This window comes from Anastrepha ludens, chromosome 6, assembly GCF_028408465.1.
Source record: "Anastrepha ludens isolate Willacy chromosome 6, idAnaLude1.1, whole genome shotgun sequence".
Classification (NCBI taxonomy): Eukaryota; Metazoa; Arthropoda; class Insecta; order Diptera; family Tephritidae; genus Anastrepha; species Anastrepha ludens.
Genome location: NC_071502.1, coordinates 58,801,895 through 59,090,252, shown reverse-complemented (window position 1 = coordinate 59,090,252; position 288,358 = coordinate 58,801,895). Strand labels below are relative to the sequence as shown.

General features: G+C 35.7%; 7 protein-coding genes across 22 annotated transcripts; 4 read left to right on the top strand and 3 right to left on the bottom strand.

Annotated features, from left to right (window-relative positions):
* The first annotated feature begins 25,779 nt into the window (after positions 1 to 25,779).
* LOC128866661 (golgin subfamily A member 6-like protein 25) lies at positions 25,780 to 30,596 on the top strand. Its single transcript, XM_054107563.1, has 2 exons — positions 25,780 to 25,880; positions 28,650 to 30,596. The coding sequence occupies exons 1-2, from the start codon at positions 25,860 to 25,862 to the stop codon at positions 29,706 to 29,708; spliced, it is 1,080 nt and encodes a 359-aa protein (XP_053963538.1). The 5' UTR covers positions 25,780 to 25,859; the 3' UTR covers positions 29,709 to 30,596.
* A 69,374-nt stretch (positions 30,597 to 99,970) lies between these two features.
* Positions 99,971 to 118,183, top strand: LOC128866620 (uncharacterized). Its single transcript, XM_054107492.1, has 2 exons — positions 99,971 to 100,160; positions 116,194 to 118,183. Exons 1-2 carry the CDS (start codon positions 100,137 to 100,139, stop codon positions 117,514 to 117,516), a joined length of 1,347 nt encoding a protein of 448 aa, XP_053963467.1. The 5' UTR covers positions 99,971 to 100,136; the 3' UTR covers positions 117,517 to 118,183.
* Positions 118,184 to 120,704: 2,521 nt separating this feature from the next.
* LOC128867083 (uncharacterized) lies at positions 120,705 to 124,432 on the bottom strand. The gene is made up of 3 exons (XM_054108179.1): positions 124,421 to 124,432; positions 121,330 to 121,424; positions 120,705 to 121,218 (listed from the first exon to the last, which is right to left on the bottom strand). Exons 1-3 carry the CDS (start codon positions 124,430 to 124,432, stop codon positions 120,816 to 120,818), a joined length of 510 nt encoding a protein of 169 aa, XP_053964154.1. The 3' UTR covers positions 120,705 to 120,815.
* A 7,884-nt stretch (positions 124,433 to 132,316) lies between these two features.
* Positions 132,317 to 190,028, bottom strand: LOC128867916 (ras-specific guanine nucleotide-releasing factor RalGPS1). 4 transcript variants are annotated; one of them, XM_054109535.1, is made up of 8 exons: positions 189,193 to 190,028; positions 154,638 to 154,866; positions 144,142 to 144,436; positions 143,595 to 144,061; positions 143,186 to 143,510; positions 140,358 to 140,809; positions 140,078 to 140,287; positions 132,317 to 135,265 (listed from the first exon to the last, which is right to left on the bottom strand). In XM_054109535.1, the coding sequence occupies exons 3-8, from the start codon at positions 144,199 to 144,201 to the stop codon at positions 134,611 to 134,613; spliced, it is 2,169 nt and encodes a 722-aa protein (XP_053965510.1). In that variant the 5' UTR covers positions 144,202 to 144,436; positions 154,638 to 154,866; positions 189,193 to 190,028; the 3' UTR covers positions 132,317 to 134,610. The 4 variants fall into 4 exon arrangements, with proteins under 4 accessions (XP_053965510.1, XP_053965511.1, XP_053965509.1 ...); XM_054109536.1 differs by having other exon boundaries at positions 154,648 to 154,866; XM_054109534.1 differs by lacking the exon at positions 154,638 to 154,866.
* On the top strand, positions 147,379 to 233,775 carry LOC128867918 (leptin receptor gene-related protein). Its single transcript, XM_054109542.1, has 3 exons — positions 147,379 to 147,384; positions 232,830 to 233,085; positions 233,148 to 233,775. The coding sequence occupies exons 2-3, from the start codon at positions 232,864 to 232,866 to the stop codon at positions 233,262 to 233,264; spliced, it is 339 nt and encodes a 112-aa protein (XP_053965517.1). The 5' UTR covers positions 147,379 to 147,384; positions 232,830 to 232,863; the 3' UTR covers positions 233,265 to 233,775.
* Positions 205,333 to 232,198, bottom strand: LOC128867917 (uncharacterized). Of its 3 annotated transcripts, none has more exons than XM_054109540.1 (4): positions 232,114 to 232,198; positions 206,418 to 207,486; positions 206,061 to 206,328; positions 205,333 to 205,922 (listed from the first exon to the last, which is right to left on the bottom strand). In XM_054109540.1, the coding sequence occupies exons 1-4, from the start codon at positions 232,118 to 232,120 to the stop codon at positions 205,647 to 205,649; spliced, it is 1,620 nt and encodes a 539-aa protein (XP_053965515.1). In that variant the 5' UTR covers positions 232,121 to 232,198; the 3' UTR covers positions 205,333 to 205,646. The 3 variants fall into 3 exon arrangements, with proteins under 3 accessions (XP_053965515.1, XP_053965514.1, XP_053965513.1); XM_054109539.1 differs by lacking the exon at positions 232,114 to 232,198 and adding an exon at positions 231,640 to 231,831; XM_054109538.1 differs by lacking the exon at positions 232,114 to 232,198 and adding an exon at positions 222,730 to 223,651.
* Positions 233,776 to 241,423: 7,648 nt separating the features above from the next.
* On the top strand, positions 241,424 to 288,073 carry LOC128868498 (protein quiver). Of its 11 annotated transcripts, none has more exons than XM_054110655.1 (7): positions 241,424 to 241,678; positions 255,767 to 256,224; positions 260,921 to 261,053; positions 267,746 to 267,793; positions 269,730 to 269,786; positions 280,133 to 280,279; positions 280,556 to 288,073. In XM_054110655.1, the coding sequence occupies exons 3-7, from the start codon at positions 260,984 to 260,986 to the stop codon at positions 281,056 to 281,058; spliced, it is 825 nt and encodes a 274-aa protein (XP_053966630.1). In that variant the 5' UTR covers positions 241,424 to 241,678; positions 255,767 to 256,224; positions 260,921 to 260,983; the 3' UTR covers positions 281,059 to 288,073. The 11 variants fall into 11 exon arrangements, with proteins under 11 accessions (XP_053966630.1, XP_053966626.1, XP_053966627.1 ...); XM_054110651.1 differs by having other exon boundaries at positions 241,424 to 241,862; XM_054110652.1 differs by having other exon boundaries at positions 241,424 to 242,061; positions 255,991 to 256,224.
* Positions 288,074 to 288,358: the final 285 nt, after the last annotated feature.

Sequence of the window (288,358 nt, the reverse complement as noted above, 5' to 3'; positions counted from 1 at the left end):
CGATATCATTTCCATAGCTCCCAAGATACGTGACAGCTTTAGACTACCTAAAGAAGGCTGAAAAGCACTTGGTATCTAAATATCTAACTATCCTAAAGAATTATTAAACTAAGCCCAGCGGCCTTATCTTTCATGCACAGCCTGCATTCAGCCTCAGTAGACTCGAGCTTGATAGTTGGGAGACTATTTACAATGACAACAAATGTGCCTTTAAAATCTTTCATAAGATCGTCACCCAAGGGCACTGTTGCTTAAATGCCCCACTCGATACCTACTTGGTCCATTTATATCTATTCGTGATCCAATTTAAATATTTAGGGGCAAGAGTTTTGACACAATTGCTCCAACATTTTCGGTTTGGTATTTTTTCTAGGAATTTTCTGCCAAAGAAGATTTGTTTAGTTGATACATTTATTTAAAGAACGACCGAACTTCGGCTAGGCTCGGTCACAAAAGTTCAGTTCGGCTTCGGCAAAAAAAGAGCTGAGCTTAGGCAGAATATTTCTTAAACAAATTTTTGTGTTTTTTCAAAAATTGTATCAACTTCTATTTCCTGTAACATTTTTGAAATATTGGTATGAAAACCCAATTATTATTTTTCATTGCTTTGAAATATTATCTGCTCCTCCATCGAGTGTATCTAGCGAGTAATTATTCAGTGCTGCAAGTCAGCTAAGATAAAAATGCCGACAAGCCATTGTGTTTGTATTATATTATTTGTAGGCATTAATCTTTTGTCAAAAATTCTGAATTTGCATTGATTGCATTGCATTGACCTTTTAAAATATGCAGATCAGTTTTGGATGAAAACCGAAGCCCGATTAGGTTCGGTTCAACTTTAGAAATCGATGTTCGGTCGCTCTATATATTTATTAGGAGGGTAATTTGAAAAGTTAGTGCAAAGTCAGAGAGATGTCACTATTGGCGCATACTGAGGTTATGTTAGCAAGTTTCAGCCAGATCAGTAAATTTCTTTGTGTTTAACATTCGTTTGAATAGAGGAAGTCGAGTGAGTTCCTTTTTCCATCATGACAACGCACTTACTCAGGCCACAGCAGTTATAGCCGCAAAATTACTGGAAATAGGGTTCCAGCTCGTTTCACAACCTTACAAATCCTATTATTCGGAAGGGATCAACAAACTAGAAGAGCGTTGGGCGAAGAGTATAAGGAGACGAAAAATAAAAAAGGTTTACCCCAAACAATAACGTATAGTAATTTTTATTTTTGCACGTACTTTTTAAACGACTTTCGTAGAGCACCATTATAAAAAAGTAGTTCCAAATGATAGGATAACCTTCTCTCTAACGCTAAAATGATAAGCTCTTCTTGCAGAGATTAATGGGGGGTGTGTCATTCAATCAATTTCTTAATCAGTCATATCGCAAATTTTGTATTAGAAGCCATCATCCAAAATGTCCTTGCTAATATGGGTTGAATCCAAATTTATACTGTTCGGTTTCTCTCAACTTGAAGTGCCATTGTTTCTTAATTTTTTTATTTTTATTTATTTACATAATTTTACATCAGGTTAATTTTTACATTAGGTCCCTCCATTTGTGGAACCACATCAAGACGCACACCACAAATAGGAGGAGGAGCTCGGCCAAACACCCAGAAAGGGTGTACGCGCCAATTGTATATATATATATACCTATATAATTTTACATCATTCTGTAATTGTCTTTATATATCATTTACAAAAAAAAAATTTCAGCTACTTCTTTTTAAAAAAAATGAAACTTTTTTATGTCAGAATATCGATAATTATTTTACTTGTCACTTTTTATAGCTCCAGCTGCATGTTTGAAACTGTTGAGCGTCTTATTTATTGAGTGAAATGCGAGTCCATTATTTTCTGGTTAACAAGGCAAAAAAACTTGAACTAACTCAGGTGTAGATGGTTTTTTTCTTTGTATGGGGCTAGTTTTCGGTGCATTTTTATACGCTGAGTACAATACTTGGGCCCAATTTGATTTTGATTTTGAAAAATTTACATCGGATTGGTAATATTTGCAATTTCATTGTAATCAAAAGAGTTAATTATATTTTATTCAGATTGTTTTTTTTTTAATTTTCGTGCTGTAAAAATGATCGCAGCAAAGCAACAGCGCAGTGTCGTTGTTTTCTGGAATTGCTTTGCTTTCGCTGTGACAGCTTCAATTATTGCAGCCAAAGTATAGCCGAAGCAAGTGAAATAAAGGCCGTATGGAGCGATAGTCTGTTTGCCACAGATTCATTTACTACGAATGTACAAATAACCATCAGAGTAAACAATTTCGGTTGCTACCAACTGTTGTTCAACATCTTGAAGTATTGCTCCAGCATTTTAACGTCAGCTAGCCGCGAGCGCAAAGTCAACATTTATGAGTATTTTTACACGTACGGGGAAATCCGCACATACCTAAGTACTCGTACAAATATACAATCATTTATATGGTCAAAGCTCTTCTTTCTGGCTGATTCCATTTAATTGCAAGCGTCAACAATTTCAATTTGCTCCAAACGTTTACTTATAATTTGCGGCGTACTTAAATCAATAAACGCCACATGCCACAATACAAATGTGGCAAATAACACAGTGGCGTTAAATGTGAATGCAGTCGCTTAGTAAGCGCGTTTGTTGCACATATAATTACATACATATGTGATCGAAAGTATTAATGAATTAAATGTTTCTTGAGGATAAATAAGGAAATTGTTAATTTAGAATTAAAATAGTGGCCAAAGCAAGAGATAGCGAATCAAATGCCACCGAGTGTTTGTGGTAAGCGCCGAATGCCATAAGTGCACACATAAATATGAATTTCTCAAAGTGTGTGTGTGCGTGTGCATATATATAAGTGCAAGTATTTTGGCGCCATCACTAAGTGTCACGAAAACTAGGTAAACAAAAACCAAAAAAAATCTCAACTACAACAAACATCAAATAATAACATAAAAATGCAAACGGCAAAAGTAATTCCAATAAATTTGCACTACAAATGAAAATTGCGTCACATGCACATATCAGCTAGTTAGCGTCAGTCGTGCAGGCAATGCGTTAAACGCGTCGTCGGTCAGTTCGTTAGGCTGTTAGCCAAATTGGCGGTAGCTGCCGCCAATGCGTCACAGTTGCATGAATCTTTACGCTCTTTGAGGTGCGAATTTGTGAATGTAATAGACAAAAGTTGAGGTGGCTTTACAAGTTTTTGTTTTATATATTAGCTGGCGATATTTCAGTGACATCGAACTAGTCTTGAATTGAACCGATTTTCAACTGTTGGAAAGGGAACGCAATTTTTATAAAATATAATGTATTGAGAGTATTTTTACACTACATGAATGTGTATTTGTGGAACAACATCCAAGACGCACACCATGAATAAGAGGAAGAACTTGGTCACACACCTATCAGAAGTGTACACGCCAATTATTTTATTGTTTTATTTATTATTTTTATTATTTGATGTATGAATATATATAAATATATATATATATATATATATAATTGGCGCGTACACCCTTTTTGGGTGTTTGGCCGAGCTCCTCCTCCTATTTGTGGTGTGCGTCTTGATGTTGTTCCACAAGTGGAGGGACCTACAGTTTTAAGCCGACTCCGAACGGCAGATATTTTCATGAGGATCTTTTTCGTAACAGAAATACATTCGGATTTTTGCCATTTCCTGCCGAGGGGCGACCGCTATTAGAAAAATGTTTTTCTTAATTTTGGTGTTTCACCGAGATTCGAACCTACGTTCTCTCTGGGAACTCCGAATGGTAGTCACGCACCAAACCATTCGGCTACGGCGGCCGCTATTCAATCTATGAATACATGAAATATTATTATAGATTCATAAAAAAATTTAAAAAAGCCGTTATTGCTTTTTGGAAAATCTACAATATATCATTAGAGGTTTCAATGCGATTAAAGAATATTAAATCTCTTGTAATAGGTGCATTTATGCGTACACAGGTTTTACGGAGCCAATAAGGAAAGATAAAAAGTGCCGTAATCTCTTAATTTGCACAAGTACTTCAAGGATAAAGGCGTAGTCTACAACCCCTTAGATAATATCAAAAAACGAATTATAATGGCAGTTTCTGCTTTCGATTCAGCACAAGAGAAATTCGCTGCTCGCTAAGCTAAAGCTGTGTATGTGAAAGCAACAACAGTTTCGCTATGTTCAATAGACTTTGTTTTTAGCCGCATAGCCCACAAGCCATGCCTAGACCAGTGCTTCTAAGTACAAGAAGGGATTTTGTTGTACAATACTATATAATATTTTGCATAATTTAAGTAGGAAGCTTTGAAAAGCAAAGAAATTGCATAACAGTTTGAGCAAAGTGTGGTGACGCTTATTTTTTGACCGTCCTGATGTCTTTGAAAAACAAGGCTTGCCTAAATGATTTTCAAAATGAAAAGAATGTAGTGCTGCCAAATAATTTTCAACGTTGGATTCAAGACATTTTTTTTTATCACATTCACCTAGCGACTCGTGACTGGTGATTCAGAAAGCAGCTAATATTTCTCTCCTTATGTTAACATAGTAAAGTTAATGTACTATAAGTGTATTTGCTTTAAAAAATTACTCCAAAGAATTTAATCTCTTGGACAAATTTGATATAGGGGTTAAAAAATTGGTCCCATAGGTGGTCCTGTTGTTGAGTTATTAAAAAATTCTCTATTGATCGATCAAAATGATTACTTGGTGAACGACGAATTTTAATTAAAAATTTGTTCATTATTTTGAATATATTTCATTTGTTAAACATATCTTCAACTCCTAAATATATTTCCTTTTTAAGAAATAGTTTAGATGGCGATATATAAATGAATAAATAAATAAAATAATTCATACAAAGAATTTTCAATTGGAGAAATATACTTTAAGGCATTTTTCTGGTCTAGAATTTCGAAAAAATCGATTTTGTTTTCATGTTATGATAGGTTACTCGTCTACTTCCAAAAATATACTTGCAAATTTGTATATTGAAATTCGTTGTAGTTTAGACGTTACAGTCCTTTAAGGGGGGCGGGGGTAGGGTTTTTAGGGTAAAAAATCGATTTTGGTTTATTTGAGAAAATGAATGTACATAATCTCAAGAATGTTGTGTCCAAATTTTAAGTCAATGGGTGCAAAACTCACAAAGTTAGAGCATTATAACCGTTGACCGCTCCGATTCGGCTACCTGCTATGGTCGAACTTAAAATCGATTTTCTGGAAAACGACGTTTTTCAAGTCGGTGGACACTTTTTCTCTGAATCTACTCGGCCGATCTTCCTGAAATTTTGTACACACTTTCTCTACATAATTACCGAGGTAACCCTGGGAGGTTTTTGTTTTTTTTTTCAATTTTTATTTATTTTACAATAAAAAATATTATGCGATTTATCGTCTAAAAATCGAACTTCTACTTCAAATGTAAAAAAAAAATTGAAAAAAATTTTTTTTTTAATAAAAACTCGACAGGGTTACCTCGGACAATTGATTACCTAATGAAAACTCTTTGGTTTTTTGAGAAATGCTGAGAAAAACTGTCCACGGCAAATTGCCTTTTTTTCGAGACGTCTGCGTAGATCTGCTGTCAACGGCTCAATTTTGTATATTTTCTTGTGAAAATTTTTGAAAATATTTTTGAAATATGAGTTTACAGTATACTAATTGGATAAATAAATTTACATGAATCATCTTTCCAAAAAAAATACTTAAATAAGTGCATATTTTTAGTGGAATTAACCCTACCCCCCCTTAATATGAGACCGGTTTGGAGTACGACGCCCAGGTATAAGCGCGCAGGGTCGGTAACAATGGGACTTCTAACAGTCGAGTTCCTGGAAGATTGTTATGGTCATTTAGTTCATCTGTATTGTGTTTCATCTATTGTAACTTGTCTTGGGATATTCAGGGCCATATTCTGCCGTGCGCATATTCAATGAGGGTTTCAAGTCAGTATAGGCCTATAGGCCCGCAAGCAGAAGAATTGGCCAACAAATGCGTTGCCACGCGCGTAGCCCAAGCTGACGTTAGAGCCTCAGAATACTCAAAAGAGGCAAGGAGGCGAAAAAAGAAATCAAGGATGCTGAAAATGAGGCATTCATGATAGCTGAAGGAATATTATATCAAGTTGGAATCGCACATTGAGTGTAAGTAGTGATTATTTACTATAATTTTGCACTTGAAATTTTAACCGTGTTTTTTCTCGAAACTATTTTTTCCCAGTTGGCGTTGGTAATTTCTCAAAAGTACTAAACCGCTTGATTTGAATTTTTAATATGTTATTGAGTGGATTTGTGGCTCTCGCGGGTAGCAGAATTATAATTTTATAATTAGTTTTTCTATTTTTTTAAGAGCGAGAACGTGAAAAAAATCCTTTTTTTTTTTTGTTTTTTCAGATAAAATACTTATAGAAACATTTTGTTTTTGTAAATCTGCTACCCACCATAGCGACATATATATCTCCTGATGAATAATAGACCGAATTGTGTTTTCAGACGTACCTGAGCAGCCCAATCAGTTACGCCAGTGACATGTGTTACGTCGGGGGAAGCAATTGTTTTTATTATTGTCATTGAAAAAAATATTTTGTTTTGTTTTGTGTAAATAAAGAATTGATTTAATGAATAACAACGATTTTTAATTGATACCGATTGTTTTTCTTCAATTTTCAACGCATTAAAATTTCACGTTTCTAGACCGGAAAGGTGCCTTAATATGCACAACGCTACAAATAGTTCTCCTCCCATACAGTTTACTTATCTTACTTTGCGGTCAGGATATGTAAAATGAAAACGCCTCTCGCAGCTCTATTCCTGTTAAGGTTGTGGAAGCACGTCTATTTCACTCCCTCAATTTCTGGTAAGAATAAAAACTATAAGTTTTTTTACTCGTATAAGTACAACCTCTTAGTTAGCAAGGATGATAGATTACAAGGTTTGACCATTCGAAGCAAAATTCTGAGAGTAACTCTGGGATCCACGTCATCGGGGACCTGGCAGTAGAATTCTGCGCGCTAATTTCACAGGTATTCAAACACTCGTCCAATCCAGTGGTTGTTCAGACGGCAACGATGTAACATATAAACTGCGTTGATTTTTTTATATGCCAGCACAACCTCAGTTGTTTTGTAAACAAACCGCTAGCACATCCCATTGTAGGTTGTTTTTGTTATTGTTATTGTTTTTGTAGCTGCATAAACATTTCCCATGCATGTAAGGGGAAAGATGTTAGAGTGACAGCCATTGGCTGGATATAAATCCGGGCCACTCCATTGACGTATGGTAGAACCGACTGTCGTGTGAACGATCATCTTCTATATCAGCAAATCTGCTGATTCTTTCAAAATCGCTCAGAGGCAGTAAGCGGTCTGAAATTGGCCACAACTCTGCATTCTGTACATCGTGTTTGATACCATAAAACATCCTCACCTTCTCAATTTGCCTTCTCGTAAAACGACAGGAAAAGTGTGAAAAGTTGTATTTCATGGTAAGACTTCAGTTTTAGTCTGGGAGCTAATTTAACTTTTGTCCTTATATTCCATTCTTCAAAAAATATAACGGCACTTTCTTTATACACGAAGTATTTATAGGTACATCCACTACAACTTCACTATGGGGTTAGGGGTAGTTATCGGCCCGAAAAAATTTGATTTTCAATAATTTTTTTTGCTATTCAATTGCTTCATTTTACAAAAATAAAAACATAGCATTAGTACATCATGTTTTGACTTGACTTTAGCAAAATTTTCAGAAAAAGATATTAATAATTGTAAAAGTTATCGCTGTTTGTGTGGAGCCCGTTTCTCCAGAAGTCCCTTGCGGTGATCATCACAGGTTCTTGGAGATTCATTTAAAATCAATTCGACAAGAGAAATTAGTTTTATTACTACATATATATGTATGTTCTTGTGCCTGATCGAAGCTTTTTTTTGTCAAAATTAACATATGGCGGCTTCAGGAAATATTTTTCAGATTTTAAGGAAAAAATCCGACAATTAATTGTTTAAAAAACTCGAAATTTTGAAAAAAAAAATCCTTCTATCAGGCACGATTTTTTCAAACGTTCTACCAAACGTTTTTTAAGTTCAAAAAACATAGCTCAAAAAACATAGTTTTGAGAAAAACGCATTTAAAAGTTTGCTATCGTTTGTTGAATAGCTCGAAAAGTATTTGTCGGAATTACTTCAAATTTTCACACAATATTTTCAAGATATTATTCTTTAAGAAAATGCAAAAAAATCCAATTTTTTGAAAACTCTGGCTACCCATAACCTCTTATATCGAGGATTCATTGCTCAGAATTTTTGGAAAAACTTTGATTCAAAATTGTTTGTATTGTTTTTTCAATACAAAGTATATCAAAATTACTTCGCTATTTTGTGATAAAGTGAAAATTATGTCGAGATTTCCATAGAAAACAAAGCATACAGAGCTCTGAAGTGTATCAAAACAGACTTTATAAAGGTTCTCGGTCCAGTAGTGGTCTTAAATCACCACAAGTTCACCAGTTCGTAACCAGTAGTTTTCTCTGCTGGAATAACAACACATACACCTTTGCATGCATGCATGTATGTGTGCAAGTTTGCATACACTCCATTGAACGTCCTTCAAGTACACCGCTGAACGCACCTCTGAGCAGTGCAAAATTCGTTACAAAAGCACGTTGACGACAACATAATTTGAGCATAATAAAGAAGCCAATGTTGTTAGCAAAACAAAATAAAAGAAAAACCAGAAGAAATAAAAAATTCAAGTTATACAAAATATTTCTGAAATGCAAACAAATAAAAGTAAGTGTCCGCAAAAGTTGAAAACAAAACCAAAATAAAAAACGGTCACTGAAATCAAAAGCATTCCTGCAGTAATTATGGCATAACTGCAAACGTAAGCAAAACGAAACAGCTGCAGCCATCGTTGAAAAAAGGAAACAACTTAAAACCAAAATTGCAGTTGCATCCGCAAAATAAATAATAAACTAACAGTCAAAATAAAAGAACAACAAAAACGCAGTTGTTATTTTTCGAGTGATCTCTCGAAAATTGACTAAACGGACAGCCGAAGTGCCGTCGTCAATCGAGCAAATCTTATATTTATTTTTTTGTATATTTAGTTATTAAATATTATGGTAGTTCGAGGTCGCGTTGCGGATGATAAGGTGGTTCTTCGAAATGAAAACACACAACTGAAAATGCTGGCCGAAGAAGCTGAGCGTACTTGTGATTTGTTTACTGTCCTGTGTCCAATGTTGCCGTTTATATTTAGTATAAGCTTCCCATAAAAACCAGAGAGTGTGGGATAACATCAGGAACAAAAAGAGGAAGAAAAACTCGAGTAGGAGAAAGAAAAGAAGAAAAAGTATAAAGAAAGCGAAAGAGATGTTCGAGCAGTGATGATTACAATTTTGAATAGCAAACTACTGCGTGCTGATAAAAAAAATACTAAAGTGACTAATGATATCTCTCCAATTGTAATTTTTAAGAGGCAACCAAGTTGCCCAAGAAATATCACCAATTACAGCTAGGTTAGCCTAAGAGCGTCCACTGCCACTTTCGTTCGACACATCGCTGAAAGGCTTTGTAATATCGCGTTTAGTTTAGCGTTTGTTGAGCTGACGTACGGCACATTCGGCCAAGCGTATACTGCAGGTAGCTAAAGAGGTACACACATTGCCTCCGAGATCTCTCCAAGGACACCCTAACCAGTCAGCTAATCAGGCTTGCAAGTTCCTGCAATCCATATAAATTTGAGAAGGTATTTACATAATATGCATTTAGATCCAATCGAAAGCTAAGTGAGATATTTCGAGTGCACTATCAGTGTGTGTAGTACCTTAGCTCTTGACTATATATGTATATGTTTATAATTGGTGCTTTCACCCTTTTGCGGTGTTTGACGGAGCTGATCCTCCTATTTGTGGTGTGCGTCTTGATGGAGGGATCTACAGTTTTTAGCCAACTTCGAACGGCAGACATTTTTTATGAAGAGCTTTTTCATCGCAGAAATACACTCGGAAGTTTGCCATTGCCTGCCGAGGGGCGATCGCTATTAGAAAAAACTTTTTCTTCATTTTGGGTTTTCACGGGGATTCGAACCTACGTCTCCCGAATGGTAGTCAAGCACCAAGCCATTCACCTACGGCTGTCGCTGACCGACTAGCTTCCGGAATAAATGTTGACCTCCTTAAAGGGTATAAATTGCAGTCCACTTATGCCTAGATTTCAGTTTATTTGGAAATATTTTCAACAACCCTTTATTTAAATTCTTCCATTTTCTCTATACTAGGCCATCTGGCTCCAAATGTTACAACCCAGTACCAAAGGGATGGTACCCAAGGGATATTTATCGAGGATCTAATTAAGTGATTACGTTACTAAATAAAAAACTTTGGATGATTGTAGTAAGTGGAGCAAAATTAATCATTAGTTTTCGAATAACTTTCTTTTAATAAGGAAAATAAAGATTTTAAGAGATGGAAATCTTTATTTTGAGCTTTATGAACTCCTTTGCTTGTCTGTTTGAATACTGCAGCTGTCTGATTTAAGTGTCAAATATGATTGACGTACGACTCCAATTACAAAAATTATGAATGTTCGGATATTGCAATTAATACGATTTTAATTGTCACTAGATAGTTTATGGATGTTACGTGAAAGTTATGGGCTCTTGTAGATGGTACTTCTGTGAAACAACGTGTCGTGAATGGTTACAACACCACAAAAATGATGACTTCGTCGTAAAAAGAGGCGAGGATACAGGAAGACAATTTAATGCGAAATATTTTTTAGTAATCCCATTCACAGATTTTTTTTTAATTCATTCTTTTTAAATCTCTTTAACCACATACTCTTTGCATAACTATTAAACCCGAAATTCTAGTTTGTTAGCTTTAACTCTATCTACAAAAGAAGTGGCTAGCCAGGCGCCCATTAAATGATATTAGTGTCGCATTCAATGTCAGCCTTCCCAGGTTCAGAGATATTGAGGACAATTTTAAAGCCGATGAGCTAGTCAGGGAAGGTACTACTATTCAACTGCTCAGTGATAGAAGCACCATTGGGATATCTATGGCCACGAGCAAATTAATAATTAAGAATAACATTATCCAAGAGGCCAAACAGCTAGGCTACTACGGCCGCAAAGAAACAAGACCAAGGCAAAGGAATTGCTTAGTCTCTGAAGAGATGATATCTCGAAGGTCGTGGCTTGTTTAACCGGACATTGGCAATTTGGCAGACATTCCTTGAGACTAGTCGTTTTCTCTTATGAATATTATAGAAGTTGTAAAGTTGAAAAAGAGGAAGAAATGGTTGAGCCCTTCCTTTAGAATTGTCCAGCTTTAGCTAAAATCAGAGCAGGTTGTCTAGGGAAATATTTTTTCAATTCTCTTATGAAAATGTCTGGCGTGGGGATGAGGCCAATCCTGTGATTCATAAGAGCGAAAAAATGGTTCCACGAAGAAAAATAAATTAGGTTCCCGTAACTCATAGTGATATCACAACAGATCTCTAGGGTCCAAGTTATTTGGACGTACAGACCCACTATCACCATAACATAAACTAACCTAGCTTTAACTCGAAAAAAAGACTATGGATGTGAACAGTTCGTCTGATAACTGGTTTCTATGAAAAAAAATAACATAGTTAGCTAATGTTTTTATATTAAAGATTTATGTGACGATTTTGGTTCCAAATAATTCTTTCATTAAAAATATTTTTGATACATGAATGTCTTGAAATTGTTTAATTGAAGCTACTTTATTTCTCTGCTCGTGCTCTGCGCGCACTCGTTTTAATATGTGTGTACGTTCATATGAAACCTATTCTGCAGCCTCAGAGTTCCATTACATAAAAGAAATGAGAAGCTGCAAAATTGTGGAATAAAACCCCAGAATGATAGATTACAGGGTTTGGCCATCCGCAGCAAAATTGTGGGAGTAACTTTGACAGTCACGTCATCGGGAATAAATATATATAAAAATATTCCAATTTTTGAATACAATATAAAAAGTGGGTAACGAAAACGAATTTATAAAACAGCAAACAAATGAATTAAAACAACTTTTAATTTTTTATAGCTTATAAAAATTTTTTTTGTTAATTTCAGTTATTCTTGGCGCCATATTTCTCCCATAAAATGAGAGATTTTGGCACTAGTTATCTATGATCTGACTCAGGCGACAACGAAGTAACATGACCAATGGCTGCGGTGATTTTTGCTTGTATCACTAACACACTCTTAGTTTTGTCGTAAACAAACCGTCGCGTACATTCCTTTCTACATCAGCAAATCTGTCGACGCCTTCAAATTTGCTGAGAGCCGCTTAACGGTCTGATGTTGCCCACACCTCCTGGTTTATTTTCCCCATGAACGAAACCAATCTGAAACGCAGGAATGATAGAGTACAAGACTGTGCCCATTACAGAGGTGCAACATCACAGTGGGACCGATCCAAGAGAGAAATATGAAAATGTAAGGGTGAAAGAAGAAGAAGAAGAAATTACACAAACAGCACACGAATAAATTGCTCAGTGTAGTCTTACAGTCACAGCGATTCTGTCTAATTTACTTAGAGAGGAATAGCGGCACGAGATGAGCGCCCCTTCTGTATTCTTTACATGGTATCTGAAATGTTTCAGCGGTGAAATCCAGCTCTGGAAAGTAACATTTCAATTTTTTTACATTTCCTGGTTATACGACAAAAATTCTAAAATGAATGCATGGATTTCATATATTTACTTTACGCACCTTCAACCGATTGCAGAAATTTATACTTAATGGCAATTCACAAGCAGACACAAAGTTTTCTTTATTTTTATTAATTGTTTGTAATTTTTTTTTACATACAGATGTAGCTGAACACTGGTTTATAAAGAGGTATGTGTTTGGATACTGTCTTTTCACCTTACAACCCATACAAAGAAGATGATTGCATTAAGATGCAACCACTTTACAGGCGTTACATTGGAAATGTTGCATGTCCGCATTTCCTTGTTCGCATAACCAATAAACCGCGATCATAGCCAATGGCCGCGTCACAACTGCCAATGCGACACATCATTTATTGTTGTTGGCTACCTACCCCCGCTGACTCATTTTTTCTTTTTTTACGCTCTTCTTCTTTTTCCCACAGTTGTCGCGGTTCGTGCCTGCAGTCTGCTGTTGGCGATGATTGTTGCGCAACATTTTTCTCATAAATGACCGAAAATTTATATTGAGACAGCAAAATGAAATTGGTATGCTGGATCGATTTGTTTTGATTGCAGCGCCCACGTGACTTTTGGCAGACATTAAGGTCAAGAGACAATGTTTTTAACAATTTTCAGGGACTCTTTGTTTGTTTGTTGGAAAATCAAAATTATATACATACATGTTGCATGTGCATTCAGGGAAATAATTTTCGTAACGGAGTGGTGTATATTTTAAGTGAATACGTTTTATGAAGCAATGATGTAAGGAACATTATTAATAATTATTGTTTTTTTAATTTCTTTTTGATAAAACGTCAGCCAAAATGTGAATAAAATATTAATATACAAGTTGCTATATTTACTGTATGTTATTTGAATTATCGATTTTTGGACATCGGCAGCTAAAATTACATTCGGCACATAGCATGCGCTACCACAACATTTTAGCCTCTGCTAATGTCACATAAATGTTGATAACAGACTTTTCATCAGTAAACCTCTTTTCAAATATCTGTTGAAATGTAACTTTACATACAAGTACGTGGATTATCTTGTTGAAACGTTTCAAATTGTTTTTGTTCTTCGTTCCACAATTATGGACTAACCATCAAGCTCTTCTCATCAGAGCAAGACTCAATTGAAAATTCCTCCTAGCCACAAGACTCAATAAATTAATATAAAGTAGTTAATCCGAAGCGCAGCTAACAGTTCCGCTATCCTCGCTTCCGACACTCTCTGTAAACTAATCAATTTGGTTAACAGAATATGGTAGCCGTTCTGTTAACTTAATCGATTAGCCAGCCGTGGAAGGCAATTGAATAAAAGTGTATTTCAGTTTAAGGGGGGAGCCTGGTTGATAAGGTCAAAAAAATCAATTTTTTTTTTTTCGTTTTAAGCGATTCCTAATATATTTCAGAATATTCACACAAAGTTACAGAGCCTAATTCTCAATATTTCCGTAGATACAAAGCCAAAGGTAGGCGAGCGTTAGGTAGTTACGCTGTGACCGGACAGCTATAGTTCAAAGAAGATATTCTTTTCTCGACTTTTCATTTTTATGATTTCTTTGAATTGGCGTATATGAATGAAAAAAAAAACTAATGAACCTTTTGAAATGAATCATAGCTTGTTCCCTTCAGTATTAAATTCTCTTCTATTTGAACTAACAAAATAGATTAAAAAAAAATTTTCAAGATTTTTATACCAAATTTAAGGGAATTTTTTTTTTTATAGAAAGGCATTTTTTTCTTTAAAACCTCCATAAAGTTGAAATTTTGGAATTTCTCTCAGTTTTCTTAGTTCATTTAGAATTAAAAATGATGATAATTAGAAATCCATTTGAATTTTTTGCTTTAGATAATAATTACGAACTGTATCTTGTACGCCAGTTGGAAACTCCAGCGTTGCAGCGCTTTACTAATTGCTATGTTAAACATTTTTTTCAACTTTTTTTAACCAGTACGAAAATTGTTTATACTTTTTAAATGTTCATTAAAAGATAGAAAAAACTTTGCAGTGCTAAATTAAATTTTTTCCTTAAAAAAAAAAAATCGCAAAGAGATGCAATTTTTAGACCTCATAAACCAGGCTCCCCCCTTAATGGTAAAGTCTACTTTTTTCAAAATAAAACATGTCATTGAAAAATACTTACGCGCCTTATATTTATAGCTGAATAGCCGGTCTGTCTTTATTATTCGTTAATTTTTTATAAATATAAGTTCGTGTAACTCTACAGGAATTTAGGGGTAAAAACAGTGCCATATTTTACTTAGCATTTTTGCATGGCGGAATAAATTTTAACACATGTGGACAAATGTACTTAATTTATTTTATTGTATTTTAAAAAACTTGTAGAGAAATCAAAATTACTAATAACGAATAACGTATCAAAAAATTTGCAGTAACAGTTCAGTCATCAACAAGACTCGGAGAGGGACTTTTATGGAAAAAATATTTTGTTGTTATGTTGTAGCAGCATAAACATTCCTCATACATGCATGGGTAATGCTGCTGGAGTGACAGTCCTTGACCGGATATAAGCCCATGTCGTTTTGGTAACGTGGAACCGACTGTCGTGGGAGCGTATTTCTTTTTGCCTTTGACATAACAGGTAATCTGCTAGGATTTTTTTCAAGCTTCGAACTAATAGAGAACTTTTTATCAAATAGATGCACTGAAATCACAAATATCAATAAAGCTTGGTCAGGCATACCACAAGGAACATACGTAGGCCCACTTCTCTCATTATTATTTATTAATGATCTGCCCAAACAATTCAGATTGCCTTATGTATGCAGATGATATGAAGTTATTTTTTTTAAATTCATATTACCACAGATTCCATTGATCCCGAATGTGATCTGAACAATTACATTGATGATGTTCTTCAAATAGTTTGCACTTGAATGTTAATAAATGCTGTGTCGTGACACTTTCTAAAAAATCGAAAACTGTAATTATTGATTATGTATTAAATGGTCATAGGCCTTCACTATGTTTGGTTATCTAGGGCAAGATTATGCAGTTTCTGCTCTGATGAAGAGGAGTATATGGAACACTTAATCACCAACTGTGAGGCATTAGGCCACAGGGGACACAGAATACTGGGCTCGTACCTACTAAAGGGGGAAGACCTACAATTGCTCCCTCCTAAGGAGCTGGTTCGATTCCTCAGTATACTAAATAATTATAATTAAGTAATTAAGGGTGCACAATAGATCAATCTGGTCACAGTGCGAAAAGACCTTAGCCTTACCCGTACAACCATTACCATTACCTTTACCATGTTCGGTTTCATACGTAGGAATATGCTGACTTTATTGATCCGTTAACGCTCAAAGCGCTGAATCTATGCTTAGTGCGTAGACTACTGTGGGATAATCTGAAATCTGTATTTTCAAATATATAAGTACATTATTAAAATTCAGATACTTCATCACGGTCGTATGACCTCTCAAGCTATGTATTCTTCTTCTTCTTCTTAATTGGCGCGATAACCGCTTACGCGATTTTGGCCGAGTTCAACAAAGTGCGCCAGTCGTTTCTTTCTCGTGCTAACCGGCGCCAATTGGACACACCAAGTGAAGCCAAGTCCTTCTCCACCTGATCTTTCCAACGCAGAGGAGGCCTTCCTCTTCCTCTACTACCACCAGCTGGTACCGCATCGAATACTTTCAAAGCCGGAGCGTTTGTATCCATTCGGACGACATGACCCAGCCAACGAAGCCGCTGGATCTTTATTCGCTGCGCTATGTCTATGTCGTCGTAAAGCTCATACAGCTCATCGTTCCATCGTCTGCGATATTCGCCGTTGCCAACGTGCAAAGGTCCAAAAATCTTACGCAGAATCTTTCTCTCGAACACTCCAAGCGTCGCTTCATCGGACGTTGTCATCGTCCAAGCTTCTGCGCCATACGTTAGGACGGGCATGATGAGAGCTATGTATTGGTATGCGTAAATTGCTTTGCTTGCATAGTCTGCTGCACTGTTCGCAATCTACTGCAAATTAAGAATAAATCGGGTTTCCTGATTTGGAAATGTACACACGACGAATTATGGATTTAATGAGCCACTCACGAGATGCATTCGGAAATGCAATAATTATGCTAAAGATCTAAACTTTAGCTTAGAACTAAGTAATTTTAATTTAAATTTGTTAAAATTGTTTAACTAATATTTAGTCTGTAAGAGAAATCGGTAGACAGTAAATAAATAAAGAATAAAATAAAAATAAATTGTTAGCATATAATTGGTTCCAATTGCTTATTTTGTCTAATGTAATTTTTTACCCGAGTTATTTTTGAATAAATGTTGCGCTTGCAGCTTTTTGTCTTGCGCGTTTACGCGGACAGTTTAGTACTTTTAGAGTGCCTTCTTCTATAGTCAATACTAGAGAAAATGTATGAATGATTTCGATGCCCAAAAAACTTGACAAAATAATAATAGTAGAATTTAGAGCTTACTACTAATTATTTACACAGCAATCAATGTGCTAAGAACATACGAGAGGGGTTCAATAAGTGCCCATGTTAGAAATGAATACTCCATTTTTCTATTTTTTCAACATTGTTTTTTTTTTGTTTTTTTCAACATAGTCCCCTTTTAGAAAGATACACTTCTCCCAATGCTCCGGCCATTTTTTAACCCCTCAAAATGGAATTTGGCGAACTCTCCAAAAAACGCCTTTGTCTCGGCGATCCCTTCCTCGTTTGAATTAATTCGCGAGTCATTTTTTCATGTTAGGGAACAAGAAAATGTCTGATGGAGCCAGATGGGGTGAATAGGCGGGGTGTGGCAGCAATTCATAACGCAACTCCGAAGATGAAACTCGTCTTACTCGAATAGCTGTCAAATCCAAACAAACCTATCAATCAGTCTGAAATTTGTTTTGTCGTCGTTTGATAGATGACAGCACACGATGCTAACACCAACTTCCCTCAGGAACGTCCTCTATCTTCAAACACGGGTACTTATTGAACTGGCCTCATATAATTTATGATACCTATATTGGGAAATTTTGGAAATCATCATACCTCATTGAAAATATGATAGAAGTCTTCCATAGGGAACTGCGATACGTTCTGCTTACTTCATCTATCCAACGAGTGTACTTTCACGTTGATAACATTTTTTAGTGGTACATAACGTTAAAAGTGCTCTGCAAATACTCTTGAAAGTAGTACCAAAGGGTTTGGCAAGAGGCAGGTTGCATATGCAAGCCTCTTGCCTATATATGTATGTATTTATAATAAACAAGCCTTTATGTTCACTTTTCGCATTTGAAAATTGTTTGGAAATGCTACCCAAATCCGTAGCTCTTCAACTCATCCTTCGCACGTTACTTATCTCCACACGTATTATTCACAGTGGTTGCTGGTGCTGTTGTTTTTGCTCGCTACCGCATTACGCCTGAACCTATTACGTGTTCACCTAAATTTCAATTAACAAAGCAAAAAAAAAACATTTAAAATTGCGAATACTAAAAGTAAATAAATTTAAAAATTCACCTGCAAAATGTTAAAATGAAAAACAGAAAACATCAACAAAAACCATTCAAATAGAAATGAGGCACAAAAATTAAAAAACGTATGGGCGAAACAGTAGGAGGTGAAGAGAAAAAGTAAAAAACTACAACAAAACTGAAACGTATCGCAATAAAGATTTTACAGATTACTAACCTCTATTTTTATTTACTCGGTCAACCTACATTTAGCAGCTGCTTTTGGTATCTATGTATGCGCCATGTCTGCTGCTGCGATCGTCTCACCCCGCAGAGGTCGTTTGCAAATGAGAGAAATTTCACTCTCAGTCAGAGTTGGAAAAATGGAAACTGGAAATACATATATGAAATATCAGTTGGTAAAAGGAAGAAATAGGCAATAAGAATCTATGAAGACAATTAAAAATCGCTTGTGAAGAAAAAGGTACAAATTTAATGGTTAAGATAAGAAAGAAGAAGAAACTTAATACTAAAATACATGTAAAAAAATATCATCATGGAAATGAAAAAAAGCACTTGCATTAAAAAACCTCCAACCAACAACAATTTTCTTGCTTTAGCGCACACGGAGCTCCGGTGCGTTTGACTACTTGCAGTGCAATTGAGATTTTTTTCGCAAACGGCTTAATAAGCACCACATTCACATTTATTTTCATTGTACTATACTCACTTTTACGAAATTTATCACCTTACATTAATTTTTATTAAGAGTTTTGATTACCAACTTCGTAATTTAATTGGCCCCTACTGACGATTCATTTTTATTCGAAAATTTTTACTAAGTTTATAAAAACATACTTTGTGTTTTGGAATTTCGAAGCTGACTCGACTTTAATGCGATTATAAAAGTAGTTGATTGCGTGGTATGCATTGATCTTGGGGTTTTTCAATCGCAAGTTCGTTGCTTAAGTCTTTTGTTTACGCTACCAAACTCAGTGCCCCTCAGCAGAGTTCAATGGGCACAAAATGACAAGGCATTTTTTCCTTATAAATGGTAAAGTAGGGCAATGACATTGCATTATAGTAAGAAATAAATTCGAGAAATATTCATTTAAGATTTAAACTGTATATGCTTATGTACTTGTATCATATTTGGAATTATTAAAGTTATGCGAAAGTAAGTAAGATATCCGTAATATTTGTAGGGATGACTGACCTCATAAGTTAGTTGGTGTTTGAGCATTCAAAAAATTATGCAAATGAAATAAAATATTAATATGCATGAAATGCCAGATTAGCAAAACATCGGCTCTTTGAACAAATCTTTAGCTGAAACGATATTCTCTGGATAGAGCTGGCAGCTTAGGCTTACTCTACTGACTTTATTGGAATTATTTATACACAAGGCTCAGGAAAAAATAAATAGCATCGCAAGGTATTTATTATTTACATTTATTTACGTGAAATATAGTTATAAATGATTATATTAGACAATTAGGGCAACTAGCATATAGCCCATTGCCCTTATTAGTCAATCATAGTCAGATTATTCCAGATAAATCCTCTGTAGTTATTTCCTTCACCTTGCTTAACGCCATCTAAATAAAACTAGAAACTTCTCAGGGCATAGTGCTACACTAAATGACCTAGATTAAACGATGGCTCATATTGATATCTATAGGTCGCTGATGTATTGTATAATAAGGTATACGGTATGCTGATGATGTAAGAAAGAAAGGGCAGTTGAGCGTAAATATATTTATATAAAGCCTTTTTTTTTTGGTTTTTTTGGCGGTGAGGTTGGCTTAAAAATGCCTTCGCACCATATAGTAACCGTCAGTACTACGTATGTGGTGATTCTACTAAAAATATCCCTCCTCTTCTCTTGGATTTTCCCCTCCATCCCGGGACTGCTTCCACATTGCTTCGAGGTAGAGGGCCAAGACGGCGTTCTAAGAAGGGCACTTATTTACTCACCCTGCGTCCAGGGTCGCCTGTTTTGAGAAACCTGTGCTCAATGCTCTTTAGTATAACTTTCCATTTCGCGCTTCTTTTTTCGGATAATATCCTCCACAAAATTTGTGACGGCATTCCAGTTTCCTTCGTGTAGCATCATTTTCTCGATAATTTGTTCAGGTGTAAATACACCAATAGCTCGTTGCAGACCTGATCTCTCTATGTTCCACCTCTCGCAATTAAAGAAAGTGTTCTCCGCATCATCATACTTAGTATCTCCATATATGTATGTAGTTTGGTTGGCTCACCTTTCCCATTCGCCACAAATACTTGCGAAAGGACCCATGTCCGGACAAAAACTGTGTGTGGTAATAGTTAACCTCACCGTGCTTTCTTTCTACCCGCTTTTTTAGATCGGGTAGTAGTCTCGCTGTTCATCTACCATACCGTTCAGAGTTCCATCTTGCCTGCCAAAGTGTGAGCGTTTGAACACTAATATGGGAGAAGCGTGGGACTGGGATTCCGATGTTTTTTGCCTCCCATCTCCGTTTGCGCTCTTGTGCTAGAATATCTATAGGGGTGGTTCCGCTGATAACTAACACCGCTGCTTCAGATACTGTTCTGTATGACGAAGTCACTCTGAGAGCGCAGGTGCGTTGCACAGATTGCAGAGTTTTCCGCCGGCATTGCACCCTTAGCAAATCTGCCCATATTTCGCATACGCATAAGAGAATCGAGTTCGTCGTATCCATTAAAAGTTTTCGCTTGTTCTGTGTTAGCCATGAGCTTACTTAACATGCCGCTTACTTTGGCAGATCTTGTGGCAGCATTGTTTATGTGCGCCCAGTAAGTTAGCCTTGTGTATAATTGCGCTCCTAGGTACTTGACCACTCTTTTTGTCTATAAAGTGGCATCAAGTACTTGTATGTCTACTTCTAATGGGATACGTCTGTTCGTTAGAAGGATTAGCTTTGTTTTCTCTGTGGCAAGCTTTAATCCATGATCTTCTAGTCATATCTGAGCTCGGATCATCACCTGATTTAACTTCCTTTTGGCTTCGTCAGTGTTTCGGGTGATTATTACAGCTGCAATGTCATCTGCGTATCCCACTAAATGCACATCCTTAGGCATCTCTATTCGAAGGATTTCATCGTAGCTTATATTCCAAAGTTCAGGTCCGCACCTGCTGTTATTTGTTTAGTCTTACACCCTTCTCGCGTTTCGTATAAGAGCATGCGATTGCGTAGATAGCTACGAATAATCTTGAATAGATTATTCGGGATCTTGAATTTTATCTTTAAGGCTTCAATTAGAGACCGCCACTGTTCTCTACGGCTTCACTTAGCCTATGCTTTATCAGTAACGGTCTATAAGCGGACGCTAATGTTGGGTCCCCCTTTCCCTTACTGGTTAGTACTAGTTTTTGTTTTTTCCATATTTCTGGAAAAATTCTTTCTTCTAGGCATGCGTTGTACATGTTTAGCAGCAAAAGACGGCGTTCGATTGCCAATAGTTTCAATATTTCTGCAACTATATCATCAGGTCCTGGAACTTTATTGCATTTCATTGATTTGCAGCATCCATAAGTTCTTCTTCTGTGAATGAGACAGGTTCCGTTGCTTCATACTCGAGTTCTTCCCTCTCAGCACAGTGTGTTGGGAAGAGTGTGTCAAATATTTTGCTTACCACTTCGGTTTCCATATCAGCAGCAGGGCATTTGGCTCCTAGCTTTTTCATAACGATTTTGTAGCCCAACCCCCATGGGTTGTTGTTTAGATCGTTTCGTAGCTCTTCCCATTTGTCTTTTTTGCTTTGGCTTATAGCTTTCCTCAATTCTTTTCTGCTCTTTTTGTATTCTTCGGATTCCGTTATGGCCGAGACCAATCTTCTGGCTCTAGTATACTTTCTACGCTTATGGTTGCACATATCTCTAAGTTCTGCGATCTCATGTGCCCACCAGTATACAGCATTTCTTTTTTTGTTCTTATCTATTTTAGGCATAGATGCGTTGCAACCTATCGTAATGCATTGCATTGCGGTCTTGACTAGTGTTTTTGGTGTACTATTCGTACAGATCGTCGTTTTATTTTCGTCAATAGTTGCAAGGAGCGTCGCTGGGTTTAGCTTGTTTATGTTCCATTTGCGTGTACTTTTATTTCGATTTTCACGCACTCTTTGGTTTTCCATTTCAATGCAAAACGTGATGTATTGATGGTCACTCCCATTGTAATCTTCCAGGACTCTCCAGTCTTTAGTAAAGGAGACTATGCTTTCCGATGCTAGGGTTATGTCGGGTGTTGTGCCTTTACAACCTGGCTTTCGGTACGTAGTCGTTCCTGTGTTGAGTACCACTAAACCTAGTCTGGCTGCCATGCCCAGCACTCGTCTACCTCTTGAGTTCGTTGTCGCCGAGCCCGATTCGGTTGCTTTTGAGTTGAAGTCTCCCGCTATTATTAATCGTCCCTCTAAACTAAGGTCTTTGCCTTCAATACTTTCCAGTTACCGGGTGAGTTCATCTATATTGTCTTTCGGTGTAAGATAACAGCTTATCATTGTGAACTGGCTGTTTTGAATGTAGACGAAACCATCGCCTGATCTTTTCGCGCTTATTACGAAATTTGTGCCCCTAGGCAGCCAGATGGTGGCAGTTCCCGACTCGGCCTCGATCCATGCTTTCTCGGATTGAGCATATTCTTCGCTTATCAATACTGCTTGAACTCCTCTTTCTAAGACCATCTGCTCCATTAGCAGGTCTGCATTTTGACTCCTGTGCATGTTTGCTTGAAATATAATCATATCTTATCTTCTTTTGTCATCGGACACTTGCCCGAGCCTGGTATATGCTTTGTCTCGCTGCAATTGACATCAGTACATAGGCAGCATTTGGACTCTTCGGTGCACTCTTTCATTTTGTGCCCAGCTTCTCCACATCGGATGCATATACCTTTTCCGTTTCTGTCTGGTCCTTTGCAGTTTGATTGAAGGTGTCCGACACCGAAGCACCGGTAGCACCGCTTCAGAGATGTGCTAGCTCTCATCCTTGCACTAACCCATCCGACTTCCTTCTTCTCCGTGACGGCATGTAAAGCATTAGTCACTTTTGTTTTTATACCATAAGGCGAGGCTATCCTCAATATGCGCAACCACAGGGGATGCTATTTTCTAATAAACTTCCAAAAGTTGGACATTTCCATCGCTTATAACTTAAAAATACATACATAAATCGTGTTGAAATTCACCCCACATTCTCTGTCATTTTGCAGTGCTCCTAAGATTGGACAAAAATTTCTTTGCTAATTTTTTGAGAATTTACCAGAGATGTTTACCATAGATTAACTTTAATAAATCAAAAAAAAATTGGTCTGAAATTGGATGTGATTAATAGGGTTAGACGATACTGCATTGATCAGCCGGCCTAATTGCCTCGCTTCGTACTAATCTACCTTAACCCTTCATATGTATATGTATGTTTATAGAAAACATCAGTGCGGGGATACCATTCGAGTTCAAAATTCAATGTGTTGCAAAATGTTTTCACTAACAGCGGCCGCCTCTCGGCAGACATTGGCAAACTTCTGAATGTATTTCTGCCATGAAAAGAAATCCTCAAAAAGAACTATCTGCCATTCGGAGGCGGCGGTTCACTGTTGTTGTGGAGCAACATGTAGATCCGCACAACACATATTAGAGGAAAAGTCCGGCCAAACTATCAACAAAGAACGATGTAAGCGGCTATATATGTATATCTAAGACATATACTATAATATGAAAAAAATTGAAATATTTGGAACTATCTTTTTCAGCGCGACAATAAAATAAATAAAACTCTCGCACATGTTCTTTATTTCACATGTCATAAACTACGTATATAAAATATTATTAGTAATATTTTTTTTATTTATACCAAAATGGTGGTGGTACGCTTTTCTGTACAACAATACCTCTTTCATTTTAGGTTGAATTATTTTTTTAAATTATGTTTCTAAATAGTATCAAAAGTATAGTGCGCCTTTTCTTTAAATAAAAATTAAAAAAACATGTCTAAAAATTAGAAAAGATCTATGCGCTATATCTATAAAATAAATAAAAAAATATAAAAAGACTCGTACTTGCATGCAACTGTGAATATAGTACAGTTAAAATTTCAAGCAAATCGGTTAAAATTTGTTCGGGTTACTTTGTTTCGAGAAAGACGCGCACAAAGTTTTTGGTTTCCGAGGAACTGCATTATACAGAAATTAAAATTCCAAGCAAAAGTATTTAGACCTTTCTCAATTTTTCTGGTATTATCGCAACTTTTCGACAAGAAATAATAAATTTTTGAAATTTCTGCAGGAGCCTAACTCATTAATGAGGTTAATGACACACTTGTTTATATTATTAAGTATTAACCTAATACACTATAAATTTAAGACAAATTTTTAAATTGGAAAATTGTCAAGCAAAACTCGTATTTATTGATTCAATTCGAATTACTTCAATAACACACGGAAGTATTTGGCTAAATTCGCTTATGCGAATAATTCTACAGACGACGAAATTAGTTTAATAAAAGATTAAAAAATAAACGTTATATTAAAAACAGGGAAAATAATGAATTGTCAAGAATTTTTAAATTACTCATAGATTTTTTATATTTTCACAAACTTGTCACTGAATATAATATTTCAACAGCTCGTTCTTATTCGCTTATCAACAGCCATGATCTTAACAAGTGCACATCGCCTGACGTTTACTTCAGCCAAACATTGCACTAACGATGACCTTCCTACTACTTGCTCCACGGCTAACCTCACCACTCTCGTTCATTCCACATAACTTAACGCCTCATCACTTATCTCCTCTTAATCATCATATCAAATTGTGCTTGGCACTTCAAGTAAGGCATTTGCACTCGTCGAAGGTGCGCAGCTAACTGTGCAGAGTATGGTGCTTGAGTTGGTGTTAATGCCACCACATCAACGGCAATGGCAACAGCAATAGCGTGCGTGCAAGAAATTCCATCATCAACGCACAAACATACCAGCCGCTGCTTGAAGTAACAACACAAATTCAAATTTAACGAATTTACCGCCAGACGACTTGCATTCGTTAGTTGACTCTCACTTTTCGACTGCCGTCGATTGTGGATTTCATTCTCACTCTCAACTGATCCGAAGTGCAGCAGCGCTTTGCGCATAAGTGTGTTGAGTCAGCGATTCACTTTATTGTGGTTTGCATTTGCTGCTCTTAAGCGCTACCGAGTGTGTTGAATTCTCATTGAGTTCCACCAGCGTCGAAGCTAGCTGTTTTTGACTAAAAGAAATATTTTTGGGTATTTAATTATTGTTGTTTTTGCAATGCGTTTGCTAGCTGCGCGCCATTGTGGTAGGTTCGGACTAAGCGCAATTTTTGGTAATTGTTCAGTGATGTCTTTCTGGCTGACATTGGATTCATTTACGAATTGACCAGTAGCAGCAGCAGCGACGACACTACGGCGCTATTTTAAGTTGAGTGAAGTGAAGCTTTTGTTACTATATATTTTTTTTTTATTTTGCGCTCATTCCACTACTGCTGCGGCTGTTGCTGCTGCTTGTGTTTGCAGTTGTTGCTCCGTTCGTTGCACAAAGTTGCCACCACAGTCTTCGTGCTGCTTTTGACGCCGCTTTTGGCGTTGATAAACAATTTTTGTTTTCCAAAATATAAATAGATGTGCAGCGGAGAAATGTGGGTAGTGTTTTTGAAAGACCTCAACGGAGGCACACATTCACTGGTGTTAAAAAGTTCTCGCCTTTAAACGCGACGCAGGGGTTCAAGCGATGAGATCCCTAAATTTATTGGTGGGTGTTTTTATGTGACAAGCAAGAATAATTGCAAAAGAAATTATTTCAAAATAATTTGTATACATTTTATGTGACTGTTTAAAGAAAATTTAACGCAAATATAGTGAAATATATTTGTTGTGCTGGTTATTTAAAAATGAAATGTTACATACACTTAAAGACAAATTCTACGATGTGAAAAAATTCAAAATAAACTCCCGGAATAAAATAAATTTGAATTAAATAAAAAATATAAGAATTTGAAACCAATTAAACCGAAGCAAAAATATGCAAATATAATAAAAAATAATTTTGAAAAATACCCAAATCTTAACAATTTTTACATAGCAAGGACTCCCTTTGTAGCCCAAGGATTAAACATGCTGTGCGAATTTTCCTAAAATATTAAAGCATTTTACCAAAAAACTTAGTTGCGGAAATAAATTACGTAACGCACTTTGAAGGATATAGCTGGGTAAAGCTTATTGTAAACTCAGCAATAAATCGACATTAAAGTCACGTAAAATAAGGATTTGTAGGACACGTAAACAAATAACAAATTTTTTAAAAATAAAGATTGGGGTACAACTTTGGAAAAAACTTGTACGAAATTAGGTTTTAGGACACATCAACAGCAATTGACTGACAGAAAATTATATAATATGAAAGCTCTTGCTATAGAATTAGTTTCTAGTAAACTCCTTTGCAAATAATTTAGACATCTTTTATATTGTTTATAGATCTTTTAAATTCACATTTTATATAAAAAATAGTCTCTGAGTTATTAGGTTAAATAATAATCCTATTTTTACAATTTAAGAAATATTAAACGCTAGAACTAAATTCAAGTAAAAATATTTCATCAACTCATAAAATAACGGTATTCACGACATCCATAAAACAAAGCTTTGCTATAAATAGCTGAGGGATTCCAAATCAAGTGATCCAAGTTTTTTGTATATTGTCAGCAATTCTTAAAAAAATTTGTTCATTTATAGGCTGGAATATATTAAGAAGTAAACTGAAAGATTTTTGTGAAAAATTTAATAATTGGAGATTTATTGAATGCTGAAAATTTAAGTGGAGCTTTTAAAAGTGAAATGCCTTTTAAACATTTTTGTAAGTTTTTTTTTTATTTTTTCATAAAACATACTTTAAAAAAAAATTTGTTTTGGAAAAAATTACATATTCATTTTTCAAGATTTTTGTGAAATAATTTTTTTTGACATTTTTGAGAAAACCCTCATAAAATTGCTTCCTGTTGTTAATTAATAGCTGAGACTAGGACCAGTAGTCCCTGTTTTGCATTGGGATCCCCATAACCTTTCGTATTTTGCTCAAATAAGTGCAACAAACCAATCAAAAATACCGGGTATCTGCTTACTAAAAAACGTAGCGAGGCTTCACTAGAGTAGCACTTCACTAAATAGCACTGAGCACATACAAAAAAAATGGATGGAATTCGGCTCTATATTGAAGAATTAGACCAGTTTTTATAATATTTAAGGACCGCAACAATTTGTACTAAAAAATTCGTTAGCACCATCTCGGCGTATATGAAATAAATAACTCATTTGTTCTAGATTTAATAATGAAAATCTTATAAATTTGAATAAATAAGAAAAATAAAATTTGGGTATTCATGGTAATCATAAAACAAGTCGTCCCCTTAGTATTAAAATAGCCTATAAATTTTTTGATGTTTTGAGAAAATGAATTTCAAACTTTTTGTCGAAAGTAGCTCTCACTCAAATCTCGTTATGTCTGTAAATATTTATTACTTTTTGACTGACGTTTTGACCCACTTTGTAGAAATAGAATTTGACAAAATTTTGACCACATATAAAATCGACGACGGAGAATCCAAAAATTCAATAAAAAAATAATAGCCTATGAGCACATAGGCTATTGTTATACTAAGGGGACGAAATGTTCGAGGGAGCTGCATTTTGTAAATAGCTATTATAACTACTTTAACGTGACAAGTTTTGAATTTAAATCGAGATGAAGAAGTAGCGTTACAAAAAATTGCCGTTTCAGGTCACTTATTTTTACGATTATTTCTAACAGCCAACGTGTAGTTTTGCTATAGATCTCAGCAGGTATAAACAACTGTCTATAAACAACCGATCCTACCAAATATAAAAATTTTAAATTTCAAGTCTACATATAATATATTGGAAATTTTTTGAACTTCAATATGTTGCGCTAATAATTTTCGTAATACTTTTTACTGTCAATAATAATACGAAGCAAAATTTACTTTCTTCTTCTTATTTCTCTTATTCTTACTTCTATTTATACTGTAGAGTAGCGTTTTTGGTTTCAATTCATATAGAACCCATTTTCTCTTTTGCGGTTGCACCTTTGGCCCTTAGAAAAGTGGATAAGGTTATAAGCTACCTTCAAGCGCTCAACAAAAGTGAAGTGAATCTTAAACCTTTAATGCCTAGAATTTAAGGCTTTCAAATTTGTTTTTGCCGGTATAAACTCACGCTCTTTGATACTTGCATCAAAATTAATATATTTTCATTGTCGCAACCAGCTTTCCGCTTGACTTTGCTTCAAACAAGATAAAAAACAAACGAATCCTTGGAAATTGAACTCACTTCCCACATAGGCTTAGGGACTTAATTAAAAAATGAAGTTATTTACATCAATGCCATCAAAACGTACTAACAACGTCCTCTGTTGCTACAATTTTTAACTAATTTATATATGTACTCAAAAATAAACATACATACACGTATATTACTACTATACTTAATTTTCCAATATCTTTTACAGCTTCTAGGCGCCAGCTGCGCGCTTATCGTAAGCCTCACATTTGCCCACCCGCCCGAGGGTGTGTGGAAGAAGAAACTCACTTGGAAGGAAGACTGGGTGCAGGTGTGGAAGACGGTGAAGAAGGAGGCTTGGGAAACGAAATGGAAGAAAATACAGGTGCCCATTTGGAAAGAGGTACAAGTGCCCATTTGGAAGGAGGTGCAAGTGCCCGATTGGAAGATTGTCAAGAAGCCGCACGTTGAGGAGCGTGAAGTGCCCGCCTGGAAGGAAGAAAAAGTGCCCGAATGGAAGAAGATAACAAAACCGGTGTGGAAAGAGATACAAGTGCCGGTATGGCGTGAAATTCAAGTGCCCGTATGGAAAGAAATCCGAGTGCCAGTATGGCGTGAAGTGAAAGTACCCGTGTGGAAGGAGATACAAGTACCGATCTGGCGCGACATACAAGTGCCAGTGTGGCGTGAAGTGCAAGTGCCCGATTGGAAGCAAATGTTCGTGCCTGAGTGGGTGAAAATGGGTATACCTGGTGAGAAGTATCTGGGCAAAGATCACGAAGGTTGGGAATACACCAGTCACGATTTATGGCGTAAGAAGCTCATCTGGAAGCCAGTATGGAAGAAAGTGTGGCGCACTGAAAAGAAACAAGAATGGAAAACCGAAAAGAAGCAGGAATGGAAAACCGAGAAGGTGCAAGAGTGGAAGATCGAAAAGAAGCAAGAATGGGAAACGAAGAAAGTGCAAGAATGGAAGACCGAGAAACAGCAAGCATGGAAACCGGATAAGAAGCTGGAATGGAAAATCGAATGGGTGCAAATTTGGAAACCAGTAAAGAAACAAATCTGGGTGAAGGAGAAGCGCGAAACCTGGGTAGAGGAGAAGGTGCAAATCTGGCGCACAGAAAAGAAGCAAGCGTGGGCAACCGAGAAGAAGCAGGCGTGGAAGGATGAATGGAAATCCATACAGGTGCCCGTATGGAAGGAGGTGAAAGTACAGGAATGGAAGCGTGTGTGGAAGCCAGTGTGGGAGAAAGTGTGGGTACCAGCCAGTCATGGATGGGATTGAGCGCGTTACTGCGATACCTAAACCCTCGAATTGTTCATAAGCAAAGGCGAAATGCATGAAAGCACACACACACACACACAAACAAAAAGGCTGCCACAAATATAGAGAAGAATGAGAAGAGGAGTTACGCGGGCTAACAAAAACTGACTGATTTAATGAAACATAAGCAAACTTTATGTACTAGCAAATGTACCAGCTTTTCCAGTTTCTTCAGCTGGAGCATATGGATATTGTGATTAGCGGATAGTAAATTTGGTACGAACGCTTCATTCTTCCCACTGGTTAATGTGCTTTCATCCATCCTCAAGCCGCAACGCGCCTTCTCTATTCTTTTGTATAAATATAAATGTATAAATGTACAGTTGTATGAAGACGCCAGCACCTTAATTTCGCGCGCGCTTTTTGCACCACTCTACTTAGTTTAAAATTGGTTTTGTTTTTAATTTTTTAAATTATTTTCCATCACTTCTCTATTAACATAATTTCTAAACGTGTACAAATTAGTCATGATGCTCTACATCAAGTTATTACTATTTTTATATACATACATACATACTCATACGCAATGATTTGTTTTGGGTTTTTTTTTTGTTTTTTGTTTGTTGTTATTCTGTTAAACATTTTTTTTATTTGAAACTCATCACATTTTCGCTCGATTTAAGTGCTATACCTTTATTAAGACCAGTTAATTTATGTTGTTGTTTTTTTACCCAAAATATTTCTTTCTTGTTTTTAATATTTACTGGTCTTGATGTGGGTAAGTATGCATTATGTTGTAAAAACGATTTTTGTTTAGGCTGTAGAAACGAATTTAGATGAAAGAAATTAAACTTTACAACAATATTGTATATAAGTTTATATAAAAAATATGTAATATGTGTACATACAATGAAAAATAAATAAAACTGAAACGTTTTAAATGTTTTTTTTTTAGAAAATAATAAATTTGTTTTAATATTAAATTTTAGTGCTATTACCATTTTCGTGCAGTGCCCCAACCCAAATCCAATCAATCTCCTCCATTATATCAACAACTCTAGCTGGCTGTAGATATTTGGGTGTTGGAGGTCTCATAATGGTATGAAAACCGCGCTTTAGTGCTACTTGAGGAGTGCCAGACCGGCACTTCAACCATTTCAGCTACCTACTTACCTAACCATTTTCGTAAAAAAGTTACTCTTTCAATAATATGTAAATTTTAGAGGGGGTTAAAGTGGCCACCTATGCCGAGAACATATCGTCGGTATGACAATCTCCATAACTTATTGCATATCTCTGCAATTCTCAGCCGGCTTATAAAATATGTTGCAAGTTCATCTCAATGTAATAGTTGGTGATCCATGGCTTTTAACTTATAGAATATCGTATAAAATATCTTATGCTAAAATATAATGCTGTACTCAGTATTTATTTTTCTTCTCAATTTAATCTTTTAAAGGACTTTAGAGTTTCAAGAGAATTCTTAAAAATTGATTTTATAACAATAAAATACTTATACTCACTTAACTTTCCTCCTATGAAATAATATATATGTAACAGGCACCTCTGTTTAAGGTCTTCTCTTTGAAATTTGAAACCCTTTAAAAAATTCAATTGATTAGAAAATGAAAGGCTTAGTATGCAACATTTCGCATAAAATCTATAGTTTTAGGCGCATATGAAATTTTCCTGAATAACAAAAGAAGCTGATTTTTGATGCTTATATAAAGGTAGTGATTAAATTTGATCTGATGAGCCTACCAAGTAGTATGTCCCTACCCATGCGCACAACCGGGGGAGTGGGGAGTTTTGGAAAAATATTCTTCCACACCAAAAATTCGAAAAATTGATAATCGGAATGTGCAAAACCGTCAACAAAAAAAAAAGTAGCGAAAATAAAATGTTGAGCTACTATAATTGAATGGACCATAAAACTGCGTACTCAGATTTTATTAGAAAATGTTATAAAACTGACAAATTACTAAACAGTTTGGGGTTTTGTTGAAAATTTGTGGGGTGTTTCTACAATTTTGTACAATGTGTGTAACTTTGAGTTATATTTTTATAAAAAATAGTGAGAAATAAATAAAAAATGAATTAATAAACAAAAGTCAAACCTTTTCGGAATGTAGCTATTCTATTGTTCAACGGTATATTTGGCTTCACCGCTTTGCTTTTCTTGACGGTACCAGAAGTGGAAAGACCTACAGTTGCATGCCGTCGCCGTAGAGTAGGTAGTTTTGTATGAGAAGCTTTTTCATTAAAGTAAAACACTCGATGGTTTGCCATTACCTGCCGAGGGGCGACCGCAATTACAAAAAAAACGTTTGTTTCATGTTCACAATCGGTATCGTACCCGGGCTCTATCGAATGGTAGCCACACAAATCCATTCGGCTGCGACGACCGCCGAGGAATAATTCCCTTGAAACAAATTAACCTTTCATGGATTGGTATTTTGCATCCATCTTTTCAGTCTTTCAGGGAATAGAGAAACCAGACTGGGCCTTATAAACTGGGTCAATGGTAAATTATTAAATACTGCCCAACTTCGCTATTTTTAATACCTTATTCTTGGTGCCATTTAGTGTATCAGTTTTGACCAAAAAATGTACTTAATTAGTAAATTTCCTGGATATAAATTAACGAATGAATACTAACCAATATTAGTATTGTATATTCTGAATATAAACTAAATCGTGCCATAAGCAGGATTTTATTTATTACTTGATCCGAGCAGCACCTAGTGTTTCTACACAATCTTAAATATATTATTATATTGATCTTGGTAGACCCCGACTTGGACTGTGGTGGGTCATTCTGATAAATTAGGTATTATTCATTAAAAAGTACGTGTAGCGTAGTACACATAACAGAATTGAAACTTTCAAGGCAGATAAAGAAGGATGGAAAGACTCGAGAGAGAATGAGAGAGAGAGAAAGAGTATATTTCTAAATAAACTCACAACATTTGCAGAGAATACAAATAGACAACCGCAAGGAAAAACTCAAGAAAAATAGCCTAAACTGTATCTAAGATATACATACATAAGATATAGCTCTCTCTCTCCGTTTTCTCCACGTTATATCTTTTTTCTCTCGCGCGAAACGAAAATGCCCGTCCATCGACGCCTAAGAAGTTTCACTTAAAAAACTTGAGACCCTTGAAGGATGCTCTCGAAAACGTATTCCAAATAGAGCAACCATCGTCTTCAGAGGACCTATATATATTAGTAAATGTATAGCACTATTCTCAATTTGTCATTTATGTATTTTATCCATGCCGGGGATTTCAAAACAAAAGTCAGTAAGTATTTATTTTAGAATTTTGAGTTTCTCACGCAGTTTTGAATGCTTCCGAAGCGTTACGCAGTTTTAAGTGCGTCGTTGTCTTCTCAGTCCTAATTCTTCACACTTTTTATTCATCCAACTCTTCCTTACTTTCCACTGGTTTGGTAGGTTGCTTTTAAAAAGAGCCCACTTGATGGCTACAAAAATTTTCGTATACTTAACTCAACTTGTACTTAAGACATTCCGATATTTTGGCGAATCCAATCTGCCCTTTGAGCTGGATTTTGTTCATTGAAACACTGGTGCCCCAGAAATCTTATGAGCATTCTTCGAAGCGCGGACTATCACACAAGTATTCCAAAGTATAATCTGCTAATTTCTCATCTCTAAGGCTTCTACAGAAATCGTTATGCTTCACTCTGAATCCAGTAGCCACGTGGGCAACACTCTAGTGTCCCGTTATTATTCCAATGAGAAGAACCTGCGTTAGTTCCGAGCTTTTCGTTTATTGTGTGTTGATCAAAGCTAACAGGATGTCTGCGAGACAGTTTTAGACTCTTTGCTCGAACACTCATCTATCTCCTCATTTACTGGAAAAGCACAATGCCCCGAGGTCTAGCACAGATTGGCACTATGCTATCAAAGAGATTGCAAAGGCCTATGATATACGCTTGCTTGTCTACATATAAGAAAAAGGATTTTCGAAGGAAAGAGGCTCATTACGTTATCAGCATAGAGTACCAAATCAGAATACCTAAAGCAAGGACGTATTGAAAAAATTGCCACTCACAGAGGACCCACAATGCTACCTTATGGTAGACTTGAGGATGCAATATAAAGAGATTTGGCCATAGGCATATATTTATATCTATTTATACGTATGTACGTGAAGAACTCTTTAACTTTTTTTCCTTAAACTTTATCTGGTTGGATTCTAATACATTTAAAATTAATCTGAATTATTCAGAAAAGCTTAGATTTTTTCTAGACAATTTATTTTGGCTCCTTAAGTTAATCAATCACACACCTATGCTGGGTGAATACTCTTATTACATTTTCAATTCCAACACTGTCTCAACGGAATACAGAGACACATAGTTAGACGCAAAAAAGCAAGGAAAAGTCTGTCACTATGATTTCAATTACAATTGAAAACACCAAAAACCGCAAATAAAAACGTATCCATTAAATTTATAGCGACTTATAAACGAAAATTCCTAACAATGGTAATAAAAAAATTATTAACTTTGAGCAAAGTATGCAATAAGTAGATGTACTTATGTAAGTGCACTTGTATGTAATTTTTTTTTTCATACCAATTGAGGCTGTAGTTTTAGTTGTCTGCCCCCAGTCGATACTTTGTACAGCGAAGAAGCCGACATGCGGAAGTTAGATAAGTCAATTGGCAAAATAAATTAAGTGATTTCGATAGTTGCTTAAAGCTCAGAGGTACGCAATTTGGTAGATATAATAACAACAACAAAAATAAAAATTATTCATGTGTGCTTAAAGCTTATGTACAAATTTGCGCTGCCTGAAAAATCCAGTCAAGGTGATGAAACTGTAGGGAAATCGAGAAATTCAGCAGTGGTAATTGAATGCACAAAAATTCCACAATAAAAAGTTGCCACTAATTAAATGAAAATGGCTAACGGTAATAGATATTTCGAAAGTGTTAATGTTAATTAAATTATACGAGTATATAGTAGTAGCGAAAAAAAAAAGAAAATTACCGGGATCAAGATGAAAGAAAGCGAGCAGTAAAATAAATCGGGTTCGTGATCCGAGTCTATTTTCCAAAGGGCCTTTTGAAGGTGAATAGAACATGATGCGCAGGTAATACAAGTATGTATTATTACATGGCTTACATCTTAAACCATTTCAAATTTTTAGTATACTTCGATTTGATTCTTATCTTATAATGATCTACTTACGCCGATCTGTTAACTTGTGTTCGGTGTACTCGAGTTATGGATCGCTTACTTTCATTGCCTCTAAGTATTTAGTACTTGCTAGTATTTGTAGTACATGCGTAAGGAAAACCTTCTTATTCATTGTAGAGTCTAAGGGTAAATCGCTACAGATATCGCAGCTGTTTCTTGTTGCATTAAATGAGTTAAAAATCATAGATACATTTCGCTTTATACGAGTGAAAACAAGCAGTGGTGCTTCGTTTGAATTTCATATTATTTAATTTTATTTAGTTTCAAATAGTTTTATTTATTTAATTTTATTTCTGATACTTTTGGTTTCATTATAATTATTTTAGTTCAGTTTATCTAATTTATTCTCCATTTTATTTTTTTATAAAAGAAATTTCAAATTTTTTTTCTTGTATTTCCTATTTTTTTAATTTACTTTACTTTATTTCGTAAGCTTTTAATTTTATTATTAATTTTATTTTACTAAATAATTTTGGAATTTATTTATTTTTATTTTGTTTTATTTTATTTTATTTTACCTAACCTTTATTTTATTAGTTTTTTTATTTCATTTCATTTTATTTATTATTTTTATAAATAAATTTTCTCAATTTCATTTTATTTTATATCTCTGGAAATACTATTTGTTTAATTTTATGTCTTATTTGTTCTGAATTTTATTAATTATTGTGTTGCTTGTTTTATCTTATTTTATTTAATTAATTATTTTCTCTTAATCCATTTTTTTAATTTTATTTTATTGTTATTATTTTAATTTAATTTTACTTTATTCTGTTTTTTTTTAACAAATTTTTGCACTTTTACTTTAATTACCTCTACCTCATTTACCTGATTTCATTTCATTATATTCCAATTGATTTACCATTTCATTTATTTAAGTTTTTTATTTATTTTATTTACATTACTTTTTTAAACAAATAAGTAATTTCGCTTTACTTCTGTTAGGCGTTTGGTCGTTTCTCCTATGGCGTGCGTCTCGATGCTGTTCCGCAAGTGGAGGGACCTACAGTTTTAAGCTGACTCCGAACGGCAGATGGTTTTTTAAGAGGAGCTCTTTCATGGCAGAAAGACATTTGGAGGTTTGCCACTGACTGTCGAGGGGCGACCGCTATTAGAAAAAAATGTTTCTTTCATTGGGTGTTTTATGCACGGAGATTCGCACCTACGCGCTCCCGAATGCTAGTCACGCACCAACCCATTCGGCTACAGCACCCACCATCCTGAATGGTGAAAACTCTTTTTTTTTTTTGGCGTATTTAATTTTATCTAATTCCTTTTATTTTGCTTTATTTATTTTATTTATAAATACTTGAAATTAATTGACCTTAAACATTTTGTTAAAAATTTGTTTACTGCAAAAAAAAAAAAAAAAAAAAAAGACACATATCTCGAAAAGTCTTCATCTATCTTCACATATTCGCGATCCTTAGCACTTAAACGATCATCACCATCATCGTCATCACTAGCATCTGCTGGTGTGCGCCAGCGAGACAGCTTTGAGGCAACTCACTTGTCGACTATCGACTAAATCGGACGATCGCACGCTTGAATGCCGACGTCGGAAGGCAGACGCTACCAAAGTACTTATTCAATGGCATATAAATCTCAAGGAAGCGGCAGCCACTTTTTTGAATCTCTGCCAACTCAATTGCAATTGAAATTTGCTGAAGAAGAAAAAACAACAAAAGCGGCAGCAAAATTATTCAAACAACGTGTGGCAGTAGACAATTTCCTGTTTGACTACTGCAGATGCGTCCATGCGAATTGTGCATTACAACATCTGCACAAGGAAAACGAAAAAAGAATTATTTGCAAAACAAACGACTTAAGACACAAACTTGATGGATAAAGGAAAACAACTGAAAACAAACAAATAAAAACCTACAAAAGTGGCAGCAAACAAACAAGTTACCAAGTACTTACCAAAAAGTAAAAATACAAATAAAGCAGCTATCAACAGCAAAAGTTCGAGTTCAAGCAAAAACTGCAAGTTGCAAAAGCCAGGCGATAGAAAAAGTTATAAAAACTCGCAAGAATTGTCTACGGATTTTCGGCGCCCAAAAGAAACAAAACCAATACAGCGTGATGGTTGGCGCTTGAGTACCTTGACTGTGCTGCCGATTACTGCTTGCCACAGTTGCCACTGCCACATTGCCACATTACTGCCGCAGCGTGGCTGCTGTAGTTTTCATTGCTGTTGTCATTAAATGGCAAAAAAACAACGCCAAGTAACGCTGTTGCCGGCTATACATTTTCTGTTGCTGCGTGCATAGATAGTCAAAGTTTTTTTTTTGTGTAGCTGCCAACTTTGCCGGCACGCTAAATAATTCAATTGGCCACCGCCTTCCCCAATTCCCGCTTTTGCTTTACTACTTTTCTGCCTTCTGCTGCCTTGGCAGCCGACATTGCTGCGGAAATCGCGTTGTGTTTGTTTCATGATTTTCATGTGAATTTTCATTTGTTGTTGGAGCTGTTTCTTGCCATTTGTTATTAGTGGGAATTGCTGCTACAACTTATCTAAGCTGTTTGCCGATCGCGTGCTTTATTGCAGCGGTAATTTTACGTTTTACGCTATTGAATTTGCTGCGGATTGTTATTTGTTAACATATTTTGTTGTTTTTATTGCCAGTTAAAGCTGTAGTAAATTTTTGCATAGTTTGTCATTGTCACTTGCAAATTGATTTGAAGAGTTTTAATTTTTACGTCACCTTTGTGCATAATGGCACTTTAAAGCCAGTGGTAGTAGGTGCCCATTATGAAAGAATTTAGTAATGTGGCCTGAAAGATCTATTGTGCCCCCTTAATGGACTCAGACTATTTCTATGGGCCCAAATTCCTGAATATATTTTCGTATTTTTCCTATTTTATTAAATTTTATTTTCTCCTCGGGTAAAATATGTTTACCCCGGTGTTTGTGCCGCTTTAGCATCAGTGCGGGGTCTCATGCCAGTCCATGCTTGGCGGTTTCATCTTGCTCCCTACAGAATCTGCAAGTTCCACTGGAGTATAATGATAAGTTAATTAGATGATAATTAAGTCTACAATCTGTGCATGTCAAAGCTACTTACCGTTGATTTTGATTGCGATATATTGTTTCATCTTCTTAGTCTTTTCACTACTTCCTGAATAAGAGGCGATAAGGTACCTTTCCTAGCCCACAAAATGGCTCTGGACCTATAAATGGGGAAGCCGCCCTTATCTGGCTTATTTATCTGTCATCTCTTTTCCAATAATTCTTATGCCTCCTGGAGTCCAAAGAATACGTTCCTGATTGTTCTGGCGTAAGATATTCAAGAAATTCCATTTACTTGAAAAGGGTTGAAAACCTTGATTGCTGCCTGGCTATCAGTAGGCACACTTCTATTGCTTAGACTTCTGCTTGAACATTCTTGTATTCTTCCCTCGAGCTTCCGAGTGTATTTTCTCCGGTCCGCGGAAACTTGCTCCTGCACCCTCCTCGCTGAGGGATCTGTCCATGTACTATGTTATCATGTTCTGATTTATCTTACTTAGTCTTCTTCATGCCCTGCGCAGTCTTGAAATGTTTGACAAAACTGGACTTCCATGGCGTCATGTTCCATGACATTGAAATATCAGAAGTTAAATAGTTCAGCAAAAATATCAAACTTCCTGCGTTTTTCAAATGTGTAAAATTTACTGATGGCCCTCGATATCTCCTTCAATTTGAGTTCGCGCAAAGTTTTAGTAACTTTCTACTTGTTCCAATTTTTCATTTGTCGTTTTTGTTTACTAAAAGAAAAAGAAGATGCAAGAAGCAAACTGATCCGTCCCAGGTACGCAACTAAATTTACTTGAAAATCAAAAATTAGACCTACAAAATATTTTCGTCATATTCAAAAACAAAAGCTATATGCTTCGGTTATGGCTATTTTTCCAGAAAAGCTACTCGAAAAAAAGCATTAGTTCTTTTAGCAACGGGTGGAAATATCATAAAAAATGTTGAGCCAGAAATTTGTAACGCCTAAAATCTTAAAAAAAGTGCAAATAATGTCATCGTCCACACATTGTTGAAAGCGTGAGTGTGTGTATGTGTACGAAAAGACCTAACCCCCCATTGGGCACCCAGGTCTGGCCAGACTTTTTCGACTTTTAGCGTGAATTTAACATATGTATTTCTATTAAAGCTAACGAATTAAGCTTCCAGGTAGCTTCCTAAAATTTAATTGTCAATCGATTTATGGATATAACCTTTTAAAAATGATCCTCGAACAGGACGAAAAAAAGCCAGATCCGGCTCTTTATGCCCGATTTTGCATTGTTGGTGGCTTTTCCCGTTTTCATATGGAATATAGTGTGCTGAAAAAAAGTAAAATATTTTAGAAGGTAAATAATGGTCGGAATAAAAAAAGGAAAAAAAGTCGTAATAAACAAAAAATAAATAATTAACAAATTTAAGGTATTTTATTCACCATCCGAGCCACACTTTTTTGTTAATTAATTTCACGAGTCCTACTTACTGCTCAGCTTTCACAGTAGAAGCAGCTGCACTGCATGAAGCAGGAATGTTTGCCTCCCAAATGAGCAAAAAACATCTAATATGCAGCGACAGCAAATTCGTTATTGAAGCCTTGCAGAACCCAAAAAACGATCTTTTACTCATTAATATGATAAGAAATATTATATATGAAAAGAAAGACGCAATAAAAATTATGTGGGTTCCTGGACACGCTGGAATCAAAGGCAACGAAGTTGCTGATGAACGTGCAAATAAAGCACACATGCAGTCATTACATTTCTTTAACCACCTCACTCCTAAAGCCCTACGGATGTATGCGTCAAATTACTTAGCCGGAAAACTCACGCATGATTGGGCCACATATTATCACTACTACAAATTAAATAATCCCCGAGGAACTAAACCTATTTTCCCATCTGACTCTCCTTGCAGAGGTATCAGAACTTTTGTGCGTCTACGAATCGGACATTCAATTCCAACTCATAGTCATTTACTAAATGGAGCCTTGAAGCCGCCATGCTCATACTGCAATATACCAGATTTATCAGTACAACATCTCCTGGACGAATGCCCTGGCCTAAGTCAGATCCGAACAACAGTTTTTGGCAGCAGCAAACCCTCTGACCATCTGAAATTAGCAAACTCAGATAATATTAACGCTTTCCTTAAATTTCAATTATTAGCTAAACTAAATATAATATATATAATTTTTGTTACTTTCATCCGGCATAACACAAAGTTTTTGTTTGTTTTTTAATAATGTAAATTATCTCTAAATTATCTAACATAGTCTTATAAGTATAAATCTCTAGCCGAAGGCCATAGTAGCCAGAGTTCTTGTTAAATTTTAGAGTATTGGTTATTTATAACTATTACTCTTACATATAAATAAATAAATAAATCAATTTCACGAGTTTTCGTGAACCATCAAAGCGTGACGTCCTTATGCTGGAATATTTACACAAAAATTTTTGCGTAGTTGACTAGGGAGAGACGGACCTGTATTATGGCCTGAAAGATCGTCTAATTTAAGTCCTGGAGCTCAACCAAGCACCCAAAAAGGGTGTAACCCCCACTAATATGTAAATATACAATATGTATCATATAAAGTTGTCGTGAAAGATGGCCAATCTTATGTATGGTTTTAGTTTTTGCTTTGCTCTTGGGTTTTTTTTGTTGCATAATAAAGAAAGGAAATTGGAAATAAATGCTTCAGAAAAGAAAACCATGCCGTATCTCCAAAGCCGCTAGTTGGTGGATTCACATTTATTAAGAATTGTTTGCCTATTTTGGTTCATACTATTAACTCCTGGCGGCCGCCGTAGCTAAATGGGTTGGTGCGTGACTACCATATGGCAATCCCCAGCGAGAACGTAAGTTCAAATCTCGCTGAAATAACAAAATTAAGAAAAACATTTTTCTAATAACGGCCGCCCCTCGGCAGGCAATGGCAAACCTCCGAGTGTATTGCTGCCATGAAAAAGCTCCTCATAAAAATATCTGCCGTTCGGAGTCGGCTTGAAACTGTAGATAAGATAACACTTGGTTTCCGCTGCATTGCTTTTGTCATAATATCGCAAATGTGTGTAAGTGATATTCCTGAACTTATTCTGTTCAATTCAAGTTTAATAGAGAGGGCCCGAAAACTAAAGCGCTGTTACCATTTAGTTCTCAAGCTGAAATTTGCTTCACCATTCCAACCTTTCCCTGCAGAGATGGGCGAAATACTCCAGCGTAACAATATATTGTACTAATTAAAAACAAACCTTCAACCAACACTTGCTGCATTTATACAATAATTTTTAAAATCGCTGTTGTTGTTGTGTTGAACCTGAACTTGTTTGGTGCTGCGCCATTACAGTTAACAGTTACTTAATTACTAACTGCGCTGTGGCTGTAGAATTTAAAAGCGAAAGGGTAAGAAGAAGAAGAAAGAAGATGTGTAAGCAACACTTAAAAAACAACAACAAAAATTAAATTTTTATTTACTTTAATGAATGCAATATTTACTTTTGGGCTCATTAAGTTGGCAGGCTGATTGGCAAGCTGACTGACTGAATGCATGTAAATGTCCACGCGTACATAAGTAATCGTGCATGAGTACGCGTATACGCATAGTTACTTAGGGCTCAGCTGTAATTGTTTCTCTTTCTTGCGGCAGCAACTTTTGATTTATTTATTTATTATTTTTTTATTTTTTACTGCAATTTTGCAATGTTTTTAATCGCTCGCATCCCATATAGTTGTTAATATTGCTGTAATTGCTCCTGCTACTGCTGCTGCTAGCGCTAGTTACATTTGCCAACGATGCGCATGCGTAATATTACGTGAAGAGATGTCTACAAGTATGTACGCATGCGCAAACCTTATTCGTCGTTATAAGTGCGCATCTGCAATTGTTGCTCACTGCCCAGTACGCGCATAATACAGCATAGCACAGCACATCACATCAGGTGTGCCTGAATTGCTGGCAGCTTACATACAATATGCAGTCGTCAAACCACTTCTCATGCAACTGCGGTTGTTGTAGCTGTCGTTATTGTTGTTGTTGCTTTTGCTTTTATCACATTCAAGCTTGTAATAAATTTTCTTTCATTGCAAATCTTATGCAATTGTTGTGCTTTGCAAAAGCACCGATGGTAGCAACGCCTGCCATGAGAAGGCGCAATGTGTACTGCTTGAAGTCGTCCTTGTTGTTGTTACATCCTTTACCGCAAAGCCTATTTACGGTTGAACGACACAGCGACATCATGCACTTGAAGTAAACGGGTTGTATGTGTGTATGTATGTAGATGGAGCAACGGTAAAATAGTATAATATAATCCTATTTTTTGGTTGCTTGGTTTTCATTTTCATCATGAACATTTATTACATTCAATTAAATTACTATCAAAAAATTGTTTTATAAATAGGTGTGCACACGAAATTTATTAAGGTCATCAAACCACTTAAAAAACTGTGTCATTTACACTTTCAGCTGATACAGGTCGGTTGCTTGATCAGTTGCTGGACTGCTGCCAATCTTATTTGAACAAATGAGGTATGCATACTTGTGCTTATACGTATGCATTTATGTATGTATGTATATGCGAAATTCCTATAAAGCCTGAATGCCAAAAAACAATTGCGATGTAGGAAGCAGCAAGTAACTTAAACACTTGCCAAGCTATTAAAGTCGATCACTTTGCAGCATTTAAAGAAATTGTTATGCCAAAGCAATTTAAAATAAAGCAATTATTCGCAATAATAAATTCCGACACGCTAAATACTTTGTTCATAGTTGGTCATATTATAAAACCACTTAAGTCGTGTTAAGGCGCTTGGAAGGATTTATAAGATGCATTAATTGCATAGATATAATGAGACTTTTGCTTTAAATGAGTAATTTATGTATTGGGGGGCGGGGGGATTTTTGGTCCCACAGTGGGGAAGTTCAGCCTGCACAACGAAACGTCCGGAAACGGGCTTCGCCGTGGCGCGAAACATGGTAGTCTACAGCAACAGATTCCAGCATGAAAGAATAGACCAAGCAGCATAGCTGTCTCCTGATCAGAAAACGCGAAACCAGTATCATTATTTTACTGTATCCAAAGTACGCACACGCCTCTGTGCAGCAAAAAACGTACATCGTACAATGCCAAAAATATTCGACATCGAAAGACTGCAATTGCAACTGACAGCCAGAGAATTCGCTTGACTCTCACTGCTGCTCTCAGAGAGTACTGCCTAACAACCCGACATGCACGAATAATGGAGCAAGATTTATCGCTCTCTACGTACCGCCGCCGAAGAATAAATCGAATTCCTGCAAGCCTGAAAAAACAATTGGGCGACGAGGAATGTCATGCTGCCGCAGAAAGTAAAGATGCGGCCTATAGAGCCACGCAGTGATCGGGCCCAATGCGAACCATGTGGGATCGCCTTGGAGAGCTAAGAAAGGAAGATGAAAAATAGGTGCAAGATCTTTAATCCACGTCGTATATATTCGTTAATGAAATCATAGATTAAAACTCAGCTGTCTAGTTTAATGGGTTTTTAAAGCTCAAATCAGCTCAGTATGGTAACTAAGATTTCTCGCTAAATACCTATATTTACCTTCAATGCCAAATAATTGCTTACAATCATGACAAAGCATAAAACTTTACCAGCCATGAGCTCATTTAGGACAAAAACTGTAAACATTTGTATTATGCATACTTGTCGCATTTTTATACAAAATAAAGTCAATCGGAATGTTTTGCAATGGCAATAATTAAACAGTCCTCACATGACCAGGAACTATGAAACTCGCAAATTATTATTTACGTAATTGATTAAAATACAATTAATATGATGTCGGCTTTCTACTTATACCGAAACCAAAATCAAGCAAATAATTTTGATACAAATAGTCCAAATGCAAATTAAGTGATCCGCGAAGTCTGAGGAAACAAAGAGGCTATTACATATTTATGTAAGTATATCGAACATTTCACCAAAAAATTCCATGAGGTTTGTCGATATTTTATACTTCGATTACACTGTGTGACAAAAAAAAAATTAAATATACTTTTATGGAGACCTAGCACAACTTGTGGCTATAGAAAAACTAAACAAAATGGTATAGGAGAAATTTCCAATACACCCCCAAAATCTCATTTTATGGCCATAAAACCGTTTTTCAGTAGGTTGATGTGAAGAATCACTCCTAACTTCACCAATTTCCATCCGATTTCGAATTTGTTTTTCTGAAATGACAACTGGCGAGACTGTAGACAGAAAAATTGTCAACACACTGTCAAAAAGGCTTGTTTTTGTTCTTTCGAACTAAAAAAACAAATTCGAAATCGGATGGAAATTGGCGAAGTTAGGAGTGATTCTTCACATCAACCTACTGAAAAACGGTTTTATGGCCATAAAATGAGATTTTGGGGGTGTATTGGAAATTTCTCCTATACCATTTTTCTTAGTTTTACTATACTTACAAGTTGTACTAGGTCTCCATAAAAGTATAAAATCACTGTCGCACAGTGTTATTAAAAATTTTTTTAGTTTTCTAATCATTCGCGCGTTTTTCTATTTGTTTACATCAAAATGTATTCAAAATTATTTTTTTATTTGTCCTTCGCTTTCTTAACTCTTATTTGTTTTAATTTGCATTTATTATTCCCGCTCTGCGTGTATTCGTATTGCGACGCATATCTTGCGGTTTTTGATATCTGCTAAGCACTATGACGTAGCGCCATGTGCGAGGGAGGGCAGGTAGCTTAGTAGGCAGTTACTTTTTCTTGTTATTGCAGATTTAGGGCAAATGGTTTGAGTTGCCTACATTGGCTTAGAGGCATCAGCTGATGCAAAATCACAGCTTCCAAAAATGGTGGTATATTTGGAGAAATGTATATATATCTAGTATTAGCCTCAACTTGTTATCTCACTGTTGCTCTTTTAATGTCTAAAGGCATTAGGGTGAGTAACTTTTTCGGGTGTTATTTTTATCAAAAACATTTTTTTTTACAATTATCAGATATTTTTTATTTATTTTTATTTTTTAAAGCTTAAGGGGTTACATGGGTTTCGACGGGTAAAAGAAGGCCTATTTCAAAATTTTTTTTTCTATGTAAAAAATTATTTATTTAATTCAAACTTTTTTCTGTCTTATAGACACATGTTTAAAGAATAATTTCTGAAATTTTCAAAACAAAAAAAATTAAAACTCCTCCATTGTGACATCATATCTGGTGACCCCTCGAAAAAAAGATGTGCCCGCGTTGTCAGCATAACTCCTGACAGACTCATCAAAAATGAAAAAACAAAGATTAGTTCTTTAGTTAAGACCATAAACTCGAGCTTGAACGAAGGAAAGAAAAAAAGTCAAAATTGGAATTTTGGCAGACATTTTTGCAAAAAAATTAAAATTTCGGTCAAATTTGCTTGAGTTGTAGTTAAAAAAAAAAATCAAAATCCTTCGTTCAAGCACGAGTAAATTGTATTTCGAACACCTGTGTAAAATTTCATCAAGATCAGTTGAGTAGTTTTCGAGAACATTTGACAACCCATCGGATCAACTTGAAAATTTAGGATAATATTCCTGAGATGTTGTAGAAATTAATAAGCAAAAAAAAAATAAATCGATTTTTTAACCAACGAAACCCATGTAACCCCTTAAATAACAATACATATATATATATATAATTGGCGCGTACACCCGTTTTGGGTGTTTGGCCGAGCTCTTCCTCCTATTTGTGATGTGCGTCTTAATACTGTTCCACAAATGGAGGGACCTACAGCTTTAAGCCGACTCCGAACGGCTTAAATAACAATATAATTGTTACATAAACAAAAAGATAACACGGCGCTAGCAACAGAGGCTTTCAACTTTTTAAACAGCTATAACTATTGTTTTTGAGTTAAAAAGTGTAATATATACAATAATATTAATAGACCCGTGGTAAATATGAAAAGGCAGTTAAATGGACAAATCCTTTTTTTGTGAATTGCTTCACGTAAAAGTCTCATAATGCCGAATTAATAGTCCTTATTAACTAATTGATTTCCTGGCAAAAATTCGTGAAACCATGTATTTGGCGATATCAACGTAATCCTTTTTTTTCATGAAATACAGCTAGGTTGGGATCACCTTTTTAGCAGCGGAGAATAAGCAATGTTAAAGCACTCTGCCAGCTCTCTGGTGGTTAATTCGCCGTTATTTATTAACTTCTCTTCCAGTTTATTGATGTTTTCATCAGCATTCGATGTTGAGGACCAGCCACTACGTTCGTCATCCCCGATGGATTCACGATCTCTTCTGGAGCCTTCATAACATACCACTCGTAAACGGCTGTTGTCTATAGAGAAAAAGTTTTCCAATATTTCTAAGGATTTCGCACCATTGAAACCATTTTAATGCAAAATTTAATATAAACTCGTTGTTGCAAATTCAAATCCATTTTTAAAACTTAAAAAAATCGAAAACACGTGCAGAAGTTGATATACTCAAGACGGAGTAACATTTACAAATGTCAAGCAATGGCTATCAAGTTTTGGTATAAATGTTAATCACAGACATGGCAGTCTAACAAAAAACAGAACTCAAATCAGTTGACTTAGGGCGAGGGCGAAGCAAAAAAGTACCCGTTTGATGACAGAGAGCATTCCTGAGGAAAGTTGGTGCTAGCATCGTTTGCTGCCATCTATCCAACGACGGCAAATTCCAGATTGATTGATGAGTTAGTTTGGATTTGGCAGCTATTCGAGTAATACGTGTTTCGTGATTTTTGCTAAGATGGTAAACGAACAGCATCGTTCGGTAATTCGCTTTTTGCTTTTGCATGGGAAAAAATGCGAGGAGATAAAAGCAAAGTTGGATGCTGTCTATGGGGACGCTTCGCCATATATGACCACAATTAGATATTGGTTCAACGATTTAAACATGAACGAACATTCGTTTTTGATGAGGAGCCACCAGGACGCCCGGCAGACGTGATTGCCGAGGAAATCATTCAAAAAGTTGACGACATGATTCTCGCTGATCGACGAACGAGAGTGCGCGAAGTAACAGAGATCATAGGTGTATCGACTGGAACGACAATTAATATTTTACATGATAAATTCGCGATGAAAAATCTGATGGGTGTCGCGATTGCTCAAAAGCAACAACAAGCGGATGCGGCTATTAACTTCCAAGCAGTATTTCAAGCAATTTAAACGAGATCCGAAGGATTTTTTGCGTCGAGTTGTCACCGCTGATAAAACCTGGATTCATAATTCACACCAGAAACTAAACAAGAATCAAAATAATGGATTTCTTCCGGTGAATCTACTCCAAAGAATGAATTGTGAATTGCTGCCGCACCCCTCGTATTATTTGTTCCCTAGCATGAAGAAATGGCTCGCGAGAAAAAAATTTAGTTCAAACGAGAAAGTCATCGCCGAGACCAACACGTATTTTTGATAGTTCGACAAATCCTATTTTTCGGGTATAAAAAAATGGCTGGAGCGTGGGAGAAGTGTATCTTTCTAAAACTATGTTCTATGGACTATGTTGAAAACAAAAAAATTGAAAAAAGTGGGGCTTCATTTCTAACACGGGTACTTATTGAACCCTCCTCGTATTTTCGTGTTTTACAATGCAATTATTATTTTGAGCTTATTATTGTCCTCATTTAAATTTTTGCTTTAAAGCACCCAATAATCTTTTGATTTTCTTCAAATACTATGTTTTGCTAAGTCTGTAGATCAAGTTTCATAAATGTCAACACAAAACGGGAAAAAGTCTATCTAAAACTATTGAAAGGCCTCGTCTTTAGGACCAACACTTTAGTGATAAATCATGAAAATGATGTAGATTATTTGTTGGCCGTCCTTAGAAGGGTAATGCAAATTCACAAAAACTAACTTTCATTCAGAGGTGATATAAAGCTGAAGATATCCTCATAAGCAAAGCTCAGACCCAGTTGTTACATTTTATTGACAGATTGTTATTATTGCTTCACCTTATCTCTACTTTCATAAACATTTGTTTTGCCATTTTGCATAATCAAAAATTTATTTGTATTTTTATTCATCAGCTAAAAAGTGAAGAAATTTAAATTTCTAATGTTGGCAAAGTACAGACCACCCTTATGTGTCGGCATACGAACAGTCGTGTGAGAAATTTACATTTGTGTGAATAGCAAAAATAATCTACGTCATTATATGCAAATTTTTCGTATTCAATTGTGCGGGTGCAGCGTTGCCGCTGTTTCGCTTTTACGAGGGTTTCCCCCTATATTTTTATAGTAAAATAAAAGTGAAAATGGCTTTATTGTTTTTAATAAACATCTCCTAATTTCCAAAGTACTTTTGCCATTCAGAAGTGGATACCTCCAAAACGAGCTGTTTGATGGTTTCAACAGTTTCTTCAGGCGTTGGAAATCATTGACCTGCCATTTTATTTTCGATGGTAGTTAATTAAAATTAATCACTAGGAGCCAAATCAGGGCTGTAAGATGGAGGACCCATTATTCCGATCTTTTCAGGGCTCAAAAACTCTTTTGAGTGAGCCGATATTTGAGGATTCGCATTGTCATGGTCAAGTATGGTTCGAATTCAGCGGTTGGTTTTTTTTATTCTTCGAAAACTTCTTGCAAACAAATGGTTGCGCATGACTCAGAATGGAACACTTTAAATTCTTCTAGTGGTGCAGTTGCAACGTAACCAGATTTTCTGAAAATGCAGGCAATCAGTTGCTTTGAGGTGCGAACAACTTTTGTTGGATTAAGCTCGTCGTAAAACGAGTTGTACGTGGTGATTACTGTCTTGTTTCCGGCTCACATGCATAAATCCAAGATTCATCACTTTTTTTTGTATGATGTCTTAGACGTGCTTTGTACCATCGTGGCTGAATTTCTTCACCATTTTTCTTTACACCAAACGACGGGAGTCCTTTTTTAGGCGTTTCCACGACAGTCGGTTCTACGTTACCGAAACGACCCAGATTTATATCTGGCCAAGGACTGTCACTCCAGCAGCATTCCCCGTATGTAAGTATTGGGAATATTTATGATGCTACAACAACAAGTCCGCTTTTAGGCAATTGTGAAATTATGCGATATCCAAATGCCCAAGGTTGCCTCCATCTCTTGATATGTCACATGATGATCCTACGTTATCAATTGACGCACAGCATCATCTTACGAGGCAGTTGTACCAGCGATTCACAGTAGCTAAATTTGATCAATGCACTCCTGTCTCGATAATCCACGTCGAAAATCGTAACAAATTATCGCACACAAATTTTCAAGAGCTAATTCCATTTTTTGGGGGAGATGAACTTTTCAACCCACTGGAAAAAGAACAAATAAAGCTCGTAAGTGAAAACGTTATATGCAAGTTTATGCTAAGAAGTACCAATACATTATACCAAATACTAATACAATAAATACAGTGAATTACAGCTCAGGTTGCAAAGGTGCAAAATATAAAAGGCAACCCACGTATTTGCTGCAACAATTGTTGCGTTTGCCTCATCGTCGCTGCCTTCGCGGCATTTTGTGCTTTTCTTTTTTTGGTTTGAGGACGAAATTTATTACAACATGTTGTAATGCCCTAAACAACACGAACAACAATGAAAACTAACCAATAAACAGCAAAACGACAATGTCATGAATGACCGCAATAACAATAGCTGGAATGTCAGCGAGCTAAGCTCATTTTTATGACTTCCTCGGATTTGAGATTTATGTGCTTTTTTTCTGCTCAGATGCCAACAATTGTTCTCCTCAGTCGCTGATGATATTGTTTTTGTTGTTGCTTTTATGCTTACAATAACATTGTGTGGTAATTATCCAGCATCAAGTAACGAGAATATAATAAGAGTGAAAGAAATGAAATTTGCAAGCATTCACAGAGCATTCAACATTAACAGCCATTGTCATTGCCACGCCACCTCAACCAACTTACACCCACCTGCAGTAAAAGAGCAAATGTGACAGTTATTGTGTGTGCAAAATTTTGTGCGAAAAATGATGAGTACTTAAAGAAATGGCAACAAAAGCTATTTCAAATTATTTGAAAATGTGCAAATGGGTGTAAGTACATTTTTTACTGTAATTTTTTGTTATTTTTTTGTTTCTAGTTTTGGCGTAAAAGAAGATTTTCCAGTTTTCATGCAACTCAGAAGCGCGTAGCGAATGACTCGTAACACGCATTGTTAGTATTTTTAAGCTAACAATAGATGCAAGTTATGTGAAAAAGGCTATTGTTAGGTTTATTACTTATTTCTATAGTATGTTTGTCTCCTGCAAGTGATGAAATATCGATAAAAATCTGATGCTGAAAATAAATGAAAGTGAAAGGACTGTCCTCCTCTTTTATAGATATCACAGATTTCTTAGCTTAGAGATAGATTAGCTTCAGCCGAGAATTAAGGATGGAACAGAAACCTCAAATCGTATAGAACGAATATCAGCAGGCATAGCAAACAGATGAGAGCCAGGATACCTGCGAAAGCAAGGCAGTTTAGGAGAAATGATTCAATCACATCCCTTATACAACTGTCACAAAAAGATTCACTGTATGTATATCTCGCGGCCAATGACCTGTAAGGGCACCCAGGTATTCGCTCAGGGGTAATATAATTTTGTTCACGGTTATGTACCAGCATAAAGTAATCGAGATAAATGCAGGCATATGTACACTAGTTTGTTCTGAATGATGAGAGAAGTCGATGTAATCATGCCTGCACGTCCGTCCGTGCGTGCGTGCGTACGATAACTCGAGTAAAGTTTTATATATTTCATTGAAACTTTGTACAAATATTGTATTACTCTCTTTATTTCTTTTTTACATGATTTAAAAAAAAATAGCCTACTATTTTATGCAAATAATCGATCTTTAAGAGCAACATAATCGTCCGAATGAGTCGACAATTCAAAGGTTGGTGAAAAAATTTCAAGAAACTGGTTCTGTCGTGGATAGTCTGACCAAAAACTGGACATTCTGCAGAAAATGTTGCTGCTGTAGCGTAAAGTGTTGCTGTACAACCTTCAACATCGATGTCTCGACGTCCTCAACAAGTAGGCATTCACCAATCGACTGTGGCAGTCATGATTTGAATAAAAATATTGAGCATCTAAATTTTTGCAGTTTTCTTTTTTAAGACGCGTCTTTTGAAAAACCCCTTATAAGAGGAGGTGTAGTTATCTAATGATTAGTTAATGATTTGTATTAAACTAGAAATATCTTTCATTACATGCTTAAAAGAAATATTTTCAGAGTCACTTCAGTTTGATTTTCTATGCTCTATTTTAAAATAATTTGCTTCTAGATTTCTTCACAAATTTGACACTTTGGAAATTTTCTTCTAAATAATAAATTTTTTTAAATTTAAATTTGAAGTTCATCAAGATAGCGAATAAACACGTTTAGCGGGCAGCTTATATTTTGTAACCAAAAAATAGGAATTTCTTGGTTTTTACAAGCAAAGCATATAATTATGCATTTTGAGAGAAAGTGATTTTAATTACCTTACAATAACACCAATTTGTTAAAAACCGTTTAAATATTTTTTAAAATATAAGGTTTTTAATTTTTGAAAGACCACAATTTTTTTTTGTAGCCTTGTTCACTCCGCTCGGGTGCATAACTCTTCGACAAGGCTCTGCCGTCGAACACGGTGTTGGGCTGTTGTTTTTGCGCCGTCCCACGTGATGTCGGCATCTGCTATTTCGCGCAACATCGACCATCGCCAAGTGATTCCTGGCCGACCGCGACCTCTACTCCCTTGCGGGTTCCAGTCAGTGACATGCTCGTGATTCTATTGACTAAAAGCACCTGTAACATAAATAAATAATAAAAATACGTTATAAGTATACTATTAAATACCAATGTTTTCTTTTTTTAGTTATTTGATTAATTTTAAATATTTTTTTACTAAAACCTCTATTTCGAACTTCCAAAGCCCTTATATTGATTTCGGAGGTAACTTCGAAACTCGAAGAAACTCCTTTTTACTTATGACTCAATCTTAAAAAAAAAAATTGCTTGGTGCAATACCTAGAAAAAAAAGTTGATTTTGCTGTATAGTGTAATCAGAGAATGTTAATGGAATGAGAAGAGCAAATGTTACTGTTAACTACAATATTTTTAGTACAATTGAGATTTGAAAGATTTGTAGTAAGGGATTTTAGAACACCGACTTTATAGACACCACACTGAGTTTTGCCCACACAAAAATCCAAATCACCACACATCTTCATCTCAGCACACCACACATTTCTCACCTCGACATTAAACCAACAAGCGAATACGTAAAATTTATTATACAAACTTTTTTTCGATTACATTCAAAAAAAAATTAATTTAAAAAAAATGAAAAAAAAAAAATTGCCGCCGGGAATTGATATCGAGTCTAACATGTGGCGAGGAAAAATACACGATGCGTTTATTTCTGCGACTGCTTATTTTTTTACTTTTGAAACAATAAGCGAATGCGTAAAATTTATTACATACATTTTTTTTCAATTACATTAAAAAAGGAATAAATAAAAAAAATAATAATTTGAAAAAAAAAATTGGCGCCGAGAATTGATGTCAAGTCATACATTTGGAAGGGATAAAGGCGCGGTGCGTTTGCTTCTGCGACTGCGTTGTGAACCAAGGTTTTGTGATGACTATGTACTATACATACATATGCGTGCGCGCGACGCAAATAAGTTTTAATAAATTCTGAAAGTAATTCATGCTCAAGCGCATATTTCTAAGAGCCGCCCATATGCCAATTTTCTCGACCATCCGAAAATAGTCAATATTGGAATATTCGCGTCGAATTGAAATTATTTGCCAATATTTTGTAAATCTTGAATTTTTGTGATGTCGAGTGGCCGCGGCTCCGTATATATGTATGCACCCTTATATGTATGTAAATATGTACAGCCGCAGCTTCTGGGAGTCAAGTGTAAGAGAGCTACAGTAAGAGACACAAAAAAAACAACAAGTAGTATATGAAAAACCTCTGGCCCGTACATTTCGATACTGGGGAAATTTTCTAAACCATTATTTTTAGTTCCCGCGTGGAATATAAATATAAAGTTATCATGTTCCTTTACGTATGTATAGGGCCCGCCATCTATCGTTCCGGATTTGAACTAGGTATTATTTGAAGAATGGTAACACTTAGCTGTCATCTGATTTGACAGAAAATTAGTTTTATTCTTCCGCTGAACAAAAATGGTTGTGTATGCGCTCAAAGAACGCTGGGAAATATTGCGACATTACTTTGAAAATCATGGTAATGTTGCAGAATGTGTACAAAAATTACGTACCGCAATGGGAAGAAGAAAATCAACCAATGAAGCGTATGTGCTTCTGATATCGTTTGGCCGCCTCGGAGCTGCGATATGACGCCGTTGGATTATTATCTTTGGGGTGCCGTCAAAGACCAGTGTTATGCCAACAAACCAGCAACAATTGATGCACTGAAGACCAACATACGCGATGTCATAGCTGAAATACAGCCGCATACAATCGAAAATGTGTTGAAAAATTGGACCGATCGTATGGGATGGTGCATGGCTAGCCGAGGCAGCCATATAAATGAAGTTGTGTTCCATCATTAACCGGAAGGATTGTACTTCAAAATAAAAGAACAGTTTGGAAAAATATTGAGTAGTTTCTTTTTTATAGCATTTTTAATTCCGTAAAGTTATATGGTGGACCCATATTAGCGGCAAAGAAATAAACTTACTCTAAGATAAGAGTGCGGCTTTTTTGTAGGCTACTGTGCAGACATTCAGCCTTCGCATGAAGCACAAAGTGCCAAACATTTAATATTGAAGAAATCACTGAAGCTTCTGCGAGTTGTGTTGATGTGCAGTATTGTTCATAACAACAGAGACCGATGTCTCAAATTTTTTGACCAAAAATTGTGAATCAGTATGTACTTTTCAAATTTCAAATCTTTAACTCTTAACACTCGACATTAATACTCGTATAAGTATTCATATTCCAAATAAGAAGTTACACTTTATACAAACGGTATAAAAAGGTATCTAATCATATTATGGGGCAGTTTTGTTAACGCTTCATAATTCATAATTTTCGGCACAATGCTGTGCCTTTGAATGCGCGCGAATTCCTTTTTAGCATTTTTAGCGAATCGTGCGCGAACAACCGCATATGTATTGTGATATACCGTGTTTTCCTGAAGGGTAAGGAGTAGGCGGCCACAGCGAATGGTTGTTGTTCTTTATATGCCCTGTGTCAAGTGTGCGCAGAAGCTTGTGTTCTGCGTTTGTTAGAATAGTGGTAGTTTGTATGTATATTTATACACAAATGTGTGTATGCGCGTTTGGCTTTCTGGATGGATATTAGAATTAGAATATTTTCTCATCAATATGTGTATGTAAGTAGTTCAGATTTGACTGAAGAGATTAAATATAGGAATGCATATTCACATGCATTGCCTTTATGGCTGTTTTACATATAAATCAATTCAAAAGAAGTATGAATAATGTTATATAGAAAATAAATTTCTAAATAACAGGTATTAGAAAAACCTGAATACACTATTTTAAATCAATTCTAATTAAACCAAATACAAAAAATTTAATAAAAATATCGACAAAGAAAAGTGTGTACAGGACCATTAACATTCACTGTTAACACTAATCATAGTTAACATGCACTGAGCCGTTGTTTTTGGCTCACGTGCAAAGCAAGTAAAATAAACGCCAAATTGTAGGCAAGCAAAACTGAGGCAAACTTTACAACTGTTTCCTTTCAAGCACTTTACTTTCTCAGCATATGCCATGGAAATTTTAACTGCAAGCAATCTTCTCTCTGAATGCATTGATACAAACAAAAAGTGTGAGCGGAAAGTGTGAATTTATTTTTATATTTGTTGAGCTGCTTTTTTAAAAGCTTTGAAAGCTCAAACCAAAACGGCACATTCACCGAAATTGGATAGCATTTTAACTCTTTGAGCGAAAAATATTTCAAGAATGGCTTACCGCGAAGTGATATACAAATGCTTATGCTTATAATACATATTTGGTCTAAAACTTGATAAAAATAAGAAATAAACTTTAAAGGAAAATTAAATATTACCTCAGTATTATGATAAGCGTAGGATAGAAGGAAGAGTGAGTGCACCATAGCAGCGCAAAACATAACAAAAATGTTATTCAAATTTAAAACCATTTCCGCTACAAGAGTTAGGGTGCTCTAAGCCAAATTATTATTTATTACTTCAAATGTTTATCTAAAAAGCAATCGAATAGCTGACGACTAAGAGAGTTCCAAAGAGGAGTAGTCTGCATTGCCAATAACTTTCAAACCTACAAAACCGCTTTTCTGTAATCAAAACTGGCATCTGTAATGGAGATGGATCATTAGAATTTATGGCTAGTATTGTCACTTGCGAAGCGTATGAAAATACACTCAAATAATATAAAATATTATAAATAAAAGCGAATGAAAGCGAATTTAGCAGTCTCGAATTGTGAGAAGCGAATCGCCAGCGAATTCGCCACAACATGGAACACTTATTCTTACCAATGCTTATTCTGTTCATATTAAAAAATAGAAAGGGCATAAGTAAACTTTAATCTTATGTATTTAATCTATGTTATAGTTCCAAACGCTATAGAAAAAGAAATTGCAAAAATAGGTGGATACACTAGAAAAATGTACGAGCTAAACAAAAACAGAAACTAAAATTTTTGGAAATAAAAGAAGACAGGAAAAAGAAAGAAAATTTAAAAAAATGATGACACAAAGAAAAGATGGAAATGAAGCAAAAGAAGCTAGACCTCAAATACAGACCTATACATAGGTTTAGTATTAAAAACCACAGCTAATGAAAATGACTTCAGAAGTACCTGAATATATAAAGTAACTTTAAGTTTAATATTTTCTGAAATGAATTAATTTATTTTCTGAATTTTATTTATTTTTTATAAACCTAGCATAATTCTAACTGTACGTAATATAAAATTTAAAAGTTTTAAATGAAATAAACAAAAACAATGAAATAGGGTAAATGTTTTTTGAATTTATTCAAGAATTCGCTGCGAGTTGTTGCTTATTTGAAAGCGGTATCTTTTCGCCTTGTCGGTGCTATTTTTCGTCTCTTTAGCATTTAATCGAAAGAGTGCACCCGCTGCTTTTCCGTGACTGCTTATTTGTTATTGCTAACTTATTCGCAGCTAACCTCCATATATATCCGGTATCCTTGGCGGCCGCCGTAGCCAAATGGGTTGGTGCGTGATTACCATTCGGAATTGACAGAGAGAACGTTGGTTCGAATCTCGGTGAAACACCAAAATTAAGAAAAACATTTTTCTAATAGCCCCTCGGCAGTCAATGGCAAACCTCTGAGTGTATTTCTGCCATGAAAAAGCGTTTCATAAAAATATCTGCCGTTCGGAAATCGGTTTGAAACTCCATTTGTGGAACAACATCAAGACGTACACCACAAATAGGAGGAGGAGCTCGGCCAAACACCCAAAAAGGGTGTACGCGCCAATTATTGGAAGGTTGAATTAGTTTTAAAGGTTTTTTTCGAAGATTTGGGGCTTTATTGTGAAAAAACGGTACAAAATATTTTATTTGAAGTATTGGCCATCGCTAGCTACAACTTTCGCCCATCTTTCGGGCAATTTCCGGATGCCGTTTCTCCAAAATTCTGGCCGCTGCTTGGCTATCCATGACTCAACCCGTATTTTGGTAGCCTCGTACGAGGAGAACCGCTGGTCCGCCAAATCGAGACTCATATGCCGGAACAAATGATAATCGGAGGGAGCTATGTCTGGACTATACGGCGGGTGGGGTAACACTTCCCAGCCAAGCGTTCCAAGGTATTTTTTGACAGGTTGAGCAACATGCGGCCGAGCGTTGTCATGTTGCAAAATAACCTTGTCGTGCCTTTTTACCGTTTCCGGCCGTTTTTCTTTCAATGCCCGGCTTAAACGCATCAATTGCAGTCGGTAACGATCCCCCGTGATTGTTTCGCCCGGTTGGAGCAGCTCAAAATATACGACGCCGACCTGATCCCACCAAATGCAGAGCATGATTTTCTTGCCGTGAATATTCTGCTTGGCCGTCGACGTTGATGCGTGGCCGGGCAAACCCCATGATTTTTTGCGTTTTGGGTTATCGTAGTGGATCCATTTTTCGTCGCCAGTCACCACCCGATGCAAAAAACCCTTCCGATTTTGTCGCTCGATCAGCAATTCGCACGTAAAAAATCGCCGTTCGACGTCGCGCAGCTTCAACTCGTACGGGACCCAATGTCCTTGCTTTTGGATCATTCCCATCGCTTTTAGACGCTTGCAAACGGTTGATTTATCAACGCCCAATGATTCAGCAAGCTCTTCTTGGGTTTGGCACGAGTCCTCGTTTACCAATTCCCCCAATTCCGCGTCCTCGAACTTTTTGGGCTGGCCAAGACGCTCCTTGTCTTCGGTGTGAAAATCACCACTTTTGAATCGTCGAAACCAGTACTCACATGTTGAAATCGACGGAGTATGGTCTGGGTAGGCCTCCTGCAGCAATTCACGGGCTTCGGCTGTATTTTTTTTCAAATTGAAGCAGAAAAGTAAAGCTTCCCGCAAATTGCGTTTCGACGTCACGAAAGTTGACATACTCGGAGCACGAAAACACTGCGTTGTTTATACTTCAGCGAAATGACAGATACTGATAAACAAAGCCTAGGGATGAGGCTTTGTCATGAATATATATTCAGTATTGCCAACGCAATAAAGTGATAAATAGCGCCATCTGTGTGTCACCTTTAAAACTAATTCAACCTCCAATATATAGGTATATATCCTGCAGCTTGACTTCCACGAAAAGGAAGAATTTTTGTAGTACCACAACTTTGTTTAATAAATTAAGTAGATTGAAAACGAAAACGTGCGGATATCCAATAGGAACCATGTAATCTCCTTACGTATTCTGGTAGAGAGGGCAAAAAAAAAAAGACTTGCGAGTATCGGCGATTTGAAAGTTACATCAGAATTTTGTTTCTGGTGGGGTCGAGGTTTTCAACCTTTCGCACATTCCCACGGTAAATCGGCTTAGGAAACTATGTGATTCTTTACTTATAGATATACGAGTATGATGTGTTCGCAGCTCTATGGAAAAAAGAACAAATACTTATAACAGAGCGATATAACGGGTTAAAATTTACCAAAAAAATATTTTCCATAAAATTCTACTGTAAGTTTCTTAATATACCAATGCTGAAAATTCTACTTTTCTGCTATTAGAAGTAACTCAGATCGGAAAAGGTGTTTTGTTTTCCATACACACCAACAAAATGTATCTAGACATTTTCCATTTTGGCTCGTATCTGGCATTTAATTTGAATATTGAGTTTACGTTGTATTTTAAGGTTTAGTGTATTTATAAACTTATTGTACAATTTAAAAATATTCACAACCTTGAGCAAACCTTTACTCCGCCTTAATATCCATAAGCGACTCAATTAAGATTATTGGCGTTTATAAAGTTTAATTGAAATTTATTACGATTACCTATTTATGAAAATTTAAAGCGAACAAACAAGCGGAAGCATGACAATCACATGTTGCAAGTGCAATCGTGCGGAAATAAACTAACACAACTGTCAACATTCAAGCGCTAGTAGCATTCGTTTGCTGCAACTGCCAATCGGTGTGGCAATTTTTACTTTTTATTTTTAATATTTTGTTTCTATTTTTTGCTTTACGGCTCGCGCCCACTGCATTTTGTTGTCACTTATTGTTAGTTAGTTTGTTTGCTTGTACTTGGCTTTGGTTTTTAAGCAAATGCATTGTTTGTGGCAAATTATCCGTTTCCCATTAAGTCTCATTAAAATTAACTATACTGCTAAATCACTTCATTATAGTCAAATTGCTGCGAAACGACACTGGGCTCGTTCGAGCATCAGCGCACAGGCATGCGATTGGCAATAGACTTTCAGTGACGTACATACATACGAGTATGTATGTGTATTTGCAATTCGAAAATTGCTGCACAGTTGAAGTTTATAAAAGTTGGTAGCAATTCGTGCAATTATCGCTGGATACTAAATTCGTGTACTTATTTTGTCTTCGATTTGCAAGTCTGCTGCCACATTATGTGGCACACTGCCAGTCAACGCGCCAGTGTTTGTTAGCAAAACGTTTGGTTAGTCGTTGATTATTCACACGCCCATGCCTCTAGCTGTTTTGGTTGTAAGTCGCACACACCCATATACAAGTACAAACACATTGATACAAACTCGGCTGCTCTCGCATTTCCACTTTACACTCTTGTTCGCGATTACACAAACTTGACCATGACTTGTAAATTTTAGCGACAATTGAAGAAGTGGGAAGTGCAAAAGACTAATTAATTCGTTAAAAGGAAAAAACAATTGAGTTGCAATGTATGTAAATAACAAAATTATTAATTCATTATTGGTAATTAAAAATATGTAATTAGCATTGAAAGTTTGCTTCCTAAGTCTTTTGTTTGTTGGCATCATAGCTTTTGTTATGTGGGGGAATGAAATTTGATTGTTTCATAAAGAGCTAAACAACGATTAATAAAAGTGTAATTCGTAGTAAACTATACACATTTCACAACTCAGACATTCTAGTAGACATTCTAGGACTTCCAAAGTCTATTGTGCATGAAATATTGAGAAGGAATCGGGGACTTTACCCCTTCAAAATTCAAGCGCTTAAACACTTGCATAAAAAATTCTGTAAGGCAATATTGAAGCGATTTCGTACGTTAAACACTAACTGTTGTTGTGATGAAGCCCATTTTCATTTAAATGGAAGTGGAAATAAGCAAAATTGACATTATTGGTCACCTAAAGGACAAAATTTACAACTAAAACATCAATAGGCACTTCACAGTCCCAAAGTGACGGTTTGGTGTACATTGCCAAGCAGTGAAATAATTGGGCCATATTTTCTAGAAACTTGTCGAGGGTATCGGCGCATGCTAGACAATTATTTTCTGCCTATAATGAGAGAAAATCCTTATTTCAGTGCATACACATGGCTTCAGCAAGATAGTGCCATACCACACACGGCCAGAGAGATCAAATCAATAACGTGTGATTTCTTTCCAACAACACTGAAAAGTCGTTTCGGTGACATATCCTGGCCGCCTAGATTGCACAATCTTACCCCTATGGACTTGTTTCTGTGCGGATATCTCAAAAGTAAAGTCTATGAAGCAAACCCAGCGACCATCTCAGAACCTCAGAAAATATTGTTCGCGAGGTTATTGGCATCGACGAAATCACTTCTCCAGCGAGTGGCACGTAGTACGGAGACCATATTTCAAGTGTGCATTCAACATAACGGTCAATATTTAGAAGAAATCATTTTTAAAAAATAAAATCCGCACTTGTTTTCTTTGTAATACATCATCGCCTGCTTCATTACACACCCTGTATTTCGACGACTGTGGTAGACTTTACAGGCAATTTAGGTTGCACCAGACAAGAATATTGTTAAGATCCGTCTGAAGATTGAGCGAATCGGATGAATTTATGATTGTTGTTAAAACCTTTAAGTCATCGGCATAAAGTAAAAACTTGGAATAACTGAAGCAACTAGATATATGGTCGCCTATCAACATCTTAAACGGATGAAAACGTCGACTAGAAAATCAAGGAAATGGAGTTGGAAAACCATCATTTAAGTTGGAGGGAGGTAGTTCGTTAACGTGTCTCACGAATCAGCTTGCAGCATTTTACACCATCAATTGGGCTTGAGACGCGTGGCTACTCGACTCGTTCCAAGAGAGTTGAATTTCTTTCAAAAACTTCATCAGAGGGAGGTAGCTGAAGACATGCTTAGCCTACATAAGAGCAAGAAAGAACTCAACAATTAATATATACGTGGACAGTCAAGCAGCAATAAAAGCAATAAGCTCATATTGAATTAAGTCAAAAAATGTTCAACTGCAACATTGCAAAGAGTAATGGGTACACGGCGTTACCAATTGTCATACCAATTATTTCAGTTAAAGATTTAATAATCTGTGCCTTAAGGCGATTTCAATAATTGAATATCACTAAATTATTATTTCTGTAATAACTCACTTTATGTAATTTCAAATGCTAAACGTTCACGCCAGTTATTGGGTGCTTGTGGCGCATAAACAACTGTCCGGCAACTTGCGTCGGACTCAGGTCGAATGGGCAATTCTCTAGCAAATCTGTGTAGGCAACTGCAATTGGTGTCCACGTCCACTTCCATAATTTTCTCTTTGTAAATTGTTATTTCATTTTTATATATTTTTTTTGTGTGCTGTTTTGTCTTTTTTTCTTCGCTGAAATTTATGGCCGCATTTAGCTTAATGAATACATTTCTTTCATTGTTTCGCCATATCAAACATTTCCATCCGACTTGTTGGTAAGTTTCTGCACAGCTACGATCGTAATTCCACGTTGACTTTGTGTAAACGAAAAACGAGAGAAAACTTATGAGGATGTAAAAGCTTATGTTGACACTTTATTTGTGGTTTTAAATTCTTCGTTTGTACGTAATAGCATTGGGAGTAGTGAGTATTTTTCTAAATTTATTATGCTTTACACAATTTTTTACCTATACATTGGGCAAAATGTCGGCGACAGAGTCAATCTTTGAAATATGTCTTCTCATACTTATTCTAGGGCAAATGGATTTCTGAAATAAAAATAAATAAATAATTGGCACGTACACTTCTGTTAGGTGTTTGGCCGAGCTCCTCCTCCTATTTGTGGTGTGCGTCTTGGATGTTGCTCCACAAATGGAGGGACCTACAGTTTCAAGCCGACTCCGATCGGCAGATATTTTTATGAGGAGCTTTTTCATGGCAGAAATACAGCATAGATATAAAGACATAAGAGATATAAAGACTAATATTTTTAAGAAAAATCTATTAACTAATCTAAACAATTTCGTTTATATTTAATTGCATTCCATAAATAAAAACTTATTAAAAATTTCTTTTTAATGTGAGTATATACTTAGTCCTGCCATAAGTTCTGTTACAATTTAAGTGAAATGGTTGAAGTGCCAGTGTGGCACTCCTCAAGTAGCACTAAATCTATAAGTCCCTTATAGATTTTAATTTTGCTTTTATTTTTAAGCCTTCAAACGATTAGGCCCTTAAGATATGGCTGCACTCACTATTTCCATGGATATTGACGTCGCTGCCCGGACCAAAGAGGGGTGAGATTCTCTTAATTTCAGTGAGGTCTTCGACAGGCCATTTTCTCCACTTCTGATCCCAAACTGTAGTCAAATGGATTCAGATCTGAACTTCCAGACGGCCCATCATCAGCGGCTTTGAACCCAGGAATATGGTTTTATAGCCACTGCTGGGTGGTTTTTGCCTTATGGGCTGGAGCGGAGATTTGCTGGAAAACGCTCTCTACCACGCCTTCTAACACATCCTCTTGGTACATTTTTACCCCGCTCTTAACCCTTTTTCATCAGATGTAACGCCTGTGCAAGGCACTCCCCACCAAACCATTAGGAAAGCTGGATGGTGGCCACGCTGAACCCTTTGAACAACAAGGAATTTAGAAATTTGGCATAGATTTTATCGTTTTGCGTATTAAAAGCTTCTTTATCAGTGAAAATTATCTCATCTGTGAAAATCATATTTTCATGGTCGTGAACCACGTGCTTCTGAAGAAGCTGCTTGCATGTGTCGAGTCGAATTTTCTTCAAGCGTGTGGTCAAAAGATGACCAGTTGAGCGACGGAAGTCTTTCATGTGGAGATCATCTCTAATTAGTCTTTAGATGGATTTAGTCGATACATTCATTTCCCTGGTTGACATGGTTTTCTGCTTTCTAAGGAGATTTCTGCGAATCTTTCTCGAACGGCTTTTATGACTATACTGATTTGAACCACGTGAGCACGACCACGTCTTCTTCTATCTGTTACTTCAGAGACGTTTGGGAAAAACGATTGATCGTGCGATAAACAAACATTCGCGAAATATTATAATTTTTCAGCATTTCGTAAATCTCACTTACACTTTACCCATCCTTATGCATTGCAATTCGATTTTCCTTAGCTCCCAACTCCATTATTAACAAGAGAAATTTCCTACGAAACTGAATATAATTTATGAGTAGACAATGCATACAAACAAAAGCAAAAATAATGGAACTTTTTTCTGCGAATTTGTTCTCAACGTATGGATTGCAAAATTTGTCACAGAATTTATGGCAGGTCTAAGTATGCAACTACAGTTTCTGGTGCAACAACACCAAATCACATCAAAAATTGGACAATTGAGCCTTTTAAAAATTGTTTGATAAGAAAACTAAAAAGAATAAACGAGTTTTTCAAAATACTAGAGTTGTGTTATCCCTAAAAATGCTCAATTGACTTTTTGTATATATATCTTTAAACACTAAAATAAATACAAGTATACGAGTGTACCTCATTTGTAAATTCAGCAACCTAAACTTATAAATTTCTGCCAATGTTTATGTTCAATGTAAGCTTTAGTTGTAATAAAAATAATCTGAATTAAAATTTGTCATACAATCTGCAATCTACACACGCTGTCGGATAGGTGTTAAATGATGCAACAACAGCGATCACTTGTACAGCATATTCATTATCCAAACATGCACAGCTTCCTGCAGAAAGCATTCACAGCAACAAAGTTAAAACGCTATTCGAAAACACCTTCACTTACTGTTGCCTGAAATCAATAATACAGCTGCTGAAATTGTCAAACGAATTATGCAATGCAATGTGCAGAAATCATAAGAGACCAAACAACAATTTCAAACAACAACAATTATCAAGCTATTTTGAATGCACATTTATGATAAAATGTAGACACATCAACAAAACCAAACACACAGTCATCTGAAATCTATTGAAACGCAGTCAAAGTCAAAGAAATGCCATTCCTTCAATGCATTGTCTCGTTTGACGGTCAATGCCACAGCAATACTTGGCTATTGGTAGCAGTCTCATTGCCATGGTTAATGCGGAAAATATCAGAAATCATCATCAGCGGCATTATTGTCAACAGCATCAACACCGGTAGCTGCCGCCATCACCGCCGCCACCGCTGCTGCAACTACACCATTGAAATGAATGTCGCTCCAAATAAACTTAAAAGCGCATACGCCGCGGCTGCCCACAATACTCAGTAGCAACAACAACTGTTTTATAATACACCTCTTGTTGAATGCATGTGAATGTAGATCGACGTCATCAACTATCATACTCGTATACCTATTCACACATAAAGATATTAATACATCAGGTGAAACAGGTGAGCGACTGGTTATATGACAGTTATCTCTCGCTCCGTTACTTGTCTGCATGCACAATCTCTAACACATGGTATGTACGCTGGTATGGGTTTGTGCCCATACTTGAAGGTATGTATGTAGATACATTTTATGCATTGCTCATATTTTTTGCGTTCACTTACTTCTTGTAACGAATGTGCGCTAAAAGTTAAATGCGAAAATCAAGGAAATTGTAATGGGAGTAGATAAAAGCAAAATAAATAAATAAATACTTATAAATATAATATGTTTACCATGCAGGCTCTCTTTGCAACAGATGGAAGTGTCGGTGGAGCAATTAAAATTGAAATATGCAAAACAGCAAGATATACATAAATGTCACAATATATAATATAATGCACATGAATATTAGTATATGTGCTTATGCGTATGGGTGTTATTATGTATTGGTAAGGAGAGTTAGGCGGATTCAAGTAACGAAAATTAATTTAATGAGGGCTTTTACGAGATGTTTTTTCATGACAGGTGGTTTGTTGTTGCCTGGCGAGGGGTGCCAGCTTTAGAAAAAACTTGTTCTATCAGTTCTTGTTTCATTTCCACAGTAAGCATTGAACACAGGGGCAAATGGATAGTAGTTGCTCACCAACAAGTAGTTACGGCAGCATTGGTCATATTAGAGTTAAGAGCAAACTTCTGCAATCTATTTCCATGTTCCAATGATATATCGAAAGACCATCAGGAAAACGTCAATGAAGACCTTAACGGGCAGCTAGCACTCGAGTACAACAAGACCTACAAGGGAGCGCAAAATTAATCATCAATTGTTATTGAATAACTTTTTTACTAAATAAAAAAAAATATTTCAAGTGATGGTAATCTTTATTTGGAGCTTTACGCGTTTCATTGCTTGTCTGCTTGTATGCTGCAGCTGTCTAGTTCACAAGTGTCAAATATGATTGTCATACGACGCCATTTGCAAAAAGTATAAATCTTCCGATTGGGTGATTAATTTTGTGCCAACTTGTGCAAGTATTATTACATGGGCTATGTACTACTTAAGAAACTTTTTCTTGTTCGAAATTTATTATTAAGATTCATACTGATCATAGAAGTGCAGATCCATAGTCATGTGTTCTAAGTGACAAAACTCACATTTTTTCTCCATCGCCAAGGCCATGTTAAAATATTTAAGGGCTTATTTTAGATACTATTCTTAGATCATAGTTTACTTTCCAGGTCCACTCCTTAGCGAAAACTTTACTTTGAAAGAAGTCTGAATTTTTACGCATTGAGAACTGAACCCAAGGTAGATATTAAACAGACACGGCAGGTAAGCAGGAAAACACTTTATACTTATTTTTATACTTACTCTAATCAGAATATACGAAAATTTGAACTACAAAAACGAAATTTCAACCACTTTATAATTAATTGTTTTATTTTTTAAACATCTTTTTAATTAAAACAGAATTAAAATACGTTCAACTGCTTCAATATGTACCACGATTTCAGGTGAATTTTAAAAAATATAGTACACATTTGTACCAGTCGTAACGAAAGGGTTAAAAAAGAAAGAATTAGTTATTTCTAGTTATTTTCTTCTCAAAACTTGCTTTGTTTTCATCACAAAAATCTGCTTACGCAGAAAAAATAAGGCACTAGTTTGAGAATCAAGGCTGGTACAATACCACACCTACCACATATTTTTAAAAACTTACCCCAACTTCACTGAAATTAAATTATTAACCTAATTGTTGAAAATTATTAACTTAAATGTTAGTTTCATAAAAGTCGAACATCCAATTTTCTCCCGCCTCCCTGCAGGTCTCAAATCCAACACAGCTAAAATATCATGTCATTCTTGACAGGAAGGACGTATAAGGTGACTAAAGGGAAGTTATTAGTTTAGATAGAGTGGCTCCGAGGATAGTCGGAGGAGATACCTGAGTTTCCGGGTGAGCTTGCGTACGTGGTTATTTATTTGCGCTTAATAGCCCGTAAAATTTATTAACTCACATAAGTATGGTAGGGCTAATATCTCTTTTATGAAGGAGACTCTTGTAATGAGTCACTTTTGTTGGGAAGATATTCTAATATATATACGATGCATTGGTGCATGTGGCATGCTTATAATAGCTCGCAGCATACATTTTAAATTCACCATTTCATAAGCCCTTCGAGAGATGCAGCGATCTACTCAACAAACGTAATGATAAGCAAAACGGCAGGTTGCTGCATACGGGAATGAAATTTAATGGAAGTCGCTTAAAAGGAAGAAATGGAGAATCCTGCAGCCGTATAAACAGAGAAGAAATGGTGTTATGAGGATGCCTATTGCCCTCAACTACGTCCCAAACATAGTAACTCAGCGGAGTAAGGTCAGGGGAGTTAGGCGGCCATAAGCCATCGCTTTGTGTGAAGGAGTGAAGTCTTGCTGAAATATGTATGGGCTGTCAACGCGTACACTAACAATTACGGACTCCACTACTATCTCTAGACCCTCGATATATGCAACAAAATTCACTCGAAATCCTAGAGCCATAATAGTGATTTGAAATATCGTGTGCATGACAACAGGAAACTTTATAGGATTCGAACATAGCCATCTGTCATTTTTGCAGTTGGTCTTTCGGTGTTGGTCTAAATTTTTTTCCTCAGAAAAAAACCATAACATCATAACAAGGTGTTTAATTTTTTACTGAAAATGTTTTGAACGAATAACTCGCTTTTCTCGTGTTCGCTCCGACATAAACGTGTTCGCTTCGCATAACGTAGGACTTAAACCGGAGATCTTCATGAACAACTCGATGGATAATCCCTCAGAAACTTTAAGCTTCCTCGCAAGGATACACATTGATTTTGAAGGGTCCTCGTCAATGATCGACCTTGTACTTGTTGAACAAATTCTCCGGATCGGGCAATGTCAGAATGTTCCTAATGCTTTTTGCGTTTTGCAACAGATTCTGCATCTCCGTCTGATGCTTCCAATTCACGACGAACCTTAGAACGAATGAATGAGCGACCTTAAAAAAATTTGTGATTTTTAAATCGGTGTGATTTGTACGTACCTATAGCGACGATAAATGCATGTCTCTTAATTTCTCGAGTTAAGTTGTAGTCTTTATTGAAATAGAGCAAAAAGAAAAAGAATGGTTTCGAGAAGAAGAAACCACATATGTGCATGTTCTCAACTACCATGTGCACCCTGTATTTATTTTCTAGTAGCAGCTTTTGTATCTGAGCAGGTATAACCGCGTTCATTAATGCATTGATCTAGTCCGCTGTGTTACCGAGCAGAGTGGGTAAGACTGGCATTACCCACGCAAAACCCTCCGGACGCTATTCGTAGTTTCTTTTGCAGTTTATAACCCCATTCCCCTTGCAATTAAGTAAAAACCTAATACAATTAAGTGGTTTCATAACATTCAATAAAAATTTATTAAATTTATTTATAACAGCTGCGGTTGATTAGGTAATAGTGCGCACCTTAATTTTGAATAATTACCGCAACTTTTTTATACAATACGTATTTAGCAGCCCAGCGCATACTCGTATATTTTCGTTATGATGGCCTGATATGCAGCTCACGTTCAAATTTGGGCATTCATAAAGAATAAAAACAAAATCGAAACGTGCAACGAAAGAGACCATCCATCCATCTGTTCCACGGCGCACTTAAGGCAGAATTTTTTTTATAATATAATTTTATTGTTTCCCATATGAAATTTTTGTCATGCACACTCATTTCTGCAGACATTTATATGCATGCCTGTATGTAATAGCATTACCTGAGCAGACTTTTATAATAGGTAATTTATATTTGTAAAGTGAAGCTTTTTTATTGCGATCTGCAGGTCATCCGGCGGATTGCGTTTAATTTCTAATGATTAAAGTAGATTCAGATTGTGATATCGATTTTTGATGTATGCTTGATATTGTACAATTCACATGAGCTGTATTTGGTGCAAAATTTTTGTTTTTGTGTTTCGTTATGAAATGTGAACATAACTGTATATTAATTTTTGGCAGAAGATTGTGTATGGTGTGTAAGTTATTAAGCGTGCGTTCATTGCTCAGCGAATGTTAGATTTTTAACCTGCCGGTTGATTACTATGACTGTATCTCTTCTCTACATCTTACAACACATAATTGGCGCTAAAAGCCTTTCTGGGTGTTTGGCCGAGCTCTTCCTCCTATTTGTGGCGTGCGCCTTGATGTTGTTCTACAAATGGAGGGTCCCTACAGTTTCAAGCCGACTCCGAACGGCATTTTGGTATTTCACTAGACTCGAACCTAAGTTCTCTCTCAATTCCGAATGGTAGTCACGCACCAACCCATTCGGCTACGGCGGCCGCCTTCTTCATCTTACAACATTATGTCCCAAAATACAAGGGGAAGTCCAGAATACACAAGACTGAGCTAAAATAGAAACGACAAGAGCTTTGTTCTGATAACTTCGAGTTTATTTATTCAAAATAGTCCCCTCTGGCCTCGATACAAGCTAAAGCTTATAAAAGCTTTTTTGAAAGTGTTTCAGGTAATTGACCGGAACGTCCTTAGGATGTCGATACAAGCCTTTTGGATGGCCTCTATGGACACAGGGCCAAATGCAATGCTTCGCGGAACTCAGGGCGAATTCGAGGAATGCGATGCAACAAACGCTTCAAAAACCAAGATAAAAAATTGCATTGACGGTTTAGGCCCGTTAGCACGAACCCATTGTAGGAATGGCAAAAACAAATGAGCATCGACTTGTTTTTTGCTCTGGCATTAATAATTTTGGTTTCCTACCCGGAATGGCATTTCCAGTAGCGTTTAAAAATACCAATATTGCCGCTTTTCTGAGCTCGGCATCAACTAGTAAGAGATGCATTGGCCTCTTAACAGTCACGAGCAGGTTTTTCGAGCACAATCTGCGATAATTTTACTCTTCAACATTGCCACCGAGATGGAAAATTGTTTTCAATAAACGCACCACTTTGGCGAAATACGAGTAGCACTCGTTTTGGAAGTAAGTTTTCAATATTTCGTCGTTCAAATTCGGTCGTTAGAGATATGAAACTGAATTCATGTCAACCTTTTGGGTGGAAAATTACTGTCAGTGTCAAAATATTATGTGAAGCTAATGGCGCAACAAAACTTTCTTCAAAAATTTTCGTTCTGTAGACGAACGAGGTTCCGACTGTAATTTCTTTTGAGGTGGCCCAAATAAGTTTTCTATTTTCCAGTTTTTTATTATTTGATTTTTTGCAGCCTCATCAACCATTTCTTTACCACTAATGCAGACTTGATCCGGTGTTTATATGAACTCTGTAATGTCCTCATTTTTATTGACACAGCATTTGATTGCTTCGAAAACTTCCTTATTGTTGGTGCATATTATTCTTCTTTTGCACATTTGGCAATCCTCTAGCACTTTTTTTGACAGCTTAGGGTGAATTCGCCCTCATTTGTGACAAGTGGTGAGCAATTTTTTATCTGTTGATGAACAGTAATTTGCAACCTTTTTCTCTGCGATGTGTTGTTATTTCATAGAGAAGTTGACTGTTGACTTTATTGCTTGTTTTACTGTTAAACGGCCAAAATCATATGTAACACACAGATTAGGTTGGGGAATAAGTTTGTAGCGGTTTTACCGAAGACTTTTACTTAAACAGAAAACAATAATTATATCAATAAGTTAAACAATTATATATTCGCCGTTGTTGTGTACAACCTCCTCCAATTTCTCGATCAATTTGTTGATGCCGTTTCGCCAAAAGTTGCCTGCTATGGTGTCAAAGAAGTTGTTGAGCCAGTTTCCAATGACCTCTTTGTTATTGAGGGTAACATACTTCATATGGTTTGACAGGGAGCGGAAAATATGGTAATCGGTCGGTGCAAGGTTCGGAGAATACTGCGGTTACTGAAGGACCAGCATGGGGCTTGGCGTTGTCGTGAAAGAGTATGGTTTTCGACCAATCCTTTTCAGTCGAATAGTGAATCGTTTTATGATCATTTTTTCCGCAAATTTATGACTGGTTTGACGATGTCAAATACCCCATTTTTGAACTTGCCAAACCATTTCCGTGCTGCAGACTCGCCTACGACATCTTCTCCCGGATATTCCAATTCTAAACTTCAAAACTAATAAAAAATTAAATAACTCAAAAATACAATTAACATAGTTTTGTGGAGCAGAAAGAGTTCTATCGAACGAATACTTACCCTTTGCCAGACAGCAAACAAATCGTTGTAAAATAAAAGAAAATATAAAAACGTTATGAACTTATTCTCCAACCCAATACATACATACGTACGTTATATCAAAAATACAATTAAAAATTGTTTAAATGTAAACTTTTTTTAAACTTAGCTTTTACCAGACTCCGTTATAGGGTGTTATTTTTAGAACTTGATTATAACAATTTTTTGCCATAACGTGTTGCATTGCCATTAATACCAGATACGAAATATTGACCAAAATTGCATACCTTTTATTACCTCTAATTTGTCCAACACTTGCATGTCAGATTATGTTAAATAACGAAATCATTATAACGCCGCTGGAAATAGAAGCAATAAAAAGGCGTCCACCGCCTGCTCATGCCCCAAAGCGTGAAAGTGTGAATTTCATTTTTCGATATGTGCACGCATGCCCGTACACACCTACACGTGTACATGCACACGTAAACACACACCTACTTTCATGTATATAAGAAGCAATAACTTCCTCATTGGCCCAATAAAGCGAGCAGTTGGCGCTACGGGTGATTTCTTCCTCCATAACGTGAAGAAACAAAAACCAACAACAAGCAACTTCGCGGTGAACAAGATTACACTACAACTTTCCAGCTGCCACATTTTTCCCCCTATTTTTGTTTGTTGCTCACTAAGTCTGCCGCCTATTTTGTCCAAATATACATAGTCACCCAACTGGTGACAGCCGGTTGCACGCAAATGCTCCATATGAATATATTTATTTGTAGCAATTCGGCTAGGAAATATAGTATGAACAAAGTAGGGAATATCAATTTACGCCTAGGCCATCTCAGCTCAAAGTAGGCTCGCACCATTGGATTGGTGTGTTTGGGTCTGAAATGTGGTACTACGCGCACAGATAGCCTGCGCGCTGTTAACTTGGCTTCAATGTAATAAAATAAAAACCAATAAACTTTGTCTCTGTCTGGTGCAATTAAAAAGCAATAAGAGGAGAGATTTTGAAAAATCGTTGGTCACCAAAATAAATTAACAACAAACAGTTGCGAGAAGAGTGCGCAAAAAACAAAAAAATAATGATAGCGGCAGCAGCAACGGTTTATGCTTTTGGCCAGAAAGCTGCGAACTGGATGCCGTCATGTGCAGAGGAAACATGTCCCGTCTTAAAAGTAATTTACTTCCGAATCCATACAGTGAGTACAACAAGCGACCTTCCAGGTGACAATGCGCAGAAGTGTTGTGCATGCTTGCATACTCACATATACTCGTACATATGTGCTTGTATGCTCAGATGCGCGTTTGCAAGTGCGAGTGCGTATATCAAGCATAGGTAGAGCATTCGATAGCGGCTAGAGCATGGAATACCGACATAAAGCATTCCGGGACTACATACAATGCTATTTTCTGAACCCTGAACTACCGCGCTTTTATTGTATATTTCATGTGAGTATATTGGACCAGTTCCTGGCAAATTGAAATTCGTATACATACATATGAGCCCGTAAATATGAAAGTGATCTAAGTCAAACATTTAAAGAAATTATTTAAACATAGCTTAAAAGTGACGCGTAATCCTCTTGATGCGTTTCTGAACTATATAATAAGGCGATAAATTACAATAAAATAATTTTGTAACAGAAACAAAAATTCAATTCCGTATCCTAAACTTCTTGTATCGTTAGGATAGATCTACTCAAAAATCCGTTGTCTAGGTCAAAATCGTAACATTAAAGTAGCATTTTTCGTTTCGGGTCATTCATTTCTAACGAATGACCTTGATTTTGGGTTGATGGAAATGAAAATAAAAAAGCAAATCACTTATACAACCCTCAGCATTATTATGAATTAATAGAAAAGTGTAGAAGATGACATACATTTTCGATAAAACGAATGTGGCAGCCGGATTTTATTTGAACAAAATCACTAGAGTCAACAACAACAAGAGTAAAAAATAACGCGGCCGAATCTGTCCCTTGGCTGCAAACACAATGGACGAGATTCTTGAAAAACTAACCTTATAAAATGTTCTATGGAACTTCTTTAGATGACTGTAAGTTACACGTTTTGCAGCTTTCACCTATACGAGGAAGACCCAACATATACGGAAATGTTATTATTATTATTATTAGAAGGCCATTATGCAATGCGACCAGAGCTGATCTATTGTGAAAGGCCTATTTTTGTAACCCCAGAGTTTTAGGCTTTTTAAAAATTTTAGCACAATTTTAGGTTTGTTGTTCCAAAGATTGCATGGAGATACTACGATACCACCAAGGTGATGAAGTATCTGTCTGCCCAACGCAGGACATTCACAAAGCACTTGTTCTGAGCTTTCTATGCCCATTTCGCAAAAGCGGCAGACATAGGTCTCAGATAGACCAATATTATTTAGATGAAACCTCAGGCTGCAGTGACCTGTAAGATATCCTGTTAAAAGACGGAGATACTCTGCTTAGTGAGAGAAGCTTGTCAGATATTCCTTTGTTGGGACTTAGGAATAGTTTGGCTTGACGCTGACCGGCATGGTTTAGCCAGTGTGCAGCAAATTTCCTTTCTTCCCATTTCCTAAGGAATTAATTAATGTGGCTTTTTGGGAGTCCACAGAAAGGCTCAGGACCAGTAAGTTGCATATTTCCTCCCTGTTTTGCAAGGTCATCAGCCATTTTATTTCCCTCATGTCCTTCATGTCTCAGAATCCAGCCTAGTGTTTACTATGTTGAGGTTTCCTAACGTGTTGAGAAGGTTTAGGCAATCATTTACTAATTTAGAGGTGATAGTTGTTGATAGAAGGGCTTTTAGAGCCACTTGGCTATCTGAAAGTATGGAGATGGCAGTACCTCTTATTGTCCTGCTAAGGCATTCTCTCACACATATTTCACTGGCATGTATTTCTGCCTGGAATATTGTTGGGTAGAGTCCCATCGGAATCGATTTTTTGAATTTAGGTCCATTGATTCCTGCCCCTGTTCTACCATTTTCCAATTTGGACCCATCAGTAAACCATAGCTGATAGCCAGGTTTGAAAGTGATAGAATTAGTTCTACAGTCTGTGCGTTCATTAATTATAACTTGGAAGTTCCTGAAGAGTATTGGTTTGGGTGATAGTATATCATCCCTATGAAGAATGGGACTATGTAGAAAGTCTTCTAAGATCTTTAAATGTCTTTTCATATCCCCACTTTTAAGTTCAGATATACCTTTTAATCTTAAGGCACTCGAGCGAGCTTCCCTTTCAATCAAGATTGGAAGTGGTGGTATGTTCAGAAGCACACCCAATGAATCCGTGGGACATGTTTTCATAGCCCCATACCAATGGGGCATATCAGGCGATGCAGTTTGTTTAATTCGTTTACTGCTTTTCTTTGCTTGACCTTGGGCCACCATGCTAAGGATGGATAAGTGAAATGTTAAGCTACTTAAATCGTACATCACCTCTAGACCAGTAACGGAAGAACAACATAGCACATAATAAAGTGTTTATCATATATCCCTCCAATTTTTCAGTAACTTTTTAAGAACCTTAAAAACTCGAAAAGGCAAACATGGATTACTTTTTTAAAATAATTAATATATGTTCATGAATTATTCCATTAAAGTTATTGTTATTTATTAAAAATTGTAGTTCTTTATTGCTTTAAGTCATTGATAGGGCATTCAGTTAATTTTGAAAATGATCTACTATAAGTCAACTCCAACTTTAAAAACAACATTTTCGTATGAAATTCACACAAAAACTCATATTCTTAGTAAATTTCGGCTAAACAAGACTAACAAAATTCTAAATAAAAAGGTCGCATAATATAAAAATAGTTTTTAATTTATTCAAATGCAATTCATTGAACATCTATAAACAAACAATATATGACTAAGACCTCCTTTATAATAAGGGGCATATATATATCTACTATACATATATATATATATGTACTTTAATTGTTTTGAAAGGAAAGTTATAAATTCTTTATTAAATTTGAAACTATTTACCCGAAACTGTCCTTGTTTAATACCGCAAAACTCAATTGATTTGTAATGTAACTATGAACGAAGTTCAACCAGATCGTGAATGATGTGAATACAAATTTGACCCAGACGAAAAAAAATGTCAATGTTTGGAAAAATACATACCATACTATGGAAAAAATGGTATTTATTCCACAATTAACAGATTGGTTCATTCATTTATAGGAGGCAGTCCTGTCTTCGAGTATTTTCCTGTAATGATGTACAAAATGCAAGTATATTAATTAGTTTGGTATCCAAAATCTGATTAGGCACAGTTCGTAAGAATAGTTCGTATAATAAATTTAGCTCTTAGCATTTGAGTTACGCGGCTATTTGTATGGGTACTTTCCCGAAGATATGTTTCCGCCTGGAATTTGTCAGTGAGTTACTAAAAAGTGTTAAAATTCAAAAGAAATGAAAAATAGACTGACTGCATTGGTTAAATCGGTCAACGCTTATTCTGGCAAAAATATTATTTTATCATTTCTTTTCACCATTATTAAAGAAATTCTTAAGAAGAGCAAGGCACTTTTCGATATAGGTATACATACATCTGCATATTCAGCTAATCTCGAAATTTTAAATATAGGCCGCAACCATCCAAACTTGCTCTTGATAATACCGATCACTTGGCGATTCGATGTTTGGAAGTTTGAAGCAATATTTGGAGTCTATTCATCGCTTTCTACCGTAGGATAACTTTTATCGCCCATTACACAAATTCAAGAAGAAGAACTTGCAACAAAAAAAAAACTGCTAAAAGGCGCATAGTCTATGTTTAAGAAGTACTGGCTACTTTTCAGAAACTAATCGCGCCATTTTTTTGTACCCTTAATACTCAACATATCTGTAGAATACTTTTTAATAATTTAGCCATCGACAATATCCGATTTTGTTAATCAACCCGCAATTTAACTTTTGTAATTTAGTCCCCAATTTTGCTGCTTTGCAGAGGGCATTACTATCTTAAATCGGGGTCTTAAAACCACTCTAATAAAGATCCAAATAGATTGACAATTACTCTTTTTTATTTCGCATTACTGATAAAAATGTGAGTGCATTTTAACTCCTTTTATAAGCAGATATGGCAAACTCTGTAGAATTTATTATATTTTTTATGCATTCATTATATTATTATATCCTAAACATAACTTTTAGCTATGAAATCTATGAAAATCTAATCGCAGAGAACTAATGAGGCAAGCAGGAATAGTTGTTTAAATCAAAATTAAACTCTCAAAGCGTTTAACGCGGGCAGCCCAAACTCAATTTGGTATTTGAAAAAGTCTTTCAATGAAAATGCCCATACAAATGTCTACATCCTAAAAGAGTGCGGGATACCGAAATTTTCAATTTAAAATCCCGAACTCATATAATTTAAAAACTGGCCTAGTACTGAATGCCTTATTTAGCGCTCCTGCGACTTGTATTCCTATGCGTTGCTGCGCCTGCGTGCATGCATTAGTTTCGCTTCCTGTTCGTGCAGCTTTTGGTGGTGGCAGGTTGTTGTGATTTTTTCAACAACGGCGCACATGCATGCATGAACACATACATATACATACATATGTATTCCTATTCCATTTTTTGTTGTTGTTTCGTCTCTCGGTTATGCGATTTTTGGTTATGCTCGCTGGATTTTGGGTTTTGTGCGTGGCGGCCAATGCACTGAATTCAAAATACAGACACATACACACACTCGCATTCAAAGGCATACAGATTTGCCATAGTACGTGGTTACAAAGGTGCACGCATAACACCTATTTTTCGACTGTCTGCTCCTGTTGTCTGCATTTGGTCCATTAATCTTGTTTTCAAAAATACTGTTATGGCTGTGGCTGCTTTTTTATTGATTTTTCCTTTGATTTGCTCATTTTTATGGAAATTAATTGTCGTAACATTTTTAGTGCGACAACTTCCTCAAAAAAGAAACTCATCGACATATGCGGAAAGGATTGCGTAGTGAGTTTTTGGCAAACATGTGTGGCATACATATTCATACACACAAGCATATACTTAGGTGTATATGAGTATGTGCTTTCAAAGCCATCTGTTGAGTGCCATGAACTTAATGCGCTCATATTTAAATGTAAACTATGCACTGGGGTGATCAAAGTTATGACATTTTTCATTAACCGGTTTTTGGATTATTGCGAAAATCGTAACTTGTAATGATATATATGGATGGTTGTGTGTGCCTATACATGTACGAAAATTGGTTTATAGTTGACTGAGTTCTAAGGAGTTTTGGCTAAGCGAATATGACTAAAATTGGTTAAAATTCGAGGGAGTTTTGATTGATTATGAGCCACTTACAACCATAACCCAGTCAGTTAAGATATAGCAGCTACATTAACTAAGTCATGCCATCTTAATATATCATAATTTCCGCCTCAAAAGTATTTTCGACTATTTGGGCTGTGACTGGTCATAACACAGGAAAAATAAGACTTACTTTGCATTAAAAGGAATGGATCTTGAAGTTAAAGGTAGTCTCTGTAGTAGAAATAAAAAACAAAAAACACATCTCTACTTTAGGTATCGGGATATTACTCTCAAAGCTGCAAAATCTCAAGTAGGAGTTCAAATGATTGACAGGATTTTTTAGGTTTTTTAACTGAATTGAGTTTTAATGTTTTTATGAACTGATGGACAGGATTTAAAGAAACCTATGCAAAAAAGTTAAACCACATAAAACCATTACTGGGCCAAACGCAATAGAAACGGCATTTAATTGGCTTTCACTAAAATTCGATTACCACCCTCTCACCATAGCAAAAGAAAAGCTTCAGGTGCCTGGTGAGATCAGCGCTGGCTTAACACTATTTCCTTGTGGATATTGAAGAAGGTTAAACTCCTAATTATCCAGTATTAGCCGCAATATGCCCAACATGCATGCACGACACTAATCACTTTTTCACTCACCTCTTAAACCTACTCATCTAATACCCTTCTACTTTTAGAACCAATTTTTCTAATCAGTCATTAAATAAGGTTGATGACGACGAGTGATGCTTTCGCCGCTCTAAGCAGGGATAAGCGGCTACAATAACAACAACAACAACAACCACCAATTTATACAAAATCTACTTATTTTTCTCAACCCCTTCCATTAGAACCAAAATTTGTAAACTAATTTTATTTATCACTATTCGGTATTGCCGGGTTCGAAACCAGACATTAAACTGCATTATGATACATAGAGAAAGTCTTTTCTAATAGTGGTCGACCCACGGGTCAGGCAATGGTATATCTTCGAATGTATTTCTGCCAGGAAAACGCTTTCTATAAAAACCCATCTACCATTCAGAGGCGGCATAAACCTGTCCCTCCATTTGTGGAACAACATTAAGACGCACTCCACAATCTGGAGGAGGAGCTCGGCCAAACACCTAAAAAGTGTATAAGCCAATGGTATATTTGTATATATATAAGTATTTATATATCATCCCCTAATGTTTCGCATAAATATAATAGCTCCAATTAGCAAGAATAAGAATAAAAAGTAGAAAATGGAGAAACAGTCAGACTATTTTTAGGCCTCCTAAGGCATGGTAAATGTTTCCTATAGATTTAAGAAGAATAAGAGGCAGAAAAAGTAGTGTTATTCAAAAGTAGTCCCTACATTTTTTTTTTTTTTTGTTGGTTTTCAAAACATTTTATTTCTTTGCGGCAATTCCCTTGCCAAATACAATTGATGTCACATGCAGTAATAGCAATCAAAATTACAACATAATGCATTAGTGACACTCATAACAGTTTGCATTGGCTTATGATGTTCGCGCGTGTTTCAAGTATTAGATAATTGTATGCCTAAATCAGCAAAGCTATACACGCCAGAGCGATAAGTATCGGTAAACTTAGGTGGTGTGAAAAACCAAGCACCAGCATTTTTTGTTTTTTTTTTTTTTAGTTTTTGTATATGCATATTTGTGCGCGAAGAGTATTTTGTGCATTAAAAATCTTGATTGCACGGCCACTTCGCATGCCACTGTGACATAAAGATACATTTTTGGCCACTGACTAGAGAAATATAAAATAACAAAATGTTTAAAAAAGGTCGGCTAAACTCTTAAACCAACAATGTCACCAAAAATAACGGCGAGCAGAGTTATCGGTGAATCCCGACTATTAAAACGCCTTCGTACGCAACAGATTCACCAACAGCTGCACCCGTTTGTGCTTGTGGCACGCAATAAAGCAGTTAACACTTTGGTTGATCGATTGATCGTTCGATCAGTGGTGAGCCGAAATGAACCATAACAAAAAGCTGAAATGAAAAATAAATAAAATAGAAATAAAAGGCAATGCGAACAATGTTCAAATGTTGGCGCAAAAGCAAGTAAACTTTAAAGGAAACGAACTTGTGAAATACGAGATAATATTACACTGATAAAAATTTCTAAGGCAATGGTAAAAAACTAAAGAGGCGATAAAAAAAGCCAAAATAACTAAAAAGTGCTGTTTCATGCACGAAGATTCAAAAATACACACTCCCGAATGGTAGTCACTCACCAACTCATACGGCGGCCGCAGTAGTTGGATTAGGTTAGGTGAGATTGGATAGATAACCTCCGGTGGAGCTATTAGATACCTGAGTGAAGTGAAGGAACCTTGCGTTTTCATTAAACACAGAAAATACCGAAGGAGAAAAAATAGAGCGACAAACATTCAAATCTCACAATTTTTTCAATCGTGTTAGAATGCTGAAATAATTCCGAGTTCGAAGTTCCAGGCTCGAAGTTTTTTAAGTCTGAAAGGGTTTCTAATGGGCAGTGGGCCGGGCTGAGACTGCTACCACAGACTGCTCCATAAAAAGGCCACAGAGTTGTTACCACGCGCTCTTCGATTACCCGGAATCTTTACTGCTAGAAGGGCTTTAAAATTCTGCAAATCAATATGCTCACCAAACACTTGCTGAGCTAAATCTAAGCAAATCTATAGAAGAATAAACTAGTTAAAGGAACACTTATCTCTCCAGACGGCTCATTAGTGGTGTAAAAGTATATTAGCAATAGCGATAAGCTTAACAAAACTTTTGAACTTATCTCAACATTTTCTTCTTATTTTTCTTGCTGGAAGGAGTTTGTGCTTCGCTGGGATCACTTGAACGCACTCAATTATGCCTGTGGCGGGTGATGACAGTTTAAGCTTCAGTTCAGACGCAGAGCTAGTGAACTTGAACAGAAGCCAGATGACTATTTTCTAAGTTTATTTGTTTATTTGTTTTTGAATGGATACATTCTTACAGACTATGTTAAGCTAATGTACAATATGTACTTGTGTAATTACTAAGAAAAAAAAAAGATTTAAGATGGTTGACTAAGATGCCATACGGCCATATAAAATCAGCACCAGAAGAATCGAAAAACAAATTGCCCTAGAAATCGGAGCACTTACCCCGTAATTGAGAAGCCAATTTGAAAGGTTTTGTGCTGTTGATGTTTCTTATCAGGAATATTAAATTGAATTTTATTTAAAAGGGAAGGACAATCAATAGTTCCAGGAAGATAAACTTGTATTTTGAATTTTTTGGATATATTCCGAAAACTTTTTGATCAAAGTGGTATCTTTTCATATTCTGACTTCTAACTAAAAATTTTAAGCCATTAAAAAGAAAATAACGATGATTTCCAATAATTTAGCCCTAGTATCGCACGCAACAATTTTATGATGATTTTTATCTGTATGTATCATTGGATTACTTTTTCGCATATTGAGAATCAACAAATATCATCTCAAGAATTATTTTTTTATTGTCGTTTGTTTACCATTAAAATCGCAACTGATTCTCTGACTAGTAAAGTAATCTTGCAACTATGGATATGCCTTTGATGTGTTAGAAAAAGTAAAACAGGTACAACTGGTTGGCAGTGTAAACGTCGTCGCCTTTACTTTTTAATCACACTTGTTGTTGGTAGCAAAGCTACGACTCATGAGTGGTGGTAGCATGATAAGGCACAAAGCGCGGCCGTCTCCCAGCCAAACTATAGCCATCAACTATACGTTAACAGCTTATGCGTTCGTACGCAACTCTAATTGACTGCAATGAGAGACTGGTAAAGTCACACAGCAATCGTCAAACAAAGGAATACAGTATTGTGCACACCTTAAGCAAATTTCGCCAACTTTAGCTAAAAATCAGCTTTTAATATAACTTATTCTTGCTCTAAATTACGTAGCAGGATTATCTTTTAACTATGTATTGAAAATTAAAAAAATATTATAAGAAATTCAATGATTAAATAAAAAGCAAGTAAAGGGTATTTCTAAAGACTCGTCTAGACGTTGTTTTAAAACAAAACATGCAAACAAATTCAAATGCTTTAAGGTTTCATTATTTTTATTCAATGTACGGCTCTTAACATGTGAAAAATTAAATCATTTAAATGTCCACCATGGACGTCTATAGTTAAAATCCGTCAAACAGTCTATTCAAGAATACCTAATTGAAGATTGTTTAGTAACACTTTGCGCTACTTTCTGCAGAATATCCAGTTTTTGGTCTGCCAATCCTTTTTCTATCCCCAACATAACCAGTTTCTTGAAATTTGTTTACCAACCTTTCAAATGTCGACTGATTTGAACGAGTATTTCCACCAAAAATTTCACGAATTTTGCGATACGTTGTTCCTAAAGACTGACCATTTTCATAATAAGTTTATATATCGATTAAAATTCTACAACTACTTGGCAAATGTCAAAGATAACAAAGATGGCCTAAAAAGGCGTTCAGAATTTTTTGAATTACACGAGATAAGGTACTAACGAAGCCCAAATGGTTCTGGTGGTGGGGGACGTGTTGTCTGAGTGACACAGCTCATACCCAATTAGCACCAAAAGATCCAATTTTTATACACGACTTGTAGAACCATTGCTTTTTATTAGTCGAACCATCTTGATTTGACTATGAATCTGCCCATGTAATATATTTTCTTTTCTGTAATTTCTTTCAAGTTAACCATCGAGAATCCCCCCAGCATTCTATGTCGTAGAGCATTCAGACTTGGGCACTCACACAGATAGTGAAATACTATTTCCTTAGATTCTTCTTGATTTCAGCTTGCACATCGCTAATTGTACAGCCACCCCATCTTCCTGGAATGCTCTCAAAAAGGCCAGTGGCCGGTTATTCTTGACGTAATTCTGAATATGTTTGCTAGTAGTTTTCTTAACAACTCGTCAGTTCTAGATTTGTTGAAATTAGGCCACGGCCTGCTTCTGGAATAGCGAGAATATCTCTTTCTCGGACGCCATGGGAACAGCCTATTTCTATCGCTTCGGATTCGTTATAGGAAGCCCCCTGTCTTGCAAGTTCATCAGTTTCCTCATTTTCTTCTATGTTCCTATCACCAGGTACCCAGATGAGAGTGATGTCTGTCGTGCGCGCTAAAGAATTAAGTTCTTCTTTGCATTGTCTGACGATTTTTAATCTGTTTATACATAGGAGACTTTAAAGCTAAGATGGCTGCTTGACTATCTGAAAAAATGCATACTTCCGACAGTTGTAGCGGATGGTTTTTAATTATCCTGCTAGTTTGCTTTATTTCTTGGAAGTTTAGAGGTCTTTCGAATGTACTCTATGTTTAATGCAGGACACCATACTAATTTTCCGTCTGTCAAAATTGGTCTTACTACGGCATTGTACGAGTGTATCCAGAGTGCGAGTTTAGGCTTTTGTACGTACAATAAGCTGCATAAGCTTTTTCTACCCGCTTTTCTACATTGTGACTCCAATTAAGCTTCAGATCTAGCACTACTCCTAGCACATCGCTCGTCTGTAAGCGGAATTTCAACCCTATTGATTGATGGTAGTCTAAGACTAGACTAAGGAACATTGCGTTTAGTTGTAAACAACATTAATTGCGTTGTCCTTGGGATAACATTTAGGACACTCCTCGCAGGTTCCCCAAATGGTTTTTCAAAATTGTCCGTGTTTAGCCATATGATATGCCACTATATCCTTGACGTATTATTCACTAGTTGATATCTTTGGCCGAGATAAAAAGGATTAATAAATATATTTTGTACCATTGTACATATGCATAAATATGTTTTCTAAAAAATCAGATTATCAAATGCCCCAATTGAATAGAGAATTTTTTACCATTTCGACTCTTTTAGAATAAGAAAATGAATTTATTTGTTAATATGTTATAGTATAAGTTTTTGCGTTTTATTTCACATCACGTTTTTTGCCGTTTGCAAGTAATGCCGATTTTTCTAGATAACATCTAGATAATATAAATAGCTGAGAAAATACACAGAAAGATAGAAATTGTAAGCTCTATTTGAACACTTATTTGACACGTTAATAAAGAAGATATGTTTATATTTGCATTAAAGGTCGTGAAAAAGATAATTCTTTTCAGTCGTCGATAGAGTTTATTTCCTTTTTTCACTAGATCGGCTTCCAAATGAAATTCTTACAATCTTTAATTTAAATAATATGATTTATGACGCTTGGAGTGTTCGAGAGAAAAATTCTGCGAAAGATTTTGGGACCGAATTTTGGGCGAATATCGCAAGCGATGGAACGATGAGCTGTATGAGCTTCACGACGACATAGACATAGCGCAGCGAATAAAGATTCAGTGGCTACGTTGGCTGGGTCATGTCGTCCCGAATCTATAAGTATTCAATGCGGTACCAGATAGTGGTAGCAGAGGAAGAAGAAGACCTCCTCTGCGTTGGAAAGATCAGGTGGAGAAGGACTTGACTTCACTTGGTGTGTCCAACTGGCGCCGGTTAGCACGAGAAAGAAACGACTGGCGCGCTTTGTTGAACTCGGCCAAAATCGCGTAAGCGGTTATCGCGCCAATTAGGAAGAATGTGATTTTTTTAATTGATATTAGTTTTAAACAAAAATGGTGGCAATTTCACTAACATCAAGAACGAGATCCTCCAAAAATATTTGACGGAAATATGCAAGTATTATTTATTCTATTGTAAAAAAACTATATTTTTATCTGAGCAAAGTTGCTTACTCTTTGTACAATATTGTATCTAAATACATACAAATACACACACATAGTGTTTGCTATCACTAAATTATGTGCGTATATGTGTACGTATGCACATTTGTATCTCTACTTGTTCATATTTTGCTCCGTCTGCATCCTACTTTTTTAGTTGAAATGTCTGGACCACTTACCTCATTGGCTATCATATTCGTACAACAACAAATTGTTTTTGCTTTTGCTTATTAGCGTTCACTTCCTTATTTTTGAAATTGCACACATACCAAATTGTTTCAATTTTTTGCAAATGATTTACTTTGTTATTGAAAACCTCATTGCGAACATTTTTGTGTTACGATTTTTTGGTAAAATTTGTATTTACTTTCTTTCATTCGATTAACATATGTACCTTTATTTGTTTATTTCTTTGTTTGTTTTTATTGTATTTGTATTGAAATGCACGACTTGCTACAGATTATGCAATAAATAAATGCTTAGGGGGTTTTGAAGTCAATAATTCAATCGTAGCCCAATAGTTTTTTCAAATATTCGAGTAGGTGAGTGCACAGTTTTGTAAGGTGAACTAATGCACGTATATACCTACATACCTTCTGCTCAAATATGAACGAGACTTTATTAATAAAACGGTCCGCGGATGACATATGGCAAAAATAAATTTTTTGTTGGATGGTAGGACTGTTATAAGCTGATGTATGATGCATGTAATTAGATTTATTACCATTCGATTTTATTTTAGAATTTGTCTCTATCATTCCGATAGCGATTACGCTAGAAGGAGCTAGAAGTTCGTTTTCCGTTGAAAGTACTATGACTGTTCGATAATTAAAACACAAGGCAGGCACTGTAAAACAATTATTTCGATTTCATACATATTTACTTATTATCACGTGCGACCAAGATTTTTCCTCGAGGAATATGTCAACCAAGACATCAAAATGCATCAATTCTATTTAAAGAACTAATAATTTCTTCAAGACTGAAGAAAGCAGGAGCAGGGGTTTTTTCTAAATCCGCCAGTTTATCTATTTCCTTAAAATTAATGAATACTGCTAGTGTTTTTCAGGGGGAAGTCTGTGGCAGCTAGACGATTAAGGTCGGTAGGTAAAATGGCAAGGGTGCCACAGGCACACTTCAAGTAGCACTTACGTGCCGTTTTGATACCATAATGTGGACCATTACCTGTGTAAAGAAAAATTATTGGGAAGAGAAAACCTTCTACAGCCATCCAGTGCTGTTGATGTAGTGGAGGAGAGAAAAGGGATCTAGGCTGTAGAATTTCTTCAAGTCATCCCCAAAGGGCACGCTAAGGTAGGGCCGAGGTTCGAAACCTCGAATGGGAACCTACAAATGATAGACAATTTTTTTTCTAATAGCAGTCGCCCAGAGGCAGGCAATAGTAAACTTCCGAGTGTATTTCTGCCCTGAAAAATCTTCTCAGGCTTCAGAGAAGAAATGGTGTTATAAGGATGTTTATTGGTTTCACACCCAACTACGTAGTAATCCAGGGGATTGAAGCATGTCCTTTGATGCTCACAACACCTGAGTCCATAACAGTAGCTGAAAATTTCGTGTGCGTGACAATAGCATCTGTCATTTCTGCGATTGGTCTTTTGGTCTTGACCAAAATTTTTTTCGTCAGAAAAAAGTCATAACATATCAGGCGCTTCAGGGGATTTAATTTTGTTTAGAAGGTGTTTTGATCAGATAACTCGCTGTTCTCGTATTTTCTCCGAAATAAACTGTCTTCTGCGTCTAACACAGGATTTATAGCGGAGATATTCATGCAGAACTCGACCGCTAAGACCCTCAGAAACATTAAGCTCCCTCTGCAGATCGGGAAGTGTCAGAACATTCCTCGTGTTTTTTTGGGTGTTGCAACATATTTTCCATCGCCGCCTGACACTTCTAATTAATGTACAGGTAGCAACGATAATTGCATGTCTCTTAATTTGTTGTGTTAAGTTGGGCGAAAATAAAAATAACGAGTCAACACATTGGATGTAAAGAATGCTTTCAATGCGATAAAATGGTCTAACATACTGCTAGTCCTAAAACTTTTGAAAGTGCCATGTTATCTCTTGTGCATCATCAGAAGCTATTTGAGCAACCGTATTCTACAGTACGATACTGATAATGGGCCAAAAAAGTACAAAGTTACTGGTGGGGTCCCTCAGGGATCGGTCCTGGGGCCAACACTCTGGAACGTTATTTACGACGGGGTCTTAAAACTGAGACTTCCCGATAAGGTGGAGATCTTAGGATATGCTGATGATATTGCGCTGGTAGCTGTAGACAAGCGGTTAGATTAGCTGGAAGCAAAATGTAACGATGCAGCAACGAGAGTACAGCGATGGCTCGGCAATGCGAGATTGGATCTGGCAGCCCAGAAAACAGAGGCCGTGCTTATAAGCGCACGGAAGCAAAAAAGAATTATGATAATCACGGTTGGCGGACACGAAATGTTCTCACAGGAGACGATTAAGTATATCGCAGTCATCACGAGGTTAAACTTCAAGCATCATTTGGCAGCAGTTAATTGTATAGCAGCGGCTGTCAATGGCGCACTAGCTAGAATTTTGCCTAACATAGGTGGCCCGCAAGGAGAGAGGAGACGACTCATATCGACTGTGATGGACTCTATCGTATTATATGCAACGCCGATATGGACTGAGGCTAAACATAGTGAGGTAGTTCGCACCCACAGACGCAGCGCACTACGTACTGCATGCGCTTATAGAACGGTATCAGACGACGCAATATGCGTTATAGCTAAAAAGATACCAGTGGATATTCATGCGATAGAGCTGTATCGCCTCTATGGAGTAAAAGGAGTGAAAGCGACGATAGCAGAAAAGGCGGTAGAAAGAACGCTATCGATGGTCGAATGGCAAAGAAGATGGGATGAGTCATCCAAAGGCCGGTGGACTTACAACCTCACACCGAACCTTGAAGTTTCTCAGATACTCAGATACTCACCGGACGCGGCTGCTTCCTTGAATATCTACACCGTTTCCAGCTGACCGACAGCCCTTTTTTGCCCGAGTTGCTCGAATACATGTGGCCTTTCACTGCAGACGTTTCAGTGAAGAACGAGCAATGCTGGCGAAGGCATTCGAACACCCGCCATCCCACGCAAGATTTGTCCAGGATATGTGATCGACCATCATTAAATAGGACGCCGCAAACACGTTCGCGGCTACAGTCGTGACGAGGCTCAACCGCATTGACTGGGAAAGGAAAGTCCAGAAACGACAGCAGTAGTTGGAAAACGACAGCAGCGGCTGTTGTTGCTGCAGCAGCAGTAGAAACAGAAAGATAGATTAAGTATTCAATACTATTAAGATATTAAATTAATTAGGTAGCAAGGCCAGGCAGATTATTTCGTATGTAATGTACTTAATCCAGCTAAGTCATAATTCGACAGTTCTTAGGAGAAAAAAAAATAGAAAACAACCTTATAAATATAAAGCCTATTCGTTAATTACAAAGTTTTTGGTACCTTTGCTAGTAGGTGGACAGTGGAGATAAACTGTTTTAGACAAACCGACGACAGACACAGACACTTGAGCCAAACGCTCACAACAGTAACGAACTGAAGACAAGACAATAGTTTGTGAGTATCGGACTATTGCATATTCTCCGATGTTTCACTCCCCCCACAAGCGCTTTCGAAGACAGTGGAAGGAGTGAATACTATCGATGGCGTAAAATCTGCATACGCCCACAGGAGCGGAGCCTGGACGCAGGAACCTGTTGTGTCAATAGAAATAAACGCGGCTCCACCTTGAAGAAATGCTAACGCGGGTGGAAATCAGCCGAGGAGGAAGAATGTTATAGTGTTACTGGGAGCATGTCCCACATACCATTGGTGTGACGGCACCTTTGATGTTGTTTCAGATATTTTGATTTACCATACACCTCCTGACTAAAAAAAAAAAAGTATTAAGAATTACCTATAGCATGCCCCGAGAATTCCTCTACCTGCCCATTTATACCGTATCTGAGAAGGACCTCACATATGAGAATATTCCGCCACCGAATGGCAAGTGATTTTATGAGAAGCTTCTTCATAACAAATTTACAGAAGAGAAGCGACCGCTACTAGATTACCTTTTTCTACCAGTTAGTTCTACATGTCTACGATGGGTCAAATGAAATGGTACAGATAAACAGATAAACAAATAAATACGGTTGACTGATTTTGTCCTATAAACATTTCACTGAAAGATTAGCCGAGAGTTCGAACTCATGTTTTATTTAATCAATTACTTACTTATTTGTTGTTATTTTTACTTTTACTTGCGTTTGTCTATTTCTGATTTTAATTAATTTGGCTAGTTTTTACAGCATTTTTGGGAATCCTCAGTCAATGATGGTGAGGTCGACACGTATTTTCAATTTTTGTTTTGAGTTTTTTTTTTTTTTGGTTAAATTAAATTTAATTATTCAATGCAGTTAACTATTAATAAGTTATTTTTTTTTTTAATAAACGCTGCATAAAATTTGTATGCCATTGATAGCATAATTAATTAGCTAAATCGACGTGTTTACTTACGCACATTCTTTTCTGCATGAACAAGGCGCCTGATCGTAGTTCGCGCGCACCATTTCGTTAAATTAAATTTGGTCAGTCACCGATACCTAATTTTGAGTTTTAAAATCGGTTAAGGGCAATGATCGATAGCTCAATGATATTTTATTGTTTGGGGCGTGCACCTACTTATCAATTCACTGCATTCAATACATAATGGCCTGTTCAAACGGTTTGCTTTGAATTTAATATTTTTTTCATTGCGGTGGTTATGAATTTTTTCCCCGGTTTTTCGCCATTCTTTATACGCTTTGTGCGTAGGCGTAAGGCTTGCCCTTAAGAAGAAGTGTTTGTGATTTAATTTAATGTGTAGCAGTGTATCGTGAAATGCTCGAAACTGAGTTTGATTTTAAATTAATTCAGCATTTCATACAGCGTATTGCCAAAGGTGTATTATTTATTTTTGTATTATTTGTAGTATTGTAGGTATTTCCTAACTTCTTCTCTGTGAGCTATAAGAGAGAAAAAATACAATAATAAATTACCTTTATATGTTGCGCCGAAAATAAAATAATTTTTTGCATGTCTAGCCTCATTATCTCGTATGTTGTACCATACACAATTTCCTACTTTTTATAGTGATGACTCAGAAGAAGTAAGTAGGCAACTAAGTAGGAAAGTCCTCTCTCGTTGAAGCCTTTATAAGCTGCTCATAATGCCCGTTCTATTGTAAGGCGGAGAAGCTTGGACGATACCTACATTCGATGAGGCGGCCTTTGGAAATGTCGAGGGAAAGATTCTGGGCAAGATTTTTGGTCCTTTGCACGTGGGCAATAAGAAATATCAAAGGCGATGGAACAATGCGCTGAAGAGCTCTACACAAACTTGGATGTAGTGCAGCGACTAAAGATCCAGCAGTTCTACTGGTTATGCCATGTTGTACAAACGCGAACAAAAGTTTAAGCTTTAAAAGCATTCGAAGCAATATCAGCTGGTGGTAGCAGAGCAAGAGGAATAGGAAGACCTTCTTTACGCCCTAAAGATAAGACCTTGGCTTCACTTGGTGTGTTCAACTGGCGTCTATCAGCACGAGAAAGAAACGCTTTCTTAAACTCGACAAAAACCGCTGAATCGATTATCACGCAAATCAAGAAGAAGTAGACTTGCAAAGAGATTTTGAGGAATGACAGATTGAATTTATTTTTTGACATAACATAATTCGCAATATGAATCCCGGTTAATGGCCAATAACAGTTTTCAAAACCATTGCACTGTGCCGAACAGACACGCCGTGCCGGTCATATAGGTATGAATCATGAAAGTATAAAGTTAAAACCCCTTGGGCCACAATTTCTTTAAATTATCATAAACTACTTTGTGATTCGATTCCCAAAATCGTTTTTGAAGTAACTGTAAGGAATGATGAGAAGGAGTGCACTTAAGATGTACGATGTCCCAAGAGCGGGACAGCACATCTATACACTTGTACTCTCACGATGGAAAGAAGTTTAGAAAAATTTGCTGAAAGCAAGCGACGAGACGATATCAAATTATAGTTCTTTTTTTCATGGGACTATTCTATACTAGGAAGGCTAGGAAGGTTTAAGAAGGCTAATATAGCCTTCTACGCATGCAAATCTATGTTCGGCAAAAAATGGGGCCTCAAGCCACGTGTCGTACTTTGGATGTACAACTTAGTGGTTCTGCCAATTTTGACATACGGCTGCCTAGTTTGGTGGTTAGCTCTTCAGAAGGGCTACAACTTCACTAAATTAGAGAGAGTGCAGAGAACTGCATGTGTAGGCATCACTGGTGCCTGTAGGACATGTCCCACCGCTGCGCTCAACGTTATTCCCCACTTAATTCCTGTGGATCTGCAGGTTAAATCCATTGCTGCTCAGAGTGCTATTAGACTGAAGGAGTTTGGCCTTTGGAGACAACTCCCTGTAGGGCATAGCAGCATCTTAAAGCAGATCTCCCTTCCTTCTCTGATATTCGCACCGACCTCTCCATCCGCAAACTGTGCTTTGAGGGTTGTGCTAGGGCTATCTTTCCGAGCAGGCAAGATTGGAAAGAGGGGAGAGTTGTTACGGATATAGATGCCTCTGTTTTCACTGACGGATCCAAAATGGACTCTGGAGTGGGAGCGGGGGTCTATTCCAAATCAGCCAGCATTTCGGTCTCCTATAAACTGCCGGAGACAAGCAGCGTCTTTCAAGCAGAGGTCTTCGCGATCCTGCAGGCATGCAAAATGCTTCGTCTGGGTTCCTGGGCACAGGAATATAGAAGGAAATGAAATTGCCGATGAGCTTGCCAGGAAGGGGGCGGCAGAACCGAATCCAGCTGCCCTCGTCTCAGACATCGGTATCCCCTTGGCCGTCGTTAAAGGGAAACTACACAACTTCTTTCTAAGAAAAGCGCAAGACAGATGGAGGTCTGTCTCATCGTGTGCCATTTCAAAAGCACTATGGCCTCAATACGATATAAACAGAACGCTTAAGGTGATGGGAACCCCCCGCCATTCAATTTCCAAACTCATTGCGGTGATCACTGGCCACTGGGTGATCGGCACTCACGCGGAGAAGCTTGGAATTCCGTACAACCCCCATTGCAGAAGCTGTGGGGATCCCACAGAGAAAGAGACTGTGGAACACTTTCTCTGCAGATGTCCGGCTTTGGCGCGCTAGGCGCTTGAGATTCCTCAGCGTCCCCTTTGGGGATGACTTGATGAAATTCTCCAGCCTAGATCCCTTTTCTCTCCTCCGCTACATCAACAGCACTGGATGGCTGTAGACGGTCTTATCTCCTCCCTTAATCCTTTCACAGGTAGTGGTCCACTTTATGGTATCAAAACGGCACGTAAGTGCTACTTGTAGTGTACCTGGGGTACTCTTGCCATCTTACCTACCTACCTACCTACATTCTATACTATAAAGGTGAATGTCTGTACGTTGTCCGCGCATCACTACGAAACGACAACACCAAATGACGTAAAAATTTTTATATATTCATATTTTCACCCAATGAAGGTTATAGGCATGTTTTTATGATGGAACCCCCTTCCCACAGCCCCCATGCCGCGCCACCACTCTCATTCGTCACTAATAATCGAATATTTGCTTAAATTGTATCTAAAAAATCTTAGTTTTTCCTATTTCCCACTATTTATAGCACACTCTAGACTTCATAATCCGCATAAGCTGTTCAACTATGACCCAAATGCAAAGTTCAAAAACGGTTTGAGATAGAAAATTAATAAAAATAATTTTACTTGATATTTTTCTGATTGGTTGTTTTGATTTTATTCAACGAGGCATAGCAACGGATGCCGGGTATTGCAATATTATGGTTATTAATAAACAATTATTTTCTATGAAATTATTGTTTGTAATTCTTTTATATACATATCCTAAATCCCTCAAAACTACTCCTACGCGAGCTGGACGCGTACACCCTTTTTGGGTGTTTGGCCGAACTCATCCACCAATTTGTGGTGTGCGTCTTGATGTTGTTCCCCAAATGGAGGGACCTACAGTTTCAAGCCGACTCCGAACGGCAGATATTTTTATGAGGCACTTTTTCATGGCAGAAATACACTCGGAGGTTTGCCATTGCCTGCCGCGGGGCGACCGCTATTAGAAAATACTTTTTCTTAATTTTGGTGTTTCACCGAGATTCGAACCTACGTTCTCTCTGTGAATTGCGAATGGTAGTCATGCAAGAACCCATTTCACTACGGCGGCTGCGACTATATGTCTTTATTTGCTCCATTGGAACTTCATTTAATTTGTTTTGTGTTTTCGTTTTGTATAAAGGGTTTCTGGTTTTTGTTTTGTTATTTTAATTTTTTTATCGCGTTTTTATTGGGTATGGGAATAAGTTTCCGCCGTCGTAAAAGAGGTGTCGCTGCAGATACTATTTTTGTGTTCGCACTAGTAATATGCTGGTGGTTTGAAGGTGTACAGTATATATGAGGTCTTGATCGTAGTAGTGGACATTCGTTTTAAGGCTAAAGATTCTTTTTTATCTGACGACAAAAATGTCTATGTTCGTCCCAAAAACACAGCATTTGCGGGAAGTCATTTTTCACTATAACCTTTTAAAGACAAGTGCGGCTGAAACGTGTCGTATGCTGATCAATATTTACAGTGATCACGCTCCATTAAATACAACTTGTAAAGAGTGGATTCGATGCTTCCGAAAAGGCAATTTCGACGTGAGTGATAAAGGTGAACCAGGTCCATCGACATGGTAAGTTGTATATCTGTTGGGTTCAGAAGAATATCATCTATTATGAACTCCTTAATCCATCTGAAACCATCACTGGCGATCTCTACCGACTGCAGCTAATGCGTTTGAGTCGAGCTCTCAAAGAAAAGCGGCCGGAATAGGACGGTAGATATGACAAACTGATTTTGTGGCATAACGACGCCAAGCCACACGTTGCTAAATTGGTCCAGGAATATTTAGAGGGACTCAATTGTCAAATCACTAGGACTGAATTGTCAAAATTTTCTTTCGCATAAAGCACATGTTCGGAAGAATTTTATAGGGAAGAGATTGCTCAACATCGTATGCGAAAAAAAACTTACTTTTGATATCTAGTTGTTATTCAAAGAATCGCGAGATGGCGCTATAAAGCAATTTATATGTAATTTTTTAGTATTTAATAGGGAAAGTAAATCCATGCGTTTTTTTATATAAAAATCAAAATAAAATTCAAAAAAGAATATTATTATATATTGTATATTTATTATATTATTTATATTATATTTATTATATATTATTAATTATACAGTTGGCACCAACTTGCGTTTCTTTAAATACAAAACAGATTGTAAAAATGAATTATTTGTACCAAAAAATGCCCAAATCCTCATTAAAAAAGTAACTTTCATAGTCATCATCATTAGCATTACAACCCAAGTTGAGTTTTAGCCTTCTCAACGACATTTTCACAAGGCCTCTCTGTCTCTTGTTTTGTGTGGTTGAAAGGGTAGAACATGCGTAAAACATAAAGTTTTTAACTTCACAGGATAAAGGTTTTTAATTCTCGACCAGCAATTAAATTGGAACATTAATGCAGCGGTCGGAGTAAGGAAAGCTACTGTAGCTCTATTTTCATGCAAAAAGGCGGTAGGACGCATGTGGCGCCTTTCTCCAAAGAACAATCATTGGCTGTGTAGGACTGTTATCAGACCTATCCTCCTTTACGGGATTATAGCCTAGTGGACGGCTCTCTACAAGACTACGATTAGAAAAAATTCAGAAGGATCAACGTATGTCACTTATTTGTATCATCGGCACCCTCTGTTGCTCTGAATAGTATTTTCTTCTTACCTCCCCTTGATTTAGCTAGTAAAAAGAATTCAAGTAACCCTGCTGCTCGGCTTGCCGAAGCTAATCAATGGCGCGATTTAGGGTTGATGAACTCTCGGCCACAACACTCGATCTGAGCCCAACCAATCGAGTTGACTAGTGTTTGAATAAAAAAATAAATAAAATTCCATCAAGACGGAAGTGAGTTGATAATATACCTAGTCGAAAAAAACTGCACACGGTTCTTTACTATTAGCTCAAACCTTGTTGATAAAGTTGGCGTTGGTGTCTACTGTATGTAAGCGTTTCGGCTCGCCTTCCTGAAATTCTAGCCATTTACTTAGGCTTCTGGCTTTAGAGACGTCCATATTTACTCTGCGGCAATTAAATCTCTTGGTGGGGTTGTCACGTAGCCAAGCTTAATGGAAAGATAGCAAACGCCCCCTTTTTGCGGGTTTGGCCGAGCTTCTGCTCCTATTTGTGGTGTGCGTCTTGATGATGTTCCACAAAAGGAGGGACCTACAGTTTCAAGCGAACTCCGAACGGCAGATATTTTTTATGAGGAGCTTTTTCATGGAAGAAATACACTCGGAGGTTTAAAGAAGGGTCATGGATAACAACATTCAAAGCACTTAAGTAAATATTAATCTCCATACTAACTTCGTAATTAAAGATAGTTTCTTTTAAAATTGAAATTAGGGTGTGATCGATCCCCTATGTATTTTTTTTTTTGGAATTATACTAACATATGAAACCCGAATCTGCTAGGAACGTTGTTGGAAAACAAACTGGCCTTCCCTAATGCATGGGGCAAATTAATCATCCAATTTTTTTTTAATAATATTTTACTGATAAAAAAAAATTATTTTGAGTGATATTAATCTTAATTTTGAACTGTGCACACTCCAATGTTTGTATTCTGCAGCTGTCTAGTTCACAGGTGTCAAATATGATTATTAATTTTGCACTGTCTTGAAAACATAATACATTTTTTTTGTTCCTTTATAGTAATCTAAAAATATAAAATTTAGGGCCAAAAATCAATTTATATATAGAATCATAGTAACCAAAATATTAATTCTAAACTATTTTACCTTAACAGAATTGTGGCTTACAGGTTTTTAAGTTGGTAGAATGTTTTTTCGAATTTTCTCTAGAGTATCCGAAAAAATAGGCGTGTTCTAATGGATAATTTATTATTTTATTATTCACTAGCTAGCTGTCGCCCGGCATTGCTCGGACGTACTAAATAAAAAAATTAAAAACTGTCAATAACATTGCCAATTAGAAGTGAAACTGTCAAAATCATCGTTAATAAAAAACTGATCATGATACAGTGCTATTTATCGGTAACTTTTCGTACATATACACTTTCTTGACATGATACCGACTTTATAATGTGAATTCAAACTAATTTGTTTCAGTGCATAGTTGATTCTATAGGTTAGGTTAGGTTATGGTGGTAGTCGGTCCATATGACCAACTCACTTAAACCTTACATGTCCGTTGTGATACCACTGTGCGACACGGGAACCTTGTTTATTTATTTTCATGAAACCATTTTGAGGCTCTTATGAAGCTCAGGATTGGTCTAATCCCCGCGCCAGATAGTTCTGTAAGCGAATTGAAGAAGTGTTTACCTAGACAACCTGCTCTGATCTTAGCTAAGGCTGGAAAATTGCAATGGAAGTGCTCAACTGTTTCTTCCTCAACTTAACAAGTTTACTCGTGGCCAAAGGCATTCCAATGGTACTGTTATCACGGAACAGTTGACCTTTTCTACAGTTTCCCTTAATATCTCTGTGTTCCGAAACCCAAATAAGGCTGACCTTGAATACGACTCTTATATCATTTAGGGCTGCCCGGCATTCCTGTGCAACCTTTGATCTTAGTATAGTCGCATTCATTGAGTTTGGCTATCCGAGAATATATTTATAGTCGTTTTTGTTACGGCATGCGTATTTAGGTATGTAGCTCTTCTTTTATGGCTAGAACCTCTGCCTGATAGACGCTGCAGCAATCTGGTAGTCGAACGGACAGTTCCAGTCCTAGTTATTTCGAAAAGAGGAGAATTATTTCAGTTTTTGCGGGATTTATAGCGAGTCCCCTACTCTTAGTCCAGCTCCTAAGCGTTGCCATGTTAGAGCGCACAGTGTCCATAAGGGTGTTAGGATATCTGCTTTTAACAGCAATTGCATATGCAGTGAGGTGGCAACCCCCTCTCTCCAGGGTCAGCAATAGGGAGTTTACCGCCAAAATCCAGAGGAGAGGGGAGAGGACATCACCCTGAGGTGTGCCTCTGCAGACCTGTCTGCTTAGAGTAGTGTTGCCTAAATTGGCCGTTACCTTCCTTCTGGCGTGTATTGCTTCTATCAGGGCAACAACGTGTGGTTCAACTCCAAAGCCTTCTAAAGCATCTACTCTAGCGCTCTTCTTTATATTGTTGAAGGCGCCTTCTATATCTACGAAGGCAAACTCTTTATCTGATAAACATTTTTCCACCAACCCGACAAGCGAGTGTAAGGCGGTTTCTGTAGATTTCCCCCTAGTGTAGGCATGCTGCGCCGAAGAGAACGTATTTATTGGTATAACGCCCCGAATATACTCGTCCACTATTCTCACTAGAATTTTGAGGAGAAAAAAAATACGACTAATTGGTCTGAATTCTTTGGGGCGAAGTCTTTGGGCTGAAGTCTTTAGTGTGTTAGGACCTGCCTGCCTTGGGTTTGAAAGAGACTTTTGTCTCTCTCCAGCCTAGCGAAATGTGACCCATGTTAAGGCAACTTCTTATTATAATTTTAATAAACGGTGACGCAACATCCCGTGATTGCTGTAATTCCGCAGGATAGATACCGTCCAGTCCAGGTGATTTATAAAGGCCAAAAGTGTTGATAGCCCATTTAATCTTTGCGTTTGCCACTAATAGACTTCCTAAGTTGCATTGACATTCATGATTAGCGGAGTCGGTTTGTTCCACCGGCTTGTTTCCTAGGAAGTGTCTAGTAGAAGACCTAATGATTTCTTACTTGACGTAGTCCATGTATTCCCTCGACCCTGTAGATAGCCTAGGTTACATGGCGTCTTTGAAATAATGTTTCTTAATTTGACCGCTTCTGAAGTTTCTTCAATTCCTTTGCAATAATTTGCCAGGATTCACGTGCACAGTTCTGACTGGTTAATAATACTTTTCAGTTCGGTTTTATAGGCTTGCCAGTCCTCTGACCTACAGAAGGTTTTAAGACCGGGGCGTTTTCCTGTAAGAACAAAGACGGTGATCTGGTGACTGACGTACAGAGCAATCTTAAATTATGGAGGGAACACTTCTCGAACCTGTTAAACAGTGACAGCTGCGCATGTCATAGAGAAAGTGAAGATCCCGATACCCCAATCGTTGACGACGGAATTATCGTTCCGTTACCCGACCATGACGAGGTGAGAATAGCAATATCACGGCTAAAGAACAACAAAGCCGCGGGCGCCGACGGACTGCCGGGTGAGCTATTCAAACATGGCGGCGAGGAGCTGGTAAGGTGCATGCATCAGCTCCTATGCAAAATATGGTCGGATGAAAGCATGCCTGCCGATTGGAATTTAAGTGTGCTCTGCCCAATCCATAAGAAGGGCGATCCTGCAATTTGTGCCAATTACCGCGGGATTAGTCTTCTAAATATCGCCTATAAGGTTCTAGCGAGCGTATTGTGTGAAAGGCTGAAGCCCACCGTCAACCAACTGATTGGACCTTATCAGTGTGGCTTCAGACCTGGAAAGTCCACCATTGACCAAATATTCTCAATACGCCAAATCCTGGAAAAGACCCATGAAAGGAGAATCGACACACACCATCTTTTCGTCGACTTCAAAGCTGCATTCGACAGTACGGAAAGGAGTTACCTGTATGCCGCTATGTCTGAATTTGGTATCCCCGCAAAACTAATACGGCTATGTAAGATGACGTTGCTCAACACCAGCAGCGCCGTCAGAATTGGGAAGGACCTCTCCGAGCCGTTTGATACCAAACGAGGTTTCAGACAGGGTGACTCGCTGTCGTGTGACTTCTTTAACCTGATATTGGAGAGCATCGTACGAGCCGCAGAACTTAATCGCTCAGGCACAATATTTTATAAGAGCGTACAATTGTTGGCGTATGCCGATGATATTGATATCATCGGCCTTAACAACCGCGCTGTTAGTTCTGCCTTCTCCAAACTGGATAAAGAGGCAAAGCGAATGGGTCTGGTGGTGAACGAGGACAAAACGAAGTACCTCCTGTCTTCAAACAAACAGTCGGCGCACTCGCGTATCGGCACTCACGTCACTGTAGACAGTTATAATTTCGAGGTTGTAAAAGACTTCGTTTATTTAGGAACCAGCATTAACACCGATAACAATGTCAGCCTTGAAATCCAACGTAGAATCTCTCTTGCCAACAAGTGCTACTTTGGACTAAGTAGGCAACTGAGCAGTAAAGTCCTCTCTCGACGAACAAAACTAACACTCTACAAGACTCTCATCATGCCCGTCCTAACGTATGGCGCAGAAGCGTGGACGATGACAACATCCGATGAAGCGACGCTTGGAGTGTTCGAGAGAAAGATTCTGCGTAAGATTTTTGGACCTTTGCACGTTGGCAACGGCGAATATCGCAGACGATGGAACGATGAGCTGTATGAGCTTTACGGAGACATAGACATAGCGCAGCGAATAAAGATCCAGCGGCTTCGTTGGCTGGGTCATGTCGTCCGAATGGATACAAACGCTCCGGCTTTGAAAGTATTCGATGCGGTACCAGCTGGTGGTAGCAGAGGAAGAGGAAGGCCTCCTCTGCGTTGGAAAGATCAGGTGGAGAAGGACTTGGCTTCACCTGGTGTGTCCAACTGGCGCAGGTTAGCACGAGAAAGAAACGACTGGCGCGCTTTGTTAAACTCGGCCAAAATCGCGTAAGCGGTTATCGCGCCAATTAAGAAGAAGAAGAAGTCCTCTGACCTTCTTGAGGCGTTGGCGAGATTAAATAACGTTCTATGGTATTTTTGTAGCGAGGACAGTTGCTTGGTCCACCAAGGTGGTTTAGACTTTCCTCTGGGCCTGACAGCCCGGCAGCTAGCTGCTAAGAGCTGTTCATTGCTTTAGTTACCTGATTAACCAGTTTATCCAGCTCTCCACATGTAGAGGGGTTTTTGGGGGCTATCCCAGTAGGTTTTTCGTATATTTCTAAACTTAGCGACTTGAGGGGATCTAATGTCGATTTCAAATTCAATGTATCGATGGTCGGATAAGGAGTTTTCATTTGAAATGCGCCATCTCTTAACTTGGTTGGAAAACATGTCGGAAGCCAGGGATATCCAGAACTTCCTTTTTATTCGTTGTGACAAAGGTCGGCTCTGAGCCTAAATTCAACACACTAATTTTGCTTTCTAGAATAAAGTTTATTCTATAAGCCTTACATAAACGGACTTTTAATTTTTGTATATACATATATATTATGTATTATTATTATAATATTATTTGGTTATCTATTATTACGTTTTAGGGAACACCATCAAAATCCTGTTTTATTCTTTTCATTCTCGATTCCATTTTATTACCAAAAAGCGTTATTGAAACCAAGTCATAATACCCTGGTGCGCTAGTACCGCACAGGGACAAATAAACCATAAATTGCGTCTATAAGTGTGGGAAAAACAAAACTAGCAAGAAAAACACCTAGACACTTAATTATGTGCCCTAAAAACTGATGCGTTTATAATTTTAACAGATTGCCATTTTTGTGCGTACCACGAATTTATTACCCGGCTATTGCAGCAATCGCTTGGGAATAGCATATTTTTTTAATAATATTTTGCATACGCAAATATGTATTTATTTAATCTCCATTGTTATCCAACTATGGGAGCGTGCATGTTGCAAGCACTTGCCATAAAGAGGTAAAAGAAAATAAAGAAAGAAAAGCAAGACTAATTAATGCATATTTTTGGAACTAACCAAGAGTAGGCGAAATTGCTAGAAAATCAGAGATTATAAAATTTGTATCAAACGAGCTACCCATTTAAGGGTTAAACAAGAGAGTGTGTTGAAGAGCGCAAGCAAATAGCCAAGTACGCATGCTCACACACGGAGCGCATTTCTTAAAAGCCGCACAATACTCGTATATGTAATATATTGTTATGAAGCCGCGCTCAAATAGAAATAGAAAGAGCTGCAACCGCCAGATGTGAGCTTTTTTCAAGCTACATATATTGGCGCGCTTTCAGCTCTCAAAGAGCTGGCAAAAATAGTCGCTCTACGCTCTTTGCGCTTCACTTTCGCTTTCGTTTGCGTGCTTTTGCTAACAATTCCGTTATTATGTCATTGCCAGTGGGCGCTTAACTCTTGACGCACAACCAAGACCACCGTTATCACAACTCAAGGTTGGAGTGATGTTGCAGCTTTTTTGTTTTGATTTTCGTTTTTGGTTTTTGTTATTACTTTTTCAATATATTTATTGCTTTTCGTCGCTCATTCTTGCCTCAATGCATGCGCGTTTGCATTTATTTAGCAAAACTACGTCGTCGGCTTAATTTTGAGTTGGTGGTCTCTTGAGCTTGTTGCTGCACTTGCCTGTCACCCTCTTTCCGGTATCTCTTATTGCTGTTTACATTTCGCTTTCCACGTACATATGTATATGTGTGTCTTCCCTCGCTCGTTATACTGCATATGATGATTTTGACATTGCCGCGCATTGTGTTCGTTGTGGCTGCGCTGCATTTGGGGCGCTTTGCTGCTACGTCGGGGGTATTTAACTGGAGTGTCAAAGAATTATAAAAACAGTTTTTTCCTCCACACGCTGGAGTTCAAGTTGGTCTGCACGGCGTGCTAGCCGTACAAGTGGATTATATATATCGTTAGTGAAGGGAAATTTTGGATTTCCTTTTTATAAACAACGTCGTGTTGCATAAAGGTCAAGCGTTCATTGTTACGCTGAAGTTGTAAATTTTGTGATTTAGGTCCCGGGAACCATGCGGATCCAGCGGAATCTAGTGGTAAATGTGCAAACAAATTGGACTTTTATTAGTAAAATTGAGTTGACTTAAAACGAGAAAATAAAATGTGCTAAAAGTGATTAAATGGTGTTAATTAAAAATAATAAAAAATTCAGAGCCATAAAAAGTGTGGGAATATACTGGTATTTCAAATAAATACATTTTGTCTTATTTTTTGCTCAAAAACCGAAATATTTCTTATGCACTGGACAATTCAAAAAAATGAAATTCAAATGCCATGCGAGAACTAAAATATTAATTTCTCTAAAAAAATCACTACTTGGAGGTAAATTCAACCACACCCAATTAGTTGCTTAACGTCACTTAAACTGGCAGCCAATTTTGCGCGCACAAGCAGTCTTCAAATATACGTACATCAGCAAACGCCTATTTATACGCTTCGTTGGTTAGGCAAATTTGCAGTAAAAATGCAGTGGCAGACATATTTAAAAACAGCCAATATTTATATTAATATACAGTGCGCCTTTTCTTTGTGATTTCTCAATTTAATTGCATTCGTTTTTCCGCACTTTGGTTGCATTTAAAATTCACTTCCACCAAAGAAATGAGAAATGCGGCATTCGGACATCGCTGCTTACATTTCCGATGCGAATGCAATAGGAAGTATCGGCCAGCACTTTTGCGCTTTTTAATTTTAAATATTTTTTTGTAACAATACTCGCTCAAATGCGCGCACAGCGGCACCATTGCTCTTGTGTCTTTACACGAAAGACTTAAGTAGCGAACTTGGGTTTACTCGGTAGCGCCATTTCTTGTTTGCCTCTAATAATAAGCGTATGAGAGTGTGTATGTTTATATGCAGCGACCATCGTTAGCACAAACTTCATTTAAATAATTCGTTTATTTTCATTTAGTTTTTGTCATTAAATATGTATGTAATACCTACAAAATATTACAAAGTTATTGAAAGCTTTTAATTGGAAGGATGTTAAATATTGTGTTAAGTCTGACAAGTTTACTTAACTTATGATTCATAATCACTTTCTTTATTGCTATATTCGTTAATATCTTTCTTACATGTTTTTGTTATCGTTAATCTTAGAGATGATAGATCCAAAATACAATCCAGTACAATTTCTGGTCATTTTACAGCAGGTAAAATAAAAACTAGAGGACATGGGAGCATTAATGCTTCATGCATGCATTATTATTTTTTTAATAATGCCAAAAAACAAGTTTACAAATATTTTTAACAAAAAAAATTTAGTTTTTTTCACAAAGAAGTATGTTTTATCCTAAAACATTAAAAAAAGGGGTTGTCTGTAAAGTCGGTTTACTGAAGATAGTTTAACGTGACAACGTATAGGAAAATACTGATGGAATGGTTGCATTTTTCAAAAGAAACTTTCAATTTTATTTGTTTGATAGATATTTTGTATCGATATAGAGAAGGAGGTAAATGGAATTGATCAAGTTACATTTACACAAACGTGAAAAATAGTGGAACATTTATCAAATTCATGAAAGATATGTTCAATTTCAATTGTCCATCAGACGTTAATAAGTCAACAACACTAAGAGGCAACATCATCGATTTGCCTTTTTCAAGACACATTATTCTCGAAACACCACCTTTCATTTCCTACTTTTCCTATCATCATCCTATTCTCAACAGAGAAATGGTTCAAATACAAATATGTGAATTTATATACACATGTGCATATACATACATATACATACATATATATGCTCACTCAAGTAGGAGAGATCCAGATGTCGAGCGTTGCCGAACGCGGGGGCCGATTGTGCCTCTTTGTCGTTCGTTCCGCGCTCTCGCTTGCAGTTCGAGCAAGGTAACGACGCATGAGCAAGATAACGCCGCATGAGCAAGTTAACGCCACATCTTTTGGCGCGTGCAGCCGGCTACATCGAATTATAAGATGTTATTACGTCAAAAACATGTTATAAAAATCTTAAAAAGCAAAATGTTCCACATTGAATAAATCTCAAAATTATTAAATTTTTTATCAAAATGTTTGCACTTTAGTTCTTATTATACTAAAGTCTACATCTTTTCAGAGAAAAATACTGTGGAAAAGCCGTAAATGCCAAATCTCTACTAGATAGCCGATAACAACCCAGTGTCTCTTTGAATTATTCAAAAATGATTCTACAATGTGCCAGTCCATGCTATTTGAGTCTGCAAGTGTTCCTCATTCCATTTATAAGCCAACTTTACACTGTTTGAATACCTAGAACTAAAGCTCGGAATGTATGAGTACAGCACTGATGAAACAAAATACCCTTAGATTTCAACCTATAGCATTACAAAAAAAGCACACACCATCCACACTTCCACAGAAATTCTAGCAACTCGAATATCAATAACGATCAATCAAGAGATTATATTTGAATTCGCAATTTACAGTCATTCATTCTCTTCTCTATAAGCACCAGTCAACTTAAACAACAATAGCTACTACATACTACCCCACACCAATACGTTATTTTCTCTCATCAACATGTAAAACAATAGTTCTCAGCAGGTATCAGAAGTTCATAAAAATCATCTGCCGTTGCGAGGCGTAATAAAATTGTAAATGACTCCCTTTGTAGGATAATTTTAAGAGGACGCTACTGGAAATTCGGTGTAACCTAACAAATGTCAAGTTTGAATCACAGGTGTTATGTTATTATGTACATATGGGGAAATTTGATTATTTCGTCATTATGTATTGTACATTTAACGACTAACGTGATTTCTTAATTTTTTCTAGCTAATATGCAGCATTAGTATGGTCTGTAGGCAAATTAATTGACAAGCAAAAAAATTTCGCATAAGTTGATTTTAAAATCGTGGCAATGACATTAACACGTTTATATCCAAATATAGTGTACCGGGACATAATATGACTAAAAAGCTATACAAATAAATAGTGGTTTTCAAATTAGCTCCAACACATGTGTATTATGGATACACATTTTTGGGATTTTACTGAAACCGGGATTTTATATTTTAGCCCCGAAGTCAGGTCACTCACCCAAAACAAATATTAATGTCCTTAATCAAATTTACTGACAAATCATACGGCTTTCAATTAATTGAAGTTTGCGAATGACTAGCTAAAATCCTATGCAATTTATGCTTCAGGTAACTCTCAAAATACAATTCTCCGTCAAATAAAGGGTGTTTTTTTAGAGGTTAGGTTTTCAAGATGAAATAAAACGTATATAATTTAATGTTATGGCCAAGAATTTAGCTTTATTATAAAGATAAGGGTTTGCCATTATGTTTTAAAAATGATTTCGGGCAAGTGGCCGCCGCGGCTGGCTCGAATAAAATCCAGCCGAGAGGCCCAATTTTCGACCACTTTTTGCAGCAATTGGGGCCGTATGTCAGCAATAACGCGCCGAATATTCTCTTCCAAGACGTCAATCGTCTCGGGCTTATCTGCGTAGACAAGCGACTTCACATAGCCCCACAAGAAATAGTCCAGCGGTGTTATATCGCACGATCTTGGAGGCCACGCCACAGGTCCACGGCGCGAGATAATGCGCTCACCAAAAGTTTCCTTCAATAAATCGATTGTTGCGTTGGCTGTATGGCATGTAGCGCCGTCTTGTTGGAACCAAAGGTCGTCCACATCAACATCGTCCAATTCAGGCACGAAAAAGTCATTAATCATGGCTCTATAGCGCTCTCCATTGACTGTAACATTATGGCCGGCTTCATTTTTAAAGAAATATGGACCAATGATTCCCTCTGCCCATAGAGCACACCAAACAGTGACTTTTTGAGGATGTAACGGCGTCTCAGCAATGGCTTGTAGATTATGTTCACTCCAAATGCGACAATTTTGCTTATTGACATACCCATTCAACCAAAAGTGAGCTTCATTGCTGAACAAAATTTTCTTGTAAAAATCGGGATCGGTGGCTATCTCGTTTTGGGGCCAAATTTGCACGATTTGCAAACATTGTTCAGGTGTAAGTCTATTCATTATGAAATGGCAAACCAAACTGAGCATAAATCAAGTGACAGCTGTCAAAAAGACCATCTACGAAAAAAGTAGTGCCAACTTGAAAACCTAACATCTAAAAAAAACACCCTTTACAATCTTAACTGTAAAAAACGGTGCAGCAAACGATTATTGCCCAACTAATATTGCGACTAAAGCTTTTAATTCATCAAAAAGGGCAATTCTTCAGAATGCAAATTTTACTAATTACTAAAAAAATTATACTTAACAGTTTCGGGATTTGAGTTGACTAGTCTCGAGGCCTTCATAATTAAAAATATTTTCGATTTTCGGGGTACCGGGGTTGCCATACCTAATTCATATACACACATAGCTGAAGATGCTTGCAAAATAACATTAAAAAATCCGCAAAAATCCGTATATGAAGAAATGAGAAAAAACCCAAATGAGGTTTGTAAAAAATAAATCGTCATATGAGCAATGCATACAATTTGTAAAACACACATTAACTTTTAAAAGGATACAACTAAAATTAAAAATATTGAATAAGCTAAATTGTACGACTTTTTAATGCTTCTTGTAACATATAAATATCTAAGATTTGTTAATAAGGAGGAGATGAGCTGTGATGTAAATGAAAGGAGAGACATGAAAAAGAGGATAAAAATTATTGGCGCAGATTTAGTATCGCATAAAACACATATCAGGTTGGACAAAATCAAAATAGAAAGAAAATTTTGCAATTTTCTTCTTGCTTTTATTTCAGAAAAGGTAAGTGACTGCTGCATAAAGCTACCACACAACTGAATCAATTTAAATTTTGTAGATAGCCAGATATTTTCCAAGCACTCAGGTTATTTTGCTCATTGCATTAAAGCCAACAGAGAAGATTTACAGGAAAGGGAGATACAGGTGGGATGAAGATTCACAACTTCTCTTCGAAACTCCCAATTTTTTTTTGAGAATCTCAGCAGTTTATCGAGAGAATGATAATGTGGGTCATCTATTATCAGTACATGCAATCCAAAAATTAACCATCTACGTCTGGGGAAAGCCGGAGAGCGATAGAGGAATTTTCTGTACTATCCATGTTCTCCAAACAAGATATATGTACAGAGGACATTTTCGATGATGTCTCTGGTGATTACACTTCGACCCCATCGATTGCGACTCGTAATCGTCCCAATAGAACACGTAGCTCACTCTGAAAAGGAATTTTTCTATAACCCCATCAGACTTGTCCCAAAAACAATTGTTTGCTGTTGTTGCCACTATGCTTGGCCCGAAAATGGGCTCCGGTACAATTGAACGTCAGAGTGGCATATGTCACTACCATCTGGTAGATAATGCTAAACCTCCGACTTAGGTATTTCCGCCTCGAAAAAGCTTCTCATAAAAACATCAGTCTCAAGAAAACTGCGTAAAATTGTCATCTCTCCAGGGGTAGGATATTAAGCCAAGTATACTTACTATATATTAATAAGTAAGTGTTGATTTTAACCCAACCCACTATTACCAGGAACCGCACCCGGGCTAACGAATCGTCAACGACTTAGTATACATCAACAGTACCAGCCCAACCTACTCACAATACTTTCGATACACGAATTTAACATTTGCAACATCCTTGGCAGTAGTCTATCGCCACTGCAGCATTAAAAGTAGATAGCAAAGTATATACAGAAGCGCAGTCGCATCCGTATTACATTTCCTTCGTTAGACCCTTCGTAGATAGCTAAATACGTGCAGAGGGACAGTCACTCTGACAATTAAGAATGCAAAATAAATGTATTTTTTTCCTTGCATTTCAGTCCCCACCTGCCTTCTACTGTCATACAACAAACGAAGTGTACAAAGGACAGAGAGGGCTATACACCCCCACAAATGTATTTATCTACCTAATTATAGTGTTGAACGAGCGATTGACCCTATTTATAAAAATACAATCGCTACCACGTGTGCTGGAGGAAAAGTCATACATCATACTAGGTTGTTCAATAAGTTTTGCGATTCGATAAGATAGAGCGTTGCTACTCGCCAATTTTTTTTTTTTTTTTGTTATGTTGGTACAGTCTTCATATCAACATATATTAAGTTTCATTTCAATCTGTCAATGCAGTTTTTGTTTACAAGCCATTTAACAATTTCCACAATGGAAAAAATCAAGTATCGTCCAGTGATTGAAGTTTTATTTTTGGAAAGTTTAAAAGCAAAGGAAAATTATGAACGAATGTTGAAAGTGTAAAGGACTTTCTGCCATCAATTAGTACAGTAGAAAGATGGGTTGCTTAACTAAAACGTGGTCGTACAAGCCTTGAAGACGATCCACGTCAAATACATCCAGCAACAACACCAGAAATAATAGAAATATACAGGATATCGTATTGAAAAGTCGTCGAGTGACTGAAAGAGATTTAGTAGAAGCCATAGGGATCTCATTGAGCAGTGTAAGCAATATTTTGACTCAATTATTAAGTGTCAGAGAGCTGTGTGCACAAAGGGTCCTTGCAAACTAATAAAACAATAAATTCTGAATATTATTATAACCTTTGGACCAGCTGAAGGTAAAAATTCGTGAAAAAAGACTCAGTTTGCAAAAGAAAAAATATTTTACACCAGAACAATGCACCGTGTCACAAGAGCATTTTGACAAAGGCTAAAATCTATTAATTAAAGTTCGAGTTGTTTCCACTGTATTCACCATATCTCGGCCCTAGCGACTTCCATCCGTTGCCAGACCTAAACAAATTCCTGTTTACAAGTTTCCAGATTCTCACATCAGGGGGGAATTCATAAATTGGAATCTCGTTGGAAAAAGTGTATTGATGTTCAGGGAGACTATACTGAATAATAAAGTGTATTTCAAACCAAGAAATAGTGTTTTTTGTTATCGAATCACAAAACTTATTCAACAACCTAGTAACATAAACTAAGTGGCTGCGTTATTCAACCGAGCATCTTGTGGAACTCAGTACATGTGAAGACCATAAGCATTACTAAAAATTCCCACAAATGTCAACTAGATGTTTCGAGATATTTTATGTTCGGAAGTCTTTTATGAAAAAAAAATGTTGAACATTGTATACCAACATTTTTTTTCAAAAATCAACGCGATTTTTAAGTGACTTCAAACTAACACATTATATAAATTTTGATTAAAAGTTGAAATTTTTGATAATAATTTTCACTAGTTTATTACAATAAATTTTTCTGAATTTCATCAAAAGTTTGGAATTTTGATTGATAAATTTTTCGTCACACAATGAACTATGTTTTTAGAGAAAATTAACGAATACAAGTTAGCATAACTTAAATATGTGAGCATAAGTCTACATACTATACATACAATTTGTATTCCGAATACTGTAACATCCAAGCAAAATAAATTGTTATGCCACAAATGAAACCTGGAGTGATAAAGGTAAAGCCAAAACCATGTGTAAATAACAAACAAGCGGAAGTTTTCCTATTCATTAAGAAACGATAGATCGAACAGCGTTTGTTGCCAGCACGAGGCTCATCTGAATGCCTGTAAATATATTTTAGTCATATTCACATATATTCGTATATGTGTATGTATGTATGTAGGTACATATAACACTTTCACTATTATCGAGTTGCCCACATGCAATTAGCACTTTTAGTGCTTCTGCCATAAAGCCACGATAAAGAAATACACACACCGCCGATTGCAAAAACACACTGCGTCATCGAATCCCGAATTCACCGCTCTGCTTACCGCTATAATGTATGTATGTATGGATGTATGAATGTAAATATGTGGTTTTGCCTATTTCGTAAGTCTTCCGCAAAGTATTCATATCTCACTGGAAACTTGCCCATCCACTTGTATCATTTTTGCATTCAACTATAAAAGTGAGATAATATATTTTTGTGTGTTCATTTTTTTTTTGTTTGTGTGACATACTAAGTGAAAAATTTGCATTTACTTTTGTTGCAAGAAATTGCAGTTGAGTTGTCGAAATGCGACAGGCACACAAGGATGTGATGTAACTGATTTAAAGTTATTGACGTCTGTATATGACTAAAATCTTTTGAGATGAAATTTCCTTAAAACAAAAAAATGTTACTTAACTCTTTTATACAGAAGTTATAGGGTGACGGAGTTGCAATGTTGGGGTTCCAACTGCTTCTGCCTATTAATGTTTTATTGCATTTTTTTCATATACTGCTGTATATTATACTTATATACTTGCCCTAATCACTATTAAGTCTCCCCCTAAGCTTTCTTCTCATATACCCCCCTCTACAAAATTATTAGCGTCCATTGGTGGTATGGTCCATACAACAACAAAAATTATGTAACCCAAAGTATCAAATTATCAAAGTACAAAATTAAAAAAAAATTCATCACCTTCTTAACTAGAATTTTTTCAACTTTTCTGGGTATGCAGTTTCATAGCCCATCAAATTTTAGTATAACAAAGTGCAAGTTCAAGTGACTACAAAATGCCGTTCATTTTTGACAATTTTTTTTGCTAAGGTGTCACGCCTTTTCTTCCTTAAAAGGCACAAAGTAACGTAAAATTAATTATCCAATTTTGTTTTTGAATAACTTTTTCACTAAATAAAAGAAGGTATTTTAGTGATTTAAATCTTTATTTTGATCTTTATGCGCTCTATTGAGTGCCTGTTTGCACAAAGATTTGCACAAAGTCCGTGCAAAGTGAGGGAGATAACACTACTGGTCCATATCGGGGTTATATTTAGTTAGTGGCATCGCTTGGAAGAACACACACCAAGTTTCATCCATAACAGTATATTTCTTTGTATTTGGCATTCGTTTGAATCGAGGAAGGAAGTGATTTTTCTTTTCCATCACGACAACGCAGCAGTTCCCGCCTCAACAGTTGTGGTCACAAAATTAATGAAAATAGAGTCTCAACTCATTTCACATCCCTCCTATTCTCCAGACTTGGTTCACTCGGATCCCTTGAACAAAAAGCTGCTTCTTAATGGCGATCACCTCTCGGCAGGCAATGACAAAACTCCGAGTACATTATTGCCAAGAAAAAAGCCTTCCGGTCAAAGGCGGCATAAAACTGGAGCTCGCTAAATTGTTTTAACAACATCAAGACGCACATCACAAATCAGGGTCACGTGCTCAGCCAAGCACATAAAAAAGGATGTAAACGCCACTTACAGCGGAACAACATCGAAATCTATATCTTTGCCTTTGATACGAAATCTGTTTGTTTGCACTTAATTGTTAATTGCCCCATAGTAAATGATTATTTTTATGGTTGCTGGCATAAAATATCCGTCGATTAATCATACTTTCAATGGTGATGAAAATAACTCATAATATGGAAACTATTTAACAATGTTTACAGCTCCATGTAATTTGAATGGGCAAAGCTATCTTTTGATGGGAAATTACTAAACACAAAACAAAATAAACTAAATTACGCATAACAAAACAAACTACAAAAAAAATATGCAAAGTTCAGCATTGTTTGTTTATGTTCACAAATTTGTCATCATGAGTCATCAAACACAAAACCTATTAAAATAAGTCAGCCAAGGGCTATATAAAAAAAATAAAAGAATAAAACAATAGGTGTAGTAATAATCCAAATAGTCAAATATTTGAATTGAATTAAGCCAATGTACATATATGATTATATATAGTTTTAAGGTAGTGAGGAAATACTGAGAAAATGAACATAGGTAACCGATTAGTTAACCCATTACTGTCTATATGGTGTACATTTATACATCAAAAATAGATTATAGAATAAAAATATGAAATTTGCGGAAAAATTAATTGTGGGGTGATATTCAATGCGAATTTGTACGAAAACTAGCACGTAATTAAAACGTATCACTTCATAACGACCGAAAGGAAATTTTATTACTACATAATTTGAACCAATTGTAAGAAGGTTCTCAATAATATATTAAAATACTTTCCATTAGAGCATAATCAACGGCATGAATAACGATTTTTTCTAACAAGAAATGTAAATGGAGAATTTTGAATTTCTTTTAAAAAGCTCAGAGAGCTGATGGAATTTTTATCTTTCAAAATACACTGATTATATTTTAAATGTAACTTTCGGCAGTGTATTTCACCTAAAGAAAAGGTATTCTTTGAGGGGACATAATAAAAGTTTGTATTTTAATTAGACATCTGAAGTAAAATTAGACATAAAATATTCTCGTTCTTCTACTAAAGAAATTAATAATTCACAGGCCATATTTTCATTATTAATTTCGAGCCCCAGACTGATGGCAAATACAATTTTTGTCCAGATAAAATTTTCGTTAGAACAAGTACGAACTCTATTGTAGCTTTTAGCGAAATGACAATATTTAAAGATTAGTAGATGTACCGAAATTTGTAGTTAAGAGCAATGCCTCTTGCGGAAAGGATAAACGCAGGTTATCAAATTGATAAAAATATGGAGAAAGCAATAATTAAGAAGAATAAATAGATTAGTACAAAAGTATAATTTTATAAAGAAAATATAATACTGTTCCATTCAAAACAACATTTAAAAAAATCTTGAAAAAATATTTAATTTTTTTAAAAACTCGTATAAGGTGGTATTGCTTCACCATCTGATTGGGGCCTTATCGTCAAAGGGAAAGTAAAAAGCTTCCGTCAGGAAAAGCTGAAATTTGGCAACATCCCAACAATTTGTTAAATTTGTAGAATCGACATCACCTAATATGAATTCGTCTCAATTACCGCAAAAACATCGTCGATCGAATCAACTATAGCAGATCAGATCAAATAATGGATTAATACTCCAGGTGAACCGCGAACAAATTTATTTTCATCAGATAATTGATTTATAGGGCACTTTAGAGCTGGGAATCGGTTCAGTTGGTAAAGCTCACTTTATTGGTTTGTGGAGAATGAGGTGCCTAGTCAGCGATATTTTTCTAATCTAAAAGACTTTTCTATATATTTGTTCCACAAAAATTCCACGTAAATATGGCGCAAGTTTACATGCAGGTAGTAATGGGTTAAATATTTAAGTAAGCAATGAATATTGGAATACATAAATAACTGGCTCACAAAAGCGTGCAGAGCAAAACACAAAAGCATTGAATTTATTAAGAAAAATGCATTTCACAAAACGCGTGAACTCAAAATTTGTGAACAATAGTTTGGATTGCGAGTTTAACTATCTGATGATGAAAATTATTAATATTATATTTTACATTGTTTGGCACATTCCAAACAGCTGCTGTGCGGCAAATGGTAATCAGCAACAGATGCTTCATTATAAATATAATTGCTTACATTAGTTCAAATGAAGTGTTGCGGTTTTAGCAACAAATTTAGTGGGTTTCCCCATTATCATTAACATTTGTGCCATCTTCAGGTGGACAAAATGTGTAGCGAATGCAACAATGTAGACATCAAATTACGACTATATCAACTCCAGGGCAGATATGATGTCACTGGTGCCGAAATGATGATTATTGCCCTTATTATTGTTGCAAAATTGTTACTTTAATTTTGATGTCTTTCATATTCAAAAGCAAAAGGCAAAGGTAGTCAAAGTTTCGATGCTTTTGGTTCGAATGAAAGACCCCATGAAATCCATGAAAAAAGTTCAAACTGTGCTGCGCAATGCAAATGTAGCAGGCGTTATGATGAATAAAACAAAGGTTGCATGAGAAAAGTAGTTTCATGGTTTTGAAAAGTTTTTCCCATTTGTTCATAAATCAACAGGGTGTCAGTTGAGCAAAAATAGGAGCAAACGAAAGAGGGAAGCAAAGTGGGATGTTTGTATGTGTGAATTCATGTACGTATGTATATAAGCATGTATATATTTGTGAAGCAAAGCTGTAAAGCAAAAAATATGGCACAATAGTCGGTGTCAGTGGCGATGATGGCGTTGGTGGCGTTGGTGGCGCTAACCTAATTTACCTGTAATTCCCCATAAAAACTAACATTTGTCTGTTAGTTGTGTGTGTGTGAATGAGTAGGTGGTACTTTTTAGTTAGTAAATCGTTTCAAACTTTGTGGCGTATAATAGTTTTAACATTTTATGAAGTATATTAAACCTCATAAATTAGTTGTATGTCGGTGTTGTTTAGTCAACAAGCGGTTATGCAAACACGTATAACTCGATTACATGACTTTATAACACGACTTTATGTGTGTGTATGTATTATAATAAATTATTATTATTTTTAAATAAGTACGTGGGAAAATTTGTTAGTGCATCTATTAGAAATCATAAGGGTGTTAATTTTATATGCCTTAGCGCTTAGTTAGTTGAATTGAGGGATTAGACCATAGTAGAAATTTCGAAAAATCAATTTCTGTTCTTTTTTTTGTTTTGTCGAAATGATGCGCTAAAATGTCAAAAATTACATACTCATTGGATAAGATGGGTAAAATGTCTAAATACTTCTAAATCTCTGATCTGGGTTCGAGGACATAGGAACATAGAGAGAAATGCAATTGCTGATGAGCTTGTCAGGAAGGGAACTGAATTAACCTCAGGGACCCCCTACCTGGTCATCGGCATCCCCCTGACAGTTGAAGATGGAGAAAAGATGGAGCCCCATTCCTTCATGTGCTATTTCGAAAACCTTTTGGCTCCAATACGATATACGAAGGACTCAGAAAGTCCTTTGGACTCTTTGCCATTCAATTTCCAAACTCGTAGCTGTGTTCACCGGTTACTTGACGATCGGCACACACGCGGAAAAGCTAGGAAGACCTGCAGAAGCTGTGGGGAAGTAGAATGTTGAGCACTTTCTCTATAAATGTCCGGAGTTGGCAGCTAGACGATTAAGGTCACTGGGTGATCCTTTCTTCGACAGCCTTAGGCAGTGCGCCAACCTAAATCTAATAAATCTCCTCCATTATATCAACAGCTCTGGCTGGCTGTAGATATCTGCCTGTTGGAGGTCTCATAATGGTATCAAAACGGCGCTTCAGTGCGACTTGAGGAGTGCCAGACTGGCAATTCAACCAAATCACCTATCTACCTACCTAAATTGTAAATTTTGGCATAGTTGCTCTCTATGCGCTGTGTATCATACAGAACTTAAAAAGCAGTGTATATGAAAAATGTGAGATGTGCTTTCTTAACCCGGCCTTTCAGAGTTTTATTAGGTGCTATTTGTGTAATAGACTTTGTGTTGTTGCGATAGATGGAGTGATCTCGAGCCCTTTTGTTACTTCCTCTAGAGTACCGCAAGTCAGTGTGTTTGGTTCGCTTCTTTTCATGCTTTTTAGAAATAATCTCAGTAGTAGTCTCACCTTTGCAAATTTCCTGACTTATGCAGTTGATTTTAAGGTATTTTCGGTAATTAAAGGTGATCTGGGTGTTAATAACCTCCAGAGAGATATTGAGATTTTTGACTTAAGGTAACTGAAGTCCCAACTTCTTTTGAATTTGAGAAAATGTTTGCACTGGACTTATTCAACGACTTATAAAAATGTTGCTCTCAAGATAATAGGTTAACCAAACCAACGCAAGACAAGTTTTGTCGAGGCCCTATGCTCCCGAGAGGAGTGAACAAGGAGAAAAAAATAGGTTCTCGTTTACTAGGCATATTAGTTATATAACGTAGAAGTTCTACTCCGCGCTAGCTTTTGAAAGCCGTTCCGCCTCTAAATTGTGTAGTCCATATACCTTTGAGCTTAACTTTACATCATTTATTTGGACACATCTTGAGTACAGTGGTTTTATATATAGATCGGTCAATCAGTTTGCCAATAATAGAAAGTGATGTGTCAAAACAAATTCTTAGATTCGTTCTTCGCTCTTTAATTTTTAGTGATCCTTCCCATATATTATATTACTCATACTCCTTAGATCTATTGAAAATCGGGAGTCTATCCTAGGACTTTTACTTATAAAATCAACAGTATGGCAATTGTCTCGTATTTGATGGAACGAATCAGATTTAATGTTTCCCTACGTCCTATTCGTAACTTACTTCCATTCTAAGGGGACAACGTGAGCACTAATTTATTCATCTAATATTCCTATCGCTCGAGCTATTCGTGAATTTAACGCTATTAGTCATACTGCCTTCCTTGACATTTCGGTTTCAAAGGCAGATTTTCTTAATTCTTTGAATTTCGTGTTTTTTTTTTTTTTTTTTTTTTTTTAAATTAATAGTTTTGTTTTAAGTTTTAGTTACTTAAAACTATTTGTGGTCTGTGAGATTGTAAATTCTTCTTCTTAATTGGCGCGTTATTGGCTTAAGCGATTGTAGCCGAGTTCAACACTGTACGCCAGTTGTTTCTTCTGATGCTAACCGGTGCTGGTTGGATACACGAAGTGAAGCCAAGTTCTTCTCCACCTGATCTTTCCAACGCACAGGAGACCTTCGTCTTCCTCTTCTGCCACCATCGTACCGTATCAAATAGTTTCAGAGCCGAAGCGTTTGTATCCATTCGGACGTCATGACTCAGTCAGCGAAGCCCCTGGATCTTTATTCGCTGCACAATGTCTGTAAATTCTTAGACTAAATAAGTAAATAAACAAACAATTCAATAAACAAACTAAATAAACAAATTTTTAAATTCATAAAAATCTCCTCAAAAAATCGATTGAAAGTTGTTTTAACAGATAAGCCGACAATCGCTTAAAATGGAAAATCTTTCCTCAGAAGATTGAAAAAAATATTAAAAAGGAAGTATAAGTAATACAATGTGGCGCAAAATTAATCCTCCAATTTGGTGTTTGAATAACTTTAACTAAATACAAAAACATTTTTAATGATGAAATTTTTTATTCTTACCTTTATGCGGTCCATTGCACGTCTGCAGCTGTTTGGTTTCCAAGTGTCAAATATGATTGACATATGACACCATTTGCAAAAATTATAAATATTCCAATAAGCTGATTAATTTTGTAAATAAAATTACACAAAAACTTATATGGATGATTAATTTTGTGCCACATGGTATTACTTATACTTCCTTTTTAAGTTTTTGTTATACCCATCTGAGGAAAGTTTTTCCATTTTTAGCGATTGTCGGCTGTGTTAAAACAACTTTCAATCGATTATCTGTAGTTTTTTTTGTGCTTATTTAAAATTTACTTGGGTACATATTTTGCGTTGGTTTGCTCATTGTTATATTATGTAAATCTACCTTTTACCATAATTGTGGTAAATTACCTTTTGAACTCCACTTCTGTGCTGATCACCGCATTTCGCTTTTCCAGTTCAGTTTTAAAAATCAAAAACAAAAAAAAACTGAGCCGGAACGTAGTGACCTTCACTTTTGTTACTCCATTTTGCTGACATATTTATTTGTTTTGTGTATGTTTGTATGTATGTATGTAGCAATGATTTTTACCATTCAATATATATTACTACTCTACTTTCATCTGAATTTATTCATATATGTAGGTATGAATGTATATGAAGGTATAAGGTACCTTGTTTTTTATATGTGGTCAACATCATGTCTTACGTTATTAACCTCTTAATTTTTCTTATTTTGTTTTTTGCATTGCGCCAACCTTTACCGCCTACAATCTCCCTTTAGTGCCATTTTTCTGTCTCGATTCCCATTTAAAGAAATTGCATCATAAATGAATTAACAAATACCTGCGTACTTACATATAAACAAACACATACACACACATGCACAGACGCATATTTGAGGACCACCGCTCGTTCATTTGGAATGTTATGCAAATTTGAAATGGTCATTGTGCCGGCAGTCAATAACCGTCAGCTAATCATGAACAGCCAAACAATGCCATCTGCATTCCAGTCTGTCTTGACCTCAATAGCTAGCAGATACAGGCAATGACCTTTTTTAGCCAGTAGCCGGTCGTTAATTTTTTTTTATATTTATGAATTTCAGATGAATATGTCGTACGAGTATAAGCTACGAATTGGTTATTTCAAATTTACTCATAAGGAAATTAACTCTGTAATCTTACAATGGTGTGCAGAGAAATATAATAATTTTTCACAATAATTTATTCATAACCTTTTTCTATTCTTCATTTATGTGCTAATCCATAGCTCACCAATTTGCAATTATCCAAAAATCAAGTTCGTTATCTAAGAATTTTTCAATTCTCACTTTTAACACCCATTATGTTCTTTTTCACTCTCCTCCACAGTTTTGTGCTCTCGGCACGCTCTCCTTGCTCACACTCGTCGCCGGTAAGGCGCTGATCGATCAACAAGCCGCCGAATCACAAGCGAATAGTGCCACCGTTGCGCAGCAACGAATTGGCTGGGATCATGATCAAGATGAGGTTCACGATCATCACTATCACGAGCATCATCACGATCCGGGCTTTTGGAAGAAGAAAGTGACCTGGAAAGAGGGATGGAAAAAGATTTGGAAGCCGGCGAAAAAACAAATTTGGAATCCGTCGTGGAAGCAAATCTGGAAGCCCGTTTGGGTACCAGTGAAGGTGCCCGCTTGGAAGGATATAAAGGTGCCGGCATGGAAACAGGCGTGGAAACCAGTATGGAAGGAGATACAGGTGCCCGCGTGGAAGGAGATACAAGTACCAGATTGGAAAAAGATTTGGAAGCCGATTTGGGTGCCGACGAAAGTGCCAGCATGGAAGGATATACAAGTGCCGGCATGGAAGCAAATTTGGGTGCCCGTTTGGAAGGAAATACAAGTGCCGGCGTGGAAAGAGATCCAAGTGCCCGACTGGAAGCAATACTGGACGCCAGAGTGGATTAAGGTGGGCATTCCTGGTGAGAAGTATTTGGGTAAGGATCCCGAAGGTTGGGAATACACAAGTCACGACTTATGGAAGAAGAAGTTAATCTGGAAATCGCATTGGAAAAAGATTTGGAAGCCAGCGAAGAAACAAATTTGGGTGCCTAGCAAGAAATTGGAGTGGAAAGAAGAGTGGAAGCAGATTTGGAAGCCGGCAAAGAAACAAATCTGGGTTGACGATAAGAAATTAGAATGGAAAGAGGCGTGGAAACAAATTTGGAAGCCAGCTAAGAAACTCGTCTGGATACCAGACAAGAAACTCGAATGGAAAGAATCTTGGGTACAAATATGGAAACCGGCGAAAAAACAAATCTGGGTAGAGGATAAAAAATTGGAATGGAAAGAAGCGTGGAAACAGATTTGGGTACCTGGCTGGAAGGAAATCTGGGTGCCAGCTTGGAAGAAGATCTGGCGGCCGGTAATAATATCAGAGTGGTTCCCCACGCCCGATCATCATCATGAACACCATCATGAACATGTCGAGCATGGTTGGGATCGCAAGGATGTCCAAGCGCAGGGCGGTAGTAATAAATTGGTGTGGAAACGCGATGACAAAGCAACGCAACTCAAGCCAGTCGCCTCAGCTGATTTTCAGGCGGCAAAAGCAACCGAAGTGAAAGCATCACCGGCGGTGGGTACACAACCTGTAGCAGCAGCGGCGACACCCGCGCAAGCCCAAGGATTCAAGTTCCCTGGCGCGTAGATGAGAGAGGATTTTTTTAAGTAAGAATTTTTCTTCGCTGTTTCATGTATGGGTTTATAGAGCCTTTCGCGCAACTCGCCAGTCCTTGGACGCCGTCTGCAGCTATAAAAGCAAAGCCATTTATTTTTGTGAACTACATATAAGCGCGCCTTCCCCGCAGACAAAGCACAAATTGCAAAGCAGCGTTTATATGCAAATATGTATGTTATGCCAGCAAGTATAGTCACGCGTGCATAGCAATGTAAAAAACATTAAAGTCCGGGTGCCGCATTCCACCACATCATAACCACACATTGCTTGTTGTATTTGTAAATATGTATTCGAGTCGTTAGTTTTTAAGTATTTTCACAAATCGTATCGAATGTGTAAATTTTATTTAAATTTATTTAGTTTTAGAGCGCTACTCCACTACCCATCTCCTGCACGCGAGTGTACGTTAACTGCATACGAGCGTAAATCCTTCCATTCACACTACACTTCAGACTTCGTCGATGTCACAACCATCTCTACCAAGCATCTAGACTTTCTGTATTACTTTTATTAAATTATATATGCCACAACAATAACAAGTAAATATAAACATTTAATTTATATTTAAGTTGTTACAGTACTCTGCGTAATTTCATTTGATTAGTTTTAAGCGAACGGCGACCCTGTCGTAAAACACTATAAGAAAGAATAAAGAATTAATGAGAATTTTTTATACAAACTCAAAATTAAAATATTTTAAACATAAATGTGTTTTTTTATTTTTTTTTTTTTTTAGAACTGAATACTTATTAGTATTCTAAGCACACCACATACTTTTTATATCTTTTTTTACAAACCGTCATGCCAACTTATAACTTTAACATATGTGTGTGTTATGTATGTGTCCTAATTATGAAGCCGATTTTTTGTGTGGAGTTTCCGTCTGATGGAACTTGCTGGAGGTGTGAATTCATTAGAATCAATGAGGCGCTTCGGGCCACTCCTACTCTAGCGATGAACGCAATGTTTGCCGCAATCATACTGAGAGGCTCGTGCTACAAGTTTTTTTTAAGCTACGGACATTCTACATAGTATCCTTAAAAACTTTGAGTTCTGCCCGTTGGTGACTGATAAAATCACACCCTCACTGGGTCGGAACAGGACATCTCTATTCATATGCCCTCACGCGAAGAATGGGTGGGGTGCAGCATTTGGAGACAATACCTGGTGAACTTGCTCAGGCATGGCTCGAACTTTTACGGAAGGGTTGGTGGAGGAATATTCTGCGAGAAACTCCCCAACCAGTTCAAATTCAAGCTACCGGAAAACTGCAATGTTTCCCAAACAAGGACAACCGCAATCAAAGAACAGTTTATTGGGTGCAAGCAAATTTACCCCAGGCTCCATGTTGGTGCGCTCGAAAGTAGTCGAGAGATGTCTGACTTTCCACCTACTTCGATATTAGGCTTATTTGAGTGCTTGGTCACTGTGGACTTGTAGGAAAAAACTGCTGGGCGTATGAGTTACCTACACAGGGAACACTATTTAATTGAGGTTCCCTTAACTACCTATGATCTGCTCCCGTTTAGGTGGAGGTTTAGCGAACTCTGAGCAAGAACACCAACTTGAAGAACTCTTTTGGGCTTCGAGCGAAACTCTTTCTGGACAATGCGCGTTAGGTATCGAAGTGGTGCAACTTCTTACTGCAGCAGCTGTATGGGGGATGATGTGGAATCACGAGACTGGAACTAGTATCTTGACTCTCACGTTTTTGCTACATATACGGATATAGCAGGTTTAAATGTTGCTCACCTGATGAGTTTCATGAGTAGTACGATGCGATTAAAACAACCTTAAGTTGTTATAGTTCGATCTCCTCCAAAACCCTCGAAGCAGTAGCACCGGAATGTTATTTTTAGTTTAAACTGACAGAAGAGGCATAATAGCAGCTTATATTTTACAAATCTAAATAAAACCACACAGAGTGACAGAATTTATGAATGGAAAATTATCCATCATTTGCCAAAATTGATAGTAGAAAATACATCAGCTGAGTTTGTTTACAAATACTTGGCCAAAAAAGTTACCATTAGTATTTTTTATATATTCAGGTCAGATCATATGTTTTCGTGACTGACTAAAATTCTCCAACATAAAATGAGCGCCCTTCTAGCATCGAACTGTCACTTTGCTCTCTCAGTTTTTGAGTGCAGGATAATTTTATGGCATTAACAAACGCCCACTTGCAAAACAATATATGCAAGCTCAACAGCAGTTAAACTGAAATAACCGAAGTAGACTATAGTTTCTCTCTCTGAGTGGAAGTCCACAATTTATCGATTCCCACAATGGCTTTTGCAAAAGTTGCTATGGCGAAAGCCGCTAGAAACTGTCATCCACTGTGTGACTACAAAGGCACAATGGAGATGAAGAAAAACGTTTTTGGGTACAAACATATACAATAGGTTCTTAAGTGCGTTGACTTCACGAACTGGGATTAGAGATAGTAAGGGTTTTGGATCCAAGTGGCATAGCAAAGAGCCCAATGGGGAACCTACCGCGCGTCAGAAGAAAGTGGTGCACGCATTGGTAAGTTTTAATATTTATTTATTTATTTTGTAATTTAATTTTTTTTATAAAAATATAGGTCAAATTACAACAAAAACAATATAAAGCAAAGTTTCGAACTTTTTCGGCAAATTTTCATCAAAATTTCAAACTTTTTACTCAAACATTTTAGAAAACTTTCGGGTATGCAGTTTAAAGATCATTGAATTCTGGTAGAATAATAACAATTTTCAATTGGTTCAGAATTGAGTTGATTTTCGACAATTTCTGATGACGGTGTTCGCTATTTTCTTCCATTTAAAAAATATTGGAGCAGGCGTTAAATGGAGAAAATGCATAAAACAGCTTCCAAAAAAATGCTCACAAATCAGTGTAATTTTTGATCTTCTTGGAACTTGCACTTTATTATACAAAAATTTAATTTCTATAAAACTGTAATATATACATATGTATAAAAAATATCTGTACGTAATATTATTATTATATTGTATACACTTTTCAAACCCAAGTGGTGAATACTTTTCCTCAAACTCATTCGTTAAATATTTTATTTCATCCACTACAAAGATTATGTAAATACTTTAAGAGAATAGCTTAAAAACTAAATTAACTCAAACCAATAAATAATAAACATTCGTAATCCACGCTAATCCATATATTTCTAACGAGCAGTACGAGTACTACATATTTTTATACTCTAATTAAGTCAACGAATCGTCTTTGGTGAAGGAGATTGCATTAATCCACTCCCTTCCCTAACACTATTCAAAATCTATTTCACGCACATATTTGCGTTTGATGCCCTTCTTCCAACCACTGTGCGCACTGCTACTGCTATAAATAGACCCACTGCTGCTACTGTCTCCACTCCAACCGCTGTAGCTTTTGGCCGAACGCAAACCACTGCTGCTGCTACTCGAGTAGTCATCACTGCTACTACTCCAACCGGCACTATTCGTACTATCCTCCTTATGCACCTCCAAGCCTGGTGGCACTTTAGGCAGTGGTACCCACTCATTCTGCACCACCGGACTCCATACTTTCTTCCAGATGGGCACATAGATCGCTTTCGGCCGCCAGTATTTCACCCAACGTGACTTCCACTGGACATTGCGTTTCCAGAAGCCATCCGCGGAGGGATCATGGCTCGCGGTGTGTTTCACACTACAATGAAAAGTGTTAAGAGATCAATTATACCTACATAAAGCGACAATGTAAATAGTTGCATACATTTAGGCTTTGCATTTATTTTATAGGCTACAATTTGCTACTCACACTGTTGTCTGTGATGAAGCGGCGTGCACTGCGCAGCGTGTGTAGAAGAGTGTTGTAAAGCAGATGGCAAAGAGGCTGAGGTATTCACTAAGAAGCTGTGAAATGTGTAGGTATTATTTATTTTTCTTTTAGTTGTTTGTTCTATATATTTATGTCTCAAATAGAAATGAATTGCTTTTAAGTTATTATTCTTATTGACACACCATTTAAAATTAAAATTTTTGGTAATATTTTTTAAAGTAAATATAGCTTTTTTGCTGTCTATTAAGGTGTATTTACATATTTAAAAAATGCCATTATTTTTTTCGTAAAATTTCACGAAGGTCGGTCAAAAGGTATGAAATCGGTTTTACTAAAATTGGAAATAAAAATTTTGTTGCAGAATAATAATCTTTAAAGTTCTCTCAATTAGATCGGGATCTTTCGATTGCCCAGCTTATATACAACCCAACTCTTCGGTTTTTTCAAAACAGAAAAAGTAAAACGAGTATGCGGTCACCTTGGCTTTTAGCTAAGTTTGACGAACAAATATCATCCTTCAATTTCTGGTAATATTGTCATTAGGGTTCTAATGAGGCCAAAACATTATATATATATATAGATAATTGGCGCGTACACCCTTTTTGGATGATTGGCCGAGCTCCTCCTCCTATTTGTGGTGTGCGTCTTGATGTTGTTCCACAAGTGGAGGGACCTGCAGTTTCAAGCCGACTCCGAACGGCAGATATTTTTATGAAACGCTTTTTCATGGCAGAAATACACTCGGAGGTTTGCCATTGCCTGCCGAGGAGCGACCGCTATTAGAAAAATGTTTTTCATAATTTTGGTGTTTCACCGAGATTCGAACCGACGTTCTCTCTCTGAATTCCGACGCATCAACCCATTCGGCCACGGCGACCGCCGAGGCCAAAACATTAGTTATACAATTTTAAACCCATTTAATAAGCAGCCAAATAATTCTTTCGAATTTCACATTAATTTCAACTTTGACATTCTAAATAATTGAAATGGCAACAAAATGCAAGTCGTCTCGAAGACATGCCATGGCTGATTCGTATTCTCTTTAACCCGACAATAGCTTACTAAGCACAATTTCACGATTAGCTTATCTGATTCATTCGCTCACTGAGAATGTTTTAGAAATAAGTTCACTAAAACTACAACGTAAATCGAAACCAAAATATTTATTATAATAATGAATATTATTTAATTTATTTTTTTTTTTGTTTATTGTTTTTTTTTTTGTTTTTTTTTTTTTAGAAGTAAGCTCGCAAAAACTATTAGGGGAAAAAATTTATTACGTGATATATTTGAACGGATCCAATACAAAATTTTGTATTTGTTTTGTTTTAGAAATAAGTTCACAAAAGCTATATCGTGGGGAAAACAAAATTATTACGCCATGTTTTTCAACGGATCCTATACAATTGTTTTATTATATGTAGGAGGTGGCGCATAATTAATCACTTTACCGGAATATTTATAATTGTTGCAAGTGGCGTCGTACGTCAATTCAATCATATTTGACATTTGTGAGCCAGACAAGCATACAAACAGAGCTATGGAGCGCGTAAAGTTCCAAATAAAAACTTTCCATATTAATATTTTTTTTTATTTAGTAATAAAAAACATTCAAAAACTAAATTGGATGATTAATTTTGTGCCATACATTTTCAAATATCAGAAACATTTTTTTTTTTGCAGCAATGGAAGTAGGCTTCGTTAATGTCAACAAGAAAGAGAATGCAATGAAAGAAATTGTTTACAAATTAAACATTTGTACAAAAATTTAATCAGCTAGTCAACTCAAAATCTTGATGATTTTCAATTTCATGCAAGGACTTCTCTGTCTGCGTATAGAGTAGAGATAAGTATTCCAATTTGTTTTTGTTTGAAATAATACTATAGGAAAAGCTGTAAGCCAGTGGTGCCAAGCCTATACTGCCAAGCTCACTAACACCATAAGTTCTTACTGAGTTGTCTTGACTTCAATGAAAAATTTACATGAAAGCACACACATGTACACAGAAATATAAAAAAGTGTTCATATGTATATGAGACTTGGCCGCCCATAAGGAATTTTGGGGCATCATTACTCTAAACTCAACTTATTCTTCTCATATTTACTTTAACAGCTAATCGAAAGCCATCCTTTGGTAAAAACTTAACCTGAAGTTAACTGATAGATGGATGATCAAGAAAACGCCTTTAATCAGCATCGCTGATTTAAGCACCCTGATTAAGCACTAAATCTGACATTGAGAAAATGTTGCCTTAGCGCTGGACGAGTGACAGTGCACACAGGAGGCAATTTAATAAAATCTCTAAAATGTCTTGCATTTTTTCAGCATGCAACTTGTACAAAAATTAGCTACACTGATTAAAAATCGGCGGCCGCCGTAGCCGAATGGGTTGGTGCGTGACTACCATTCGGAATTCACAGAGAGAATGTCGGTTCGAATCTCGGTGAAACACCAAAATTAAGAAAAACATTTTTCTAATAGCGGTCGCCCCTCGGCAGGCAATGGCAAACCTCCGAGTGTATTTCTGCCATGAAAAAGCGTTTCATAAAAATATCTACCGTTCGGAGTCGGCTTGAAACTGTAGGTCCGTCCACTTGTGGAACAACATCAAGACGCACACCACAAATAGGAGGAGGAGCTCGGCCAAACATCCAAAAAGTGTGTACGCGCCAATTATATATATATATAATTAAAAATCCTCTGATTTAACAGAGATGGTAAGTCTATTGGGGTGAATGACTCCTTTTCAGCAAAACAAAATTTTATTTATTATTTTCATTGCCATCAATTGCGAATTTTGCTTTTGGTTAGCAGCTAACCGGCAGCTCATCTTTCGATTAATTTTATCAGAAGCTATCTGATAGATATTCAGTAACTAAATATTGAGAAAACTTTTTTTTTTTGACATCTACCGATTATGTGCTCATTCACGGCTTAATCAGATACTGAGCAATCAATCCAAAGTATCTGCGCGCCCACTAATCACCACATTTGGAATTAAAATTGGTTTTTCAATTTTGTGATCATAGATTAGATTTCACTTAACACACTTTCACTTAGACACTCACTTTTATTCTCATATTTAGAATTTATTTATTTAAAATTCAATAAATGACTCTCCTTCTTAGATATATTTCAACGCGTACACTCCATATACTTCAAAGTTTCGTACGATTTAAAACGGCAGCACTTTCATTCGCCGCATTAAATACTCTGCGAAATTGTTGTGGGCTGAACAAATATCAATAAATACGTAAAATTTCAAAAATGCATTCAAAATACAACGACAATTTGTAAATTTGCATTGTTACGTAGCTTTACAGTTAATCACTTTATATGCGCCGACACATCTCTTCACTCTTGAGTAGGAGTCTACTTTGTATTTAGTCTACTTTTAACGCAGTTCATCTACACTTTTGATATCGGAAACCAATACATTAATATGTACCTCGACGAGGTATCCCACATGACAATTACAAATTCGTAACATGTGTAGAAGACCAGTTAGTAGCATGGGAAACAGCTACAATAACAAAATAAGAGATTAAAAAGTTAAATTTTTCAAAGCACGACACACTTATTTGAACTTATTTTTGGGGTGTCCATGTAGTGCACCTCTATGCTTCCCAATGACAATAAAAGAGCTTAATAAGCCTTAGCTAGACACTCTGCCTGTAAAAAAAGATATTGTAAAATTTTGACAAAATACTTGAATCTACAATCTCAGATTCCAAAGATTCATTCAATCAATTGAATGTTTACTATGACGAATTTAAGCAAAATATATAAAATAGTGATTCAAGTGGAGTGCGAAAAGTGTACGATACGTGACTGTAGTTTTGAACAATTAACAAAAACAATTTGCGATTTGTATAACCATTGACTCTTATGTAATCAAAAGTAAAAGAAATCATGCAGGTAAAATGTACTCGTAATGTATTCCGAAAATGTCAGACAACTAAAAAATAAATTTATGCACCAATTTTAACAACATTAATATTTGAGTGACCACTAACGTATACGAATAAAAATTGCCATATAGGGCTTCAAGGGCTTAGGCAGCTAATTCCACATTGATGGGAGGAGAAACAATTTTCAGAAACTTCCAATTTATTTAGAGCCTTATAAAAAATATAAATAAAAACTAAATGATAGCAAATTTTAGTGGATTTTTTGCGAACTCACCTAAAATATGATTTTCTGAATCGAGTTCAATTTCAGCATCCAACTATCTGTGGTCACTCAAAAAATAATAATAATTATTATAATACTTTTCTACAGAGCTCCATAAATAATAATAACAGTAAAATTTTAGCGGATGCCTCCTTGAAATTTCAGTTTTCCCATTTTAGCAAATTTTCGATCTCCGATATAAGGCAAATGCATCTCTTTCCTAAGTGTTTGTGCTTAAAAGCGTTATACTGTGTAATAGGAAACTTCGCTGGCAAAATCATTTTATTTCAAGGTAAAGAAAATAAATCAAAGCAAATCAAAATGTAAAGAATCAAAACAAAAAGAATAAAAACAAGAAAATTTTAAATTAGCGGGCGCAGAAATTGTGGAATTTTTGATTTAGACGACTAAAGTAATGAAGGAAGCGCGAAAGCCCATCCATACCTCTGAAAACCATTTGGAAGTGCACGATTTCGAATCCGCGGGCACGAAACACCAAATTATAGAAAAAGTTATCTTCTAATAGCGCTTGCTGCTGGGCAGGCAATTACAAACCATTCTGAGTAAAAAATTTGAAATTTTGATGAACATTTTCTGAACTTTTACAAATTTTATACAAAGTTCGAAGCCTTGCTTTATTGGGAGTAAATCACATCTTATTGGAATGGTGGGTATTTTCTTTACTTAGAGAAAAATTGACGTAGTATAATAAAAAAATGTACCCTATTTTAAGCAAACTTACTTTTTAGGTAGATTTTAACAATTTTTGATGGATTCAATTTGAACAAAACAGCGGTGTAAAATGTTGCTAGCATCATGTTGGCAATATGTTGCGAGCTTTTCTCAGTAGGAAAGCTACATGTTTGTGAAAATTCAGTGAATGGCGTGGTAATATCGTGATTTGAACTAATTAAAACTAAGTGCCATGTGTTAAATTATGAAAGCACAAATTAATATCCGTCCGGCTCTCTCGAAAAATAGACTATGCTACCTGGGTGCTCCCAGTTTTGAAAGGCTAAAATGTATCCCTGAACTCCAGTTTGAGTGACTCCTAAAATTCGTGAACAGTACGCGCATCTTGAGCGATGCACATTTTTGCTAAAAATAGAGCTCTGTAAGGCGATTCACTAACACATTTTAACGATATTCGCATTGTTTCTTTCGCTAACCACAATTTTAACGATTTTGCTATTCGGTAAGCCATTTCGTAACGAAAATCGATAAGTCAAAATTAGCTGTTTGGTTAACATGTTGATTATCGCAAACTAAACGACAACAATTTAATTGTGGTTAAACAAAACGAGAAAACAAGAATTAGTTGTTTGAATTAAAATTTTGAAATCACATTAACAAAAACTTATTAAAAAAACATAGCTTCTAGCGATTCACCTGCAACAGCATCCTCTTTGCTGCAAAACCAATTAAATATATTAGAAATTTGGCTTGATAAATGGAGGATCAAAGTTAACTCCGACAAGTCTACCCATGTCACCTTTACGTTAAGAAAAGATAACTGCCCTAGAATATTTTTAAATAATGCTGTAATACCAATGAATACCAAGGTGACATATTTAGGAATGCATTTAGATCGACGCCTTACTTGGAAATCCCATATTAAGGCCAAACAAGAGCAGCTTAAAAATAAAACCAAGCGAATGCACTGGCTGCTTGGTCGTAAATCTCAGCTTAGTTTTGAAAACAAAATAAGACTATATGAAGCTATTTTAAAGCCTGTATGGACCTACGGTATACAGCTCTGGGGAACTGCTAGCAAATCGAATATAGAAATCCTGCAACGCTACCAATCAAAAACTTTGCGTGCACTTGTTAACGCCCTTTGGTTTGTCACAAATGAAGCAATACACAAGGACTTAGATATCCCATTTGTAAAGAGTGAAATTCCAAACTTTTCTAACAGATATCTTGCACGGCTGTCAAACCATGTAAATACGAATGCTATATGCTTATTAGACTCAAGTAATGAAACAATACGACTGAAGCGTAATCATATCTTAGACTTGCCATTTCTCTAATTTTGCTGAATTAAATTATTTATTCAACACTAAATAAAAAACAAAATACATAAGTTCCTATATGAAGATAAGCAACTCATTAGTGCAATTGAAATTTAATACATTTAAGATCAAATATTAGAACAAATATCGTAATTTTATAAGTAGTTTTGCATTTGTGCAAATACTACCGCTGCTATTAGATTATAAGACCTAATTTGCTGAATATCATTATATTAAGATAGATTGCAAATAAAATACTTACACAAAAAAAAAAAAAAAAAACACGATTTTGTTATTTAAGTATCTGGCTTAGGACTTATCGCGTGGAGAAGAGATACTGAACCCTCAAACAGTGGATCGACGTTTGCTCCGGGAAGTGGACAATCCATTCTATTTGCCCACAGGGGACTTCCAAAAACTATTCCGGTGAACTCCAGACTTGACTGAGGACCTAATTTCTCAGCTTGGTCCCAGACCCATCTCAGAGGTCCCAGAATAACACCGATTTCGACTGAAAAACAGGAAAATCTTGCAGTCTTCAAGCCAATTTAATTCTAAATTATGCCTTTTCATTGTGTTTTTTTGTAACTGGATGTTATTAACGACCTGTAGGTGAGCAATGGGGAATATCCATGAGCCAGTCGTCCGTTAGCCAAAACATATAAATACATAGTGTAACAAATCAACCGTTCCATGTTTTGCGCAAAGGTGACGTTACCTATGACGCAAGTGGAGCAGCAAACGGCAAAATAAATGTTTGATGGAGTTGCTCGGCTGTGGGGCGGCTTCTTTTAGGAGCTGTCAGTGCTATCCAAAAGCAATAAATGCACACAAAGCATTGGGTAAATATTAATTTCAAATAAACGGTTATTTTATTTTACTTACTTTGTATGAATATAATTGAAAAATGTTTCAAAATTGAATTTACCAGTTTGGCTGATATGTCTTTTTGTTATTCTTCTTTGCATTATTCGCTCATTTTGATATTTAATTTGGCAAAGATGCCACTCTCTATGAGTTTGAATAAATAGAAGAAGACACAACCCACAAACCCACAATTAGTTGTTCAAAAAAATCGAAATTAAAAAAAAATGCTTCGATCAGGCAGGAGTTTTTAAGTTTTTCAAAAGCAGTATAAATTTTATTGAAATCTACCAAGCGGTTTTTAAGGCGACAGATACATGTCAAATTTCGAAAAAAAATTTTTTTATAAAATGTTAATATAATCCTTTAAGAATTTGTCAAAAAAATTTTAGAACTTAAATTTAAGTATTTCTTATATTATGGATCGTCAACCGTGACGACTCTATTCTTTGGGTTCGACCGCTGGGAGAGGTTCAGTTATTATTCAAACTTTAAACGCGTTTTTCTCAAAACTATATATTTCGAATTGGCGTACACGATAACTCAAAAAGTTATTGACCGATCTCCCTGAAATTTTGCACACATCTTTTTTTATACATATATATATATATATATATATATAAGTATAAGTATATATATATATATTACTTTCTATGTGAATTAACAATTCGAAAATTTTTCGAAAAAATAATTTTTTTGAATCAAAAATAGTAGAAAAATATGCCCCAAAATTCATTTTTTTTTTGAAGCATTTAATTCCGCGAATTATTTTTTTCATATTTATTTAATTCATATAGAAATTATGACATTAATAAACAAACAAGGATTTTGTATTCAGGTCACTGACACCGATGCTATAATGCCCGCCGATTGAGAAGCCCGCTGCGGCCTTCCTGGAAGAATTGAGTGTACATCCGCCATTTTAAATTATTAAAATAAATAAAAAAATGTATATTATTTTAATGTATAAATAAACTGTATGCCAATTTTGAAAAAAATATATTGACTTCTTCATTTTAAATAATTTCAATGAAAGTCAGGGAAACTATGGCCGTCTACAGGTATCTGTCCCTTTAAGTTAGAGTGATTACCAGTTAAAAAACATGGTTTTGAGAAAAACGCATTTAAAGTTTTTACTACTACTCCGGAGCGCCCTTTGGTAATTGTTGAATCTTTTCAAGATATTATACTTTAAGAAAAAGCAAAAAAAAAAAAACAACTTTTTGAAAATTCTGACTACCTCTAACCTCTTAATTGCGCAATTCCCTGCTAGTAATAAACAGTTGGACGAAATCCGTAAACGACGTCTACTGAGATTGCAAAAAATTATGCCAGCAATACGCATGCGGAATTCGTAATTACATTTTATAATAAATAATAACAGACCAAAGTGTCTATGGACACACGCTTTTTTTCTGCAATACAGGTATGAATGCATAATTAATAATTTATAACAAAAGTTTTATTATAATTATTTCTTTAAACCATTTTTCTTTGCCGGCGTCCATTTTATTTCGTTTTTCTTTTGATGTTTCTCTCTACATTCGTAAAAATAATCATCTAATATATAATAAAGGGTTGTATGTCCAAAAGTATGATTATTATCTAGGATTACACTGTGGAACAAATTCAGGTTAGCAAAAATTAGGTCCATTCTGAGAGTGGCGGGTGAAAATAGAGGCGAAATTAGAAGACCCGTATCGCGCCGTTTTTTTATGTTAGTTCGAATTTTTTTTTAATCGGCCTTCAAAGTTCGAAATCGAAGCAAATTGTTTATATGGTTTTTTGGCTATAACTGGTCGACTAATAGATATTTTTTCAATCTGTAAAAGCCAAATTATTGCTAGAGACCTGTGCAACGATTACAATTTTTGAAAAAATTGATTTCGAAAATTTTTGTGGTACTTATGAAACAATATACTGAAAATCGGCATTTGACTGCAAACTTCGAAGGCCGATTAAAAAAAAATTCGAACTAATATAAAAAAACGGCGCGATCCGGGTCTTCTAATTTCGCCTCTATTTTCACCCGCCACTCTCAGAATGGACCTAATTTTTGCTAACCTGAATTTGTTCCACAGTGTTATTTTATAATCTCAGATTTCGGAGAGAAATTTTGTATGAGTAATCTCGCTTTTTAATTACTTTTAGTTAACATAAGCTTGTGATTAGCAAAATCTTTGGTGCAAACGGTAAATACTGTCGACAAAAATAACAATTGTCGAATAGTTAAAATCTTTATGGACCAAAAATGTCTCTGCGTGGCTTCGGCCAACCAGTATAACCTAACCTATACGGCAATGCAATTTGTATGAATTTTGGCAGCCATTTCACGTGAAACGTGAACTTAAGAGTACGAGTACTATGCTTTAGTGAAAAAAACAGCCGGAATTTCATTGCTTGTAAATCGTTTTATTTATTTTATTTTCTCGTTTAATAGCTTTTTTAAGTTTTTTTCTTTGTGATTTTGTTCTTTTTACGCTTAACATTTGCTCGTGAGTACATGCATCATATGTGTTTACTAAGTAAGAATGTATATATCATAAAAAAAATATTTTACTTTGCAACGCATATAAATATCAAAATTGACAACATACTTATTTATTGTAGCGCGATGCTCTTACAACAAAAACGCCTATAACAAAAAGGAAACAATGCTAATGACATGCAGTTACATTCATAAATATCAGTAATTTTTCCTTTATATGTATATGAATATTTGTATATGTATTCGTAATAATCGCGCATAAGTTCGTGGTATGTACGCATGTATGAATGTATGTTTGTATGTATGTACGTAGTATAATAAATTTAATAAAACAATTCGTTAAATCTATGTATGTGTAGGTTTCAATGTTCAAGTATGCATGCACATTCGCATGTGTGCATGGATAATAGGGCGCATTAATTTTGATTTCGATTACTGATAACATTTCGTGTATAATTTATTTTTAGTGGCATAGCGAAAAACAATGGCTCCGATTATCGCTGACGTAAGCTTTCTTTATTTTCTGAATATAATTATTTTCTTTTAGTATATGTATGTATGTATATGAATATGTCTGTTGTTGGTTGGCTGTTTTTATGGAACTTTGCGATTTACATGTATACATACATAAAATATGCACTGCATTGGAACAAATTGTTTAGGCTTCTTTGCACAAATTTAAAGCTAACAGTACAGTGTTTTCACTATTACATTATTACATACATATAATTTATAATTATTCATAACTCTAACAATTATTTGTGTATAAAACTATTGTGTCTATAACAACTACATATGTACGTAGCATGTATGTATGTATGTATGTATGTACGTAGTACATGGTACAATAAACGCTTACAGAAGAGTAATAGAGTATTCGCAAAGCGCTAAGGCAAAGTATGATAAATATTAAGTCGTTGCTTTAACTATATTATATTGTAGTATTAAAAAAAAAATGGAAATTAAATTTAATGCTAATTTTAGAGCGTACAAAAAGACGCTTAGTTACAAAAATAATATAATATTTACTGGGCATTTTAACTGATCGAAGGAGAGACTATGCTGGATTTTAAGAAATTAATTTGCAAATGTCAGCAAAGTGAGTAAGTACGAGTATTAGCTAACATAAATAACAAATCAGCGCATAAATTCTTAAAAATTAAAAAAAATATAATTTTATTGAATAGCATGCCACACAAACTTTAATATCATAAAAGATGTTTTGATTTCTACAAAATTTTCAGCCAAAAACAATAATTTTCTAGAAGTGGGATATACTTAACACTTTGAGTGCTGATTGTTTCGCCAGTAATATGCGTTGGTTGGCATTAATCTAAGCCGGGTATACATATCTCTATCTGCACGCCATGAAGCCTTAGTATCGCCAACTGACACCGATTTATTGCAGTAACTAAAAAACTACGCAAGTGAGATTTCTTTCAGGAGGATATAGAAATTTTGAACGGCAACATTTTTTATCAAAACTGTTCTGCATTCAGATGCGGCCTGAAAAACACAACGATACTGTTTCGCTTCTATTTTCTGATTCCGCTAATTTTTTCAATTGAGAGTGATGATAAATTGCTTCTCTTTATTCCGATCACTCAGAAGCAAAACTTTTGAAACTAAAAAAAATGATCGATTTCGAAAAAATGTCTCAAAATTTAGGTGTAGTACAGGCACCTATGACAAAAAACGAGATGAAAATAGCACGTCGCGTTGGATTTGGTAGAGATCGCGAGTCACTTGCCTCTGTAAATCGAAGAAGAATGAGGAGGAGCAATCTCTTTTCCCCTGAGTGTATCAGCTACGTTCAATCAAGCAGCATGGCGAGGACAGAACCGTTCCCTAGTATACACTACTATAAGAAGTATCTATTTTGTTGTAAATATTAGATTGAAACAGAAATACGAGAATGATAAGGCTATCGCCAAAAATTCATTTGACTTGAGACAAAAAAAAACACACAAATTAACTGATAGAGAAAAGAAATAAGATATTAATAACGTAAGAAAGTTGTATGCACTTCAATTGACGAATTTAGTAATATTGGCGTTTAGGCGACAAAAGTCAAAAGCGAAAATAAGTTTGGCGTTCAAAGTGTTAAGTTAATAAAATCATAAAAATTCTATTAAACCGCTCATATAAAATGAAAAAGCTCAAAGCCAGTGAACAATATATTATATATATTAATTTTCGTTTTTTTTTAAATGCTTAGACTTGTATATCGTAAGTATGTAAGTATGTACATATGTTTACTGTATGCTAATAGAAAAATTTGCTATTGTGATAAAAAGTTACAAAATTTAATTTACTGTATAAACGCTACAAGACATACAAATATTTATTTACTTTCCATTGATAAATTTATATATTTTCGCATACACCGCTTCAGACCGCCTAATAAACACGACTTAAGCTTGGATAGAAAGAATGCTGTAGAATTGCTTTCAGGCTGCTATAAAATCTATTGCGGAAGTCCACCAGCTGATAAGTTTTCTCTTTTATATTGTATAATTTTTCAATTATTTATTTATTATTTTTTCTTAATACCGACCCGACACACGTTTGCGTATGCGCAGAATTCGTAAAATAATGTTTCCAAAATGTTTTCGCATTATTTGTATGCTCAAAATTTCCTTTTTCTTCGTTTAATAATTTTTTTGCTCTATTTAGAGTGCTGGCCAGCGAATTAGACCACTGCATCATCGTCACACTTTGATGTTTTCCGAACGTTTCTACGACCCAAAGTTTTATTGAATGCTTTGATGTTTTCCGAACGTTTCTACGACCCAAAGTTTTATTGAATGCTTTTAATTCGCAACGTGGATAATCCTGATGTGCTAATAAAAATGATGATCAAGCAATTATTGTTTTTCATTCTGCTGTTATTCAGCTCCAAAAATGTTCGAGAACCATTATTTCATTCAAGTGAATGATTATGTATTTGAAATCTCTCACAAGCCTTTCAGATAATAAGCAATTCAGAATATTTCAATCATTCTTCAAATCCTGCATATGCACTTATTAAATATCGTATATGTGATAGGTGTAACAGTTAAAATGCCTTACAAAAATTGCTTAGAAAAATTATTATTACGAACTATCATTTTTTACAAATTCATTGCGTTAGCATCTAAAACAAAAAAAAAAAATTATAAGAAAGTTGCTTTCGTTTCATTTTGTTAAGAATTTCCAACTATTCTGCGTTGATTTCATTTCGAGTTTCCTATGAGTCTCCCTTGATTTTACTTCCCAGTTTTCATTAAGTCTCCTTTAGCTTTCCATTGAATTCGTCGAGTCCGTCTGCCCAGACATATATCAGTCTTTAAAGAATTCGTTCGTTCATTAAACACGTACGTATGTATGTGTGTATAGTGGAGTAGATGCCCCCCATAATAGTGTCGCCGATACCTTCGTCAAATTACATTTACTTATATGTATGTCCTTGAGTAATTAATAGACAAGTTAAATGAAAGCAACAAACATTAATCGTGGCAAAAAGTAAGCTAAGTAAGCCTGAACCACAACAAGCGTAGCTTAAAGAAGAAATTTCATTTTGAACACAGATGCTTCTAAAACTATATTCATTTGAGCTCAATTAATCGAGCCACACCTACATATATCCTTCTCCTCTTTCACGGCATGCGATTTGAATTTGACACAATTTACTCCCCCATTCCCATTACACACTTATCCCATCTTCACCATCACCACATCACTCAAAAGACATCAAGTTGATGGGCAATGGTTTGGGTGCGCTACGCTGCATCGCCACTTTACAAATGGATGCTGTCCAAAGTTGTGTTGCCTGTGCGCTATCCGTGCGAAATTTGTAGATCGTGCCCAGTGAACGATGATATAACTCAAATGAGTTTTTATGTTTCGTATTATCGACGACTTGCGCAAACCAACCCTCGAGCGGACACACTTTGCATGGCTCACGCTTAAAGTCGCTACGTTCACTACCTTTAAATGATTTGGGCGGAAAATAAACCAGTGAATTGGCCCAAATCTGCAGCCAGTAGCGTTGCCATGAAGCCACCGCCGGTTTGCGACCCTCCTTCTGTACGGTCTTGCGACGCACACAACCCTGCACGCAGTGTTCGAGGTCGTGTGAGGGCGCATATATCAGCTCCAAATCACTGTTATGGCAGAGTACGCCTTCGGCACTATCATTTGAAGTGGCATCACCACTACTAAGCATATTACTGCTATGCTCCAGTACTGAATCGTCGAGCAGATGGCGCGCTTGTTGTTGACTAAGCACACTGTGGTCGTTTAGGTGATATTCGTCGCCGTAACCCAACACCATAGAAGGATTGCCATAGTTGGCGCTGTCGTTGTGAGAATGTGTTATTTTCGCGAAAATGCTGAAAGGGAGCGGAAAGAAGAGCTGATTAGTTAGTTGAAAAATATACATTTTGCATTCAAGAACTTTAGATGTGAAAATAAATATACAGACAACCCGCTTTTTTTTCAATATTTTGGCAGAAAATGTAGGTACATATACGAAACTTGGGTTTCCGCAGAGCAGAAAAACAGCATGCAGCAAAATACTTAGAAAATAAAAAGACCAAATAAAACCGTAAATTACATAGCACAATATTTCTAAGCACAGTAAACATTTCTAGGCATTTTTTTTTTTTTTTTTTTGATGGAATCAAAACTAGCACCTTATCAAAAACAAAACAAAACAAAAAAATCGAAAGCAAAGCAAGTACTAACGCCATAAAATGAAGCATGATATGAAGTTAATAGAGAACACTTTTAAGTACCACTACGTGTGAAGAGAGAATGCGAACACATTAGATTACAATGACTGCCAACCATTCAAGCCACGATTGCACCAGGAAGCAAAACTTCATAAAATTTTATTTTCTAACTACACAAGCCAACAAATCTCAAAAATTTTAATAACCACGGCATTTGATATATCAATTGATACAATTTAATACCAAACTAGAATGAGTTGGAAATTTTAAAATTTCGGTTGTTTTGAGCTTTTAAAAAATCTTAAGGCTACCAAAATTTCAATATCTTCGCCCTTAGTGAACTAAATTTCTAGTTATTTTATTTCTGTTATAGACAAGTAAATAGCATTTCTAGAAGAAAAAACTCAATCTAAATTTAAATGGGAAATTTTTACTACTTTTTATTTTAACAAAATATGAAATAACCCCCTGTTTTTTTGCACCATAGATCTATAGCCTTTTTATAATGAACGTTTCGCATCATCTTTTCGAATAGCCAAATTGCCGAATCATAACCGAATACAAAATGGCAATGTTATATGAGATATAATAGACAAACCTATATCTACTATCTTACTGTATTCTTAAGTTTTCGACATTCCCACAATTTATTGTTGTAAGAAAGAATAAAGTAGTTAGAAGTGCTTCAAACTCGCCAAACGCCGATGTGATCAATTTTTATTTTTCTGATAAGGCTATTTAATTCTCTATAGCAAAAAGAGGGCGGCGGCCGCCGTGGCCGAATGGGTTGATGCGTGACTACCATTCGGAATTCACAGAGAGAACGTTGGTTCGAATATCGGTGAAACAACAAAATTAAGAAAAACAAAACATTTTGCTAATAGCGGTCGCCCCTCGGCAGGCAATGGCAAACCTCCGAGTATATATATAACTAATGGTTAATGGTTGTAAAGGGTTAAGGAGTAGCCCTTTAGCACTGCGACCATATTGATCTATTGTGCACCCTATGCTGTGTATTGACTGTTAAGTATGCTTATGAATTGTACCAGCTCCTTCTGAAGGAGTGATTGAAGGTCTTCATCTGTAAGCATGAACTTGTTTAAAAACCTTTTCCTTCTGTGCGTCAACCCCGGACATTCGATAATGAGATGTTCCATAGACTTCTCATCTTCGCAGCAGAATCTGCAGGTGCTGGTGTTAGTTATGCCTAATTTATGTAAGTGTTTGTTGCAGGTGAAGTGACCCGTGAGGGCGCCTGTGAGAGTGCGAATGCTCTTTTTGTTTAACGTGAGGGCCATGTTGGCTCTTTTAGCGTTGAAACTTAAGAACTTTTTGGAGTGTCTAAGACCCTCTACATTGTTCCAATGCTGATTTAATAGAGTTTTGGCCCAGTATTTTATTTTTTGTTTTAGGTTGTTTTTGTTGAATCCGAACATAGGACTAGGTCCGATGAGGTTTTCATCTGCCCCTTTTTTGGCTTGAAAGTCTGCCTTTTCGTTGCCGTCATATCCCTCATAACTATATAACTAAAAATATATAACTAAAAATTCGATTCACTAAGGGCGAAGACATAGACGTTGTTGCTGTCGTTGCTGTAGCAGCATAAACATTCCCCGTGCATATACGAGGAATGCTGCTGAAGTGACAGTCCTTGACCGGATATAAATCCGAGTCGTTTCGGTTACGTAGAACCGACTGTCGTGGGAACGAAGATACAGAAGTAACTTTCTTTACCTTTTAGAAGCTCAAAAAACCGAAAAGTATAAATAAAATATCTAGAAATTCATTTTACCTTTGGACTCAATGGAAAAAAATTTTACAAAAGTTTGATGTATCAAATGCCGTGGTTACTTTTTTTGTCGGGTAGTGTTATTAAATTGTCATCTCGGCATTTTCGAAACTTACCGTTATATAGAAGGTAGACGTGCAACTTCGCCCATTTCAAATGGTCAACTTACGTCAAGTCTAAAATTTTACTTGGCTTACTTGGGAGAGATTAAACATTTTACTTGTAGGGGTGGTAGGCGTGGTTTTTGCCAGATTTTCAAATACCGTGGGTGCACAAGTTTGATAAATACATAGATTGATACATATCAAAGATGGAGGTAATGCACAAAATTTTGGGTGCTCTACGCATTTCACAAGCACTAGATAAATATGTTGGAAAAAATTATATTTTTCCCTATTTATCAGCAGTTTAGCGATAATGAAACCACCACAAAAACATTTTTTTGAGAAATTATTTAAATTTAGTGATAGTGCACAAATCTCTACTACACTCGAATAGTGCAAAATGTAAATTAAATATATTTCAAAAATTAGGGGTCATGCCGAATAAAATATAATAATTTGTTAGTCAGTGACAGATTTTTGTGTTGTGGTAGTATTTTTTTTTTTGTGTGTTTTTGTTTGTACTAAAATTTTAGTGAAAAAATGTTGCACGTGACTTAAGGAACTTTGTTTTTACTTGTCTAATGGTTAATTTTATTGGAAAATGAACATCAATAGTGTTAGTTACATTACCACGACCTATTAGTGGAAACTGCAAATTTAATACCCCCATGCACACTCACATGTAATCAAAAGTGCGCCTATTTCCCAAAATGTTTAAATAAGACTTTATCCTCGTCTGATATCAACCGGACTAAACATGAAAAAGCACTTCTTTATAAAAACTCTTGTTTAGTGAAAGATTCGTCGAAATAACAACGAAAATGCTTGGGCTCAAATAAAGTAGAAGATTGAAAATTTTGTGAATAAAGTTTAAGCTTTTCAATTATTATATTTGCGCATCAATTTTAAATAAATATATAATTTGACCCTTAGTTAAAATTACACCAGCTTGAGGCTAACTAGAAAAATGTGCTCGTCATATTTCAAATTTTTAATGCAGTTGTTAATCGGTGTATAAGTTTTATGACTAGTGGGCAATTATATGGGATATGTTCTAGGGTTTATTCAACAAGGTGGTCCTACCAAGATTGTGTCGTCTTAACTTGGTCTCTCAGGTAACCCGCTTAGAGTTCTTTTAGCCTGCCGATAAAGTTTCAGAAATCGTTCTGAGGCTATCCTGCAATGAGTATGAGTTTCTTGAATTGCGATTTCCCATTTTGACTGAGGTCTTTGAGCGGCAAATTTAGAATGCTACAGATTGCAAAAAACATATGCAAATGGGTTTTTTGGATTAGAAATTTACTTTGGCTTATGATGAAATAGAAAATGTACCGAACATATTGCTCTTTTACTTGAATAGTGTCGTAATCCAAAGGACAAAATGCTGAAAAATTGCTTAAAAGTTGTCAATTTATTATGCCTTCCTAAGTAAAACTAAATACACATTTTCATCTAATGAGATTCTAGGCCTCGTCGATTCGGCACTTCTCTGTTCGCTATCTCTGGCCTCTGCTCACTTGACGAAAAATTTGCATGTGAAAGCAACAACAAAGTTATCGAGCAGATTCGGTGCTAGCAAGTATTATTATGCCCCATGAAACTCTGTTTTTACAAATAAATGTCTACTGTTTGTAGATATCGCCCTGAATAGAAGAAGAAGAAAACTATTGAAGTAAATGAGCGACATGTAGATGCTCAGAAACTTTAATTCAGGTTTAAGTTATTGAGTTATCAAAAAAATTTTAGAAGTTGCAGATATTTGTATTCGTAATAGATTTTTAAAAATACAAGGTTTTGCAAAAAAAAAGTGTACATTAAAGTAAAGAATACAAATAATTCGCGCAATTCAATTATCTTAGAATCATAATTTTACAGGAAAAATATTATATAAAGCGCAACTAGTACTTTCAAACAACAGGCATTGTTTATAACAATATAAAAATTTTCGCAAATAAGCAAAATGGTATAGAATTTGGAATACGAACAAAGTTATGTATGAATTTTCCACTCACCGACTGCATCTACAACGCTTATTGGAAATTGTGCCAATGCCGGGTGCGATCATCAAAATGGAACATTGACATTTGTGATAGAAATTTCGTGGCAAGCTGGTGCTGCGAAATCTGCCAGCACACACGACAATATTACATGTAAAAATAATCAATTTAAGAAATAAACAAAAACAAAAACAAACAAAACAATTTGTTTTTTTCATTTTTGGCAGAGCACACATTCGTTGTAGATTTTTTGTACATTTTTTTTCGCAGACGCACGCGACCATATATTTATATGTACATCCAATTGCATGATATAGTGCGATAATAAGACAGATACGGAGAGAGAAAGAAAGAAACAAAGACAATGATGGGTGTAGTTTGCGTAGCGGGTGACAGATGTTAGTGAGTAGGCATTTAAAGAAATACAAAAAACACAAATTTTTAAATTACAAGTGTTGGAAATACAAATTACTTTACGTATTATTTTTCGTAAATGTTAGTATAGCAAGTTTAAATAGCCAATTACTGTGAAAGTAGGACGCTTCAATAACACAAACTCACAAAACAAATCAAAACTTACTTTGTGCCCAGACTGCGACATTTACGATGGCCGGGTATGAATTTATTGCCACTGTTATTAGTTATACGCATAGAACCGATCGTTTTGGCAGGTGAGAGATTCAGGCAAGCAAGCGCTGGTGTAACTGCATCAACATTGAAGGACTCCTTTGAACTGCAAGAGGAGGAACTAGGACCGGACGGTGATGCAGGCTCTAATTTTAAGGACTTTCTATAAAGAGTGAGTTGGAAAAAAGTTTTATAGAAATATTGACAAAATTTAAATTTACTGTTCCACGCACTTGTATTGATCCTCTTCGAAGATATTCTGCAACTCTTCAATATATCGTATTGAAGTCAAGTACTTTTGTGTTGCCTCAATTGGCTGTATATGCGTATAGTCCGATTGTTGATAATTGGCAATGACGCGCAATATATTATTCATTTTATTGCGCCGCTGTTCTGGCTCCAGACCACCCTTGTGCGGATGCGCCAAATCAATGTAAATAAGATCAGTTAAAAATAAACCCAAATAGGGTATGCATGGTAGGCGTAAGCTCTCCAAATAGGCACGTAAATTCTCCCAATTATTTTGATCGCTAAATATATCGCTTAGTCGTTCAAATGCTTGTCTATCCTTTTTGGAGAGGCAAGCCCAAGTCTTTTTCAAACGGAAAATGCTAGCACTTTGCATGGCGGAAATGATGGCGAACAGCGAATGCAGATTGTTCAGTTCGTGCAGCTTCTTGGACACCTAAAATGATACAAAATTGGTAGAAACAAAATATGGAAAATAAATATTTCGAAGTATTAATCTATAAATCTTATAAAATAAATTCATATTTAAAAAATAAAAACATTTTTTAGCTATTGATTGACAATTACACCAGTCAATTTTATTGTCATAACACAGCGCCAGAAAATAAAAACAAAACTTCATGTAATTTTAGGATCTGGTTGGGTACAACATTAAACCATGTTTCAAATTTTCCATATACCACCAAAATCTTTATTCATTGCTTGTACAAAAAGGCTGTAGCACATTTTAATTTCTAAATGGATCTTGATCATGACGTCCCTCATCTCACTAGTACGACCTAACAAAGGTGTAAATAAAAATCGCATATGATGAGAGAAGTATACGATATGGAACTTTTTAGAAAATCTTACTTGAAGCCAGGCCACCTAATGGGAATGTCAGAGTAGATATTTGTGAATTGATAATGATTTTTAAATTGATTTCCTTAGTAGTCGGGTCTACGATAACGGAAAACCCGCATTTATATGGATTATAGAATATCAAAGGTAAAATATAATTATCAAAGAGTTTTAAAAATTTAATAGTGCATAAAACTGAATTCATATAAGATGGTAGCCGTCGACCAAAAACAACATTTATATCTATTTTGTTTTGCATATAGACTGGTGTTTTGGAAAATGGTGGAAGAAAACTGCGTATAATAACACCGTTCGGCAGCCGGCTAGGGAATTGATGCCACCAAATTTTTCTGAAAGCCAGGGCTCTATATAGAAATGTAATTTAGGACATTTACTTATTATAAAAGGAGTTAAAAAATACAAAAAAAAAAAAATTTGCAGTTTTTCCAAGTAGGCGATTTTAATAGTTTTTTTTTTTCAATTTGAAGTTGCTGGTCGCGGAGAAGCATTAAAAAAATAAAATCTGTTTAAATGCAAATTTGTTAACTGTCAAAAGGTCTTTCTAGGCGTTTTCGGGAACGAGGAATATCATTGAATATCATTTATTTCTACCGAAAATGGCCCGTTCCCACGACAGTAGATTCTACATTACCGGAATGATCCCGATTTATATCCGGTCAAGTACTTTCACAGCAGCATTCCCCAAACTTTTATGGCAGATATGTATGCTTTTACAACAACAACAAACAGCAAAAACGGCCACTAGGGTGCACTTTGACACAAAATACCTGAAAAGTGCCAGTTTCGAACGCGTTTTCCTGCTACTACTTTTTATTTTTTTCATGAAGCTAAGCAAAAATTTTAAGGTAAACACGCATACTGTTTGTAAATTACATACATACACATAAAAAGGATATTTCAAAAGACGCGTCTAGATGTTGTTTTAAAATAATACATGCCCAAATTAAGATTCTTTCAGGTATTTTCATTTTTCTTCAAACTATGGCCCTTAACAATTATATGTGAAAAATTACATCAGTTGAATGTCCACCATGAGCACGTATACAGCTAAAATCCTCCAAACAGTCGATATATTTATGTTGAAGCTTATTCAGCACCACTTTGTGCTACAACAGCAAAATTCTCAACAGAACATCCAGTTTTTGGTGTACCAGTCCTCGACGGAACCAATTTCTAAAAAAATGTTTACCAAACTTTGAATTTTCGTCTCATTCGGACGATTATTTCCACCAAAAAATCACGAATTGTGCGATGTGTTGTTCTTAAAGATCGACCATTTTCATAAGTTTCAATAATCTTATCACGTAAAATTATACATCTGTCTACTTGACAAATGTCGAAGTGTATCGTCTAGGAATTATTCCTTACTGACATCTAGGCGTCACTTTGGAACGACCCTTTATAATTCACTTAATAGAAAATAAAAAGGCAAAACGGTATCTAGTTAATAAATTTGGTAACAGATACATACACATAAAGAGCTAATCTTGATTTCATTGGAAAACTTTTATGAATAAAGAGAAAATTAACCAAATTAACCATACAAGCAAACAAATTTCAAGTATTAGTACAAAAGCAAGAAGTAATTTTATAGATAAATAGAATATTACAATTTGACATTCTATACGCTATGGTAAATAAAAAAAACTTAAATCAGCTGCTCTAGTAACTTCTCCTTGAACGAATTCGAACGAGTGATGAACTAATTTTTAATTATTTTGTTAGATTCTATAAGTACGCCGGATGGAAAGTAATATCCTTTTTATTCTAAAATAAAATTTTATTTGATGTAAAACCTAGTTGCAAAATTTCAGTTTTTATGCGACTCAGAAATGAAATTTAATAGTCAATCTCCTACCAAGAGTCGGACTCTCTACTGTTTGACGACATTATCCTGCCTTTTGCTATGCCACTATATGCCACAATATAAAATACATCAAATATCCCTCACCTTAATGAAGTGTGTCAGTATTTCCGCACGCTGCTTTGGCTGTTCGCCACTCAATATCTCCTGTACAGTCCAAAAGCTGGTGTGATTGAAACGTTTCGTAAATGCAACAATATTCGGTGTAACAACATGTTTATCCTTCTTCGTCCAAGCGCAACTGGTTAACTCATCCGGTTGTATGGCAGCGAAGATAGGAAAATCTAACAGAGTGATTTGATTGGCCAGTTCATCAGCGGGCACACGTAGAGCATTCAAAATGACAGCATCTAAATTATTCATAGAGGAACGTGCAGGCAAACTCTGGCTCTTTCCGGGCGGTGGAGCGGTGCTAGAGAATAGAATGAAGAATTAATGTTAAAGAAAAGTTTTACGATGCTGGATTTTATATTAAACTATCAATGACACTGCTTACCCAACACAGTAATAGCAACCGGGTGAACCCGGCGATGAGGATAACGAATTCAGGCAGCCAATGGAATTTTTGCGACGACTACTTTTCACATGCATTGTCTTGCTAGCGATTGCCTGCGTCAACTGTTCTGCATCGAATTGACAACTCTGTGTCGAACGTGTGCTATCCTTGCGTGGTCGCATATAGGAGATGGTGGCAGCGCCATCATGACTGCCGTCACGCCCACACGAATACCGTTTCGAATTGCGTAAACCGGCCGTGTGTTGTTGGCCGCAATTGCTCATCGAATTAGTGTAGTTGTCACGTTGTTGCTGCTGCGAAGTAGATTGTTCTTGTTGCGTGCGATGATGGTGTTGGTTATTGGAAATGAATGTTGGTGGCGCCATATATCCGTTGCTACCGTTCGATTGAGTATCACTACGTGGTGAATCCTCGCGCAAATTCCTGTAAAGATACTCGTCACCCAACTGCAATGACAAAGTCAATAAATTATTACAAGAACAAATACAGGATAAGTACAATACATCTTAACAAAAACACTGCTTACCTCAACGTAACGTAAACTATCCGACGATAATTCTCTGGAGATTTCCGAGTAACGCATCATGGCATGTGGAAACAATGTGGAAAATGCATGTGGACTACAGCAAATACAGAGAGACGTCAGCCACAGAGGTGGTGCTAAAGTAATTGCAAAAACAATGTGCCGTTATAAATACACGCACACACCTCGAAGGATGACTTATTCGTTGCACTTTAAGGAATTGGCGATTTTCAGCGAGTAGATCCTTTGCATTTGATGCAGTCAACTAGTGAGAAAAGACTGAGCTGCAAGAAATTTGCTGAAATAATTAAGAAAAAATCAACGATTAGACAAAGTCACGCAGCAAGAATATTCGCATGTCATCATCTATAGCTTACATTACAATATCAATTTCAATTGCTTGAAAAATGAAATATTTACGAGATTCTTTTTCGAATTTGTATTTTTTTTTAGCGTCACTAAACTTTTGTATTTACTTCGTTGCTGATATTTATGCGGCTTATTTGCATTTTCTTTAATTTTTTATTTTTTAGCGCTTTACTTGAAAAGTTCATTACAGCTGAACTGGACAAGTGCGAATATTTAACGGCCAACCACCAGCCACTCAAGCAACGTCAGTCATGAAAATGCGATAAGACGCTGACGCTGACTTCAATGGCAGCACAACAACCCATACGCACCGCTCTCGACGGAAGCAGAAATAAAGAATATTTAACAATTTTACAAAGCCGAAAAAGTACAATGTTCATGATTTTATTTGCATATACATATGTATGCATGCATTTATGTATGTACCAAACATGTATAGAACAAAGCATATATCTGTATGTGCATACATATGTGTGTAAGCATACAGTGGGGGTTTGGGTGATAAGCTCAATTCATGCTTTTCCTCAAACTGATATTCCTTATCGTACGAGTATAGAGGCGTTTACATGGTACAGTTACAAAGTAAAGCTTCGTTGTGGTTTTGCGGTGGATTCATTGTATGTGATGATAAAAATATTAAGAAAACAACATAAATTGATTTTATAAATAAGCATTCAGCGGCTACATATCGGTCTATAGAAGCTGGCAATGTTAATTCCTTTGAATATTTAGCTATGAATGAGTGATTCTATAGTTTTTCAGTAGAACCAATAGCAGTCTGTCCTTACATCAACGCTTACAAACAGCTAAAGGTATTTTAGGAGCTTTCGGATTGAAAGCACTGAAGTTACGAAAGCCGATAAACACATATTAAATACAATGGAACATGGAATCTACATTCATCTGTGGGTTTCATACTTAATTTTGGAGTATTAATATATAAATATTATATAATTATCCTTTTTTCCGCGTAAGAGCTCATTATTTAATATATAGGTGATATTATATACCACATTGTGTCTACTCTTGTGATCACATATGTAATTAAGTCACATCATCTTTTTACAATATTCGCAATATTTTTCATGCTAATTTTCTCGTTATTTTTGATGGAAATAAAGTTCAATGTGTAGCAAAAGCCTGATAAATCAAAGTATATTACAAAACTCACAAATATTTAAAAAATTTCAAAAACTTATCAAAATTTTAAATTTTTTATTCATAATTTTCAGAAAACTTCTGGGCATGCAGTTTTATAGCCTATATAATTTTAGTATGACAAAGGGTAAGTTTGAAGTCGTTCAAAATTTGCTGTGATTTTTGACAATTTCTTGCAGAGAACAATTTGTTATATTTATTTCTGCAGAATCACTGTACCATAAATAGTTATATAATTCACATTTTATTTGGCAGTAAAGTTTTGTGCAGCAAGTATCTCAAACGTGACTCTTGTTTTAGAATCGCATTTGCAAGGCAATTGTGAAGCCCATAAAAAGACATAATGTGAGCAGAAGAATTGTTCGGCGGACCGTTGCACGTTTTGTCGAAACCGGAAGTGTGCAAAAAAACTGGAGGAAAGTGATCCGTCAGAACTAAGAAAACGATTAAAGCTGTGCGTGAACGGACTCGTAGAAACTGCTCCTTTTCGGTAAGAAAACTCGCTAAAAGTTTTAAAACGAGCAACCAAACAACGCATTTGATAATTAGGGAAGACCTTAAGATTTATCAGAAAAAATTATTTATGGACTTACAGAGTTGCAGACAAAATAAAATATGCACAATGCTACTAAAGAGGCACGTAAAACCAGAATTTTTTTCTGATAAAAAAGTGTTTATAATATATAATATTACAGCCAAACCATAAATCTAAAAATGATCGTTTGTTGGCAGCTACAATGTCTGGCATTCCTAAAGCCAAGAAAAGTGTTCCATAAATTGTCTTCAGTGATGGTATGGGGCGCAATTTGCAAATGTAGCAATCTTCCACTCCTTTTTATTAAAAAAAAGCGTCAAAATAAAGGCGGAATATTATCTTAAGGTTTGAATAGAGAATTTGAAACTGCACGCAATGGAGATGTTTGGAAGTAGACCATTTGCACACAAAGCCCTAATAAAGCAAAATTGGTATAAAATTTTCCAAGTTTCATATCAGCGAAACAAAGGTATCCGTATTCTCCACACTTAAAATTATTGGATTATAGCATTTAGGGATATATACTTAGAAAACTTGCTCAGAGAACTTAAACAACAAAAAATTTTAAACGAAATACCAAATGATGTCAAAATTTTCGCAAACCTTTGAGTCAATCACAAAACATGAAAGGTGAAAGAATTGAAACTTTACCTATCAAGTTCTTGAATAATATATGTATTTATAAATTATGCACTACTTTATCGAAATAGAGCTATTAATATCCTTATTATAAAAAAAGATGTGACAGGTATACAAGTATACTGTCAGAGTCAAAAGAAAATGTACACCACGTAAGGGACTAATTATTCACTTATTCACAATTTCAATTATTTTTTTTTTTTTATAACAATATAGTTCATTCTTCAGCCATATAAAGCAAAGTTCGAACTTTGTATAAAACTTAAAAACATTCGGCAAATTTTAATTAAAACTTCAAACTTTTTACTCTGATTTTTTAAGAATATTTTCGGGTATGCAGTTTTATAGATCAATTGAAACTGTACGTCTCAAGTAGATCGAAAATCATACTGAATTTTTTTTTTTGGTCGCGGTCTTGTGCATTTTCTCCATTTAACGCCTACTTCATATTATTTTACATGAAAGAAAATACCCAACACCATCAGCAGAAAAAAATGGCACTTGGAAATCTGATTTATTTTTCATGAAAAATTTGCTTTAAAAGCGCAACGAAAGCTAAGCACGCGGAATTTAGAGAGAATTGACGAAATAGAGAAGATCAACAATTTGGTCCAGCGGAAAGAGAAACTGAGTACTTGGGAGACTAGAGCAAAAGTTAGATTTAGTTAAATTTACCTGGTAGATGGAAAGGTAAACGCAGTTAAGTACACAATGATACTTGAAAACTAAATAGCTTTATTTTTCTTAAGTAGACAACCCTGATTGTAATTTGAGCTCTCTTATCGTGCTAAAACGTTGCGGCTACCAAAAAAATATTTAGTATTCTTTAAGGAGAGTCTGAAGGTTTTAGGTTCTGGGCTTTAGAAGATATTCTAGGCCGCAGTTTTCCTCTGCGCTCAATTCTTTTTTTTTTTTGCGTTTTGTAAGAGGCAACGCAAACTCGATGGACAGACGTTATTAACTGGAGAACCTAACCTATACATGTGCTTGGCGGTTGGCGAATGCTTAATAGCCTTTGGTAGTGTCCACTATTTGATCTACTATCTACACTAGCGAGCATAACAAAGTACATGGCGATTTTTTTTTTAATATTTACAATGTTTTTCAAGTAAGCATTTTTTTAAATTAAAATAAAATATTGTTCATGCTTTAAACAAAACCATATATGTATATCAAACTTTCAATCTTTATATAACATTTAGAAAACCTCAAAAAATTTTCAGCTACATTTTAAAGTTTTTAATCTGAATTTTTAGAAAATTTTCAGGCTATGCAGTAACTTGGCGCATGAAACTTTAGTAAAACAAGTGCTGAATATTCGCGTTGACTTTTAATAATTTTGGTTTTTTCATATAACAAGTGAAATTTATAAAAATCGGCATTCAATTTTTGTTTCATTTTTTCGCAAACGATCTTGCGCATTTTCTTATACAAGAAGTTCAATTTTATATGGAAGAAGTGCAATTAGACGTCAGAAAAATTTAATCATTGAAAATTAACGACTAAAACTTGCACTTATTTTACTAAAATTTTACGAGCCATGTTACTGCATACCTAAAAGTTCAGATAAAAAAATTTTAAATTTAGATGAAAATTTGTTACATTTTTCTAAGTTTTTTCTTAAGTTTTCTTTAAATCATAAACAATATTTAGGAAAAAAATGTTAACTAAAAAATCATTGTAAATATTTGGAAAAAGGCATAACTGGCTCGCCCGCGTATAGATATGTATATATAGATAACTATGCGTCACACTATTATTTTTATCTATATATGTAATAAAAATAACACCAATAGAAGCCAATAAACTCACTAAAATTAAGGGACACAAAATTTCAAAACTTTCCCACACAATACAAATAAATACGGGTAAGCAGATAGTAGCTTGTAAATATGTTGTTGCCACTCCCTCAACGAGACGTGCAATAAAAACCAACGCGCCTTCCTTACATCAGTACGAATTCACAGGCAAGTATTCATGCCTAGGAATATGGCCCGTAAACGGCAGAACTGCGCTGAGCTTTTGAGACCTACTAAATTTGTACACAATTTCCGGCACGCGAACGGCCAAAAACATTGGAAACAGTACAAACAAATTTGCGAATGAAATAAAAAAACCATCGAAAATTGTAATGCCAGCAACGCCATTAAAACGCCCAAATGGAGGCGCAACAACGGCAAATGTAAACTAATTCCACAGCAATTGGCACAAAAAAGGTAACAAAAAGCTAAAATTATTTACCTTTATGATATGGGTTTGTTTATTATAAGGAAGCAATGAAAATATATTTTTATTATATTTTTTTAGCTACAGAAGTGCGTAACAACATAGGCTACTTGACTACCAACGATATTTATTTACCAAGCAGTTGACTGGGTTGGCTGTGCTGCCTGGATGGATGAATGGTAGGTTAACTGACTGACTGACTACCTCATTGACTCGTTAGGTTGGCACATTTGGCGCACAAAAAGCGCCTAGGCAGCCAAGCGAAAAATGACAATGCAAACAAAATGAATTCCATGAATATAAATACGACGAAAGAAGTAGTGGCAACCAAGCAAATGAGGAAATGAAACCTGACTGAAATAAACCTGAGAATGATATACTTGCACTGAATGAGTGAGTTAGCAGGCAGAAGCAGTAAGAAACCAGAAAATAGAAACAAAAGGGAATAAATTGAACAACAAACAATTATAGCGTCACGACAAAGGTGGCACGAGCGAGTAAAAACTGTAGTGGTGGAGGTGATGTTGACGGCGTCATCTGTAATACCCTACCGTCATGGTCTGCTAAAGAAAGTGGTGGCAAGTCACACCGCCATCGCGGCCGACGCAGCGGAAAATGAGGCAACTAAAACGACGATCAACATTAACATTCTAGTGGGGAAAGGGTGAGTAAATCAACTACGAAAACCAACTTGAAACCATTTAACAGCGGAAAATGGTGAATCACGCGAGCGCAACAGTGTAGATAAAGCTAAAAGAGTTAGTAGTCACTAAATTTGCATACACACAAGCATATGTATAGACATAAGTCTATGAAACTCCACGTATCTCATTGGGCAATTTCGGACACTAAAAAAGGCGTAGTGCGCCACAAAGTATGCTTAGTTAATGAAATCGCAAAATTTTAAGACAGAACTAGAAGTAGAAATATGTAGAAATAATGGTGGAAACTAATAAGTAATTTTGTAATCATAGAATACAAGTCACTCATCATAAGTATACGCACGCAATGACTCAAACAAATATGCAGCATAAGCTGATGTCAGCAAAATGTAAGGGAAATAGGGTTCCCACAATAGTCGGTTCTACGCAACCGGAAGGACCCGGATTTATGTATATCCGGCCAAGGACTTCTACTTCAGCAGCATTCCCCGTATATGTATGGGGAATGTTTATGCTGCTACAACCACAAGAAATAGAGTTCGAAGACATTTAATGGGCGGGTCTTCGGGTGACTTACTTTGATTTAGCCCGTTCGGCCCGAGCGGTACACATTCATATAAACCAGCACCGTGGTCAATACTCAGAAAACTTTAAATAACCCCAGCGTGTTCTAAAATTATACCGCATGATAACCCTGAATGTGGCTGAAAGCTTATACACCTAATGAAAGCTTTTGCCTCGTTCGAAGAAAAGAAAGATAATTGCTTCAGCATTACATCTTGCCGACGGAACTTCACAGAACACCATTTTCGAAGATTGTAAGGTGCCGTTGTGTAAATATTATTCAAACAGCTTTAACTGATTTTGCTTGTGGGTTCATGCATATTGGTGAAAGCTAAAAACCCTACTGGTACAACACTTCCTCTCATTATGACCTCCTAAAGCACATTTAGGCAATTCTTTCATCGGAAATGTTATTACTCGCAAATAGTTATCCTTAAGAGGGCGAAATTCTTATTCAAATATTTAGATTTCGTATTTTTATTTTCTGAGCTCTCAGGTCGGTTTAACTATAAATCGACTTGGTGTTAATAGCTATATCTCAAGAATAGCTCAACCGAGAGACGATCTGAATCGTTGGTGAATTTTCTTGAAAATCTAGCAGAGTCTAAATACAGTCGAAGAAAAAGACCAATGATGGCACCACGGTCATTCATCTATTTCCTAATTCTATTCTTAACACTAAACCTACCATGACGGGTCAAATGACCCATTTTAAACTTTTTTCAGAAGATTTTGGAAATAAAATTATTAAGTCGCCGTTTTCTTTCACGACTTTTATTAAAAAATACATCGAATGTATTTTTCAAAATTTACTCCTCTCTTGCTAATTGTTTTACCGAGAAATATATGTGATCTGCTCTAACTACCGTAACGGGTCATTTGACCCATGCACAGATTGTGTCTCTTGATTGAGCCGTTTTTCCTATTACGTGATATATTTCGCTCCAATTTCGTTTTACTACAAGCGAGCGTTACAGTAAAAATTTCAAGTTATAGTGCTATTTTGTGAATCAAAAATTCTTATTTGATAATTTTACATATAATTCTTATCCCAAAAATGTCAAAACATTCAAGATATTTGAAATCATTGGAAGTTATAAATAACATAGATGAAGAGTGTTCGGAATTCAGTGAGGAGCAACTGTCTGAAAGTAAAGTAGATAACATATAATAGTACAATATAATAATTCATTTGACAGTACAGATGAATGTGAGTCCTCAGGTAAAGAAAGCGAAGGTAAAGAAAGCGACGACGAGAAAAATACCGTTATCGAGTTCAGAAAGTGAAAAATATGTGGAAGACCGATGTACTGAAATTGCGCCTGATGGTACAATTTGGAAAGAAGTAGAACAAAGCTCAACACCTGGACGTTCTCCAATTTATAATATTTTTAGTGAGGCTGTAAGCCTGACAGCGTATGCCAAACGAAATATAATGATATTATATTATATATAAATATAAAGAAGCCTCTCGAGTATTGGGAGCTCAATGGAATTTTACTCCTGCAAAAGTAAATGTATTTATTGGTCTTCTATGTATATGCACGTGGCTTATATCAGGCAAAAAATTTGAACATTTCATATCTATCACTAAATGGGGTCCAGCCAGCAACGAAGCCAGCGTTTACAAAATGATAAATTCGCTATAATCTCAGAAGTATGGTACAAATTCATCAAGAATAGCCAAAACTGTTAGAAGCCTGTGTAACATGTAACTATCGATGAACAGCTCTTCGAAAACAAAGTAGATTTACACAATATATGCCGAACAAACCGAATAGGTTTGGTATCAAATTTTGGCTAGCATCTGATGTCAGCACTAAATACATCATAAATGGATTTTCATATTTGGAAAAGGAAGAAAAAAGAGGTGCTTCAACTCCGCTTGCGAAACTCGTTGTTCTCAAACTAATGGAACCGTTCACAGGATGCGAAAGAAGCGTCACTACAGATAATTTCTTTACAAGCGCTTCACTCGCTACGAAACTATTAGAAAAGAGAACCACTCTTTTGGAAACGATTCGCGGAAGCATAAGAGAACTGCCCAAATTAGCCAAGTAGAAGAAAGATGCTGCGCCACGCTTCTCAACAAAACTATATAAATCGAGTCATTATTCACTTACCATTTATAAAAGTAAGACAAACAAAAAAGTGCTTTTACTAAGCGCAAAACATAAATCTGTAAGCATTGAAACATATGGCAAGCGTATACCAGAAACGATAAGATTTTACAATAATACTAAGTACGGTGTAGAGATGACGAATCAGATGGCCAGAAAATACTCAGTGAAATCAAAATCGCAAAGATGGCCTGCGCAGCTTTTCTTCAATATTCTTGACCTGGCTGGAATCAACTCAAGAGTTTTATATAGAGAAACAATCGGCAAAAACACCTCTCGATAACAATTTTTATTTTAATTAGCTGAAGAACTTGCCGAAAGAAGATTTTCAACAGGAGCAAAAACAAAGCAAAGAATAAACTATTTTTATGTTTTTTAAATTTAATATATTATATAAACTATTTTGAATCATTAATTGAAAACAATTGTTTCATTCATGTACCAAATTGGCCTAATTGATATATTTTTCGCTAGACTTAGTAATATATATAACATTTTAAAGGCGGGTCATTTGACCCACTTTGGTAGAAATAGGAATACATAAAGTATCGGTAGGTTTAGTGTTAATTATCTTCGAGCTGTTCCCATGCCAGCCATTTGTACTTGATATGTAAAATGCACTGGGAGCTTTTATCATATCTGCATCTCCTAAAAAAACACAAATCTGTCCACCATATAAATTCGATATTATAAAGAAATGGCCAAATGCCACGTACCGTCGAAAATTATTCAATCCATCAAATGCTCTCTAGTAATATTTTCTCGCGCATTTTTCTGCTTGTATACATTTACGTTTATTTATTGAGGTTTTGCATGCATTTATAGTGTTTATTGAAGAAGAAAGGAACACATAAACTATCTGGCAAGGTATAAAGACAGTGCTAATCACTACCATTTTTATATCCATAAAATACTTCATAATCCCGTTAAGAATTGCAGAAGATTTCACTGAGCAAATGGATTACGAAGTACTACCCCATGGCCAACATATTACACAATTTTCACCAGTTTTGACTACTTTATTTTCATTAATATAAATCGCAGTATTAAACTTTGTAAACTTTCATCAAAATTTCAAACTTTTTAGTCAGATTATATATGATTGGCTCTTACTCCGTTTGTTGGAGTATTAAGCCGAGCTCCTCTTCCTAATTGTGGTATGTGGCTTGATGCTTTTCCACAAATGGCATCCACCTGGAGACCGCTATTAGAAAACACGTTTCTATAATTTTTTTAATTAAATAGTAATAAAAATTGGGTACACAATTTTATTGTTCATTAAATATTAGTATAATAAATTGAAAGTTTGAAATGGCTCAAAATTATCGTTGACTAATTCTTCCCCCTTATCGATGCTTTGAATTTTCTTAAATTAAAAATTACTATTGTCATTAAAATCACGGTTTTCAATAGAAATTTGTTAAAAAAAAAAAAGTTGGCCTTAATTAAGCTTCTGCTGTCAAACAAGCAGATTTATAATAACTTCCAATCAGTCAACGATAAGACACAGGCAAATCTCGCCTAAAAGTATACACTGCACCAAGTGGAACCGAATCTCATGTCATTACTAAGAGGCAGCTAATAAAATTAATGTTTTTCAAACAAAGTATGCGCCCACATGTAAAATATTATCACAAGAAAATCACATAAAGCATCCATCGCTGTCACCGCATGTGACCAAGTCAGTGAGTGAGTGTTTGTGTTTGTGTGTGTTTATCAGCTAAATTGAATTATTGCTACTGCAAAGGCCATTACAAAAGCAAACAACTGCCATATAAAAACAAACAAAATTGCCAAGAAAAACAATACGGACAATTATGCAGCTGTGCAAAGCGAGAAAAAGTGAAGAGGCACGGCAGGGGTAAAAAGTGTACGTAAATGTGGAGGATAACGCAATTTCAAGGCGAGAAAAAAACAGAGAATATAAGTCTACGCCCTCGGAAATTCCAAATGCATACTTATGCCGCTGGCGTCAAATAATTATTACTGTTGTTCTAATTGTTGTTTTTTTTTTGTTTTTTTTTTTTGTATAGTTGTAGAGTACTCACGATTTCTCTCATGGCCAGCAGTGAACTTGTCATTTCGATTTAGTGTTTTTTTTTATCATTTACTTTGAGTCCCCTATTTCTCAAGCATTAAGCGCATCGGTGGCCAATTATCACAACCACTCCTGATTTGTTTTTTTTTTTTTCAAAACATATGTAAACACCACACATGCACACTCACCCGTTCGTACCTCAGACAACAAAGAAATGTGAAGACGAAACCAGTAAAACACGTTGGACAAGAGGCGGGCGCATTGACAGCTAGTCGAGCAGCTCAGTGTCAGCAATGGGACGGTGAAGAAAAGCGCGCCCGAGCGTAGAAAAGCGCATGCCGTCAGCAGGTCGCCAACTGCGCCCACATATCCAAGAAGTAATGCAAAACAAAAATAGAGCTGCGGAAGACAAGACAACTAGAAGAAGACAAAGAAAGGAGACTCTTAGTAAATTGACTAAATGCAGTGAAAAAGAGGAAAAAATCGAGCGCAGTGATAGCTGTCCACCGACAAAGAAATATTCGAGGGTTGCCTTTTATATTTTATGCCCAGTAATGAAAACGCAGTAAAATAAATATGCGAACGGATTAATTGCTTTTCAAAATATTATTCTGCATTCGCTTGAACCAATCTTCAAAACACTTTTACAACTCAGTAGTGGATACCTCCCACACGAGCTTTAAAAATATTTTACAGGCGTTGAAACATGTTGGCCTCGTAATTTATTTCTAATTTTCAGTAACAAAAGAAAATCATTAAGTGCCAAATTAGGACTGTAAGACGGATCATCCATTAATTCAATCTTTTGAGTGCTCAAAAACTCTCTTGTGTGAGCTTGCTTTGTCTTAGAGAAGGATGATTCGTCTTCGGCGGTTGGTTTTCCTTCTCCGAAAACTTCGGGCAAACAAATGAATTGAGTGTAATATTGTAAGTCATGGCACGAAAATGTTCACGAACTAATTCCATCTTTTGAGCGAGACGAATTTTTCAACTCAATGAAAAAATACAAAATAAAGCTCATAAGTTAAAACATTATATGTAAGTTGATGCTAGAAAATATCAAACTTTTTGATAAAAATTACAGCTTATCACACGTAGTGTTGCAAAGGTGCAAAATATAAAACACAACCCTCGTACAGCTGTCGGAAAAGGCGGGTGCGCATTAAAGGCAAAGGAGAGGATGCACTGAGTTGCTGACAGTCGTAGACGTCATATACAGTTATGCGAAAATACTAGGAGCGGTAATGCCAAATATACAAATTTTATGCGAGCACAGCTAAAATTAGAAAATTTCGGCTAATTAAAAAAAAAATCTCATTACAAAAATATTAAATATTTACAAATATAGCTTTTCGGTAGTGCGAAATAATAAAAATAAATAATTGGAGCGTACACTTCTGTTAGGTGTTTGGCCGAGCTCCTTCTGCTATTTGTGGTGCGCGTTTTGATGTTGTTCCACAAATTAAGCGGCCTACAGTTTTAAGCCGAATTTTCAAGAATTGGCAATAGGCCGCTAACCCTTCCGCGAAGTTATGCTTAACGGTTGTCCCGCGGTCTGAAGGAAACGGAGCTTGGGTGGGTTTTTAGTGGATGAATCGAAAGGCAAGTCCCACACTTTTCGGCTTTCAATGCTTTGTATCACCTCAACAAAAAAAAAAAAAGATTTAAGTCGACTCCGAACGGCAAATGGTTTTTTATGACGAGCTTTGTTTATGGCAGAAATACACTCGGAGGTTTACCATTGCCTGCCGAGGGGCGACCGGTATTAGAAAAAACGTTTGCTTTCCTTTTGCTGTTTAATGGACAGAGATTCGAACCTCGTACCTAACGTAACCTCGTACCATCTCGTTCAGCTACGGCGGTCGCCTTGCGGAATAATGTATATATATGTATATAATTGGCGCGTACACCCTTTTTGGGTGTTTGGCCGAGCTCCTTCTCCTATTTGTGGCGCGCGTTTTGATGTTGTTCCACAAATGGAGGGACCTACAGTTTTAAGCCGACTCCGAACGGCAGATATTTTTATGAGGAGCTTTTTCATGGCAGAAATACACGCGGAGATTTGCCATTGCCTGCCGAGGGGCGACCGCTATTAGAAAAATGTTTTTTTTTTTCTTAATTTTGGTGTGTCACCGAGATTCGAACCGACGTTCTCTCTGTGAATTGCGAATGGTAATCACGCACCAACCTATTCGGCTACGGCGGCCTGCGGAATAATGAGACCGATTTATTTTGGATCAAAAATTTAAACGGTATTAGTAAAAACTATGTATTTTGAACGTACAAAAGTAAAATGTTTCTTTTATTTAAATGCGGCAGCACTAATTATTTCAGTTTCTCATATAAGAATTGACGGACGCGTTGCTTTCCGCATTTTGTCAAAAATAATTATAAGGCAGAAAATTCTTACAAAAAAAGCTCGAAAAAAATCATCAAAAATGCATCCAAATCGACATTTCCTAGAAACCCGCGGAACAAATATGCAGTAAAAAAAATATGAGTCGAGTTAAAAAAGGCAAACAACAAAAACAAATTAAAAACTAAAAAAACTCGTTATATAAAATTTAGAACTTAAGTAAACATGAATGAACAGAAAACTGTCAAACTTTCTACTAAAACTTAGAAGGAAAGACATTCGGTTGATGGTCGGCATCATTACAGGACACAACCCATGGGGTCAGCATATGGCCACCATTGGAATCATCGAGGACCCGGTATGCCTGTCGTGCTTGGAGGAGGCGGATAGCACTGAGCACTTTCTCTGTGAGTGTCCTGCCTTTGCTAGAGCGCGACTACGAGTATTGGGTTCCGATGTCATGAGAATGAGTATTATTCGTTCTCTAAAACTGGAGGATATTTACAAATTTGTCAAAGAATCTGGAAAATTCTCACAGGACTAACTATCTCTATCTCTGTCTCTATTCTTTCCTATCTCTTTCTATGATACTTTTCTCCCTCCCTCCTTGACTATCTACCCCCTTTCCAGAGCTTTAAATACAATGGGCTTTTTTAGCCTGAGTGTTTTAGGAGCCACCAAATCTCCTGGTGCTCCTTGGCTCGACCTTTTCAAATTCAAACATGAAAGCTCGAAACCTTTAAAAGGTGTCAATGTTGGGTGTCTGGCGATTCAAAAATTTATTTTTTTGTCAGAAATCAAGGTGTTCGTCAGAAAACCTACTAACGCAGTAGAGCGACTCCAGGTCAAGTGGATCCAAGTGCTTTGGGCATGTGGTAAATTTTTCTGAAAATTGGTTTAAAGCCAGTATATTCGCTTTGGTTTATTTTGGTTATATTTCTGTTTAGGAATTAATTTAATAATTTGGAGATTTCTTCAATTTTGGCAACTTTGGTATATAACTTTTTAAAGTGAAATATATTTTATTCGGTTCTTCTTGGTATTTTATATATTTTTTTTTTGTGCATTTTTTTATGAACATAGTAGATTTAACCCCTGCAACTTATATGCGTTGAAAATGGCTGTACTAAGGTATTTGACCATTCCCTAGAGAGACTGAAGGTACAGTTAGGGTTCGGGGCGTATTACAGGAAAACAAAAGACTACTTATTGTAGAACTTGATGTTCTTTTGTTTTCTGTTACACCCAATTCCTCTAACCATATATCTATTTATCTATTCAGCGGTATTTCAACAAAACAAGCGTCTTTAACATATGGCGAGGTTTTTATGATGTAAAAAACAACAACCTTGTTTACCTTTGTTTACCATAAAACCATAAAAGCAAAGAATGTTTTTCATATTTCTCCACATGGAAGTTTGTAAAATTAAAAAAAAAAAAACAAAAAAAAATGTTTTATCTTACAATAAGACAAGGAAAACACAAAACAGATATTCTTGTAACTTATATGCAATAAATTAATTTTGTTTACTTGCTGCAATATTCCCCAATTTTAATTAAATTAAGTTAAATATTCGGCATTGCATCTCCCTGCCCTTATTAACGTTCCCTTAACTGTAGCCACCTCTGACTGCCACAGTGCCAGGTTAGTCATTCACACACGCTCCTAGTATCCCGTTCGACCGGGTCACTATTTTCATTGCGCTGAGAATGACAGCAGAGTTTTTTATAAGACACATTAATTTATTATTTTGTAGCTGCAAAGATTTAATTGCGTACCTAAAGCCACAGAGTTACAAAAAAACCATACAACTTTGGGGGAAGAAACTGAGTACAACAGGAAATACAAAGCAAGTGTGGAAAATAAAATCTTAAATTTGCGTTTGCGGTAAAAATTTGGATCACACTGTGTACATAAACGAGTGAATGTTGAACGTAGGAGGTCGCGTTGTCGTTGAACTTCAAAGGAATTCAATAGAGTAATTTCCACACCCACAGGATGGAGGCCATGAAAGAGCGAAAATACGTAAACAAGAGTAAATTAAGGCAAGTGTTGAAATTGTTTTGATAGATCAATTAATAATTTGAGAAAGAGCGCCGCACCAGAGGTCTATAAACTCGAAATGCAACAAAATTTATTTATAAGGAGTTCAGGTAAATTCTAAAAAGAGCTTTTCAGTTTTCATGCACGTATAGTAAGTACTTGTAATTATTAGAAATTATATTGAGTTATTTCACTGTTTGAAAAGACGAGGAAAATTTATTGCTTATAAAATTAACCATTTATTATATCCAACAGGTTGATATACCACGGAGAGTAAAGCATTTTGCCTAAATTGAAGTATTCCCTAACAGGAGATAGGCCCGAAAAGTTGACTCCCGTTACTCCCATTTGAAATGGTATTTATAAATGTTGATTAAAGAATGGCGTCCTTGATAAAAAAAAATGGGGCTGCTAAAATAATTTTAAGAAATTTATAAATCAGATGGCTTTTAAATATACTCAACAGCAGAAGCTTGCCACTTTGCATGCTTTATATTTATAGAAGAAAATGCATAATACACCTAGCCGCAAAAATAACCAAAAATTAATACAAATTTTGAAACCTTTAAACTAGTATTTTATTGTACTGAAAAAGTTGCATACGAGAAGGATCTCTAAAAATTTTAAAATCTTGATTAAAAAAACAACTTTGAATTCGTTGAATTGTCGTTTTTTTTATTTAAATGAATCATTGAATAAACTATATTTTTGTAACTAAAAATATTTAACATACAAATCATTGTGAATATTGCAAAAACATCATTGTACGTAAACATCTACTGCTGAGCATACGAGAGTTGCCTTTTATATTTTGCGCCTTTGCAACACTGCGTGTGATGAGCTGTAATTCGAAATTTTTATCGAAAAGTTTGGTATTTTCTAGCATAAACTTACATATAAAGCTCTTAAGAACTTTAGTTGTCCTTTTTTGTGAGTTAAAAAATTTATCTCGCCCAATAGATGGAGCGGGAAATAAAACAGCAATTGACAGTGTGAGTGCTCCATCACGAGTTTAGTTCGACCAAAGATGTTCGCAGAAGAAGCACTTCAAAACAAATGGTCGCCTCGTTTTCGGAAGAAGTCACTATTAGTCAATTATGAGTGGAACACAACCATTTGTTTGTCAAAAGTTTTAAACAAATTAAGGAAAACTAACCGCCGAAGACGAATCATCCTTCAATCACCCACAATGCGAGTCTCCACGTATCAGCTCATACAAGAGAGTTTTTGAACACTCAAAAGATCGAATTAATGGGTTATCCGCCTTCCAACCCTAATTTGGCATTTCATGATTTATTTTTCTTCCCGAACAACAAAAATAAAACGTTTTTCAACGACTCAAGAAGCAGTTGAACAACTCGTTATGGAAGTATCCATTTCTGAGTCGTTAAAGGGTTTGGAAAATTGGTTCAAGCGAATGCAGAAGTATATTGACTTCCAAGAAGAATGAAAAACAATAAAGCCATTTTTTTTTTTTATTTTACTGTGCTTTTATTTATTGGGCGCAAAATATTTAAAGCATACAGTGTTGAGTCAAAAAACGTTAAGTTTTTTCCAATTTCGGCTTAATTTGTTTTGAGGATGCTCAAATTATAGCTTTGAAATTTTCCTAATGCCTAGTATTTCATGGAGAGAAAAAATGTCTTGATTGAATTTTTATTTATATTATATGATATTTGTAGTAGAAAGAACTATGTTTAACCAACTTTGTTATGAAAATTAAAAAGAGGAAAAGTAGCCAGAACTGGTCAAAAAAAGCGTGATAGTTTTAATTAGTTGACAACGGGTGTGTGTTAAATTTAACTTAATTAATTTATGTCAAAAAAACGAATGTTCAAAGTTTAAAAAAAAATATTTAATTTCAGTAGATTTCCAATCCACATTATTTTCACCAGTATATTATTAACTTATGGAAGGTTCATCGAGCGAAATGGATCCTTCACTTCGGGTATCAGTGCCTAAAGCTCCTTTGCGGTTGCTTGGCCCATGATCTAGGAAAGGTATTCATCTTCCTTGATAACCAAACTTCCCTGAAAATATTCGGTCCGTGATTGTACATTAAGCCGGGTTAAATATTTTATCTACTTTATTTCGTCGACTGAAGTATTATACTGTCAGTTCTGTACAAAAGAAGTCCATGGACACATAGCTCTAAAATCGATTTCGAGCCTCCTCATTAATTAATTTTAGTTATTTCTTTTTGTACCTTAGCGCTTACAACCTTTGTTGGGTACTTAGCCGAGCTCCTCCTCCTATTTATTTACGCCTTGCCGATTTCCACAAATGGAGAGGCCTACAGTTTTATGCCGCCTCCGAACGGCAGAAGGTTTTTTTGACAGTAATACACTCGGAGGTTTACCAGTGCCTGCCAAGGGGCGACCACCATTATTTTTGGTTGCGAGAAATTCATATATGATGTTTATTTTGCGCAAACTCCTCCGCTACAGAGCGTAGAATTAAAGGCCAATTCAAAATTCGGAGTATAGAGTTTTTCTACTTGACCAAGTCAGAGAAAAAGTCTATTCACACAATGTAATGCTGAGTAAAAATGAAAGTGTATTACGAGTATACTGAACAGAATTATTTGGGGACCATGGTAGAATTTTTTTATTACCAAATACTTTTATGTTTTATATGGATTTTTTAATAATTTTAAATAAAATACCTACATTATAAAAATTGTGTATTGATGATATTGATAATAGTGTATGGTTATTCTAAAATCATGCATAACTCAACGAAAAATTTGGCCACATGCGACGACCAAAGAAGGAAATGCATGCTCATGCAAGAAGAATTTAGAAAATGTTACATACATACATATGTAAATGGCGCTAATTGGGCGAATATGAAACTGTAGCAGGTCATTTCAATGACTCTCATTGTATAATTTCTAAACTTAACTAAGTACAAATGATCATACATATGTATGTATATAATAAAAACCGTTACACGAATCAATGTGTTCTAAGAATTAGAAGATTTATTATCACCCGTTAAACTTCAAAAAATATTTTTTGTTATTTTTTATTATTTATGTATGTCTCTTCTATATTTCACAGCAAAATTAAACATCAAATTCGCTTCGTTACTTCAAAATGTCCAAGCTAATAAAATTCCATGAATTCGTACGCGCCCCAACAATAAAAGTTGATATATTAAGGGGTTATGCTGCTAAAAATAAGTATGCGCAAACATATGCATCTACATATGTGCATTTGTATGTATATATGTAAATACGCGCATCTTCATGGCATGTGACACACTCTCCAAAACCACATTTCTTCAAGACAGATGCACTCATCAGGCAAAAACGGTCAACATTTAAGAAAATCAACCAATTAAACTGAAAGTCGAAGAAAGAAGAAGAAACGACCCAACAAATTAATTTCAATTAAGATTTCTCGCGATAATACCAATCGAGCTGCCAACACATGAATTTGTGCACATATGGAAGACTTAGGTAGCCAGATCATGGATATAGAGAACTTGAAAAGCAACGAACAACCAAATGAACTACAAAGTTATGAAACCAGAACCAACAGAAACCTACATATATACAAACGTATGTATGTATACATATGTATAAATATGCAACTGGATCTAGAATATAGAATTAAGTCAAAAGCAACAGAAATGTTTTGAAATTAGAGCGCGAAATTAATATTCCATGAAATTTTCATAATCGCATTGAAGCCAGAAAGAATATAGACTTTCTTTCGAGTGATCGCCGCACATACATATGTGCAATGTGCATGTGTATGTATGCATAAACAAACATGCTATATATTTGCATAGAGGTGCCTAATGTGTTTAGTAGAAATAAATAACTAGGTAATAAATAATAAACGCTTCTCGAAGAAAACAGACAGATCGAGCGCATAATGCATATGGGTAAGAAGGAAAATATAAATAAACGCGGTATGCAAATAAAAGTCAATTATACAATAATAAATGGCAGATAAAATCTGCATATGGGCAGCAGTACACTTCAAGCAGATAGACAGACAGGCAGGGAGGTAGTCGGTCAGGCAGATGCCGATCTAGGCAATGGCCCCACACGTACGCTTAGACAGCTAATAGACCAACTTTGAATATAAATTAGCGACGAAATGGGCTAATGCAGAAGTGTGACGCCACAAACGGGTTGAAAAAGAATGCGCAAATTGTCAGAGGGGTGATCCGAGGTCATTGGCTGCTATACTGATCAGATTCTTCAAATATAATACAAGTAGAAAATTGTTTGAATAATGGGATGGATATAAATGAAACAAAAGTGGTAGATTATTCGCTTATTAAGGTCTAACTGGCCCAGGAATTGACAGCAAACGAGTATAAACGAAATGTTCGCGATGGAGAATTGAGAGCCAATACATCCGCACGCGCAGAGTAGCAGTTTGGTGTGGATCTTGGAGTGATGACATACATAATTTTTTGAAAATGCTGCTACAAACGCAATTTCAGTCTACGATTAGTAACACCGAGTCGTTGTTATCGTTTTTGTGTATGCTGAAAAAATTTGCTCTTACAAGATGGCGCACCAAGTCACAAAACCCATCAAAACCCTCCAGTTTTTTTCGCACTAAGCTCGATAATCGGGTTATTAGACTCAATTGGCCGCTTCAGAGCCGCACTTGCACCTTTTTGTGTGTTATCTTTATATATGAATGTTAGGAAAGTACTATCCAAACCGAATATTAGCCAAAAATAAAACGTGAGATACGAGCTCGAACAATTTAGTTGTCAGGGTGGACTACTGCAGAGCTAGCTGAAGACACCATTTTAATGAAGTACTTCGTTTGTTAAAGCACTTCTGACATCCCCTATTTTGTGTGATCTTGCGCGTTTTATCTCATAGATAGTGGAACATCTCTATTCTTTCATGGATATAGTCAGTCAACCAATCTCACCAGGCTCATCCTATACTTGCACATTATAAAATTTATTTTTGCTCATTTTATTTTGTTTCCATTTAGCAATTTGTTCAGTTTTTACCATAAAATGGGTAGCAGATAAGGTTTGTTGTTACTTCTTCCGCAAAATCGACACGCGATATTCACATTTTGTAAGTTTGAGACGAATTTGTTTTACATGTACATTAAGGTACACTCGCTGAAAAAGTTGCGGGTTTTTCACCAAAATTATAAAATGTATTATTTTTTAGACCTCCGCCAAAATATTTCGGAAATAAAGATTAACGTAAGCCGGATCGATTTGAAACACCTCCGAAAAACGATCTTTTTTTAATAAAATTAGTTTGAAAAGTAATTTTTCCAAAACATAACTTGAGATAACATCGTGCAACAATATTTTTCACACTTGGTAAAATCGATACGTGCGCGATAATATTACTCAATGGTAGTAAATCTGTGTTTTTTTCCCCAGAGTTTCATTTAAAACCCAGCATTACACATATTATTATTATAAAAAATAAGAGATTATAATAAAAAAAAATCATTCCAACCATATTTATGTTATTATCATTTTAAGTTCTCAAGTTCTTAAAAATACACCCGAACTATATATCATTTGTACATATAATGTCACATCTGTTTGTGCTTACACGTAATTTTCTATGAAATACTCGTGAAATTCATTCACTACCGGCAAATTTAGTGACATCAACTCAACAAAGCGTTTTGTAAAAAGTTTAGCGCGCCAACATTGGCGCCTGCGTGAAGGAATCCACTTCAGCGCTTACACAACACACAACACACAATTTAAAATTGCACTCATACTTTTTTCCCAAAAAGCCAACTGACTATTGCCAGCGTAATTAAAAATAACTACTAAAGTCTATATAAGTAAGTAAATGTTCCGCCACACGCAATCGATGCCACAAAACGCAAGGTGAAAATGTTGAAAAAAATATGCGCAGACACGCGTTCGAACAAGCGTACGATTATGAAAACAAAAGCCAACTAAACTTCGATGGAGCGAATATTATTGGCAGCAATAAAAATGTCGATGTTTGCATGCCGCGCTAAGCTACATCAACCGGGTGGGGGATGGGGTATTTTGGTGGTTAGACCAACTCAGATGTCCGTTAAGTTGGCCCCGCCATTTTTGAATTTCGTGTTTATTGAAATTGTGCTGCAATGTGCTATTCTTGTGCCGTATTGTGCCGCCAAAAGAAATTTTATATCTATTTTTTTTCTATTATTTTTTCAATTTTTAAATTATCAACCGTTAAGCTGGCCCCGCCATTTTCTCCGATCTGGAAAAATTAAGAAGCACTGAGTTCTGTTCGACTTGTGCTGTTTTGTGCCACTTTTTGTTTTCTCGTAATTGCCAAAATAACAGTGAAAAATTTTTTTTTTGTTTTTTCGAAACACACAAAAATTTTTTTTTGCGAAAAAATTACTTGTGCTGTATTGTGCTATGCCTGTGTAATATTTTTGCCCTCTAGCGTTTTTTTCTAAGACGTCAAATTAATGGAGAAAAATTGAAAAAATGATTTTTGGGAATATAAAAATACAATGTAAATACATTTTTATTTTGATTTATTAATTACATAAATGCACATGTGTGCATGTACTAATTTTTTAGGATATATAATAGATGATTTGGGATTTTTGCTGTCTCCATCAAATAGTAGCCAGCGCTCAAACATCGGGATGTAAGCGACATAATGTCCAATGACACCGAGTTTAAACGCTCCAACATATGCAATGTCAGAAATATATCTCTGTATATATTGTGTCTCTGAATGTGTGTCTATATATACGTGTGTCACTCTGTCGACACTCAAGACACAATTGTGGGAACACAGATGAAAGTGTCGTACGGAAACACACCTATACCTATCAGTGTGGCCACACTGATTTCATTATTCATTTTTATTCACTATTCAACTGAATTTAACGTCGTTATGAATTCGAAGAATTAGATCATTCGAGAAGCGTTCTTACAACTACAAGACACATAAAAATTAGAGTTCTTTTACAAGTTAATATATTCATCTTAATCTTGAGTTTTATTGGAAATAAAGCGTGTTAGTTTTAATATAAAAATATATGTGGAGTTTTATTCCCCCACACAATGTAAACAGAAACACACATTCACAGACACAATATATACAGAGACACATTTCTGACATTATAAAGGCTTTTTAGTACATTAAATTAATTTTTGCTAAAATTTAAAAGTGTGAGTCTTTCATTTACTAAAAAACACGAAGAAAATGCCGTATGTTTTATGTTGATAGTGCAATTCTACGTAGACTTACAGCTGGAGTTCAGATGACGAAACATTGCATACAATTTTATAGCTCATCGAATAAAGTTTTTTGCACTTTCAATTCAGTGAGCTATAATGAGATATAAATGAGGAAACTACTTACCAAAGAAAAGAACGCGTTTTATTTTTAAGATTGTGATGTTAATTTGTTATCCAATTTTATAATTTCACCGATATAACGGTGCACAAAACAGAAAACTATTGACGCACGTCCACTCACTTGGACTGCTCGTTTGATACAGTTCGAAACAAAAGAGTACATGCCCCTCCAAGATGTCCAAGTATAGATGAAGACTGTGTATGCTTGTGTCATCTTGATAGCGTAGGTTTCCTTTTGGAAAAAAAACACTGCCGTATGTGTGCTAAATCTGTAGTGTTAGTGTTTTGTTTTGAAGTGTAAACTTTCAGGCGCGCCATATAATACACAAATATACCGGGTAGTGAACAAAACTGAGACGTGACACATTATTTTTTTAAGTTTTCTCCATAAATTTATCGCCTCAGAAAAAAACGCTAGAGGGCAAAAATATTACACAGGCATAGCACAATACAGCACAAGTAATTTTTTCGCAAAAAAATTTTTTTAATGTTTCGAAAAAACAAAAAATTTTCTTTTGCGAAAAAATTACTTGTGCTGTATTGTGCTATGCCTGTGTAATATTTTTGCCCTCTAGCGTTTTTTTCTAAGACGTCAAATTAATGGAGAAAAATTGAAAAATAATTTTTTAGAATATAAAATATTGTGTGTAATATTTTTGCCCTCTAGCGTTTTTTTCTAAGACATCTAATTAATGGAGAAAAATTGAAAAATAATTTTTTAGACATCTAATTAATGGAGAAAAATTGAAAAATAATTTTTATATTCTAAAAAATTATTTTTCAATTTTTCTCCATTAATTAGATGCCTTAGAAAAAAACGCTAGAGGGCAAAAATATTACACAGGCATAGCACAATACAGCACAAGTAATTTTTTCGCAAAAAAAAATTTTTGTGTGTTTCGAAAAAACAAAAAAAAAATTTTTCACTGTTATTTTGGCAATTACGAGAAAACAAAAAGTGGCACAAAACAGCACAAGTCGAACAGAACTCAGTGCTTCTTAATTTTTCCAGATCGGAGAAAATGGCGGGGCCAGCTTAACGGTTGATAATTTAAAAATTGAAAAAATAATAGAAAAAAAATAGATATAAAATTTCTTTTGGCGGCACAATACGGCACAAGAATAGCACATTGCAGCACAATTTCAATAAACACGAAATTCAAAAATGGCGGGGCCAACTTAACGGACATCCAACTCAGCCACAGCAACACTATCACATAACCGCAAAGAAAACAACATGGCCCACCAAAACGCCTCCACCACCTGCAAAATTGGCCATTGTTTGGTGCTCCTGATGTTGCTTGAAGCGCACTGTTAGCAGATCGCCTACTTCTGAATTTTATTTACATAAATTTTCCTATCGAAAAAATAAACAATGGAAATGGCAAAAACAAGAACACACCAGTAAAATAATGATATTCAGGAAAATTATTGAAATCGTTTACATACAAATAAACGGAAATGCGAGTACTAAATAAATACCCTGTAGAGAAAACGCACTAGTAACGAATTGATGTGTTTCTAATGCAGTAAATGCCTATTCGATTCGCTCAGCGTTAGCAAGTGGCGAAAAGATAAAGCAACTGGTAAAAATAAATATAAGAGCTGCCAAAATTTGCATTTTTTTTTGGAAGCTACTCATTAAGTGTAAGACCATGTCCATACGGCGAAACATTTGTTGCTTCAACTCGTCAGTGCCCATTTACACAGGGAAACTTTTGGAAGGAAACATTTTGTTCGGCGAGAAGGACGGACGCGAAAGAGAGGGGATTTTGTCTTCCGTACTGGTGACACGCTTTGCGCTTCTACTTCCTCCTTCCAATCCTGAATCAATTTTTGACAGTTGCTTCATTCGTTTTCTTCTTTTGTGGGAGAAAGTTCTGAGTACTATGTTGGTTTTCAATCAAATGGAAGAAATGAACGATGGCAAACATCGCTGGTTGGCAAATACAGTATGATTTTTACTGGTAAAGAAGATACGATTTAAAAAACTTTTCGGATTTGTTTATGTTAAATTATATTTTTTTCTATTTCTAGATACTCAAGTTAATTTTAAGTTAAGTATTTATATACAATATAAAGTATTTTTAATTAAATTGTTTTTTACTCACGTACAAAAATATATATATATATATATGTAAATAAAAAAACAATAAGTTGTTTATTTTTAACCAATCCAGTTTGCATTCTTCATTGATATATTTAAAAGACTTTTGACGAACGTTTTCCGCTTTACATGTTAGCGGGTTGTAGAATTTATACGAACCAGAAGATGCTAAAGTAAACGTCAGAATGTTGCCGAAAACAATTTTTCCCGTGTGACTGCGAATGAAGCATGAAAAGAGAATTTCCAGTGCCTGCCTTCCAGATGTCTCTGCGGCTAAATCGGCACTTACTTGTGTCAATACCTTCTCGTTATTCTCAATGCAGTTGTTGGCTGTAGACTAAAAACTAACAATTGCAATATCAAAAGAGATTAGCGGAACGTTGAAGCAACAAAAGTCTCTCTGTATGAACGCGGTCTAATAAAACTCTCGTGAAAAAGACATGGCAGCATTGAAAATAGCCAGTTTTATCAGGTATAACGATACTTGCTAGCGGTGAATCTTGCTCGATAACTTTGTTGTTGCTTTCACATGCAAATGTGAAGTGAACAGAGCCTAGAGATAGCGAGCAGAGAAGCGGTGAATCGAAACCGCGTTAAAAAGCATAGCTTCTCTTTTCCATAAACGAGTGTTGTTCAGATCAATAAGGCCTTCAAAATTCTCTAATCGGCAAAACAAAAAACCCTGAGAGCAATTAATTAATTTTAGGCGTCGATCTCTTAAAAGCGTCCATAATTGTCCTTTGCATTCCTTTAGCCGACCGTCATAAAATTTTATTATAGACTTATTATTATAAGGATAAATGTAGTTTTACCCCTTTTCTTTTTTCAAGATCAACTTGGGGCGAGATTAGGAAAACTCGGTACACTGTAAAAAAATATTACATCAAATCGTCCAATATTCTACAGCTCTTCCTTTCACAATCGCTATATCTCATAATTGTATATTTTACATTTAATTTAAATTGAAATGCATTCAGCAACTAATACTTATTAAATTAAAAAAAAAAAAAATTACAACCAAACCCACAACTTACTGCTTTCGAAGAAAGCATGTTTTTCACTAGCGCAGTGACCGAATTACCGCAGTAGCGAAATAATGAAACTTTATTTTAGATGACGTTTTGAGATTGTAAGACTCGATAACGAGTGAATAAATAACCATCACTTAATTCCATTCGACTTCAAACGGTTGCCAAAATGCGGAACCAAGCTTATCCTACAGGGTACGTACCCTGTACGTATTTGGGGTAATTATTTATGTCAGTAGGTGTATGGCATGTTTAAGAGCATTCGCATATCGCAATCGGGCGATGGAAGTCAAACCAGGGCCACAATATCATAATATACATGCGGGCGCAAGATACAGGTACGTGTGCACATTTGATTCAATAATGCGCGCGCATTGACTAACCAACCGCAGCAATAATAACAACAATTAGAGCAACAGAAAAATAATAACAAATATGTAGCAACTGCAAATACAGTATAACAACAATAGCACAAATAATAATAGGTAATAGCACATCATTGAGACCGCGAGAATCGACACCTTGGCAGAAATATATGTTAAAAAACGTCTAAGCGCCGCCAGCTCAACAATGGGAAATAAAAAGGAGGTATAGCGAAGGTGCTGGAACGAGGTACTGAATGAATGCAGTGGCGGAAGTTTTTCCGCATTGGCTTAGCTTACGATGTGGCAAAGCTTTGTTTATACAAGGTATATGTATAGGTTATATGCATGTGTGTGTGTATGGAAGGTGACCATAGGTATGCGTAGTTTTGTCATAGACCTTTCGTGACATAACATACTACGAAATTGCTTAACATTCCATAAAATTTGTTATCAGTATTGCTCTTTTCTGGATGTTTATAGAATATATGGTGTAGTAGATGCAGTTTTGAACATGACCAATTAGTAGAGGAACCATCAGCGCCACAGGGGTCATGTGTCACATTTTTTCATACTATTTCATTCAATAATAATACTACCTTCTGATACAATAAATACCGCAGTTATCACTTCAATAGTAATTTACAGTTAACGATAATTTCAATAGATTAATTGATGGCATTTTTAGAAGTATGTTTGGCTCTGAGCTGAGTCAAAGTGCAAGTTTCAAGCGCCTACAAAATACCATTGGTTTTTGACAATTTCTTTTTCGCTGTGCTCCCCGCTTTGCCTTCATTAGAAAATATATGTTCGAGTTTTTTTATATGGAAGAAAAAGGCTAGAACCGCCAAATTAAAAAAAAATATTTAATCAATGTTTTGAACTATTTAATCAGAATATCTAGAAAATTTCTGGGATGCAGTTTTATGGCCTATTCAATTTTAGTATAAAAATGTGCAAGCTTGAAGTCCCTTAAAAATCGCGTTAGGTTTGACAATTTTTTTTTCTTGCATACGATATTGGGCATTTTCTTTCATATAAAAGACATCCGAACGTACATATGTATGAGTGTACTTAGTTACTCATAAACTCGACTGGAATATATAAAGAATGAAGAGGAATTACGCGCATGCTTGTGTAAAACGATGCCTATAATCCTAGCCATGTAAGCCAATGCCATAATCATGCCCCACACACCTGTCTCATCAGTCAGTCTAGTATTATATTAATGGAAAAGTCGAATACGAGTACAAAACAATTTTCGTGGTTTCGTTATATTCACAAATTGTAGAAATACGCAAGTAAACCTTCGGGATGTATTCCGTAATCGCACTCCCCTTAAAGCCTAAGCAATGCATGTTTACTCATACAGGTACATAAGTACTTATACATTGGTTTTTTACTTTCATGAAAACAATAATATTTTTAGTTTTGTGTCGGCGAAGGATTTTCTTTCCAGCGAAAAACAAGAAGTTCTTCATTTTTTTTGCTACAAAAAAAACACAAAAAATAAAATGGTCTACGCAGTTGTTCTTGCGTCATGCGATTGTATTTGTATGTAGTACAAGAAAATACAATATGTTTGGAATTTCTTCGGGAATCACTTGGCTATTTTTATGAGGCTGATTACTGTGTTGCTTTATGTAGCTAAATTTACTTGGATACGTACATATCTTCAATTAGTGTAATAAGCGCAAATATATTTTTGGAACGATTTCATACTCGATGATGTAAAACACCAATTGGCGGCTAAAATGGGCAGTATGATTAAGACCTAACTGTAAGAAAAATGAGAAAATGTTTTGATATTAAAAAATAAATAAAAAGGATGATCTTTAATGTGGCTGATTGAAAACAATCAAGGCGCAAGTATGTTATTTGTTTAGATTCTGAGAAGCAGAATGGGATATAGTAGTTGATAACGGATGTATTTATTATGACTAAAATTTTACTGATCTTACGATAAATGTGGGATCAGTAATTTACGGCGCAAAAATACAGGGAAAATATATATTGCATAAAATAAAATGAGAATTTGCAATATATAGAGAAGTCAAAAGGGCTGTCGTTCAGAGGCAACAACCATGATCAAAATAATAAAGGGTGATTTTTTAAGAACTATAGGAAAGTTTTTCAAAAAAACACACGTAAAATTCAGAAAAATGCATGAAATTTTTATTTAAATCGATAGTAGCTTCAAATGGTCCATCCCACTATGGTCTGAAATTCAAATTTTTTTCTTATTTTAAAAAAAATTGGTACGCAGTATTAATTGAGACATTTCAGTGGTCTAAAATATACAAAAAATTATTTAGATATGGCAACTCTGTTCTAAATACGAGCTGTAAAACATGATGCTTCTGAAGCAACAACAAACTTGTAAACAGTTCAGTAAAATATTGTAAGAAAACAGCTGTTCGATAATAGTTAAAAAGGAAAGAAAAGAAATAAATTTATAATGGAAGAATATAAGAAAGGTATCTATTTTTTAACTTAATGAAAAAAAATGTGGTTTATTGTGTCATATCTGTATAGGGTGGAGTTTTGTTTAATAGCTTTTTTAACCGAAAATTTCGAATTAACCTGTGTTCTGTGGAGTGAAAGTTGTGTGTATTGTCCCGTATAGTTCCAGATTTTTATGTTCGGTGGAAGTTTGAGGTATGTTCTTTAAAATCATGTATGTAACATTTGCCCGTTTTTGCCCCATTTAAGTATATTTGTAATTTTCAGCAACCTTTAAATTCCAACACGAAGAAATGCTTGGAGTTTGAATAGAGGGCGATCGCAAAACTAATGTTGTTTTGGATTGGGTTTTTAAAAATATTAATACTAATGAGTTAAGTTTAAAGAAAAAAGATGAAGTAAGAAAAAAAATACAAAATTTATTAGCATATGTTAGCGAAAAATTATCAAAATGTAATCGCATGGTTAATAGATTTAAAGAGAAATACCCCCAGTGGGTTTCCGCAACAACTATTATTGAAATTTCTGAGAATGATTTTGAAAATAGTCAGCTAGATATGCAAATATCTTATTTAAATCCATTTGAATATTACCTTGATAACGGAAAAAAAATTATTGTCAATTATGATTTGCATATGACTTTGATTGATGGAAAAGTACTAAATGTTATAACAAACACCAATTCTAATCAAAAATGCCCAATATGTGGTGCTACACCAAAACAATTCGTAACAACTAAAAATTTCAATTCTGATGTTTTTAAACCCAAACTTACATCCCTTAAATATGGTATTAGCCCACTACATGCATGGATTCGAGTATTTGAATTCGTTGTACATATTGCTTATAGAATCGAATTAAAAAAGTGGCAAATAAGGGAAGCTTCAGTTAAAAAAGCATTCCAACTTCGAAAACAAGAAGTACAAAAGAGGTTTTGGGAAGAAATGGGCCTTCATGTAGATAAGCCTAAAGCAAATGGTAGTGGAACATCAAATGACGGCAATACTGCCAGGAAAGCATTTAAAAATTTGGAACTCTTTTCTTTAATTACAATACAAATATTGATATAGAAATTTTGAATAACTTTAGAATTATATTAATTGCTATTTCCTGCGAGTATCCTGTAGATACCACCAAGTTTGAAGATTTTTGCAAAAGAACTGCCTTCTTGTACATGGAAAAATATTTTTGGTTTCCAATGTCAGCAACAGTTCATAAAATATTAGTTCACGGCTCACATATTATAGAAAATTGCGTAATTCCTGTTGGTTGTTTTGGTGAAAATGCGTCAGAAGCTCGAAATAAATTATACAAGAGAGATCGCATCGCGCACGCAAGAAAAAATACAAGAAAAAATAATATGACTGATGTTTTCAATAGAGCAATGGACTCTTCAGACCCCCTTCTATCCAGCTTGTCTTTATCCGCTAGAGAAAAATATCGGAAAAGAGAGAAGCTACCAGAACAAGTAATACAATTGCTTGCACCTCCAAGTGAGCTTCAAATTTTCCACCACTTGCCAGGGGGATCCTAATACGATTCGGATAATTCTGATTCCGATATATCGGAAGCAGACGTTGTGGAGAACGCTTTAGTTTTAGATACGGAAGACTGTGATTTCGAATGATTTGTTTGGTACATATAACTTTTTATATTATATTCAAGTGAATTTAATAATTCTGTAACTTCTCTCTCATTTCAGATGTACAGTTAATGTTATTATAAAAATAATTGTTTCAGTAAAAACATATGTATAAATATTTGGATAATAAAATTATTTGACCACTTTTGCCTATCATATGCAAATTTTTCATTTTATGAAACCAAATTTTTACTATAGGTCCAAGGGAGGTACTCCTAGGGACTGGCCGATTTCAACTATTTTTGGTATCGTCGATACGTATTACGAGAATAACATATTTACCAATTTTCGTTAAGATATCGCAATTTTTGAAGCTGAAATTCAAAAATTTTTACTATAGGTCCAAGGGAGGTACCCCTGGGGAATGACCGATTTCATCCATTCTTGGAATTTTTCTTAACTAAGTCATATATAACCTGTATGCGAAATTTCAATGGTCTAGTACCACTCCTTCTAATTTATGCCAAAAAATTTGAATTTCAGACCATAGTGCATCCGCTTAGTCTAATTTTGGCATACTCTTTCCAATGTTTCGGCCGTTATATCGCACAATCTGGGTGGCCAATTGACAGGTCACGAACGTGAAATAAAATGTTCACCGAACGCGCCTCTCAACAAGCCCATTGTTACGCGTGCTGTGTGGCATGTGGCACCTTCTTGCTGAAACCACAGGTCATGCAAGTCAAGCTTATTGCATTTTGGGCAAAAAAAAGTTGGATATCATTTCACGGTAGCGCTCACCATTCACAGTTACGTTACGATTCGCAGCATCTTTGAAGAGGTACTGTCCAATGATACCTCCAGCCCATAAACCGCACCAAACTGTGACCTTTTCTAGATACATTGGTAGAGCTTGCAATTCTTCTGGCTGATCTTCACTCCAAAATCGACAATTCTACTTATTTACGTACCCATTGATCCAAAAATAAGCTTCGTCGCTAAACACAATTTTTCTCTTTAAACTTTCTTAACAGAACACGCATTTTTATAATAAAATTCATTCAAATAAATTCAAATTTGCAAGCGTTGTTCGTTTGTAAGACGATTCATGGTTAAATTATAGACCAAACTGAAGATGTTTGACAGTGAAACAAAACACGAAACGTACGCCAGCTGTTTAAACCAACTTTTTAAAAAGATAATAGCTAAAAAATCACCCTTTAGATACGAGATGTTTTTAGCAGTTTTGACTACTTTTCTTTTGCTAATTTACATTCACTAATTTTTTAATACGTTTTGATTAATTTTTCCATATAAGGAATGAACATTTTTTTGTATGAAGAAAATGGAAAGGCATTTTTGAGGCACTTCAAAGTTACACTCTAATCTAATAAATTATAAAACTACATACCTCAACTTTTGTTTTAAATACGGATAAACAAGTTTGAAAAGTTGGGTTTAAATGATTTTCATTGGACTATCGACCGCCGTAGCCGAGTGGATTGGTGCGTGACTACCATTCGGAAAGGATTGCTTAAGCCATAAGTCCTTCGTAAAAATAAGCGAATCATAATTGCTCAATGTAATAAGTACTCGTTTTATTGCCAAACTCAATGAGAGTAAAAAACTGCCTAAGCGATCAAACATATTTAATTTCAATTTCTACTTAAAACAAATTCCTTGCAACTTAAGCGATTGCTGAGAAACATGTTTATTGAGAAAACACATATTTTTTGTGTACATTACATACATCCACTTAAGAATCTTTTTGCTGGCTCAGCAATAGTTAATAGCTACTTGCAAGACACAGCGAAGCTAAAAATTATATGAAATAAGTTATCGGTTGTTATTGAAAAATAGGGTCATTTAAACAAAAATTGGCCTACAGTAAACACATATGTATGTACATACATGCATCCCAAAAAAAGCTCATCGTCCAAAAAATATTGCCAGACGAGAATCGTCCAAATACCAAAGCGAAAAAATACAAATATATTAAAAAATAGCCCTCTGTAGGAAATTTAAAACTAGTGCAAAGTGGTATGAATACTATACATATTTTTATAAATATAAAGTACGGACTCGGAGAAGCTTTCTGTTTTTTGAAATTATGATATTTCTCGATGTAACTGCCTCCAATTCGTTTGGTATTTGTAGCAATTACTGTGTGACTTACTGTAGGTTAAATACATTTTCCCAATAAAATCAAAGCGGATGCCCAAAACGAACTATCAAAAAAAAAAGAATGACTGTCCCAGGAGGGCAGAATCATAAGTTAGATTAAGCTACAGTAGTTCTCATTCTCTATGATGGTGTAAAAGAGCCCACTTAAGCATCTAGGCCCATTGTGATACATCTTATGGGGGCACAAGTCTCCCGCTCTAATTCTTAATGTGGTAGCACTAGTTTTACTCTCTCAAAATAACCGACACATATATTTAGAACATAGATTGAGCTTGATTGTAGTGCCACTGTAATAAAATAAGAATAATGGCAACGATTGCTGGTTATTAGAAAGCCGCTTAGAAAATTTGGTGGTTTACAGATTTTCACAACTGAGACATCTTAGTTAAAGTTAATAAAACCATGATGTGATATACAAGGTGAAGTCCAAAATAAACAAGACTAAGCTAAAATAAAAACGGCAGGAGCTTTGTTTTGATAACTTCGAGTTTATTTATTCAAAATAGTCCCCTCTGGCCGCGATCTAAAAGCTTTTCGAAAGAGTGTTTGAGGTCATTGAGCGGAACGTCCTGCAGGATGTCAGTACAAGCCTTTTGGATGGCCTTTACGGACGCAAAACGTTTTCCTTTCATGGCCAAATACAATTTTCCGAATAGGTAGAATTCACAGGGAGCCATATCAGGCGAATACGGTGAGTGATAGATGGTTAAACGCGATTTATAGTCAAAAAATCAGTCACAAGAGTGGATCGATGAGATGGTGCATTATTATACAACAAGTGCCAGCATACTCCATCGCGGTATTCACGGCGAATTCGACGAATGTGATGCAACAAACGCTTCAAAACGCCAAGATAGAAAATTGCATTGCCGGTTTGGCCCATTGGCACGAACCCCTTGTGGACAATTCTCTTGGAATCGTAAAAGCAAATGAGCATCGACTTGATTTTTGACTTCTCCACAAGCGATTTTTTGTGTGGTGACTCGTCTGGGGCCTTCCATTCGGCACTTTGACGCTTAGGTTCAGCTTCATGTTGGAAACGCCACGTTTCATCACCAGTTACAATGTTGGAAAGGAAGTTATCGTCTTGATGTGATATACTTCTTTAGGCAAATAAAAATCTAGCAAAGGCGGGGTAGCTGAGGATTTATTGAATTAAGAAGAGAAAAAGTGATGGAAGCAACATCGATACGACGAGAAAGAGATCCGCTTATGCGAAGGGTGATCCTAAAATTGTTTATATACCGACCCTACTTGGGCTGAAATTTGCAGTTCATCAAATAATTTAAGGTCTCGATAACCGCTTTAAGATCAGAATAAATATTCAATTTTTTAAAAAATGTGAGCTGTTCAGCGGCTAGGTCTGTTTAAGGGGGGAGCCTGCTTTAGAGGCTTCAAAAAATCGATTTTTTCGTGGAATTTTTTGGGAAGGAAAGAAATATTCGATTGAAACGAAACTTTCAGGTTTTATTGTTATATATTTCAACAGTCTTCTCAAATTTTTTCATTAAAATATATGTCATATTATGCCTGGTAGAAGTATTTTGCCGAAGCGCCTCGAGTGTGCATGTGTCGTGCGGCGGGAAAGATGCAGGTCGCAATTTTCATCAGAAACCAAAAACCCAAAAAAAAATTTATTTTAGTATAGTATAGCTTCTAGTTAAACCAAGAAAATTAAACAAAAAGTGAGAAATTCAACAATTTTTCGCTAATTAAAAACATTTTTTTTTTTTTTTTGGAAAAACAAATTTACTTTAGATTGTTTAAAAAATGGTTTTTAGGTTCAACTAGAAGAGAATTTAATTCCAAGTACAATCAATGTTATATCGTTTCGATAGGACGTTTAACTTTTTTCCTATCTTTCCCGCAAATTAGAAAAAATCGTAAAAATAAAAAAACCGAGAAATCGCACTTCGAGCGATCCGGTCGCTCGTATACCTGCTCGACGCTTGCTCACAATTTCTTCTGTAACTCCGAAAATATTTTGAATTGGCTTCTGAAATTTTGAGGACACATTCTTGGATGGTTTGGGAAGATATTTATGCAAAAAAAAAAAAATAAATTTTTTGAAGCCTCTAAAGCAGGCTCCCCCCTTAAATTACACTGCAGCAGTCGTCGTCACCAAAAAGTCTGGGTTCCAAATACACTAGAAATACACCAGAACGTAAATGGTAGATTTTTCCGGCAGAGCAGCAGCCACACAGCCATTTATAATAATGTAAAGATTGCAGATGTACAAATGTTTGCATGTGGGCAAGCCACAGCAAAACAGACGCCACCAAATTAATAAATACACTTGTAGATTCATACATACATACAAAACTCACATACATATGCACAAATATGCTTGCACAATTGCTTGCGAAATTTTTAAATGTTTTAATTTCAATTTTCAATGTCAAAATTTGTTAATTTTTAATTATTATATTCACATATGGCTGTATAAATATGTATGTATGTACACATGTACAATTAATATTTTCTTTAATCAAGCATGTGTATACCAGCCAGCGAATGCTAATAAATAAATCATCTGGAATAATTTGCCTAATTGACATTAAATGTATTCAATGTAATGCCAGTGGAATTAAAAGAAAACAAACATATAATAATAATAAGAAAGATATTTGAGAGAAATTTAAAAAGGTCAATATTTTTAAATAAAAACATATCATGGGTGAGGAAATATTTTGAAAGGCGGCTGATAGGTTTACGATTAGTCACTACTTACTGCGGTGGTCGCCGCAGGGGCCATGCCAGCCTCCTGCGCCAAGGTCAATCGACTTATGAAATATGCCGTTGAATGGTTTGGTGGGTGATAAGACAATCGAATAGTTGTATGAAAAATTGTTTACATACATATGTTGTCTTTTTCAATGTCCCATACATATGTTTTTGTCATTCGAATTCATTCGCTGCAAGTTCAATAACCGTGTTGATTTTCAGCCGAAATGTCAACCTTCAAAGCAGGCAGGGAACTGAGATTTGTTCACATGAGATTTGTTCACATATGTAAATGAGTAAAGACTCTATCGCCTCGATGACAAATGAAAGTGTGCGATTCACAACCGATTGTTTACCAAGATAAAATAGAAAGAACATATTTAATTAGTTAGCGATAATCAGCGGTCTACGAATTGTAAATATCTTACAAAGAATGGGGCCGGCGCGCGAAAATAAAACTTAAATGGCTAACAGCCAGCAGACAATAGCTGAGTGCAAGTGGTGTAAGTAGCATTTTCACATAAATTTCTCAAAAGGAAGAGGTTACCCTATTCGTGTATTTTTTCAGTTAATTTAGGTGCAAATATTCCTTTTACTTACGTGCGTCTGCAGTCAAAGTTATACGAATTTTTTCCATATGTCAGAGTGGGTTCTTGAAGACTTTGTTATGACGTGAATTGTAACAAGGAGGTTATTTATCAGAAAAAAAGACGTTCCTACGGCAGTCAGTTGTACGTTGCTGGAACGACTCGGATTTATATCTACCCAAGGACTCTCAGTCCAGCAGCATGTCCTGTATATCTATGGTTAACCCTTTTGCATCACCTCTCGAAATACGCGATGTACTCAAAATACCTTGCGTCGGCAAGACTTTTACAGTTTGTTCGAATAAAAAAGAATGTTACAGGATTACCAAAATTATTTATTTCCCTCAAACTTGAACAAAATATTATTGTAGTTCATGGCGGATTATTCCGTTCTTGGTAATAAGAGAATTTTTGTTCGTGCGGACTATTCCGCTCCTGGTGATAAGAGCGAGTTTTTCTTCGAGCATTATTCCGTCGAATGATGCAAAAGGGTTCATGTTTATGCTGCTACAACAAGAGACCAAAAAAATTATATACATATATGTATCTCCATATCATGTCACTAAACCTTAGTAGCCAAGTCAACTTCAGACTCCCTAATAAAGGCTAAAAGTTCATTATTTGTCGCCTGCCTAATAGCAAAACTATCAACTACACATTTCTTGAAGGAAATCAATTCAGAATTAGTCAAAAAATGTGTTGAGAAGTCTCTTCTACGTCAACGCAAACATTGTCTCAGTTGGCAATCCAGCTCCAAAAACCCAACTACAAAATCATGTTACATTAAAGAAGTGGTAAAAATAGAGCGAATCAAACGGTTTCTTAGTCTTATACCACGAGAATGTTTCCATTCATGGGCAGTGAAAGTAGTGTTAGTTTAGCTGATCTATGGATTCTTAAGTTGGTGGTTTCTACAACATTTTAATCCTATAACGACTTTCCAAATTTGTTTTGTGAGAGATTTTTTGAAATAATGGGCAAAACGAATCTATTAGGTGGGAGCTAATGGGTCAAAATGTTCTGCAAAAATATATCCCATGCAATTTTTCAGTATATGTCTTAACCGTAAAAAAACGAACTAACTTTTTCTAAACCAGTGAGTTTTTTCTTACTGAATAGGTATACTTTCAGAAAATATTAAGAGTCCTAGCTGGTTTCAGTTGCCACAAAATTGCCGCTTAGTGTTATTAATCTGCTGCTAAATCTGATTTCTCTAGCTATTAAACAAAAATGCATATATTTCCACTGAATATCTGTTTACCATTTACGGGCGTAGTTCACTCAAGGGTGCTGTTGATGCTTTGCATAACAGATGGTACAATGCCAAAAGCTCAAATGCATACCTGTATATAAGGTGATGATATGCAGTTTTGCGTCTGCGAGGGTGAGGCAAAGGAATTTTCCATATCGGAGACAGATTTAAACCGTATTTGCAAATTGCCAGTGCGGAGTTGACTTAAGGGGTTACATGGGTTTCGTGGGTTCAAAAAATCGATTTTTTTTGCTTATTAATTTCTACAACATCTCAAGAACATTATCCTAAATTTTCAAGTTGATCCGAATAATAGTTTCGGAGATACAGCCTTTGGTAGGTGTGCGCTCCAAGCCACTTTTATTGTTACTCAAAACTTTAAACGCGTTTTTCTCGGAACCGTGTTTTCAAAGTCGCTTGTCAAATGTTCTCGAAAACTACTGAACCGATCTTGATGAAATTTTACACAGGTGTTCGAGATACAATTTACTCATGCTTGAACGAAGGATTTTGTTTTTTTTTTTCAATTACAACTATTTAAAAAAAAAAAATGTCAAGCAAATTTGTCCGAAATTGTAATTTTTTTGGAAAAATGCCTGCCAAAATTCCAATTTTTACTTTTTTTTCGTTCCTTCGTTCAAGCACGAGTTTATGGTCTTAACTAAAACAAAAATAAGTTTTTTCATTTTTGATTATCCTGTCAGGAGTTATGCTGACAACGCGGAAGCACCTTTTTTTCGAGGGGTCACCGGAAATGACGTCACAATGGAGGAGTTTAATTTTTTTTTTTTTTGAAAATTTCAGAAATTATTCTTTAAATATGTATCTATAAGACAGAAAAAACCCCTTAACCCCTTAAAATACCAATATTTTTGGTGCATTATTATTACCTAAGGCTAATATAGAACACTCAGTATTAGGCTCTATAATTTTGGCTGGTGTTATAATGAAATTAGATGGGTATAGTTTATTCCGAGAATTTTCCCTTATTTTTTAAACGTTAGTGGCTCGGCAGGCAAAGGCAAACCTCCGAGTGTATTTCAGCCATGAAAAAGCTCCTCATAAAACATATATGCCGGTCGGAGTCGGCTTGTACGCGCCAATTATAAATAAATATAAATATCAAGGTTTTACAAGAGTTAATCCTCTGGATGGGCTGACAACAAAAAAATTAAAAATGAGAGTAAGTAAAGTGTCGGGTTAATTTTGTTGTTTCAAAGGGTAATTCATCATCTTTTTTACACCACTACAGTCGCAAGTATCTTGCAAATTACAACCAATGCTTTGTTTTGCGAATACTCACAATAGCAATGGTTGTTGCTGCGTGAACTTTTCAGCGTTTTCAGCTCTTTTGTTTTTATTTCCATTCAACTCTGCTGGTTGTCAGTCAGCAAAAGTGTTCAGCTGCACGCATTTACAATAAGTTCTCACATGCATACACAAATACATATCTATTTATACATACGTACATATGCAGCTGCACTGGGCCAACTAGGCATATGTTGAGCAAGTGCAAAATGCTACAAGCAGCCGCCAAAATGTAAAAGCGCTTAGCAGTAACAATAAAAATGCATTGCAGTGTAGAGCAAAACAAAACACGTATAAAACAAAATAAAAACGAAAGCAAGTAGAGGAGAGGAAATGAACTACTACATGCAAAGTATGTCGATGATGTTAAGTGAAAAACGTTAATTGTAGGAGCAAACATGTGAGACGTCAAAGTGTCGACAACTTAAAAGCGTCTACATACGAGTACATGAGTGGCGGCTGGCTCTCGGCAATATCGAGCGCTTACCAAACTGGAACAGGGTGTAGTGTGTGAAGGGCAACTAATGAGGCAAAAGGGCCACATAGAGTCAGCTGCAAAGTTGCAAATGCGTTGAAAAGAGTCTTAGATGTGTGTATATATTTCTGTATACATGCATATGTATGTACAAATGTGTGTATTTATGTGCAACGGAAAGGCAGAATCTTCCAGCGAACATGATTTTGACCCACATTGCAACGTCGATGCGTCGTTAAGTGGGCCAAAACGGCTGCTTTGAGCAGCCCACAAGCAATATAAACAAAAATAGCGGACAATTCGAAAACAATTGTTTAGAAACACTTTCGCGAACAGTTTGCTTGCTTTGCATTTTCTTTGTATTTTTGTGCTGTTGGTTTTTTCTTCCACTTAACCAATTTGAATGTTTTTCTTATCATATTTTTGTTCCACTAATTCAGGTATTTTAAGTCGAAGGTGTTACTTGGTTGATTGCGATTGGGGTATTGAAAATGCATATGTTTTTAAATATCCTAGCTGTAGCGAAAAAAAAAATTAAAAAAATAACCTTTGAATTGCGTCTTATCAGGCTATGTGAAACCTCGGAGTGCATTGCAGTCAGCAAAAAGCCTCAGCTGCATTGAAAGTAGTGTTGGGCAGAATTGGTACCTAAAGTAGTAAGTACTCGTCTCCAAAACAATCGCCAGAACCCGATTTTTAAAGTATCGATGCTGGGCACAAGAAAGTTTTCAAATGTACTCAGTACTAAACCATGAAATTGAAAATTGCACTCAGTATGAATTCATAGCCCTCATCGTAAAATCCCAAATAAGCATTTTATTTGTACTCAGTGGTGACTTACAGTATTCAAAAGAAGTCACGAAATGCACGAAACCTTTTTTTGTGTGATCGATTTGAGCGTTTTTTCAGCACTTCAATTGCACTTTATTAATTCAAAAATAAACTTAGGTTTTTTTTATATGAATCCATTGGGAGCTATACTCTTATGTGGTATACATAAATATTAATTTCTAGTGTATACTAGACTATATTTGTATTAGACTAAAAAATTATAAATAAAAGCACAGTAGGCTAAAAATTCTGATTATACGGTTTGAAATTTTGAATTGTTGAATTTTTGAAAATCTTGTACAAAGCTTAAAACATTAAGATATATTGTTGTTTTTGTAGTCTAAACTTTATCTTTATAAAAAATATATGAAAAAATACATATACAGGTATATATTTTAAGAAAAAAAAACATGGCCTACAGAGTATTTTGGCAGTGGCTAAAATAAGACCCATTAGTGAAGCCAATCAAACTGACTGCAGTATTCTATTACACATAATACGAGTACCGACTACTGGACTTATAGAGCAAGGATCGAGCGCCAATCGGTTATACGTTACCGGAGCGACCCCGATTTATATGCGGTCAAGTACTTTCACTCCAGCAGCATTCTCTAGTATTTACAGCAACAGCAACAAGGAACAAAATAGAATAACGACAAACAGTAATTCAGTGCAAAATTAGGAGAGGAATTAAAAAAATATACAAATACAAACATATAGAATATAGGGCAATTCTCTGCTCTCCTTTAATTGAAGTTACAGGATATGAGCAGTGCTTTGCATCCTTGAATGTGAATGTACGTGGGAACAAAGACAATACAAAACAGCTGCTATGCGGAGGGAAATATTCTTATAAGTGAGAAGAATAAGAAAACAACGAAAGAAAACCAGTTGGAAACAACAACACAAATATTTTTACGTGCATATTTTCTGCATCATCTTAAAATATTACCAAAACGCCATACAATCACTAGATAGGAGGGAAACACAAATACAACAACAAAGCGATCAACAAATCACAAGTAGCGACAGAGGCAGCGGAGATTTTGTGGCAGCTGCAGATGAGAGGAACCTGCAGATATCAAGTGAAAAAAATTCAAGTACCGATGAATGCGGAGTATAGATAGCTAGCAGCTGGAACGACACAATATCAACAACCACAACAACAACTAAGGCTCTACATACAGCAGCAATAACTACTCTAGCAACAGCGAAAATGACAGATGCACCTGAGACATTAAAAACAGCTGTAAAGCTCAAAATATTGCAGCTGTTTCTGTAAAATATTTTACCTTATAAGCACAAGGTCGGATTTGCTGCATAGCATACAGTTCACTTTTGTTGATTATGGATTATTAATTGAAAAAGCAATTGGCGAATCGTACGTTTCGTACCCTTCCTTCACATTTGGTAGCTTGTGGTCGATTGACGCGTGCCTCTCGAAATAGAAGTACAGGTGTGAACTGCGGCCAAAATGCTTCAACCAAGCCCATTTCTTTCAAATATTCAGAGGATAGTTCAATATTCAAAGTTTCACTTTCTCGGTAAGGATTATCACTGCTACGATACGGATGAGCAAATAATGACCATTGCCCTAGATGTTTTCCATTTCAATTCAACCGGGCTATTCGGGTCATGTTCTTCGATTTCGATGTAACTCAAATATGTTGCTGTCTATATTTATTCCTTTTACTCCATAGTGAAGCATAGGGCTACAACAAAACTCTTAAATCTGTCCCTGTCCAATGACATTCTTTTAATTTCATTCCAGTTCATTTCACTTAGTGTTATCTCCTTCTCTAGCTGTCTTCTCCAAGTATGCGCTGGGCGTCCCCTTCTGCGTGATCCCTGTGGGTTCCATTCAATGGCTTGCCTCGTGATATCTTGTGCGGGTTTTCTGAGCGTATGGCCGATCCAGTTCCACTTTCTTTTCAGAATATTTGTTTTGATGGGCGTATGGTTCGTCAGCTCCCACAGTCTGTCATTGGGTATAGTTTCTGGCCACCTTATCTTTAGTATACGCCTAAGGCAGCGATTTGTAAAAGATTGCATGCGTTGTATTAGCCGTGGCGCAGCATTCCATGTTTCACATATGACGTTGGAATTAAATATTTTTAGTTTGGTGCCACGCGACAAGAATGAGGAGCTCCAGATGTTTTTCAATTGACCGAATGCTTGCAGCGACTTATTTATTCTGTTTTCGATGTCTTCCGCACAGCCGCCAGAGGTTGAGATAATGCATCCTAGGTAGCAGAAACTATGAACTTCCTCTAAAGGTGTTGAGTTTAGTAGGAATGGGCGTGTGTTGTTTGCATTTATGCGCATGGCCTTGGTTTTAGAGACATTGATGTTGAGTCCCACTTTCGATGCCAGTGTCGATATCGATTTGAGTTTTCGTGCCGTGTCGACGTAGTTGTGCGCAAGGATGCAAATATCGTCGGCGTAATCGAGGTCGTTTAAGGATCCACGAAGACCCCATGTGATGCCTCTCTGATTAGCAAGAGCCTGACCTTTGCTGTCTGGTCAAAAAAAAACGTTCAACTACTTTTTTGCAACTGTTTCTACATGAAATCGCTCGTGTAAGTAATGACGATCATTTTGAACCCAAAATTATTAAAATCGGTTCATTTTTGACTAAGTAATGAGCCTTTAAAAAAATGTTTCTTGTATAATTAAAAAAAAATCGATTTTGAGCCGAAAAAAAAAATTGCCGATAAAGCTTGAAAAAGAATTTTTTCGGGTGCACAAAAAAATACGTGTGTCATTATTTTGACCAGAGAGCAACATTTTTGAGTTACATCGAAATCGAAGAACATGACCCGAATAGCCCGGTTGAATTGAAATGGAAAGCACCCCTAAACATTTTTGAGGCGGTTTAAAGTTTTTTCTAATAAGACGACATTCTGATTAGATGATAAGCCGTCTTTCTTCCCTGCATTCTTCACAACTCTCTGCCTGCCTTCTTTTGAAACTCTCTGCCTGCTTTGAAAGAAACGCCTTCCACTATACATTTTTCATTTCAAACATTTTTTTTACAATATACATATAGTACAAGTTTGCATAATAAGCTTATGATTGATTGAAAAAATAGATTTGTATATACATACATATGTAGCTCATTGGCCGCTAAAATATCAATAACGATTTTGATAAGCAAAACTTTTTCATGCATACACACACATGCATTCATACTTTAAAATATAGACAGAAAATTTTGTTTAGCTGCTTATCAGCGCATTCGAGGTAAACATGCTTCGAATGGAATTTCGCAGTCTAATTTAACAATTGATTGACGATGACGCATTGATTGCTGCCTGCGCAATCGGTTCATTCATACCAATTTTCATTCCACGTCAAAATAATAAACATTAGTTTTTCACTGCCCAATGCCTTTTGTGCAATGGACTTTAGTACGAGTCAATAGAAAAGAGTTCCATTCAGAATAAAATCATCTATATTAAACTAAATTGAAACACCTGCTCAACGAGTGCCCAACAGGCGTCAATGTTAAATACGCGTGCGAGTGTTAACGCTAGTATATGCAGAAGTACCCTTTAGTTTGTGGAGGTATTTGAAGATGAGCAGCGTTGCTGCAGCCAACTTCTTCCCCGACCAAATAGCTGAACTCGTGATCACTCCCTGTGTCTACATACTTTTCCTGTATTTATTTTCTTTTAAAATACTTTACCAATTTTACGATTTTCACACAGCGCAATTCAGCTTTTGCTTGCTATTTTTCGGTACATTTTACCAAAATAAACATATTTACAACAACGTCGCTATAGTTCAATTAAGAAAAACAGAAATGTTGATACAAGAATATTTTTTTTTTTTCTATTTTTTTCAATATTCAATTGGAATTCAATGTAATGGAATGAAAAAGTAAATTTCAATTGAGTTAATAAACAACATTGAGAAAATTGTAACAAGAAATATCTAAAAATTATTTCATAAATAAATATGCTTGACAGCAATTTGCACGTAGACAAAATGGAATAGAAATATAAATAGAATAGAAGGGCGATCAAACTTCGACCATAAGATATCTAGGATAAAATAGGACCTCTCTTTTTTGTATAATAAGTAGCTTTTACCCCAACAGCTATTTTTGGATCGGAAACTTGACTGAAATTTAGAATTTTCAATTTTTTTTCAAAAAGTAGTCCGAAAATTGAAAATAGTTTTTTTCCAAGTAACGCCCCTTATTGTTGTTGCTGTTATAGCAGTTTACAAAGCACTGCAAAGTGCAGTGAACTCATAGGTTGTTTCTGTTGACCAGATGTAATCTTGGTAACGCACGGCCGGACGTTGTTGTTATTGTATCAGCATAAACTTTACCCATATAAAAGCGGGTCATTCCGGTAACGTAGAACCGACTGTCATGGAAATGCCGGTTGTTGTTGTAGCAGTAATTTTTCCCTGTCAGTGTAGTGTAAATCACCGGTCGTCTTCGTCTAGCTAGGCCCAGGAAACTTGCTGTTTCGACAGGTTGGGGGAGAGGAGTGTTAGATGAGTGGGTTTGATGGTGGTTGTGAAAAGGCGGTTAGTGTCGTGCGGGGTGCCTTAACATGCCGGTCGTCAATCTTAGACTAAGGTTAGGCTCAAGAAACATGCTGGTTCGATGAAGGGGGTCCAAAGGGAGAGCGGTGTCAGGTGAATGGTTTAAGGAGATACGTAAATAAGTGGTTAGTATTGATCTTCACAAGGCGGATATATGTTGAGTATATCGGGGTAGATTTTGGATAGGTGGGAGTTTAACAATAATACAATATCCTGAACGTATTTGTGCCAAGATGGCGCGGGTCTCATGAGGCAGGAGAAGTTCTTCGCCTGCGATGGATGGTATTTGAACTGCAATTCAGAGGACGGGAATTTAAATAGATGGTGAGAAACCCCCGATTAATGCCATTTATGGCCTGTCTATATTCTGCCGGGTGTAAGATTATTTTCAGCCCATGACAACCGGGTTTGCGTACCAGGATGTGTAGGGATAATCCTGGGCAAGGGCTGCCACCCCAGCAAACTAGCCCTGCCTAGTGCACGAACGTCACCCTAATTAATGTAATCGGTCTTCGTCATCTATGTCATCTAACTTTAAGCCCAGAAAACAGGTTTTTTTCGACAAGATGGGCATTTTCATGGTAGCCAGGTATACATACATATGCATCGAAATGACTTGGAATTTTCGCAACCAAGGGCTACCGCCCCAGTAAATTTACCCTGTTTAGTGCAGTGTATGTTAGTTCATACAAGCAGATAAGTGATTTGTCGTATGTAGTCAAAAGCGGACAACACACATCCGGGTTTGCTCATTGATATCAAGGAATCAACATTTCACCAGAGATTAGCAAGAAGAATTCGAATTATTCACTCACGATATCCTATTGACTTAGCAATTGAAGCTAAAAGTGAATCCGTTATCTTAGCGCTTTTCAGTTTGTACCTTGAAGCAGCACAAAAATACGTAAATACAATACAATAAATATTTGCATTTTTTACGGCACATACATACCTATCCAATATATCAACAAAGCAATTAAAATATAAGAATGTGTAAACGCACGCTGATATACAGTATAAAATTATGCCAAGTACTGCCGTAGCAACAAACCACAATTCAGCGCAAAAGCACAAATCTTAGTATGCATGTACAAGTATTTCAATAGCAGACACGAGCCATAAACATATTTCAACAACAACAACTATGAGACAAGAAAATCTTCTTTTATGTATGAATGAATTATTTCTAGGCATCTATCTATTCATCAGCTAAATTTTGATAAGAAGAAACTTCGAAAAAATTTAAAATGAAAGCGGGCCAGATCCACAGCTGCAAAAATACCAGAACTGCAACCAAGGGAAATTGTGACCATATTAAAAAAACAACAGCAAAAAACCAATGTACTGCAGATACGCTTGCAATTTCATAATTTTTTCACAATATTGTTGGCTAGCGCACGAGCGTCATTTGTCTGCGCCAAAAAGGCACCTCTACTATCCACATTTCCCCCCAGAGATTTTCGTGGTAGTTGAAAATTTTCTACCTGTCGAGGCGTAACCAAGGCGAAACGTTAATTTTCATGCAATTTCAAAAATACTTACCCTCTTCCGGACGAGCGCCCACTTACGTTTGTGCTTAGCTGGTTGACAAACGTACAGCCAGCAGCTGCGCGATCACACCCCTTTTTATTATTTAATTTTAATTATTAGTATATTTTGTCTGTATAGTGGCGTTTTCAAAGCGACATCGCCACCAGCGCCAACGCCATCATCTACGAGTATCACAGTCGTCGTCGTTTATAATTTGCCACTAATTTTTATTATTATTGCTGCTACTACTTTTTCCTTGCTCTGCTTAATGCGCCTACTTTGGCAAATGCTCTGAATGTCTATCGCAAGATTTCTTCAATTGCGCACCGTTTCCCCCGCCAACACAATCTCAATAATGTATTTAAAAATTGTAAATTTTCACTTTTCCACAATTTTAAATTTATTGCAATTCTGTATACGCTTTTCACTTTTTTGAAATCTCTATATTTTTCTACGCTCGAAAGACACGCCGAATGCACTACAGATTTTTATTCTCGCAAATTTCTTCCATGAAATCTTTCACATTAAAATTTTTATTTCATTTCACTAGCATTTCTTCAATGCAAGAATTTCGTTTTCGTTAATATTATTTCTTAATTCAATTTAGTTTGGAAGTCGAGTGAAAATTTTAATGAAGAAACACTGCATGAAAATATCGATGCAATGACAAGAAATGCTAAAAGGCAAAGCAATGACGGCAGCATACACGGAAAAACTTCGCACGACCGCGGATTCCACAAGCCAATATATACACACAATTTTCAACTGCTTTTTCCCACGATAGAATTGAAAATGATGAAAATGTAAATCAAATGAAAATCCAACGGCTGTGTGGCGGTCACCGTAAGAGAAAAATAACAAACATGTAGATGGCAATGACAGAAAAAGCGAATGAGTGTGTGGCAAAATGACACGAATACAGCACTGCCAGCTTGAACCATTATGGGAACAGTTGTAGGGAACATAAGGGCATGTTTATACTCCAAGTTACTCGTTTTTGAAATAGTAATAGATATTCGGATATATTGAGTGCGATCTGATGGAAATTTAGTGCATGTACCAAAATTGCACTTTTGCGATAGAACTTTATTGCTGATAATAACGGTACTTAAATTGTTCAACGTAATGAAAAATAGAGGAGATATCGAAGCTCAAAAATCAATCTTCTGCATTTTAAAAACGTTAATATCTCTTTAACTACTGCACCGTATACAAAGCGTAGTGCATCTTAGATAATTAAAATATTGCCTTCATTTTGATATTAATACGTTTAAGTTCGAGCTCTTCTAATTTATTGCCCAAATAAACAAAAATCCTGAATCAAGGGAAAGCGTCTGCAATACGGTGAAAAGGAACAATTTAGATTATTTTTGACCATACTTTTCAACCTAAATTAAATTGCCGAAATCGTTAGAGCAAGCGTTAAGTGTGCAATAACTGTTTTAGCAGTTTTTATAAGATTCGTAGAATAATGGTTCAAAATGTATTATATTACTAAATAGTCCCAACACCACCGCAAAATTATTAATTTCATATAATTATTGTATATATTTGATAAAATCAAATAAATTAATACCTATAGTATTTGAAAGCAAGCAATATATGATGGTTGGCAAATGAGCTCGCAAGGTTGAGCAGCTGTTTTGGCTAAATTGAAGCAGTACTGGAAACATCCAGCTTTTGCATAAATTTTTGCAAAAAATAATTTTGTTTTTTGGAAATATACGAAAAAGTCTACATAAAAAGATTTTTGTTTCGGAAATTTGCAACGTAAGTATAACCGCATTAAAAAGTTTATTCAATCTCAATCTCTTTATTTTTTTAACTTTGCTTTCGACAGCACACCGAAGAAACAATTGTGTTAATTTGCCGAATTTAATTAAAAAGAAAATACTTCTAAGTTTTCGAATCTTTTGTATAAACATTTTATTATCTCAAACAAAAAAGTATTTACAAAGTATCTTAATTACTTCTCCAATAATCTACCTGGGTATGTAAACGGTTTAGTAGGTTTAGTTATAGTAACGTTTCTAAAATGCGAAAAGTTTACCTTTGACCTTCCATAGCTCCTCTATTTTTAAGTGAAACAGTGCGTAATCTTTACTTGTTCCCCTATCATTTCAGGGCCAGCAGTCTTGAAAATGTCGTTGAGAAGTATGTAGTTCAACTTCTACTTTGTGCCACAATGATCGCATAATATATAAATAAGTGTTTGCTGTTTATCTTATTATTAATAATAAATATTTATTTTTCCTAATGGTGTGCATTTTGCTTAAAGAGAGTTGAATTTTATATTGCCAATCCACTTTTCTATCCACCAACTTACAGGGTTTGATTGAAAAGTAATGAGCCTTCCGGCGCGGAGCGTCTGCCAAACGATCAACCGAATCGGCTGGTGGGGGAAAATGATCGTTGGACCTTCCCCTTCCACTAGAAACCGGTCCCAGTTCGCTGGCAACAGCGGTGCAGTCAACATCGCTCCGCGCGTGAAAGCTGTTTTAAAAGTGTGTTAGTATTTTGCAGTGGCGAAAATGCAGCTGATCATCTTTTTCGCAAGGAGTTTGTACCTCCAGGAAGCACTGTAAACACGGCATTTTACAAAGAAGTGCTAATTCGGCTGAAAAACCGCGTCGGCCGGGTTCGGCCCGACCTCGTCAACAATTGAACCCTTCAAAACGACAATGCGCCGGCGCACACCGCTTTCCTCTGCACCTCTGCATTGGCCAAGATGGGGGTTCCGGTGCTTTGCCACCCTACCTACAGCCCAGACCTGTAACCCTCCGCCTGAAAAGAAAGATGAAGGGGAGGCGTTTCGACTCCATCGAGGCGATCCAAAAAACTGTGACAGCCGAATTGAACGGGATTCCGGCAGATGAGTTTGAAAAATGTTTCCTGCAGTGGAAGGACCGCTACCAGCGGTATATTGAGGCTCTAGGAGGACCGCTACCAGCGGTGTATTGACTAGAAGAAATTAGTTGTATAAGCCAAAAGGTTTAATAAAACTGCTTAAAAAAGTAAGGCTCATTACTTTCACACACAGACATACTTTGATAGCGTGAATTTGTTACAAGTGGGATAACTGCAACTCCATTCCATTCTCATAGATTACTATGCAGGTTCATAATAAATGGCAAATAAATTTTATATAAACGGTGTTTTTAAGATAGAAATATTGTAAGAATGATTTTTTTTTTTTTTTGACGTGATAACGTCTTATAATTCGATGTAGCCTGCTGCACGCACCAAAAAATTCGGCGTTACCTTGCTCATGCGGCGTTACCTTCCTTGAACTGCAAGCGAGGGCGCGGAACGAACGACAAAGAGGCAAAATCGGCCCCCGTGTTCGGCAACGTTCGACATCTGGCTCTCTCCTACTTGAGTGAGCATATATATGTATGTATATTCGCATATGTATATAAATTCACAAATGTATTTGTATTTGCATATGCCTTCTTTCTGTGTGCATGGTAATGAACCATTTCTCTGTTGAGAATAGGACGATGATAGGAAAAGTAAGAAATGAAAGGGAGTGTTTCGAGTGTAAAGTGTCTTGAAAAAGGCAAATCGATGATGGTGCCTCTTAGTGTTGTTGTTGTCTCATTAACGTCTAATGCACAATCGAAATTGAACATATCTTTGATAAATGTTTCGTAATTTTTCACGTTTGTGTAAATGTAACTCAATTACATTGCAAATCCATTTACCTCATTGAAAAGAAAGATGAAAGAATTTGACATCTTTTCGCGAAAAACGCATTCATTGGAAAAAGGTGTATTCAACGTCATCTTGGGCTGCATCACCATATATTTTGTTGTTGTTGTTGTAACAGTAATAGGAGCGTTAGATGAGTAGGTTTTAAAGGGCATGTGAAAAGGTGGTTAGTGTCGTGCGGGGTGCCTTCACATGCCGGACCTATGTTTGGTATGTCGAGGTCAATTCTGTATCAGTAGGAGTTTAACTTGCTACAATATCCAGAACGTAATTGTGCCAGTGTTACGTGAGTCTCACGGGGAAGCTGGAGCTCTTAATCTGCTGTAGGTGGTGGTTGGACTCCGATTACGGCATTCGGTGGATGGGAGCTTAAGAAGGTGGTAACGGTCTCCCGATGAGGGTCGTTTAATGATGTCGATAACAACAATTCTTTGTCTTAGCCCCAAGTGCTGCCGCAAGCGATGAGAAAGTTGGAGATTTCTCGCAACGAAAAAGCGAGAAAGGTCGGTGAGGTAGTTGTTCACTTTGGAGCACAGGCCATCTGGATGTTACTGTCCGACGCCATTATTGTGCAGTCGTCAGTGTATGTAATGCATATGTTCGCATTCCATTATTTTGAACAGGTATTTCTGGAAATACCCGTGTCTCGAAAGCATTGTATAAAATATTACTACACCGAAGACCCTTTTTTTACTCACCTAGGCGTCCATCTGTCGCGTGTTTCATTTTTCCAGCGGTCTTGCCATAGCCTTATCGTTTTAGGTCTGCTATCTACTTCTTTGATCCCACAACCTTTTCCTCTTAAAAGCTAGTAAATCTATCGGTATTGAACCGCTTGTCACTTGTACAGCTGACCTTGATACTGTGCGGTAGGAAGACACAACTCTCAAAACTGCCGTTCGATTTACCGATGCTAGGAGCTTACACCGGTGATTTGCCTTAAGCGCACTGGCCCGCAGTTCAGCTCCGCATAAGAGAACGGAGAGCGTGGTAGCCATCATCATTTCCAGTTTCCTTTGGGTTGGTTCTCCTATGTTTGCCATCAGTCTATTGATTAGGGATACTATCTCAGCGGCTTTCTCTGCTGCGTGTTTTATTTGTGTTCAGAAAGTTAGCCTTTGATCCAGCTCTATGCCTAGGTACTTTAGAACCTTACTTGTGGTTAGCGTGTATTAGGCGGTTAAAAGATGTTGGAATTGAGCCTTGTATACACTCACGTCGAATACTAAACTTATATATTTATAATTGGCGCGTACACCCGCTTAGGGTGTTTGGCCGAGCTCCTCCTCCTATTTGTGGCGTGCGTCTTTATGTTGTTCCACAAATGGAGGAACCTACAGTTTCAAGCCGACTTCGACCAGCAGACTTTTTTATGAGGATATTTTTCCTGACAGAAATACACTCGAAGGTTAGCCATTGCCTGCCGAGGGACAACCGCTATTAGAAGAAACTTTTTCTTCATTTTGGTGTTTCACCGAGATTTGAACCCACATTCTATCTGACCCACCAACCCATTCGGCTACTTACCAGCTTACATTTCCATTTCCGTTGTAAAAGTAAAATTCTCATATTTTAGTTTTTTTTGTTAGTTAAGTTTAGTTTATTTGTATATATTGTATGTATAACTTGCATTATGTAAGTACAATTAATTGTATATATTATTTCTTTACCATTCTTTTAATCATTTCTTATAGATACAATTTTCTTCGGTTATCGTTCATCGATTATTGGCTATCCAGTTTTTATTGTGTTGCGACATGCGTAAGAATCATCGATCATACAAGGTATCATCGTCCATTCGCAATGTTGCAGCATAGTAAAATATAAAAAATAATTTTTGTTTCATGTGTCAGTGAGTGGTGAAAAAAGAACAATGAGAACTGTAAAAAAGTAAAGTAAAGTTCCTTTGTTGCAAGTATTGTAGTAATTTTTGGTGTTAGCTGTTATTATGTAAAGCTGTTAGTATGAATTATCGATTTGCTGAATTTATCGTTTATGTTACTCCATTTCCTGCACGGCCTTTCATGTACAAATGTACATATGTATGTGCTTGCAAAGTACACTATTTCTAACAATTATTCAACAATGTCATATTCTTTACTGTAATATTTATTTGCAAAATGTCTTTTCCATTGTTGGGCATACATAATACATACATACATCTATTATTGTTTATTGTTATTTTTTATTATTAATTTTTTTTTCTTTTCGAATACCTTTTCAGAGTTCACAGTTGACACCTGTTGACGTTTTTTAGTATATTTTTTAGAAATTTTTTTCATTGGCAAGAGTTGATAAAAGTGGAAATTTTTTAATTGAGTGTTTTCTATGAGTTGTAAAATACTTTGTGTTAGCATATGTTTTTTTTTTAATATTTTCAACTGATATTGTTTGCGTTTTTTGAGTCTAAAATATGCATGTTAGTTTTAAAATCCAAGTTTTAATAAATGTAATTGTATATTTTAATTGTTGTACACCACCGTCACTTCTTTTTTGGTTTCTAATGTGTGTATATATGTAAATGTGTTTTTGTGTGTGCGATGGTGTACATGTGTAGGGGAATTCAGTCAATTGTGGTTGGTTTGGTTTAGGTCATTGAAATAATTTACATATATGTACGTATTTTCTTTTATTCAAAATAATTGAAAATCCTTTTTTTAATTGTTTAATTTTTGCAAAATGCGTACCTTATAGATATATAAATATATTCATGTGTATATGTACATTGACACTGACGCCTTAACTATTTACTATTTACGAGTATATACAAAAAGGAGAGTTGTGAAGATGAAAAAATGTAAAATATACTTGTACACGTAATTTTTTTTTAATAAAAATGTTTGAAAATTATACTTTTCAATTGAGTTTTGATATATGTTTTTCTATACATAAATAGATATATATGTATGTATGTTTATTAATTTATTTAATGTGGAATAACCCATGAAATTATGTTCTTACAATTTTTGTTTTGTTTGTTAAGTCACATTTTACCCACATAACTTCTTTAAATGTCTTACACACATACATATATGTGTGTATGCATGTAGGTATGCGTATTTTTTAATGCATTTTAATAAGTTCGATTATTATTACTTTTGTCTTTTGTGTATGCATGTGTGGATTGTATTTTATGTTAAATTTTTATGCAGCATTTTATTTACTAAATTGACACAGATATAGTAGTTGATCACAAAGCGTATGATGTAAGTAAAAAAAATGGAGAAAGCCTAATATTCATATGTGTGTATTGCGCGCACACCACAGTAAAAGCGGTTAAATAAAAACGCTAATTGGGTTTTTTTCTGGAAAATCGTGCTACAAGAGCAAGCTAACGAAAATTGCTAAAGAATGCAATTTTTGTTTTGTACATAAATGGTTTTTAAAAAATCGTTCACAAATGACAACAACAAAACAAAAACAAAGTGAAGTGAAAAAATTCTTAAAAATGCAACCCTGTTGCATGCGTAATATGATCTTATAAATATCAAAATAGAATAAAATATTTATATGATATTGTTTTACAATACATACACATTTATTGTAATTAATTTACTTTCATTTGTATAAATATATATTTAACTATGTATATGTTGTATTTATAAATGATTATACGCTATTATATATATCTCATGCTTTTGCAGACGTTTTTCAATTCTTGAGGCTTTAATTGTTTAACAAATAAATTTCTTTTATTCCAGTTTTTTACTTTTCCTTTTAGCACGCAACAATCGTTTTTTTTTTTTTTTGTATTTTATGATATTATATAATTTACACTGATAAGTACACACACATACAATTAAAATGTATTTTTTAATATTAGTCAATTATAGCCAGAAAATGAGCAACAGATTGCCATTAAAGTCACGCAATCGATAAAAGCAAAACTTTCATCTCTATGCTAGGCATTTGAAAATCCTTATCGATTGCATGCAACTCTTTTCCAAACTTTTTAAGCTCACTAAAGCTGCTTTTGTAGGGCCGGCCATATTTTTATATATGTACATTTGCATACACAATTTTATATTTAAAAATACCATAAATTTAATGATATTTTAAAACTATATGTATGTTTACGTTTTATGTGTTAATGCATATAATACTCATGCTGATGATCTTATTGTTGTGTGTACATATTCATTTTAGGTGTATATTTTATATTTTTAAAACTTACATTTTTTTTCTAGGAGAAAATACGCTGATCTTCCACTGGTTTAAGCTGCGTTACTTTTGTAGAGTATCCACATGCAAATAAACTTTTTATTTTATAATTTTGCTCTCTGCTGAAGTTACCTTAGTTTGCAACTCTTTTGTATGAATAAACCTGCATGCATACTTGCTGGTATAAGTATAAAATAGTGCCCCAAGTATACCTCGGACTTTGTAAAATATCTGTTTATAGCAAAAACAGAAAAACTTACTATTGAGGCTCAAACTAAACGGCGCTTCTTTTTAATCGATGAAATAATTGAAGTGAATTAAATTAGGGCTACAAGCATTACTTAAAATCTTACTTTGAACAAATTTCTCGTTTATGAAAAGGTATTTAATGTGTAATTCGTAAAACTCTGCGTAAATATTAAAAATGAAACCTCGCTTACAGAAGCAGACCGATTGATAATCGGTTTGTTTTTCAGTTGCTAGTCTGGAATTAATTGATTCTGCGCTAAAGGATATGCAACGTACACAGAGTTTTGAGCAGTGGGAGATTGTAGCCATAAATAAAAAAAATTATATTATTATTGTACAATAGTAAAACCATTTGTTACAGTGAACCACAAACAACAAGTACAATAAGAAAAAGCAATAACAAAGTTAAGCGGTACAGAGAGCTCAAAGATGAGTAAATATGAAATAAATAAAATGTTAATTTATGAAACGTAGGCCTGGGTAGTTCTTGATATACCAAAATATAGGACTTGATTTCTACTTTAAATAAAATTAATACATTACATTATATACATTATTAATACAAATTAAATTATTTGATTAGTTTTATTATTAAACTTAGTTAAGAGCGTAGTTTAAAAGCGTAGAGGTGTATGTATTTACCATATTTGGTATATAAATTTAGGGCGTTTTTGTTTTAATGGCTTTGAAAATATGCAATTTAAAAAGTACTGTTATATGGGAGTTGGGCTTAGCAGTGGGTGTATTTTATTCATATGAAATTCTTTTGTGCTCAATTCACTACTATTATGACTAACATTTGTATGAAACACTCCCATCGTGCGTCGTCGTATGCATTTCTCCCAAAGAAAAGGTTCGGAATGTGGTTCAAGGAACGAACGCTTTTACAGTGGTATAAAAAAATATAAAGAAAAATAAATGAATTGAATAAATTAGAGTACAAGAAATTGTTAAATCTATGCCTTTGAAAAAAAATCAGTTATTATCAAAATCTATTTGATGCATAATTCGAAATAAAATGTCGCAAAGCTGTTAAAATTAAGCAACCTTCATTTAGACCTGAAAATACTTTAGCCTCCGTAGTTATACGGTAAAATAATAAATTAAATATTAAAAAGAGGAACAAGAAATAAAAAATTGTCTCAATTCAATCACGTCTGCGCAAAGAAAATATGTATGTAACAGCAGAATTACTTTACTCAAAATGTAGTTGGCGCGCAAAGTTTTGATTGATATTTCATTGCATATTTTATGCTGATTTTAATTCGTAACTATTTTCCAATGAAAAAAATCGAAAATTAGAAAATTCAATATATAAAAGTGGCATATAGTTTGACTAAAAAGTGTTTTTGCAAAAGGAAAGGTAAACTAAATAAAGGAAAAGTACGTTTTCTGGCCTTCATTTGAAGTAAATTTTGTAAATAAATGATTTATTTGATGAAATAAGTTTTTTTTTAGATTTATCGTTACTACTTATCGTATTTCAAATTACGTGACTAGCAAAATATGGCCCTGCTGTCGGTCTGCCGTATAAGTTTAACCCTTTGGGGACGGAGCCGCTCGACCGGCGAGCGTCGCTGAGGACGAGAGGTATTGGAGTGCGCAATAAAGGAATTAAATACGTTGAGTATTATAAAAGCTAAGGCTTTATTTAACAAAAGAAACAATTTTGATAAAATCAAAAATTAATTATAAATAAACTGCTATCACTGCTAATATGGAAATGCCTGAGTGGGTGTCTTATTGCACGGATTTGACTTCTACTCGACGAAGTAATGCCGTCATCTTCCATCGTATCAGATTCAAATTATTATTCGTCAAAACTGTCACTATCTAACGTATCATCTCTAGACCACTTAGCTTTCGTGCGTAGCATAAAATATGTAAAAAGCCTACTGATTCCTTTGGCAGTGACACTGAAAGACTGAATTGAAGAACTAAAATTCGTTCTGACTCTACCGTCGTCTCACATCGTAAGTTTACATTATAAGGAAAATAAGACTTCATCGCTAATGGCGCCTAAAGTCGTTGAATGAAAACGTGTCTCTTTTACTATACCTATGTGTATCTTATCGCTCAGAATGGCAGACGTTGCGAGCCTTACAGCTACGAACTAATTTGGGCGGCTAAATGCCAATACTTGTCCGGAACGGTAAAACGGCTTAGGTGGTTATATGCGGACACTCGTCCCCAAAGGGTTAAGCGCTCAATTTTACTGGTTAACTAGCACTAACTAACTTACTTTTACAGTTAAACTAGCACTAGAAAACTGGTCCTAATTGTCTTATCGCGTATTTACATAAATCGTTGCATACATTTTTGCACAGGAGGCAAAATAAACTGATTCAAAAGCGCCATTGAGACAATATTATTTCATTATCAGCCCAGAAACGCCACAAATAAAAGCTAAACAACTTATTATCTCATACCTAATACATACATAGGTAAGCTTCTCTTAATCTTTTATTGCGGACAAGGGGTCTTACTCACTTCAGAAGTTGATTGGAAATGCTATGTGTGTTAATTTTGATAATAATTTTTTGGTTTCTTACAGTAACAATGAGTGAGCATCAAATGATAGCCTTTGTTTATCCATTTTACTAGGAATTGTTGTCAATGTGTTCCCATAGATTTAGTATGTTAGTTTGTGAGAGCCCATGTTCACGCTAATGGTATGAAACAGAAAACAAAACGCGTTTAATTACTGAAATAATTGCTGATTACAGAGAATTGCTGATAAAGAATCCTTTCGGCTCTCTCTGTGGCTGTTAAAAGATATCGAATGTTAATAATTTGTGTTCGAATTAGCAGAAGAAGCCCGTGGAAAATTTAATTGAGTCGTCGGTACCTATTTTCATAGAAGAAAATTTCACTAACGTTCTGTAGTCGAATGAAGTCAAGCAAAGTAAACTTTATTGAATTATTTTTAAAATTATAAAAATCATTGATCCATGCACTAGTTTGTTCAGAAATAAGTTTGTTGTTATTTATATTTACTATACGCAGACATATTATTATAATTACAAAAAAATAAAGAAGCAAAAGAATTCAATAAATTATAGGGTGCCCAAGCTGCGTGGGTACTTTTGAAAATTCATGCACCAAATTTTTGAAAAACTACAATAATAAATTTTAGGTGCGGAGGCAAGTATGCATGCAGTAATAAGTATGCAAGTAAATATGTATGCTTGTGTTTATCTTTTTACTCTCAATACATACACTTTGCATACTTTTGACAAATAGAGACTGATTGATTTATTATATATATGTACATATTTGAGGCTCGGATGAAGTTAACTTTATACATATGTACTATATCGGTATGTAAGTGTGATTTGTTAAAAAGATAGGTGTATGTGAATACGTATTTTTTGTAAGTTTTTCATACATAAGTATTCAGTATCATATATACGAATGCAATTGATATAAATATGTATGTAATGTCAATGTATGTATGTATTTATGTAAGTATGTATATGTGATTAAATGCAAGCATGATTCTATGTTCGTGTTCAATATTAATGTCAAAAAATTAATTAATAAAAATTACATTTGTACGTACTTATGAAGATTTGCACACTTTTTGCGTACACATTCAAATTACTGAATTTTCAGTTTCTTTTCTTCTCTCTTTTCTCATAAATGCGCTTAAGTACAGTTTAGGTTTCTCTTGTTTTTTGTTTTTATTTTATTTTTGTTGGTTTACTAATTGATAGTTTTTATCGCAATATTGGCAAGTATTAACATTTTCACTCAGACATTTTACAAGAAAATGTGAAGACCGCCATTATCGCTATGTTACTAGTAATTGAGTTAAGTTCATATGTATTTGTTAGAAAAAATTATATCTTATCTATAAATAGGGAAGAATTTGACGAAAATGCTATTTTATAAAGTTCAGTTAGTTATAAGAAATTTGTTTAAATTAATTAGTTATTTATTTTTATTATTATTTTCTTATTTTGTTAAAGGATTGTTGTCATTTTTCTCGCCTAGGAATTTGATTCCTCGCAAAATTTACGTACACAATAGTTGTTTACATTCGCACTCTCCTCGCGCTTTTGACAGTTTTTCAAACTTCACAAAATGGCTTAGTTTGACTCATACCATTTGCATACAGAGTTGCATTTTTATACATCTATGTTTTATTTTTATTTTATATATATTTTTTTTTGTTTTTTTGTTAATGTGTAGCTATTTTGCTTTGCGGGTAACTGGTAGACTTTGAAGGCGTCGGTTTAGTGTTAATGAAATTGGATTTCACAATTCTTTTTTAACATAAAATAAGTAGAAAAGTACGTTTATTCACATTTTCGAAATAATAAAGTTTTTTGAGCCCAATGCTCTGGTCTTGCGTTAATTTGAAAACCATAATTAAAAAATAGTAATAAGTGCAAAAATAATAGATACAAAATATATTGTCACGCTTACATTCCCAAATGTATCTATATTTTTGAGCTTATGGTATTAAAAGACTTTGCAAACAATATATTAGACATGAAAAAGTTACTCCCCGATGGTACCTGGTTAAAAAATTATCTAATGCTGAGTTTCTGACAGCATTCACTAATCACTATTTGTGACTTTTATTCAATAATCAACATAGGGACTACTGAGCATTGTTTAAATTTCGCAACAAATAACTTAACAACACCACTTATTTTTGGAGGATTTAGCAAGCATTTTTTAGCTTTTAATTTTTAAATTTAAACCAACGGCGTGTTATCTGTATATTACACCTTTTGTATAGCGGCCGGTTCCAATGGACTCGAATGAGATTTGGTCTATTCGCATATCAATATTTGGTGCTTTTATATTATGTGACAGAGTTCCTTTGTTTATTTTTAAGTCTTCTGTAATATTCTAGCATACTACTTATTTTAAATAAGTGGTATTGCAAATACAAATTTCCTAGAGGGAATTGCCTTCCGGTAGCCGGTAGGTAATGCTAGGTAGACAGAGTTCAGCCTTAAGATAGGCCTCTTAAAATGTCACCGAAATTCAATAAAACTCTTTGATTATAAAGCTGCGGTATACCTTTGCCTTTTGCCTCTTATATTATATCTATTTTATTTATTTAAAAACAACTTTTGAAAAATATTTAGAGGTTGAAATTTTTGTCATAGATTCACAACAGTTGTGGTATTATTTAATAGTCATTGATAGTACTTCTTCACAAAACCAGCAATTCGATCGTAATTCCGTCTCACTCGTAATTCGCTTACCAATTACGAATCGAGTTACATACATACGAATTATCTCATTTGTAGGTAATTCAGTTTAAATTACCATACGAGTTATGAACAAACCAAATTCTCTAATTTGTATTGAAAAATTAGGAAAATGAGTACGCAAAAAAAACAAAACCTCGACCAAAAAAAAAATTCATAATAAATTGTCAATAATGCACAATAGACAAATAAATACATAATTTTTTCATAATGGAGATAAAAAATAGATATAAAAATAAAAATGAATAGCAAACTTGATAACGAACACCAAATTGTTGAGTCCCTAGAAAAAGTTATTGCAGCTCTTGAAGAAACCAGTCCTTAAAGGGTGAACACATTACTCACCTCGAAAAGATTGACTTGGAAAAAAGTAAGTTTTCGAAAATTACATACATCTATTTATAAATATTTTTTATAGAAGGGCATGGACTCGTATTGTCGATTGTCTCCTTTTTTGAAATAACTTGCTTACTTTTGGATGATATACTTGTATTGCAGTATTTATTAGCTGCGTTACCAAAATGTAATACAAATTATAATTTGAAAGGCAATAGTAATTGACAGAGCCTAAAAGGTAATTGGCCAATAATGATAGAATATACATTACACATACATACGTAGATGGAAGTGGAAAAAAGGAATATAACATTGCCGCGACGAAGTTGTCGTTGAAGTGTGTCAAAAAACTAACAAGAGAATGTCGAAAAAGTAAAATTTTGTAAACAAAAATTAGAAGTTAGGTTAGGTTAATGTAAAGAAGGGAAAAGCAATCGAAAACGTAAACAAAGCTTTACAATTACGTTCGCTTAACAGCTGATTCTGTCAAAATAACTGAGCTGAGTAACGGTGTCGTGATATGCGCAATCTTCTGTTCTCTGAGCCGTGGTAACTGATTATATTCTGTGTCAGTCTATAACGATCACTTTGCTATCTTAAGGAGTAGATGAAAATTGTAAGTAAACTAAAAAACAATGGAGAATAGTAAATATTTTTAAATTTATTTTTGCTAATAGTAGAAATTAGTAAATTTACTAAAAATAAAATTTGAAAAAGTAAAAAATAGATATTTTTAAAATAAAATACCTTTGAACATTTAATGTTACTCATTTAGAGTTCAATGAATGCCAATTCAAAAACAGTGAGGAAAACTTAAGATAACTGTCAAACGTATTTCGCTTAAAATTAATCTCAAAATGCGGTAGTTCTTATATGAATGTAAACATGCCATTAGGAAACGAATTTAAAATTTAATTAAATCCAGATTTTTCAATAATTTGTTTCAACCTTATACAAAATAAGTTGTTTTTAAACATTAAAAATTTAAATTTTTTTCTGCATAGTATCGAAACCCAAGTTTGTTATCGATATAGTCGTAAGTTTCCTCATTTCATTAACACTAAAAACAACGGTTCATAAGTCATTCGTCTGTAAATATGTTATTATTTACATTGCCAGCGATGGCTCATAGACTTCGTGCATACCTTCGTGAATAAGTAAATATTTTTGAAGCTCCACGCGCTTGGTTCTCAAACATTTATGTTGCACATATATTTTCTAATAGGACTATGAATAAGTTCGTGCGGTTTTACAACAGATGGCGTAACTTGATTATTATTCCATCGATCCACATTTCCAAACATTGGAGAGCTACTGTCGTAAGGCACAAACGTCAGTATAAGTTTTTTATTTGAAGCGTAAACAACAATATTTTTACCACACTTGAAAATGTCGAATTTCGTGCCAAATAATGTGTTTTTGCGGGGAATTCTTCTTCATTATTTTAATATGAAGAAAAAAGCAGCCGAAAGTCATCGTATCTTGGTGGAAGTTTATGGTGAGCATGCTCTATCTGAGCGAACGTGCCAGAAGTGGTTTGCACGCTTTAAAAGTGGTGATTTTGGCTTGGAAGACGAAGAACGCGAGGGTGCGCCGCCAAAGTTCATGGATACCGAATTGGAGGAATTGCTCGATCAAGATCCGGCTCAAACGCAAGAAGAGGTTGCAAAAACTTTGGGAGTTGATCAATCAACCATTTCCAAACGTTTAAAAGCCATGGGAATGATCCGAAAGGTAGGCCATTGGGTGCCGTATGAATTGAAGCCAAGAGACGTTGAACGCCGTTTTATGGCATGCGAACAACTGCTTCAACGGCACAAAAGAAAGGGTTTTTTGCATCGAATTGTGACTGGCGATGAAAAGTGGGTCCATTACGACAATCCAAAACGTCGGGCAACGTATGGATACCCTGGCCATGCTTCAACATCGACGTCGGCGCAGAATATTCATGGCCTGAAGGTTATGCTGTGTATCTGGTGGGACCAGCTGGGTGTTGTGTATTATGAGCTACTGAAACCGAATGAAACGATTACGGGGGATGTCTACCGACGACAATTGATGCGTTTGAGCCGAGCACTGCGAGAAAAACGGCCGCAATACGCCGATAGACACGACAAAGTTATTTTGCAACATGACAATGCTCGGCCACATGTTGCACAAGTGGTCAAAACATACTTAGAAACGCTCAAATGGGATGTCCTACCCCACCCGCCGTATAGTCCAGACCTTGCGCCATCCGATTACTATCTCTTCCGATCGATGCAACATGGCCTGGCTGACCAGCACTTCCGTAATTACGATGAAGTCAAAAAATGGATCGATTCGTGGATTGCGGCAAAACTGACCGAATTTTTCACAAAGGGAATCCGTGAATTGCCAGAAAGATGGGAAAAAGTAGTAGTAAGCGATGGACAATATTTTGAATATTAAATTTGTAACCATTTTACGTCAATAAAGTTTCAAATTTCGAAAAAAAACCGCACGAACTTATTCATAGTCCTATTAATACCTGTTTTTTTTATACAATTTATTGTGATAATTGGCCTGGTGGTAGTGGTTTCTATTTTTACGCTTTGAAAGTATCTATAAACCAACAAATTAATTTCACTTATTTTTCGCGACCCCATTTCTAATGTGTTCTCCGTTCTCCTTCTCTTACCCTACCTTTGATGGGGGGGAACTCGCTTTCATAATACATTTTTCAATTTAACATCACAAAGTTCGCTACTGCTGCTGCTGTTGCTGTTGCTGCTCCTTTGCTCAATAGTTAGCAGCCTCTTACTTCTTATTCTTCTTCCTCTTGATATTCTCCTCGGAAGACGTAGACTCTGCTGAGGTAGCTTTGGGATTGGGTGCAGCACCAACAACAACCTTGTAAGTGGGCTTCTTACCGAATTGTTGTGTGGGTGGTTGTTGTGGCGTTGCATGTGTTATGTTGCTAATAGTTGGTGTGGAAGTGGTGGTCGTGTTGGATGTGGTGGTAACATTGCTCGATGGCGTAACTGGCGTTTCATCTAAGAACAATGGATTCTTCACTTCCATCTCGCTCATTGGCTATGATGTTTTGAAAATCAATAAAAATGAATATAAAATGCAAAGAAAATTCATTATTCCCCGTTTTCTCATTCTCACCCTCTTATTCTACTTGAAATTATTCTAGAAGTATATTAAATTTGATTTGTAAGCACTCACCGGTGCGAGACCAGGACACTCGTACACAGTGTAGTCACCCTCCTCATTCTCCTCATCGTCGCTTTCCACATCGGACATGCCGCAGCTACCTTCCGCCGCCTGTCGATTTTCCATCGCAATTATCTGCTGCTTCTGATGCTGATAGTGATACATTTGTGCGCTTTGTGCCAATTTGCGATCGCCCGAGGGTGAGATGTCCTTGTTTGGTCCGGTCACCCCATATGCCGGATATTCCACATCCGCCGCAGCCTTTGATTTGCGGTGCAATCTGGAAAAGGAAAGGAAATACAACGTTTAAAAATTGTAGAGACGCCATGCGCCACATTAGCGCTACATTTGAGTTGGACGACGACTTACGTGTACCAAGCGATGAAGAGCGCTATCAGGCCCACTGTAACGGCGGCGCTCACACCCGCAATCAATGCCACTAAATACATGCCTATGTCACCGTTTACACCCAAGTGTTGACGCACCACCATATTGGCTCCGCCATCACCACCACCATCTAATGCTGCAGCTACATCGTGATTATTGATAACGGACGCCGCTTTGCCCTCCTTCTGTAGCTTGTCAATAAGCGCGTGTCGTGGATTGCTGTCCTCATTTGCTACATCCTCTGTGTTGGGCTTCATTGCCGCAACTACATTAGCGCCTGCAACCGCCGCTGCCGCAGCAGCGCTTTGCGGTTTGATGCGATGGAATGTAGCCGCACCTCCATCAACCAATTTCGCAGTTTCGACAGGCGCTGGCGCGAGCACGGGCGATTTAGCATCACCAGGCGCCAACGTTGTGGCTTCGGCATTAGATGTAGCGGCAGCTACTACTTTAGCGCCAATGTTTTGCGATTCAGCTGGTACAAATTCCTGGTAGTCATCCAATGCGCGCGAGTCCAACTCATCGCTATTGTTGCTATCTTCGTTTTCGACGCTGTCACGCTCGAAGAAACGTGGATCGGTCGGACCGACTGCGAAAGGTATACGTTCGCGTAGTATCTCACTGTTCATGTCCACCATATTGGGTGATGGGTACTTGTAGCTAAAGAGTCCGTTCGGGTCCACGTATTGATTGCGATTGATGTTGTTATTGTTATTGTTGTTAAAGTTTTTATAACTATTATATTGATTGCGATTGGCATCGTAAGTGTCCTCATCGATTTCCGTCGATTCCACATCCATTTCTGCCTCTCCCTCTTCCTCATTCTCTTCCGCATTCTCAGCGGCAAGCAGCTGCAAACGTTGACTCAAACGTTCGCGTTGCTCGTCGCGCTGTCGCTGACGATTCATTTGCATATTGATGCGCTCCAATTGTTGTTCAAACGTTTGCTGTAAACGACGCCGTGCATTCTCCTCCATAAGTTGCGCCAAATAATCGGACGACACATCAAAAGGTTGTTGCAGAAATTGTCGTAACGGTTTGCGACGAAGCCCTACAAATAGACAAAAAGTGTTAGCATTAAGTAATCGACGAATAAAGAATGTAATATAATAAGAATGAGGAAGTAAAATCGTAATGGGTCACCGTCGTAGGGGGTTCATTTTTTATTACTGAAATTTGCGCTTTTTGCCTTTGAAGTGCTTTTTGTTTTGTTTGAGTGACGATGCCGCTTTATCTCTCCCCTGTTTGAGCTTTTCTGCTCACGTTCCTCCTTTACATTTTAATTTGATATTTTCATATTTCTATTCCTTGGTAAAAGCAATACTCCAATGTGAGTGTCCCACAAGTGATTCGGCTTCATAAGAATAATTTGTTAATTTCCTTTAACTTGGACGAGGAGTCTCACAGACCATAGTGGTCGTATGCTAAAGAGAACTTAAAATGCTAGGTGTGTTCATTTTGGTAATATTTTTCGGTTACTTATCAAAACAAATGAGATATTGCAGCATTTTCATTTCATGCCCATTTATTGCCTTCATAATCTTTACTTATCGATTTTACTAGGAATTGCTACTAATGCGTTCCCGCAGATTTAAGAGTCTGGGAAACCTCTAGGCTAGGCTAGGCTTTTTCTAGTACGAAAAAGAAATACCTATACTGAAAAGCTAATATCAATACACGCAGAAATGTTCAATAGTATTGTATTTAAATTTTTTCTTTTTAAATAATAAAAAGAAAATTGTGGCGCAAAATGTATGATTCATTTTGTTTTTAATAACTTTTTTAGTAAATAAAGAAAATGATTTTGAGTGATGGAACTCTTTCGTTCTTTGCTAGTCTGTTCTGTGCAGAATATTTCAAGAGGTCGAAGATGTTCATAAATAAATAAGTACAACGGTATACCGAAGTTAAAAACATTGACGACTTCCCCGGAGGAGGCTCAAAAACATACCTTGGTTTGATCAAAGCCGAACTTATTGTTGCGTAAAGCTGAAGCAGTTTTAAGAAAAAGTGTTATTAATGTATCCAAAGACACGATTCGAGGACGTTTACGTGTAAAATAGCACATTAAAAAACCGCTGTTCTCATTATCATGACAAAGACTTGCCTGGGCTAAGACAAATTCAGAACGGAATTGGGTAAACGTAATATACCCGGATGAATCTTCCTTTTGGGAGAATAGTTGCATACGTTGGCCCTGGTGTACTACTGATAAGCGATAACTTCAACGAACTGTTAAGCATCCCATTTAGGTTGCCTGCTTCTTCGAAAAAGGATTTGACAGTTTATTTGTGTTTACCGCACGTTTGAATCCAGTTTGGAAGAATATAATTTACTAAAAAACATTATTACCGTCAGCTGCGAAGATGTTTGAAAGAACTAGCTATCCTTGGATTTTTCAAGAAGACTACGATCCCAAGCATCAAAGTCGAAGGTGTGTAGACTAGACACAGCGAAATGTGATTGAAATGTTGGTCGTCTGTTGCCAACCCTATTGAAAATGTTTAGGCAATGGTTAGCAAAAACTCAAAGGGGAAAAATATTGGCGGTCAAATAGCTATCAAGGCAAGATCTGTTGATTTGGAGCCAATTACCTTCACAACTTGCGCAGAAATTAACACCAAATATGACTTGAAGATGTGAAGCTATTATAGCTAATGGTGGTGATTATAGATTTTATTGAATATATTGCGTATAATAATTATTATAAGCCCATACAATGCAGTTTATTAGAATCGAATTAATGAAATAATTTTTAAGATGGCGGTCACGCTTCCATGAAACAGATTGTATATTTCTATAGAACTCGAAGCTTACTGGACCTCGAAAAGAAGCCAAATGTCGATAAACTCTTAATCGAGCCTTCTTGGGATCACACATCTTATCTAGGATGTCGAAGTAGTAATAGAAATGACAATCGATCAATTTGAGGCAACAGCTTGTAGGTGTGATGCATAAATTGCACAAGCTTGAATTTCTCTAAAACATTTAAATGGACTATATCAAGCGTTTAATCAGGTATATAATAGAAAGCAAGGTGTTATGAATGCATCTGCCAAAGGCAAGGCATAAGTATCGTCAGTCAAATGATGTTTGTAATTGCATCACGAGCATAACATACAATTCTTTTTTAATTATCAAGATATCACAGCGAGAAGTCAGTAGCACTGCAAAGTTTCAGAAATGTCATGCTTTGCCACCAGCTGATTTTTGTTTGCATTTGAGGTTTTCTAACAAAAGATAGCTAGCAGAGCTCTTTTGATCTTATGTATATAGGGTCAACTACAAGTTTCATTATTTAGTTTTGATTTTTCAGTCTTTGGTATTTTCGAATGGTGAAAGTATTTTCTTCATTTATCACAGCAATTAAATATTTATGACAAAAATTAAGAGAAAATAATTTCCTAGCCTGTAATTCATTAATGTTTCCTGTTTTGCTTTTAGAGCTTATAAAAACAGTTAACATTTGTGATTGGGCTTTCCCTGTTAAGATAACATTTTTTGTTTGGACAGCCATGTTCAGTCTGGCTAAGTTAACTCAGTTCTGAAAAAGTATTTAAGATCTTTGATACACAAATAATTGTATGGGAAGTTTGGCATTTAAGTGCGATGTTCAACTAAATATACTCGTATTTACTCGGTACTCGCGAAAAATGGGCTTAAGAGCCTTTCCGTGTAAAGTGACCGCCTAGCGTATGATTAACTTTATTTTTTAACATAGTTTTATGTTTTCATTATCTTAATGCTTTAATCATGTTTCAACGTACTCAATTAGTTACCTTATTTTATCTTATAAAATGGATATAAAACACGGAATAAATATTAACAAAAAAATTTAAAATGTATGGCTTATATATGCAAGTAATTTTTACCGGTCCCACCCACCACACTTTCTTTACATAACAATTTGTGTGAACAATTGGTTAGCTTACTGAAATAGAATATAGTACTTATACTTCTAAGAGCTTTGATACAAATCTGGAGCATCATTTGAGAAGTGTACTATACACAATGAAAAATTAAAAAAATTACTTGTAAGATATAAATATATCTACTTTAACGAAAGCATGAATGCTTGTAAGACATTTTAAGTACAGCTATGCTCTAACTTTGCCTATAACATCGGCTCCTCTTACATTGCATACCATTCGATATACCTGGAAGAAAACTTGCAGTTGATCACAGGGCCAGGTAAGTTATGAATGAAGAGATAATTCGATATTTTGTCTAGGATTTTAGAGTCAGAGTTTCATATGTTTTACTTATTGGTAAGCAAGTCAAATGAGCCTAGTTACTCAGAATGGTTCTATTGAAAAAAAGTGCGTGTAGCGTAGTACACATAACAGAAGGGAAACTTTCAAGGCAAATAAAGAAAGAGGGAGTGACCCGAGAGAGAATGAGAAAGAGAGAGAGAAAGAATATATATCTAAATAAATTCACAACATTTGCAGAGAATACAAATAGACAAAATTTACAAAAACCAAAGAAGACGGGTGTAGGTAAACGCCGGACACAAACCGTGTCAACAACACGCACTACTCCGAGCGTTTATCACCCGCACAAACGCAGCGATTCCAGGACCGCAGAACCGGCACAAATTACCGCAAGCACTAGCCAGGAAACGGAAATAAGCGCCAAAAAGTAGGTACCAAAAAAAAAATGCCAAAAAAAATTGGGATCAAAAAGCGCCCCAAACAGTGGGGCACCAAAAATATATTTCCTACATTTTGCACCAACAAACAAGCGCGGAAAAGTAAACAGTGTTATTTCTCACTAGAAATTAGCAACCACAAGGAAAAACTCAGGAAAAATAGCCTAAAAGGTATCTAAGGCATAATAAGGTATAGCTCTCTCTCTCCTTTTCCTCTACGTTATATCTGTTTTCTCTCTCGCGGAACGAAAATGTCCAAGCCGTTGCATGGCCTTGAAATTTTGCTCTCCATTCTCGCTCGTCAATGGTCATCTAAGAAGTTTCACTTCAAAAATTAAATTAATTTTCACAACTTCTATGGATTCTGTATCTTTTAATAACTTATAACTTATCTATGTTGAGATAAGTTTTATTTTCGGCTTTTTCAACCTTACAGTCCCTATGCTTCACCAGGAAATCAGGACAATAGTAGGTACGCAAGCTTTAAAAGTCCTTCCGAACCGCAAATTAAGCTATTAAGCCCCCAAAGCGCAAACATTATTTATTTAGTAACTTTAGAGATTTTCTTTTAATTTAGTTAAATTTCAACCATACACTTCTCTACCCTTGTGTATTTTAAACTTTGCTTAATATTAGAGTCTCGTTTGATATACATTTTTTAGAAGCATTATTTGCTTACCCCTAAATCTTGGTCGGACATATTTTATGAATATACATACAAGTTGTATTATAATTACATAAACAATACTTTCTCATTTGTTACTGTATTTTTGTTATTGTTAATATTTCTCAGCAGAACTTCAAAATATCTGCCGTTCGGAATCAGCTTGAAACTGTAGGGAGGGCCCTTTGAGCAACAACATCAAGACGCACGCCACAAATAGGAGGAGAAGCTTGACCAAACACCCAAAAAGGGAGTACGCGCCAATTATATATCTATATATATGAATTATATACATATGTATATATGAATGAAAATAATTATAGAATTGAAATGAATATTCTAAAATTACCAAACAAAAAATATCACAAGTAAGTTAAAAATGAAAAACTCAATTTTAAAAGAATAAAATTCAGTTTCTAAGAGATAAGTCTTTTTAATTGAAAAGGATTTTAACGCGTTTTATTTTAAACTGACATTTTTTTCTTATACATACATACATATGTATATGCATGTATGTGTAAAGAATTCTCATACACTAAAATTATAATATTAAATGTGATGTATAAAATTAAACTGGAATTAAAAGTGGACTACAACTTTTTCCTTAGTCCTTCTACTATGTAGTCCAATGAATATTAATTACTTTAATGGCGACAATAACCATCAAACGGAACTCACATAATTATTCAAGAAAAAAAAAGAAAAAACAAATAAAACCAACCAAACTTCCCACCATAAGCGTAATTGAACTGATTAAAAATTAAAATAGTTCCACACTACGCCAACCGTGAGTTTTTTTCACACAAATTTTAACTAACTAACGAATTTAGGCCATGGAAATTGCCGCTAAGCCTGATTATTGGTATCAGCTTGGTCGCATAAAAGAGTACAAGTAAAATAGAAAAAACTGAAACTTAAACCAGCCATTCAAGTAAATGCAGTGCAAATACATACATACTTTTCTAGAATATAATTGAAAATGGAAGTGGATATTCAGCGACCACCAACACGACCACGCCAACGCGCCATCATCAAAAGAAGTCGTCGTTGAAGTACACCAACAAAGAGCGTGAAAACTCAGTTTAAAAATAGCCCAAAACTTTTTGCATGCACCTATACATGCATAGTGTCCTCAAGCACACACACTTCCACTCACAATGTCATGCTGAGAACTTCCGAAATCTCACCGAACCTTCTTCGCAAAGCCACAAACCAGTTGAGCTTTGCAACTTGCAGACGTTGATACGAGTAGTTAGCAATTTAGTTAGTTGGCTTCAGCGGTAGGGGGCATTGGTTTTAAAGGCAAGTGTGCTAAATAAAAAGTTATTGTGTAAATGTACGTAAGCGTGTACCCGCTGTGATAAACAGTTAAGACAAGGCTAACACCCTCTCAAGACCTCAAACCAACATTTTACCTTCCAATACGTAGACGTTGCATGAATTTAATTCATCCACATAGGAAGGGCAGCGGCGCCTTAGCCAAGTATGGCCCATGCTGAAGGTGGTTGCGGGTTCGCTACAACTGAAAGCGGCATACAGTTGTATTAATTTTTTTTTTCTTTTTTTCATTTTCGTTTTTTTTATTGCTTTCATTAATGTGGTGGTTACGATGTTACATTGTGACTATTGTTTGCCTAGTGATATTGGGGGTGAGAAATTATTTTATTATTTTTATTTCTAGTTTTTTGCATTTTCTCTCTACGAAGATATCTGTACTGTTCGGCCACTCAACGACGATAAAGTGACAAAGTTCGCTCGTTTAATTGTTGCTGCTGTTCGTGGAATCGGAGGAGTAGAAAAGAGCTTGGCGGGTAAAACTGTTCGCATGTGGGAGGAGGTTCGGTTGGGTGGTTATCTTATTTCAGTTAGTTTGTTTTATGTTGAACTGGTATCCGCTTTCGGCAATGACGTCGACAAGGATAAGAGATACAGTGTCTATATGTATGCAGAAAACATTTAATATATGTATTTAGTTATATACCTAAACATGTATTTTATGCATATATGTTTAAATAATGACTAGTTATATATGTGTGTGCATATGAGCGAGCGCGCATTTGTGAATGTAAGTATACTATGTATGTATGCGCGCGTTTGATTTTCTTCATTATATTATATGAATATTTTTGTATACCACAAAATTACTGCCCAGCTGTTAAATATAGGCGTTAGTTTGCCACAATGTGTGCTCTTAAGTTTTTTAAAGGAAATTATTAAAAGTATTTCTTGAAAAAAAAAATAGTTCTATTCAAATCGAAACATTTTTAATTGTACTTCTAAATAGTTAATAAGCAAAAATTTATTTCGAAACATATGGTAATTTTTTTTAATGAAAACTAATTTTCAATGAATACGTTTTTTCCTCACCAAATTTTGAAAAATGAGTATTTTTACATATACCTATGCATTGTTTGCATATACATATATGTACATGTGTTTTAAAAGAAAACCTAAAAAATTTCTTTAAAAGACCATCACTCAGATTTTAGTGCCGCTAGGTTGTAGATGGCTTATGTGTAACACTTATTTGAGTGTTACCACCTATTTGTATTTAAAAACAGTAATTTATTAGAATATAGACAAAGATATACATGGATGTCAAGGCAATTTAAAAAAAAATTATACTCCAGAACCAATTTTTTTGATAGTGTTGCCACCAAACTTTTATTACAAAAACAGCAATTCATTGCACGTTTCTATTGAATATTAACTTGTAAGCATCAAATGAAAGGTTTCAAGCCAAGCTTATATACAAAAAAATAAGAAAATGGTTACAAAATAATCCTAATTGTAAAAAAATATATTAATGTAAACGAACCGCGCACGTGTGAGCCGGTCCCTATTTTTTTCTTATGCTGGTAGGACTGTAAGACTATTATTTATCCATTTTGAAGCGTTTGAGAGATGCTGTACGTCGTAAACGGCCGGAAATGTAGGCAAACAATTCTTGGATTTTGCATGATGATAACGCGCCAACGCACAGAGCCCAAATTATGCTGGATTATTGGACCAAACACCAAGTAAATACCATCGTGCAAGCACCGTATTCACCTGATATGGCCCCGTGCGACTTCTTTTTGTTTCCCCAAGTTGAAGTTATCACTTCGTGGAAGAAGATTTCAGTCGATAGAGGAGATCAAAGAGAATGGAACGAAGGAGCTGAAGGCCATCCCTTCGCCGGCCTACCAGGGGTGCATAGAGGACTGGGTTAAATGTTGGCACATGTATGTTACTTAACCCATTACTGCATAAAGTTTGTCGTTATACTTATAATGAATTTCTGTGAAAATTTCGGGTTATGGAGATCACATAAATCGAGTGGTGAAAGAAAAGTTACACATTTGTCTGTAGTTTGTTGTAAACAAGCCGTCCGATTTATCGAACGTTATGCATACCGGCACCTCAAGCTATCTCATGAGAAATAAAAAAAACCGAATGTTTCTAGCAAAATGTATTTAAAATATTACTGAAAATGAAGAAATACAAGTAAATTAATTATATATAAAATATATTTAGGTATTGGGCTCTACATGATACTCCATGAAACACTTAGGATGGAGGCCTACTTCACATTTTTGGCATTTGTATTTTGATTTCCCACCACACTTATTTGCACAACGGCGTTCGGAATTTATTGAAACAATCCAATGGTTGAGGCAATCAAATCGTGTAGTGGACAATGAAGTAGCTGGTTTTCGTCCTTGATAGGGGTGTTCCGTGTGTCACAATCCTATTTGGTTCAAATTAGCATCGTGCTCCTCATCCGATTTATCACTGTCCTCATCTGTGGCTTGGTCTTCAAGTTCGATTAGTAGCTCTACGTAAATAAATTTTTCATTGTTAATATTTCCATCATCGCTCTCCAAAAGGCTCAAAATTTCATCTACAGTCAATCTGGAAAACGCAAAAAACCTAACCACTTAGAGCCTGCTATGCATAAGGTTCGATATATCGGACGCCACAACTAAATACTACAGTAAATGTTTGATGATGAAGCAAACTTCACAATTTTTTATGTTTTGCTTACTAACATACTTATGCACTAATAAACACTTGTCACTAAAATTGTTTGCTAAAAATATACCAAAAAAATATACAAAACTATTTTACCCTTTACGCGAAAAAGTCTGCTTGCAATCCGCCATACTGAAAAATTTAAAATAACGGGAACTCTTTGCGAGGGGTCGACAAATGAAGGGTTGCCATTGTTGAAGAAATAGTTCTCTTTCGATTACAACCTCTAAGTCACCTCCACATCACACTTGCTTTATACAAATTAAATTTAACTCATGTCCGATATATCGAACGTTATGCTGTAATGGGTTAAGACGGGTCATATCTTGAAGGAGATAAACTAAATTTGCCTGAAATTTAACTCTGTTTTGTTGTATTTAAACCTTCCCTGTTCTTTCTGATCATAACGTACCTTATGATGGCGTGACTAGCATTCGGAAGTGCATAGGTTCGAAACAACAAATAATAGAACACATTTTTTCTAATAGCAGTCGCCCCTCGGCAAGCAATGGCAAACCTCCGCGTGTATTTTTGCTACTCATAAAAAATATCTGCCGTTCGGTGTCGGCTTAAAACTGTAGGCCCTTCCATTTGTAGAACAGCAACAAGGCGCACGCCATAAATAGGAAGAGGAGCTTGGCCAAACACCCTAAAACGTTGTAAGCTTTTTATAATATTTATATATGTATGTATATTGGGGTGGGTCAATTTGTATGGAACGATTTTCCTCGACATCATTGCTAACAGATGCGGATTCTACATTAACTTCTAATGAAAAATTTGAAGCTGAAAACTGACTTTAGGATGGAGTTTTGTTTTAGAATATTATGCCGAAAAAAATTTATACGCCACAATGTAAATATGTACATATATAAATGAAAAGATAAATATAGATTTATTTCCATATAAATTTTAAGAATAATTTAAACTAATAACAAAATTATTTAGAGCTTAGGGTATGGGTGTCAACTACAAGACAAACCGAAACATGATAACAGGGTACACGGATGACGGATTCCTTGCCGAGGAAGGTGCAGGGCAGGTGGCTGCGAATCGGGCTAGATAAAGAATACAAAGCAAGAAAGTTTGCAGAATGGAACGATGCGCCCCCATAACACTGAACCTAGCGCAAAATTAATCACCCTATCGGAAGGTATATAATTTTGGCGAATGGTGTCGTACGTCTATCATATTTGCCACTTGTGAACTAGACAACTGCAGTATACAAACAGGCAAGCAATGGAGCGCATAAAGGTCAAAATAAAGATTTACATCACTAAAAATATATTAGATAAATTAGCCAGATAAGAGGCGGCATCCCCATTTACAGGTCCAGAGTCCCTTTGTGGCTGAGGAAAGGGTAACTTATCCTCACTTATTCAGGAAGTAGCAAAGCAAAGAGGATATCACTGGGACAATCTACGTGTTTACCGCAATCAAAAGCAATGATAAAAAAGGACAAGCAATAAAATGTATTGAGGAAGTTGGGCTCATAGAAATAGTCTGAGTCCATGAAGGGGGCACACTAGATCTTTAAGGTCGCAGTGCTAAGTTCCCTTACAATAATTATATAAAGTCTGTGTCAGAAGAAACGGACCGGTTTTTTCTTGTAACTTCAAGATATATTTCGTTCTGCTTTTTGCTGCATAATAGTTCCACTCAAGGGCTACGACGCCAGTACTAACTCAGGTGAGTGCCGTTCGAAACTTTCCCGTAAACGTAACCAAACAAAAATGAGTGAGAAGTACGCGAAGCGGTATTTTTATGCACGCATTCGAAACGGCTGAAAATATCTTACGCCGAGGCTGCAAAAGTGATTAAAAATGATGTATGATGATGATTAAAAGTGATGTGGAATCAGCGGTATAAGGTGCATAAAAATGTTGATGACTTTTCCGAGCGCGGCTTGAAGCGAGTGACGACAAAAAAGCAGGATAAATTGATCGTCCACCTTTTTAAGCGGGTCTCTTCCCTGTGACTACGCCAAGCATAATCAGTTCTTGCTAAAAAGGGAATAGATGTGAATATCAACACCATCGAACGTCGACTGAAGGAGGCGAACATATCCTATTGTCCCACATCGTCAAAATCACTACTCTCAGAAAAACACATTGAGAAACAACAAAACGAGCAAATGGCATCAGAGTATTCTACTGTCCTTCCCAGAAGGAACTATGAAAACGCATCTTGCCGGAAGGCCAGTCCATGATTTAAAGCAACTCGTGCGTCCAGTTCGCAAAATCTAGTCCTGTTTGTCGACGAGCTACGCAGAAAAGCTGGTTTAAAGCATAAGAAGATGCCAGGCTGTACTCGACAACGATGCAGCCTACACTGTTTATTGAGTAATTGCGACTCGTAGTTCTGTACATACTATCATGTAAAATACTTTTAAATATATACCTTTAATACTTCATGAATAATCGAGGTTCCTTTCTTTTGGCACAGACTGTAAATATATAACACAAGTACCAAACAAAATATGTTCAAAAGCCATCAAAATGTTTTAATTAAAATTATTAATGTATAGTGTTGCCACCTAACTTTTAACACTCTTATGTTGTACTTAAAAATGTATTTTTGGGTAGAGTTGCCACTTATTTTTTAATTCAAAAAGTATTAAAATTTACTTATAATATGCAGTATTTACATTAAAATAAAAAAAAGTGTTAACTAAAAACAGAAATTGTTTAGCTTTCCGTTTCACCAATTATCCTTGTGAAATTTTACATCAGAACATTGATGGTAATATTTCTATAAGAACTTAATTTATAACACTTTTTACACGTAATACAAAAATTTCTATTACTAAAATGTGGAAATTTTGATTAAGTGTAAGAAAAAAAATCTGAACTGTGTATGTATAAAAAACGGATCCCGCTCTGAACGTAATAAGAAGATGGGCATTGCACTATAAACTAAATATTGAGATAATTCCATTTCTTTTAAAATTTTTAAGCTCAGCTAATGCCAATATGAAGAGCACGAACTGGTATATTGTGGAGAATTCCGCTTAATATGAACTAATAAGATGAGATGACTTAGTGAATTCTTACGTACATAGTTTGATTTTCAAGCAAATGTGTTAAAAGTAGGAGCAACGCAATAAAATCACACATACAATCAACTTACGAAAGTAATTATTTTCAATAGCGAACGTAGGATTACAGAACAATACTGCATGCCAGATATCTGAACAACCCTATGCCACTAGAAATTCGGAGCAAATACCATAGCGTAAGCGAAGTCTATGTTGCACTTGAGCCTGCCACTTTATAAGCATACAAGCAAAAGGACTGAGCCTGCCTAATTCCGTGCCCACCACTTTGCTGTCGGTATAAATGTTGACAAAGGAGACACTAATCAGCCGCTAATCGGCCGTTACACAAATGGCGGATGACACCGCTGGGAGATATGCATGGAGAATGATTCACTTTGAATTTCGGACTAACCTCAGCTTTTTGAGGAAAATAGTCCAGCGATTTTCAGGTGGCAGGAACTCCATACAGCATTATTGATTCTATAATAGTTTCATAAAATAACAGGAAACAATACTTTCAACAACCCCCCTGGAGAAATGAATGGCAGCTGATGTCTTCTTATACATACCTCTCCTCAAAATCTTCTCGAAAATAAGAAAATGAAGACACACTTCAGAGAATGAACGATGTTTTTGAAGTAACCAAAAATGGCAGAAAGGGTATCTTTTGAGGGAGTTAATTAGAAGGTGCATAAATGTATAGCCAATACTTGGCTATTTTTAAAGATACCTAGTACTTACCTTTGTACATACGTATACACAAACTTATTAATGTGTGCCTGTGTGGTGGCTAGGAAGCATACATCAAAAACCAAGAATTCTATTTATATGCATTTAAGCGAGCTACTGCGACCATAATACATACATACAGGTACATACATATAACGTGGAATCCTACCCAACCCCACAAAGGTAAAAATAAACAATAATTAACTTCAATGCAGGGCAGATTGAGAGAGCCAGGGAAAGTGTTGCAAAAATAATTTCACTTCAAAAAACCAGCGCGCTGCAAACGGAAATGAGCGTACAAAAATTGTAACTACCAACCACTATAAAAAGGATAACAACAATAACAAAACACGACAACGACAGGACACTTATAAGCACAACAAGAGGAATGAAGCGTGTAAAGTGTACCAGATGTTTGAAAAGGTTTCACGTACACATTAGTATAATTTGTGCTGGTAAGGTAAGGTAATGTCTATATTTGGAATTCGCAGAATGCAGCAGGAATAGTGGCGGTGTCGGTGGTGGTGGGGATAGGCGTGAACGCGATGCTGACGCGTTTCTGTGTAATACTATATGCAAGCACGAAATGTGAACGGCGAACGAAGCTCAATGAAATGCCGAGCGGTGTTGTTATTATCCAGCACCAGCCACTTCCACTAACAAATTCATAAACGAAAGTCTGTATACATTGAAGATAATTGTTGCTATTGCTTTGTTAGTTTTGTTTTTTTATTTAAATTTTTTTTGTTTTTTGGTTTTGTCGGTAAATCGGATTGAGGAAGATAATCAGCCTGTGCGCGCAAGTTCTTGGCTCAACACTTTGCTTCGCATTTGCTATACACCTAGTAGATGGCGACCCCCCTCCTTAATACTTCATGTGAACTTACACTTACATACATACATATATTTAAATAGGATTACGTTGCGTATTTGTATGTGTGCAGGGACGTGTGTGTGCGTGTGAGTATGTTCTTATATTTTCAAATATCTATTCGATACGCGAAGTGTTCAATTGATTGCTATTGCGTGTTGAATGCAACACTCTGGCCTGACGAAGCTAAACTTCATCATCACCTCCCTCCACTTACAAAGTAAATACATACATATATTCCAAATATTTGCGCACATTCAAGCTTCCTTTGCTACTTCGAGTGGCTTCGTTTCGAATGTACGAAGCTTGTAGTAATGGTGCATGTGGCATCCCTGTAGGGAAAACTTAACTAGCGAAAGAAATATCACAAACATGCAGTAGGATATAATATAATCAATTGTAAATCTCTTCGCTACTTATCGCAGCGAATAGCGACATCTCTCCTGGGTGCATCAAAGCGTCAATTTTGAAAAGTAAATGCCAAAGTTCGACCTTAGCGTAGCATCGTGTACTGCTACTGATGCAGTTATTTGCTGGCTCGATTGTGTTCTTCATATTTGAGTTTTAATTAATGGAAGGGATTAAATTAGAGGAAAAAAAAATTAATTTCTTCCCCTAACCCAAAAATCGATCTGAACGGTACGCTAACACCTTTTAACTATTAATTCTTTATTTATTGATTGATTTTAGTCCATATAGACAACTAAAAAATAAAAAAAATAAATAATTGGCGCGTACACTTCTGTAAGGTGTTTGGCCGAGCTCCTCCTCCTATTTGTGGTGTGCGCCTTGATGTTGTTCCACAAATGGAGGGACCTACAGTTTCAAGCCGACTCCGAACGGCAGATATTTTTTATGAGGAGCTTTATCATGGCAGAAATACACTCGGTGGTTTGCCATTGCCTGCCGAGGGGCGACCGCTATTAGAAAAATGTTTTTTTTTTTTATTAATTTTGCTTTCACCGAGATTCGAACCAACGACTTCTCTGTGAATTCCGAATGGTAATCACGCACCAACCCATTCAGCTACGGCGGCCGCATAGACAACTAACTAGTTTATAATTTTGTTTTCCATAGATTTATGGTATGTCGAATTTAGTAGCTTATTTGCAGTCATGAACTTCACTCCAGTTAAACGATTCCACCCCAAAAGTTTGTATTTTTTTAGCCAGCAATTGGCTCCCAGCATTATTTGTATTTTTATACAGGGGGATTTGATTTTTTTTTTTTTCATTTATTACAAACATGTTAAAAACAAAGCAAGAAGTGATTTCTGTAAAAAAAAACGACACAAGCATTAACTAATGTTTTCTCTTATGTTTGCGTATATACGGCTTTGGTGCGCCTTAAAGTATATTGCACAAATGCTATTTATGTAATACAGCTACCACTGTGAAGATAGCATTTCCTCTTAGCCCAGGAAAGTTAAGTTAGCTACGTTCTCAAAGAAAGTTTATGAGTTTTAATGCTGCCTGTAAGGGAGTTAGAGCACTGAAATGCGATGTTAAGCGCAAAACGCGTTTAGAGCTCGGTGGAAATACGTTAAAACTCTGTTTTGAAAAAGCGTTTATCAAGCATTCCAAGAGAGTTTGGGAATTTGAATTAAATTATAACATTGGTTTTTAACTAAGGAAAACTTTTACTAGACGCTTACTTTACTTACTAGACCTTAAATTTCGCATTTGGCACTACTGCTAAACTATCGGAAAATATATGAAGCGGCCGACAATTTACCCTTCCTAAAATATTGTCGCATAAAATTCAACATCTGCTTAAAAGGAAACGAGAAGGAATGAAAACTAGCCATGGCACTTAATTTCCAAGAACTGCACCAGTTCGTTACTATGTAATGGATTTTCCTTTTGGGGTAGCGGCATAGGATATACAGTATTATCTTTACTAGGTTTGGTTGATTGTTTCATAATCAAATAATGGTGGTATTCGATGAAATGGCATTCGGCACGCGAATAAGTGGGCATGTTTAAAAATAGCAAAATACAACAACTGCAATAGCAAATGGCTCAAGCGGCGATGGCTTATGCCCACGGCTGACTGTCCAATTGCCTGTTCGTTCTAAATATTTGAATGGGTTGCATGTCCTGAATGGTCACAATGTCCTCGTTGTGTTTAAAAATACCTACTAATTTGAATTCGATTTCTAAATTTATACGCATGAATTGGGTTTTGGTTGGGTTGTATGTTTTGTAAGCGTGTTCGTTCATGTAATTGCGTTCGTCCGGTTTGTTATTGTATGCAAGAATTGAATTGCTGTTTTTGTTTCTGTTGTCATTGTAATTGCGTTGTGAGCTATTTTTAGCCAACACCTACCTGGGTAAACGGACATTTCGCAGTGACCCAAAATGTTGAGCAGCACTGCACCGAACAGCGCCAACGCGATTGCACCACGCTTAGCCATATTTTTCACAGCTTCAAGTACTTAGTACACTTCCGTTTTCGCCAACTTTAACCGCAATTTCAGTTGAAATTAAATTATGAAGTTCAGAGTTCAACGCAATCCTGTTATTTGCTCTGTAGATCCAGTAGAAAATTGCAATTAAACTTGATTATTTTCGCTTTTCACAGCTGCCATATGGTGCGTGTGCCGGTGTGTGTGGCTGTGTGTCGCCACTGAACGCGTATGGATGTATGCGTTTGGCGTTTGCCCTTTTAATGCAGTGCACACAATTGCGTTTGCTATAGTTGCCGTTGTTGTTGTTGTTGCTGGTTTGGTGCTACCACTCTGCGCGTCCGCTGAACGCTCGTTGGTTGTTGGTCGTTTTGCTATCGATTTTCATACGCGCGTAGGTAGTTGGCAAATTTTCGTACGTAGCTAACAGATTTTTCCTTTTTGTTGTTAAATTTTTCACTAACGCTTTTCAATTTTGCACACAAATCAATGTTTTCTTAATTGTGGATAATGTTCTTTCACTTTTCACTTGCAAATTGTAAAATTTTCACAGATTTTTCCAGCTTTCTTGTGTAGGCGTTTTTTTCTCCTCAGTATATACAAGCTGCCAGTTACTTTTCTTCAGTTCAGTTCAAAGTTATTTTCCGTTTCGTTTTCGTTCGTTTTGGTAGCAACGAAGTGCCCCGTTGTACTGAAAATGCTGCGGCTGTCGTTCGACAATTGGAGCTTGGTGGCTACATTCGACCATCTATGGTATCGGTTTGTTCGTTTGGTTGCCTCGGCGGCATTCGTTTCGATTGAAACTTGTAGCTTGCAAACTGTGACGCAAAATGTTAATGGTGTCGTCGCATATGCCAGCGTCTCAACGCCTCCGCATAGTGGAGAGAGCACAGGGTATGTGTAGAGCGTCAAGCTGCAATTGTATTGTTGCTGTCACTCCTGCCGCTGCCGCTGCTTGCAAGTCAGGAAACTAAGTAGCAAAATTGAAGAGAAAAAACAAACGAAGCTTTTGGAGACAAAGGATGTAGTAGCCGGTTGATTTTTGTGACGTGTGGAAGTATGTGTATTTGGGGTTGAGAGGGGGAACAGTGTTCTCAAGAGGATTAACTATCACTACAAAAAATGTTAAATTGAATAAAACTAAAACCATTTAATAATCAAGCTGGACTCGCATTCTTTACGTATTACATCCTTAACATTTTATCACAAGTTAATTGTCAGGTCTGCTGATCATTGTGCATTGTCCAGTTTGAGAAATCTCTTCATTAGGTATATCCGCACCAAAGCAGTGCCAAAAACCAGTGTTTTGAGTTTCAAAAAGCACCAAAACTTGGAAAAAAGCGTTTTACTGCACTAAACGCACTAAATTTTGTAAATCAAAAAATACTTTCTTTTCACAATCCATCTTCTTGGGAATCTTCCGCTTTTCTGTCCATCACATAAGAGTTGAAGGTATTTTTCTTTATCCTGGTGTTTGTTGAGTTTTGAGCAGTGCAAGATGTAAAAATAACTTCTGTGAGCAGCATGGATTATATCGCTTACGCAGATTAGGGGGTCCACTATGCTGTTAAGATTTATATCCAGGTATTTGAAAATTTCCACTTCTTAAAAAGTATGTGGACCAACTTATATGTTCCTGTAGCGTGTGTTGTTACTTGATCTTACGGAGTATTTTGTCTTATCAACGTTAACTTCCAGACCCACTGGCTCTGCTTTATTATTGAGATTTAACGCGCTTCGGCAAGTGCGTTTGGGTTTATTGCAACATTAACAAGATCGTCAGTATAGCTACAGATCTGATTGCACTTCGTGACGATAGTTTTACCAGGGTCAATTTCCCAGATGATAAAGTTTAAAACTAAACAAAAGCAAAAAATATCCTGCAAAAAAAGAAGAGAGACTCTCTAAAAGACCAAATTCATGAACTCGAATTGAGGCCATCAGCCAGAGACGAAAAACGTAACACAAACTAAAAAGACAACTCACAGCCAAAATGAAGCAGAGCCTAAAGCATGCTTATAACTATTAGAGGGATAAGTAAATAGTAAAAACTTTAAGGTGGCAGTGAATTAATATTTTTTAGAATATCCCCTTCTGTCAGAACAGTTTGGAGCCTCTTTGATACGTCTTAGTATATTCAAATTCTTGGTATATTCAGAAGAAATTGTTTACCGTTTCTCTATTAATGCCTCTTCGAGGTCAGATTAGACAGTTTTGCACAATAGCCGAGTTATGCTTCGGGTCGGTAGTCTGATAGAAATGAAAATGTTTAATTGTGTGACACTTTGTAATAAATTTTCCTTTAGGATATCCAAAAACAATTTTTACTGAATGAAAAAATGATTTTCGTTCGAAGAAATTATGATCATCGGATAGAGTATTAATTTTGCGCCACCCTGTATTTATGCCTATCCATATTACAAGCAATAAATGTAAAATTTTTGGGTATTTCATGTAACATGCATCCCCATACCATTACGTGTCCTCCACCGTGTTTGACTGTGCTGCGCAGATTAATTGGTTGTACCTCTACATTTGGTTTTCTCCAAACACAAATTTTGCCATGTGATATTGAAAGAGGAAACCTGCTTTCGTTACCGAAAAATATCGAGTTCCTAATTAAAAGGTCTCTTGCAAATTTCAATCTGACAGTACGGTTTTTTCACTGCAGCGGGCTGTGTTGAAATCAGATTCTCCACGATTGTTTCGTCCTAAATATCATTGTTGCATTCCTAAGTTCTTAATAATAGCAAAAAATTGTTGGTGGAATTAAAACATGTGTCAGTTAAAACAGCTCATAACATTTGGTTGACTGTGAAATTTGTAGTACGCTGTACCGCTTGACTTTCCCAATGGCCTGATAGATGCAGCTCGCAATTCTTGTGTGATAAAACTTCGATTAATTGAAAGATTTTGCTCAACGTTTTGAAGATTTGAAAAAAAGTGATTTTTCAGCAAAAATTTTAATTACATTTGTATATGTATTAAAAAAATGATCAATAGATGTTTTTTGTTCAAATAGACAAGAATTTAGTACATATTGAAGAGAACAAGCTATGACTCCTGACAAAGGGATTGTTGGAATAATATTTCCTTAAATTTCGACCGCCAATTCAGGAAAACTCATAAAAATGAAAAGTCTAGAAAACGAAAAATCCTTTGTAGTCCAGCTGCGTTCCAGCCGCTTACCTGTTTTTAGCTTTTTTCTACGGAAATATTGGGAATTATACATTGTAACTTTTTGTGTATATTTTCAAATACATAAGGAATCGATTAGAGTACAAAATATCGATTTGTTTACTTTTCAATGAAAGCTTCTCCCTTCAAAGATCTTATTGCAGATAAGGCTGCCAAAAGTCGCGAAAACTTCATGTCATTTAATTTTTTATATAAACATAAACTTTAAGTAAATTGGAATATTTAGAAATATTTAAATGGAAATGGAAGTCGAGTTTATAACCTGTTCCCAGTTTTAAAAATTATAAAAAAACTATTTCTAACTACTTCATATTTGGTTAAAAAAAATGTCTACTATCGTTTCTTCACACTATGCACTCTACCATCCCTTGGTTATTTGGTACACGCAGGCGTATGATTAACCGACAGCGCAAGCACACACAAAGGCACGCGAACGCAAGCAAAAGCTTTACTTGCCATTATATGTATATAGTACACTGCTTGCCGCCTCTCAACTCATCTATGCACAAATCAAATTTGCAGCCTACCACTACTGCGCCATTATGGTGCAAAGCCACTTTACATTCAGCTTTGCCTTTTATTTTAGCCACGTTGCCGCGCGCCACAGCTTTTTCGCCTTCAACTGCAGTTCAATGAAATACGAACAGGTGGCGGTAGCATTTGAGAGGACGCTAGTGCAATCTGTCAAAAGTGAAAAGTTACCCATATTGCGGGTGGGTATATACAAGTACACGCATACAAACAACTCAAGCTTCGGTTTTGCTCTCTATCTGCCTCTCGTTCGCTCTCTTTTATCACTCTTCATGCCACTAAATACAGCCACCAACAAATTTTCCTCTCTGCAACTAGATTTACATATTGTTTCGCTAACATATTTTCATCTGTACGTATTGCTGCTCCAGCCGCAGGTGTGCAGTGCGGGTGTTCGTATCCATGTGGGATAGGACAAATTTTTCATCAATGAAAATTTTTTGAAGGACTTTACGCTCATGCGCTATTTCCATTTCTACCGCTCCATTGAACATTTTCGGCGCTCACAAACAAATAAACAAACATTTGAATACATTCGTGTGCAGTTATCGTGTTTGTGGCCCAGTGACGTGTGGGTTTTGCGCATAGAAAAGCTCTTCATCTTCACTAATATAATACATATTATAGATTGTATATATTTTGCTACGAAAGATGAGTTCACTACAGATACACTTAGGTATGTATGTACGTACGTGGGCTGGCGCCCTTATCAATGTAAAGAAAAGTCATACAAATCATTCAAGCTACTTAAGCCAAAGCCAAAGCCAAAGCCAAGTGTTTGCCACAAGCTGTGTTATATGTGTAATATAAGTAGATTAGTTTGTTGCTTTTAGTTTTTCCAATTGGTGTAGTACTGTCATTCAATCGGTCACGTCCGCTTCTTATCCGTTTGTTCTAGTGGCTGAATAATGAGTTCTGCATACATACATAGATGTATATGGTAATGACAATAAGTTCATAGTTACTTGGCCTTATGTTACTTTGTTCTTTTTTATGTTTTCCTTTAAGAACAGAATTAGGTTAGTAATGCGTGTTAATGAGGCCTCAAGTGGTTATTTTTAACTTCACAAAGTTACAATTATAAATAGAACAGAGCTGATATAACTGGCAATGAATGAATCTACATACATATTGTTGTTATTGTTATTATAACTGCATTAAATATTCCAAAAAAAAAAGAATCTAATTACGGCTTGTGTGAAGAAATCCTTATACATATGTAATTCTCTAAAAAAAACTACATGCTAAAAGACGTTTGAGAAAAGCAGTTGGTCTACGTTACCGAATCGACCCGAATTTGTGGCCGGCCAAGGACAGTCACTCCAACAGCATTCACCGTACATGTATGATGAACGTTTATGCAGTTGCAACAACATGCCATACCCAAGGCCAAATATACATACCTATGTACATAAATCCGGATATTTTCACTAGCGTAATCGGATTATTTTAAACCTAATATTCCATTTCGGTTTGTGAACTATGAGTATTTATTCAAGCACCATGCATTCACATTCAACCAGGCGCTTCCTTTTCTTTGGCCACAGCCTCATAAAGTGTGGGGACGAGGTTCCCAGAATAGATCCAACAGCTACCGGAAAGTACCCACGTGCTCCAAAAATATTTATTTTTTATAACAAAACTGGCTAAATACAAAACTTAGTTCAAAATTTGCTCTTCAAATCTCTTTCGTATTTTCGTTTTTGCAGCCATTGCAGGCATCATTTTACACATTTTTTTTTACAAAAACAAAGGTGTTTGAAATTTTTAAATATAGCTCCACAAGCACATGGTGGCAAGGAACAGAATGGAAGGAGGAACGAAAAAAATGCATTTTTTGGCACTTTATATGAATCTCACAAAATATATCGCGAAGTTTGTCTGATTTCGGATCAAATCGACAAACTGTTGTACCATCCTTTGACCTTTACTAGGTCACTTAAGGGGTATCGGTGGTTTAGAGCTCGAAAATGTTGGGTATTTTCAGGAATTTTTTTTTACAATAAAAAAATGAAAAACGATATTTAAATTTTTAAGGCCTTTTTCAACTTCTTTTACATACAAAAATTAAAAAAAAAAATTTAATTTTAGTAATTTTAATGGCGCTGAAGTTGACCCCCCTAAAATTGGAACTGGACGGTGTTGCACATTTTGGCTCTTCAATTTATCTGAAGCACGAAACCAAAAAAAAAAAAATATTAATCAGTATAACTGTAGATATGTCCTGCTACTAGACTTAAAAAAAATTGACAAAATGGCACGGTTTTGAATTTGACACTCTAAAAATTGGGGTTTTTTCAGTTTTTTAATCAAAAAATAAGAAATAATTGAAATAATAATATGATTCTAGCACGGGCGATAGACATTGATGCTGTGATCAACATACTAAAATTTCACACGATTCGGTTGAATAGTTTTTTTTTTTTGTTTTTGACAACACCAGGCCGAAAAAAGTCATTACGGGATAAATGAGTTTAAAGTTTGAGGTAGAGGAGCGCATGGTCCGCTCTATACGTAGTTAATGGGCTGTAGAAGCTATAATATTGGGAATTTCCGCATGCAAATTTTACAGTATATTCTTAAGATCTTTCGAAATATCGAAAAGACAAAACATCAATTTTTCGAAATTTCGAGACCACCTGGTCCCCTTAAACAAATCTATAGTAGCATACTATGTTATCGTCTATTTATGCGAAATCTAAGAGTATCTATCATTATTTATTTTTCAACAAAATCCATAAAATTTCTAAAAAAAGATTTGATTTTGTGTTTTTTTTTTTTTTAATTTTTTCTGATATTTTCAAGAAAACTTGATTTAATGAATATACTGTGAATATACATTTAAAGATTAGGAGTATGTTCAAAATGTACGTCCTGATGAGGTGAATACATACTATATATACATATGTTTATGTACACTTTACCTTTCCGATGTTCTATTTGCTACAGAACCACTTATGAAGTGGAAGCAATGGATACTATCGATGAAAGGCAAACGATTTCTAAGCTTTGCTCAGTTATAGTTTTCTTTGAAACTAACAGATGTGCAGCATATTTCTGAAGCTTCCAATATGAACAGTGCAATTTTGCAAAATTTTACTTCTTCCTTCAACTACAAATATTACGAGGGGTGCCTTGTATATGTCGGGATTTGGCAACCCTGGTGTTGCAATCTGGCAACTGACAGCTGTATCGCAAAGTTTGACATTTTTTGGCTTTTACGTACTCAGAACGTTTTGAAATACCAGCGCTATGTGTGTTGTTTACAGTAACTTAAAAGATTCATCTCGGTCCAAAAATGGAATTAAATGGTGAACATTTTCGTGCGATTATTTTTTACAACTTTCGACGTGGATTAACTCAGCAAAGTTTTGGAGGTACCTCATTCAGAGCAAAAGTGTATAGATCTTCATGGAGAATATTTTGAAAAACAATAAAGTGATTTTCGATGATTAAAATTTGTTTTTGTTTTCTAATCACGACATATAAAAGGCACCCCTCGTATTAATGTAAAAAAATACTATGGTACTGGTAGGTACGCAATTAAGTTCTCGCTGTTTTTATGATGAAAATACAACTTTACTCTGAAAAAATGGTTACAAGTGAATCGTTGAAAGTATTGCCCATCGCTGGCTACTACTTTTCCCATCTTTCTGGTAGATCTCGTATACCGTCACGTTCAAACTTTCAAGCCATTTTTTGATGTCTTCATATGAATGGAACTGCTGGGCAGCTAGACCATGTGACATCGATCGGAACAAGTGATAATCGGACGGCGCAAAATCTGGAGAATATGGCGGATGTTTCCAGGTAGGCTTTAACGGGTTTGGCAACGTGAGGTCGAGCGTTGTCATGCTGTAGAATAACTTCTTCATGCCTCTCCGCGTATTGCGGCCGTTTCTCGCGCAGTGCTCGGCTCAATCGCATCAATTGAAGTCGATTCCCTAGTGATGATTGGTTTTAACAGTTCATAATGAATAACACCAACTTGGTCCCACCAAATACATAGCATAAGCTTCGCAGCGTGAATATTCGGCCCAGGCGACGACGTAGAAACGTGCCCGGGCAGTCTCCATGACTTTCTTTTCTTTGGATTGCTGTAATGAATCCATTTTTCATCATCCGTCACGATGCGATGAAGAAAACCCTTCCTTTTTTGCCGCTGGAGCAGTTGTTCCCCGTAGCCGAATGGGTTGGTGCGGCGACTACCAATCCACAGAGAGAACGTCGGTTTGAATCTCGGTGAAAACACCAAAATTAAGAAAAACATTTTTCTAATAGCGGTCGCCCCTCGGCAGGCAATGGCAAACCACCAAGTGTATTTCTGCCATGAAAAAGCTCCTCATAAAAAATATCTGCCGTTCGGAGTCGGCTTGAAACTGTAGGTCCCTCCATTTGTGGAACAACATCAAGGCGCACATCACAAATACGAGGAGGAGCTCGGCCGAACACCCAAAAAGGGTGTACGCGCCAATTATATATATATATAACTCATAAGGAACCCAAGTCCCCTGTCTCTGAATCATTCCCAAAGCATGCAATCGCTTGGAAATTGATTGGCGGGTAACTTCTAATACTGAAGCAAGCACTTCTTGCGTTTGACACGAATCATCATTGAGGAATGCCTCCAATTTAGTGTCTTCGAAGGTTCTTGACCTTCCTTCACGCGGACGGTCGTCAACATTAAAATCATCGTCTTTGAAGCGACGGAACCAATCTCAGCACGTTGTTTCACTTAAGGCAGCATCTCCATAAACTTTTTGTAGCTCTCGATGCGCTTCAGCCGCCGTTTTTTCGAATGAAAGGGGAAACTCAACACTTCCCGCAAATGACGACTATTCCGCACAAAATTAGACATTTTCACAAAACCAAAAGTATATGATACCAAAACAAAATCACTAATGTGCCTAAGCAGTTTGATTACTATATGTCTTAGCTTGGTTTATAACGTTTAGGTTATGTTAGAATCAACTAGCACACACTGCTGGCGGCATCTATTAACAAACAGCGAGATCTTAGTTGCGCACCTAATATTATTATTATTATTTATTTATTAAGTAGTAAAAACGTTACGATATAAAATTTTGTTAAACCCAACTTACAGAATATGGTGTATGCTACTTTAATTCTTAAGGTAACACGGCATACTTTTCCCATTTTCCAAGTCTCCGTTTTCCATGTACTGAAGTTTAAGGCAAAAATTGATAAACAAATTTATGAAAATACCTGTTATTTTAAGCAAATTCTTGAGCAATAAGATTAAAATTTCTCCGGCATAAAAAGAGCGGCTCTCTTACATTGAACTGTCACCTTGCTCTATCAATTTTTGAGTAGTGAATATTTTTTTGGCGTTAACGAACGCCTTAAGCCGAATTTATAATAAATCCACCTTGGAACGCCTATATGCAGTTATTAGGAATTACTATTACACATTTTTTATTACTCGACTAATAACAACTCTTTCGAAATTGACATTCCCATAAACTTTTTGTAGACCTTGTCCAACTAAAATCCTAATTATCCACATATATACATAATGTATAAAAGTCGTTGAATTTAGTAAAATTGCATTTCACCTTGCATAATTTTTTAAAGCCTGGGACCTTAATTCAAATTCTTAAAATTACAATAAAACTTTCCGTTAAATTTTATAATACGGCAAAAGCAACCCGTCAACATATAATCAGCTGTTATATGTTAATACTGCTCGCAAAAACTGTTCCCAGCAATGCTACCACACTGTGGCGCAATAAAAGTATAAAGTATATGCGGCACAACAATTAAATTGAATATTCCTTCAATACACTTTAATTGTTATATATTCAATTTAAATTATTTATAATGAAAAATACACATGCAATTAATATTTCCTATTGCAATCAAGACTAATAACAGCTTAGGAAGAAAGTTTCCATTTTCGAAGCCTCCGGTAACTCTAGGCTTGATTTGACATTTGGTTGCGTTTGGTTGTTTTTCTGATGATTAATGCAGGTACAATAATTTTCGTAAACATACAAAAGGATCTCGAGTGAAAAAATTCCTTAAATTTAATAAAATGGCTGCTTTAAAAGGTAATCATAAATTGTAATTTTCATTGTGCTTAACTAATACTACATTTCCCATTTGCATACGATTTTTGCTCTTACTTCATTGGCCTTTATCGCGATGACGGAATAACTTTGTATTATCAAAACAGCGTAAGTGAACAAAAGAACCAAAAACTCTGGCCAAATGCACTTAATTGCGTTATAATAAACCTATATTTGTTTTTTGATTAACTTTATTTTCGCAGTTTATTGATTTGCGCATTTTTAACATGTCTGGGTATGACTTTCCTCATATTGGCGTGTGCTGTGCCGCAACCCAAGATTTTCTATCCGTTCTTCGTCTTATTATTCTACGTTCTGTCCGTTTTGCCAGTATTCGTCGCGAAACGCTTTAATCAAAGCAATGATACTAATCCAAAGACAGAGTTTGCCCTATTCCTTTGCGCTGGCATGGTGCTGAGTGCCTTCGCTTTTCCCATCGTTTTGGCGCATAGTCAAGTGGTAAGCCAAATGATCTAATTTCGCATTTCATATACGTTGTTATTTATTAATCGTATTTTTAGATCACTTGGACGGCAGCCACACTTACTTTAATAAGTAATGTTATTAATTACTTAACCATATTCGGCTATTCAATGAGAGACAGCGAATTCGATGCTCCGTACGGTGGAATGTTCTAAGTTGTTACTTTATGTGTTCTTATGCGATGAAATCTGAGCAAGTAGATCCTTTTAGCAAAATTACTACAACGACTTCTAATAGTCGGGCCTACATATATTACAAACTAATAAAACGAACAACAACCACATTAATATCAAACACCTTGCAAACCTGCGGAAATTCATCGAAAAGAAAAACTAAGTAAAATTAAACTACTTTGGATATGCAAAAGTCCAATAAGTTTAACTATATTAGCGAATGACATACTTGAAAGCAACGGTATAGTTACATAAATCTATACACAAAACAACCAATAATCATGTTTAGTTTTAAGATAAAAAAGCTTTTTTGTATTTGCAATCTACATATGCAAAACGAGAAAAGTCTGATAATTTGGCATGTTCACCGTTTTGCGAAATACAAGTCATAAAAAGTTAGATGGAATATGTAAAATGAAGCGATTCCTTCACTAAGGCAGACATACATACATAAAATAAAGAAAAAAATAAATTTATGTTATACAAACTTCAACCGCAATATTAAGAATCTCGTTTGTGTAACATTGTGCACTATTCACTAATATACACCACAGATATGTATTGAGATATTTTAATTTTACTCATTAAATAGTATAACATTTCACAAATAAAAATTGGCAATTAAAATAGTAAATACATGCGGGATTACTTAAAGAAAAAACTTATAGGAAGAGAGTATATTTAGTAGATATAATTTATCTACATCTTTTCCTAACTGTAGACTAGTTTGATCACTATCATTGTTAAGCTAGGTGAAGTATATAGTTTTTTTTTTACTCCGAGAAGTCGTAATAGAACAGAAATATTATATTTTAGCCAATAAGGTGCACAAAGGTTCATTCTGTTACAGACATACCTTTAAGCTAAGGCCCTTCAAAACACTGCACTCTACCCATGCCTTCCTCATTTCCACGACAGTCGGTTCTATTTTATGACCCGGATCTCTATCTAGAGTAAAGCAGCTATGGTTAAAGAATATGATACACTAGACAGGGCTAGTCAGTCAATAAACGACATTCACCGGGAGACCGTTACCACCTTCATGAACTCCCGTCCTGTGAATGCCGTAATCGGAGTCCAACCACCACCTATCGCAGATGAAGAGCTCCAGCTTCCCCGTGAGACTCGTGAAACATTGACACAATTACGTTCTGGATATTGTAGCAGGTTAAGGGGGTAGTATGGTATTTTTTTTTTTTCATTTTTTTTTTTTTTTTTTTTTTAATTATTCTATAACATCTTAAGATTATTGTGTGAAAGTTTGAAGTGCATTAGAGTAAAATTGACAAAGACACAAAGGATTAAGTATCTACCTCTCCAACCGGATTTCACGCTGTAAAAATCTTCACAAATCTTTAAACGCGTTTTTCTCACACTTGCCTTTTTTACGGTCGGTGTCCACTGTAGATTCATGTCTACTGCACCGATTCTTTTCAAATTTGGTTTTTTTGTTTCTTTACTTTATTCACGAGGTAATGACGTCGAGTTTTTTTTTTTTTAAATTTTGTCATATTTTAAAACAACAAAGTTTTCAAGTTTTTTTTATGAAAAATCGGTGTTTTGACTTCAAAGCGCTTTAAAAAATTAAAAAAAAAAAAAAAAAAAAAAAAAATTCGACGTTGTTACCTGCGAAACTTTATTAGCTGATGAAATCAATTTGGTTTTTTGATTTTAGTTGATCCAGTAATGAGTTCTGAGGGACACCGCAATAAAACTTTTTTATGAGACGTCCGCGAAGATTCGCTGCCACCAACTCATTTCTTCATAAAAATCAATGAAAATTTCACACAATGTTCTTTAAATATGACTTTATAATGAAGTAATTTTAAAATTTTGAATAAATCAACTGTGTCGACAAAAAAAATTTCGAAAAATATATGCTTGTTTTACACCGAATTAACCATACTACCCCCTTAAACTCCTACATATTCAGAATCGAACCCGACATACCAAACACATGTCCGGCATGTGAAGGTACCCCGCACGACACTAACCACCTCTTCACATGCCCCCTCAAACCGACTCATCTAACCCCCCTCTCCCTCTGGACCCAACCTGTCGAAACAGCATGTTTCCTGGGCCTACCCTTAGATGAGCTAGACGAAGACGACCGATGATATACTTACACAGACAGGGCTACCTATGCTGTTAAAACAACAACAACAACAAAGAATATGATGGTGCCGCTCGTTCCCCTTAATAACCAACCTGGGTGGGTTTCATCAGGCAAAAAATTAATTTCGACTTGATGCCTATATGAACAAACTGGTAATGAGTGTTTTACTTCAATCTTTCAAATTGAAGATTGCAAATAGTTTGCTTGAATGTTCTTCTTCTTCTTAATTGGCGCTATAACCGCTTACGCGATTTTGGCCGAGATTAACAAAGCGCGCCAGTCGTTTCTTTCTCGTGCTAACCGGCGCCAATTGGACACACCAAGTGAAGCCAAGTCCTTCTCCACCTGATCTTTCCAACGCAGAGGAGGCCTTCCTCTTCCTCTGCTACCACCAGCTGGTACCGCATCGAATACTTTCAGAGCCGGAGCGTTTGTATCCATTCGGACAACATGACCTAGCCAGCGAAGCCGCGGGATCTTTATTCGCTGCGCTACGTCTATGTCGTCGTAAAGCTCATACAGCTCATCGTTCCATCGCCTGCGATATTCGCCGCTGCCAACGTGCAAAAGTCCAAAAATCTTGCGCAGAATCTTTCTCTCAAACACTCCAAGCGTCGCTTCTTCGGATGTTGTTGCTTGAATGTTACCAATCGAAATAAAAGCTTGTTAGAAGTTAAGCCGCCTCATATACATAGGTACCCATTAGAAGGCATATTCAACATTCGAATTTACTGATGAGTTTCACAAACTTCGAAAAGGGCTCTGCGTTATAAAAAAAGATTATATCGGAAAATAGTTCGGTTCAATACCCTTCCTGAAAACTTCTCCACAGACGTGTCTGAAATGACATACGGAAGTGCATCAGGATTTGCGTATAAGGAGAACACTTGGGAATCATGGCGGGTTACCCTCTAATGACTTCTGTCGCAGCAACAGGAACGAAGTGTACAAGCAGAGAACACTTCCTCTGTGACTGTCCGGCTCTAGGGAGTTCGCGACATCGCTCTGTAAACTCTTACTTCTTGAATGTCTGGCAGATTTAAAATTCACAGCCATCCACAAGATTTCATCGTTTATTAGAGAGACAAAGGGTTTTCACCGCATTACGAATTAAAGGGAAACTTGAAACCAAACCAATGCGCAATGGGCTAGTAGCAGGTATTTTGGGCCAAAAAACATTTTTTTTTTTTAATGTTTAAAGAGCTCAAATTACTTCTCAAAGTGTGTACTTTAATTATGAAATGCTCATTTTTTGCGTATTTTTATTTTAACCCAAAAAATGGGGTTGTATTTGAAAACAACTACTACTGTACCGTCAACTCATGAGTACCAGGCCACTCACATAAAGAGAGAAGTTCCACTCATGGAATGAGAGAAAAAAGCTAAAATTTCCCATAAACCTTTATTTTGACGGTCTTAAAGTTGTCTCAAAACTCTCATAAAATCTCATGTCCGTTATAAAGTTTTAAATGTCAAAGGTCATGAAAAAAATTGCAAACATTTTGCTTATTTCTTGTTATTTTAACTGTTTCAGACGTCAAACGCGAAGAATTAGCTGCGCTCCCCAATACAAGATCAATAGTTCTTTTGCGAAATACAGTTTTTCCTGTTGCTATGGCGGCCTCGTTAGTCTAGCGTAAGTGCACTAGCCTGCCATCCCAGAGGTTGTGGGTTGGAATCCCAAGTAAAGCACGGTCCTCGTACTTTTCCAAACTTGCCTACTTTCCTAGTATTTAAAAAAAAAAAATCATTCTTCAACCCCAAAAACCTTATCCTTCCAATTCTTACTCCCGCACAAAAGTCAGCGCATTACTTGCATTGTGGCTGCTAAAACAAGCACAAAACAAAAAAAAAGACACAGTTAAACATAACATCAGGAGGAAGTGGGCAATCGCGGAAGTAGCGCAGACACACCAAAATTTAGAGAAGTCCTCAACCATCTGTTGTGTGATCCTTCTGATAGAAAAATGTGAAACACAGATGGCGCTCTAAACAGTTAGAAGGCGTTAAGCAAGGACAGGTAGCGGCAGGCTAATTAACTGCCCTGCCAGAAAGCAAAATAGATTAACGAAACCAACGCAAGGCTGAGTCTTGTCGAGGCCCTATGCACCCGAGTGGAGTGAACAAGGAAACAAAAACCAAAAATGTGTGGCTGATCCTTTGCAAGACATTGTAGTAGAATTGCAAATTTAGAAGACTTGTTTTATCGAGCGATGGATTCCCCCGATCCAATAATAATGGCAATAATCGCTGAGAGCGCAAAAAAAGGTGAATACTGCCAAAATAAGTTAAACAGTTCTTTTAACCCCAGAACCAGAACGCGATACCGATAATCACGATGATGGAGACGACGATAATAAAGATAATGATTTATTAACTGAATATGAACAGATGATAGATAATATAGCATTATCTGACGAAGAAAACTGCAATGATGAATAAAGGTGGATAAAATAAAGAAACAAACCCTAGAAAAAAAATACAAAACAGCAAAAACGGGATACTAAGTCGGATTAGAAGCCTTCTCCCGTACACCCTGAGTGCTTAAATAAATGTTGGAAATCCAAAGTGTAAGACTTAAAAATTTAAAATTGCGAGCACGAATTAAGAAAAAAACCTTCAACATCAACTGTAACGCCAATTTGAAAGGTTTTTAAAGTATTTTCCGCCATATTGAGCCCTCCATTTTGAACTTTTAAAATGTGCCCTCAGATTCGTAATTAGCGATCCCGCAAACCCCCACGTACCAAGTATTAAAGCCCTTCAACGATTTCGTAGTTTGGTCACTTTTAAAGTTCGCTGGCCATTAGTTGAATGATATCCCAGTAGCCCTCAAAGATCAAGTAGTCCCCTCTACACCGTAACCGATCTATATGCAGTTTATAACGAAATGTGTTTTAATTCTAGGCTTTATTAACCATTACAGGGTCCGGCAATCGAAGTGTAACCATTTAAAAAAGCCATAAATTTAGTTTGGAAAATTAATTTTATTCAATTCAAAGTAAAAACTGTGTCTCATAAAATGGCCACCTCATATGACCACCTTTTGCCTTGACTATGGCCTTAAAACGGTCTAGAAACGAATCGAAAACTCCCCGAATCTGACTTGCAGGTTGTTGTTATTATAGTTGTAGCAGTAATACTTGCAGGTTTTTGGGCTCACTCGCGGAAAATCACAATCGAGACTGGTGAATCTTTTAGTGCGGACCTTGCTCTCCAAAATGGTCCAAAGAATATAATCCATCGGATTCGCGTCTGGTGAATTAGAGAGTTCTTGTGTGAACGTTGTGAAGTTTGGAACGTTGTTTTTAGCCATTTTTCGTTCACTCGAGCTTTGTGAGACGGTGTCGAGTCCTGTTGAAACGTCCATGGTCTGCCATTAAAATGTTTGTCTGCCCACGGCTTCAAAGCAACCTCCAGAATACTTTCCCCGATAATATTTTGCATTTACCTTGACGCCTGGCTCGATGAAAACGATTGGAGAGCGCCCATCTGCGGTTACAACGACCTGTGGCGTGTGCTGCCTCCTGGTGTCCAATCGATGACCCAAATTCTCGTATGAATGATGAGTCAAATAAACGCTATCGTTTTGGGAGTTTACGAATTGCGCAATTTGAAAAATTTTCTCGTCAGAACACACAATGTTCGGAAATTAACCGCTTTCGGCTAAGTGAAGCAACTCTTTCGCTCTCTCAAATCTAACTATCATAGTTGCTGCTTTGGTGTGAAATCATGCGCCTTTTGGATCCTGTAAGGCTTGACTTTGAGATCATTTTTCAGTATGCGGCGGATACTACGGGTATTTTCGTTTAAAAACTTTCTCCAAATTTTAATCAATTTTTATATCTTTACTTAAATCTTCCTCCATCTAGAGTCTAACTCTGATGAGAACCTTCACGTCAGCCGTAAAAAGGGGTTCGCTAAAAAACATTAGAACAAAATAAAATAATTGGATATTTAATAATTTGTCATCATAAATATCACTACAAAAAATATTTTTTGCTTGTCTTCCAGCATTTCACAATTTTTGGGCATTTTTATGCATTTCCTTACTACGATAGTAACAGCTGCAATGACCAGCTCACTTTGAGAACAATATAATTTGCAATACTGATCCACTAAATCAACGAAGTGTATGTGTTGCAGTTGCAAGTCTCGCACACTACGCATTGTACACTAGGGTTACACATTTTCGGTGCGCCGGAAAACTACGTCTAATGCAAAGCAGAAGATGCACAGTTATTTTCATAAGCGTCGTATGGTCTTATAACCTCAATTATTTTACGATTAAATAAATATTTAGCGGACTCGAAACCACTACCAATCATTTTGTACTGTGTGAAAGTTCATAATATTTGTTTCAAGTTTATGACATTTAACAATACGACACTTGAATACTCTAATAAGTTACGAAGATTATACAAAGGGCAACTTGGGATACTTTCTGGGTGACTGCCCAGCCTTTTGTTTGTACGAGGCCGGTTCAATAAGTATGATGACAGAGGGCACTCCTAAGGGAAGTTGGTGTAAGCATTGTGTGCTGTCATCTATCAAACGACGAGTTGTTACCGTCGATGAAACCTGGATTCATCATTACACACCATAAACCAAGCAACAATCAAAACAATGGATTTCTCCCAGTGAATCTGCTCCAAAGAAGGCGAAAACAGTCCCATCGGCCGGGAAGGTCAAGGCAACATTTTTTGGGAGATGAACGACGTCATCCTTATGGATTTATTAGAAAAAGGAAGAACAATCACTGGACAATACTACAGAGAGTTTTTGGGCCGCTTTCACAAAAAATTGAAGGGGAGGAAAAGCCATTTGTTCCGCCACGATAACGCACCAGCACCATTCATTCGGAGTTGTCGTCCCCAAACTGCATGAATTGCGTTATGAATTGCTGCTGCACCGTATTCACCTGATCTACCATCACCCTACGACTTTTTCTTGTTTACTTCCATGAAGAAATGGCTCGGAGGATAAAAAATTTAGTTCAAAGAGAAAGCCATCGCCGAGACAGAGGCATATTTTGGAAAGTTCGAGGAGGAGTTTTGGAGGAGTTAAAAAATGGCCGGAGCGACGAACTTGATGAAAAAAAAAATAAAAAATTTAGAAAAATTGTTGCCTTCATTTATAACACGGGTATTTATTGAACCTCCCTCGTAGTTCTCATGTTAGTTGTCTGGATTTTGCGTTCTTTCATTTCTTGAGGGATATTGTGACGCAGAGGATCAGCAATTTACTACAACTTGCTAAGCAATGAGCCACGAGTAAGATCGAGAGCCAGCACCACCATTTTGTTGTTGTTGTTTTAACAGCAATAGAAGCCCCGTCATTGTAGGGTTTATCACCATCTATTAAGGGGCAGTTCCGGTCCATTTGAGATGAGTGTTGAATTACACATTGTTTATGTTTTTAAACTTCGAATAAATTGTGGGTGAATGCGAAATTTTTTTGAAATCAACCCTAATAAGTGCTGTTGTAAAATTTGAACCTATTTGATCGCTCTTAAATTTTGTTCTCATACTCTCTTAGCTTTCAAGCACATACGCTAAAATAGTTTTGTGTGTGGCGACACAGTGTCTCATTTCTGTTTCCAAAACTAGCAAACAAACAACAAAGCTAGCAAGAGTCACTTCGAAAATGTGTGCTCCGAATATGGGGCTCTCTTCTTTCTGCGCTCTTATGGCACAACTACGCCACTCGAGCAGCACCACTTGCCACCGGTATCAGCGGCAGAATGGCATCACAAGTGTGCTACTAATGTGAACATGAACGAGTACGTATCGGGAGCAGCAGAGACTGTGGGGAGGAGTTGAACTCTCGGCTTCACACTACACGCGCACAAAGTGCCGCTGTTTTTGTTTATATCCGTTGGGACAGTGGAACGCAGGTGTGCATGTTCGAATTCCGAGTGGGAAATACCACGATGTACATATGTATGTATGTATGGCCAACGAATTCGGCTAATATTGCGACGTAATGGCTAAACAGCCAGCCAAACATTTTCGACCATGTCAGTTGCTCTCATAACGGCGGACAAAGCGCAGGAGACAAATAGACACCGCGCAAGTGGGCGAACGTCTACGTTGCTTGCAACCCACATACACGCGCACACACATGAAGATTTGCAAAAGCAAAGCCAATTTTAATTAGAAAAATTTTTAGTGAAAAATTTTCAACACGAAAAAGTTGCATCCAACGAAAAAAATAAGATATGCGTGCAAAGGAAAAAAATGAAATAAATAATTTGTTTGCAAACGCAGTGTATTGATGTGTATGTGCGTGTGTTGGCATGTGAAATAAATTTAGAATAAGTAATAAAGAAGTGCGTGCAAAGTGGCAAATAATCGATGAATTGATTGCATGCCGCTGAAGTAGCAAGGGAAAAGGGAGAGGCAGCGCTGAATAACCAACGAATATGAAAAGTGAAAATTGTACATAACGAAAAATATGTAGAGGTGCGCAAGGAAACATAAAAATGCCAATGAAGTGATTTTTGTATAAAGTAAAACGACAAAGTTGTTGCAAGGAAGGTGAAAATTTAAGTTGCGAATTTTCGGTAGTAAGGACGACTTACGCATCAGCGCCAGCGTTGGCATAGATATTTGACAATTTTGACATGCTTTATAGCCTACTTACAGGCGAGTTGTTGCAAGTGTTGGTAGACTCGATTGTTTTTGTTGTTGATATTGTTTGCTGTTGACACGGTTTTCAAAGTTGAGCCTTGTAAATACAAATATGCATGGACGTACATGTGTAAACTTAAACATGTATGTATATTTTTGTATGTGTGAATATGTACATACATATGTATATGTTGTTTTTGTATTTACATTTGTTTTTCTTTTTCTTCTGCATTATCGATTAATCATGAAACAGTGCCGTGGTTGGCAAAATTTCCGTGTGTTAGGCCAAAAATGTCAAAGCAGTCAGAACAAACAGGAGTAACCGAAAAACCAACGAAAATTTTGTAAGGTTTTTTCTTGCTTCTTTTTGTAACTGTGGCAATCGATAACTCGCTCGCATTATATAAAAATGCATATTAATATGTGAACAAAGTAGTACGAGTACTAGCATTGGCAAAAAACAAAACTACTCACATAAGCATATGTATGTACATGTGTGCATGTATACAAACTAGTCAAGTGTTAGTCGCACAGCTTCCGTGTTGCAGTTGCTTGAGTTGCTAGTGCCAATTTTTTTCTTCGTTTTTCGTTTTTGGTTTTTCTTTTTGTTCCTACTTGCAGCTGCCACTTTTAAGTTTTGCAACCACACTTTTCTTTCTTTCTTTTCCGGTTGTCCTTTATCAATTCTCTTTTGTGTATTAAATCGAGCGCAACACGACAGACAGGTATAACAAAAACTATGAAAGGATTTTATTTGCAATTAAACGTAAAAAAAGAGAAAAGCATACACAATAAATAAAGACCTTTAACGTTTTTTGCCAGTATATAAAAATGTCTTTCCTTAAGCATCAAAGCACAGCAGTTAAGTAGTTAAGCCACAGCAGGTACCCAAATAACGTCAACAGTAATTAAAAAACATTTTCTCCTCTACAAATCAGTAATGTCCAAGTTCAGTGCTTCTACAGTGACAACCCATGTCATGCAATCTTTGTTGCTAGCCAACAACAGCAAACATTTTAAGTCATGCGACATTGTGGCACAATCTGTGTTAAAAATGTTTCTTTGTTAGTTTAGCAGAGCGGTGCCTGATGGTTAATCTACTACTATTAATATGAAAGTAGGTGTACGAGGTGTGTTCAAAAAGTATCGTGAAATTGTGATTTTTAAAAAATTATTTATTTATTCATTTATATCTATTTTGTACCCTTCAAAGTAATCCCCATGAGATATTATGCACCTGTGCCAACGTTTTTCCAATCTTCGAAGTACTTAAAAAAATCATTTTTTTTTTATCTTGTTCGGCTCCTCCTTCGATGCACAACGCCCCCGTCTTGGTTCGTGCGGCAGCTTCGAATGAGATGATTGAGCTTTGGTTTATACGTCATAACCATAAACCCACGATTCGTCACCAGTTATGACCCTCTGGAGCAAATTTGGGTCGTCGCGGACAGAGTCCAACATCTCATAGCATTGGCTGGTGCCATTCGATTTTTTTCAATGATTTGGGCATGAGACGGGGCGCCGCAAAATTCGTACCAAAACTGCTCAATTTCGGCCAAAAGCAACATTGCTTGACTCCTCCGTCGATGCCGTCTTTATCTCGCCAATCGTAGCGTAGCGTCGTCCTTTCATGGGCCGTCTTTCAGTTTCGGGAACAAGAAAAAGTCACAGGGGGCCAGACCTGGGGAATCCGGTGGCTGCGGCATCATTAGTGTGTTTTTTTTTTGGACAAAAAGTCGCACACAAGCAACGATGTGTGAGCAGGGGCGTTATCATGATGCAAGAGCCAATTTTTGTTCTTCCACAAATCCGGGCGGATTGCTTCGCGCAAATTGAGCATAACTTGTAGATAATATTGCTTATTGACCGTGTTACCCTGTGGCAAGAACTCATGCGGCAGCTTCCATTGAGATGATTGAGCTTTGGTTTCCACGTCATAACCATAAACCCATGATTCGTCACCAGTTATGACCCTCTGGAGTAAATTTGGGTCCTCGCGGATAAAGCAATGTTCGTGCGATGCTGCTTTTGGTCGAAATTGAGCAGTTTTGGTACGAATTTTGCGACGACCCATCTCATGCCCAAATTATAATTTCAATTATTATTGAAAATTAAATTCAATAATTATTGAAAAAAAAAATCGAATAGCACGAGCCAATCGATATGTCTAGGTTCTCAGTAACTTCCCTAACGGTGATTCGTCGATTGGCCAATACCACTTTCTTCACTTCATCAATTTTTTCGTCTAATGTTGAAGTGCTCGGGCGTCCGGCACGCTTTTCGTCGTTCACATCTTCTCGGACTTCTGAGAACATTTTGTAACACCGATAAACATTGCTTTGGTCGAAAGTAGGTTTTCCGTATGACATAGACAACATTCGGAATGCATTCCCGAACTTAATTTCGTTTTTCACACAAAATTTGATACGGGTTCTTTGATCCATCTTTTTGAATAGGTAAAAATCGAAGACGAGCCGAAACACGTGCAAGCAAAGCAGCTGTCAACAATTAACTGAACATTCAACAGGGCCGAACTCGTCGGCATGAGTGAGAGACATGAGTACCAACATATCGCCACAAAAAAGTCGAAATTGGAATATACGTAAGCTGCGAAAATTCAAAATTCGCGAAATTTTTTGAACACACCTCGTAAATTGAAGTAGGGTGAAAGTTTTGGCCGACTCTACTCAACCATACTTCATGAGTAACACGTGCAATAAGTTTCGTTATGATAACTCAAAATTTACTTAACTTATTTGTTGCACAGATAGCCGGATATAAGGAAATCAGAATTTAAATTGTTTTCTTTACAATTGTTTTCTTACATTGTTTTTGCAAAATTTCAAAAATTTTCAAAATCATAATTGATGAAGTTGGAAAAATAAATCCCTTATAGATACATACTTATTTAAGAGTAAGTAGCGCCACCACCGCCACTGTGGTCATGAAACACCAAATTATAGAGCCATTCTGGTTTGATATATTTTATCTAGGGTATTGCTCTTCGTAGTGCTGAGCTCTTCTTGCTGCCTAATTATTCAAAAAAAATCTATATTGATTACCTATATCATTTTTCTAGTGTTGAAATTGTTTTGCAAGCCTCTCAGATGCAAAACACTAGCATTTTTTTCTCCGATATTAAAAACCACCTGTTTATGCGCAAAATCATACGTCAAAATTTCCATTACGTATTCGCACCGTACACCCGGCTTTGTTCTCCTCTGTTTGTATGTAAATCTGTATGTGTTATATAGGACCTCTTTGCAATTTATTTACACAAGAAAGAAGAAACAAATTATCGAGAAGCTGTCTTCTTTAGCGTAAAAATTTGTCATTTGTCTTTTTTTTGGTTTTTTTTTAACATATTGATTTTTTGTTGCTTTAAATGTTTTTTTGTTGACAGTATTTTCTTAGACGATTGCGAAGTGTGCAGAATTAGATTTAAAATAAAATACACGCTTACGCCCGACAAAAGAAATACGAATATATGTTTGTAGTGGTATAACTTATGCGTCAAGGCGTTAGTGTTGTTTTTTTTGGCTCAAGCGTTTTTTTCTTCAAATTTGTATTTATTTTTGATAATCTGCCAGAGTTCAATGTGAGCATGCGACGCGCTTAACCACACTTTCAGACATACATACATACATACATACATGTTTATAAATATTTATGCACACACCTAGGAATGCTCGTTTGTCAGTCACACTTTGCTGGTATCAAATATTTAATTTACAACTTGATTTTCATGCAAACGTTTGCACGTAAATAGCGTCCATTACTCTTAAGTGAGCTTTATATTTATATGGTATATATTATATATATTTTTCAAAATAAAATGCGCGCCCACTTGTATAAAAATAATTTTTGGATTATATTAGATTTGAACGATGTACGATGGGTGTAGTGGGCGTGTGACAATTACAACGAATATGAATTCACTTTGGATTCGTTAAATAAATTTTGTTACTTTCAAGTGCTGTTTATTTTTGTTGTTGCATAGCTGGATATTGTGCAGGCCAAATGTAAAAATGTTCTTGTTTCCCACTGGCAATCATTTCGATTCAATGCTGCTACAGCTGAGTAGTTCATCCTTGGTATCGAATCAGGAAAACATCTATGCATGCAAATAAAACTGAGATGTGTGCCAGTAATTTTGAAATAAGGACTTTTTAAGCTCGTATATACAGAGAAATCGCGAGAGAATTCATAATCGCAAGGAACCAGTAATATTTTATGAATGTGCGAGGTTTTATATCTGTATAATTGACGCGTACACCATTTATAGGTGTTTGGCCGAGCTTCTCCCCCTATTTGTGGCGTGCGCCTTGATGTTGTTCCACAAATGAAGGGACCTACAGTTTCAAACCGACTCCGAACGGCAGAAATACACTCTTAGGTTTGCCATTGCCTGACGAGGGGCGACCGCTATTAGAAAAAAAGTGTTTCATCAATTTGGTCTTTCACCGAGATTCAAACCTACGTTCTCTCTGAATTTCGAATGGTAGTCACGCATCAACCCATTCGGCGACCACCGTTTTTGAATTAGCAAAGTAAAAATAGGAAAATTACAAAATATAAGGAAGTTTGGATAGGAATGGTTCCGTGTGTGGAAGTCCATGCAAGTGATGAAAGTCTCCGAACGCCATTCACCTGAGAGTGGCCATGACGATCTCTTTGCGTACGCTTCAAATAGTCCACAACTTCCGAACTTCATTCAAATATCCTCTGAGTAGCTGGATCCCGCCACGTAAAAATCCTTCCCCAATGAAAACTCGAGCAAAAAGCAACAACAAATGTCACGGAGCCGCGGAAAGAAAGGGCGCTGCCTATATGTAGAGCCATGGAAAGGAATAGAAACGCACTATCAGAAAAAAGGGAGGTCGCAATACGTGAGTGCGAAAAGTTGGAGATGCTGGCCGATAGGAAAAATCTGAAAATCTACCAGAAAGTTCAGGGGAATAGCGTCAGCTCTGGATGTCATGGAAAATGTGAAAATCCCAGACCATGACGAGGTTCGAAAAATTATAACGGGGTTAAAAAACAATAAAGCTGTGCAGAGAAGCTGGTAAGGTGCATGCATCAGATCCTATGCAAAATATAGTCGAATAAAAGCATGCCTGTCGATTGTAATTTAAGTGTGATCTGCTTAGTTTATAAAAAGGGTGATCCTGCCATCTCTGCCAACTGCCAGGCAATCAGTCTTCTAGTCTGTAAAATCCACAATTGACCAGATATTCACGTCAAGTCTTAGAAAAAACCAATTTTCTGATGATATTGACATCATCGGCTTTAACAGCCGCGCTGTTAGTTCTGCCTTTTCTAAGCTGTATAAAGGAGCAAAGCGAATGAGTCTGGTGGTGAACGAGGGCAAGACAAAGTATCTCCTGTCATCAGACAGGCGATGGAACAATGAGCTGTATGCGCTTTACGGCGACATAGTGGATAGCAGTGACAATGCACAGTGATAGTCAGCTGCTTCGCCGGCTTAAAAATAAACGCTCCGGCTCTGAAAGTATTCAATGCGCTACCAGCTGGTGAAAGCAGAGGTAGAAGAAGCCAATAACGGCAATTTTGGTTACTTACACTTCCATTTAAATGAAAATGGGCTCCATCACCCTAAAAGATAATGCTTACCGTACGACATCACTTCAACATTGCCACGCAGAAATTTTCACTAAAATTGCAAACGTAAGGCTTGCACAATTTGTATTTTGAAGAGATCAAGATTAAGATCCTGCCTCAATATTTCATGCAAAACAGTTTTTGGAAGTCTCAAGGTAGCCGCTTTCTAGCGAACGAACTAACGCAGATTATCGTGCAAACTTGTAGCGACGAGTTTAATATTTTCATTTGTTCTCGATGTCTGGCTGGCCCCCAGCCGTGGGTTGTTTGCCTTCGAACTTGTTGACCGGAATCTGTGTGCCCATGAACGAATCAAATCTTCACTTGGGGCATCACAAAATTCACGATGAACAGTTGCTCACGAATCATTAGCCTTGAACCGACAGCAGAATGAACAATTGCGAGATCGTCCTCGGTTACACTGAGTGGTAGCAAAGGTTAGCCGAGGCTGTGGTAGGTAAGAGTAAGTTATGGTCGAAAGCCTGAGTATTCTCGCCATTCACTGTCGCGCATAGTGACAATGGTTCATATTCAGAACACACACACTATAAATATTAGATGAGTAAGAAATTAAATTTTGGTAGGGTCAGTATTAGAGTACGACCGAACTTAGGCTTCAGCTACGGCAATAATCATATTTGGCCACAAAATTTTAGTTCACTTTAATTGCGGCTCTGTTTCTGCGAAAAAACAAAACCATACTTTGAGCCAAAATTTCCTTACATTTTTTTATTCAAAATTGTATAAGCCTGTAGTATTTATAAAAATTTTTTGAATACTATTATCAAAGCTTACATCGAGTGTGGCTAGTGAGCATTTGCTCATATTGCAAATTTTGCAAGCTTTAGTCAGAAAAAAAGGAATTCTGTATAATGTATTTAATGTCATTGCACAGGTCCATAAGTAAAAACACTCTCAGCTGGTCGTCAAGAGATGCCCGCAGCTGAGATCACCTGATTCCAAAATGCTCTTTTCTGTAACAAGGTTGCATAAAAAAAGATTAAATTTCATAGAAAATCGCAGCAAGAAGTCTACAAATTTTAGAGCAAATATAGATATTTCTTTTCCTAGTCAAAGATATTATTATTATTACTATTTGTTTTTTGAAATTCTATTATTTTTAATGTTACCATAAAGATTCTAATTTGGCATAGCAACCGCACCAATAAGCGCAAGCAGAAAGACCAAGCCCACACAAAACTACACACATAGGTGGCTTTAAAAAAAGTAGGAAGAATAAGAGTGTTTTTACTTGTAATTTTGTACAATGATTTTAAAATTTTGAAATTTTATTTTAATTAAATTATACGATTCATTTAACATTTTAAATCGTTTTGAGTTTTCGTGAGTTCACTGGTTAGAATATTTTTGATGAATACGCTCGTAAAAGATTTTATTGCATTTCTGCACAATTTGCGTATAAGTAAATACATTTCAATGCTCAATATGTTAGACCTAATCAATTTTTGGCATTTTTAAAAGGCGGAAGAGATTTCAAATTTTTCCTACTTATTCATTGACGTCATTTCGCTTGAAGATAAACATTTTATAAGTATTTCGAGTTCCAAAGCTTTTAAAATGCAAATAGAAAACAAATGACAAATTAAGATATAAGCAAAATGTAAACGAATTTGTCTACATTAAATTAAGAAGAAAAAAAGTGGAAATGTGCATGCGAATCTATGCGCCAGACTGAAGACCGAAAACACGTCCAGCAGACAATACTATGACCGCATACTGTTGTCTATCGTCTAGTGTTTGTATTACTTTTATTTTATGCAACGAAAGGGAATGTGGGATGTTAGAGAACTCAGATATTCGTCTATAAACATATCTGTCCGGGAAACCTAGACGGGATTGATGAACAAATACTTGTTCGCCGTGTTACTCTCCACAATAGGTACTGTAGTTATATCAGGCATTTAACAATTTTCTACTAATGGCTTTGAAGTTTAAAGAAGTTGTTACTTAGTGTCAAACTAATGATATCTTAAAAACCATGATATTTTAATATTGTAATCAGAAAGCAAAATTAAGTTATTTATAGTTTTTTAAATATTAGTTTAATCTTCTAAATCTACTTCTACATCAGTTATGCCGATAATTCTGCTAACTTCCAAACAATTGCTGAAGTCGGTTTCTAAAATAGTTATCAAAGCGCGCAGATTCAATTTATATCTCCTCCATCGTGTCGAAAAGGTGTCCCCGGAACAGTTTCTTGAGCTTAAGGAATAACCAGAAGTCATACGGTGCTAACGCTATTTGTAGTTTTGTTAGCAGAATGCTCTCGAAGAACCAGTACAGCATGGGCTGGTGCATTATTGTGATGCAAAACCTATCTTCATTCTGTCATAAATCCGTTTTCTTAAACTACTTTAACTTATTTGTTCAACTTGTAAGCATTTCTTTGTAACATAATCTAGTAACCGATAGCCGTCTACAACACTCTCGCCATTTTCGCTAAAATCTGACAGTGTCAAATTGCTAAATCCACTTTTTACTCTTCACAAAAATACTGCCCGAACTTAAAAATAAGGAGGAAAAAATTACGTACAGTGGTCATTCAATATCAATTGGCATAATAGAAGCTGCTGTAATCTATTCAGAGCCTAGTCTTCAAAAGTTCACAAACTCTCGGTTTACTTCAATGTTTTCTAGGCCTAGATCTATGCTGCAAATTGAACAACTGAGTGAATTGACAATGAAGCTACCATTTGTAAGAGCTGTGAGCCAAGCCATAGATTTAACTTAGTTTTCGTAAAAACTTAGAGTACATCATTACGACTGCACCAGTCATATTAGTTGTTCACCGAACATATTTACGATATTTTGTTTTTTGTTTGCCTTGTCTTTTAACATGATCAATTTCCACTATATCCATCCGGATCATTTTCATGGGTGTTGGCAGCACATAAACAATTTGTGGCATTATTCCAAAAGAATTGTTATCGAAAATGCGTTCGGGGTACTTAAAAAAAGATTCAGACGATTACTTCATTTCAAGCAAGATAGAGACTTGGACTCAATCGTTAAAATAATTATATGTGGATGTATTCTACACAGCAACTACTGTTGGGAACAATACAGCAATGCAGATGAAACCATAATAGAATATGAAGGACTTGTAAATAAGAAAACTGTTCAAGAAAACGATATTTCAACGGAATATCGACGTTCAATCCAAATGTTTTCAAATTTCCGTTACAGTTTATGCCTAATTGTGTAGCAATAAAATGTTTGCAAAAACCCTCAATCCACATGAAATTTATCTCTGAAATAAGAACTTTTCTCATTAGTTTCATGTTTATGTATATAAGTACGTTCACTTGCCAGTGCTACCAATTACAAAAGACTGTGTTACCAGACTATCGAGTAAAAGACAAACGTACAGAACGGACCATAAATGTATTAAAATCTCTATCACATTAATCACATTAATGTTGGAATACAGTTTTTATGTTCGAGAGTTCGCTTTGACGCGAATACTCTTAATTGTATAAGGTGGCACAAATTAATCATAATAAAGATTTCCATTTCCCAAAATAATAATTTTTTTACTAAATACGAGGAAAAAAAAAATTTTTTGTGGTGGAAGTCTTTATTTTGACCTTTACTTGCTCTTGTCTGTTTATATACTGCAGCTGTCTAGTTTACAAGTGTCAAATATGACTGACGTACAACGCCATTTGCAAAAACTAAAAATCTTCCATGAGGTGATTAACTTTGCGTCACCTTGTATTTTTTAATGCTTATAGAAGTAAGTATTCAGTAGTATACGTTTGCTGTGTAAAAGCTGAATAAATATTTTTCTATTTTTTTAAATATAAATTTTCTTTTTCAATTTTTAGGATTGCTATTTTTTAACATACTAAAAGAAGTAAACAGTGATAAATTCCTTAAGAAGGTGAATTCTTTAACAATTAAATAGTAATAAATATTTATCTACATATATAAAACGCGTTGCCATATATTTTATATTTACACAAAAAGTCTATTTGTAATGCATATTTGCAGGAATTTTATTCAAAATACGTAAAAAAAATTAGATGGCATCATACATCTCTCACGGCTCTATTTGTACTTAGAATCATAGCTTAGGAATTTAAAATCTACAGCTCTCTATGTTTTCTAAGTTAAGTTGCGTTTCGGCTAACCAGAAACACGTATTAGTGATACGATAGATTGGTCTAAGTTAAGTAAAATTATGTCTAAGTCTGGGCTAACCCGACTCCAACTCTCATATGAATATCTTTACTGGCAGCTAGATAGCGCCCAATCCTGGAAAAATACTTCTACCATACAATTTGTGATATTATAGATTTTTTAATGAACATCGAAACAATATTTTGGGTTGCTATTCAAAATGGGTAGGTTTTAATACTAGAGTTGTTTGAGAAGTCCGCGCAAAGACACAGGGTTGGCACTACTGGCGCGTATCGCGGCATCTTTTGAAAGTAAACACACCAAGTTTGCGTCAGATTAGTATATATCTTTGTATTTGGCATTCGTTTGACTCGAGGAAGTTGAGTGATTTTCGTTTTCCACCACAGTTGTGGTCACAAAATTAATGGAAATATTTGAAAACCTATTTTCATTTCTATCGTTATTCTCGTTTCACATCACCACTATTCTCCAGACTTGGCTCCCTCGGATCCCTCGGACTACTATTTGTTCCCCAATTTGAGAAAATCGCTGGCGAGAAAATGATTTTATTCAAACGAAGAGGTGATTGCAGAAACGAATGGTTATTTTTCAAACTTGGGCAAATCATATTATTCGGAAGGGATCGACAAACTAGAACGGCATTGAATGAATTATATTATATAAGCCTAAAAAGAGTCTACGTTGAAAAATAAAAAAAGGTTCACCCCAAACAGTTTAGTAATAGGTCTATTTATAAGTTCGTGCGGTTTTACAACAGATGGCGTAACTTGATTATTATTCCATCGATCCACATTTCCAAACATTCATTGGAGAGCTACTGTCGTAAGGCACAAACGTCAGTATAAGTTTTTTATTTGAAGCGTAAACAACAATATTTTTACCACACTTGAAAATGTCGAATTTCGTGCCAAATAATGTGTTTTTGCGGGGAATTCTTCTTCATTATTTTAATATGAAGAAAAAAGCAGCCGAAAGTCATCGTATCTTGGTGGAAGTTTATGGTGAGCATGCTCTATCTGAGCGAACGTGCCAGAAGTGGTTTGCACGCTTTAAAAGTGGTGATTTTGGCTTGGAAGACGAAGAACGCGAGGGTGCGCCGCCAAAGTTCATGGATACCGAATTGGAGGAATTGCTCGATCAAGATCCGGCTCAAACGCAAGAAGAGGTTGCAAAAACTTTGGGAGTTGATCAATCAACCATTTCCAAACGTTTAAAAGCCATGGGAATGATCCGAAAGGTAGGCCATTGGGTGCCGTATGAATTGAAGCCAAGAGACGTTGAACGCCGTTTTATGGCATGCGAACAACTGCTTCAACGGCACAAAAGAAAGGGTTTTTTGCATCGAATTGTGACTGGCGATGAAAAGTGGGTCCATTACGACAATCCAAAACGTCGGGCAACGTATGGATACCCTGGCCATGCTTCAACATCGACGTCGGCGCAGAATATTCATGGCCTGAAGGTTATGCTGTGTATCTGGTGGGACCAGCTGGGTGTTGTGTATTATGAGCTACTGAAACCGAATGAAACGATTACGGGGGATGTCTACCGACGACAATTGATGCGTTTGAGCCGAGCACTGCGAGAAAAACGGCCGCAATACGCCGATAGACACGACAAAGTTATTTTGCAACATGACAATGCTCGGCCACATGTTGCACAAGTGGTCAAAACATACTTAGAAACGCTCAAATGGGATGTCCTACCCCACCCGCCGTATAGTCCAGACCTTGCGCCATCCGATTACTATCTCTTCCGATCGATGCAACATGGCCTGGCTGACCAGCACTTCCGTAATTACGATGAAGTCAAAAAATGGATCGATTCGTGGATTGCGGCAAAACCGACCGAATTTTTCACAAAGGGAATCCGTGAATTGCCAGAAAGATGGGAAAAAGTAGTAGTAAGCGATGGACAATATTTTGAATATTAAATTTGTAACCATTTTACGTCAATAAAGTTTCAAATTTCGAAAAAAAAACCGCACGAACTTATTCATAGTCCTATTAGTTTTTATTTTTGCACGGACTTTTCAAACGACCCTTGTTCTTAGGAAGCTCAAATAAGAGGAGGAGCTCGTAAAACCACCTAACAGAAGTGTACGCGCCAAGAATTTTTTTTAATATAATATTGGGTATGGGAATAAGTTTCCGCCCTCGTAAAAGAAGTGGGTGCTGATACTATTTTTGTGTTCGCTCTAGTAATATACTGGTGATTTGAAGGTGTAGTTGACATTCGTATGAAGCGTAAAGATTATTTTTTAACTGACGTCATCTGCAGGACGTCATGATTCATTATAACCTTTTGAAGAAAAGTGCTGCTGAAACATGACGTATATTGTTTAATGTTTACGGTAATCACACTCCATCAAACACAACTTGTAAAGAGTGGTTTTGACGATTCTAAAGCGGCCGCCGTAGCCGAATGGGTTGGTGCGTGATTACCATTCGGAATTCACCGAGAGGTCGTTGGTTCGAATCTCGGTGAAAGCAAAATCAATAAAAACATTTTTCTTATAGCGGTCGCCCCTCGGCAGGCAATGGCAAACCTCTGAGTGTATTTCTGCCATGAAAAAGCTCCTCATAAAAATATCTGCCGTTCGGAGTCGGCTTGAAACTGTAGGTCCCTCCATTTGTGGAACAACATCAAGACGCACACCACAAATAGGAGGAGGAGCTCGGCCAAACACCTAACAGAAGTGTACGCGCCAATTATTTATTTTTTTTTATTTAAAGTGGCAATTTCGACGTGAGTGATAAAGATCGCGAAGGGGCACCGACAAAATTCGAGGATACTCAACTACAACAATCATTGGATGAATAATAATCGACGCATGTCTAGCCCTTGATGATATGTCTAAAGAGTTGGATGTTGACAGATTAACCGTCGATAAATTTTTGCACCGGTTGGGTATGATCCATAAAGCAGGTAATTGGGAGCCACATCAGTTGAAGGAGAGGAATATCGAGAAACGTTTGTTGACGTGTGAGATGCTTCTTGAACGGCGGATAAAAAATGGATCTATTATGATAGCCCAAAGTGTCGAAAAAGTTGGAGCCTACCAGGAGAACCAGGGCCATCGACAACGAAACAAAATATTCATGCTTCAAAGGTTATGTTGCACATCTGGTGGGATCAGAAGGGTGTCATCTATTATGAACTCCTTAAACCATCTGAAACCATCACTGGCGATCGTTATCGACTGCGGTTAATGCGTTTGAATCGAGCACAAAAAAGCGGCCGGAATGCCATGGTAGACATGGCAAACTGATTTTGCTGCATGACAACGCCAGGCCTCACGTTGCTAAATCGGACCAGAAATATTTAGAGGGACTGAATTGAGAAATTCTGCCCCGCATGCCGTATTCCCCAGACATTGCACCTTCGGATTACCATTTGTTCCGATCAATGCAGTCAGCCTTTATTGGAGAGCGGTTCACTTCTTACGAGAGCATCGCAAACTGGCTCAATGAATGGATCAAATCAAAAGAACTTGAATTGTTCGACGTGAAAGACGGAGTAAAGTAGCTGCCAATGCCACATACTTCACATAATATCATGTATTATTTTATTGTGTAAACAATTCGTAACTTTGGCTAAGGAAGGACGGAAACTTATCCCCATACCCAATATATACTTTTAGATGAAATTCTCTTTTATATTAGTTCATCCCAACTCCTTAGTCAATCCTAACTACTATGAAAAAACCATCTCTCAACTAACGAACTACTATAAAATTATAGAATAACTTTTAGTTCCCGACCATTAATTTCATTTTCACAGCGTCTTGGTCTTCATATATTTAAGTTAGTGTTTTTTCCGTGGCCTGGTCCTTTATATCTTGATTTAAGTAGCTTACTAAGCAAAATAATCTTATAATTAAAAAATAAATATTTTTTCTACAAGCATGCTATTTAAATTCAAAAACTCTTCCTTTGTTTTTATTTTAGGTTTTTGCTATAGTGAATGAGTTGCATAATAAACTAAATGCATCTACAACCACACAAACATGCATGTGTGTATCACTTCGAAAATACACTAAAATATTTAAATTCATGTAAATAAATGTATTGTATCACTTTGCTACCGTCTGCATAACTGTCTCTTAAGTAAAAGTATTTTATGATAAATTGCAAACAAAATCAATCTGTGAAAATTATATGATACGACTTAGAAATGCGGTTAAAATGAATTTCGATTGTGATAAAACGCTGCATTGAAGAAGCAGAAAAGCACTTACATTCAATAAAGGATAGTTGTTACAGAGCCAAACGAGTTTAAGGAAAACACCGGATGTCATACATGCTGGATTATGTAGTACTGGTGACACAACTTTGAAGAGGCGTTTTGTTCCGGAAAGCTTGGCTGATAGAAGAAATAATCCATCGTTACGAAAAGCTGATGAAAGGTAAGCTATATTTGTTTTGACCTTAGTTTACCGTATAGAAATTGAAGAGTAAAGGTGCTATCAGGCATGGCAATGAAAGTGTTTTTATGAAGTTCGTCGAGCTGAAGCATTTCGGAAAGCCATTGAAAGAGTAATAATGCCATACATACATATAATGTACTTTTCGAAAGAAAAGTGCCTTGCGAGTTAATTTCTGAAAAAAAAAAACGTTTTTCTGTTCACACACTGCACAGCCCGCATTTTCCTCCGATGGGTTTTGTATGTTGAAATGGCGTCTGTGTAATGATTTAAAGGTTTTTCACCTGTCAACGATTTTTTAAGGGGTCCCGCTGGTCTAGAGCTCGAAAATTTACGGATTTTTTTTTACAATGAAAAAATGAAAAACGAGATTTAAATTTTGTAAGATTTTTATTTAACTACTTTTACACACAAAAAAGAAAAAATTAATAATTTTAAAAATGACGCTGAAGATGACCCTCGCGAAAAATTGGACCTGGACGGTGTTGCCCATTTTGGCTCTTCTATTTAACTGAAACACAAAAACCAAAAAAATTATTAATCAGTATGACTGTAGCTATGCCCCGTACTAAAATAAAAAAAAAATTTACAAAATGGCGCGGTTTTGAATTTGTCACTCTAAAAATCGGTTTTTTCAATTTTTTAATAAAAAAAAATACGAAATATGTAGTTAAAATAATAATTTTATTCTAGTACGGGCGATGTCAGGACTGCGTCCCAATACGATCAGTGGGATCAGCCAAAGGGCGTTAGGCGAGCTTAACACTTGGGCCACAGGATGTGTACAGAGAGTACAAAGAGTACAAAATGAAAGAGCTATTCCGTCGAGTACAAAAAAGTGGAAGACTCCAGGGGTGTAAATCTTGTAGCATTCTGTAAAGAGAAGATGCTGGATCTCCGTATGGTTCATGAATGGCGTGCATATTACGATTACCTGTGTCAACCAATCTGCGGTGGATCAAGGAAATGAGAAAAAACCCACGTAAAACAGAACTTATGCTATTCACCACCAGATATAAGGTACCAACTTTTACCCTACCAAATATTAACGGTCAAACTCGTTCACTATCACCCAGCGCAAAATACTTAGGGGTAATTCTGGATTCCAAACTTAGAGTTGAATCAGGTCGGCATCCGTTACTTTCTGAGTTGAAAAATTGCATCTGGGAATGGATTGCAGGCAGAAGAACAACAGCTTTGGTTGTGCGCAGGGCTGATATTCAAAAATTTGTCCTTGAAACAGCAATTGAATTTGATATATCCACAGAAGAATTTAAGGCATCGTCATACTGGTTGGACAACTTCCTTAAACCATATGAACTGTCTCTAAGGAGATCAACAACATTGTTTACGCTGGAAGACAATGAAGTCCTTAAGCGTGCACCAACTCTCCAACATGATTGCTATGGATGAGACCACGGTATTCGTAGGCCAAAGAGCTTAAACGACAGTTCACCACAAAGCTTCTTCGTCAATTTACGTTTCTTTCTGTATTTTGGCGATTCGTCCAGATGGCAAGAAAGTATCTCCATTTTTAATCAGTAAAGGTAAAAAAGACCAGATTCAACGAGTTTCAGGAATTTATGTCATTGAAAGTGAAAAAGTCTGGTGCACTCAAGCAGTTATAAGAAAGTGGTTTTATTTTGTGCCTGATGCCTAAGATTGATCAAATAATGATTCCGGCAGGAATGACTGATTATCTCCAGACACTTGACATTACAATAAACAAGCCATTCAAGGATCATTTGCGGATGGAAAGCAATGAATATATTGAAAATAGAATGGTGAGAAATCATCATGTAAAACCAGGTTTACAAAAAGTTGAGAACTGATAGTGATGTTTCCAATGTACTACGAACAGACTACTTAGACAAGAAGTATTCATTTAATGATAGCTACGTCGCAAAACATGAGAGATTCGGACCAATGACTCAACAGGAAATGGTTTTGGAAGAAAATCAGAATATAATTCAGAATTTTATTTATGACGATGTTCCACAAGAAGATGACATGACTGTAATTGAATAAATTTAAATTTATGTATTCTGTGTAAAATAAATATTAAATAAAAATATATACCTAAATATACTTTTATTTTTGCCCTCCCACGAAAATAAGCTCTAGCGCGTATTTGGACCAAAAAGAAAGTAAGACAGTGTCTTATTTACGGAAAAAGACGGTTGTTGTTGTTGAAGTGGTTGAGTATTTCCTCTGAAATAATCCTAATTAGTGACCAGCACCGTTTCGCTACCACTATCCTCGTATGATGATGTTTCTTTAATTTTGTTTTTGTTCTAAGTCAAGTCCATTTAGTGAGGTTCAAGTATAGCAGCAAATTCTTTATCTCGATGTCTGAGATCTCATTCATTTGCTGTAAAAAACGCTTACCGAATGAGCGAAGTCGTGCGCCAGCTAGCCCTGGACATTCACATAGGTAGTGGAAAAGACTTTCCTTCACCTCTTCCGCTTGACAGCTTCTGCAGATGGGATTCAAGGGTAGGTTGAGTCTAGCTGCATGATTCCCTACTTTCCAATGGCCTGTAAGGGTTGGAGTGATGCGTGAAATGTGTGAACATCCTAACAGATGATTCGTCCTTTGGATTTTGTACAACGGCCATGTGTTTTTAGATGTAATACATGTAGTTAATTGCTTCCATCTTCTTTCGGCTAAAGCATGATAGTGTGAAGAAGTGGATGCTTTTACTGCCACCGCCTCTGCTATATCTAGTGTCGAACCTTTTCTTGCTAGCTCATCCGCTATCTCATTACCCCGTATGTTCCTATGACCGGGAACCCATATCAGAGTAATTTCGAGCCGTTGACTAAGCAATTCTAGTTCCTCTCTACACTGTAAGACAAGCTTGGATGAAGTGGAGTTGGAGTCTAAGGCCTTGATAGCTGCTTGACTGTCTGAGAAGCAAGCTACTCTTGCACCAACTTCCTTGTAGATTTCTAGTGATTTGCATGCTTCTCTGATCGCTAAAAGTTCTGCCTGGAACACGCTGGCATAGTCAGGAAGTCTAATTGACTGAGATAGGTTGAGTAGCTCCGAATGGAAGCCAGCTCCCACACCACAGTTCATCTTAGAACCGTCAGTGTATATTTCAATGTCGTATCTTGCAATCATCTTCCGGCGGTAGTAACAACGTGAAACATAAAAATGCCGCAAAACCTTACAAAGCACAATACAATTTATTTTATCCAATAGAAAGCGACAATCAACAGAGCCGGAGACTATGCATATCAAATAAGAAAGAGATTGATACAAAAATTCGTTTATTCTCGAAAAATTTCAATGAAATCTCAAAAATCTGTTTTATATAATATACATATATAATGAAACTACCTTCTTTTTCGTATCATAATTAAGGATGTGAAAATTAGAACACATAATTTTTAATTAGAGAAAATGTTACTGATGAAACAGCAATACTGTTACAATACAAAAAATATATAACATGTGTTCCTTTAACTCCTTGTGAAGCATAGGGTGTCTATATACAAAAAATGCAAGAAAATAATTCAGCCATACACAGATCAGGTTGAGTGAAAAATTCCGTGAACGTGGCATAGAAAATCTATATTAGGCGTCCCTAATGAAAGATCTTTGCTTTCGAAATTTCCAAAACCTCAGAAACAACTTGATTTATTGAGGGAGAAGCGTTGACAACAAATTTAAAAATAAAAAACATCTATTATTCTTCCAACATAAAATAAAGGGTTTCATTCACCATTGCATTTTGTTTTAAACACAACTGGCAAAAATATACAAACAAACTAAATAGAAGACCGTGCATCTAGTGTTTGAGGTTTCAACCACCGATTTCTTAAACTTTGCGAGCTAAAATAACATCCGTAATTTGTGAGACTTTAGTGATTTACAAAATATGGTGGGTCGCTTTTTCTTAAGCAGTGTTCGTTCAGTGGACTGAAGAACGCTTAGGAGGAGATAAACATCTTTACCGAAATCACAACTTTTCAGGTGAAGCTCATTTTGACCTCGGTGCCTATGTTAATAAACAGAACTTTCGCTTTTGGATTTGGGAAAATCGACACGTCAGGGAGAAATTAGAGTTCATACTTTTTAATAAAAAAACTCAATGAAAGTTTTTTATGCGTCTTTTATTTATGGCTGAATTAAATTCAAAACGTTAGATGGACTACCCATAGCATGGCTGATGAGGGCAAGTCAGGGCTCTCTTGAAATGGTTTCTCAGTGTAACATACCTATAATGAGGGTGCGGGTTCTTCTGGCGAGCAGGGGACTACTTTCGGACGAATGGACTTCGATTAAACTAGTCAGCGTTAGTCTTGGAAATCTTAATCACTCACTACTAATCCTCAATCAATTTCACTATATACTAACAGAAGTAGTGTAAAAGTCAGGTTCAGCACTAGCGTCATCGTCAGTGTTAGCGTCAGAGTTATCTTCAGCGTCAGCTTCACAGATCGCCTGTAGCCCTTTTGCCCTGATCCAATAACGAATATTTCGCGGTAGACAACAATTCATCACTTGCTATATTCCTTCTGCATTTCATTAATTCTTAAGTTTTCGGTGCAGTTTTTTCTAACATCACTGTGCGTCATATTCAATTACTATGATTTTAGAATTTTTGTTACAATTTCTCTGCTCAATGGGTTAATATATACACACACATATTTCTCTATCAAATTTTAGTTCAAAGAACTCATCGAAAATTCGCCTACAAACTTTTTATAAGTGAATCGAAAATTGTCTAGAATGGGTCTTTGGCGACTTACAACGAAGACTCCAACCTCCACATGCAACAAATGGATGCTGAGATTTACAGGTGAGCATTGTGTTTTCCAATTCATATATATGTACATAAATATTTCTCAGAAACTTTTAAATACTCATACAAATTATAAAAATAACATTTGATCTATAAATAAATGCCATCATCTGTCATTGTTGATAATGCAAAGCGTCATGCGGACATACACACATACATGCTACACATGAAGGAAAATGCGAATTTATGTAAATTTAATACATTTTACATACATATTTCTTAGCTAACGAATAGTTAGCGCCCACGAGATGTCACAAATGATTAGTGGAAAATTTATTTGAAACGAAAAAAAAAATTTATAAATATTAATATATGTATGTATATGATCTTAGAAGTAGCGAGTTAATGAGTTTGATAAAGAAAACCAAACAAAAACAAAAAACATTTAAATATATTTATTAAGCACTCCTATTAGGTATACAGTTTTGCTAGTAGCAACGTGAAACAGATAAAAATGCCGCAAACCTTACAAGGCGCAATACAATTTATTTTATCCAATAGAAAGGGACAATCAACAGACATTGTTTTCTGCCTAAGATCATAATACCATCCTTTTTGGGATATTTTTCCGTTGATTGAGAATAGAATTTTATTAAATACTTCGAGAATACTTCAATTATTTTATTGAACAACAATTGTTTCCAGGCATGAAAATTTATAGCTGTGGGCATAAAAATATGGACACCTTAAAATTTTAATTTTTTCAGCTGAGTGTTTAAGATATCACTTTTTAATGTATATTTTTTCATATATATGTTTAATGCTTCATAGCCGAATGCTTAAGAACTTGGTAAGAAAAATAGCTCTAGGCCATGCTTCTATCTACATGCTTTAGCGTTCTTCGAAAACTCAGTTTCCTGAAGCGCTAAATAGTTATTCTTCTTCTAACAAGCGACCTAATATCACAACTAAAAATATTGAATTTTGACTCATCTAAGAAAATGATTTTTTGTTTTCAATCGAATTGAATCGAATCTTATTGTCCTTTTGTGTGTTGATTTTTAATTCGGTTGTAAGAATATAAATATTTCTCATTAATGTTTGCAGAATCCGGGTCTTTCTGGTAATGTAAAACCGTCTGTTGTAGAAACGATGGTATTTTTGTAGTCAGTAATGGCTTTTTAATGGCTCGCCGAGCATTCAAACCAGCGTCTTCGCGGTATTAGTTTCCGATAAATTTTCTGTGCCAAAATTTTCTATGCATTTATTGGTAATGCACTCAGCAGTTTTGAATCGATGCTGATGCGATTTATTAAACTATAATTCCTCGAGGTAGTCGCTTCCATTTCATTTAATTTTGCAAGAATCTTGAATGTGGACAACTTTTTCAGCAATCTCCCAGATACTTAGGTCAAAATGGATGCCCAAAGAGTGGGCACACTTGGACGAAGAAATCAAATTCATCCATTGTGATAAACTACAATTGAGATACTACTTATACAGTTTTCTCTCTGAAAGCTCAAATTGTTAGTATTTTGAATTTCGGTAATTTTGTCTTAATTTTATGTGAGCTTTCGTTACACTTCCAAAGCTAGCAGTCATGAAAAATAAATTGATAGTGAAGCAAAATTCATTTATTCATGTAAAATAACAGCAAATCTTTTTAAATTAGCAATATTCATATTTTTGAAATTTTTTAAATTTTCTAATTTTTATTTTCTTATTTATTATATTAATTTTTAATTTAAAGAAAAAATTAACTTTGGATTTTGAAATTTTTTGCTTGGGAATAATAAATCTTTATCGAATTTTAGTTAAAAAATAACGATATTCTTCATATACATATATTTCTCGTTCAAGAATAAGAGCCAATTTCGGAGTTTTATTTGGTTTTCTATAAAATAAAGCTGAAAATGGCGTACAGTCTCGACTGAGCGAAAATTTAATAGAAAAAAACGCTAAAAATTACAATGATTCCTGTGGAGAAATTTAAGTAAAAGCAAGGCGCATTTATTAAAGGTGGTGGCACTAGACCAACAACAATATTTTGTACGTTTGATTGTCACGGCAAAGTACTGGAAAAGTAGAAAACAAAAAATAAATTCGCCTTGTTTTATTTTGTGCTGACAGCCACATGAACACAGCGAAATAAAAAAACAAATCAGCTGATTTACCAATACCACCTTTAACAGATTCGCCTTGAGTAAAAGTTATCATTATTCTAAAGAGAAAAAACATAAATTAATAATATTAGGTGCGCAACTAAGTTCTCGCTGTTTTTTTGATGAAAATACAACTTTATTCTGAAGAAAAGGTTACAAGTGAATCATTGAAAGTATTGCCCATCGCTGGCTACTACATTTTCCCATCTTTCTGGTAGATCGCGTATACCGTCGCGGTAAAACTATTCATATCAAAGGAACTGCTGGTCGGCTAGACCATGTACCATCGATCGGAACAGGTGATAATCGGGCGGCGCAATATCTGGAGAATATGGCAGGAGGGGTAGAATTTCCCATTTCAGTGTTTCCAGGTAGGTTTTAACGTGGTAGGGTTTGGCAACGTGAGGCCGAGCGTTGTCATGCTGTAGAATCACTTTTTCATGCCTCTCCGCGTATTGCGGCCGCTTCTCGCGCAGTGCTCGGCTTAATCGCATCAATTGAAGTCGATACCGATCTCCAGTGAAGGTTTCGCTTGGTTTTAACAGTTCATAATAAATAACACCAACTTGGTCCCACCAAATAACCTTCGCAGTCTCCATGTCTTTCTTTTCTTTGGATTGCTGTAATGAATTCATACAGTATCTATCACTAGTGCCTCTAAACCTCGATATATGCAGAAGAATTCACTCGAAATCCTTGAATAAAGAAGTGCGGTGGCATGGTATATCCGTTGTTGCTCACAACACCTAGCACTCATAACAGTGGCTGGAAACTTCGTGCGCATAACAACATAATTCTTTGTAGGATTGGAATATAACCCTCTGTCATTTTGTCATTTATGCGGTTGATTTTTTGGTCTTGCTCTAAATTTTTTTCGTCAGAAAAACAACCATAACATTGCTTCAGTTTGTTTAATTTTTCTTAGAAAGCGTTTTGATCAAATAACTCACTATTCTCGTGTTGACTACGACATAAACTGTCGTCTTCGCATAACGTAAGACTTATACCGGTGATCTTCATGGACAGCGCGACGAATAAGACCCTCAGAAACATGAAGCTCCTTCACTAGGGCTGTCATTGATTTTGAAGGGCCCTCGCCAATGATCGTTTGCACTTGTTGAATAAATTCTGCAGATCGAACAGTGTCACAACACTACTCATATTTTTTGCCTTTTGCAGCAGATTCTGTATCGTCACCTGATGCGGCCAATTCATGGTGAAGCTTATGGACGAATGAACGGGTGCACGGGAGAAAGCTAGAAATTTCTAAATCGGTGTGACTCGCACACATAGCGACGATAAATGCATGTCTCTTAATTTCTCGAGTTAAGTTGTAGTCCCCCATGTCTTATCTGAAAAAGAGCAAAAAGAAAAATATTGGTTTCGGGGAGTTATAGCACCGTATTTGCATCTCCTCAACTACCGTATGCACCCTGTACTATTAGTTTTGAGCAACAAAACATTTACATAAAATGACTTGAATAAAACCGAATATTGTATGTGTATACAAGTGTATTCAAATGTATTTTCGGACGCATGTAAAGTATTTTTTTTTTGTTATTAAATGTAAAAAATAAATTTTCCGCGCTCAATTAAACATTTTTCATTTTCAACAATATAACGCATTCCTGAATAAAATTACAAATTCAGTTGTATTGATATCACTCTCACACACATACATCTGCTTCATCGATATGGCTATTTTCCAATCTTCAAAGAAATCAATTTGCGTGCCACATTAAGAAATGTTTTTTTCTTAATTCTTGAAGATTTCAAAGTCAAATAAAGTGGATGGAAATCAATAGAGCAATATATTCGTATCTAATAGCAAGCAATTAAAATATTTATCGCCTCTGAATGTTCAAAGTACTATTGACCTTTAAATATAAATATGAGTATTATACTATAGTTGCCTTTTGCAAATATTTATATAAAATTGGTGTATGTACGTATATGATAAGAGCCATATTCTTACGCATACATACATACATACATATCTACATACACGTGCATGCAGTATTGGAAATTAGCGTGTGCGACGCTCCACCTTTCATTCGTTTTTATTTTTATTGCGATCTTTATTTGTTTATTTGTTCAGCCGCGTGTGCCACTAGACATGTAGGCATACATATGTACATGGCTCTGTAGGTATTGCATGTGTTTGGTATTAGCCCATTCAGGCGTGAAATGTCTGCAAGTTGATGGGCTAATATTTCCTCCTTCAATAACATCGAAAGGCGTACAATACACATAAACACTTTTTCGCAAGTGATTTGACGAGGTCAGAAGAAACGACTATGCGTTAGCCTTGACAATAAGGTACCATACGTATGTGTATGTGAGGTGGTAAAATAATACTATGGTGGCGACTTTTGTGGGCATTTATAATGGCCACATTGAGGGTGAACAGATTTGAATGGAAGGTTGCAAATTGCAATTGCGTTTATGTATTAACGAATGGATACAAATACTCCGGTTTTGAAAGTATTCAATGCGGCACCAGCTGGTGGTAGCAGATGAAGAGGAAGGCCTCCTCTGCGTTGGAAAGATCAGGTGGAGAAGGACTTGGCTTCACTTGGTGTGTCCGATTGGCGCCGGTTAGCACGAGAAAGAAACGACTGGCGCGCTTTGTTAAACTCGGTCAAAATCGCATAAGCGGTTATCGGGCCAATTAAGAAGAAGAAGATTATTTGATTAACCCAATGGTGCGTTATTGGAGAGGTAATTTCAATAATATTTAATGACACTGGGCTTTCATGCGTTTGTGAGAAATAGTAGGCCAATAACAGGTGTTTTGATGACCAAAATAATTAGATATAATAATAATTAGCCATTTGAGGGGAACTATTTGCCCAGTCAGGCCTACTAAAATGTATCTATTGTAAGAGCTCATACTTCGCCAATTCCTCTGAAACATAAAAAAAATCAAATATGCTTCAGTCATGGTGGCAACCTGCTTGTTTGAGCTCTGATACTGGTACTATTAAACCACGAATATCGGTTTTAGCCACTACTTCGACATTTGCTTCCCTCAAAGATCTGAAATATCATATGACAAGATTCTAATCTTCTCAATTAGTTCAAAAATTAAAAGTGTAACCGGATCTGACATCTTCTTCCCGCAGTTCTCATTAAGAAAAGGCTGCCAGGCTGGCTGTAACGTCTTTCTAGTCGATATTTATGCAATTAGTATTTCGACCTCGCTCCTTCAAAACTGCCCTTATTCGTAAACAATCCAGCTGTAACTCAGTTCCTTAGGCCGGTAAAGACTAACTCTAAATATTTCAATAATGTAGATGATGCACACAATTTATTTTACCCCACAGCGCTAAACTGTTCTTCGATCACATGACGTAGTGGTCCTTCAGGAATTGAGGTAACGAACGAATGATTGAGACAGAACTTGGAATCCGCGATCCAAATATGCAAGCATCGCTGATTTTCCTGATTTTACAAGTTGAAGAGCAGCCTAGAACAGCTAATAACAGCACTTGACCGCAACAAATAACATTTGATGGAAAAATACTTCGAAACTCATTTTGACTTTCTAAAACGAGGCTTATAAACGAGGTGAAAAGTGTGGGGGTATGCCAATAGGACAACGATTTCCGTAAAAGCGGTAAAAAGGATGAAGTAAAGCCTATTCATAACTTGCTTGCAAATGTTCCGAACTTAAAAAAGTACGTTTCTGATTTCTGGGAAGGTACTTAATAGAGAGTTTGTCCCGATGGTGGCTAATTAGATTCACTATGGAATTAGGATCGTTTACGGACATTTCGGAATAGGACTGGAGTTATCATTCATAAGCATCACAATGCACCTCTGTAGCTACCGAGTGATTATGTGTCAACGGTTTCTCGTGGAGCTGACGCGATTGTTTTTCTAACGAAAAAATTCCTGTCCCGCTCTCAGAATAAAATGAGAAATCTCGTATCATGAGAACTTGTTTAATGTTGTATGAGTTGTGTTCTACAATAATTATATGCAATTATACTGAGAGACCCATCGATAAATTATGGCTAATTTTAAAATGGACTTTAATTCATTTAGTTTTCCCACCTGCCTGAAAAAGATATACTCGTATGTGCATATGTATTTGCTTTTCAAGGCTGCTTTAAGGTACTCGTATATCTATTATTTTGTTCAACTTTGTTAAAAGCTGAAAATACCGGTGTGCAAAGCCAGTTGTTCAGTATTCATATTGTCTTAATTCCCCTACACTTTGTTCTTCTATAAAACTAACTTCATATATTGAAAATTTATCAATTTGCATTTATCGGCATGATAAAGTGGGCTGTAATGTTAGAGGTGTGACTCTCAGCGCGCAAAGTATGTTTTTTAATGTGTTTTTGTGTGTTTTTATTATTAACGAAATTTACTAAATTAAAGGAAGAAAAATATAATTTTATTTTTATTGAACCGAGTATTTACCTAAAACCAATTATTACTTTCTGTTTTTTACTTTATTTATTTTCTTATGTTCAACCACTCATCCAATACAATACCACCGGCCTAAACGACCAAAACAAAATAAATCATGATTTATACATCTGCAATTATTTCAACAAATACTTGTTACCAAATTAGTTATACTGATTTGTGCGAAATATACAATGGCGGACAATTGTTTTCCATGTAAGTGTGTGAAAGTAGTAAACTGAAATGCAAAATTCCCTATTAAAATTGAAAATCCAATAATCGCCAACCACCTGTAATTAATTATAAATACCAAATTATAAACATATATTTTTAATTTTTGTACTAAATAATTTGGAACTTGTGAAAAGTTATTTAAGCCGCTAGCTATTTTTTAGTTCAAATTAAAAATATTTAATGATTTATTAAACACGTAGAGAAATGTGTGAATACACTTGTTAAAAAGTAGTAAAATATTCCAACTATTTATGGTCCTTATTGGAATTTATAACTGAAAAAAAAATTAATAAATTTATATACATATCGTACTTTCTAAATCTGTTTACTACAAAATATTTCAAGTGCACATTTCTTTTCGGGTTCGCTACTTTTTCGTTGCGTTTTTTTTTTAGTTTCTTACTAAAACAACAATAAAAACTCTATTAAAAAGTAAGCGAAATGCTCCTCATTGGTTAATTCGTTAATTCGTTCGCTCGTTAAGTCGTTGATCTTTGATTCGTTAATACTCGTATTGACTCGTTGATTGCGTTGCGTACGTCTTGTAAATGTTTGCAAATTCGTGTAATTCGTTATTATAGTAAAGTTTAACAAACTCTCATCACTACAAACAAATACATAAATGTAGCCGACAGGCTTTTGTGCTCTAACAACAAAATACTAAGCACGCGTGTACTCACAAGAAGTTACTCGTATGTGCACATAACATGTATACGTATCAGTTTAACACGACCACATATGTCTTACGTCCCGTACACATACTCTCGTACCCGAAACTTTGTGTAAAAACCATATGAAATACATAGTTATTAAGTGCTTCAACTCGGGTTCTCGCTACTTTAAGTCGTCTATTTTCTCTCCGAACTCTTTTATTCTTACTTTTTAACGCTACTATGTAGAGACTTTTTGTTCGTGGTAAATTTAATTGCACAACATAGTCGCATCTTCTAACAGGTATTATCATTTTGGTTGAGACCTTTGAGACCTACAATGGCGGTAATAAAATCACACCATTTATTTAAAAAAAATGATACAATTTGAAATTTCCTTTTTTATAGCAAACAAAAACATTATTTGTCCAAAATTTTCCTTCTTCTGGATTGGCTTTAGGGTTTTAGACAAGCATAAGTACAGATATGAGAGGCCATACAGAAATGACATTTTGGGCAAATAAGTTTGGATTTGCGGGTGCTGCACGCTGTTTTTTCTTACTAGTAATGGCTTCTAGGCCGACTGATTTTCATATAAGTGAGTATTTCATAGTGTACAAATAGTACACGCGTTTTTGAGCTTATATTAAAGCAGAGAAATTTTTTCAAGCAGCAAGTAATGGCCAGTGGTGTGATTTTTCGGCCATCAGTATGCCAAGATATTTATTTATTCAGCATAATTCTGATGTATATAAAAAACATATTTTAGCGAAGGACTTCAGAAACAGCTAAATTAAACATCTTTCCATTCTCTTAAACCTCTTCCTAATCTGTCTACTTTTTATACAATTTATTTTTTTTTTGTTAGAAAACTCCAAAGGCTTGAGTTTTGTATTAAAATAATAACGATTTTTTGAACTCCGTTTAATCTCTGGCTGGGATTTTTGTGATGCTCTGCTCCTCTTTGAAATTATAATATTTTCTTCGAAATATAAGAGATTCACATCTAATTGTTCTTGTTCTTCTTACAAAATAATGGAGCAACCAAGTAACTATTCCTTACAAATGGTATATAAATGTTATAAAATTACAAAAAGAAATAAAAAAACCTTGTGCCTCTTTACATATTTAATGAAAGAAACAAATCTTAAGTCAATTTAACTACAATATCTAACTAACATTGATTTTCTCTTCTTTCCACTAAATGAAACACCAAACAAAAACAAACAAAAAAAATATTTGTCTTTCTTCTTCTTTATTCTTTACAGCGGCATTTGGAGTTCTCATTTTCATTTGGATTCCACAAGTGTCAGCTGAATGTCAAAGTATGAATTCATGCCTAAAACAAATGTCACTTTTTTCCATTTGCCAAAAAACAATGTATGGTATATATTTTCTTAAAAAATTACCGCTCTTTTTCTTTACACAACAACTCCAAAAATAACTAAATTAATTTTTTTTTTCCTAATTCTACATTGATGCGAAATACGTATATACTATATATATTATAAAAAAAAATCATAATTTTAAACGCAAGAAATGATAAATGTTTTAAGCTTTTCATGTTAGATTATAAATTAAAATATTTTTAAATATTTTATATTCGGGAATTTAATAATTTTTATATAAAAACGCATACATTCATTCATTGCCTAAGCATATATTCCATTAACCGCTTATATACAATTTTTTTTATTATTTCTATTTTCAAATGGCTTAGGTATACATGTAAATATTTTTAAAAATTATCAATTCATAAAATAATTTTCAAAAAATTCTGGTGATGTTACAACTAAATATTTATTACAGAGCGAATTAACAGAACTGTAATGTTTATTTTTGAACAGGTTTTTACCTGTCTTACCTAAAGTAGTGAGCTGTCTTCATGGTATTCATATTGGTCGGGGAACTCTACTTAGAATAGGTCACGATTGGAATTGCTTCATTTACACTCATGAAGGGTGGATGTAACCCCTTACGGGCACTCTTACATATATTTTCGTAGTTCATTATATTACATTCATTAAAGCGCTGTCGCTCATTTATCTATTCATTTTCTGTTAGCCTCTACCTGATTAAACCCTCTTAACCTAATCTGAATGTAATGGTATTCCACGAAAATTGTGGACCGATAATAAGGTGAGAAGCAACGTCTCTTCGAAGAAAGGTACAACTTCTCTGAGCGAAAAGTACGAGGGTTGCCTTTTATATTTCTGGCTTTATAATGGAAAAATGAACATTGATGGTTGAAAATGGTTTAAGGTTTTTCAAAATACATATTCTTTACACTTCTTCTTTCGTTTTGAACCAATTTTCGTATCTACAGTTTCAAGCCGACTCCGAACGGCAGATATTTTTATGACAAGCTTTTTCATGGCAGAAATACACTCGGAGGTTTGCCATTGCCAGCCGAGGGTTGAACGCTACTATAAAATACTTTTTTTTTTATTTTGGTGTTTCACCGAGATTTGATCTATGATCCTATGATCTCTCTGATTTGCGAATGGTAGTCACGCACCTACCCATTCGGCTATGGCGGTCGCCGATGACTGAATTTTTAAAACCATTATAAACAATACTACTATGGCTCACACATCAAAACGTTCTTAATACGTTTATGGTAAAATAAGCCAAATTTTCCAATGGAAACTGCAGATGGCGCCTGACAACAGTAAAAGTACCCATGGCCAGAAATAGCAACCCTCATATATGTTCATACTTGAATTCCTGCGATTACTTCTGGATAAACTTAGAAATTATTTTGTATTATGTGTGCTGTTCATTCTTTTAGCTCAGCGCCTAACTACAACTTGAATTGTCAGTATCGAGAACTATAATAGATTCAACGATTCTAAGGGTATTTTAATTTCAAAACTTGTACATACGTGCATTCTTGGGAAGCCTTGACCAATGTGGTAATTGAAATCGAAATTTATCAAACCCACCCACGTAAACCAAATTGCAGCTCCGTTGACTCCCTGTAATAAAATTAGTTTTCACTGAAATTAAATCCCAAACCGAAAACTCCTTTTAGAAGGTTTTGAAGTATATCAGACAATGTTGGTAAATAATAGCGTACATAATTGAACATAAGTTACAATATAATGTCTGCCTCATACAAGTAAAGAAAAAATTATTTTCACTTTTGACAAAATAACTTATTTGACTTTAGCACGTTTTGCTACTAGTCCAATAAAGCTTGACCTTTTATACAAAAATTTTATATTTTAATGCCAATTTTATTGAGATAGTTTTGAAGACTACTTCAGTCAATGATTAATAACACAGGCCGACAGCATCTCAGACCCAGAAACCGGACTATATATTTTCGAAGGATTTTGATGCGATGAATCGAAATCTGGCCTCAAAATTGCTCTATCAGCTCTGGTTTTCGAGATATCCTAACCCAAAAGTGTAAAAAACACCGTTTTTGCCCATATTTGAGGTTATGTAGCCTTGCAGATGTTTTCTTTCACCAAAATTAAAGGATGGCATCTTTAAATGCAAACCTTATTTTTTCAAATGGCGTTGAGTTTGCTCAAATGTCTATGTTATCTCAATCGATTTTCAGGTGTAGGAAAATTTAGAAACATGAAAATTTCAAAATGCGATATCTCAGCACGGTGTTTTTTGCACTTTTAGGTTAGGATATCTCGAAAACCAGAGCTGATAGAGCAATTTTGAGGCCAGATTTCGATTCATCGCATCAAAATCCTTCGAAAATATATAGTCCGGTTTCTGGGTCTGAATGTTGGTTAAATTTTGTCGGCCTGTGTAATTTAAAGATGTCATTATTACCCTGAAATTTAATGCTACACAGGTAAAATGTGTTAAGTCAAATAGCATTGTTTTGTTAAAAGTCCTCACAATTGTTGTTTTTCCATGTTTTCGTTCTTCTCTTATTCTGTTAAGAAACGAAAAAAGTAAACCCAAAAAGCTTGCATAGATGACCAATCTCTTTATGAATATTAACATAAAAATTTTTGTTAGTTCTTTTAGTTTCAGTTTTAAATTTAAGTTTTTTATATTAAAAAACAAAATGGTTTTACTTTTTAGTTAACTAAAAAAAGAGTTATAAGGGTCATAAACTTATGTAAGATTTGGAATGGGGAGCGATAATAATGAATTAAAATTAGTTCCGCTTCTTCATACATTCCTTAGAATTCATAGACGTGTAGACGTGTAGTTGGAATATAATTTCATTAATTGAGTTACATTTATTTTTATAAAATATAAAAATGTCCAAATCAGGAGTTTTGGATTTCAATTTAAGTAAAATATACGCAATGTGATCTCAAGCGGGAATTTATTTTTTAATAAAATTAAATTCTTTTTATTAAAATTTGTTATATATTTTTTTAATTGAAAAATTTCAAAGCAAAACGAACGTATATAAAATATCTTTCACCCTAATGCTTTTGCAAATCTAAAAAGTATCATCTACATATGCCTGTTGTTCATTGAATCGTATAGAAAAATAGCATACCAATAGCGTCGTCCATTTTTCTCTACAATATTAAATATTATATTACCACATTTAAGTTAATTTCTTAAGTTATTTTTTTTACGCAAAACAGCTATTAATAAAGAAGCGTCTTGCTTTTTTACACCCTCCATTTGATTATTTATTTACACTAATTTTTGTTGGGCGAAAAAAAAATTAAATAAAGTTCTCTCATATAGATGATATATGTTATCCATCATCGTCATATCTATCATCGTACTCTCATACGTATATATCGCTAATTTGCTGCTATAATAATAAAATCAAAAATTATTGTATAAGTATGCAAAAATGAGCTCAAGCTTTTCTAAATCGTTTTTCGACATTTTGATTGGCATTTTTGCAGCAAATAAGCGATATATGATATGTTTTTATCTCATTCAAAGTTTTAAAGTCCCCCAGTTTGATGTTTTTCTTACATTTTATAATATTCATTTTTTCGTTTTAAAGTTTGCCGCTTTTGAAACCAATATATTTAATTCTAATCATAGAAATTTAGTTTTGAAATTCATATTCTATTTTTTGTTAGTATTCAAATTTGAGCTGCATAGATTCTTAATGTGTAATAAGTAATTAATATATGGTAATATATGAAATACTCAAAGCATTGTGATACTATGATGCTTTTAAGAAAATTTCAGTAAATTAGAATCGGATTAGAAAAATTAAATAGCAGCCAAGTTAGGTTTTCACATGCTTGATACACTTCTGTCACAAATGTCCGATTTTACACCTGTTCATGTATACCATATAAAAGCAGTTTCAAGGATAATTAAATAACCCAAAACAAATAATGAAATTTTCATGGAAAAACTATCGTAGTCAACTATTGCCAGCAATCGCCAAATGAAAACCAGAATCAGCTCTTTGAATTAACTCTCATAAAGAATTAACTCTCATTTCGAAGACTTAACGAGCTCTAATGGAGCTGTCTTTAAAAAGTTTCTCTCAATATTCCCAAATATTCTGACATTCTGTAAATAAGAAGATTTTTCAAATGTGTGCTCAGACTCGAATACGATCATATACGAATATAACCATTGCCAAACGAAGAGCTAACTGAAAGAAAGAGAGATTTTTCCAAATTACAATACTTCGCAATAACCCACCGACTTTCCATGGTTTTATGGCATCTGGCTGAATATCCTTTGAAAGCGTTAATTATTTGAAATTTATTGGCATATACCTACATAGTTAAAAAACCCCCAAAGGAAAAATGTCTAAAAGCGTTAAATTGCGCCATCTCGCATCCATTTGTCAGAAAATAAGCAGGACGACTGGAAGGAAAATAAAAATCACGTAATGGGTGGTATATTTCTCGAAAGCTGCACTGAATAAAATTTGGTGTTTCGCTCGTTGTTTAGCGCTATAATCTTCCGTAGAAATTTGTTTCTCACTGCTGAGCAATCCACATCCATTTCAACAAATCAAATGAATTTCAAGCGTGCCTTTTGAAAGATCCTATACTCGTACAGCTAAAACATGTTTCGCTTGCGATAAAATCATTCAAGCCTGTTGTGCATTCGATTCGAATTGAAGTGCAAAGAATTGATTCTTTACATACTGACGACCTTGAGGCATTAAAGTAGTGACCCAGAAAAAAAGTTAAAATGGAAATGCAAAACGGGACTCTAAGCTCTTTCAGTCTTTGCGATTGAATATTTGGAACAATTTTGTTTTTAAATCAGGAGTTGTCGTTTACGTTAATTACCCGTTGCTAGAAATCTGAGTTTTTTCGCCTTACTTATACTAAAGGTGTTTTCCAATAACAGGTGTTATTGGTGAATGGATTGCGCTATCGAGAGATGATTAACGATTTTTTAAGGCCGGAATTGGATGGTATTGATCTGGACAACGTTTATTTTCAACAAGACGGCGCTACATGCCACAAAAGCAACGAGCCCATTGATCTTTTACGGGAAAAGTCTCCGGCCGTGTTATCTCTCGAAGAAGTGATCACAATTGGCCACCGACATCTCGTGATTTAACACCTTGTGACTTTTTTCTCTGGGGCCACGTAAAAAAAGAGAAGGTCTACGACAACAGGTCGATTCAAGACGTCAAAGATGGAATTCGTGAGGCTATCAAGGACGAGGACATAGGGCAGCCACTTTGCAATTCGGTTATGGAAAATTTCATGAAAAGGATATTGTCCTGTAAGCGTGGTCGTGGTGGTCATTTTCCTGATGTGATTTTCTACTATTAACGGCAAACCTTCCTCTTTATAATGAAATAAACATCGAATATCAAAATAACACCTCTGTTTGGAAAACCCTTTACATTAAACGCTGTACAACGATGATGTAGGCCTACAAGTTGTTTCAGCAATAGCTGTCAAAATGGAGAAGAGATAAAATTCATTCACCGCAGTCAAAACGATTTCTCACTAACTTAGCAAGGATAGCAATATACAATTTGTAGATCATCTCATTTCTGTATACGGCTGCAAGACATAACAGTGGTGCTACTTTGATTGCATACAGAAGCCACAGTTAGAGAAGAAGCCACAATTGCATACAGAAGCCACATACTATATGCGCCACCTCTTGACACTCACACTGTATGTATATTCACAGTATGCAATATTGTCGAACTCTGCAAAGTAACCAGTTGAGAAAATACAGAAATTTGCGTATATCCCGGCACAGCTACTCTGCTCTGAGTGAATTTGAAAAAGTCACCTGTTAAGCTAACGTAATTGTAGAGATTTTCTTAAGCTTTTTTGTTTACTAACAACCTTTTTCTTTCTATTCTCTATTGTATTACCTTCCTCTTTTACGTTAACCCAGCCTAACTCTTCATTTTGGTTTTGTTTCGTTTTTCACAAGGCTTATCTGAAATGATGTTATGACAGAGTTACATCCATTTTCCCACTTCAACTAGCGTAATCTTATTTTCTATCATTTTTGTTGCATATCAGATTACTTATTCTGGATAATCTTTCTTTTCCACATTCATATTTTTGCAGTAGTATTAGAATAACTGTCGAGCTGCTTGCGCTAAATTTTTGAGGCGAGCAAAATTATCGAAGAAAAGTACCCCAAATCTGAATACCAGTTTATATTTTTGCTCTGTTTGTTAACCTAATTCATGAAATTTCATCGTCATTTAACCAGTCATTATTCCCGTTAATTGAGGTTGAACAAATAAAATGGAAATAATGCTTTAATAAAAGCCGTTGCATATTAATGAGAAAAGGGGAAAATTAAATAAACTATTATAAGTATTTATAGTTCACAGTTTATATGTATATTTGTATATATGTATATAAAAACTAATTTCCATGCTTCAAATATATTTCTATGAAAAAATGGCAAATATTTCATAATTGCAAATGGCCTGTTGGTGTGGCATATGCAAGTTATAATGGCAAATTCATAGTACATTTTGCTGCAATCACCATAATGCCAGGTTATTTGTTTTTATCTGTGATGTGCGCCAGTATAAAAAATTAATATGTAAATATCCCTTGCAAGTGGATGTAATATAATTTTGACTGATTTGTTTTGGAAATGCTTAGCTTGGTACTTAAAACAGAGCTTGCACAGCAGATTTACTTAAATTTGAAAAAAAATTTTTCAATTGTTTTTTTTTTTGCTGAATACTTCTAGCTTTCAATAAATCTCAAACATTTTTATTGACTTTTCGAATTTTTTATTTTATTTTTTTTTTTTTTTAGTTTTTGCTTCAATCTGATTGCTCGCATTTTGGGTTTTATAATTTTTTCATTAAGAATGCTCTTCCAATTTCTTAAACACAATAATTTTTTTAACTTTTAGCTTACAATTATATTATTTAGATGGGTAAACAATTGTTTTAAGTTCATAGCACTTTATGAAATGATTTGAGAAAAAAAGGATGCATGAAAATATAAAAGATTAGGTAAATGAAACAAAACTTGAAATAATTATTAAACCACAGTCAGTATTCAATACCATAAATGCGTTTATAAATAAACCTTTAAGAATAGAGTTAGGCCAGACTGAGATGCTTACGTGCCACATGGACATTTATAAGTTGAGCAGTGAATTTCTCTCACACTGCTGCAAATGGTAATGGGATAACCAATCATTTGCATTTAATTTTGGATTTCAACCGTTAGAATTATCTTTTCTCTACACTCACGTAAGCAAGCCAATGCTATTAAAAGGTGTTTCAATAGGGACACAACAAATTTGTAGTTAAATAAAACACAGAATAGTTCAGATGTTTGGCTAAAATTTGTTCCATTTTAGTTGTTAAAATATAACTGTAGAATTTGTCATCTCCATTCGGCCGACCCATTTCTCGAGATTAAACGATTACCAAATTCCGCTTCTATATATTAATTGTTTGACCAACTGTGTGGCATGTGGCACCAATCTGCTTGAACCACAAACCACCGTTGTCAAGTGCATCCAATTTTGCGCCTACAAGTCTTATCAAATTACTTGATATGAACTTTATTGACGGTGATATATTTGCATCGATTAAGCCCTCTATCACCACCATCTTGAAATCTAGACCATACGGTCCCTATTGTGGACGCCACGAGTTCTTGAAATGATTTAACAAAGGGTGTAGAAAAATATTTTTGCTCAAAATTCGCCATAATATGGACTGAGCGATTGCCGATTCCCGTGAACAGTAGCGAATCAACAGATTTGGGTCACTTTGAACTGAAGCACTTTTGGCTGTGAGATTTTCAGTACTTTATGCGGTGCGTTGGTTCGCTAGCAAACAAACATTCAGTAGTGGTTAAGTTTAGTCGACCATGGCGTAAGCGAGCCGCCTGATGGAGCGAATATTACGGCAAAATTTCAATGAATTACAATTACTTTGTTAGTTAGCTTGCTTAGTACGTATTTAATTAAGATCGAAATTAGAGTTCAGAACAGCCATAACCTTCTTTGTTTTGCCTGCGTAGCACAGTATAACGAAGCGGCCAAAAATGCGTTCAATTTTATTTTGAAATATAGGTAAGATTTGTACTAGTTAAATCAACCAATACTCCGACTAAACCAAAAATAAAGTCTCGAATTTGAGGTCTTGAAAAAAATTATATTAGCTTTAAAGTAGTATTTTACATTGTCCTTTTTGGGAACGTATTTTATACACAAACAAGTTTCGGAAAATTATAGAACTTATTCAATCTGGCCACGCTGATTTTTTGTTTAATGCTTTAACCAGCTATTAGAAACATTGTTTTAAAATAAGATATTTTTCAAATAAGAAAAAATATTTAAAACAAACTTTCGAACTGAGTTAGAAAAAACATTGTGAAAATAGTCTTCCAATATATAGGTGCGCAACTAAGTTCTCGCTGTTTTTTTATGAAAATACAACTTTGTTCTGAAAAAAAAAGTGAAGTGAAGTGAAGTGAATCATTGAAAGTATTACCCATCTTTCTGGTACATCTCGTATACCGTCACGTTAAAACTGTTCATCTTTTGTGGGTATCCAAGGATCAATCCATTTTTTGATATCTTCATATGAATGGAACTACTGGTCAGCTAGATCATGTGCGATCGATCGGAACAGGTGATAATCGGACGGCGCAATATCTGGAGAATATGGCCGGTGTTCCAGGTAGCTTTTAACGGGTTTGGCAACGTGAGACCGAGCGTTGTCATGCTGTAGAATCACTTTATCATGCCTCTCCGCGTATTGGGGCCACTTATCGCGCAGTGCTCGACTAAATCGCATCAATGGTAGTCGATACCGATGCCCGGTGATGGTTTCGCTTGGTTTTGACCGTTCATAATAAACACCAACTCGGTCCCACCAAATACATAGCATAACCTTCGCAACGTGAATAATGGGCTGAGACGACGACGTAGAAGTATGACCGGGCAGTCCCCTATGAAACCATTTTTCATCACCCGTCACGATGCGATGAAGAAAACCCTTCCTTTTTTGCCGCTGGAGCAGTTGTTCACAGGCGAAAAAACATTCGTTCCAAGTCCCCTGTTTTCGATTCATTCCCAAAGCATGAAATCGCTTGGAAATGGATTGGCGGGTAACTCCTAATACTGAAGCAAGCTCTTCTTGCGTGTGACACGGATCCTCATTGAGCAATGCCTCCAATTCAGCGTCTTCGAAAGTTGTTGTCCTACCTTCACGTTGACGGTTGTCAATATTAAAACCACCGTCTTTGAAGCGACGGAACCAATCTCGGCACGTTGTTTCACTTAATCAAATCTCTTTGTACTTGGCGTCCATCCCTTAAAGCAGCATTTCCATAAACTTTTTGTAGCTCTCGATGCGCTTCAGCCGTCATTTTTTCGAATGAAAGAGGAAAATCAACACTTTCCGCAAATGACGGTCACAAAATCAGACATTTTCACAAAATCAAAAGTATATGATACCAAAACAAACTCACTAATGTGTCGAAGCAGTTTATTTACCATATGTCTAAGCTTGGTTTATGACGTTTAGGTTATGTTAGAATCGACTAGCACACATCATGAATGGATAACGACATCTATTGACAAACAGCGGGAACTTAGTTGCGCCCCTAATATTGTGTTATTTCAAAAGAAATTATAACTGGAACCAACTTAATAATAAAAACAATTCTCAGGGTTACACTGTGCGTAGTCCGACCAATTTCTTTTGCTTTCCAATTTGTGTGTGAAATAATTCTTCAAGTTAAGAAAAACAAAAAAAGCTTGTTTGAAGGTTTAGTTTGAGTAGACCAACCAGCTAACTTTTCTTTCATAGAACAGTTTTATATTTTCACTATCCTCTCACTATGCGCTCAATGCGCTCTAAAACTATCTATCTATCTGTGAATGATCAATATGTAGTTTAAAATGTGACACTGAAACCCAAGTTGACGGAAGCGCTAAGTTGACTTAAGTTGTTTTGTCCCCAAATATATTTTACCTGTCCTGCTTTAAATTTATGCACCTTTGTAATGTAGTATGATAACGTGTAGTAGTATGTAAATATGTATATATTGTAAATTTTATTTCGTAGTTGATGCTGCATCGCATAAATAGTTTAAAGTTCAGCACAGAGTTTGAAAATAAAATGCTATATGTAAACTCAATAAAATTGTAAAATAAAAAGAAAAAAAAAGAGATAGAAAAGAAATAGAAATTTTTAGTTGCACATACATTAACTAATTTTGTTTCTTACAACTTTCAACTAACATTCTACGCGTGATCATACAATCACGCACAGCGCGCTCCATCTACTGCTATGAATGTGATTCGTGGACGGACGCACGGTGTAAGGATCCCTTCAACTATACGGCGCTGCCGCGCGATCAACCACCGCTAATGACCTGCAATGGCTGTTGTGTGAAAATGGTGCGGCATTCTAAATCACGTAAGTCCACAAAAGCAAAAAATTAAAAAAAAATAGTTTTTAAATAAAATAAAATAAAAACCGTGATTTATCGATGGGTAATCACTGAAAAGAGCCATATGAACTGAAAATACTTGCATTTTCTAAATGTAGCCGTAAGCAATTTTTACAAATTTTATGTGCAACATTTCCTTATGTACGTAATTTCAAATTTCATTTACCTGTACATATAAATATTTATTATTAATCAATTTTTCAAATTCACTTTGATTTTTCTTCTCAATCGCCTATTTGCAGCCTACGAAGTTGTACGGCGTATGTGTACGTCGCAATTGCAAATAAATTTATTTATGGTCGATCATGTGTGCATGATGGAAAGTTCAGGCAATGGACATATGTGCTTTTGTGAGGAAGATATGTGCAATTCTAGTAAAAATTTATGGCAAAATGGTTCACCATACCATTACATCATGATCTCTGCGCTCTCATTCATACTCTATTTACTCAATCGTATACAATTGCTAACTATCGTTCGACAATTGCAAATACATAGACAACAAAAACAAAAACAGCCACAACTACATCCACAAACAGAAAACCCAAATCAAAAACAAAAACAAAATCAAATATTAAATCAATCACAACATATCGTCAATCGAATGCTACTGCAAATGCAAAATCAACATCAAAAACATAATAAGCTACGCAAAATAAAAGAAGAAGAAAAACACCAACAACCACAACAACAAAAGAAAGTCGAACAATTCGAACAAAAACAAAAATTGCCAATTGTCATTTAGTTATCAACAGTACACTCTTCCGACGCAAAAACAACCACTACCTGTACAACCGTTCATTGCATGTCCAATGAAAACAGATACAACAATCAATTTGTTTACACCTCCCGTACACATATAGATTGAAAGCCTCCTCCAACCCCCTACATACACACAAACACTAGAAATTTGAAAAAAAGAAATACACACCGCCAGCAGCATATGCTCTAACAGCAAGGTGTAAAACGGCCACCACAATACACAGACACATACATAATTACATCTCCCATGTGTCCACGAAAGACATGCATACATATTTATAGAAACTTTAATTACAAAATTAAACAATTGACATAGTCGCCCATACGCTCTAAGCTACCCCTGACCCTTATAACATAAACAACATACACACACACTTGTGCTCTTTGCCCTAAAAACTTTTGCTAAACAATAAATTTTAACTTCTTACATTTTGAGTACCCTCCATAGTTGGTAAATATGTACCTACATTAGCATTAGTTAGAAATTTGTTCCCTAAATTTTTTATTTATTTTTTACTAACATTTAAAATAAAACATTTTTCCTGATGTTTTTTATTAGTTTTTAGTTAGTAACAGTTATTTATTATTTAATTTAATTTTGTATTTCAACTAAACAAATTTGTCTTTAATTTAGTTTTAGCTACATTTTTTAAATTTTTTATTTTCTAATTTTCTGAACTTTCATTTTTGATTATTTTCCTTTAGTATGTAGTAGTAATTAATTAGCATTGTATTTCAACTACTATGTATTTTCTATATATTAAGCTTTGTATTTCTAGAATGAATTTATTTGTTATTGTTTTTATCAAATCGTTACGTATTGTTTAATGAAAAGAAAAAAGACGTAGTTATTAATTGTTAATTAATTTTTGTAGTAGTAATAATAAGTAAAATTAAAAAAATATTTAAATGAAAAGCGTAAGTGATTAGTGCGAACACTAAAACTCCATACGGCCGAAAGATAAGTAAAACTATTTTAAAAAAAAAAAAAAAAAAAAAAAAAAAAAAAAAAACTTTAAAAATTGCATGCACGTTGGCTACAAAAACAAGCAGCAGCAATAGTGGTATATGTAGTGGAAGTAGCGGTTGTGCATCACTGAGCTTTGTGCGCAGGCGCCGCAAGTTTGTTACATTTTTATTTAAATCAGATATATGTTAAGAGGATTCGTATTTTATCTAATTATATATATAAAAATATCTGAATGCAATTTCAATGTGAAAGTAAGATTTTCGATCGCATGTAATACTCCTTCCTGCACTTAGAACTTAATTGTATGAGTAAAATGAGCGTAAGTGGATTATTAAATTTTGTTGGCTATTTTTCGATACTCTTGGATTAGCCTTAATCTCACAAAGGTAAGATTGGGGTGTCAAAGAACCCAAGTATACTACGATCTAAAATATTATTCCTTTACCAAATATAAATTGTATGCCTAAAATCGGTTTAAACTTTCTTACAACATAAAAGAGATGATTTTTTTGTTTATTCGAATATACAAATTTAGATTCGGCTTAAGTCAAAATGTGTTGAATTCAATTTCTTGAATGAGAGCTAATATCTAGCTGCGGTATTTTACAGTTAAAAGCACCGTCTGCTCAGAATAGCTTCATATGACATCCTCGATGACGCTCAGTTCTCTCTAAGTGAAAGTGTAACCTACATTCTCGCATAGGCTTCAAAAGCTATAGAGCCAAATAAAGTGCGGAATACTTTTACAAGTTCTTACATACGGAAGGAAGTAACTCCGTTTTGCCCACATAAATTTAACCGAAGCAGTTTTAAATAACATAGAACTCAGGCTAATTAATGCCTTTGAAGAAACTTGGTTGCTACCACAGACACATACAATTATGCCACTCCATTTCTCTTTTAAATGGGCAGTATTTACTTCGGCTTGAAGTGCATCAAGAAAGAGTTGTAGCTTATCCGAAATACCTAACCATCATTTGGTTCAAGATACATCGGTAAAGTTTCTAAAATGCATCGTATTGTGATTAAACCAACACTTAACTTCTAAAAATTTAAATTTGCTCTTCAACAAATCCCAACTTTTATTTTTTATCAAATACTCACGGTTGTGACATTCTCATGATTTCCGCTGCCTGTATAAAGTTGTGCAGGAAAACCAATAAAATGACAAAAAGAGAATCTAACGCCATAGTTGTAGAAATCTTACTTGTCCTGTGATCAAGAGATATACTAATCTTTGCAGTTTATTGAGTCGTAGTATGAATTTTTTCAGCTAAGTCTTAAAAGCATTTTGCTTTTTAGAGCTCTGTCATATTTCAAAAATATCAAGCAATCGCAACAGCAATCTAACACAAACAGCTGTTTTTTGTTTACATTTGCGATTTGTTGACTCCACTTGGTTTCTAGAAGTGTCGTAAGTTTCACAGTATTGGCGCGCCTTCATAGTAATTGAATATACCATACTATTTTTGTTCAAAACAATGAAAAAATTAATTTTCCGAAGGGCAAACACAAACCGCACAAACTAACTAATAATCCCTCTCTTGGTTGCATAGTTACGGCTCTGACTGTTCGCAAAAAAATTCTATAGAAATCGTTTATGTTTAGAATATGGCTCGTACTGTTAACATAACATTTTCTTTTAGACCAGGAAAGTTGAAGTAACTTCGTTCTGACAGAGAGTTTATGAGCCTGGATGCAAATGCAATGTTTCAGATGAAACAAACCTCTTGATATCTACAAAATCACAAAATCTAAATCACAATTTTAAGGCATATTGGAATATGTATTTTCCCCCTGTATCCCAAAAATTCGGGTTGAACCCTTATCGCCGTGTGAATGGTACGTTTTACAAAACTTTTTATTTTTATACAAAAATTTTCAGATTCGTTAACTTTAATAATTACGCTCGTTTCTCGCTCCGGATAGGTAGTTTAGTTTATTATAAAAAAGCATGTAAATAAATTTCTTATATGAAAAATACAAAAATTCACACAATTATCATTGCAAGTAAATATGCAATTACCGAAAAAGGCTAAACAAATTAAGAGTTGAAATATATTTATTTAATAAGATAAATAAAAATACCTACATACTATAATATATTATTAAAAAAATAGATTTAATTATTTTTAATTTAATACAATACATCATGAATACATAAACGATTACTTATATAACACTTTTACGCCATTTACCTATAATTACGTATAGCAGTTAATGCCACAAAGGCTAGAACATTTCTTTTTAAAAAATGTCCGATCAAATGCATACAATTTACGCTTAGTAGTGCCATAGCAGCTTCTTCGTCGAGCATACAAAACTTATAATTTCCAAATCACTCTTACAAGTCTATGTATTAGAGAGAAGATCGCATAATAATCATCTACTATTTATACGAGTACACCTGAGTAAGATTTGATGGTTCAACAGTTTGGCGTGTGTTTTGCGGCACTTCACTAATCTAAAATCAATGAAACAAGTTAAATTCTCGAAGAATGTCAAATGGTTTTATTATGAAGGAGTTCATACTAAAGCGTCACAAAAGATCCGATCACTTTTCCCGTTCGTTGTAGTCATTCAAAATAATTGAGAGACCTGAACATTCGTTCCAAATGTTGAAGTAGAAATGCGTAGAATATAATTCGCCATAGTAACTACTCATTTGAGGTTGTACGTAAACAGAATTTCGAAATGTTATTCTGACGCATAGATTTAGAATATATGTATGTAGGTCGAGAAGGCCTACAGAAGAGTACGGGCAGGCTTACAAAATGCTGCTGGTTACTATCATTTATCGTCCGCCTTTATTTCTTAAACTTTCTACACCCTGACGCCGCGGCCGGTAAAAAATATGTCAGCAAGTAATTTTCACCCCACACTCCAGACAATAACCCTTCAATTCAGTACTTCTAGTGCTTACCTACACAGTAACAGAGTTCAACAAAATGCGTAAGTGAAGTTAAGTCGCTCTTCACGTTGTCTTTCCATTCAGGAGTCCTACCTTTTTTGACAGCCGCTAATAGGGATATGTTCAGGGTTCGCTGCAATATGTCTATGTTGCTGTAAAGCCTTTGATGTGACTCAATACAAACCTTTGATAGATCAAAGTACCAGTATTTACAAAAGTATGCATCATCAAGGATTTCCCATGGAATAGAAATAGCTGAGTTTTGCGTATTTGAGGTTATTTCATGAGGGTCATCTGCAAGTTTTACGGTTGTGATTAGCTTTTTTAATTTTTGGTAATTCACTTTTGTGCGCACGTCAGGTTCAATTTTTCATGTTAGTTTAATTGTGGTGAATTTTTCACCTGACTTTAGCCCTGCGAAATTGAACGATTAAACTTAGTTTAGCTGGACAGCAAAGTTGAATTTGCATAGAAAAACTTGCCCTTACTGCTCTGGCTGGGTCTGAGAGTATTCTATTCGTATCGAAAATTTGCGCTCAACATTAAAATAACACTTTCTGTTAGACCAAGAAAGTTGAGTTAACGATTTATGATATATCGGACTCGTTTTTACCGTTATGCAAATGATACTATTCTCTCTCAATAAATGATTACTGTGGTATATGATACTTATCTTTAAGTTTTTATGCAGCTCAGGAATTTTTTTCGGTATCTGAACAGGTTTAAATCTCGATGCTTAGCCAGCTCCTGCCTTTCTTGGCTCATACAAAAATAATTCGTAAGTCATGCGGGGGGCGCATCGTGTCAGTTGGGTGGGAGAAGGACAGTCGTTGGATTTATTATTATTATTGCCTCCGCTGTAAAGAAGAATTTGCGAGCTTTGTTACAACAACATTTGAAGGAGAGAATTTGTTCATTGAAAGGCAATGTTTAACTGTAGTAAATGCTCGTTGGAAATAGGTTGTTAAATTAAAATAAAGTGTAAGCTTTTAATTGTTTATTTAAAAACTTATTATAGTTTTAATTATGATGAAAATCTACCGAACTAATAATTTGAAAAAATTCAAATTTTAATTCTTCAAAAAAGACTGTCATATTACACACTTGTGCAGAAGTGAGTGAGATAAGGGAATAGAAATCAACTAAATCCATATCGACTGAGAGTGAACAGGAAAGAATCAGGAAATGAAATAAGAAAAACTAATTTAAGTGGTAGGAAAAAAAATTATTTTGTTGATTTACTGCAGGTATTCAGTTATTAAGAAAACACCATTACTCGACATAACAAAGTCACACTTTACAAGCACATACATTTTTTATTTACTTTTTAAGCCTTAGAAAATAAGCTGAGTATGTAATTGGCATCTTTATAAACTATTTTGTTTTACTTTAAAAAAAAATCCATAAAATATACATTTTATACCAACTCAAATCATTATGTTTTCTTTACATTCAACAATCGACGAAGCTACACATGTTATCGTTTCCCATTTAGTCACATGTCATCGTTTCCCAACAGTGTTTGAATTTTATCAACTAGTAAATAAATCTGTGCTTTTGCTTTTGCTTAGTAAATAAATCTGTGCTCTTCATCTTCTTATATTGGATAATTAGCGGTCTGCGCCTTTCGCATAATGCACGTAAAACATTTCTAGCCTGCCTGCATATTTTCGCTGCGTGAATACACTTTCATACATACATATTTACTTTTCAGTTCACTAGAGCTTCGAATGGAAAACGGTCGCAAGGAAAAGGGTGAGTTTGATCCATATTTGTAAGAAGAAGATGAACTGTTTGGAATAACTGTCTAGTTAGTTGCACTCGTAAATTATGAATCTTCACTTTTTACTTGATTTTTTTATTTATACAACGAATTGGATTTATAGGTATGTCAATGATATTTTTGCTTAATATCTTTTTTTTAATAATGAAATTCCAATATGTTCTTTATTAGGACAAATCACAATTAAGTGCAAATGGCCTGAAGGCAGATATAATTTTTTTTGTTGAAATAAATAGTAAGACATAATTTGTTCAACATTTTCTTTAATTTAAGCTAAATACGAGGGTCGATCAACAAGTACAGAAGCTGAAAGCCTTTCTCAATTATTTCAGCTACGTACATCAACATTTTGACCAATTTTGACAATTATTTCTTCATATTCATTATTTTTGTATAAAGCTCATTGTCTAAAGTCCATATAAGTCCAATTTTAAAATTTTATGCAAATATTGGAAAAATTCAACAAAATGTTTATTCTAACTTCACGGTATTCAATTAGAATTTCTAAAAAGAATTTTAGTACGTCGTTTTATTGCACAATAAAAAGCAAACTTGAAGCTGCTAAAAACTCCACAAATTTCATGAGAATTACTCTTTTCGATTCCGAAAAAAATCATACTCATTATCCTCCGGAGCCTTGACTACTTCGAAGCATTAACCTAGAAAAATCAACTTTTTTCACAGTCACTTGGTTTATTCATACTACTGGAATAATTTGACCAGTGCATTCAAAAATTTGTTTTCACGCTTTTACTTCTGGATGCGACACCAACGGTAGTGCAAATTTCTTCGGCTAGTGTCCTATAAAAAAACACACTCCGACCATTCTGTTGGGAGTTTTAATTGCCTTGGAGTCTTATGTATTATTCTCTGTGGAGAAAATGTGAGGATCTTTTACTAAAACTAAAAATTATTCAAATGTATGAAATTTTTCAATTTGAAGTAGATTTTTTTAAAAAGCTAAGCAATTTGATTTTAATATTTTATTTTGATAGCGAATACACTGCATTTTTACTATCAATTAAAGAAAAGCAAAGTTGAATTAAAAAAATTTACGATTTTCAATAACAGTCCCTGCATATTAGAAAAACAAATTCGAATGGCGCTTTTAACCAATTTTGACGAAATGTAATTCGACGAAATTATCGCTTCATTTTGTGAGAAGCTTGAGTAAGCCAGTTACTATTGTATGAGTTCACTGGATCGATAAAAATTAATTCACCAAAACTTAATTGAAAGATGTTTACTTTTTGAACAACTTGAAGATTTATGTAACATAAGTTGGTTATTTTTTACTACGGATCATCGTAATTAAGAATTTTAAATTTTTTAAAATTTAATTTTTTTTTTTTTTTTTTTTTTGCTTTAATTTTAATAAAGTTGCTTCGAAATCTTATTTTACAAATTAAATACAGTAATACAAGATGACGTACAATTAGTAATCCAATCTGGTTTTTGAATAACTTTTTTATTATATAAAAAAAATTATTTTAGGTGATAGAAGTCTTTATTTTACCCTTTACGCACTCCATTGCTTGTATGTTTGTATACTGCAGTGGGAAGTCATTTGCAAAAATTATAAATCTGCGGATAGAGTGATTAATTTTGCACCGCCTTTT

What these genes read in the sequence shown, in the direction of transcription:
- LOC128866661 (XM_054107563.1), top strand. Translation starts at nt 25,860, where the DNA reads ATGAGATCCCTAAATTTATTG. An exon ending in TGAGATCCCTAAATTTATTG is followed by an intron (nt 25,881 to 28,649) that starts GTGGGTGTTTTT and finishes TATCTTTTACAG; the next exon opens with CTTCTAGGCGCCAGCTGCGC.
- LOC128866620 (XM_054107492.1), top strand. Translation starts at nt 100,137, where the DNA reads ATGCGGATCCAGCGGAATCTAGTG. An exon ending in GGATCCAGCGGAATCTAGTG is followed by an intron (nt 100,161 to 116,193) that starts GTAAATGTGCAA and finishes TCTCCTCCACAG; the next exon opens with TTTTGTGCTCTCGGCACGCT.
- LOC128867083 (XM_054108179.1), bottom strand. An exon ending in GCTTCATCACAGACAACAGT is followed by an intron (nt 121,219 to 121,329) that starts GTGAGTAGCAAA and finishes TTTTCATTGTAG; the next exon opens with TGTGAAACACACCGCGAGCC.
- LOC128867916 (XM_054109535.1), bottom strand. Translation starts at nt 144,201, where the DNA reads ATGATGCGTTACTCGGAAATCTCCAGAGAATTATCGTCGGATAGTTTA. An exon ending in ATAGTTTACGTTACGTTGAG is followed by an intron (nt 144,062 to 144,141) that starts GTAAGCAGTGTT and finishes TTGTCATTGCAG; the next exon opens with TTGGGTGACGAGTATCTTTA. An exon ending in GGTTGCTATTACTGTGTTGG is followed by an intron (nt 143,511 to 143,594) that starts GTAAGCAGTGTC and finishes TCTATTCTCTAG; the next exon opens with CACCGCTCCACCGCCCGGAA.
- LOC128867917 (XM_054109538.1), bottom strand. Translation starts at nt 222,817, where the DNA reads ATGGCTAAGCGTGGTGCAATCGCGTTGGCGCTGTTCGGTGCAGTGCTG. An exon ending in CGAAATGTCCGTTTACCCAG is followed by an intron (nt 207,487 to 222,729) that starts GTAGGTGTTGGC and finishes GTCTATTTGTAG; the next exon opens with GGCTTCGTCGCAAACCGTTA. An exon ending in AGTGTCCTGGTCTCGCACCG is followed by an intron (nt 205,923 to 206,060) that starts GTGAGTGCTTAC and finishes AAAACATCATAG; the next exon opens with CCAATGAGCGAGATGGAAGT.
- LOC128867918 (XM_054109542.1), top strand. Translation starts at nt 232,864, where the DNA reads ATGACTTTCCTCATATTGGCGTGTGCTGTGCCGCAACCCAAGATTTTC. An exon ending in TTTTGGCGCATAGTCAAGTG is followed by an intron (nt 233,086 to 233,147) that starts GTAAGCCAAATG and finishes TCGTATTTTTAG; the next exon opens with ATCACTTGGACGGCAGCCAC.
- LOC128868498 (XM_054110655.1), top strand. Translation starts at nt 260,984, where the DNA reads ATGGGTCTTTGGCGACTTACAACGAAGACTCCAACCTCCACATGCAAC. An exon ending in GGCGGACAATTGTTTTCCAT is followed by an intron (nt 267,794 to 269,729) that starts GTAAGTGTGTGA and finishes TATTCTTTACAG; the next exon opens with CGGCATTTGGAGTTCTCATT. An exon ending in GGTGCGGCATTCTAAATCAC is followed by an intron (nt 280,280 to 280,555) that starts GTAAGTCCACAA and finishes GCCTATTTGCAG; the next exon opens with CCTACGAAGTTGTACGGCGT.